Genomic DNA, 286,632 nt, shown 5'->3' with positions numbered 1-286,632 from the left:
ACATAGGTTTTAAGACTCTTCCTAGTCAGATATATTCTTGGGCGGTGAATAGGGGGCGTTGAGTCCAGTTCACTGAGCAGGGAGTAGGTCTTGTCTATTACATATTTGGCTTGTGGAACGGTATCTGAGCTAATTTCAAACCCTTGTTTTATGCATCGCCCCGCCTCACCTTTCCCGTTAAGCAGCCATAGTGTGTTTTCTAAATGTGTGACTCTGTTCTGCTTTGGAATTCAGTTCAGGTGTAGCGATGTTGACATTCCCTCTATCAGTGATATCTTAGGATAAGCGTCCTTTTCTGGGTGACTTACTTCACTTAGAGTCATCGTCCCTAAATCCACTCATCATGCTGCTACTAGCCTTATGACACTGATTTCATGGCTGAGTGATATTCCATTGTGCATAAGTACCACAACTTCTTTATCCATTTTTCTGTTTCCTGGGATATTTAAGGTGTACCGAAGTGGAGGTTCTTGGAAACAGAGCAGCCCTAAACTTTGGGGTGCCTGTGTCGTGTTGATTTTTAGGTTTCCCGATTTCTACGCCCATGAGTGGAAGTGCCCTATGCTCTCTCAGCTGTGTCTATTCCATGTTTCAGGACGCAGCGTACACTTCTCCAGAGTGGCTGTTGGCAATTTCCATCCCGCCCATCAGCGTAGCAAGGCTCCCGTGTCTCCATGGCCTGTCCTGCATTTCTGGTTTTTACACTTTTTTCAGCATGGCCCTTTTGACCGCTGGCAAGCGAGACTTCTTTGTAGCGCCGATTTGCCTTTCCGGCTTGCTTGGTTGGCCAAAAAGGGCGTATGCGTTTTTTCCTGAATATATTCAGGAAAAAACGCATACGCCCTTTTTGGCCAAGGGCATCATTGTCAACGCTTTGCCGCTTTTCATGTGCTTTCAAGGCGAGTCGAATCGACCTCCTGAAATCTGTTTCCTGCAATTCTGCCTTGCTTTCAAATCCTCTTCGTTGCCTTCCCTCAATATATTTGTGGACGAGAGTCATCATTTCTAACTCTGCAGGTTTGTGAATTGCAGTGCCCCTGAGCTCCATTTGTCAACTCGCTTTTTTGGGAGCTGGCCGCAAAAGCGCAGGATTGCTTCAGGCCCTATTCTGGTTCCGGGGGGCAGGCTGAGCCTGTGGTTCATTCTTCTTCCTGATGGGAAAATAGAGTGACCTGTGCCTGTCCCAACACCTAGAGCTAGTCTCTCATTGGTTCCCCCTCTTCCCGTTCATCCTCAGGACAAATTGCGACCTGTACGAAACAGGAGGTCAACGGTGCTGATTCTCCAAGTAGGGAGATTGTTAGTGAAGCGGCTGGAATGGCGAACCCGAGCACAAGGAGAGGAGAAATGAGGTGCGTTTTAGAAACCTTTCCCGATCACACGGTGTACCATCTTCTGGGTTTCCCAGGCATGTTTTCGATGTAGGAAGATGCCCTTGAACCTGGAGATTTGGGACCCATGGCATGGGTACCACGCAGTATTACTTTAAAGGGTCTGCGTTTGCTCACCCAACCTCACCAATCCTCTCAGCCCCAAGAGTGTCCAGCCTTATGTCTCATCCAGCTGTGGGTCTAGATATGGTCAATCCAGGTTGCATCAGAGCCCCTGAACGGATTTTGTAAGAATGTCTCTCTCTTTCACTGTCTTTGTTTTCTGGGGTTTTTTTTTTTAAGTAATCTATTTTTATAATGGGGTTTAGCTGCTTTTCCCTGCTGTGTTTATGCCGCTTTACACCCTCTTGATTCACTTCCAGAGAGATATCAATACATAGGTTTTAAGACTCTTCCTAGTCAGATATATTCTTGGGCGGTGAATAGGGGGTGTTGAGTCCAGTTCACTGAGCAGGGAGTAGGTCTTGTCTATTACATATTTGGCTTGTGGAACGGTATCTGAGCTAATTTCAAACCCTTGTTTTATGCATCGCCCCGCCTCACCTTTCCCGTTAAGCAGCCATAGTGTGTTTTGTAAATGTGTGACTCTGTTCTGCTTTGGAATTCAGTTCAGGTGTAGCGATGTTGACATTCCCTCTATCAGTGATATCTTAGGATAAGCGTCCTTTTCTGTGTGACTTACTTCACTTAGAGTCATCGTCCCTAAATCCACTCATCATGCTGCTACTAGCCTTATGACACTGATTTCATGGCTGAGTGATATTCCATTGTGCATAAGTACCACAACTTCTTTATCCATTTTTCTGTTTCCTGGGATATTTAAGGTGTACCGAAGTGGAGGTTCTTGGAAACAGAGCAGCCCTAAACTTTGGGGTGCCTGTGTCGTGTTGATTTTTAGGTTTCCCGATTTCTACGCCCATGAGTGGAAGTGCCCTATGCTCTCTCAGCTGTGTCTATTCCATGTTTCAGGACGCAGCGTACACTTCTCCAGAGTGGCTGTTGGCAATTTCCATCCCGCCCATCAGCGTAGCAAGGCTCCCGTGTCTCCATGGCCTGTCCTGCATTTCTGGTTTTTACACTTTTTTCAGCATGGCCCTTTTGACCGCTGGCAAGCGAGACTTCTTTGTAGCGCCGATTTGCCTTTCCGGCTTGCTTGGTTGGCCAAAAAGGGCGTATGCGTTTTTTCCTGAATATATTCAGGAAAAAACGCATACGCCCTTTTTGGCCAAGGGCATCATTGTCAACGCTTTGCCGCTTTTCATGTGCTTTCAAGGCGAGTCGAATCGACCTCCTGAAATCTGTTTCCTGCAATTCTGCCTTGCTTTCAAATCCTCTTCGTTGCCTTCCCTCAATATATTTGTGGACGAGAGTCATCATTTCTAACTCTGCAGGTTTGTGAATTGCAGTGCCCCTGAGCTCCATTTGTCAACTCGCTTTTTTGGGAGCTGGCCGCAAAAGCGCAGGATTGCTTCAGGCCCTATTCTGGTTCCGGGGGGCAGGCTGAGCCTGTGGTTCATTCTTCTTCCTGATGGGAAAATAGAGTGACCTGTGCCTGTCCCAACACCTAGAGCTAGTCTCTCATTGGTTCCCCCTCTTCCCGTTCATCCTCAGGACAAATTGCGACCTGTACGAAACAGGAGGTCAACGGTGCTGATTCTCCAAGTAGGGAGATTGTTAGTGAAGCGGCTGGAATGGCGAACCCGAGCACAAGGAGAGGAGAAATGAGGTGCGTTTTAGAAACCTTTCCCGATCACACGGTGTACCATCTTCTGGGTTTCCCAGGCATGTTTTCGATGTAGGAAGATGCCCTTGAACCTGGAGATTTGGGACCCATGGCATGGGTACCACGCAGTATTACTTTAAACGGTCTGCGTTTGCTCACCCAACCTCACCAATCCTCTCAGCCCCAAGAGTGTCCAGCCTTATGTCTCATCCAGCTGTGGGTCTAGATATGGTCAATCCAGGTTGCATCAGAGCCCCTGAACGGATTTTGTAAGAATGTCTCTCTCTTTCACTGTCTTTGTTTTCTGGGTTTTTTTTTTTTAAGTAATCTATTTTTATAATGGGGTTTAGCTGCTTTTCCCTGCTGTGTTTATGCCGCTTTACACCGTCTTGATTCACTTCCAGAGAGATATCAATACATAGGTTTAAAGACTCTTCCTAGTCAGATATATTCTTGGGCGGTGAATAGGGGGTGTTGAGTCCAGTTCACTGAGCAGGGAGTAGGTCTTGTCTATTACATATTTGGCTTGTGGAACGGTATCTGAGCTAATTTCAAACCCTTGTTTTATGCATCGCCCCGCCTCACCTTTCCCGTTAAGCAGCCATAGTGTGTTTTGTAAATGTGTGACTCTGTTCTGCTTTGGAATTCAGTTCAGGTGTAGCGATGTTGACATTCCCTCTATCAGTGATATCTTAGGATAAGCGTCCTTTTCTGTGTGACTTACTTCACTTAGAGTCATCGTCCCTAAATCCACTCATCATGCTGCTACTAGCCTTATGACACTGATTTCATGGCTGAGTGATATTCCATTGTGCATAAGTACCACAACTTCTTTATCCATTTTTCTGTTTCCTGGGATATTTAAGGTGTACCGAAGTGGAGGTTCTTGGAAACAGAGCAGCCCTAAACTTTGGGGTGCCTGTGTCGTGTTGATTTTTAGGTTTCCCGATTTCTACGCCCATGAGTGGAAGTGCCCTATGCTCTCTCAGCTGTGTCTATTCCATGTTTCAGGACGCAGCGTACACTTCTCCAGAGTGGCTGTTGGCAATTTCCATCCCGCCCATCAGCGTAGCAAGGCTCCCGTGTCTCCATGGCCTGTCCTGCATTTCTGGTTTTTACACTTTTTTCAGCATGGCCCTTTTGACCGCTGGCAAGCGAGACTTCTTTGTAGCGCCGATTTGCCTTTCCGGCTTGCTTGGTTGGCCAAAAAGGGCGTATGCGTTTTTTCCTGAATATATTCAGGAAAAAACGCATACGCCCTTTTTGGCCAAGGGCATCATTGTCAACGCTTTGCCGCTTTTCATGTGCTTTCAAGGCGATTCGAATCGACCTCCTGAAATCTGTTTCCTGCAATTCTGCCTTGCTTTCAAATCCTCTTCGTTGCCTTCCCTCAATATATTTGTGGACGAGAGTCATCATTTCTAACTCTGCAGGTTTGTGAATTGCAGTGCCCCTGAGCTCCATTTGTCAACTCGCTTTTTTGGGAGCTGGCCGCAAAAGCGCAGGATTGCTTCAGGCCCTATTCTGGTTCCGGGGGGCAGGCTGAGCCTGTGGTTCATTCTTCTTCCTGATGGGAAAATAGAGTGACCTGTGCCTGTCCCAACACCTAGAGCTAGTCTCTCATTGGTTCCCCCTCTTCCCGTTCATCCTCAGGACAAATTGCGACCTGTACGAAACAGGAGGTCAACGGTGCTGATTCTCCAAGTAGGGAGATTGTTAGTGAAGCGGCTGGAATGGCGAACCCGAGCACAAGGAGAGGAGAAATGAGGTGCGTTTTAGAAACCTTTCCCGATCACACGGTGTACCATCTTCTGGGTTTCCCAGGCATGTTTTCGATGTAGGAAGATGCCCTTGAACCTGGAGATTTGGGACCCATGGCATGGGTACCACGCAGTATTACTTTAAAGGGTCTGCGTTTGCTCACCCAACCTCACCAATCCTCTCAGCCCCAAGAGTGTCCAGCCTTATGTCTCATCCAGCTGTGGGTCTAGATATGGTCAATCCAGGTTGCATCAGAGCCCCTGAACGGATTTTGTAAGAATGTCTCTCTCTTTCACTGTCTTTGTTTTCTGGGGGTTTTTTTTTTTAAGTAATCTATTTTTATAATGGGGTTTAGCTGCTTTTCCCTGCTGTGTTTATGCCGCTTTACACCCTCTTGATTCACTTCCAGAGAGATATCAATACATAGGTTTTAAGACTCTTCCTAGTCAGATATATTCTTGGGCGGTGAATAGGGGGTGTTGAGTCCAGTTCACTGAGCAGGGAGTAGGTCTTGTCTATTACATATTTGGCTTGTGGAACGGTATCTGAGCTAATTTCAAACCCTTGTTTTATGCATCGCCCCGCCTCACCTTTCCCGTTAAGCAGCCATAGTGTGTTTTCTAAATGTGTGACTCTGTTCTGCTTTGGAATTCAGTTCAGGTGTAGCGATGTTGACATTCCCTCTATCAGTGATATCTTAGGATAAGCGTCCTTTTCTGTGTGACTTACTTCACTTAGAGTCATCGTCCCTAAATCCACTCATCATGCTGCTACTAGCCTTATGACACTGATTTCATGGCTGAGTGATATTCCATTGTGCATAAGTACCACAACTTCTTTATCCATTTTTCTGTTTCCTGGGATATTTAAGGTGTACCGAAGTGGAGGTTCTTGGAAACAGAGCAGCCCTAAACTTTGGGGTGCCTGTGTCGTGTTGATTTTTAGGTTTCCCGATTTCTACGCCCATGAGTGGAAGTGCCCTATGCTCTCTCAGCTGTGTCTATTCCATGTTTCAGGACGCAGCGTACACTTCTCCAGAGTGGCTGTTGGCAATTTCCATCCCGCCCATCAGCGTAGCAAGGCTCCCGTGTCTCCATGGCCTGTCCTGCATTTCTGGTTTTTACACTTTTTTCAGCATGGCCCTTTTGACCGCTGGCAAGCGAGACTTCTTTGTAGCGCCGATTTGCCTTTCCGGCTTGCTTGGTTGGCCAAAAAGGGCGTATGCGTTTTTTCCTGAATATATTCAGGAAAAAACGCATACGCCCTTTTTGGCCAAGGGCATCATTGTCAACGCTTTGCCGCTTTTCATGTGCTTTCAAGGCGAGTCGAATCGACCTCCTGAAATCTGTTTCCTGCAATTCTGCCTTGCTTTCAAATCCTCTTCGTTGCCTTCCCTCAATATATTTGTGGACGAGAGTCATCATTTCGAACTCTGCAGGTTTGTGAATTGCAGTGCCCCTGAGCTCCATTTGTCAACTCGCTTTTTTGGGAGCTGGCCGCAAAAGCGCAGGATTGCTTCAGGCCCTATTCTGGTTCCGGGGGGCAGGCTGAGCCTGTGGTTCATTCTTCTTCCTGATGGGAAAATAGAGTGACCTGTGCCTGTCCCAACACCTAGAGCTAGTCTCTCATTGGTTCCCCCTCTTCCCGTTCATCCTCAGGACAAATTGCGACCTGTACGAAACAGGAGGTCAACGGTGCTGATTCTCCAAGTAGGGAGATTGTTAGTGAAGCGGCTGGAATGGCGAACCCGAGCACAAGGAGAGGAGAAATGAGGTGCGTTTTAGAAACCTTTCCCGATCACACGGTGTACCATCTTCTGGGTTTCCCAGGCATGTTTTCGATGTAGGAAGATGCCCTTGAACCTGGAGATTTGGGACCCATGGCATGGGTACCACGCAGTATTACTTTAAAGGGTCTGCGTTTGCTCACCCAACCTCACCAATCCTCTCAGCCCCAAGAGTGTCCAGCCTTATGTCTCATCCAGCTGTGGGTCTAGATATGGTCAATCCAGGTTGCATCAGAGCCCCTGAACGGATTTTGTAAGAATGTCTCTCTCTTTCACTGTCTTTGTTTTCTGGGGGTTTTTTTTTTTAAGTAATCTATTTTTATAATGGGGTTTAGCTGCTTTTCCCTGCTGTGTTTATGCCGCTTTACACCCTCTTGATTCACTTCCAGAGAGATATCAATACATAGGTTTTAAGACTCTTCCTAGTCAGATATATTCTTGGGCGGTGAATAGGGGGTGTTGAGTCCAGTTCACTGAGCAGGGAGTAGGTCTTGTCTATTACATATTTGGCTTGTGGAACGGTATCTGAGCTAATTTCAAACCCTTGTTTTATGCATCGCCCCGCCTCACCTTTCCCGTTAAGCAGCCATAGTGTGTTTTCTAAATGTGTGACTCTGTTCTGCTTTGGAATTCAGTTCAGGTGTAGCGATGTTGACATTCCCTCTATCAGTGATATCTTAGGATAAGCGTCCTTTTCTGTGTGACTTACTTCACTTAGAGTCATCGTCCCTAAATCCACTCATCATGCTGCTACTAGCCTTATGACACTGATTTCATGGCTGAGTGATATTCCATTGTGCATAAGTACCACAACTTCTTTATCCATTTTTCTGTTTCCTGGGATATTTAAGGTGTACCGAAGTGGAGGTTCTTGGAAACAGAGCAGCCCTAAACTTTGGGGTGCCTGTGTCGTGTTGATTTTTAGGTTTCCCGATTTCTACGCCCATGAGTGGAAGTGCCCTATGCTCTCTCAGCTGTGTCTATTCCATGTTTCAGGACGCAGCGTACACTTCTCCAGAGTGGCTGTTGGCAATTTCCATCCCGCCCATCAGCGTAGCAAGGCTCCCGTGTCTCCATGGCCTGTCCTGCATTTCTGGTTTTTACACTTTTTTCAGCATGGCCCTTTTGACCGCTGGCAAGCGAGACTTCTTTGTAGCGCCGATTTGCCTTTCCGGCTTGCTTGGTTGGCCAAAAAGGGCGTATGCGTTTTTTCCTGAATATATTCAGGAAAAAACGCATACGCCCTTTTTGGCCAAGGGCATCATTGTCAACGCTTTGCCGCTTTTCATGTGCTTTCAAGGCGAGTCGAATCGACCTCCTGAAATCTGTTTCCTGCAATTCTGCCTTGCTTTCAAATCCTCTTCGTTGCCTTCCCTCAATATATTTGTGGACGAGAGTCATCATTTCTAACTCTGCAGGTTTGTGAATTGCAGTGCCCCTGAGCTCCATTTGTCAACTCGCTTTTTTGGGAGCTGGCCGCAAAAGCGCAGGATTGCTTCAGGCCCTATTCTGGTTCCGGGGGGCAGGCTGAGCCTGTGGTTCATTCTTCTTCCTGATGGGAAAATAGAGTGACCTGTGCCTGTCCCAACACCTAGAGCTAGTCTCTCATTGGTTCCCCCTCTTCCCGTTCATCCTCAGGACAAATTGCGACCTGTACGAAACAGGAGGTCAACGGTGCTGATTCTCCAAGTAGGGAGATTGTTAGTGAAGCGGCTGGAATGGCGAACCCGAGCACAAGGAGAGGAGAAATGAGGTGCGTTTTAGAAACCTTTCCCGAAAACATGGTGTACCATCTTCTGGGTTTCCCAGGCATGTTTTCGATGTAGGAAGATGCCCTTGAACCTGGAGATTTGGGACCCATGGCATGGGTACCACGCAGTATTACTTTAAAGGGTCTGCGTTTGCTCACCCAACCTCACCAATCCTCTCAGCCCCAAGAGTGTCCAGCCTTATGTCTCATCCAGCTGTGGGTCTAGATATGGTCAATCCAGGTTGCATCAGAGCCCCTGAACGGATTTTGTAAGAATGTCTCTCTCTTTCACTGTCTTTGTTTTCTGGGTTTTTTTTTTTTTTAAGTAATCTATTTTTATAATGGGGTTTAGCTGCTTTTCCCTGCTGTGTTTATGCCGCTTTACACCCTCTTGATTCACTTCCAGAGAGATATCAATACATAGGTTTTAAGACTCTTCCTAGTCAGATATATTCTTGGGCGGTGAATAGGGGGTGTTGAGTCCAGTTCACTGAGCAGGGAGTAGGTCTTGTCTATTACATATTTGGCTTGTGGAACGGTATCTGAGCTAATTTCAAACCCTTGTTTTATGCATCGCCCCGCCTCACCTTTCCCGTTAAGCAGCCATAGTGTGTTTTCTAAATGTGTGACTCTGTTCTGCTTTGGAATTCAGTTCAGGTGTAGCGATGTTGACATTCCCTCTATCAGTGATATCTTAGGATAAGCGTCCTTTTCTGTGTGACTTACTTCACTTAGAGTCATCGTCCCTAAATCCACTCATCATGCTGCTACTAGCCTTATGACACTGATTTCATGGCTGAGTGATATTCCATTGTGCATAAGTACCACAACTTCTTTATCCATTTTTCTCTTTCCTGGGATATTTAAGGTGTACCGAAGTGGAGGTTCTTGGAAACAGAGCAGCCCTAAACTTTGGGGTGCCTGTGTCGTGTTGATTTTTAGGTTTCCCGATTTCTACGCCCATGAGTGGAAGTGCCCTATGCTCTCTCAGCTGTGTCTATTCCATGTTTCAGGACGCAGCGTACACTTCTCCAGAGTGGCTGTTGGCAATTTCCATCCCGCCCATCAGCGTAGCAAGGCTCCCGTGTCTCCATGGCCTGTCCTGCATTTCTGGTTTTTACACTTTTTTCAGCATGGCCCTTTTGACCGCTGGCAAGCGAGACTTCTTTGTAGCGCCGATTTGCCTTTCCGGCTTGCTTGGTTGGCCAAAAAGGGCGTATGCGTTTTTTCCTGAATATATTCAGGAAAAAACGCATACGCCCTTTTTGGCCAAGGGCATCATTGTCAACGCTTTGCCGCTTTTCATGTGCTTTCAAGGCGAGTCGAATCTACCTCCTGAAATCTGTTTCCTGCAATTCTGCCTTGCTTTCAAATCCTCTTCGTTGCCTTCCCTCAATATATTTGTGGACGAGAGTCATCATTTCGAACTCTGCAGGTTTGTGAATTGCAGTGCCCCTGAGCTCCATTTGTCAACTCGCTTTTTTGGGAGCTGGCCGCAAAAGCGCAGGATTGCTTCAGGCCCTATTCTGGTTCCGGGGGGCAGGCTGAGCCTGTGGTTCATTCTTCTTCCTGATGGGAAAATAGAGTGACCTGTGCCTGTCCCAACACCTAGAGCTAGTCTCTCATTGGTTCCCCCTCTTCCCGTTCATCCTCAGGACAAATTGCGACCTGTACGAAACAGGAGGTCAACGGTGCTGATTCTCCAAGTAGGGAGATTGTTAGTGAAGCGGCTGGAATGGCGAACCCGAGCACAAGGAGAGGAGAAATGAGGTGCGTTTTAGAAACCTTTCCCGATCACACGGTGTACCATCTTCTGGGTTTCCCAGGCATGTTTTCGATGTAGGAAGATGCCCTTGAACCTGGAGATTTGGGACCCATGGCATGGGTACCACGCAGTATTACTTTAAAGGGTCTGCGTTTGCTCACCCAACCTCACCAATCCTCTCAGCCCCAAGAGTGTCCAGCCTTATGTCTCATCCAGCTGTGGGTCTAGATATGGTCAATCCAGGTTGCATCAGAGCCCCTGAACGGATTTTGTAAGAATGTCTCTCTCTTTCACTGTCTTTGTTTTCTGGGGGTTTTTTTTTTTAAGTAATCTATTTTTATAATGGGGTTTAGCTGCTTTTCCCTGCTGTGTTTATGCCGCTTTACACCCTCTTGATTCACTTCCAGAGAGATATCAATACATAGGTTTTAAGACTCTTCCTAGTCAGATATATTCTTGGGCGGTGAATAGGGGGTGTTGAGTCCAGTTCACTGAGCAGGGAGTAGGTCTTGTCTATTACATATTTGGCTTGTGGAACGGTATGTGAGCTAATTTCAAACCCTTGTTTTATGCATCGCCCCGCCTCACCTTTCCCGTTAAGCAGCCATAGTGTGTTTTGTAAATGTGTGACTCTGTTCTGCTTTGGAATTCAGTTCAGGTGTAGCGATGTTGACATTCCCTCTATCAGTGATATCTTAGGATAAGCGTCCTTTTCTGTGTGACTTACTTCACTTAGAGTCATCGTCCCTAAATCCACTCATCATGCTGCTACTAGCCTTATGACACTGATTTCATGGCTGAGTGATATTCCATTGTGCATAAGTACCACAACTTCTTTATCAATTTTTCTGTTTCCTGGGATATTTAAGGTGTACCGAAGTGGAGGTTCTTGGAAACAGAGCAGCCCTAAACTTTGGGGTGCCTGTGTCGTGTTGATTTTTAGGTTTCCCGATTTCTACGCCCATGAGTGGAAGTGCCCTATGCTCTCTCAGCTGTGTCTATTCCATGTTTCAGGACGCAGCGTACACTTCTCCAGAGTGGCTGTTGGCAATTTCCATCCCGCCCATCAGCGTAGCAAGGCTCCCGTGTCTCCATGGCCTGTCCTGCATTTCTGGTTTTTACACTTTTTTCAGCATGGCCCTTTTGACCGCTGGCAAGCGAGACTTCTTTGTAGCGCCGATTTGCCTTTCCGGCTTGCTTGGTTGGCCAAAAAGGGCGTATGCGTTTTTTCCTGAATATATTCAGGAAAAAACGCATACGCCCTTTTTGGCCAAGGGCATCATTGTCAACGCTTTGCCGCTTTTCATGTGCTTTCAAGGCGAGTCGAATCGACCTCCTGAAATCTGTTTCCTGCAATTCTGCCTTGCTTTCAAATCCTCTTCGTTGCCTTCCCTCAATATATTTGTGGACGAGAGTCATCATTTCGAACTCTGCAGGTTTGTGAATTGCAGTGCCCCTGAGCTCCATTTGTCAACTCGCTTTTTTGGGAGCTGGCCGCAAAAGCGCAGGATTGCTTCAGGCCCTATTCTGGTTCCGGGGGGCAGGCTGAGCCTGTGGTTCATTCTTCTTCCTGATGGGAAAATAGAGTGACCTGTGCCTGTCCCAACACCTAGAGCTAGTCTCTCATTGGTTCCCCCTCTTCCCGTTCATCCTCAGGACAAATTGCGACCTGTACGAAACAGGAGGTCAACGGTGCTGATTCTCCAAGTAGGGAGATTGTTAGTGAAGCGGCTGGAATGGCGAACCCGAGCACAAGGAGAGGAGAAATGAGGTGCGTTTTAGAAACCTTTCCCGAAAACATGGTGTACCATCTTCTGGGTTTCCCAGGCATGTTTTCGATGTAGGAAGATGCCCTTGAACCTGGAGATTTGGGACCCATGGCATGGGTACCACGCAGTATTACTTTAAAGGGTCTGCGTTTGCTCACCCAACCTCACCAATCCTCTCAGCCCCAAGAGTGTCCAGCCTTATGTCTCATCCAGCTGTGGGTCTAGATATGGTCAATCCAGGTTGCATCAGAGCCCCTGAACGGATTTTGTAAGAATGTCTCTCTCTTTCACTGTCTTTGTTTTCTGGGGTTTTTTTTTAAGTAATCTATTTTTATAATGGGGTTTAGCTGCTTTTCCCTGCTGTGTTTATGCCGCTTTACACCCTCTTGATTCACTTCCAGAGAGATATCAATACATAGGTTTTAAGACTCTTCCTAGTCAGATATATTCTTGGGCGGTGAATAGGGGGTGTTGAGTCCAGTTCACTGAGCAGGGAGTAGGTCTTGTCTATTACATATTTGGCTTGTGGAACGGTATCTGAGCTAATTTCAAACCCTTGTTTTATGCATCGCCCCGCCTCACCTTTCCCGTTAAGCAGCCATAGTGTGTTTTCTAAATGTGTGACTCTGTTCTGCTTTGGAATTCAGTTCAGGTGTAGCGATGTTGACATTCCCTCTATCAGTGATATCTTAGGATAAGCGTCCTTTTCTGTGTGACTTACTTCACTTAGAGTCATCGTCCCTAAATCCACTCATCATGCTGCTACTAGCCTTATGACACTGATTTCATGGCTGAGTGATATTCCATTGTGCATAAGTACCACAACTTCTTTATCCATTTTTCTCTTTCCTGGGATATTTAAGGTGTACCGAAGTGGAGGTTCTTGGAAACAGAGCAGCCCTAAACTTTGGGGTGCCTGTGTCGTGTTGATTTTTAGGTTTCCCGATTTCTACGCCCATGAGTGGAAGTGCCCTATGCTCTCTCAGCTGTGTCTATTCCATGTTTCAGGACGCAGCGTACACTTCTCCAGAGTGGCTGTTGGCAATTTCCATCCCGCCCATCAGCGTAGCAAGGCTCCCGTGTCTCCATGGCCTGTCCTGCATTTCTGGTTTTTACACTTTTTTCAGCATGGCCCTTTTGACCGCTGGCAAGCGAGACTTCTTTGTAGCGCCGATTTGCCTTTCCGGCTTGCTTGGTTGGCCAAAAAGGGCGTATGCGTTTTTTCCTGAATATATTCAGGAAAAAACGCATACGCCCTTTTTGGCCAAGGGCATCATTGTCAACGCTTTGCCGCTTTTCATGTGCTTTCAAGGCGAGTCGAATCTACCTCCTGAAATCTGTTTCCTGCAATTCTGCCTTGCTTTCAAATCCTCTTCGTTGCCTTCCCTCAATATATTTGTGGACGAGAGTCATCATTTCGAACTCTGCAGGTTTGTGAATTGCAGTGCCCCTGAGCTCCATTTGTCAACTCGCTTTTTTGGGAGCTGGCCGCAAAAGCGCAGGATTGCTTCAGGCCCTATTCTGGTTCCGGGGGGCAGGCTGAGCCTGTGGTTCATTCTTCTTCCTGATGGGAAAATAGAGTGACCTGTGCCTGTCCCAACACCTAGAGCTAGTCTCTCATTGGTTCCCCCTCTTCCCGTTCATCCTCAGGACAAATTGCGACCTGTACGAAACAGGAGGTCAACGGTGCTGATTCTCCAAGTAGGGAGATTGTTAGTGAAGCGGCTGGAATGGCGAACCCGAGCACAAGGAGAGGAGAAATGAGGTGCGTTTTAGAAACCTTTCCCGATCACACGGTGTACCATCTTCTGGGTTTCCCAGGCATGTTTTCGATGTAGGAAGATGCCCTTGAACCTGGAGATTTGGGACCCATGGCATGGGTACCACGCAGTATTACTTTAAAGGGTCTGCGTTTGCTCACCCAACCTCACCAATCCTCTCAGCCCCAAGAGTGTCCAGCCTTATGTCTCATCCAGCTGTGGGTCTAGATATGGTCAATCCAGGTTGCATCAGAGCCCCTGAACGGATTTTGTAAGAATGTCTCTCTCTTTCACTGTCTTTGTTTTCTGGGGGTTTTTTTTTTTAAGTAATCTATTTTTATAATGGGGTTTAGCTGCTTTTCCCTGCTGTGTTTATGCCGCTTTACACCCTCTTGATTCACTTCCAGAGAGATATCAATACATAGGTTTTAAGACTCTTCCTAGTCAGATATATTCTTGGGCGGTGAATAGGGGGTGTTGAGTCCAGTTCACTGAGCAGGGAGTAGGTCTTGTCTATTACATATTTGGCTTGTGGAACGGTATCTGAGCTAATTTCAAACCCTTGTTTTATGCATCGCCCCGCCTCACCTTTCCCGTTAAGCAGCCATAGTGTGTTTTGTAAATGTGTGACTCTGTTCTGCTTTGGAATTCAGTTCAGGTGTAGCGATGTTGACATTCCCTCTATCAGTGATATCTTAGGATAAGCGTCCTTTTCTGTGTGACTTACTTCACTTAGAGTCATCGTCCCTAAATCCACTCATCATGCTGCTACTAGCCTTATGACACTGATTTCATGGCTGAGTGATATTCCATTGTGCATAAGTACCACAACTTCTTTATCCATTTTTCTCTTTCCTGGGATATTTAAGGTGTACCGAAGTGGAGGTTCTTGGAAACAGAGCAGCCCTAAACTTTGGGGTGCCTGTGTCGTGTTGATTTTTAGGTTTCCCGATTTCTACGCCCATGAGTGGAAGTGCCCTATGCTCTCTCAGCTGTGTCTATTCCATGTTTCAGGACGCAGCGTACACTTCTCCAGAGTGGCTGTTGGCAATTTCCATCCCGCCCATCAGCGTAGCAAGGCTCCCGTGTCTCCATGGCCTGTCCTGCATTTCTGGTTTTTACACTTTTTTCAGCATGGCCCTTTTGACCGCTGGCAAGCGAGACTTCTTTGTAGCGCCGATTTGCCTTTCCGGCTTGCTTGGTTGGCCAAAAAGGGCGTATGCGTTTTTTCCTGAATATATTCAGGAAAAAACGCATACGCCCTTTTTGGCCAAGGGCATCATTGTCAACGCTTTGCCGCTTTTCATGTGCTTTCAAGGCGAGTCGAATCGACCTCCTGAAATCTGTTTCCTGCAATTCTGCCTTGCTTTCAAATCCTCTTCGTTGCCTTCCCTCAATATATTTGTGGACGAGAGTCATCATTTCGAACTCTGCAGGTTTGTGAATTGCAGTGCCCCTGAGCTCCATTTGTCAACTCGCTTTTTTGGGAGCTGGCCGCAAAAGCGCAGGATTGCTTCAGGCCCTATTCTGGTTCCGGGGGGCAGGCTGAGCCTGTGGTTCATTCTTCTTCCTGATGGGAAAATAGAGTGACCTGTGCCTGTCCCAACACCTAGAGCTAGTCTCTCATTGGTTCCCCCTCTTCCCGTTCATCCTCAGGACAAATTGCGACCTGTACGAAACAGGAGGTCAACGGTGCTGATTCTCCAAGTAGGGAGATTGTTAGTGAAGCGGCTGGAATGGCGAACCCGAGCACAAGGAGAGGAGAAATGAGGTGCGTTTTAGAAACCTTTCCCGATCACACGGTGTACCATCTTCTGGGTTTCCCAGGCATGTTTTCGATGTAGGAAGATGCCCTTGAACCTGGAGATTTGGGACCCATGGCATGGGTACCACGCAGTATTACTTTAAAGGGTCTGCGTTTGCTCACCCAACCTCACCAATCCTCTCAGCCCCAAGAGTGTCCAGCCTTATGTCTCATCCAGCTGTGGGTCTAGATATGGTCAATCCAGGTTGCATCAGAGCCCCTGAACGGATTTTGTAAGAATGTCTCTCTCTTTCACTGTCTTTGTTTTCTGGGGTTTTTTTTTTTTAAGTAATCTATTTTTATAATGGGGTTTAGCTGCTTTTCCCTGCTGTGTTTATGCCGCTTTACACCCTCTTGATTCACTTCCAGAGAGATATCAATACATAGGTTTTAAGACTCTTCCTAGTCAGATATATTCTTGGGCGGTGAATAGGGGGCGTTGAGTCCAGTTCACTGAGCAGGGAGTAGGTCTTGTCTATTACATATTTGGCTTGTGGAACGGTATCTGAGCTAATTTCAAACCCTTGTTTTATGCATCGCCCCGCCTCACCTTTCCCGTTAAGCAGCCATAGTGTGTTTTCTAAATGTGTGACTCTGTTCTGCTTTGGAATTCAGTTCAGGTGTAGCGATGTTGACATTCCCTCTATCAGTGATATCTTAGGATAAGCGTCCTTTTCTGGGTGACTTACTTCACTTAGAGTCATCGTCCCTAAATCCACTCATCATGCTGCTACTAGCCTTATGACACTGATTTCATGGCTGAGTGATATTCCATTGTGCATAAGTACCACAACTTCTTTATCCATTTTTCTGTTTCCTGGGATATTTAAGGTGTACCGAAGTGGAGGTTCTTGGAAACAGAGCAGCCCTAAACTTTGGGGTGCCTGTGTCGTGTTGATTTTTAGGTTTCCCGATTTCTACGCCCATGAGTGGAAGTGCCCTATGCTCTCTCAGCTGTGTCTATTCCATGTTTCAGGACGCAGCGTACACTTCTCCAGAGTGGCTGTTGGCAATTTCCATCCCGCCCATCAGCGTAGCAAGGCTCCCGTGTCTCCATGGCCTGTCCTGCATTTCTGGTTTTTACACATTTTTCAGCATGGCCCTTTTGACCGCTGGCAAGCGAGACTTCTTTGTAGCGCCGATTTGCCTTTCCGGCTTGCTTGGTTGGCCAAAAAGGGCGTATGCGTTTTTTCCTGAATATATTCAGGAAAAAACGCATACGCCCTTTTTGGCCAAGGGCATCATTGTCAACGCTTTGCCGCTTTTCATGTGCTTTCAAGGCGAGTCGAATCGACCTCCTGAAATCTGTTTCCTGCAATTCTGCCTTGCTTTCAAATCCTCTTCGTTGCCTTCCCTCAATATATTTGTGGACGAGAGTCATCATTTCGAACTCTGCAGGTTTGTGAATTGCAGTGCCCCTGAGCTCCATTTGTCAACTCGCTTTTTTGGGAGCTGGCCGCAAAAGCGCAGGATTGCTTCAGGCCCTATTCTGGTTCCGGGGGGCAGGCTGAGCCTGTGGTTCATTCTTCTTCCTGATGGGAAAATAGAGTGACCTGTGCCTGTCCCAACACCTAGAGCTAGTCTCTCATTGGTTCCCCCTCTTCCCGTTCATCCTCAGGACAAATTGCGACCTGTACGAAACAGGAGGTCAACGGTGCTGATTCTCCAAGTAGGGAGATTGTTAGTGAAGCGGCTGGAATGGCGAACCCGAGCACAAGGAGAGGAGAAATGAGGTGCGTTTTAGAAACCTTTCCCGATCACACGGTGTACCATCTTCTGGGTTTCCCAGGCATGTTTTCGATGTAGGAAGATGCCCTTGAACCTGGAGATTTGGGACCCATGGCATGGGTACCACGCAGTATTACTTTAAAGGGTCTGCGTTTGCTCACCCAACCTCACCAATCCTCTCAGCCCCAAGAGTGTCCAGCCTTATGTCTCATCCAGCTGTGGGTCTAGATATGGTCAATCCAGGTTGCATCAGAGCCCCTGAACGGATTTTGTAAGAATGTCTCTCTCTTTCACTGTCTTTGTTTTCTGGGGGTTTTTTTTTTTAAGTAATCTATTTTTATAATGGGGTTTAGCTGCTTTTCCCTGCTGTGTTTATGCCGCTTTACACCCTCTTGATTCACTTCCAGAGAGATATCAATACATAGGTTTTAAGACTCTTCCTAGTCAGATATATTCTTGGGCGGTGAATAGGGGGTGTTGAGTCCAGTTCACTGAGCAGGGAGTAGGTCTTGTCTATTACATATTTGGCTTGTGGAACGGTATCTGAGCTAATTTCAAACCCTTGTTTTATGCATCGCCCCGCCTCACCTTTCCCGTTAAGCAGCCATAGTGTGTTTTGTAAATGTGTGACTCTGTTCTGCTTTGGAATTCAGTTCAGGTGTAGCGATGTTGACATTCCCTCTATCAGTGATATCTTAGGATAAGCGTCCTTTTCTGTGTGACTTACTTCACTTAGAGTCATCGTCCCTAAATCCACTCATCATGCTGCTACTAGCCTTATGACACTGATTTCATGGCTGAGTGATATTCCATTGTGCATAAGTACCACAACTTCTTTATCCATTTTTCTCTTTCCTGGGATATTTAAGGTGTACCGAAGTGGAGGTTCTTGGAAACAGAGCAGCCCTAAACTTTGGGGTGCCTGTGTCGTGTTGATTTTTAGGTTTCCCGATTTCTACGCCCATGAGTGGAAGTGCCCTATGCTCTCTCAGCTGTGTCTATTCCATGTTTCAGGACGCAGCGTACACTTCTCCAGAGTGGCTGTTGGCAATTTCCATCCCGCCCATCAGCGTAGCAAGGCTCCCGTGTCTCCATGGCCTGTCCTGCATTTCTGGTTTTTACACTTTTTTCAGCATGGCCCTTTTGACCGCTGGCAAGCGAGACTTCTTTGTAGCGCCGATTTGCCTTTCCGGCTTGCTTGGTTGGCCAAAAAGGGCGTATGCGTTTTTTCCTGAATATATTCAGGAAAAAACGCATACGCCCTTTTTGGCCAAGGGCATCATTGTCAACGCTTTGCCGCTTTTCATGTGCTTTCAAGGCGAGTCGAATCGACCTCCTGAAATCTGTTTCCTGCAATTCTGCCTTGCTTTCAAATCCTCTTCGTTGCCTTCCCTCAATATATTTGTGGACGAGAGTCATCATTTCGAACTCTGCAGGTTTGTGAATTGCAGTGCCCCTGAGCTCCATTTGTCAACTCGCTTTTTTGGGAGCTGGCCGCAAAAGCGCAGGATTGCTTCAGGCCCTATTCTGGTTCCGGGGGGCAGGCTGAGCCTGTGGTTCATTCTTCTTCCTGATGGGAAAATAGAGTGACCTGTGCCTGTCCCAACACCTAGAGCTAGTCTCTCATTGGTTCCCCCTCTTCCCGTTCATCCTCAGGACAAATTGCGACCTGTACGAAACAGGAGGTCAACGGTGCTGATTCTCCAAGTAGGGAGATTGTTAGTGAAGCGGCTGGAATGGCGAACCCGAGCACAAGGAGAGGAGAAATGAGGTGCGTTTTAGAAACCTTTCCCGATCACACGGTGTACCATCTTCTGGGTTTCCCAGGCATGTTTTCGATGTAGGAAGATGCCCTTGAACCTGGAGATTTGGGACCCATGGCATGGGTACCACGCAGTATTACTTTAAAGGGTCTGCGTTTGCTCACCCAACCTCACCAATCCTCTCAGCCCCAAGAGTGTCCAGCCTTATGTCTCATCCAGCTGTGGGTCTAGATATGGTCAATCCAGGTTGCATCAGAGCCCCTGAACGGATTTTGTAAGAATGTCTCTCTCTTTCACTGTCTTTGTTTTATGGGTTTTTTTTTTAAGTAATCTATTTTTATAATGGGGTTTAGCTGCTTTTCCCTGCTGTGTTTATGACGCTTTACACGCTCTTGATTCACTTCCAGAGAGATATCAATACATAGGTTTAAAGACTCTTCCTAGTCAGATATATTCTTGGACGGTGAATAGGGGGTGTTGAGTCCAGTTCACTGAGCAGGGAGTAGGTCTTGTCTATTACATATTTGGCTTGTGGAACGGTATCTGAGCTAATTTCAAACCCTTGTTTTATGCATCGCCCCGCCTCACCTTTCCCGTTAAGCAGCCATAGTGTGTTTTGTAAATGTGTGACTCTGTTCTGCTTTGGAATTCAGTTCAGGTGTAGCGATGTTGACATTCCCTCTATCAGTGATATCTTAGGATAAGCGTCCTTTTCTGTGTGACTTACTTCACTTAGAGTCATCGTCCCTAAATCCACTCATCATGCTGCTACTAGCCTTATGACACTGATTTCATGGCTGAGTGATATTCCATTGTGCATAAGTACCACAACTTCTTTATCCATTTTTCTCTTTCCTGGGATATTTAAGGTGTACCGAAGTGGAGGTTCTTGGAAACAGAGCAGCCCTAAACTTTGGGGTGCCTGTGTCGTGTTGATTTTTAGGTTTCCCGATTTCTACGCCCATGAGTGGAAGTGCCCTATGCTCTCTCAGCTGTGTCTATTCCATGTTTCAGGACGCAGCGTACACTTCTCCAGAGTGGCTGTTGGCAATTTCCATCCCGCCCATCAGCGTAGCAAGGCTCCCGTGTCTCCATGGCCTGTCCTGCATTTCTGGTTTTTACACTTTTTTCAGCATGGCCCTTTTGACCGCTGGCAAGCGAGACTTCTTTGGAGCGCCGATTTGCCTTTCCGGCTTGCTTGGTTGGCCAAAAAGGGCGTATGCGTTTTTTCCTGAATATATTCAGGAAAAAACGCATACGCCCTTTTTGGCCAAGGGCATCATTGTCAACGCTTTGCCGCTTTTCATGTGCTTTCAAGGCGAGTCGAATCGACCTCCTGAAATCTGTTTCCTGCAATTCTGCCTTGCTTTCAAATCCTCTTCGTTGCCTTCCCTCAATATATTTGTGGACGAGAGTCATCATTTCTAACTCTGCAGGTTTGTGAATTGCAGTGCCCCTGAGCTCCATTTGTCAACTCGCTTTTTTGGGAGCTGGCCGCAAAAGCGCAGGATTGCTTCAGGCCCTATTCTGGTTCCGGGGGGCAGGCTGAGCCTGTGGTTCATTCTTCTTCCTGATGGGAAAATAGAGTGACCTGTGCCTGTCCCAACACCTAGAGCTAGTCTCTCATTGGTTCCCCCTCTTCCCGTTCATCCTCAGGACAAATTGCGACCTGTACGAAACAGGAGGTCAACGGTGCTGATTCTCCAAGTAGGGAGATTGTTAGTGAAGCGGCTGGAATGGCGAACCCGAGCACAAGGAGAGGAGAAATGAGGTGCGTTTTAGAAACCTTTCCCGATCACACGGTGTACCATCTTCTGGGTTTCCCAGGCATGTTTTCGATGTAGGAAGATGCCCTTGAACCTGGAGATTTGGGACCCATGGCATGGGTACCACGCAGTATTACTTTAAAGGGTCTGCGTTTGCTCACCCAACCTCACCAATCCTCTCAGCCCCAAGAGTGTCCAGCCTTATGTCTCATCCAGCTGTGGGTCTAGATATGGTCAATCCAGGTTGCATCAGAGCCCCTGAACGGATTTTGTAAGAATGTCTCTCTCTTTCACTGTCTTTGTTTTCTGGGGGTTTTTTTTTTTAAGTAATCTATTTTTATAATGGGGTTTAGCTGCTTTTCCCTGCTGTGTTTATGCCGCTTTACACCCTCTTGATTCACTTCCAGAGAGATATCAATACATAGGTTTTAAGACTCTTCCTAGTCAGATATATTCTTGGGCGGTGAATAGGGGGTGTTGAGTCCAGTTCACTGAGCAGGGAGTAGGTCTTGTCTATTACATATTTGGCTTGTGGAACGGTATCTGAGCTAATTTCAAACCCTTGTTTTATGCATCGCCCCGCCTCACCTTTCCCGTTAAGCAGCCATAGTGTGTTTTGTAAATGTGTGACTCTGTTCTGCTTTGGAATTCAGTTCAGGTGTAGCGATGTTGACATTCCCTCTATCAGTGATATCTTAGGATAAGCGTCCTTTTCTGTGTGACTTACTTCACTTAGAGTCATCGTCCCTAAATCCACTCATCATGCTGCTACTAGCCTTATGACACTGATTTCATGGCTGAGTGATATTCCATTGTGCATAAGTACCACAACTTCTTTATCCATTTTTCTGTTTCCTGGGATATTTAAGGTGTACCGAAGTGGAGGTTCTTGGAAACAGAGCAGCCCTAAACTTTGGGGTGCCTGTGTCGTGTTGATTTTTAGGTTTCCCGATTTCTACGCCCATGAGTGGAAGTGCCCTATGCTCTCTCAGCTGTGTCTATTCCATGTTTCAGGACGCAGCGTACACTTCTCCAGAGTGGCTGTTGGCAATTTCCATCCCGCCCATCAGCGTAGCAAGGCTCCCGTGTCTCCATGGCCTGTCCTGCATTTCTGGTTTTTACACTTTTTTCAGCATGGCCCTTTTGACCGCTGGCAAGCGAGACTTCTTTGTAGCGCCGATTTGCCTTTCCGGCTTGCTTGGTTGGCCAAAAAGGGCGTATGCGTTTTTTCCTGAATATATTCAGGAAAAAACGCATACGCCCTTTTTGGCCAAGGGCATCATTGTCAACGCTTTGCCGCTTTTCATGTGCTTTCAAGGCGAGTCGAATCGACCTCCTGAAATCTGTTTCCTGCAATTCTGCCTTGCTTTCAAATCCTCTTCGTTGCCTTCCCTCAATATATTTGTGGACGAGAGTCATCATTTCGAACTCTGCAGGTTTGTGAATTGCAGTGCCCCTGAGCTCCATTTGTCAACTCGCTTTTTTGGGAGCTGGCCGCAAAAGCGCAGGATTGCTTCAGGCCCTATTCTGGTTCCGGGGGGCAGGCTGAGCCTGTGGTTCATTCTTCTTCCTGATGGGAAAATAGAGTGACCTGTGCCTGTCCCAACACCTAGAGCTAGTCTCTCATTGGTTCCCCCTCTTCCCGTTCATCCTCAGGACAAATTGCGACCTGTACGAAACAGGAGGTCAACGGTGCTGATTCTCCAAGTAGGGAGATTGTTAGTGAAGCGGCTGGAATGGCGAACCCGAGCACAAGGAGAGGAGAAATGAGGTGCGTTTTAGAAACCTTTCCCGATCACACGGTGTACCATCTTCTGGGTTTCCCAGGCATGTTTTCGATGTAGGAAGATGCCCTTGAACCTGGAGATTTGGGACCCATGGCATGGGTACCACGCAGTATTACTTTAAAGGGTCTGCGTTTGCTCACCCAACCTCACCAATCCTCTCAGCCCCAAGAGTGTCCAGCCTTATGTCTCATCCAGCTGTGGGTCTAGATATGGTCAATCCAGGTTGCATCAGAGCCCCTGAACGGATTTTGTAAGAATGTCTCTCTCTTTCACTGTCTTTGTTTTATGGGTTTTTTTTTTAAGTAATCTATTTTTATAATGGGGTTTAGCTGCTTTTCCCTGCTGTGTTTATGACGCTTTACACGCTCTTGATTCACTTCCAGAGAGATATCAATACATAGGTTTAAAGACTCTTCCTAGTCAGATATATTCTTGGGCGGTGAATAGGGGGTGTTGAGTCCAGTTCACTGAGCAGGGAGTAGGTCTTGTCTATTACATATTTGGCTTGTGGAACGGTATCTGAGCTAATTTCAAACCCTTGTTTTATGCATCGCCCCGCCTCACCTTTCCCGTTAAGCAGCCATAGTGTGTTTTGTAAATGTGTGACTCTGTTCTGCTTTGGAATTCAGTTCAGGTGTAGCGATGTTGACATTCCCTCTATCAGTGATATCTTAGGATAAGCGTCCTTTTCTGTGTGACTTACTTCACTTAGAGTCATCGTCCCTAAATCCACTCATCATGCTGCTACTAGCCTTATGACACTGATTTCATGGCTGAGTGATATTCCATTGTGCATAAGTACCACAACTTCTTTATCCATTTTTCTGTTTCCTGGGATATTTAAGGTGTACCGAAGTGGAGGTTCTTGGAAACAGAGCAGCCCTAAACTTTGGGGTGCCTGTGTCGTGTTGATTTTTAGGTTTCCCGATTTCTACGCCCATGAGTGGAAGTGCCCTATGCTCTCTCAGCTGTGTCTATTCCATGTTTCAGGACGCAGCGTACACTTCTCCAGAGTGGCTGTTGGCAATTTCCATCCCGCCCATCAGCGTAGCAAGGCTCCCGTGTCTCCATGGCCTGTCCTGCATTTCTGGTTTTTACACTTTTTTCAGCATGGCCCTTTTGACCGCTGGCAAGCGAGACTTCTTTGTAGCGCCGATTTGCCTTTCCGGCTTGCTTGGTTGGCCAAAAAGGGCGTATGCGTTTTTTCCTGAATATATTCAGGAAAAAACGCATACGCCCTTTTTGGCCAAGGGCATCATTGTCAACGCTTTGCCGCTTTTCATGTGCTTTCAAGGCGAGTCGAATCGACCTCCTGAAATCTGTTTCCTGCAATTCTGCCTTGCTTTCAAATCCTCTTCGTTGCCTTCCCTCAATATATTTGTGGACGAGAGTCATCATTTCGAACTCTGCAGGTTTGTGAATTGCAGTGCCCCTGAGCTCCATTTGTCAACTCGCTTTTTTGGGAGCTGGCCGCAAAAGCGCAGGATTGCTTCAGGCCCTATTCTGGTTCCGGGGGGCAGGCTGAGCCTGTGGTTCATTCTTCTTCCTGATGGGAAAATAGAGTGACCTGTGCCTGTCCCAACACCTAGAGCTAGTCTCTCATTGGTTCCCCCTCTTCCCGTTCATCCTCAGGACAAATTGCGACCTGTACGAAACAGGAGGTCAACGGTGCTGATTCTCCAAGTAGGGAGATTGTTAGTGAAGCGGCTGGAATGGCGAACCCGAGCACAAGGAGAGGAGAAATGAGGTGCGTTTTAGAAACCTTTCCCGATCACACGGTGTACCATCTTCTGGGTTTCCCAGGCATGTTTTCGATGTAGGAAGATGCCCTTGAACCTGGAGATTTGGGACCCATGGCATGGGTACCACGCACTATTACTTTAAAGGGTCTGCGTTTGCTCACCCAACCTCACCAATCCTCTCAGCCCCAAGAGTGTCCAGCCTTATGTCTCATCCAGCTGTGGGTCTAGATATGGTCAATCCAGGTTGCATCAGAGCCCCTGAACGGATTTTGTAAGAATGTCTCTCTCTTTCACTGTCTTTGTTTTCTGGGGTTTTTTTTTTTTAAGTAATCTATTTTTATAATGGGGTTTAGCTGCTTTTCCCTGCTGTGTTTATGCCGCTTTACACCCTCTTGATTCACTTCCAGAGAGATATCAATACATAGGTTTTAAGACTCTTCCTAGTCAGATATATTCTTGGGCGGTGAATAGGGGGTGTTGAGTCCAGTTCACTGAGCAGGGAGTAGGTCTTGTCTATTACATATTTGGCTTGTGGAACGGTATCTGAGCTAATTTCAAACCCTTGTTTTATGCATCGCCCCGCCTCACCTTTCCCGTTAAGCAGCCATAGTGTGTTTTGTAAATGTGTGACTCTGTTCTGCTTTGGAATTCAGTTCAGGTGTAGCGATGTTGACATTCCCTCTATCAGTGATATCTTAGGATAAGCGTCCTTTTCTGTGTGACTTACTTCACTTAGAGTCATCGTCCCTAAATCCACTCATCATGCTGCTACTAGCCTTATGACACTGATTTCATGGCTGAGTGATATTCCATTGTGCATAAGTACCACAACTTCTTTATCCATTTTTCTGTTTCCTGGGATATTTAAGGTGTACCGAAGTGGAGGTTCTTGGAAACAGAGCAGCCCTAAACTTTGGGGTGCCTGTGTCGTGTTGATTTTTAGGTTTCCCGATTTCTACGCCCATGAGTGGAAGTGCCCTATGCTCTCTCAGCTGTGTCTATTCCATGTTTCAGGACGCAGCGTACACTTCTCCAGAGTGGCTGTTGGCAATTTCCATCCCGCCCATCAGCGTAGCAAGGCTCCCGTGTCTCCATGGCCTGTCCTGCATTTCTGGTTTTTACACTTTTTTCAGCATGGCCCTTTTGACCGCTGGCAAGCGAGACTTCTTTGTAGCGCCGATTTGCCTTTCCGGCTTGCTTGGTTGGCCAAAAAGGGCGTATGCGTTTTTTCCTGAATATATTCAGGAAAAAACGCATACGCCCTTTTTGGCCAAGGGCATCATTGTCAACGCTTTGCCGCTTTTCATGTGCTTTCAAGGCGAGTCGAATCGACCTCCTGAAATCTGTTTCCTGCAATTCTGCCTTGCTTTCAAATCCTCTTCGTTGCCTTCCCTCAATATATTTGTGGACGAGAGTCATCATTTCTAACTCTGCAGGTTTGTGAATTGCAGTGCCCCTGAGCTCCATTTGTCAACTCGCTTTTTTGGGAGCTGGCCGCAAAAGCGCAGGATTGCTTCAGGCCCTATTCTGGTTCCGGGGGGCAGGCTGAGCCTGTGGTTCATTCTTCTTCCTGATGGGAAAATAGAGTGACCTGTGCCTGTCCCAACACCTAGAGCTAGTCTCTCATTGGTTCCCCCTCTTCCCGTTCATCCTCAGGACAAATTGCGACCTGTACGAAACAGGAGGTCAACGGTGCTGATTCTCCAAGTAGGGAGATTGTTAGTGAAGCGGCTGGAATGGCGAACCCGAGCACAAGGAGAGGAGAAATGAGGTGCGTTTTAGAAACCTTTCCCGATCACACGGTGTACCATCTTCTGGGTTTCCCAGGCATGTTTTCGATGTAGGAAGATGCCCTTGAACCTGGAGATTTGGGACCCATGGCATGGGTACCACGCAGTATTACTTTAAAGGGTCTGCGTTTGCTCACCCAACCTCACCAATCCTCTCAGCCCCAAGAGTGTCCAGCCTTATGTCTCATCCAGCTGTGGGTCTAGATATGGTCAATCCAGGTTGCATCAGAGCCCCTGAACGGATTTTGTAAGAATGTCTCTCTCTTTCACTGTCTTTGTTTTCTGGGGGTTTTTTTTTTTAAGTAATCTATTTTTATAATGGGGTTTAGCTGCTTTTCCCTGCTGTGTTTATGCCGCTTTACACCCTCTTGATTCACTTCCAGAGAGATATCAATACATAGGTTTTAAGACTCTTCCTAGTCAGATATATTCTTGGGCGGTGAATAGGGGGTGTTGAGTCCAGTTCACTGAGCAGGGAGTAGGTCTTGTCTATTACATATTTGGCTTGTGGAACGGTATCTGAGCTAATTTCAAACCCTTGTTTTATGCATCGCCCCGCCTCACCTTTCCCGTTAAGCAGCCATAGTGTGTTTTGTAAATGTGTGACTCTGTTCTGCTTTGGAATTCAGTTCAGGTGTAGCGATGTTGACATTCCCTCTATCAGTGATATCTTAGGATAAGCGTCCTTTTCTGTGTGACTTACTTCACTTAGAGTCATCGTCCCTAAATCCACTCATCATGCTGCTACTAGCCTTATGACACTGATTTCATGGCTGAGTGATATTCCATTGTGCATAAGTACCACAACTTCTTTATCCATTTTTCTGTTTCCTGGGATATTTAAGGTGTACCGAAGTGGAGGTTCTTGGAAACAGAGCAGCCCTAAACTTTGGGGTGCCTGTGTCGTGTTGATTTTTAGGTTTCCCGATTTCTACGCCCATGAGTGGAAGTGCCCTATGCTCTCTCAGCTGTGTCTATTCCATGTTTCAGGACGCAGCGTACACTTCTCCAGAGTGGCTGTTGGCAATTTCCATCCCGCCCATCAGCGTAGCAAGGCTCCCGTGTCTCCATGGCCTGTCCTGCATTTCTGGTTTTTACACTTTTTTCAGCATGGCCCTTTTGACCGCTGGCAAGCGAGACTTCTTTGTAGCGCCGATTTGCCTTTCCGGCTTGCTTGGTTGGCCAAAAAGGGCGTATGCGTTTTTTCCTGAATATATTCAGGAAAAAACGCATACGCCCTTTTTGGCCAAGGGCATCATTGTCAACGCTTTGCCGCTTTTCATGTGCTTTCAAGGCGAGTCGAATCGACCTCCTGAAATCTGTTTCCTGCAATTCTGCCTTGCTTTCAAATCCTCTTCGTTGCCTTCCCTCAATATATTTGTGGACGAGAGTCATCATTTCGAACTCTGCAGGTTTGTGAATTGCAGTGCCCCTGAGCTCCATTTGTCAACTCGCTTTTTTGGGAGCTGGCCGCAAAAGCGCAGGATTGCTTCAGGCCCTATTCTGGTTCCGGGGGGCAGGCTGAGCCTGTGGTTCATTCTTCTTCCTGATGGGAAAATAGAGTGACCTGTGCCTGTCCCAACACCTAGAGCTAGTCTCTCATTGGTTCCCCCTCTTCCCGTTCATCCTCAGGACAAATTGCGACCTGTACGAAACAGGAGGTCAACGGTGCTGATTCTCCAAGTAGGGAGATTGTTAGTGAAGCGGCTGGAATGGCGAACCCGAGCACAAGGAGAGGAGAAATGAGGTGCGTTTTAGAAACCTTTCCCGATCACACGGTGTACCATCTTCTGGGTTTCCCAGGCATGTTTTCGATGTAGGAAGATGCCCTTGAACCTGGAGATTTGGGACCCATGGCATGGGTACCACGCAGTATTACTTTAAAGGGTCTGCGTTTGCTCACCCAACCTCACCAATCCTCTCAGCCCCAAGAGTGTCCAGCCTTATGTCTCATCCAGCTGTGGGTCTAGATATGGTCAATCCAGGTTGCATCAGAGCCCCTGAACGGATTTTGTAAGAATGTCTCTCTCTTTCACTGTCTTTGTTTTCTGGGGTTTTTTTTTTTTAAGTAATCTATTTTTATAATGGGGTTTAGCTGCTTTTCCCTGCTGTGTTTATGCCGCTTTACACGCTCTTGATTCACTTCCAGAGAGATATCAATACATAGGTTTAAAGACTCTTCCTAGTCAGATATATTCTTGGGCGGTGAATAGGGGGTGTTGAGTCCAGTTCACTGAGCAGGGAGTAGGTCTTGTCTATTACATATTTGGCTTGTGGAACGGTATCTGAGCTAATTTCAAACCCTTGTTTTATGCATCGCCCCGCCTCACCTTTCCCGTTAAGCAGCCATAGTGTGTTTTCTAAATGTGTGACTCTGTTCTGCTTTGGAATTCAGTTCAGGTGTAGCGATGTTGACATTCCCTCTATCAGTGATATCTTAGGATAAGCGTCCTTTTCTGTGTGACTTACTTCACTTAGAGTCATCGTCCCTAAATCCACTCATCATGCTGCTACTAGCCTTATGACACTGATTTCATGGCTGAGTGATATTCCATTGTGCATAAGTACCACAACTTCTTTATCCATTTTTCTGTTTCCTGGGATATTTAAGGTGTACCGAAGTGGAGGTTCTTGGAAACAGAGCAGCCCTAAACTTTGGGGTGCCTGTGTCGTGTTGATTTTTAGGTTTCCCGATTTCTACGCCCATGAGTGGAAGTGCCCTATGCTCTCTCAGCTGTGTCTATTCCATGTTTCAGGACGCAGCGTACACTTCTCCAGAGTGGCTGTTGGCAATTTCCATCCCGCCCATCAGCGTAGCAAGGCTCCCGTGTCTCCATGGCCTGTCCTGCATTTCTGGTTTTTACACTTTTTTCAGCATGGCCCTTTTGACCGCTGGCAAGCGAGACTTCTTTGTAGCGCCGATTTGCCTTTCCGGCTTGCTTGGTTGGCCAAAAAGGGCGTATGCGTTTTTTCCTGAATATATTCAGGAAAAAACGCATACGCCCTTTTTGGCCAAGGGCATCATTGTCAACGCTTTGCCGCTTTTCATGTGCTTTCAAGGCGAGTCGAATCGACCTCCTGAAATCTGTTTCCTGCAATTCTGCCTTGCTTTCAAATCCTCTTCGTTGCCTTCCCTCAATATATTTGTGGACGAGAGTCATCATTTCTAACTCTGCAGGTTTGTGAATTGCAGTGCCCCTGAGCTCCATTTGTCAACTCGCTTTTTTGGGAGCTGGCCGCAAAAGCGCAGGATTGCTTCAGGCCCTATTCTGGTTCCGGGGGGCAGGCTGAGCCTGTGGTTCATTCTTCTTCCTGATGGGAAAATAGAGTGACCTGTGCCTGTCCCAACACCTAGAGCTAGTCTCTCATTGGTTCCCCCTCTTCCCGTTCATCCTCAGGACAAATTGCGACCTGTACGAAACAGGAGGTCAACGGTGCTGATTCTCCAAGTAGGGAGATTGTTAGTGAAGCGGCTGGAATGGCGAACCCGAGCACAAGGAGAGGAGAAATGAGGTGCGTTTTAGAAACCTTTCCCGATCACACGGTGTACCATCTTCTGGGTTTCCCAGGCATGTTTTCGATGTAGGAAGATGCCCTTGAACCTGGAGATTTGGGACCCATGGCATGGGTACCACGCAGTATTACTTTAAAGGGTCTGCGTTTGCTCACCCAACCTCACCAATCCTCTCAGCCCCAAGAGTGTCCAGCCTTATGTCTCATCCAGCTGTGGGTCTAGATATGGTCAATCCAGGTTGCATCAGAGCCCCTGAACGGATTTTGTAAGAATGTCTCTCTCTTTCACTGTCTTTGTTTTCTGGGGGTTTTTTTTTTTAAGTAATCTATTTTTATAATGGGGTTTAGCTGCTTTTCCCTGCTGTGTTTATGCCGCTTTACACCCTCTTGATTCACTTCCAGAGAGATATCAATACATAGGTTTTAAGACTCTTCCTAGTCAGATATATTCTTGGGCGGTGAATAGGGGGTGTTGAGTCCAGTTCACTGAGCAGGGAGTAGGTCTTGTCTATTACATATTTGGCTTGTGGAACGGTATCTGAGCTAATTTCAAACCCTTGTTTTATGCATCGCCCCGCCTCACCTTTCCCGTTAAGCAGCCATAGTGTGTTTTCTAAATGTGTGACTCTGTTCTGCTTTGGAATTCAGTTCAGGTGTAGCGATGTTGACATTCCCTCTATCAGTGATATCTTAGGATAAGCGTCCTTTTCTGTGTGACTTACTTCACTTAGAGTCATCGTCCCTAAATCCACTCATCATGCTGCTACTAGCCTTATGACACTGATTTCATGGCTGAGTGATATTCCATTGTGCATAAGTACCACAACTTCTTTATCCATTTTTCTGTTTCCTGGGATATTTAAGGTGTACCGAAGTGGAGGTTCTTGGAAACAGAGCAGCCCTAAACTTTGGGGTGCCTGTGTCGTGTTGATTTTTAGGTTTCCCGATTTCTACGCCCATGAGTGGAAGTGCCCTATGCTCTCTCAGCTGTGTCTATTCCATGTTTCAGGACGCAGCGTACACTTCTCCAGAGTGGCTGTTGGCAATTTCCATCCCGCCCATCAGCGTAGCAAGGCTCCCGTGTCTCCATGGCCTGTCCTGCATTTCTGGTTTTTACACTTTTTTCAGCATGGCCCTTTTGACCGCTGGCAAGCGAGACTTCTTTGTAGCGCCGATTTGCCTTTCCGGCTTGCTTGGTTGGCCAAAAAGGGCGTATGCGTTTTTTCCTGAATATATTCAGGAAAAAACGCATACGCCCTTTTTGGCCAAGGGCATCATTGTCAACGCTTTGCCGCTTTTCATGTGCTTTCAAGGCGAGTCGAATCTACCTCCTGAAATCTGTTTCCTGCAATTCTGCCTTGCTTTCAAATCCTCTTCGTTGCCTTCCCTCAATATATTTGTGGACGAGAGTCATCATTTCTAACTCTGCAGGTTTGTGAATTGCAGTGCCCCTGAGCTCCATTTGTCAACTCGCTTTTTTGGGAGCTGGCCGCAAAAGCGCAGGATTGCTTCAGGCCCTATTCTGGTTCCGGGGGGCAGGCTGAGCCTGTGGTTCATTCTTCTTCCTGATGGGAAAATAGAGTGACCTGTGCCTGTCCCAACACCTAGAGCTAGTCTCTCATTGGTTCCCCCTCTTCCCGTTCATCCTCAGGACAAATTGCGACCTGTACGAAACAGGAGGTCAACGGTGCTGATTCTCCAAGTAGGGAGATTGTTAGTGAAGCGGCTGGAATGGCGAACCCGAGCACAAGGAGAGGAGAAATGAGGTGCGTTTTAGAAACCTTTCCCGATCACACGGTGTACCATCTTCTGGGTTTCCCAGGCATGTTTTCGATGTAGGAAGATGCCCTTGAACCTGGAGATTTGGGACCCATGGCATGGGTACCACGCAGTATTACTTTAAAGGGTCTGCGTTTGCTCACCCAACCTCACCAATCCTCTCAGCCCCAAGAGTGTCCAGCCTTATGTCTCATCCAGCTGTGGGTCTAGATATGGTCAATCCAGGTTGCATCAGAGCCCCTGAACGGATTTTGTAAGAATGTCTCTCTCTTTCACTGTCTTTGTTTTCTGGGGGTTTTTTTTTTAAGTAATCTATTTTTATAATGGGGTTTAGCTGCTTTTCCCTGCTGTGTTTATGCCGCTTTACACCCTCTTGATTCACTTCCAGAGAGATATCAATACATAGGTTTTAAGACTCTTCCTAGTCAGATATATTCTTGGGCGGTGAATAGGGGGTGTTGAGTCCAGTTCACTGAGCAGGGAGTAGGTCTTGTCTATTACATATTTGGCTTGTGGAACGGTATCTGAGCTAATTTCAAACCCTTGTTTTATGCATCGCCCCGCCTCACCTTTCCCGTTAAGCAGCCATAGTGTGTTTTCTAAATGTGTGACTCTGTTCTGCTTTGGAATTCAGTTCAGGTGTAGCGATGTTGACATTCCCTCTATCAGTGATATCTTAGGATAAGCGTCCTTTTCTGTGTGACTTACTTCACTTAGAGTCATCGTCCCTAAATCCACTCATCATGCTGCTACTAGCCTTATGACACTGATTTCATGGCTGAGTGATATTCCATTGTGCATAAGTACCACAACTTCTTTATCCATTTTTCTGTTTCCTGGGATATTTAAGGTGTACCGAAGTGGAGGTTCTTGGAAACAGAGCAGCCCTAAACTTTGGGGTGCCTGTGTCGTGTTGATTTTTAGGTTTCCCGATTTCTACGCCCATGAGTGGAAGTGCCCTATGCTCTCTCAGCTGTGTCTATTCCATGTTTCAGGACGCAGCGTACACTTCTCCAGAGTGGCTGTTGGCAATTTCCATCCCGCCCATCAGCGTAGCAAGGCTCCCGTGTCTCCATGGCCTGTCCTGCATTTCTGGTTTTTACACTTTTTTCAGCATGGCCCTTTTGACCGCTGGCAAGCGAGACTTCTTTGTAGCGCCGATTTGCCTTTCCGGCTTGCTTGGTTGGCCAAAAAGGGCGTATGCGTTTTTTCCTGAATATATTCAGGAAAAAACGCATACGCCCTTTTTGGCCAAGGGCATCATTGTCAACGCTTTGCCGCTTTTCATGTGCTTTCAAGGCGAGTCGAATCGACCTCCTGAAATCTGTTTCCTGCAATTCTGCCTTGCTTTCAAATCCTCTTCGTTGCCTTCCCTCAATATATTTGTGGACGAGAGTCATCATTTCTAACTCTGCAGGTTTGTGAATTGCAGTGCCCCTGAGCTCCATTTGTCAACTCGCTTTTTTGGGAGCTGGCCGCAAAAGCGCAGGATTGCTTCAGGCCCTATTCTGGTTCCGGGGGGCAGGCTGAGCCTGTGGTTCATTCTTCTTCCTGATGGGAAAATAGAGTGACCTGTGCCTGTCCCAACACCTAGAGCTAGTCTCTCATTGGTTCCCCCTCTTCCCGTTCATCCTCAGGACAAATTGCGACCTGTACGAAACAGGAGGTCAACGGTGCTGATTCTCCAAGTAGGGAGATTGTTAGTGAAGCGGCTGGAATGGCGAACCCGAGCACAAGGAGAGGAGAAATGAGGTGCGTTTTAGAAACCTTTCCCGATCACACGGTGTACCATCTTCTGGGTTTCCCAGGCATGTTTTCGATGTAGGAAGATGCCCTTGAACCTGGAGATTTGGGACCCATGGCATGGGTACCACGCAGTATTACTTTAAAGGGTCTGCGTTTGCTCACCCAACCTCACCAATCCTCTCAGCCCCAAGAGTGTCCAGCCTTATGTCTCATCCAGCTGTGGGTCTAGATATGGTCAATCCAGGTTGCATCAGAGCCCCTGAACGGATTTTGTAAGAATGTCTCTCTCTTTCACTGTCTTTGTTTTCTGGGGGTTTTTTTTTTTAAGTAATCTATTTTTATAATGGGGTTTAGCTGCTTTTCCCTGCTGTGTTTATGCCGCTTTACACCCTCTTGATTCACTTCCAGAGAGATATCAATACATAGGTTTTAAGACTCTTCCTAGTCAGATATATTCTTGGGCGGTGAATAGGGGGTGTTGAGTCCAGTTCACTGAGCAGGGAGTAGGTCTTGTCTATTACATATTTGGCTTGTGGAACGGTATCTGAGCTAATTTCAAACCCTTGTTTTATGCATCGCCCCGCCTCACCTTTCCCGTTAAGCAGCCATAGTGTGTTTTCTAAATGTGTGACTCTGTTCTGCTTTGGAATTCAGTTCAGGTGTAGCGATGTTGACATTCCCTCTATCAGTGATATCTTAGGATAAGCGTCCTTTTCTGTGTGACTTACTTCACTTAGAGTCATCGTCCCTAAATCCACTCATCATGCTGCTACTAGCCTTATGACACTGATTTCATGGCTGAGTGATATTCCATTGTGCATAAGTACCACAACTTCTTTATCCATTTTTCTGTTTCCTGGGATATTTAAGGTGTACCGAAGTGGAGGTTCTTGGAAACAGAGCAGCCCTAAACTTTGGGGTGCCTGTGTCGTGTTGATTTTTAGGTTTCCCGATTTCTACGCCCATGAGTGGAAGTGCCCTATGCTCTCTCAGCTGTGTCTATTCCATGTTTCAGGACGCAGCGTACACTTCTCCAGAGTGGCTGTTGGCAATTTCCATCCCGCCCATCAGCGTAGCAAGGCTCCCGTGTCTCCATGGCCTGTCCTGCATTTCTGGTTTTTACACTTTTTTCAGCATGGCCCTTTTGACCGCTGGCAAGCGAGACTTCTTTGTAGCGCCGATTTGCCTTTCCGGCTTGCTTGGTTGGCCAAAAAGGGCGTATGCGTTTTTTCCTGAATATATTCAGGAAAAAACGCATACGCCCTTTTTGGCCAAGGGCATCATTGTCAACGCTTTGCCGCTTTTCATGTGCTTTCAAGGCGAGTCGAATCGACCTCCTGAAATCTGTTTCCTGCAATTCTGCCTTGCTTTCAAATCCTCTTCGTTGCCTTCCCTCAATATATTTGTGGACGAGAGTCATCATTTCTAACTCTGCAGGTTTGTGAATTGCAGTGCCCCTGAGCTCCATTTGTCAACTCGCTTTTTTGGGAGCTGGCCGCAAAAGCGCAGGATTGCTTCAGGCCCTATTCTGGTTCCGGGGGGCAGGCTGAGCCTGTGGTTCATTCTTCTTCCTGATGGGAAAATAGAGTGACCTGTGCCTGTCCCAACACCTAGAGCTAGTCTCTCATTGGTTCCCCCTCTTCCCGTTCATCCTCAGGACAAATTGCGACCTGTACGAAACAGGAGGTCAACGGTGCTGATTCTCCAAGTAGGGAGATTGTTAGTGAAGCGGCTGGAATGGCGAACCCGAGCACAAGGAGAGGAGAAATGAGGTGCGTTTTAGAAACCTTTCCCGATCACACGGTGTACCATCTTCTGGGTTTCCCAGGCATGTTTTCGATGTAGGAAGATGCCCTTGAACCTGGAGATTTGGGACCCATGGCATGGGTACCACGCAGTATTACTTTAAAGGGTCTGCGTTTGCTCACCCAACCTCACCAATCCTCTCAGCCCCAAGAGTGTCCAGCCTTATGTCTCATCCAGCTGTGGGTCTAGATATGGTCAATCCAGGTTGCATCAGAGCCCCTGAACGGATTTTGTAAGAATGTCTCTCTCTTTCACTGTCTTTGTTTTCTGGGGGTTTTTTTTTTAAGTAATCTATTTTTATAATGGGGTTTAGCTGCTTTTCCCTGCTGTGTTTATGCCGCTTTACACCCTCTTGATTCACTTCCAGAGAGATATCAATACATAGGTTTTAAGACTCTTCCTAGTCAGATATATTCTTGGGCGGTGAATAGGGGGTGTTGAGTCCAGTTCACTGAGCAGGGAGTAGGTCTTGTCTATTACATATTTGGCTTGTGGAACGGTATCTGAGCTAATTTCAAACCCTTGTTTTATGCATCGCCCCGCCTCACCTTTCCCGTTAAGCAGCCATAGTGTGTTTTCTAAATGTGTGACTCTGTTCTGCTTTGGAATTCAGTTCAGGTGTAGCGATGTTGACATTCCCTCTATCAGTGATATCTTAGGATAAGCGTCCTTTTCTGTGTGACTTACTTCACTTAGAGTCATCGTCCCTAAATCCACTCATCATGCTGCTACTAGCCTTATGACACTGATTTCATGGCTGAGTGATATTCCATTGTGCATAAGTACCACAACTTCTTTATCCATTTTTCTGTTTCCTGGGATATTTAAGGTGTACCGAAGTGGAGGTTCTTGGAAACAGAGCAGCCCTAAACTTTGGGGTGCCTGTGTCGTGTTGATTTTTAGGTTTCCCGATTTCTACGCCCATGAGTGGAAGTGCCCTATGCTCTCTCAGCTGTGTCTATTCCATGTTTCAGGACGCAGCGTACACTTCTCCAGAGTGGCTGTTGGCAATTTCCATCCCGCCCATCAGCGTAGCAAGGCTCCCGTGTCTCCATGGCCTGTCCTGCATTTCTGGTTTTTACACTTTTTTCAGCATGGCCCTTTTGACCGCTGGCAAGCGAGACTTCTTTGTAGCGCCGATTTGCCTTTCCGGCTTGCTTGGTTGGCCAAAAAGGGCGTATGCGTTTTTTCCTGAATATATTCAGGAAAAAACGCATACGCCCTTTTTGGCCAAGGGCATCATTGTCAACGCTTTGCCGCTTTTCATGTGCTTTCAAGGCGAGTCGAATCGACCTCCTGAAATCTGTTTCCTGCAATTCTGCCTTGCTTTCAAATCCTCTTCGTTGCCTTCCCTCAATATATTTGTGGACGAGAGTCATCATTTCGAACTCTGCAGGTTTGTGAATTGCAGTGCCCCTGAGCTCCATTTGTCAACTCGCTTTTTTGGGAGCTGGCCGCAAAAGCGCAGGATTGCTTCAGGCCCTATTCTGGTTCCGGGGGGCAGGCTGAGCCTGTGGTTCATTCTTCTTCCTGATGGGAAAATAGAGTGACCTGTGCCTGTCCCAACACCTAGAGCTAGTCTCTCATTGGTTCCCCCTCTTCCCGTTCATCCTCAGGACAAATTGCGACCTGTACGAAACAGGAGGTCAACGGTGCTGATTCTCCAAGTAGGGAGATTGTTAGTGAAGCGGCTGGAATGGCGAACCCGAGCACAAGGAGAGGAGAAATGAGGTGCGTTTTAGAAACCTTTCCCGATCACACGGTGTACCATCTTCTGGGTTTCCCAGGCATGTTTTCGATGTAGGAAGATGCCCTTGAACCTGGAGATTTGGGACCCATGGCATGGGTACCACGCAGTATTACTTTAAAGGGTCTGCGTTTGCTCACCCAACCTCACCAATCCTCTCAGCCCCAAGAGTGTCCAGCCTTATGTCTCATCCAGCTGTGGGTCTAGATATGGTCAATCCAGGTTGCATCAGAGCCCCTGAACGGATTTTGTAAGAATGTCTCTCTCTTTCACTGTCTTTGTTTTCTGGGGGTTTTTTTTTTTAAGTAATCTATTTTTATAATGGGGTTTAGCTGCTTTTCCCTGCTGTGTTTATGCCGCTTTACACCCTCTTGATTCACTTCCAGAGAGATATCAATACATAGGTTTTAAGACTCTTCCTAGTCAGATATATTCTTGGGCGGTGAATAGGGGGTGTTGAGTCCAGTTCACTGAGCAGGGAGTAGGTCTTGTCTATTACATATTTGGCTTGTGGAACGGTATCTGAGCTAATTTCAAACCCTTGTTTTATGCATCGCCCCGCCTCACCTTTCCCGTTAAGCAGCCATAGTGTGTTTTCTAAATGTGTGACTCTGTTCTGCTTTGGAATTCAGTTCAGGTGTAGCGATGTTGACATTCCCTCTATCAGTGATATCTTAGGATAAGCGTCCTTTTCTGTGTGACTTACTTCACTTAGAGTCATCGTCCCTAAATCCACTCATCATGCTGCTACTAGCCTTATGACACTGATTTCATGGCTGAGTGATATTCCATTGTGCATAAGTACCACAACTTCTTTATCCATTTTTCTGTTTCCTGGGATATTTAAGGTGTACCGAAGTGGAGGTTCTTGGAAACAGAGCAGCCCTAAACTTTGGGGTGCCTGTGTCGTGTTGATTTTTAGGTTTCCCGATTTCTACGCCCATGAGTGGAAGTGCCCTATGCTCTCTCAGCTGTGTCTATTCCATGTTTCAGGACGCAGCGTACACTTCTCCAGAGTGGCTGTTGGCAATTTCCATCCCGCCCATCAGCGTAGCAAGGCTCCCGTGTCTCCATGGCCTGTCCTGCATTTCTGGTTTTTACACTTTTTTCAGCATGGCCCTTTTGACCGCTGGCAAGCGAGACTTCTTTGTAGCGCCGATTTGCCTTTCCGGCTTGCTTGGTTGGCCAAAAAGGGCGTATGCGTTTTTTCCTGAATATATTCAGGAAAAAACGCATACGCCCTTTTTGGCCAAGGGCATCATTGTCAACGCTTTGCCGCTTTTCATGTGCTTTCAAGGCGAGTCGAATCGACCTCCTGAAATCTGTTTCCTGCAATTCTGCCTTGCTTTCAAATCCTCTTCGTTGCCTTCCCTCAATATATTTGTGGACGAGAGTCATCATTTCGAACTCTGCAGGTTTGTGAATTGCAGTGCCCCTGAGCTCCATTTGTCAACTCGCTTTTTTGGGAGCTGGCCGCAAAAGCGCAGGATTGCTTCAGGCCCTATTCTGGTTCCGGGGGGCAGGCTGAGCCTGTGGTTCATTCTTCTTCCTGATGGGAAAATAGAGTGACCTGTGCCTGTCCCAACACCTAGAGCTAGTCTCTCATTGGTTCCCCCTCTTCCCGTTCATCCTCAGGACAAATTGCGACCTGTACGAAACAGGAGGTCAACGGTGCTGATTCTCCAAGTAGGGAGATTGTTAGTGAAGCGGCTGGAATGGCGAACCCGAGCACAAGGAGAGGAGAAATGAGGTGCGTTTTAGAAACCTTTCCCGATCACACGGTGTACCATCTTCTGGGTTTCCCAGGCATGTTTTCGATGTAGGAAGATGCCCTTGAACCTGGAGATTTGGGACCCATGGCATGGGTACCACGCAGTATTACTTTAAAGGGTCTGCGTTTGCTCACCCAACCTCACCAATCCTCTCAGCCCCAAGAGTGTCCAGCCTTATGTCTCATCCAGCTGTGGGTCTAGATATGGTCAATCCAGGTTGCATCAGAGCCCCTGAACGGATTTTGTAAGAATGTCTCTCTCTTTCACTGTCTTTGTTTTCTGGGGTTTTTTTTTTTAAGTAATCTATTTTTATAATGGGGTTTAGCTGCTTTTCCCTGCTGTGTTTATGCCGCTTTACACCCTCTTGATTCACTTCCAGAGAGATATCAATACATAGGTTTTAAGACTCTTCCTAGTCAGATATATTCTTGGGCGGTGAATAGGGGGTGTTGAGTCCAGTTCACTGAGCAGGGAGTAGGTCTTGTCTATTACATATTTGGCTTGTGGAACGGTATGTGAGCTAATTTCAAACCCTTGTTTTATGCATCGCCCCGCCTCACCTTTCCCGTTAAGCAGCCATAGTGTGTTTTCTAAATGTGTGACTCTGTTCTGCTTTGGAATTCAGTTCAGGTGTAGCGATGTTGACATTCCCTCTATCAGTGATATCTTAGGATAAGCGTCCTTTTCTGTGTGACTTACTTCACTTAGAGTCATCGTCCCTAAATCCACTCATCATGCTGCTACTAGCCTTATGACACTGATTTCATGGCTGAGTGATATTCCATTGTGCATAAGTACCACAACTTCTTTATCCATTTTTCTGTTTCCTGGGATATTTAAGGTGTACCGAAGTGGAGGTTCTTGGAAACAGAGCAGCCCTAAACTTTGGGGTGCCTGTGTCGTGTTGATTTTTAGGTTTCCCGATTTCTACGCCCATGAGTGGAAGTGCCCTATGCTCTCTCAGCTGTGTCTATTCCATGTTTCAGGACGCAGCGTACACTTCTCCAGAGTGGCTGTTGGCAATTTCCATCCCGCCCATCAGCGTAGCAAGGCTCCCGTGTCTCCATGGCCTGTCCTGCATTTCTGGTTTTTACACTTTTTTCAGCATGGCCCTTTTGACCGCTGGCAAGCGAGACTTCTTTGTAGCGCCGATTTGCCTTTCCGGCTTGCTTGGTTGGCCAAAAAGGGCGTATGCGTTTTTTCCTGAATATATTCAGGAAAAAACGCATACGCCCTTTTTGGCCAAGGGCATCATTGTCAACGCTTTGCCGCTTTTCATGTGCTTTCAAGGCGAGTCGAATCGACCTCCTGAAATCTGTTTCCTGCAATTCTGCCTTGCTTTCAAATCCTCTTCGTTGCCTTCCCTCAATATATTTGTGGACGAGAGTCATCATTTCGAACTCTGCAGGTTTGTGAATTGCAGTGCCCCTGAGCTCCATTTGTCAACTCGCTTTTTTGGGAGCTGGCCGCAAAAGCGCAGGATTGCTTCAGGCCCTATTCTGTTTCCGGGCGGCAGGCTGAGCCTGTGGTTCATTCTTCTTCCTGATGGGAAAATAGAGTGACCTGTGCCTGTCCCAACACCTAGAGCTAGTCTCTCATTGGTTCCCCCTCTTCCCGTTCATCCTCAGGACAAATTGCGACCTGTACGAAACAGGAGGTCAACGGTGCTGATTCTCCAAGTAGGGAGATTGTTAGTGAAGCGGCTGGAATGGCGAACCCGAGCACAAGGAGAGGAGAAATGAGGTGCGTTTTAGAAACCTTTCCCGATCACACGGTGTACCATCTTCTGGGTTTCCCAGGCATGTTTTCGATGTAGGAAGATGCCCTTGAACCTGGAGATTTGGGACCCATGGCATGGGTACCACGCAGTATTACTTTAAAGGGTCTGCGTTTGCTCACCCAACCTCACCAATCCTCTCAGCCCCAAGAGTGTCCAGCCTTATGTCTCATCCAGCTGTGGGTCTAGATATGGTCAATCCAGGTTGCATCAGAGCCCCTGAACGGATTTTGTAAGAATGTCTCTCTCTTTCACTGTCTTTGTTTTCTGGGTTTTTTTTTTTTAAGTAATCTATTTTTATAATGGGGTTTAGCTGCTTTTCCCTGCTGTGTTTATGCCGCTTTACACCCTCTTGATTCACTTCCAGAGAGATATCAATACATAGGTTTTAAGACTCTTCCTAGTCAGATATATTCTTGGGCGGTGAATAGGGGGTGTTGAGTCCAGTTCACTGAGCAGGGAGTAGGTCTTGTCTATTACATATTTGGCTTGTGGAACGGTATCTGAGCTAATTTCAAACCCTTGTTTTATGCATCGCCCCGCCTCACCTTTCCCGTTAAGCAGCCATAGTGTGTTTTGTAAATGTGTGACTCTGTTCTGCTTTGGAATTCAGTTCAGGTGTAGCGATGTTGACATTCCCTCTATCAGTGATATCTTAGGATAAGCGTCCTTTTCTGTGTGACTTACTTCACTTAGAGTCATCGTCCCTAAATCCACTCATCATGCTGCTACTAGCCTTATGACACTGATTTCATGGCTGAGTGATATTCCATTGTGCATAAGTACCACAACTTCTTTATCCATTTTTCTGTTTCCTGGGATATTTAAGGTGTACCGAAGTGGAGGTTCTTGGAAACAGAGCAGCCCTAAACTTTGGGGTGCCTGTGTCGTGTTGATTTTTAGGTTTCCCGATTTCTACGCCCATGAGTGGAAGTGCCCTATGCTCTCTCAGCTGTGTCTATTCCATGTTTCAGGACGCAGCGTACACTTCTCCAGAGTGGCTGTTGGCAATTTCCATCCCGCCCATCAGCGTAGCAAGGCTCCCGTGTCTCCATGGCCTGTCCTGCATTTCTGGTTTTTACACTTTTTTCAGCATGGCCCTTTTGACCGCTGGCAAGCGAGACTTCTTTGTAGCGCCGATTTGCCTTTCCGGCTTGCTTGGTTGGCCAAAAAGGGCGTATGCGTTTTTTCCTGAATATATTCAGGAAAAAACGCATACGCCCTTTTTGGCCAAGGGCATCATTGTCAACGCTTTGCCGCTTTTCATGTGCTTTCAAGGCGAGTCGAATCGACCTCCTGAAATCTGTTTCCTGCAATTCTGCCTTGCTTTCAAATCCTCTTCGTTGCCTTCCCTCAATATATTTGTGGACGAGAGTCATCATTTCGAACTCTGCAGGTTTGTGAATTGCAGTGCCCCTGAGCTCCATTTGTCAACTCGCTTTTTTGGGAGCTGGCCGCAAAAGCGCAGGATTGCTTCAGGCCCTATTCTGGTTCCGGGGGGCAGGCTGAGCCTGTGGTTCATTCTTCTTCCTGATGGGAAAATAGAGTGACCTGTGCCTGTCCCAACACCTAGAGCTAGTCTCTCATTGGTTCCCCCTCTTCCCGTTCATCCTCAGGACAAATTGCGACCTGTACGAAACAGGAGGTCAACGGTGCTGATTCTCCAAGTAGGGAGATTGTTAGTGAAGCGGCTGGAATGGCGAACCCGAGCACAAGGAGAGGAGAAATGAGGTGCGTTTTAGAAACCTTTCCCGATCACACGGTGTACCATCTTCTGGGTTTCCCAGGCATGTTTTCGATGTAGGAAGATGCCCTTGAACCTGGAGATTTGGGACCCATGGCATGGGTACCACGCAGTATTACTTTAAAGGGTCTGCGTTTGCTCACCCAACCTCACCAATCCTCTCAGCCCCAAGAGTGTCCAGCCTTATGTCTCATCCAGCTGTGGGTCTAGATATGGTCAATCCAGGTTGCATCAGAGCCTCTGAACGGATTTTTTAAGAATGTCTCTCTCTTTCACTGTCTTTGTTTTCTGGGGTTTTTTTATTAAGTAATGTATTTTTATAATGGGGTTTAGCTGCTTTTCCCTGCTGTGTTTATGCCGCTTTACACCCTCTTGATTCACTTCCAGAGAGATATCAATACATAGGTTTTAAGACTCTTCCTAGTCAGATATATTCTTGGGCGGTGAATAGGGGGTGTTGAGTCCAGTTCACTGAGCAGGGAGTAGGTCTTGTCTATTACATATTTGGCTTGTGGAACGGTATGTGAGCTAATTTCAAACCCTTGTTTTATGCATCGCCCCGCCTCACCTTTCCCGTTAAGCAGCCATAGTGTGTTTTCTAAATGTGTGACTCTGTTCTGCTTTGGAATTCAGTTCAGGTGTAGCGATGTTGACATTCCCTCTATCAGTGATATCTTAGGATAAGCGTCCTTTTCTGTGTGACTTACTTCACTTAGAGTCATCGTCCCTAAATCCACTCATCATGCTGCTACTAGCCTTATGACACTGATTTCATGGCTGAGTGATATTCCATTGTGCATAAGTACCACAACTTCTTTATCTATTTTTCTCTTTCCTGGGATATTTAAGGTGTACCGAAGTGGAGGTTCTTGGAAACAGAGCAGCCCTAAACTTTGGGGTGCCTGTGTCGTGTTGATTTTTAAGTTTCCCGATTTCTACGCCCATGAGTGGAAGTGCCCTATGCTCTCTCAGCTGTGTCTATTCCATGTTTCAGGACGCAGCGTACACTTCTCCAGAGTGGCTGTTGGCAATTTCCATCCCGCCCATCAGCGTAGCAAGGCTCCCGTGTCTCCATGGCCTGTCCTGCATTTCTGGTTTTTACACTTTTTTCAGCATGGCCCTTTTGACCGCTGGCAAGCGAGACTTCTTTGTAGAGCCGATTTGCCTTTCCGGCTTGCTTGGTTGGCCAAAAAGGGCGTATGCGTTTTTTCCTGAATATATTCAGGAAAAAACGCATACGCCCTTTTTGGCCAAGGGCATCATTGTCAACGCTTTGCCGCTTTTCATGTGCTTTCAAGGCGAGTCGAATCGACCTCCTGAAATCTGTTTCCTGCAATTCTGCCTTGCTTTCAAATCCTCTTCGTTGCCTTCCCTCAATATATTTGTGGACGAGAGTCATCATTTCGAACTCTGCAGGTTTGTGAATTGCAGTGCCCCTGAGCTCCATTTGTCAACTCGCTTTTTTGGGAGCTGGCCGCAAAAGCGCAGGATTGCTTCAGGCCCTATTCTGGTTCCGGGGGGCAGGCTGAGCCTGTGGTTCATTCTTCTTCCTGATGGGAAAATAGAGTGACCTGTGCCTGTCCCAACACCTAGAGCTAGTCTCTCATTGGTTCCCCCTCTTCCCGTTCATCCTCAGGACAAATTGCGACCTGTACGAAACAGGAGGTCAACGGTGCTGATTCTCCAAGTAGGGAGATTGTTAGTGAAGCGGCTGGAATGGCGAACCCGAGCACAAGGAGAGGAGAAATGAGGTGCGTTTTAGAAACCTTTCCCGATCACACGGTGTACCATCTTCTGGGTTTCCCAGGCATGTTTTCGATGTAGGAAGATGCCCTTGAACCTGGAGATTTGGGACCCATGGCATGGGTACCACGCACTATTACTTTAAAGGGTCTGCGTTTGCTCACCCAACCTCACCAATCCTCTCAGCCCCAAGAGTGTCCAGCCTTATGTCTCATCCAGCTGTGGGTCTAGATATGGTCAATCCAGGTTGCATCAGAGCCCCTGAACGGATTTTGTAAGAATGTCTCTCTCTTTCACTGTCTTTGTTTTCTGGGGTTTTTTTTTTTAAGTAATCCATTTTTATAATGGGGTTTAGCTGCTTTTCCCTGCTGTGTTTATGCCGCTTTACACCCTCTTGATTCACTTCCAGAGAGATATCAATACATAGGTTTTAAGACTCTTCCTAGTCAGATATATTCTTGGGCGGTGAATAGGGGGTGTTGAGTCCAGTTCACTGAGCAGGGAGTAGGTCTTGTCTATTACATATTTGGCTTGTGGAACGGTATGTGAGCTAATTTCAAACCCTTGTTTTATGCATCGCCCCGCCTCACCTTTCCCGTTAAGCAGCCATAGTGTGTTTTCTAAATGTGTGACTCTGTTCTGCTTTGGAATTCAGTTCAGGTGTAGCGATGTTGACATTCCCTCTATCAGTGATATCTTAGGATAAGCGTCCTTTTCTGTGTGACTTACTTCACTTAGAGTCATCGTCCCTAAATCCACTCATCATGCTGCTACTAGCCTTATGACACTGATTTCATGGCTGAGTGATATTCCATTGTGCATAAGTACCACAACTTCTTTATCCATTTTTCTGTTTCCTGGGATATTTAAGGTGTACCGAAGTGGAGGTTCTTGGAAACAGAGCAGCCCTAAACTTTGGGGTGCCTGTGTCGTGTTGATTTTTAGGTTTCCCGATTTCTACGCCCATGAGTGGAAGTGCCCTATGCTCTCTCAGCTGTGTCTATTCCATGTTTCAGGACGCAGCGTACACTTCTCCAGAGTGGCTGTTGGCAATTTCCATCCCGCCCATCAGCGTACAAGGCTCCCGTGTCTCCATGGCCTGTTCTGCATTTCTGGTTTTTACACTTTTTTCAGCATGGCCCTTTTGACCGCTGGCAAGCGAGACTTCTTTGTAGCGCCGATATGCCTTTCCGGCTTGCTTGGTTGGCCAAAAAGGGCGTATGCGTTTTTTCCTGAATATATTCAGGAAAAAACGCATACGCCCTTTTTGGCCAAGGGCATCATTGTCAACGCTTTGCCGCTTTTCATGTGCTTTCAAGGCGAGTCGAATCGACCTCCTGAAATCTGTTTCCTGCAATTCTGCCTTGCTTTCAAATCCTCTTCGTTGCCTTCCCTCAATATATTTGTGGACGAGAGTCATCATTTCTAACTCTGCAGGTTTGTGAATTGCAGTGCCCCTGAGCTCCATTTGTCAACTCGCTTTTTTGGGAGCTGGCCGCAAAAGCGCAGGATTGCTTCAGGCCCTATTCTGGTTCCGGGGGGCAGGCTGAGCCTGTGGTTCATTCTTCTTCCTGATGGGAAAATAGAGTGACCTGTGCCTGTCCCAACACCTAGAGCTAGTCTCTCATTGGTTCCCCCTCTTCCCGTTCATCCTCAGGACAAATTGCGACCTGTACGAAACAGGAGGTCAACGGTGCTGATTCTCCAAGTAGGGAGATTGTTAGTGAAGCGGCTGGAATGGCGAACCCGAGCACAAGGAGAGGAGAAATGAGGTGCGTTTTAGAAACCTTTCCCGATCACACGGTGTACCATCTTCTGGGTTTCCCAGGCATGTTTTCGATGTAGGAAGATGCCCTTGAACCTGGAGATTTGGGACCCATGGCATGGGTACCACGCAGTATTACTTTAAAGGGTCTGCGTTTGCTCACCCAACCTCACCAATCCTCTCAGCCCCAAGAGTGTCCAGCCTTATGTCTCATCCAGCTGTGGGTCTAGATATGGTCAATCCAGGTTGCATCAGAGCCCCTGAACGGATTTTGTAAGAATGTCTCTCTCTTTCACTGTCTTTGTTTTCTGGGGTTTTTTTTTTTAAGTAATCTATTTTTATAATGGGGTTTAGCTGCTTTTCCCTGCTGTGTTTATGCCGCTTTACACCCTCTTGATTCACTTCCAGAGAGATATCAATACATAGGTTTTAAGACTCTTCCTAGTCAGATATATTCTTGGGCGGTGAATAGGGGGTGTTGAGTCCAGTTCACTGAGCAGGGAGTAGGTCTTGTCTATTACATATTTGGCTTGTGGAACGGTATCTGAGCTAATTTCAAACCCTTGTTTTATGCATCGCCCCGCCTCACCTTTCCCGTTAAGCAGCCATAGTGTGTTTTCTAAATGTGTGACTCTGTTCTGCTTTGGAATTCAGTTCAGGTGTAGCGATGTTGACATTCCCTCTATCAGTGATATCTTAGGATAAGCGTCCTTTTCTGTGTGACTTACTTCACTTAGAGTCATCGTCCCTAAATCCACTCATCATGCTGCTACTAGCCTTATGACACTGATTTCATGGCTGAGTGATATTCCATTGTGCATAAGTACCACAACTTCTTTATCCATTTTTCTGTTTCCTGGGATATTTAAGGTGTACCGAAGTGGAGGTTCTTGGAAACAGAGCAGCCCTAAACTTTGGGGTGCCTGTGTCGTGTTGATTTTTAGGTTTCCCGATTTCTACGCCCATGAGTGGAAGTGCCCTATGCTCTCTCAGCTGTGTCTATTCCATGTTTCAGGACGCAGCGTACACTTCTCCAGAGTGGCTGTTGGCAATTTCCATCCCGCCCATCAGCGTACAAGGCTCCCGTGTCTCCATGGCCTGTCCTGCATTTCTGGTTTTTACACTTTTTTCAGCATGGCCCTTTTGACCGCTGGCAAGCGAGACTTCTTTGTAGCGCCGATTTGCCTTTCCGGCTTGCTTGGTTGGCCAAAAAGGGCGTATGCGTTTTTTCCTGAATATATTCAGGAAAAAACGCATACGCCCTTTTTGGCCAAGGGCATCATTGTCAACGCTTTGCCGCTTTTCATGTGCTTTCAAGGCGAGTCGAATCGACCTCCTGAAATCTGTTTCCTGCAATTCTGCCTTGCTTTCAAATCCTCTTCGTTGCCTTCCCTCAATATATTTGTGGACGAGAGTCATCATTTCGAACTCTGCAGGTTTGTGAATTGCAGTGCCCCTGAGCTCCATTTGTCAACTCGCTTTTTTGGGAGCTGGCCGCAAAAGCGCAGGATTGCTTCAGGCCCTATTCTGGTTCCGGGGGGCAGGCTGAGCCTGTGGTTCATTCTTCTTCCTGATGGGAAAATAGAGTGACCTGTGCCTGTCCCAACACCTAGAGCTAGTCTCTCATTGGTTCCCCCTCTTCCCGTTCATCCTCAGGACAAATTGCGACCTGTACGAAACAGGAGGTCAACGGTGCTGATTCTCCAAGTAGGGAGATTGTTAGTGAAGCGGCTGGAATGGCGAACCCGAGCACAAGGAGAGGAGAAATGAGGTGCGTTTTAGAAACCTTTCCCGATCACACGGTGTACCATCTTCTGGGTTTCCCAGGCATGTTTTCGATGTAGGAAGATGCCCTTGAACCTGGAGATTTGGGACCCATGGCATGGGTACCACGCAGTATTACTTTAAAGGGTCTGCGTTTGCTCACCCAACCTCACCAATCCTCTCAGCCCCAAGAGTGTCCAGCCTTATGTCTCATCCAGCTGTGGGTCTAGATATGGTCAATCCAGGTTGCATCAGAGCCCCTGAACGGATTTTGTAAGAATGTCTCTCTCTTTCACTGTCTTTGTTTTCTGGGGTTTTTTTTTTTAAGTAATATATTTTTATAATGGGGTTTAGCTGCTTTTCCCTGCTGTGTTTATGCCGCTTTACACCCTCTTGATTCACTTCCAGAGAGATATCAATACATAGGTTTTAAGACTCTTCCTAGTCAGATATATTCTTGGGCGGTGAATAGGGGGTGTTGAGTCCAGTTCACTGAGCAGGGAGTAGGTCTTGTCTATTACATATTTGGCTTGTGGAACGGTATCTGAGCTAATTTCAAACCCTTGTTTTATGCATCGCCCCGCCTCACCTTTCCCGTTAAGCAGCCATAGTGTGTTTTGTAAATGTGTGACTCTGTTCTGCTTTGGAATTCAGTTCAGGTGTAGCGATGTTGACATTCCCTCTATCAGTGATATCTTAGGATAAGCGTCCTTTTCTGTGTGACTTACTTCACTTAGAGTCATCGTCCCTAAATCCACTCATCATGCTGCTACTAGCCTTATGACACTGATTTCATGGCTGAGTGATATTCCATTGTGCATAAGTACCACAACTTCTTTATCCATTTTTCTGTTTCCTGGGATATTTAAGGTGTACCGAAGTGGAGGTTCTTGGAAACAGAGCAGCCCTAAACTTTGGGGTGCCTGTGTCGTGTTGATTTTTAGGTTTCCCGATTTCTACGCACATGAGTGGAAGTGCCCTATGCTCTCTCAGCTGTGTCTATTCCATGTTTCAGGATGCAGCGTACACTTCTCCAGAGTGGCTGTTGGCAATTTCCATCCCGCCCATCAGCGTAGCAAGGCTCCCGTGTCTCCATGGCCTGTCCTGCATTTCTGGTTTTTACACTTTTTTCAGCATGGCCCTTTTGACCGCTGGCAAGCGAGACTTCTTTGTAGCGCCGATTTGCCTTTCTGGCTTGCTTGGTTGGCCAAAAAGGGCGTATGCGTTTTTTCCTGAATATATTCAGGAAAAAACGCATACGCCCTTTTTGGCCAAGGGCATCATTGTCAACGCTTTGCCGCTTTTCATGTGCTTTCAAGGCGAGTCGAATCGACCTCCTGAAATCTGTTTCCTGCAATTCTGCCTTGCTTTCAAATCCTCTTCGTTGCCTTCCCTCAATATATTTGTGGACGAGAGTCATCATTTCGAACTCTGCAGGTTTGTGAATTGCAGTGCCCCTGAGCTCCATTTGTCAACTCGCTTTTTTGGGAGCTGGCCGCAAAAGCGCACGATTGCTTCAGGCCCTATTCTGGTTCCGGGGGGCAGGCTGAGCCTGTGGTTCATTCTTCTTCCTGATGGGAAAATAGAGTGACCTGTGCCTGTCCCAACACCTAGAGCTAGTCTCTCATTGGTTCCCCCTCTTCCCGTTCATCCTCAGGACAAATTGCGACCTGTACGAAACAGGAGGTCAACGGTGCTGATTCTCCAAGTAGGGAGATTGTTAGTGAAGCGGCTGGAATGGCGAACCCGAGCACAAGGAGAGGAGAAATGAGGTGCGTTTTAGAAACCTTTCCCGATCACACGGTGTACCATCTTCTGGGTTTCCCAGGCATGTTTTCGATGTAGGAAGATGCCCTTGAACCTGGAGATTTGGGACCCATGGCATGGGTACCACGCAGTATTACTTTAAAGGGTCTGCGTTTGCTCACCCAACCTCACCAATCCTCTCAGCCCCAAGAGTGTCCAGCCTTATGTCTCATCCAGCTGTGGGTCTAGATATGGTCAATCCAGGTTGCATCAGAGCCCCTGAACGGATTTTGTAAGAATGTCTCTCTCTTTCACTGTCTTTGTTTTCTGGGGTTTTTTTTTTTAAGTAATCTATTTTTATAATGGGGTTTAGCTGCTTTTCCCTGCTGTGTTTATGCCGCTTTACACCCTCTTGATTCACTTCCAGAGAGATATCAATACATAGGTTTAAAGACTCTTCCTAGTCAGATATATTCTTGGGCGGTGAATAGGGGGTGTTGAGTCCAGTTCACTGAGCAGGGAGTAGGTCTTGTCTATTACATATTTGGCTTGTGGAACGGTATGTGAGCTAATTTCAAACCCTTGTTTTATGCATCGCCCCACCTCACCTTTCCCGTTAAGCAGCCATAGCGTGTTTTCTAAATGTGTGACTCTGTTCTGTTTTGGAATTCAGTTCAGGTGTAGTGATGTTGACATTCCCTCTATAAGTGATATCTTAGGATAAGTGTCCTTTTCTGTGTGACTTACTTCACTTAGAGTCATCGTCCCTAAATCCACTCATCATGCTGCTACTAGCCTTATGACACTGATTTCATGGCTGAGTGATATTCTATTGTGCATAAGTACCACAACTTCTTTTTCCATGTTTCTCTTTCCTCGGATATTTCAGGTGTACCGAAGTGGAGGTTCTTGGAAACAGCGCAGCCCTAAACTTTGGGGTGCCTGTGTCTTGTTGATTTTTAGGTTTCCCGATTTCTACGCCCATGAGTGGAAGTGCCCTATGCTCTCTCAGCTGTGTCTATTCCATGTTTCAGGACGCAGCGTACACTTCTCCAGAGTGGCTGTTGGCAATTTCCATCCCGCCCATCAGCGTAGCAAGGTTCCCGTGTCTCCATGGCCTGTCCTGCATTTCTGGTTTTTACACTTTTTTCAGCATGGCCCTTTTGACCGCTGGCAAGCGAGACTTCTTTGTAGCGCCGATTTGCCTTTCCGGCTTGCTTGGTTGGCCAAAAAGGGCGGATGCGTTTTTTCCTGAATATATTCAGGAAAAAACGCATCCGCCCTTTTTGGCCAAGGGCATCATTGTCAACGCTTTGCCGCTTTTCATGTGCTTTCAAGGCGAGTCGAATCGACCTCCTGAAATCTGTTTCCTGCAATTCTGCCTTGCTTTCAAATCCTCTTCGTTGCCTTCCCTCAATATATTTGTGGACGAGAGTCATCATTTAGAACTCTGCAGGTTTGTGAATTGCAGTGCCCCTGAGCTCCATTTGTCAACTCGCTTTTTTGGGAGCTGGCCGCAAAAGCGCACGATTGCTTCAGGCCCTATTCTGGTTCCGGGGGCAGGCTGAGCCTGTGGTTCATTCTTCTTCCTGATGGGAAAATAGAGTGACCTGTGCCTGTCCCAACACCTAGAGCTAGTCTCTCATTGGTTCCCCCTCTTCCCGTTCATCCTCAGGACAAATTGCGACGTGTACGAAACAGGAGGTCCACGGTGCTGATTCTCCAAGTAGGGAGATTGTTAGTGAAGCGGCTGGAATGGCGAACCCGAGCACAAGGAGAGGAGAAATGAGGTGCGTTTTAGAAACCTTTCCCGATCACACGGTGTACCAACTTCTGGGTTTCCCAGGCATGTTTTCGATGTAGGAAGATGCCCTTGAACCTGGAGATTTGGGACCCATGGCATGGGTACCACGCAGTATTACTTTAAAGGGTCTGCGTTTGCTCACCCAACCTCACCAATTCTCTCAGCCCCAAGAGTGTCCAGCCTTATGTCTCATCCAGCTGTGGGTCTAGATATGGTCAATCCAGGTTGCATCAGAGCCCCTGAACGGATTTTGTAAGAATTTCTCTCTCTTTCACTGTCTTTGTTTTCTGGGGATTTTTTTTTTAAGTAATCTATTTTTATAATGGGGTTTAGCTGCTTTTCCCTGCTGTGTTTATGCCGCTTTACACCCTCTTGATTCACTTCCAGAGAGATATCAATACATAGGTTTTAAGACTCTTCCTAGTCAGATATATTCTTGGGCGGTGACTAGGGGGTGTTGAGTCCAGTTCACTGAGCAGGGAGTAGGTCTTGTCTATTACATATTTGGCTTGTGGAACGGTATGTGAGCTAATTTCAAACCCTTGTTTTATGCATCGCCCCACCTCACCTTTCCCGTTAAGCAGCCATAGCGTGTTTTCTAAATGTGTGACTCTGTTCTGTTTTGGAATTCAGTTCAGGTGTAGTGATGTTGACATTCCCTCTATAAGTGATATCTTAGGATAAGTGTCCTTTTCTGTGTGACTTACTTCACTTAGAGTCATCGTCCCTAAATCCACTCATCATGCTGCTACTAGCCTTATGACACTGATTTCATGGCTGAGTGATATTCTATTGTGCAGAAGTACCACAACTTCTTTTTCCATGTTTCTCTTTCCTCGGATATTTAAGGTGTACCGAAGTGGAGGTTCTTGGAAACAGCGCAGCCCTAAACTTTGGGGTGCCTGTGTCTTGTTGATTTTTAGGTTTCCCGATTTCTACGCCCATGAGTGGAAGTGCCCTATGCTCTCTCAGCTGTGTCTATTCCATGTTTCAGGACGCAGCGTACACTTCTCCAGAGTGGCTGTTGGCAATTTCCATCCCGCCCATCAGCGTAGCAAGGTTCCCGTGTCTCCATGGCCTGTCCTGCATTTCTGGTTTTTACACTTTTTTCAGCATGGCCCTTTTGACCGCTGGCAAGCGAGACTTCTTTGTAGCGCCGATTTGCCTTTCCGGCTTGCTTGGTTGGCCAAAAAGGGCGGATGCGTTTTTTCCTGAATATATTCAGGAAAAAACGCATCCGCCCTTTTTGGCCAAGGGCATCATTGTCAACGCTTTGCCGCTTTTCACGTGCTTTCAAGGCGAGTCGAATCGACCTCCTGAAATCTGTTTCCTGCAATTCTGCCTTGCTTTCAAATCCTCTTCGTTGCCTTCCCTCAATATATTTGTGGACGAGAGTCATCATTTAGAACTCTGCAGGTTTGTGAATTGCAGTGCCCCTGAGCTCCATTTGTCAACTCGCTTTTTTGGGAGCTGGCCGCAAAAGCGCAGGATTGCTTCAGGCCCTATTCTGGTTCCGGGGGCAGGCTGAGCCTGTGGTTCATTCTTCTTCCTGATGGGAAAATAGAGTGACCTGTGCCTGTCCCAACACCTAGAGCTAGTCTCTCATTGGTTCCCCCTCTTCCCGTTCATCCTCAGGACAAATTGCGACGTGTACGAAACAGGAGGTCCACGGTGCTGATTCTCCAAGTAGGGAGATTGTTAGTGAAGCGGCTGGAATGGCGAACCCGAGCACAAGGAGAGGAGAAATGAGGTGCGTTTTAGAAACCTTTCCCGATCACACGGTGTACCAACTTCTGGGTTTCCCAGGCATGTTTTCGATGTAGGAAGATGCCCTTGAACCTGGAGATTTGGGACCCATGGCATGGGTACCACGCAGTATTACTTTAAAGGGTCTGCGTTTGCTCACCCAACCTCACCAATTCTCTCAGCCCCAAGAGTGTCCAGCCTTATGTCTCATCCAGCTGTGGGTCTAGATATGGTCAATCCAGGTTGCATCAGAGCCCCTGAACGGATTTTGTAAGAATTTCTCTCTCTTTCACTGTCTTTGTTTTCTGGGGATTTTTTTTTTAAGTAATCTATTTTTATAATGGGGTTTAGCTGCTTTTCCCTGCTGTGTTTATGCCGCTTTACACCCTCTTGATTCACTTCCAGAGAGATATCAATACATAGGTTTTAAGACTCTTCCTAGTCAGATATATTCTTGGGCGGTGACTAGGGGGTGTTGAGTCCAGTTCACTGAGCAGGGAGTAGGTCTTGTCTATTACATATTTGGCTTGTGGAACGGTATGTGAGCTAATGTCAAACCCTTGTTTTATGCATCGCCCCACCTCACCTTTCCCGTTAAGCAGCCATAGCGTGTTTTCTAAATGTGTGACTCTGTTCTGTTTTGGAATTCAGTTCAGGTGTAGTGATGTTGACATTCCCTCTATAAGTGATATCTTAGGATAAGTGTCCTTTTCTGTGTGACTTACTTCACTTAGAGTCATCGTCCCTAAATCCACTCATCATGCTGCTACTAGCCTTATGACACTGATTTCATGGCTGAGTGATATTCTATTGTGCATAAGTACCACAACTTCTTTTTCCATGTTTCTCTTTCCTCGGATATTTCAGGTGTACCGAAGTGGAGGTTCTTGGAAACAGCGCAGCCCTAAACTTTGGGGTGCCTGTGTCTTGTTGATTTTTAGGTTTCCCGATTTCTACGCCCATGAGTGGAAGTGCCCTATGCTCTCTCAGCTGTGTCTATTCCATGTTTCAGGACGCAGCGTACACTTCTCCAGAGTGGCTGTTGGCAATTTCCATCCCGCCCATCAGCGTAGCAAGGTTCCCGTGTCTCCATGGCCTGTCCTGCATTTCTGGTTTTTACACTTTTTTCAGCATGGCCCTTTTGACCGCTGGCAAGCGAGACTTCTTTGTAGCGCCGATTTGCCTTTCCGGCTTGCTTGGTTGGCCAAAAAGGGCGGATGCGTTTTTTCCTGAATATATTCAGGAAAAAACGCATCCGCCCTTTTTGGCCAAGGGCATCATTGTCAACGCTTTGCCGCTTTTCATGTGCTTTCAAGGCGAGTCGAATCGACCTCCTGAAATCTGTTTCCTGCAATTCTGCCTTGCTTTCAAATCCTCTTCGTTGCCTTCCCTCAATATATTTGTGGACGAGAGTCATCATTTAGAACTCTGCAGGTTTGTGAATTGCAGTGCCCCTGAGCTCCATTTGTCAACTCGCTTTTTTGGGAGCTGGCCGCAAAAGCGCAGGATTGCTTCAGGCCCTATTCTGGTTCCGGGGGCAGGCTGAGCCTGTGGTTCATTCTTCTTCCTGATGGGAAAATAGAGTGACCTGTGCCTGTCCCAACACCTAGAGCTAGTCTCTCATTGGTTCCCCCTCTTCCCGTTCATCCTCAGGACAAATTGCGACGTGTACGAAACAGGAGGTCAACGGTGCTGATTCTCCAAGTAGGGAGATTGTTAGTGAAGCGGCTGGAATGGCGAACCCGAGCACAAGGAGAGGAGAAATGAGGTGCGTTTTAGAAACCTTTCCCGATCACACGGTGTACCAACTTCTGGGTTTCCCAGGCATGTTTTCGATGTAGGAAGATGCCCTTGAACCTGGAGATTTGGGACCCATGGCATGGGTACCACGCAGTATTACTTTAAAGGGTCTGCGTTTGCTCACCCAACCTCACCAATTCTCTCAGCCCCAAGAGTGTCCAGCCTTATGTCTCATCCAGCTGTGGGTCTAGATATGGTCAATCCAGGTTGCATCAGAGCCCCTGAACGGATTTTGTAAGAATTTCTCTCTCTTTCACTGTCTCTGTTTTATGGGTTTTTTTTTAAGTAATCTATTTTTATAATGGGGTTTAGCTGCTTTTCCCTGCTGTGTTTATGCCGCTTTACACCCTCTTGATTCACTTCCAGAGAGATATCAATACATAGGTTTTAAGACTCTTCCTAGTCAGATATATTCTTGGGCGGTGACTAGGGGGTGTTGAGTCCAGTTCACTGAGCAGGGAGTAGGTCTTGTCTATTACATATTTGGCTTGTGGAACGGTATGTGAGCTAATGTCAAACCCTTGTTTTATGCATCGCCCCACCTCACCTTTCCCGTTAAGCAGCCATAGCGTGTTTTCTAAATGTGTGACTCTGTTCTGTTTTGGAATTCAGTTCAGGTGTAGTGATGTTGACATTCCCTCTATAAGTGATATCTTAGGATAAGTGTCCTTTTCTGTGTGACTTACTTCACTTAGAGTCATCGTCCCTAAATCCACTCATCATGCTGCTACTAGCCTTATGACACTGATTTCATGGCTGAGTGATATTCTATTGTGCATAAGTACCACAACTTCTTTTTCCATGTTTCTCTTTCCTCGGATATTTAAGGTGTACCGAAGTGGAGGTTCTTGGAAACAGCGCAGCCCTAAACTTTGGGGTGCCTGTGTCTTGTTGATTTTTAGGTTTCCCGATTTCTACGCCCATGAGTGGAAGTGCCCTATGCTCTCTCAGCTGTGTCTATTCCATGTTTCAGGACGCAGCGTACACTTCTCCAGAGTGGCTGTTGGCAATTTCCATCCCGCCCATCAGCGTAGCAAGGTTCCCGTGTCTCCATGGCCTGTCCTGCATTTCTGGTTTTTACACTTTTTTCAGCATGGCCCTTTTGACCGCTGGCAAGCGAGACTTCTTTGTAGCGCCGATTTGCCTTTCCGGCTTGCTTGGTTGGCCAAAAAGGGCGTATGCGTTTTTTCCTGAATATATTCAGGAAAAAACGCATCCGCCCTTTTTGGCCAAGGGTATCATTGTCAACGCTTTGCCGCTTTTCATGTGCTTTCAAGGCGAGTCGAATCGACCTCCTGAAATCTGTTTCCTGCAATTCTGCCTTGCTTTCAAATCCTCTTCGTTGCCTTCCCTCAATATATTTGTGGACGAGAGTCATCATTTAGAACTCTGCAGGTTTGTGAATTGCAGTGCCCCTGAGCTCCATTTGTCAACTCGCTTTTTTGGGAGCTGGCCGCAAAAGCGCAGGATTGCTTCAGGCCCTATTCTGGTTCCGGGGGCAGGCTGAGCCTGTGGTTCATTCTTCTTCCTGATGGGAAAATAGAGTGACCTGTGCCTGTCCCAACACCTAGAGCTAGTCTCTCATTGGTTCCCCCTCTCCCCGTTCATCCTCAGGACAAATTGCGACGTGTACGAAACAGGAGGTCAACGGTGCTGATTCTCCAAGTAGGGAGATTGTTAGTGAAGCGGCTGGAATGGCGAACCCGAGCACAAGGAGAGGAGAAATGAGGTGCGTTTTAGAAACCTTTCCCGATCACACGGTGTACCAACTTCTGGGTTTCCCAGGCATGTTTTCGATGTAGGAAGATGCCCTTGAACCTGGAGATTTGGGACCCATGGCATGGGTACCACGCAGTATTACTTTAAAGGGTCTGCGTTTGCTCACCCAACCTCACCAATTCTCTCAGCCCCAAGAGTGTCCAGCCTTATGTCTCATCCAGCTGTGGGTCTAGATATGGTCAATCCAGGTTGCATCAGAGCCCCTGAACGGATTTTGTAAGAATTTCTCTCTCTTTCACTGTCTCTGTTTTATGGGTTTTTTTTTAAGTAATCTATTTTTATAATGGGGTTTAGCTGCTTTTCCCTGCTGTGTTTATGCCGCTTTACACCCTCTTGATTCACTTCCAGAGAGATATCAATACATAGGTTTTAAGACTCTTCCTAGTCAGATATATTCTTGGGCGGTGACTAGGGGGTGTTGAGTCCAGTTCACTGAGCAGGGAGTAGGTCTTGTCTATTACATATTTGGCTTGTGGAACGGTATGTGAGCTAATGTCAAACCCTTGTTTTATGCATCGCCCCACCTCACCTTTCCCGTTAAGCAGCCATAGCGTGTTTTCTAAATGTGTGACTCTGTTCTGTTTTGGAATTCAGTTCAGGTGTAGTGATGTTGACATTCCCTCTATAAGTGATATCTTAGGATAAGTGTCCTTTTCTGTGTGACTTACTTCACTTAGAGTCATCGTCCCTAAATACACTCATCATGCTGCTACTAGCCTTATGACACTGATTTCATGGCTGAGTGATATTCTATTGTGCAGAAGTACCACAACTTCTTTTTCCATGTTTCTCTTTCCTCGGATATTTAAGGTGTACCGAAGTGGAGGTTCTTGGAAACAGCGCAGCCCTAAACTTTGGGGTGCCTGTGTCTTGTTGATTTTTAGGTTTCCCGATTTCTACGCCCATGAGTGGAAGTGCCCTATGCTCTCTCAGCTGTGTCTATTCCATGTTTCAGGACGCAGCGTACACTTCTCCAGAGTGGCTGTTGGCAATTTCCATCCCGCCCATCAGCGTAGCAAGGTTCCCGTGTCTCCATGGCCTGTCCTGCATTTCTGGTTTTTACACTTTTTTCAGCATGGCCCTTTTGACCGCTGGCAAGCGAGACTTCTTTGTAGCGCCGATTTGCCTTTCCGGCTTGCTTGGTTGGCCAAAAAGGGCGGATGCGTTTTTTCCTGAATATATTCAGGAAAAAACGCATCCGCCCTTTTTGGCCAAGGGCATCATTGTCAACGCTTTGCCGCTTTTCATGTGCTTTCAAGGCGAGTCGAATCGACCTCCTGAAATCTGTTTCCTGCAATTCTGCCTTGCTTTCAAATCCTCTTCGTTGCCTTCCCTCAATATATTTGTGGACGAGAGTCATCATTTAGAACTCTGCAGGTTTGTGAATTGCAGTGCCCCTGAGCTCCATTTGTCAACTCGCTTTTTTGGGAGCTGGCCGCAAAAGCGCAGGATTGCTTCAGGCCCTATTCTGGTTCCGGGGGCAGGCTGAGCCTGTGTTTCATTCTTCTTCCTGATGGGAAAATAGAGTGACCTGTGCCTGTCCCAACACCTAGAGCTAGTCTCTCATTGGTTCCCCCTCTTCCCGTTCATCCTCAGGACAAATTGCGACGTGTACGAAACAGGAGGTCCACGGTGCTGATTCTCCAAGTAGGGAGATTGTTAGTGAAGCGGCTGGAATGGCGAACCCGAGCACAAGGAGAGGAGAAATGAGGTGCGTTTTAGAAACCTTTCCCGATCACACGGTGTACCAACTTCTGGGTTTCCCAGGCATGTTTTCGATGTAGGAAGATGCCCTTGAACCTGGAGATTTGGGACCCATGGCATGGGTACCACGCAGTATTACTTTAAAGGGTCTGCGTTTGCTCACCCAACCTCACCAATTCTCTCAGCCCCAAGAGTGTCCAGCCTTATGTCTCATCCAGCTGTGGGTCTAGATATGGTCAATCCAGGTTGCATCAGAGCCCCTGAACGGATTTTGTAAGAATTTCTCTCTCTTTCACTGTCTTTGTTTTCTGGGGATTTTTTTTTTAAGTAATCTATTTTTATAATGGGGTTTAGCTGCTTTTCCCTGCTGTGTTTATGCCGCTTTACACCCTCTTGATTCACTTCCAGAGAGATATCAATACATAGGTTTTAAGACTCTTCCTAGTCAGATATATTCTTGGGCGGTGAATAGGGGGTGTTGAGTCCAGTTCACTGAGCAGGGAGTAGGTCTTGTCTATTACATATTTGGCTTGTGGAACGGTATGTGAGCTAATGTCAAACCCTTGTTTTATGCATCGCCCCACCTCACCTTTCCCGTTAAGCAGCCATAGCGTGTTTTCTAAATGTGTGACTCTGTTCTGTTTTGGAATTCAGTTCAGGTGTAGTGATGTTGACATTCCCTCTATAAGTGATATCTTAGGATAAGTGTCCTTTTCTGTGTGACTTACTTCACTTAGAGTCATCGTCCCTAAATCCACTCATCATGCTGCTACTAGCCTTATGACACTGATTTCATGGCTGAGTGATATTCTATTGTGCATAAGTACCACAACTTCTTTTTCCATGTTTCTCTTTCCTCGGATATTTAAGGTGTACCGAAGTGGAGGTTCTTGGAAACAGCGCAGCCCTAAACTTTGGGGTGCCTGTGTCTTGTTGATTTTTAGGTTTCCCGATTTCTACGCCCATGAGTGGAAGTGCCCTATGCTCTCTCAGCTGTGTCTATTCCATGTTTCAGGACGCAGCGTACACTTCTCCAGAGTGGCTGTTGGCAATTTCCATCCCGCCCATCAGCGTAGCAAGGTTCCCGTGTCTCCATGGCCTGTCCTGCATTTCTGGTTTTTACACTTTTTTCAGCATGGCCCTTTTGACCGCTGGCAAGCGAGACTTCTTTGTAGCGCCGATTTGCCTTTCCGGCTTGCTTGGTTGGCCAAAAAGGGCGGATGCGTTTTTTCCTGAATATATTCAGGAAAAAACGCATCCGCCCTTTTTGGCCAAGGGCATCATTGTCAACGCTTTGCCGCTTTTCATGTGCTTTCAAGGCGAGTCGAATCGACCTCCTGAAATCTGTTTCCTGCAATTCTGCCTTGCTTTCAAATCCTCTTCGTTGCCTTCCCTCAATATATTTGTGGACGAGAGTCATCATTTAGAACTCTGCAGGTTTGTGAATTGCAGTGCCCCTGAGCTCCATTTGTCAACTCGCTTTTTTGGGAGCTGGCCGCGAAAGCGCAGGATTGCTTCAGGCCCTATTCTGGTTCCGGGGGCAGGCTGAGCCTGTGGTTCATTCTTCTTCCTGATGGGAAAATAGAGTGACCTGTGCCTGTCCCAACACCTAGAGCTAGTCTCTCATTGGTTCCCCCTCTTCCCGTTCATCCTCAGGACAAATTGCGACGTGTACGAAACAGGAGGTCCACGGTGCTGATTCTCCAAGTAGGGAGATTGTTAGTGAAGCGGCTGGAATGGCGAACCCGAGCACAAGGAGAGGAGAAATGAGGTGCGTTTTAGAAACCTTTCCCGATCACACGGTGTACCAACTTCTGGGTTTCCCAGGCATGTTTTCGATGTAGGAAGATGCCCTTGAACCTGGAGATTTGGGACCCATGGCATGGGTACCACGCAGTATTACTTTAAAGGGTCTGCGTTTGCTCACCCAACCTCACCAATTCTCTCAGCCCCAAGAGTGTCCAGCCTTATGTCTCATCCAGCTGTGGGTCTAGATATGGTCAATCCAGGTTGCATCAGAGCCCCTGAACGGATTTTGTAAGAATTTCTCTCTCTTTCACTGTCTCTGTTTTATGGGTTTTTTTTTAAGTAATCTATTTTTATAATGGGGTTTAGCTGCTTTTCCCTGCTGTGTTTATGCCGCTTTACACCCTCTTGATTCACTTCCAGAGAGATATCAATACATAGGTTTTAAGACTCTTCCTAGTCAGATATATTCTTGGGCGGTGACTAGGGGGTGTTGAGTCCAGTTCACTGAGCAGGGAGTAGGTCTTGTCTATTACATATTTGGCTTGTGGAACGGTATGTGAGCTAATTTCAAACCCTTGTTTTATGCATCGCCCCACCTCACCTTTCCCGTTAAGCAGCCATAGCGTGTTTTCTAAATGTGTGACTCTGTTCTGTTTTGGAATTCAGTTCAGGTGTAGTGATGTTGACATTCCCTCTATAAGTGATATCTTAGGATAAGTGTCCTTTTCTGTGTGACTTACTTCACTTAGAGTCATCGTCCCTAAATCCACTCATCATGCTGCTACTAGCCTTATGACACTGATTTCATGGCTGAGTGATATTCTATTGTGCATAAGTACCACAACTTCTTTTTCCATGTTTCTCTTTCCTCGGATATTTAAGGTGTACCGAAGTGGAGGTTCTTGGAAACAGCGCAGCCCTAAACTTTGGGGTGCCTGTGTCTTGTTGATTTTTAGGTTTCCCGATTTCTACGCCCATGAGTGGAAGTGCCCTATGCTCTCTCAGCTGTGTCTATTCCATGTTTCAGGACGCAGCGTACACTTCTCCAGAGTGGCTGTTGGCAATTTCCATCCCGCCCATCAGCGTAGCAAGGTTCCCGTGTCTCCATGGCCTGTCCTGCATTTCTGGTTTTTACACTTTTTTCAGCATGGCCCTTTTGACCGCTGGCAAGCGAGACTTTTTGTAGCGCCGATTTGCCTTTCCGGCTTGCTTGGTTGGCCAAAAAGGGCGGATGCGTTTTTTCCTGAATATATTCAGGAAAAAACGCATCCGCCCTTTTTGGCCAAGGGCATCATTGTCAACGCTTTGCCGCTTTTCATGTGCTTTCAAGGCGAGTCGAATCGACCTCCTGAAATCTGTTTCCTGCAATTCTGCCTTGCTTTCAAATCCTCTTCGTTGCCTTCCCTCAATATATTTGTGGACGAGAGTCATCATTTAGAACTCTGCAGGTTTGTGAATTGCAGTGCCCCTGAGCTCCATTTGTCAACTCGCTTTTTTGGGAGCTGGCCGCGAAAGCGCAGGATTGCTTCAGGCCCTATTCTGGTTCCGGGGGCAGGCTGAGCCTGTGGTTCATTCTTCTTCCTGATGGGAAAATAGAGTGACCTGTGCCTGTCCCAACACCTAGAGCTAGTCTCTCATTGGTTCCCCCTCTTCCCGTTCATCCTCAGGACAAATTGCGACGTGTACGAAACAGGAGGTCCACGGTGCTGATTCTCCAAGTAGGGAGATTGTTAGTGAAGCGGCTGGAATGGCGAACCCGAGCACAAGGAGAGGAGAAATGAGGTGCGTTTTAGAAACCTTTCCCGATCACACGGTGTACCAACTTCTGGGTTTCCCAGGCATGTTTTCGATGTAGGAAGATGCCCTTGAACCTGGAGATTTGGGACCCATGGCATGGGTACCACGCAGTATTACTTTAAAGGGTCTGCGTTTGCTCACCCAACCTCACCAATTCTCTCAGCCCCAAGAGTGTCCAGCCTTATGTCTCATCCAGCTGTGGGTCTAGATATGGTCAATCCAGGTTGCATCAGAGCCCCTGAACGGATTTTGTAAGAATTTCTCTCTCTTTCACTGTCTCTGTTTTATGGGTTTTTTTTTAAGTAATCTATTTTTATAATGGGGTTTAGCTGCTTTTCCCTGCTGTGTTTATGCCGCTTTACACCCTCTTGATTCACTTCCAGAGAGATATCAATACATAGGTTTTAAGACTCTTCCTAGTCAGATATATTCTTGGGCGGTGACTAGGGGGTGTTGAGTCCAGTTCACTGAGCAGGGAGTAGGTCTTGTCTATTACATATTTGGCTTGTGGAACGGTATGTGAGCTAATTTCAAACCCTTGTTTTATGCATCGCCCCACCTCACCTTTCCCGTTAAGCAGCCATAGCGTGTTTTCTAAATGTGTGACTCTGTTCTGTTTTGGAATTCAGTTCAGGTGTAGTGATGTTGACATTCCCTCTATAAGTGATATCTTAGGATAAGTGTCCTTTTCTGTGTGACTTACTTCACTTAGAGTCATCGTCCCTAAATCCACTCATCATGCTGCTACTAGCCTTATGACACTGATTTCATGGCTGAGTGATATTCTATTGTGCATAAGTACCACAACTTCTTTTTCCATGTTTCTCTTTCCTCGGATATTTCAGGTGTACCGAAGTGGAGGTTCTTGGAAACAGCGCAGCCCTAAACTTTGGGGTGCCTGTGTCTTGTTGATTTTTAGGTTTCCCGATTTCTACGCCCATGAGTGGAAGTGCCCTATGCTCTCTCAGCTGTGTCTATTCCATGTTTCAGGACGCAGCGTACACTTCTCCAGAGTGGCTGTTGGCAATTTCCATCCCGCCCATCAGCGTAGCAAGGTTCCCGTGTCTCCATGGCCTGTCCTGCATTTCTGGTTTTTACACTTTTTTCAGCATGGCCCTTTTGACCGCTGGCAAGCGAGACTTCTTTGTAGCGCCGATTTGCCTTTCCGGCTTGCTTGGTTGGCCAAAAAGGGCGGATGCGTTTTTTCCTGAATATATTCAGGAAAAAACGCATCCGCCCTTTTTGGCCAAGGGCATCATTGTCAACGCTTTGCCGCTTTTCATGTGCTTTCAAGGCGAGTCGAATCGACCTCCTGAAATCTGTTTCCTGCAATTCTGCCTTGCTTTCAAATCCTCTTCGTTGCCTTCCCTCAATATATTTGTGGACGAGAGTCATCATTTAGAACTCTGCAGGTTTGTGAATTGCAGTGCCCCTGAGCTCCATTTGTCAACTCGCTTTTTTGGGAGCTGGCCGCGAAAGCGCAGGATTGCTTCAGGCCCTATTCTGGTTCCGGGGGCAGGCTGAGCCTGTGGTTCATTCTTCTTCCTGATGGGAAAATAGAGTGACCTGTGCCTGTCCCAACACCTAGAGCTAGTCTCTCATTGGTTCCCCCTCTTCCCGTTCATCCTCAGGACAAATTGCGACGTGTACGAAACAGGAGGTCCACGGTGCTGATTCTCCAAGTAGGGAGATTGTTAGTGAAGCGGCTGGAATGGCGAACCCGAGCACAAGGAGAGGAGAAATGAGGTGCGTTTTAGAAACCTTTCCCGATCACACGGTGTACCAACTTCTGGGTTTCCCAGGCATGTTTTCGATGTAGGAAGATGCCCTTGAACCTGGAGATTTGGGACCCATGGCATGGGTACCACGCAGTATTACTTTAAAGGGTCTGCGTTTGCTCACCCAACCTCACCAATTCTCTCAGCCCCAAGAGTGTCCAGCCTTATGTCTCATCCAGCTGTGGGTCTAGATATGGTCAATCCAGGTTGCATCAGAGCCCCTGAACGGATTTTGTAAGAATTTCTCTCTCTTTCACTGTCTTTGTTTTCTGGGGATTTTTTTTTTAAGTAATCTATTTTTATAATGGGGTTTAGCTGCTTTTCCCTGCTGTGTTTATGCCGCTTTACACCCTCTTGATTCACTTCCAGAGAGATATCAATACATAGGTTTTAAGACTCTTCCTAGTCAGATATATTCTTGGGCGGTGACTAGGGGGTGTTGAGTCCAGTTCACTGAGCAGGGAGTAGGTCTTGTCTATTACATATTTGGCTTGTGGAACGGTATGTGAGCTAATTTCAAACCCTTGTTTTATGCATCGCCCCACCTCACCTTTCCCGTTAAGCAGCCATAGCGTGTTTTCTAAATGTGTGACTCTGTTCTGTTTTGGAATTCAGTTCAGGTGTAGTGATGTTGACATTCCCTCTATAAGTGATATCTTAGGATAAGTGTCCTTTTCTGTGTGACTTACTTCACTTAGAGTCATCGTCCCTAAATCCACTCATCATGCTGCTACTAGCCTTATGACACTGATTTCATGGCTGAGTGATATTCTATTGTGCAGAAGTACCACAACTTCTTTTTCCATGTTTCTCTTTCCTCGGATATTTAAGGTGTACCGAAGTGGAGGTTCTTGGAAACAGCGCAGCCCTAAACTTTGGGGTGCCTGTGTCTTGTTGATTTTTAGGTTTCCCGATTTCTACGCCCATGAGTGGAAGTGCCCTATGCTCTCTCAGCTGTGTCTATTCCATGTTTCAGGACGCAGCGTACACTTCTCCAGAGTGGCTGTTGGCAATTTCCATCCCGCCCATCAGCGTAGCAAGGTTCCCGTGTCTCCATGGCCTGTCCTGCATTTCTGGTTTTTACACTTTTTTCAGCATGGCCCTTTTGACCGCTGGCAAGCGAGACTTCTTTGTAGCGCCGATTTGCCTTTCCGGCTTGCTTGGTTGGCCAAAAAGGGCGGATGCGTTTTTTCCTGAATATATTCAGGAAAAAACGCATCCGCCCTTTTTGGCCAAGGGCATCATTGTCAACGCTTTGCCGCTTTTCACGTGCTTTCAAGGCGAGTCGAATCGACCTCCTGAAATCTGTTTCCTGCAATTCTGCCTTGCTTTCAAATCCTCTTCGTTGCCTTCCCTCAATATATTTGTGGACGAGAGTCATCATTTAGAACTCTGCAGGTTTGTGAATTGCAGTGCCCCTGAGCTCCATTTGTCAACTCGCTTTTTTGGGAGCTGGCCGCAAAAGCGCAGGATTGCTTCAGGCCCTATTCTGGTTCCGGGGGCAGGCTGAGCCTGTGGTTCATTCTTCTTCCTGATGGGAAAATAGAGTGACCTGTGCCTGTCCCAACACCTAGAGCTAGTCTCTCATTGGTTCCCCCTCTTCCCGTTCATCCTCAGGACAAATTGCGACGTGTACGAAACAGGAGGTCCACGGTGCTGATTCTCCAAGTAGGGAGATTGTTAGTGAAGCGGCTGGAATGGCGAACCCGAGCACAAGGAGAGGAGAAATGAGGTGCGTTTTAGAAACCTTTCCCGATCACACGGTGTACCAACTTCTGGGTTTCCCAGGCATGTTTTCGATGTAGGAAGATGCCCTTGAACCTGGAGATTTGGGACCCATGGCATGGGTACCACGCAGTATTACTTTAAAGGGTCTGCGTTTGCTCACCCAACCTCACCAATTCTCTCAGCCCCAAGAGTGTCCAGCCTTATGTCTCATCCAGCTGTGGGTCTAGATATGGTCAATCCAGGTTGCATCAGAGCCCCTGAACGGATTTTGTAAGAATTTCTCTCTCTTTCACTGTCTTTGTTTTCTGGGGATTTTTTTTTTAAGTAATCTATTTTTATAATGGGGTTTAGCTGCTTTTCCCTGCTGTGTTTATGCCGCTTTACACCCTCTTGATTCACTTCCAGAGAGATATCAATACATAGGTTTTAAGACTCTTCCTAGTCAGATATATTCTTGGGCGGTGACTAGGGGGTGTTGAGTCCAGTTCACTGAGCAGGGAGTAGGTCTTGTCTATTACATATTTGGCTTGTGGAACGGTATGTGAGCTAATGTCAAACCCTTGTTTTATGCATCGCCCCACCTCACCTTTCCCGTTAAGCAGCCATAGCGTGTTTTCTAAATGTGTGACTCTGTTCTGTTTTGGAATTCAGTTCAGGTGTAGTGATGTTGACATTCCCTCTATAAGTGATATCTTAGGATAAGTGTCCTTTTCTGTGTGACTTACTTCACTTAGAGTCATCGTCCCTAAATCCACTCATCATGCTGCTACTAGCCTTATGACACTGATTTCATGGCTGAGTGATATTCTATTGTGCATAAGTACCACAACTTCTTTTTCCATGTTTCTCTTTCCTCGGATATTTCAGGTGTACCGAAGTGGAGGTTCTTGGAAACAGCGCAGCCCTAAACTTTGGGGTGCCTGTGTCTTGTTGATTTTTAGGTTTCCCGATTTCTACGCCCATGAGTGGAAGTGCCCTATGCTCTCTCAGCTGTGTCTATTCCATGTTTCAGGACGCAGCGTACACTTCTCCAGAGTGGCTGTTGGCAATTTCCATCCCGCCCATCAGCGTAGCAAGGTTCCCGTGTCTCCATGGCCTGTCCTGCATTTCTGGTTTTTACACTTTTTTCAGCATGGCCCTTTTGACCGCTGGCAAGCGAGACTTCTTTGTAGCGCCGATTTGCCTTTCCGGCTTGCTTGGTTGGCCAAAAAGGGCGGATGCGTTTTTTCCTGAATATATTCAGGAAAAAACGCATCCGCCCTTTTTGGCCAAGGGCATCATTGTCAACGCTTTGCCGCTTTTCACGTGCTTTCAAGGCGAGTCGAATCGACCTCCTGAAATCTGTTTCCTGCAATTCTGCCTTGCTTTCAAATCCTCTTCGTTGCCTTCCCTCAATATATTTGTGGACGAGAGTCATCATTTAGAACTCTGCAGGTTTGTGAATTGCAGTGCCCCTGAGCTCCATTTGTCAACTCGCTTTTTTGGGAGCTGGCCGCAAAAGCGCAGGATTGCTTCAGGCCCTATTCTGGTTCCGGGGGCAGGCTGAGCCTGTGGTTCATTCTTCTTCCTGATGGGAAAATAGAGTGACCTGTGCCTGTCCCAACACCTAGAGCTAGTCTCTCATTGGTTCCCCCTCTTCCCGTTCATCCTCAGGACAAATTGCGACGTGTACGAAACAGGAGGTCCACGGTGCTGATTCTCCAAGTAGGGAGATTGTTAGTGAAGCGGCTGGAATGGCGAACCCGAGCACAAGGAGAGGAGAAATGAGGTGCGTTTTAGAAACCTTTCCCGATCACACGGTGTACCAACTTCTGGGTTTCCCAGGCATGTTTTCGATGTAGGAAGATGCCCTTGAACCTGGAGATTTGGGACCCATGGCATGGGTACCACGCAGTATTACTTTAAAGGGTCTGCGTTTGCTCACCCAACCTCACCAATTCTCTCAGCCCCAAGAGTGTCCAGCCTTATGTCTCATCCAGCTGTGGGTCTAGATATGGTCAATCCAGGTTGCATCAGAGCCCCTGAACGGATTTTGTAAGAATTTCTCTCTCTTTCACTGTCTTTGTTTTCTGGGGATTTTTTTTTTAAGTAATCTATTTTTATAATGGGGTTTAGCTGCTTTTCCCTGCTGTGTTTATGCCGCTTTACACCCTCTTGATTCACTTCCAGAGAGATATCAATACATAGGTTTTAAGACTCTTCCTAGTCAGATATATTCTTGGGCGGTGAATAGGGGGTGTTGAGTCCAGTTCACTGAGCAGGGAGTAGGTCTTGTCTATTACATATTTGGCTTGTGGAACGGTATGTGAGCTAATGTCAAACCCTTGTTTTATGCATCGCCCCACCTCACCTTTCCCGTTAAGCAGCCATAGCGTGTTTTCTAAATGTGTGACTCTGTTCTGTTTTGGAATTCAGTTCAGGTGTAGTGATGTTGACATTCCCTCTATAAGTGATATCTTAGGATAAGTGTCCTTTTCTGTGTGACTTACTTCACTTAGAGTCATCGTCCCTAAATCCACTCATCATGCTGCTACTAGCCTTATGACACTGATTTCATGGCTGAGTGATATTCTATTGTGCATAAGTACCACAACTTCTTTTTCCATGTTTCTCTTTCCTCGGATATTTCAGGTGTACCGAAGTGGAGGTTCTTGGAAACAGCGCAGCCCTAAACTTTGGGGTGCCTGTGTCTTGTTGATTTTTAGGTTTCCCGATTTCTACGCCCATGAGTGGAAGTGCCCTATGCTCTCTCAGCTGTGTCTATTCCATGTTTCAGGACGCAGCGTACACTTCTCCAGAGTGGCTGTTGGCAATTTCCATCCCGCCCATCAGCGTAGCAAGGTTCCCGTGTCTCCATGGCCTGTCCTGCATTTCTGGTTTTTACACTTTTTTCAGCATGGCCCTTTTGACCGCTGGCAAGCGAGACTTCTTTGTAGCGCCGATTTGCCTTTCCGGCTTGCTTGGTTGGCCAAAAAGGGCGGATGCGTTTTTTCCTGAATATATTCAGGAAAAAACGCATCCGCCCTTTTTGGCCAAGGGCATCATTGTCAACGCTTTGCCGCTTTTCATGTGCTTTCAAGGCGAGTCGAATCGACCTCCTGAAATCTGTTTCCTGCAATTCTGCCTTGCTTTCAAATCCTCTTCGTTGCCTTCCCTCAATATATTTGTGGACGAGAGTCATCATTTAGAACTCTGCAGGTTTGTGAATTGCAGTGCCCCTGAGCTCCATTTGTCAACTCGCTTTTTTGGGAGCTGGCCGCAAAAGCGCAGGATTGCTTCAGGCCCTATTCTGGTTCCGGGGGCAGGCTGAGCCTGTGGTTCATTCTTCTTCCTGATGGGAAAATAGAGTGACCTGTGCCTGTCCCAACACCTAGAGCTAGTCTCTCATTGGTTCCCCCTCTTCCCGTTCATCCTCAGGACAAATTGCGACGTGTACGAAACAGGAGGTCAACGGTGCTGATTCTCCAAGTAGGGAGATTGTTAGTGAAGCGGCTGGAATGGCGAACCCGAGCACAAGGAGAGGAGAAATGAGGTGCGTTTTAGAAACCTTTCCCGATCACACGGTGTACCAACTTCTGGGTTTCCCAGGCATGTTTTCGATGTAGGAAGATGCCCTTGAACCTGGAGATTTGGGACCCATGGCATGGGTACCACGCAGTATTACTTTAAAGGGTCTGCGTTTGCTCACCCAACCTCACCAATTCTCTCAGCCCCAAGAGTGTCCAGCCTTATGTCTCATCCAGCTGTGGGTCTAGATATGGTCAATCCAGGTTGCATCAGAGCCCCTGAACGGATTTTGTAAGAATTTCTCTCTCTTTCACTGTCTTTGTTTTCTGGGGATTTTTTTTTTAAGTAATCTATTTTTATAATGGGGTTTAGCTGCTTTTCCCTGCTGTGTTTATGCCGCTTTACACCCTCTTGATTCACTTCCAGAGAGATATCAATACATAGGTTTTAAGACTCTTCCTAGTCAGATATATTCTTGGGCGGTGAATAGGGGGTGTTGAGTCCAGTTCACTGAGCAGGGAGTAGGTCTTGTCTATTACATATTTGGCTTGTGGAACGGTATGTGAGCTAATGTCAAACCCTTGTTTTATGCATCGCCCCACCTCACCTTTCCCGTTAAGCAGCCATAGCGTGTTTTCTAAATGTGTGACTCTGTTCTGTTTTGGAATTCAGTTCAGGTGTAGTGATGTTGACATTCCCTCTATAAGTGATATCTTAGGATAAGTGTCCTTTTCTGTGTGACTTACTTCACTTAGAGTCATCGTCCCTAAATCCACTCATCATGCTGCTACTAGCCTTATGACACTGATTTCATGGCTGAGTGATATTCTATTGTGCATAAGTACCACAACTTCTTTTTCCATGTTTCTCTTTCCTCGGATATTTCAGGTGTACCGAAGTGGAGGTTCTTGGAAACAGCGCAGCCCTAAACTTTGGGGTGCCTGTGTCTTGTTGATTTTTAGGTTTCCCGATTTCTACGCCCATGAGTGGAAGTACCCTATGCTCTCTCAGCTGTGTCTATTCCATGTTTCAGGACGCAGCGTACACTTCTCCAGAGTGGCTGTTGGCAATTTCCATCCCGCCCATCAGCGTAGCAAGGTTCCCGTGTCTCCATGGCCTGTCCTGCATTTCTGGTTTTTACACTTTTTTCAGCATGGCCCTTTTGACCGCTGGCAAGCGAGACTTCTTTGTAGCGCCGATTTGCCTTTCCGGCTTGCTTGGTTGGCCAAAAAGGGCGGATGCGTTTTTTCCTGAATATATTCAGGAAAAAACGCATCCGCCCTTTTTGGCCAAGGGCATCATTGTCAACGCTTTGCCGCTTTTCATGTGCTTTCAAGGCGAGTCGAATCGACCTCCTGAAATCTGTTTCCTGCAATTCTACCTTGCTTTCAAATCCTCTTCGTTGCCTTCCCTCAATATATTTGTGGACGAGAGTCATCATTTAGAACTCTGCAGGTTTGTGAATTGCAGTGCCCCTGAGCTCCATTTGTCAACTCGCTTTTTTGGGAGCTGGCCGCAAAAGCGCAGGATTGCTTCAGGCCCTATTCTGGTTCCGGGGGCAGGCTGAGCCTGTGGTTCATTCTTCTTCCTGATGGGAAAATAGAGTGACCTGTGCCTGTCCCAACACCTAGAGCTAGTCTCTCATTGGTTCCCCCTCTTCCCGTTCATCCTCAGGACAAATTGCGACGTGTACGAAACAGGAGGTCCACGGTGCTGATTCTCCAAGTAGGGAGATTGTTAGTGAAGCGGCTGGAATGGCGAACCCGAGCACAAGGAGAGGAGAAATGAGGTGCGTTTTAGAAACCTTTCCCGATCACACGGTGTACCAACTTCTGGGTTTCCCAGGCATGTTTTCGATGTAGGAAGATGCCCTTGAACCTGGAGATTTGGGACCCATGGCATGGGTACCACGCAGTATTACTTTAAAGGGTCTGCGTTTGCTCACCCAACCTCACCAATTCTCTCAGCCCCAAGAGTGTCCAGCCTTATGTCTCATCCAGCTGTGGGTCTAGATATGGTCAATCCAGGTTGCATCAGAGCCCCTGAACGGATTTTGTAAGAATTTCTCTCTCTTTCACTGTCTTTGTTTTCTGGGGATTTTTTTTTTAAGTAATCTATTTTTATAATGGGGTTTAGCTGCTTTTCCCTGCTGTGTTTATGCCGCTTTACACCCTCTTGATTCACTTCCAGAGAGATATCAATACATAGGTTTTAAGACTCTTCCTAGTCAGATATATTCTTGGGCGGTGAATAGGGGGTGTTGAGTCCAGTTCACTGAGCAGGGAGTAGGTCTTGTCTATTACATATTTGGCTTGTGGAACGGTATGTGAGCTAATTTCAAACCCTTGTTTTATGCATCGCCCCACCTCACCTTTCCCGTTAAGCAGCCATAGCGTGTTTTCTAAATGTGTGACTCTGTTCTGTTTTGGAATTCAGTTCAGGTGTAGTGATGTTGACATTCCCTCTATAAGTGATATCTTAGGATAAGTGTCCTTTTCTGTGTGACTTACTTCACTTAGAGTCATCGTCCCTAAATCCACTCATCATGCTGCTACTAGCCTTATGACACTGATTTCATGGCTGAGTGATATTCTATTGTGCATAAGTACCACAACTTCTTTTTCCATGTTTCTCTTTCCTCGGATATTTCAGGTGTACCGAAGTGGAGGTTCTTGGAAACAGCGCAGCCCTAAACTTTGGGGTGCCTGTGTCTTGTTGATTTTTAGGTTTCCCGATTTCTACGCCCATGAGTGGAAGTGCCCTATGCTCTCTCAGCTGTGTCTATTCCATGTTTCAGGACGCAGCGTACACTTCTCCAGAGTGGCTGTTGGCAATTTCCATCCCGCCCATCAGCGTAGCAAGGTTCCCGTGTCTCCATGGCCTGTCCTGCATTTCTGGTTTTTACACTTTTTTCAGCATGGCCCTTTTGACCGCTGGCAAGCGAGACTTCTTTGTAGCGCCGATTTGCCTTTCCGGCTTGCTTGGTTGGCCAAAAAGGGCGGATGCGTTTTTTCCTGAATATATTCAGGAAAAAACGCATCCGCCCTTTTTGGCCAAGGGCATCATTGTCAACGCTTTGCCGCTTTTCATGTGCTTTCAAGGCGAGTCGAATCGACCTCCTGAAATCTGTTTCCTGCAATTCTACCTTGCTTTCAAATCCTCTTCGTTGCCTTCCCTCAATATATTTGTGGACGAGAGTCATCATTTAGAACTCTGCAGGTTTGTGAATTGCAGTGCCCCTGAGCTCCATTTGTCAACTCGCTTTTTTGGGAGCTGGCCGCAAAAGCGCAGGATTGCTTCAGGCCCTATTCTGGTTCCGGGGGCAGGCTGAGCCTGTGGTTCATTCTTCTTCCTGATGGGAAAATAGAGTGACCTGTGCCTGTCCCAACACCTAGAGCTAGTCTCTCATTGGTTCCCCCTCTTCCCGTTCATCCTCAGGACAAATTGCGACGTGTACGAAACAGGAGGTCAACGGTGCTGATTCTCCAAGTAGGGAGATTGTTAGTGAAGCGGCTGGAATGGCGAACCCGAGCACAAGGAGAGGAGAAATGAGGTGCGTTTTAGAAACCTTTCCCGATCACACGGTGTACCAACTTCTGGGTTTCCCAGGCATGTTTTCGATGTAGGAAGATGCCCTTGAACCTGGAGATTTGGGACCCATGGCATGGGTACCACGCAGTATTACTTTAAAGGGTCTGCGTTTGCTCACCCAACCTCACCAATTCTCTCAGCCCCAAGAGTGTCCAGCCTTATGTCTCATCCAGCTGTGGGTCTAGATATGGTCAATCCAGGTTGCATCAGAGCCCCTGAACGGATTTTGTAAGAATTTCTCTCTCTTTCACTGTCTTTGTTTTCTGGGGATTTTTTTTTTAAGTAATCTATTTTTATAATGGGGTTTAGCTGCTTTTCCCTGCTGTGTTTATGCCGCTTTACACCCTCTTGATTCACTTCCAGAGAGATATCAATACATAGGTTTTAAGACTCTTCCTAGTCAGATATATTCTTGGGCGGTGAATAGGGGGTGTTGAGTCCAGTTCACTGAGCAGGGAGTAGGTCTTGTCTATTACATATTTGGCTTGTGGAACGGTATGTGAGCTAATGTCAAACCCTTGTTTTATGCATCGCCCCACCTCACCTTTCCCGTTAAGCAGCCATAGCGTGTTTTCTAAATGTGTGACTCTGTTCTGTTTTGGAATTCAGTTCAGGTGTAGTGATGTTGACATTCCCTCTATAAGTGATATCTTAGGATAAGTGTCCTTTTCTGTGTGACTTACTTCACTTAGAGTCATCGTCCCTAAATCCACTCATCATGCTGCTACTAGCCTTATGACACTGATTTCATGGCTGAGTGATATTCTATTGTGCATAAGTACCACAACTTCTTTTTCCATGTTTCTCTTTCCTCGGATATTTCAGGTGTACCGAAGTGGAGGTTCTTGGAAACAGCGCAGCCCTAAACTTTGGGGTGCCTGTGTCTTGTTGATTTTTAGGTTTCCCGATTTCTACGCCCATGAGTGGAAGTGCCCTATGCTCTCTCAGCTGTGTCTATTCCATGTTTCAGGACGCAGCGTACACTTCTCCAGAGTGGCTGTTGGCAATTTCCATCCCGCCCATCAGCGTAGCAAGGTTCCCGTGTCTCCATGGCCTGTCCTGCATTTCTGGTTTTTACACTTTTTTCAGCATGGCCCTTTTGACCGCTGGCAAGCGAGACTTCTTTGTAGCGCCGATTTGCCTTTCCGGCTTGCTTGGTTGGCCAAAAAGGGCGGATGCGTTTTTTCCTGAATATATTCAGGAAAAAACGCATCCGCCCTTTTTGGCCAAGGGCATCATTGTCAACGCTTTGCCGCTTTTCATGTGCTTTCAAGGCGAGTCGAATCGACCTCCTGAAATCTGTTTCCTGCAATTCTACCTTGCTTTCAAATCCTCTTCGTTGCCTTCCCTCAATATATTTGTGGACGAGAGTCATCATTTAGAACTCTGCAGGTTTGTGAATTGCAGTGCCCCTGAGCTCCATTTGTCAACTCGCTTTTTTGGGAGCTGGCCGCAAAAGCGCAGGATTGCTTCAGGCCCTATTCTGGTTCCGGGGGCAGGCTGAGCCTGTGGTTCATTCTTCTTCCTGATGGGAAAATAGAGTGACCTGTGCCTGTCCCAACACCTAGAGCTAGTCTCTCATTGGTTCCCCCTCTTCCCGTTCATCCTCAGGACAAATTGCGACGTGTACGAAACAGGAGGTCCACGGTGCTGATTCTCCAAGTAGGGAGATTGTTAGTGAAGCGGCTGGAATGGCGAACCCGAGCACAAGGAGAGGAGAAATGAGGTGCGTTTTAGAAACCTTTCCCGATCACACGGTGTACCAACTTCTGGGTTTCCCAGGCATGTTTTCGATGTAGGAAGATGCCCTTGAACCTGGAGATTTGGGACCCATGGCATGGGTACCACGCAGTATTACTTTAAAGGGTCTGCGTTTGCTCACCCAACCTCACCAATTCTCTCAGCCCCAAGAGTGTCCAGCCTTATGTCTCATCCAGCTGTGGGTCTAGATATGGTCAATCCAGGTTGCATCAGAGCCCCTGAACGGATTTTGTAAGAATTTCTCTCTCTTTCACTGTCTTTGTTTTCTGGGGATTTTTTTTTTAAGTAATCTATTTTTATAATGGGGTTTAGCTGCTTTTCCCTGCTGTGTTTATGCCGCTTTACACCCTCTTGATTCACTTCCAGAGAGATATCAATACATAGGTTTTAAGACTCTTCCTAGTCAGATATATTCTTGGGCGGTGAATAGGGGGTGTTGAGTCCAGTTCACTGAGCAGGGAGTAGGTCTTGTCTATTACATATTTGGCTTGTGGAACGGTATGTGAGCTAATTTCAAACCCTTGTTTTATGCATCGCCCCACCTCACCTTTCCCGTTAAGCAGCCATAGCGTGTTTTCTAAATGTGTGACTCTGTTCTGTTTTGGAATTCAGTTCAGGTGTAGTGATGTTGACATTCCCTCTATAAGTGATATCTTAGGATAAGTGTCCTTTTCTGTGTGACTTACTTCACTTAGAGTCATCGTCCCTAAATCCACTCATCATGCTGCTACTAGCCTTATGACACTGATTTCATGGCTGAGTGATATTCTATTGTGCATAAGTACCACAACTTCTTTTTCCATGTTTCTCTTTCCTCGGATATTTCAGGTGTACCGAAGTGGAGGTTCTTGGAAACAGCGCAGCCCTAAACTTTGGGGTGCCTGTGTCTTGTTGATTTTTAGGTTTCCCGATTTCTACGCCCATGAGTGGAAGTGCCCTATGCTCTCTCAGCTGTGTCTATTCCATGTTTCAGGACGCAGCGTACACTTCTCCAGAGTGGCTGTTGGCAATTTCCATCCCGCCCATCAGCGTAGCAAGGTTCCCGTGTCTCCATGGCCTGTCCTGCATTTCTGGTTTTTACACTTTTTTCAGCATGGCCCTTTTGACCGCTGGCAAGCGAGACTTCTTTGTAGCGCCGATTTGCCTTTCCGGCTTGCTTGGTTGGCCAAAAAGGGCGGATGCGTTTTTTCCTGAATATATTCAGGAAAAAACGCATCCGCCCTTTTTGGCCAAGGGCATCATTGTCAACGCTTTGCCGCTTTTCACGTGCTTTCAAGGCGAGTCGAATCGACCTCCTGAAATCTGTTTCCTGCAATTCTGCCTTGCTTTCAAATCCTCTTCGTTGCCTTCCCTCAATATATTTGTGGACGAGAGTCATCATTTAGAACTCTGCAGGTTTGTGAATTGCAGTGCCCCTGAGCTCCATTTGTCAACTCGCTTTTTTGGGAGCTGGCCGCAAAAGCGCAGGATTGCTTCAGGCCCTATTCTGGTTCCGGGGGCAGGCTGAGCCTGTGGTTCATTCTTCTTCCTGATGGGAAAATAGAGTGACCTGTGCCTGTCCCAACACCTAGAGCTAGTCTCTCATTGGTTCCCCCTCTTCCCGTTCATCCTCAGGACAAATTGCGACGTGTACGAAACAGGAGGTCCACGGTGCTGATTCTCCAAGTAGGGAGATTGTTAGTGAAGCGGCTGGAATGGCGAACCCGAGCACAAGGAGAGGAGAAATGAGGTGCGTTTTAGAAACCTTTCCCGATCACACGGTGTACCAACTTCTGGGTTTCCCAGGCATGTTTTCGATGTAGGAAGATGCCCTTGAACCTGGAGATTTGGGACCCATGGCATGGGTACCACGCAGTATTACTTTAAAGGGTCTGCGTTTGCTCACCCAACCTCACCAATTCTCTCAGCCCCAAGAGTGTCCAGCCTTATGTCTCATCCAGCTGTGGGTCTAGATATGGTCAATCCAGGTTGCATCAGAGCCCCTGAACGGATTTTATAAGAATTTCTCTCTCTTTCACTGTCTTTGTTTTCTGGGGATTTTTTTTTTAAGTAATCTATTTTTATAATGGGGTTTAGCTGCTTTTCCCTGCTGTGTTTATGCCGCTTTACACCCTCTTGATTCACTTCCAGAGAGATATCAATACATAGGTTTTAAGACTCTTCCTAGTCAGATATATTCTTGGGCGGTGAATAGGGGGTGTTGAGTCCAGTTCACTGAGCAGGGAGTAGGTCTTGTCTATTACATATTTGGCTTGTGGAACGGTATGTGAGCTAATTTCAAACCCTTGTTTTATGCATCGCCCCACCTCACCTTTCCCGTTAAGCAGCCATAGCGTGTTTTCTAAATGTGTGACTCTGTTCTGTTTTGGAATTCAGTTCAGGTGTAGTGATGTTGACATTCCCTCTATAAGTGATATCTTAGGATAAGTGTCCTTTTCTGTGTGACTTACTTCACTTAGAGTCATCGTCCCTAAATCCACTCATCATGCTGCTACTAGCCTTATGACACTGATTTCATGGCTGAGTGATATTCTATTGTGCATAAGTACCACAACTTCTTTTTCCATGTTTCTCTTTCCTCGGATATTTCAGGTGTACCGAAGTGGAGGTTCTTGGAAACAGCGCAGCCCTAAACTTTGGGGTGCCTGTGTCTTGTTGATTTTTAGGTTTCCCGATTTCTACGCCCATGAGTGGAAGTGCCCTATGCTCTCTCAGCTGTGTCTATTCCATGTTTCAGGACGCAGCGTACACTTCTCCAGAGTGGCTGTTGGCAATTTCCATCCCGCCCATCAGCGTAGCAAGGTTCCCGTGTCTCCATGGCCTGTCCTGCATTTCTGGTTTTTACACTTTTTTCAGCATGGCCCTTTTGACCGCTGGCAAGCGAGACTTCTTTGTAGCGCCGATTTGCCTTTCCGGCTTGCTTGGTTGGCCAAAAAGGGCGGATGCGTTTTTTCCTGAATATATTCAGGAAAAAACGCATCCGCCCTTTTTGGCCAAGGGCATCATTGTCAACGCTTTGCCGCTTTTCACGTGCTTTCAAGGCGAGTCGAATCGACCTCCTGAAATCTGTTTCCTGCAATTCTGCCTTGCTTTCAAATCCTCTTCGTTGCCTTCCCTCAATATATTTGTGGACGAGAGTCATCATTTAGAACTCTGCAGGTTTGTGAATTGCAGTGCCCCTGAGCTCCATTTGTCAACTCGCTTTTTTGGGAGCTGGCCGCAAAAGCGCAGGATTGCTTCAGGCCCTATTCTGGTTCCGGGGGCAGGCTGAGCCTGTGGTTCATTCTTCTTCCTGATGGGAAAATAGAGTGACCTGTGCCTGTCCCAACACCTAGAGCTAGTCTCTCATTGGTTCCCCCTCTTCCCGTTCATCCTCAGGACAAATTGCGACGTGTACGAAACAGGAGGTCCACGGTGCTGATTCTCCAAGTAGGGAGATTGTTAGTGAAGCGGCTGGAATGGCGAACCCGAGCACAAGGAGAGGAGAAATGAGGTGCGTTTTAGAAACCTTTCCCGATCACACGGTGTACCAACTTCTGGGTTTCCCAGGCATGTTTTCGATGTAGGAAGATGCCCTTGAACCTGGAGATTTGGGACCCATGGCATGGGTACCACGCAGTATTACTTTAAAGGGTCTGCGTTTGCTCACCCAACCTCACCAATTCTCTCAGCCCCAAGAGTGTCCAGCCTTATGTCTCATCCAGCTGTGGGTCTAGATATGGTCAATCCAGGTTGCATCAGAGCCCCTGAACGGATTTTGTAAGAATTTCTCTCTCTTTCACTCTCTTTGTTTTCTGGGGATTTTTTTTTTAAGTAATCTATTTTTATAATGGGGTTTAGCTGCTTTTCCCTGCTGTGTTTATGCCGCTTTACACCCTCTTGATTCACTTCCAGAGAGATATCAATACATAGGTTTTAAGACTCTTCCTAGTCAGATATATTCTTGGGCGGTGAATAGGGGGTGTTGAGTCCAGTTCACTGAGCAGGGAGTAGGTCTTGTCTATTACATATTTGGCTTGTGGAACGGTATGTGAGCTAATGTCAAACCCTTGTTTTATGCATCGCCCCACCTCACCTTTCCCGTTAAGCAGCCATAGCGTGTTTTCTAAATGTGTGACTCTGTTCTGTTTTGGAATTCAGTTCAGGTGTAGTGATGTTGACATTCCCTCTATAAGTGATATCTTAGGATAAGTGTCCTTTTCTGTGTGACTTACTTCACTTAGAGTCATCGTCCCTAAATCCACTCATCATGCTGCTACTAGCCTTATGACACTGATTTCATGGCTGAGTGATATTCTATTGTGCATAAGTACCACAACTTCTTTTTCCATGTTTCTCTTTCCTCGGATATTTCAGGTGTACCGAAGTGGAGGTTCTTGGAAACAGCGCAGCCCTAAACTTTGGGGTGCCTGTGTCTTGTTGATTTTTAGGTTTCCCGATTTCTACGCCCATGAGTGGAAGTGCCCTATGCTCTCTCAGCTGTGTCTATTCCATGTTTCAGGACGCAGCGTACACTTCTCCAGAGTGGCTGTTGGCAATTTCCATCCCGCCCATCAGCATAGCAAGGCTCCCGTGTCTCCATGGCCTGTCCTGCATTTCTGGTTTTTACACTGTTTTCAGCATGGCCCTTTTGACCTCTGGCAAGCGAGACTTCTTTGTAGCGCCGATTTGCCTTTCCGGCTTGCTTGGTTGGCCAAAAAGGGCGTATGCGTTTTTTCCTGAATGTATTCAGGAAAAAACGCATACGCCCTTTTTGGCCAAGGGCATCATTGTCAACGCTTTGCCGCTTTTCATGTGCTTTCAAGGCGAGTCGAAACCACCTCCTGAAATCTGTTTCCTGCAATTCTGCCTTGCTTTCAAATCCTCTTCGTTGCCTTCCCTCAATATATTTGTGGACGAGAGTCATCATTTCGAACTCTGCAGGTTTGTGAATTGCAGTGCCCCTGAGCTCCATTTGTCAACTCGCTTTTTTGGGAGCTGGCCGCAAAAGCGCAGGATTGCTTCAGGCCCTATTCTGGTTCCGGGGGGCAGGCTGAGCCTGTGGTTCATTCTTCTTCCTGATGGGAAAATAGAGTGACCTGTGCCTGTCCCAACACCTAGAGCTAGTCTCTCATTGGTTCCCCCTCTTCCCGTTCATCCTCAGGACAAATTGCGACCTGTACGAAACAGGAGGTCAACGGTGCTGATTCTCCAAGTAGGGAGATTGTTAGTGAAGCGGCTGGAATGGCGAACCCGAGCACAAGGAGAGGAGAAATGAGGTGCGTTTTAGAAACCTTTCCCGATCACACGGTGTACCATCTTCTGGGTTTCCCAGGCATGTTTTCGATGTAGGAAGATGCCCTTGAACCTGGAGATTTGGGACCCATGGCATGGGTACCACGCAGTATTACTTTAAAGGGTCTGCGTTTGCTCACCCAACCTCACCAATCCTCTCAGCCCCAAGAGTGTCCAGCCTTATGTCTCATCCAGCTGTGGGTCTAGATATGGTCAATCCAGGTTGCATCAGAGCCCCTGAACGGATTTTGTAAGAATTTCTCTCTCTTTCACTGTCTTTGATTTCTGGGGTTTTTTTTTTAAGTAATCTATTTTTATAATGGGGTTTAGCTGCTTTTCCCTGCTGTGTTTATGCCGCTTTACACCCTCTTGATTCACTTCCAGAGAGATATCAATACATAGGTTTAAAGACTCTTCCTATTCAGATATATTCTTGGGCGGTGAATAGGGGGTGTTGAGTCCAGTTCACTGAGCAGGGAGTAGGTCTTGTCTATTACATATTTGGCTTGTGGAACGGTATGTGAGCTAATTTCAAACCCTTGTTTTATGCATCGACCCGCCTCACCTTTCCCGTTAAGCAGCCATAGTGTGTTTTCTAAATGTGTGACTCTGTTCTGTTTTGGAATTCAGTTCAGGTGTAGCGATGTTGACATTCCCTCTATCAGTGATATCTTAGGATAAGCGTCCTTTTCTGTGTGACTTACTTCACTTAGAGTCATCGTCCCTAAATCCACTCATCATGCTGCTACTAGCCTTATGACACTGATTTCATGGCTGAGTGATATTCCATTGTGCATAAGTACCACAACTTCTTTATCCATTTTTCTGTTTCCTGAGATATTTAAGGTGTACCGAAGTGGAGGTTCTTGGAAACAGAGCAGCCCTAAACTTTGGGGTGCCTGTGTCGTGTTGATTTTTAGGTTTCCCGATTTCTACGCCCATGAGTGGAAGTGCCCTATGCTCTCTCAGCTGTGTCTATTCCATGTTTCAGGACGCAGCGTACACTTCTCCAGAGTGGCTGTTGGCAATTTCCATCCCGCCCATCAGCGTAGCAAGGCTCCCGTGTCTCCATGGCCTGTCCTGCATTTCTGGTTTTTACACTTTTTTCAGCATGGCCCTTTTGACCGCTGGCAAGCGAGACTTCTTTGTAGCGCCGATTTGCCTTTCCGGCTTGCTTGGTTGGCCAAAAAGGGCGTATGCGTTTTTTCCTGAATATATTCAGGAAAAAACGCATACGCCCTTTTTGGCCAAGGGCATCATTGTCAACGCTTTGCCGCTTTTCATGTGCTTTCAAGGCGAGTCGAAACCACCTCCTGAAATCTGTTTCCTGCAATTCTGCCTTGCTTTCAAATCCTCTTCGTTGCCTTCCCTCAATATATTTGTGGACGAGAGTCATCATTTCGAACTCTGCAGGTTTGTGAATTGCAGTGCCCCTGAGCTCCATTTGTCAACTCGCTTTTTTGGGAGCTGGCCGCAAAAGCGCAGGATTGCTTCAGGCCCTATTCTGGTTCCGGGCGGCAGGCTGAGCCTGTGGTTCATTCTTCTTCCTGATGGGAAAATAGAGTGACCTGTGCCTGTCCCAACACCTAGAGCTAGTCTCTCATTGGTTCCCCCTCTTCCCGTTCATCCTCAGGACAAATTGCGACCTGTACGAAACAGGAGGTCAACGGTGCTGATTCTCCAAGTAGGGAGATTGTTAGTGAAGCGGCTGGAATGGCGAACCCGAGCACAAGGAGAGGAGAAATGAGGTGCGTTTTAGAAACCTTTCCCGATCACACGGTGTACCATCTTCTGGGTTTCCCAGGCATGTTTTCGATGTAGGAAGATGCCCTTGAACCTGGAGATTTGGGACCCATGGCATGGGTACCACGCAGTATTACTTTAAAGGGTCTGCGTTTGCTCACCCAACCTCACCAATCCTCTCAGCCCCAAGAGTGTCCAGCCTTATGTCTCATCCAGCTGTGGGTCTAGATATGGTCAATCCAGGTTGCATCAGAGCCCCTGAACGGATTTTGTAAGAATGTCTCTCTCTTTCACTGTCTTTGTTTTCTGGGGTTTTTTTTTTAAGTAATCTATTTTTATAATGGGGTTTAGCTGCTTTTCCCTGCTGTGTTTATGCCGCTTTACACCCTCTTGATTCACTTCCAGAGAGATATCAATACATAGGTTTTAAGACTCTTCCTAGTCAGATATATTCTTGGGCGGTGAATAGGGGGTGTTGAGTCCAGTTCACTGAGCAGGGAGTAGGTCTTGTCTATTACATATTTGGCTTGTGGAACGGTATCTGAGCTAATTTCAAACCCTTGTTTTATGCATCGCCCCGCCTCACCTTTCCCGTTAAGCAGCCATAGTGTGTTTTCTAAATGTGTGACTCTGTTCTGCTTTGGAATTCAGTTCAGGTGTAGCGATGTTGACATTCCCTCTATCAGTGATATCTTAGGATAAGCGTCCTTTTCTGGGTGACTTACTTCACTTAGAGTCATCGTCCCTAAATCCACTCATCATGCTGCTACTAGCCTTATGACACTGATTTCATGGCTGAGTGATATTCCATTGTGCATAAGTACCACAACTTCTTTATCCATTTTTCTGTTTCCTGGGATATTTAAGGTGTACCGAAGTGGAGGTTCTTGGAAACAGAGCAGCCCTAAACTTTGGGGTGCCTGTGTCGTGTTGATTTTTAGGTTTCCCGATTTCTACGCCCATGAGTGGAAGTGCCCTATGCTCTCTCAGCTGTGTCTATTCCATGTTTCAGGACGCAGCGTACACTTCTCCAGAGTGGCTGTTGGCAATTTCCATCCCGCCCATCAGCGTACAAGGCTCCCGTGTCTCCATGGCCTGTCCTGCATTTCTGGTTTTTACACTTTTTTCAGCATGGCCCTTTTGACCGCTGGCAAGCGAGACTTCTTTGTAGCGCCGATTTGCCTTTCCGGCTTGCTTGGTTGGCCAAAAAGGGCGTATGCGTTTTTTCCTGAATATATTCAGGAAAAAACGCATACGCCCTTTTTGGCCAAGGGCATCATTGTCAACGCTTTGCCGCTTTTCATGTGCTTTCAAGGCGAGTCGAATCGACCTCCTGAAATCTGTTTCCTGCAATTCTGCCTTGCTTTCAAATCCTCTTCGTTGCCTTCCCTCAATATATTTGTGGACGAGAGTCATCATTTCGAACTCTGCAGGTTTGTGAATTGCAGTGCCCCTGAGCTCCATTTGTCAACTCGCTTTTTTGGGAGCTGGCCGCAAAAGCGCAGGATTGCTTCAGGCCCTATTCTGGTTCCGGGGGGCAGGCTGAGCCTGTGGTTCATTCTTCTTCCTGATGGGAAAATAGAGTGACCTGTGCCTGTCCCAACACCTAGAGCTAGTCTCTCATTGGTTCCCCCTCTTCCCGTTCATCCTCAGGACAAATTGCGATCTGTACGAAACAGGAGGTCAACGGTGCTGATTCTCCAAGTAGGGAGATTGTTAGTGAAGCGGCTGGAATGGCGAACCCGAGCACAAGGAGAGGAGAAATGAGGTGCGTTTTAGAAACCTTTCCCGATCACACGGTGTACCATCTTCTGGGTTTCCCAGGCATGTTTTCGATGTAGGAAGATGCCCTTGAACCTGGAGATTTGGGACCCATGGCATGGGTACCACGCAGTATTACTTTAAAGGGTCTGCGTTTGCTCACCCAACCTCACCAATCCTCTCAGCCCCAAGAGTGTCCAGCCTTATGTCTCATCCAGCTGTGGGTCTAGATATGGTCAATCCAGGTTGCATCAGAGCCCCTGAACGGATTTTGTAAGAATGTCTCTCTCTTTCACTGTCTTTGTTTTCTGGGGTTTTTTTTTTTAAGTAATATATTTTTATAATGGGGTTTAGCTGCTTTTCCCTGCTGTGTTTATGCCGCTTTACACCCTCTTGATTCACTTCCAGAGAGATATCAATACATAGGTTTTAAGACTCTTCCTAGTCAGATATATTCTTGGGCGGTGACTAGGGGGTGTTGAGTCCAGTTCACTGAGCAGGGAGTAGGTCTTGTCTATTACATATTTGGCTTGTGGAACGGTATCTGAGCTAATTTCAAACCCTTGTTTTATGCATCGCCCCGCCTCACCTTTCCCGTTAAGCAGCCATAGTGTGTTTTGTAAATGTGTGACTCTGTTCTGCTTTGGAATTCAGTTCAGGTGTAGCGATGTTGACATTCCCTCTATCAGTGATATCTTAGGATAAGCGTCCTTTTCTGTGTGACTTACTTCACTTAGAGTCATCGTCCCTAAATCCACTCATCATGCTGCTACTAGCCTTATGACACTGATTTCATGGCTGAGTGATATTCCATTGTGCATAAGTACCACAACTTCTTTATCCATTTTTCTGTTTCCTGGGATATTTAAGGTGTACCGAAGTGGAGGTTCTTGGAAACAGAGCAGCCCTAAACTTTGGGGTGACTGTGTCGTGTTGATTTTTAGGTTTCCCGATTTCTACGCACATGAGTGGAAGTGCCCTATGCTCTCTCAGCTGTGTCTATTCCATGTTTCAGGATGCAGCGTACACTTCTCCAGAGTGGCTGTTGGCAATTTCCATCCCGCCCATCAGCGTAGCAAGGCTCCCGTGTCTCCATGGCCTGTCCTGCATTTCTGGTTTTTACACTTTTTTCAGCATGGCCCTTTTGACCGCTGGCAAGCGAGACTTCTTTGTAGCGCCGATTTGCCTTTCTGGCTTGCTTGGTTGGCCAAAAAGGGCGTATGCGTTTTTTCCTGAATATATTCAGGAAAAAACGCATACGCCCTTTTTGGCCAAGGGCATCATTGTCAACGCTTTGCCGCTTTTCATGTGCTTTCAAGGCGAGTCGAATCGACCTCCTGAAATCTGTTTCCTGCAATTCTGCCTTGCTTTCAAATCCTCTTCGTTGCCTTCCCTCAATATATTTGTGGACGAGAGTCATCATTTCGAACTCTGCAGGTTTGTGAATTGCAGTGCCCCTGAGCTCCATTTGTCAACTCGCTTTTTTGGGAGCTGGCCGCAAAAGCGCACGATTGCTTCAGGCCCTATTCTGGTTCCGGGGGGCAGGCTGAGCCTGTGGTTCATTCTTCTTCCTGATGGGAAAATAGAGTGACCTGTGCCTGTCCCAACACCTAGAGCTAGTCTCTCATTGGTTCCCCCTCTTCCCGTTCATCCTCAGGACAAATTGCGACCTGTACGAAACAGGAGGTCAACGGTGCTGATTCTCCAAGTAGGGAGATTGTTAGTGAAGCGGCTGGAATGGCGAACCCGAGCACAAGGAGAGGAGAAATGAGGTGCGTTTTAGAAACCTTTCCCGATCACACGGTGTACCATCTTCTGGGTTTCCCAGGCATGTTTTCGATGTAGGAAGATGCCCTTGAACCTGGAGATTTGGGACCCATGGCATGGGTACCACGCAGTATTACTTTAAAGGGTCTGCATTTGCTCACCCAACCTCACCAATCCTCTCAGCCCCAAGAGTGTCCAGCCTTATGTCTCATCCAGCTGTGGGTCTAGATATGGTCAATCCAGGTTGCATCAGAGCCCCTGAACGGATTTTGTAAGAATGTCTCTCTCTTTCACTGTCTTTGTTTTCTGGGGTTTTTTTTTTTAAGTAATCTATTTTTATAATGGGGTTTAGCTGCTTTTCCCTGCTGTGTTTATGCCGCTTTACACCCTCTTGATTCACTTCCAGAGAGATATCAATACATAGGTTTAAAGACTCTTCCTAGTCAGATATATTCTTGGGCGGTGAATAGGGGGTGTTGAGTCCAGTTCACTGAGCAGGGAGTAGGTCTTGTCTATTACATATTTGGCTTGTGGAAAGGTATGTGAGCTAATTTCAAACCCTTGTTTTATGCATCGCCCCGCCTCACCTTTCCCGTTAAGCAGCCATAGTGTGTTTTCTAAATGTGTGACTCTGTTCTGTTTTGGAATTCAGTTCAGGTGTAGCGATGTTGACATTCCCTCTATCAGTGATATCTTAGGATAAGCGTCCTTTTCTGTGTGACTTACTTCACTTAGAGTCATCGTCCCTAAATCCACTCATCATGCTGCTACTAGCCTTATGACACTGATTTCATGGCTGAGTGATATTCCATTGTGCATAAGTACCACAACTTCTTTATCCATTTTTCTGTTTCCTGGGATATTTAAGGTGTACCGAAGTGGAGGTTCTTGGAAACAGAGCAGCCCTAAACTTTGGGGTGCCTGTGTCGTGTTGATTTTTAGGTTTCCCGATTTCTACGCCCATGAGTGGAAGTGCCCTATGCTCTCTCAGCTGTGTCTATTCCATGTTTCAGGACGCAGCGTACACTTCTCCAGAGCGGCTGTTGGCAATTTCCATCCCGCCCATCAGCGTAGCAAGGCTCCCGTGTCTCCATGGCCTGTCCTGCATTTCTGGTTTTTACACTTTTTTCAGCATGGCCCTTTTGACCGCTGGCAAGCGAGACTTCTTTGTAGCGCCGATTTGCCTTTCCGGCTTGCTTGGTTGGCCAAAAAGGGCGTATGCGTTTTTTCCTGAATATATTCAGGAAAAAACGCATACGCCCTTTTTGGCCAAGGGCATCATTGTCAACGCTTTGCCGCTTTTCATGTGCTTTCAAGGCGAGTCGAATCGACCTCCTGAAATCTGTTTCCTGCAATTCTGCCTTGCTTTCAAATCCTCTTCGTTGCCTTCCCTCAATATATTTGTGGACGAGAGTCATCATTTCGAACTCTGCAGGTTTGTGAATTGCAGTGCCCCTGAGCTCCATTTGTCAACTCGCTTTTTTGGGAGCTGGCCGCAAAAGCGCAGGATTGCTTCAGGCCCTATTCTGGTTCCGGGGGGCAGGCTGAGCCTGTGGTTCATTCTTCTTCCTGATGGGAAAATAGAGTGACCTGTGCCTGTCCCAACACCTAGAGCTAGTCTCTCATTGGTTCCCCCTCTTCCCGTTCATCCTCAGGACAAATTGCGACCTGTACGAAACAGGAGGTCAACGGTGCTGATTCTCCAAGTAGGGAGATTGTTAGTGAAGCGGCTGGAATGGCGAACCCGAGCACAAGGAGAGGAGAAATGAGGTGCGTTTTAGAAACCTTTCCCGATCACACGGTGTACCATCTTCTGGGTTTCCCAGGCATGTTTTCGATGTAGGAAGATGCCCTTGAACCTGGAGATTTGGGACCCATGGCATGGGTACCACGCAGTATTACTTTAAAGGGTCTGCGTTTGCTCACCCAACCTCACCAATCCTCTCAGCCCCAAGAGTGTCCAGCCTTATGTCTCATCCAGCTGTGGGTCTAGATATGGTCAATCCAGGTTGCATCAGAGCCCCTGAACGGATTTTGTAAGAATGTCTCTCTCTTTCACTGTCTTTGTTTTCTGGGGTTTTTTTTTTTAAGTAATCTATTTTTATAATGGGGTTTAGCTGCTTTTCCCTGCTGTGTTTATGCCGCTTTACACCCTCTTGATTCACTTCCAGAGAGATATCAATACATAGGTTTTAAGACTCTTCCTAGTCAGATATATTCTTGGGCGGTGAATAGGGGGTGTTGAGTCCAGTTCACTGAGCAGGGAGTAGGTCTTGTCTATTACATATTTGGCTTGTGGAACGGTATCTGAGCTAATTTCAAACCCTTGTTTTATGCATCGCCCCGCCTCACCTTTCCCGTTAAGCAGCCATAGTGTGTTTTCTAAATGTGTGACTCTGTTCTGCTTTGGAATTCAGTTCAGGTGTAGCGATGTTGACATTCCCTCTATCAGTGATATCTTAGGATAAGCGTCCTTTTCTGTGTGACTTACTTCACTTAGAGTCATCGTCCCTAAATCCACTCATCATGCTGCTACTAGCCTAATGACACTGATTTCATGGCTGAGTGATATTCCATTGTGCATAAGTACCACAACTTCTTTATCCATTTTTCTGTTTCCTGGGATATTTAAGGTGTACCGAAGTGGAGGTTCTTGGAAACAGAGCAGCCCTAAACTTTGGGGTGCCTGTGTCGTGTTGATTTTTAGGTTTCCCGATTTCTACGCCCATGAGTGGAAGTGCCCTATGCTCTCTCAGCTGTGTCTATTCCATGTTTCAGGACGCAGCGTACACTTCTCCAGAGTGGCTGTTGGCAATTTCCATCCCGCCCATCAGCGTACAAGGCTCCCGTGTCTCCATGGCCTGTCCTGCATTTCTGGTTTTTACACTTTTTTCAGCATGGCCCTTTTGACCGCTGGCAAGCGAGACTTCTTTGTAGCGCCGATTTGCCTTTCCGGCTTGCTTGGTTGGCCAAAAAGGGCGTATGCGTTTTTTCCTGAATATATTCAGGAAAAAACGCATACGCCCTTTTTGGCCAAGGGCATCATTGTCAACGCTTTGCCGCTTTTCATGTGCTTTCAAGGCGAGTCGAATCGACCTCCTGAAATCTGTTTCCTGCAATTCTGCCTTGCTTTCAAATCCTCTTCGTTGCCTTCCCTCAATATATTTGTGGACGAGAGTCATCATTTCGAACTCTGCAGGTTTGTGAATTGCAGTGCCCCTGAGCTCCATTTGTCAACTCGCTTTTTTGGGAGCTGGCCGCAAAAGCGCAGGATTGCTTCAGGCCCTATTCTGGTTCCGGGGGGCAGGCTGAGCCTGTGGTTCATTCTTCTTCCTGATGGGAAAATAGAGTGACCTGTGCCTGTCCCAACACCTAGAGCTAGTCTCTCATTGGTTCCCCCTCTTCCCGTTCATCCTCAGGACAAATTGCGACCTGTACGAAACAGGAGGTCAACGGTGCTGATTCTCCAAGTAGGGAGATTGTTAGTGAAGCGGCTGGAATGGCGAACCCGAGCACAAGGAGAGGAGAAATGAGGTGCGTTTTAGAAACCTTTCCCGATCACACGGTGTACCATCTTCTGGGTTTCCCAGGCATGTTTTCGATGTAGGAAGATGCCCTTGAACCTGGAGATTTGGGACCCATGGCATGGGTACCACGCAGTATTACTTTAAAGGGTCTGCGTTTGCTCACCCAACCTCACCAATCCTCTCAGCCCCAAGAGTGTCCAGCCTTATGTCTCATCCAGCTGTGGGTCTAGATATGGTCAATCCAGGTTGCATCAGAGCCCCTGAACGGATTTTGTAAGAATGTCTCTCTCTTTCACTGTCTTTGTTTTCTGGGGTTTTTTTTTTTAAGTAATCTATTTTTATAATGGGGTTTAGCTGCTTTTCCCTGCTGTGTTTATGCCGCTTTACACCCTCTTGATTCACTTCCAGAGAGATATCAATACATAGGTTTTAAGACTCTTCCTAGTCAGATATATTCTTGGGCGGTGAATAGGGGGTGTTGAGTCCAGTTCACTGAGCAGGGAGTAGGTCTTGTCTATTACATATTTGGCTTGTGGAACGGTATCTGAGCTAATTTCAAACCCTTGTTTTATGCATCGCCCCGCCTCACCTTTCCCGTTAAGCAGCCATAGTGTGTTTTGTAAATGTGTGACTCTGTTCTGCTTTGGAATTCAGTTCAGGTGTAGCGATGTTGACATTCCCTCTATCAGTGATATCTTAGGATAAGCGTCCTTTTCTGTGTGACTTACTTCACTTAGAGTCATCGTCCCTAAATCCACTCATCATGCTGCTACTAGCCTTATGACACTGATTTCATGGCTGAGTGATATTCTATTGTGCATAAGTACCACAACTTCTTTATCCATTTTTCTGTTTCCTGGGATATTTAAGGTGTACCGAAGTGGAGGTTCTTGGAAACAGAGCAGCCCTAAACTTTGGGGTGCCTGTGTCGTGTTGATTTTTAGGTTTCCCGATTTCTACGCCCATGAGTGGAAGTGCCCTATGCTCTCTCAGCTGTGTCTATTCCATGTTTCAGGACGCAGCGTACACTTCTCCAGAGTGGCTGTTGGCAATTTCCATCCCGCCCATCAGCGTACAAGGCTCCCGTGTCTCCATGGCCTGTCCTGCATTTCTGGTTTTTACACTTTTTTCAGCATGGCCCTTTTGACCGCTGGCAAGCGAGACTTCTTTGTAGCGCCGATTTGCCTTTCCGGCTTGCTTGGTTGGCCAAAAAGGGCGTATGCGTTTTTTCCTGAATATATTCAGGAAAAAACGCATACGCCCTTTTTGGCCAAGGGCATCATTGTCAACGCTTTGCCGCTTTTCATGTGCTTTCAAGGCGAGTCGAATCGACCTCCTGAAATCTGTTTCCTGCAATTCTGCCTTGCTTTCAAATCCTCTTCGTTGCCTTCCCTCAATATATTTGTGGACGAGAGTCATCATTTCGAACTCTGCAGGTTTGTGAATTGCAGTGCCCCTGAGCTCCATTTGTCAACTCGCTTTTTTGGGAGCTGGCCGCAAAAGCGCAGGATTGCTTCAGGCCCTATTCTGGTTCCGGGGGGCAGGCTGAGCCTGTGGTTCATTCTTCTTCCTGATGGGAAAATAGAGTGACCTGTGCCTGTCCCAACACCTAGAGCTAGTCTCTCATTGGTTCCCCCTCTTCCCGTTCATCCTCAGGACAAATTGCGACCTGTACGAAACAGGAGGTCAACGGTGCTGATTCTCCAAGTAGGGAGATTGTTAGTGAAGCGGCTGGAATGGCGAACCCGAGCACAAGGAGAGGAGAAATGAGGTGCGTTTTAGAAACCTTTCCCGATCACACGGTGTACCATCTTCTGGGTTTCCCAGGCATGTTTTCGATGTAGGAAGATGCCCTTGAACCTGGAGATTTGGGACCCATGGCATGGGTACCACGCAGTATTACTTTAAAGGGTCTGCGTTTGCTCACCCAACCTCACCAATCCTCTCAGCCCCAAGAGTGTCCAGCCTTATGTCTCATCCAGCTGTGGGTCTAGATATGGTCAATCCAGGTTGCATCAGAGCCCCTGAACGGATTTTGTAAGAATGTCTCTCTCTTTCACTGTCTTTGTTTTCTGGGGTTTTTTTTTTTAAGTAATATATTTTTATAATGGGGTTTAGCTGCTTTTCCCTGCTGTGTTTATGCCGCTTTACACCCTCTTGATTCACTTCCAGAGAGATATCAATACATAGGTTTTAAGACTCTTCCTAGTCAGATATATTCTTGGGCGGTGAATAGGGGGTGTTGAGTCCAGTTCACTGAGCAGGGAGTAGGTCTTGTCTATTACATATTTGGCTTGTGGAACGGTATCTGAGCTAATTTCAAACCCTTGTTTTATGCATCGCCCCGCCTCACCTTTCCCGTTAAGCAGCCATAGTGTGTTTTGTAAATGTGTGACTCTGTTCTGCTTTGGAATTCAGTTCAGGTGTAGCGATGTTGACATTCCCTCTATCAGTGATATCTTAGGATAAGCGTCCTTTTCTGTGTGACTTACTTCACTTAGAGTCATCGTCCCTAAATCCACTCATCATGCTGCTACTAGCCTTATGACACTGATTTCATGGCTGAGTGATATTCCATTGTGCATAAGTACCACAACTTCTTTATCCATTTTTCTCTTTCCTGGGATATTTAAGGTGTACCGAAGTGGAGGTTCTTGGAAACAGAGCAGCCCTAAACTTTGGGGTGCCTGTGTCGTGTTGATTTTTAGGTTTCCCGATTTCTACGCACATGAGTGGAAGTGCCCTATGCTCTCTCAGCTGTGTCTATTCCATGTTTCAGGATGCAGCGTACACTTCTCCAGAGTGGCTGTTGGCAATTTCCATCCCGCCCATCAGCGTAGCAAGGCTCCCGTGTCTCCATGGCCTGTCCTGCATTTCTGGTTTTTACACTTTTTTCAGCATGGCCCTTTTGACCGCTGGCAAGCGAGACTTCTTTGTAGCGCCGATTTGCCTTTCTGGCTTGCTTGGTTGGCCAAAAAGGGCGTATGCGTTTTTTCCTGAATATATTCAGGAAAAAACGCATACGCCCTTTTTGGCCAAGGGCATCATTGTCAACGCTTTGCCGCTTTTCATGTGCTTTCAAGGCGAGTCGAATCGACCTCCTGAAATCTGTTTCCTGCAATTCTGCCTTGCTTTCAAATCCTCTTCGTTGCCTTCCCTCAATATATTTGTGGACGAGAGTCATCATTTCGAACTCTGCAGGTTTGTGAATTGCAGTGCCCCTGAGCTCCATTTGTCAACTCGCTTTTTTGGGAGCTGGCCGCAAAAGCGCACGATTGCTTCAGGCCCTATTCTGGTTCCGGGGGGCAGGCTGAGCCTGTGGTTCATTCTTCTTCCTGATGGGAAAATAGAGTGACCTGTGCCTGTCCCAACACCTAGAGCTAGTCTCTCATTGGTTCCCCCTCTTCCCGTTCATCCTCAGGACAAATTGCGACCTGTACGAAACAGGAGGTCAACGGTGCTGATTCTCCAAGTAGGGAGATTGTTAGTGAAGCGGCTGGAATGGCGAACCCGAGCACAAGGAGAGGAGAAATGAGGTGCGTTTTAGAAACCTTTCCCGATCACACGGTGTACCATCTTCTGGGTTTCCCAGGCATGTTTTCGATGTAGGAAGATGCCCTTGAACCTGGAGATTTGGGACCCATGGCATGGGTACCACGCAGTATTACTTTAAAGGGTCTGCGTTTGCTCACCCAACCTCACCAATCCTCTCAGCCCCAAGAGTGTCCAGCCTTATGTCTCATCCAGCTGTGGGTCTAGATATGGTCAATCCAGGTTGCATCAGAGCCCCTGAACGGATTTTGTAAGAATGTCTCTCTCTTTCACTGTCTTTGTTTTCTGGGGTTTTTTTTTTTAAGTAATCTATTTTTATAATGGGGTTTAGCTGCTTTTCCCTGCTGTGTTTATGCCGCTTTACACCCTCTTGATTCACTTCCAGAGAGATATCAATACATAGGTTTAAAGACTCTTCCTAGTCAGATATATTCTTGGGCGGTGAATAGGGGGTGTTGAGTCCAGTTCACTGAGCAGGGAGTAGGTCTTGTCTATTACATATTTGGCTTGTGGAAAGGTATGTGAGCTAATTTCAAACCCTTGTTTTATGCATCGCCCCGCCTCACCTTTCCCGTTAAGCAGCCATAGTGTGTTTTCTAAATGTGTGACTCTGTTCTGTTTTGGAATTCAGTTCAGGTGTAGCGATGTTGACATTCCCTCTATCAGTGATATCTTAGGATAAGCGTCCTTTTCTGTGTGACTTACTTCACTTAGAGTCATCGTCCCTAAATCCACTCATCATGCTGCTACTAGCCTTATGACACTGATTTCATGGCTGAGTGATATTCCATTGTGCATAAGTACCACAACTTCTTTATCCATTTTTCTGTTTCCTGGGATATTTAAGGTGTACCGAAGTGGAGGTTCTTGGAAACAGAGCAGCCCTAAACTTTGGGGTGCCTGTGTCGTGTTGATTTTTAGGTTTCCCGATTTCTACGCCCATGAGTGGAAGTGCCCTATGCTCTCTCAGCTGTGTCTATTCCATGTTTCAGGACGCAGCGTACACTTCTCCAGAGCGGCTGTTGGCAATTTCCATCCCGCCCATCAGCGTAGCAAGGCTCCCGTGTCTCCATGGCCTGTCCTGCATTTCTGGTTTTTACACTTTTTTCAGCATGGCCCTTTTGACCGCTGGCAAGCGAGACTTCTTTGTAGCGCCGATTTGCCTTTCCGGCTTGCTTGGTTGGCCAAAAAGGGCGTATGCGTTTTTTCCTGAATATATTCAGGAAAAAACGCATACGCCCTTTTTGGCCAAGGGCATCATTGTCAACGCTTTGCCGCTTTTCATGTGCTTTCAAGGCGAGTCGAATCGACCTCCTGAAATCTGTTTCCTGCAATTCTGCCTTGCTTTCAAATCCTCTTCGTTGCCTTCCCTCAATATATTTGTGGACGAGAGTCATCATTTCGAACTCTGCAGGTTTGTGAATTGCAGTGCCCCTGAGCTCCATTTGTCAACTCGCTTTTTTGGGAGCTGGCCGCAAAAGCGCAGGATTGCTTCAGGCCCTATTCTGGTTCCGGGGGGCAGGCTGAGCCTGTGGTTCATTCTTCTTCCTGATGGGAAAATAGAGTGACCTGTGCCTGTCCCAACACCTAGAGCTAGTCTCTCATTGGTTCCCCCTCTTCCCGTTCATCCTCAGGACAAATTGCGACCTGTACGAAACAGGAGGTCAACGGTGCTGATTCTCCAAGTAGGGAGATTGTTAGTGAAGCGGCTGGAATGGCGAACCCGAGCACAAGGAGAGGAGAAATGAGGTGCGTTTTAGAAACCTTTCCCGATCACACGGTGTACCATCTTCTGGGTTTCCCAGGCATGTTTTCGATGTAGGAAGATGCCCTTGAACCTGGAGATTTGGGACCCATGGCATGGGTACCACGCAGTATTACTTTAAAGGGTCTGCGTTTGCTCACCCAACCTCACCAATCCTCTCAGCCCCAAGAGTGTCCAGCCTTATGTCTCATCCAGCTGTGGGTCTAGATATGGTCAATCCAGGTTGCATCAGAGCCCCTGAACGGATTTTGTAAGAATGTCTCTCTCTTTCACTGTCTTTGTTTTCTGGGTTTTTTTTTTTTAAGTAATCTATTTTTATAATGGGGTTTAGCTGCTTTTCCCTGCTGTGTTTATGCCGCTTTACACCCTCTTGATTCACTTCCAGAGAGATATCAATACATAGGTTTTAAGACTCTTCCTAGTCAGATATATTCTTGGGCGGTGAATAGGGGGTGTTGAGTCCAGTTCACTGAGCAGGGAGTAGGTCTTGTCTATTACATATTTGGCTTGTGGAACGGTATCTGAGCTAATTTCAAACCCTTGTTTTATGCATCGCCCCGCCTCACCTTTCCCGTTAAGCAGCCATAGTGTGTTTTCTAAATGTGTGACTCTGTTCTGCTTTGGAATTCAGTTCAGGTGTAGCGATGTTGACATTCCCTCTATCAGTGATATCTTAGGATAAGCGTCCTTTTCTGTGTGACTTACTTCACTTAGAGTCATCGTCCCTAAATCCACTCATCATGCTGCTACTAGCCTAATGACACTGATTTCATGGCTGAGTGATATTCCATTGTGCATAAGTACCACAACTTCTTTATCCATTTTTCTGTTTCCTGGGATATTTAAGGTGTACCGAAGTGGAGGTTCTTGGAAACAGAGCAGCCCTAAACTTTGGGGTGCCTGTGTCGTGTTGATTTTTAGGTTTCCCGATTTCTACGCCCATGAGTGGAAGTGCCCTATGCTCTCTCAGCTGTGTCTATTCCATGTTTCAGGACGCAGCGTACACTTCTCCAGAGTGGCTGTTGGCAATTTCCATCCCGCCCATCAGCGTACAAGGCTCCCGTGTCTCCATGGCCTGTCCTGCATTTCTGGTTTTTACACTTTTTTCAGCATGGCCCTTTTGACCGCTGGCAAGCGAGACTTCTTTGTAGCGCCGATTTGCCTTTCCGGCTTGCTTGGTTGGCCAAAAAGGGCGTATGCGTTTTTTCCTGAATATATTCAGGAAAAAACGCATACGCCCTTTTTGGCCAAGGGCATCATTGTCAACGCTTTGCCGCTTTTCATGTGCTTTCAAGGCGAGTCGAATCGACCTCCTGAAATCTGTTTCCTGCAATTCTGCCTTGCTTTCAAATCCTCTTCGTTGCCTTCCCTCAATATATTTGTGGACGAGAGTCATCATTTCGAACTCTGCAGGTTTGTGAATTGCAGTGCCCCTGAGCTCCATTTGTCAACTCGCTTTTTTGGGAGCTGGCCGCAAAAGCGCAGGATTGCTTCAGGCCCTATTCTGGTTCCGGGGGGCAGGCTGAGCCTGTGGTTCATTCTTCTTCCTGATGGGAAAATAGAGTGACCTGTGCCTGTCCCAACACCTAGAGCTAGTCTCTCATTGGTTCCCCCTCTTCCCGTTCATCCTCAGGACAAATTGCGACCTGTACGAAACAGGAGGTCAACGGTGCTGATTCTCCAAGTAGGGAGATTGTTAGTGAAGCGGCTGGAATGGCGAACCCGAGCACAAGGAGAGGAGAAATGAGGTGCGTTTTAGAAACCTTTCCCGATCACACGGTGTACCATCTTCTGGGTTTCCCAGGCATGTTTTCGATGTAGGAAGATGCCCTTGAACCTGGAGATTTGGGACCCATGGCATGGGTACCACGCAGTATTACTTTAAAGGGTCTGCGTTTGCTCACCCAACCTCACCAATCCTCTCAGCCCCAAGAGTGTCCAGCCTTATGTCTCATCCAGCTGTGGGTCTAGATATGGTCAATCCAGGTTGCATCAGAGCCCCTGAACGGATTTTGTAAGAATGTCTCTCTCTTTCACTGTCTTTGTTTTCTGGGGTTTTTTTTTTTAAGTAATCTATTTTTATAATGGGGTTTAGCTGCTTTTCCCTGCTGTGTTTATGCCGCTTTACACCCTCTTGATTCACTTCCAGAGAGATATCAATACATAGGTTTTAAGACTCTTCCTAGTCAGATATATTCTTGGGCGGTGAATAGGGGGTGTTGAGTCCAGTTCACTGAGCAGGGAGTAGGTCTTGTCTATTACATATTTGGCTTGTGGAACGGTATCTGAGCTAATTTCAAACCCTTGTTTTATGCATCGCCCCGCCTCACCTTTCCCGTTAAGCAGCCATAGTGTGTTTTGTAAATGTGTGACTCTGTTCTGCTTTGGAATTCAGTTCAGGTGTAGCGATGTTGACATTCCCTCTATCAGTGATATCTTAGGATAAGCGTCCTTTTCTGTGTGACTTACTTCACTTAGAGTCATCGTCCCTAAATCCACTCATCATGCTGCTACTAGCCTTATGACACTGATTTCATGGCTGAGTGATATTCCATTGTGCATAAGTACCACAACTTCTTTATCCATTTTTCTGTTTCCTGGGATATTTAAGGTGTACCGAAGTGGAGGTTCTTGGAAACAGAGCAGCCCTAAACTTTGGGGTGCCTGTGTCGTGTTGATTTTTAGGTTTCCCGATTTCTACGCCCATGAGTGGAAGTGCCCTATGCTCTCTCAGCTGTGTCTATTCCATGTTTCAGGACGCAGCGTACACTTCTCCAGAGTGGCTGTTGGCAATTTCCATCCCGCCCATCAGCGTACAAGGCTCCCGTGTCTCCATGGCCTGTCCTGCATTTCTGGTTTTTACACTTTTTTCAGCATGGCCCTTTTGACCGCTGGCAAGCGAGACTTCTTTGTAGCGCCGATTTGCCTTTCCGGCTTGCTTGGTTGGCCAAAAAGGGCGTATGCGTTTTTTCCTGAATATATTCAGGAAAAAACGCATACGCCCTTTTTGGCCAAGGGCATCATTGTCAACGCTTTGCCGCTTTTCATGTGCTTTCAAGGCGAGTCGAATCGACCTCCTGAAATCTGTTTCCTGCAATTCTGCCTTGCTTTCAAATCCTCTTCGTTGCCTTCCCTCAATATATTTGTGGACGAGAGTCATCATTTCTAACTCTGCAGGTTTGTGAATTGCAGTGCCCCTGAGCTCCATTTGTCAACTCGCTTTTTTGGGAGCTGGCCGCAAAAGCGCAGGATTGCTTCAGGCCCTATTCTGGTTCCGGGGGGCAGGCTGAGCCTGTGGTTCATTCTTCTTCCTGATGGGAAAATAGAGTGACCTGTGCCTGTCCCAACACCTAGAGCTAGTCTCTCATTGGTTCCCCCTCTTCCCGTTCATCCTCAGGACAAATTGCGACCTGTACGAAACAGGAGGTCAACGGTGCTGATTCTCCAAGTAGGGAGATTGTTAGTGAAGCGGCTGGAATGGCGAACCCGAGCACAAGGAGAGGAGAAATGAGGTGCGTTTTAGAAACCTTTCCCGATCACACGGTGTACCATCTTCTGGGTTTCCCAGGCATGTTTTCGATGTAGGAAGATGCCCTTGAACCTGGAGATTTGGGACCCATGGCATGGGTACCACGCAGTATTACTTTAAAGGGTCTGCGTTTGCTCACCCAACCTCACCAATCCTCTCAGCCCCAAGAGTGTCCAGCCTTATGTCTCATCCAGCTGTGGGTCTAGATATGGTCAATCCAGGTTGCATCAGAGCCCCTGAACGGATTTTGTAAGAATGTCTCTCTCTTTCACTGTCTTTGTTTTCTGGGGTTTTTTTTTTTAAGTAATCTATTTTTATAATGGGGTTTAGCTGCTTTTCCCTGCTGTGTTTATGCCGCTTTACACCCTCTTGATTCACTTCCAGAGAGATATCAATACATAGGTTTTAAGACTCTTCCTAGTCAGATATATTCTTGGGCGGTGAATAGGGGGTGTTGAGTCCAGTTCACTGAGCAGGGAGTAGGTCTTGTCTATTACATATTTGGCTTGTGGAACGGTATCTGAGCTAATTTCAAACCCTTGTTTTATGCATCGCCCCGCCTCACCTTTCCCGTTAAGCAGCCATAGTGTGTTTTGTAAATGTGTGACTCTGTTCTGCTTTGGAATTCAGTTCAGGTGTAGCGATGTTGACATTCCCTCTATCAGTGATATCTTAGGATAAGCGTCCTTTTCTGTGTGACTTACTTCACTTAGAGTCATCGTCCCTAAATCCACTCATCATGCTGCTACTAGCCTTATGACACTGATTTCATGGCTGAGTGATATTCCATTGTGCATAAGTACCACAACTTCTTTATCCATTTTTCTGTTTCCTGGGATATTTAAGGTGTACCGAAGTGGAGGTTCTTGGAAACAGAGCAGCCCTAAACTTTGGGGTGCCTGTGTCGTGTTGATTTTTAGGTTTCCCGATTTCTACGCCCATGAGTGGAAGTGCCCTATGCTCTCTCAGCTGTGTCTATTCCATGTTTCAGGACGCAGCGTACACTTCTCCAGAGTGGCTGTTGGCAATTTCCATCCCGCCCATCAGCGTACAAGGCTCCCGTGTCTCCATGGCCTGTCCTGCATTTCTGGTTTTTACACTTTTTTCAGCATGGCCCTTTTGACCGCTGGCAAGCGAGACTTCTTTGTAGCGCCGATTTGCCTTTCCGGCTTGCTTGGTTGGCCAAAAAGGGCGTATGCGTTTTTTCCTGAATATATTCAGGAAAAAACGCATACGCCCTTTTTGGCCAAGGGCATCATTGTCAACGCTTTGCCGCTTTTCATGTGCTTTCAAGGCGAGTCGAATCGACCTCCTGAAATCTGTTTCCTGCAATTCTGCCTTGCTTTCAAATCCTCTTCGTTGCCTTCCCTCAATATATTTGTGGACGAGAGTCATCATTTCTAACTCTGCAGGTTTGTGAATTGCAGTGCCCCTGAGCTCCATTTGTCAACTCGCTTTTTTGGGAGCTGGCCGCAAAAGCGCAGGATTGCTTCAGGCCCTATTCTGGTTCCGGGGGGCAGGCTGAGCCTGTGGTTCATTCTTCTTCCTGATGGGAAAATAGAGTGACCTGTGCCTGTCCCAACACCTAGAGCTAGTCTCTCATTGGTTCCCCCTCTTCCCGTTCATCCTCAGGACAAATTGCGACCTGTACGAAACAGGAGGTCAACGGTGCTGATTCTCCAAGTAGGGAGATTGTTAGTGAAGCGGCTGGAATGGCGAACCCGAGCACAAGGAGAGGAGAAATGAGGTGCGTTTTAGAAACCTTTCCCGATCACACGGTGTACCATCTTCTGGGTTTCCCAGGCATGTTTTCGACCCATGGCATGGGTACCACGCAGTATTACTTTAAAGGGTCTGCGTTTGCTCACCCAACCTCACCAATCCTCTCAGCCCCAAGAGTGTCCAGCCTTATGTCTCATCCAGCTGTGGGTCTAGATATGGTCAATCCAGGTTGCATCAGAGCCCCTGAACGGATTTTGTAAGAATGTCTCTCTCTTTCACTGTCTTTGTTTTCTGGGGTTTTTTTTTTAAGTAATCTATTTTTATAATGGGGTTTAGCTGCTTTTCCCTGCTGTGTTTATGCCGCTTTACACCCTCTTGATTCACTTCCAGAGAGATATCAATACATAGGTTTTAAGACTCTTCCTAGTCAGATATATTCTTGGGCGGTGAATAGGGGGTGTTGAGTCCAGTTCACTGAGCAGGGAGTAGGTCTTGTCTATTACATATTTGGCTTGTGGAACGGTATCTGAGCTAATTTCAAACCCTTGTTTTATGCATCGCCCCGCCTCACCTTTCCCGTTAAGCAGCCATAGTGTGTTTTGTAAATGTGTGACTCTGTTCTGCTTTGGAATTCAGTTCAGGTGTAGCGATGTTGACATTCCCTCTATCAGTGATATCTTAGGATAAGCGTCCTTTTCTGTGTGACTTACTTCACTTAGAGTCATCGTCCCTAAATCCACTCATCATGCTGCTACTAGCCTTATGACACTGATTTCATGGCTGAGTGATATTCCATTGTGCATAAGTACCACAACTTCTTTATCCATTTTTCTGTTTCCTGGGATATTTAAGGTGTACCGAAGTGGAGGTTCTTGGAAACAGAGCAGCCCTAAACTTTGGGGTGCCTGTGTCGTGTTGATTTTTAGGTTTCCCGATTTCTACGCCCATGAGTGGAAGTGCCCTATGCTCTCTCAGCTGTGTCTATTCCATGTTTCAGGACGCAGCGTACACTTCTCCAGAGTGGCTGTTGGCAATTTCCATCCCGCCCATCAGCGTAGCAAGGCTCCCGTGTCTCCATGGCCTGTCCTGCATTTCTGGTTTTTACACTTTTTTCAGCATGGCCCTTTTGACCGCTGGCAAGCGAGACTTCTTTGTAGCGCCGATTTGCCTTTCCGGCTTGCTTGGTTGGCCAAAAAGGGCGTATGCGTTTTTTCCTGAATATATTCAGGAAAAAACGCATACGCCCTTTTTGGCCAAGGGCATCATTGTCAACGCTTTGCCGCTTTTCATGTGCTTTCAAGGCGAGTCGAATCGACCTCCTGAAATCTGTTTCCTGCAATTCTGCCTTGCTTTCAAATCCTCTTCGTTGCCTTCCCTCAATATATTTGTGGACGAGAGTCATCATTTCGAACTCTGCAGGTTTGTGAATTGCAGTGCCCCTGAGCTCCATTTGTCAACTCGCTTTTTTGGGAGCTGGCCGCAAAAGCGCAGGATTGCTTCAGGCCCTATTCTGGTTCCGGGGGGCAGGCTGAGCCTGTGGTTCATTCTTCTTCCTGATGGGAAAATAGAGTGACCTGTGCCTGTCCCAACACCTAGAGCTAGTCTCTCATTGGTTCCCCCTCTTCCCGTTCATCCTCAGGACAAATTGCGACGTGTACGAAACAGGAGGTCCACGGTGCTGATTCTCCAAGTAGGGAGATTGTTAGTGAAGCGGCTGGAATGGCGAACCCGAGCACAAGGAGAGGAGAAATGAGGTGCGTTTTAGAAACCTTTCCCGATCACACGGTGTACCAACTTCTGGGTTTCCCAGGCATGTTTTCGATGTAGGAAGATGCCCTTGAACCTGGAGATTTGGGACCCATGGCATGGGTACCACGCAGTATTACTTTAAAGGGTCTGCGTTTGCTCACCCAACCTCACCAATTCTCTCAGCCCCAAGAGTGTCCAGCCTTATGTCTCATCCAGCTGTGGGTCTAGATATGGTCAATCCAGGTTGCATCAGAGCCCCTGAACGGATTTTGTAAGAATTTCTCTCTCTTTCACTGTCTTTGTTTTCTGGGGATTTTTTTTTTAAGTAATCTATTTTTATAATGGGGTTTAGCTGCTTTTCCCTGCTGTGTTTATGCCGCTTTACACCCTCTTGATTCACTTCCAGAGAGATATCAATACATAGGTTTTAAGACTCTTCCTAGTCAGATATATTCTTGGGCGGTGAATAGGGGGTGTTGAGTCCAGTTCACTGAGCAGGGAGTAGGTCTTGTCTATTACATATTTGGCTTGTGGAACGGTATGTGAGCTAATTTCAAACCCTTGTTTTATGCATCGCCCCACCTCACCTTTCCCGTTAAGCAGCCATAGCGTGTTTTCTAAATGTGTGACTCTGTTCTGTTTTGGAATTCAGTTCAGGTGTAGTGATGTTGACATTCCCTCTATAAGTGATATCTTAGGATAAGTGTCCTTTTCTGTGTGACTTACTTCACTTAGAGTCATCGTCCCTAAATCCACTCATCATGCTGCTACTAGCCTTATGACACTGATTTCATGGCTGAGTGATATTCTATTGTGCATAAGTACCACAACTTCTTTTTCCATGTTTCTCTTTCCTCGGATATTTCAGGTGTACCGAAGTGGAGGTTCTTGGAAACAGCGCAGCCCTAAACTTTGGGGTGCCTGTGTCTTGTTGATTTTTAGGTTTCCCGATTTCTACGCCCATGAGTGGAAGTGCCCTATGCTCTCTCAGCTGTGTCTATTCCATGTTTCAGGACGCAGCGTACACTTCTCCAGAGTGGCTGTTGGCAATTTCCATCCCGCCCATCAGCGTAGCAAGGTTCCCGTGTCTCCATGGCCTGTCCTGCATTTCTGGTTTTTACACTTTTTTCAGCATGGCCCTTTTGACCGCTGGCAAGCGAGACTTCTTTGTAGCGCCGATTTGCCTTTCCGGCTTGCTTGGTTGGCCAAAAAGGGCGGATGCGTTTTTTCCTGAATATATTCAGGAAAAAACGCATCCGCCCTTTTTGGCCAAGGGCATCATTGTCAACGCTTTGCCGCTTTTCACGTGCTTTCAAGGCGAGTCGAATCGACCTCCTGAAATCTGTTTCCTGCAATTCTGCCTTGCTTTCAAATCCTCTTCGTTGCCTTCCCTCAATATATTTGTGGACGAGAGTCATCATTTAGAACTCTGCAGGTTTGTGAATTGCAGTGCCCCTGAGCTCCATTTGTCAACTCGCTTTTTTGGGAGCTGGCCGCAAAAGCGCAGGATTGCTTCAGGCCCTATTCTGGTTCCGGGGGCAGGCTGAGCCTGTGGTTCATTCTTCTTCCTGATGGGAAAATAGAGTGACCTGTGCCTGTCCCAACACCTAGAGCTAGTCTCTCATTGGTTCCCCCTCTTCCCGTTCATCCTCAGGACAAATTGCGACGTGTACGAAACAGGAGGTCCACGGTGCTGATTCTCCAAGTAGGGAGATTGTTAGTGAAGCGGCTGGAATGGCGAACCCGAGCACAAGGAGAGGAGAAATGAGGTGCGTTTTAGAAACCTTTCCCGATCACACGGTGTACCAACTTCTGGGTTTCCCAGGCATGTTTTCGATGTAGGAAGATGCCCTTGAACCTGGAGATTTGGGACCCATGGCATGGGTACCACGCAGTATTACTTTAAAGGGTCTGCGTTTGCTCACCCAACCTCACCAATTCTCTCAGCCCCAAGAGTGTCCAGCCTTATGTCTCATCCAGCTGTGGGTCTAGATATGGTCAATCCAGGTTGCATCAGAGCCCCTGAACGGATTTTATAAGAATTTCTCTCTCTTTCACTGTCTTTGTTTTCTGGGGATTTTTTTTTTAAGTAATCTATTTTTATAATGGGGTTTAGCTGCTTTTCCCTGCTGTGTTTATGCCGCTTTACACCCTCTTGATTCACTTCCAGAGAGATATCAATACATAGGTTTTAAGACTCTTCCTAGTCAGATATATTCTTGGGCGGTGAATAGGGGGTGTTGAGTCCAGTTCACTGAGCAGGGAGTAGGTCTTGTCTATTACATATTTGGCTTGTGGAACGGTATGTGAGCTAATTTCAAACCCTTGTTTTATGCATCGCCCCACCTCACCTTTCCCGTTAAGCAGCCATAGCGTGTTTTCTAAATGTGTGACTCTGTTCTGTTTTGGAATTCAGTTCAGGTGTAGTGATGTTGACATTCCCTCTATAAGTGATATCTTAGGATAAGTGTCCTTTTCTGTGTGACTTACTTCACTTAGAGTCATCGTCCCTAAATCCACTCATCATGCTGCTACTAGCCTTATGACACTGATTTCATGGCTGAGTGATATTCTATTGTGCATAAGTACCACAACTTCTTTTTCCATGTTTCTCTTTCCTCGGATATTTCAGGTGTACCGAAGTGGAGGTTCTTGGAAACAGCGCAGCCCTAAACTTTGGGGTGCCTGTGTCTTGTTGATTTTTAGGTTTCCCGATTTCTACGCCCATGAGTGGAAGTGCCCTATGCTCTCTCAGCTGTGTCTATTCCATGTTTCAGGACGCAGCGTACACTTCTCCAGAGTGGCTGTTGGCAATTTCCATCCCGCCCATCAGCGTAGCAAGGTTCCCGTGTCTCCATGGCCTGTCCTGCATTTCTGGTTTTTACACTTTTTTCAGCATGGCCCTTTTGACCGCTGGCAAGCGAGACTTCTTTGTAGCGCCGATTTGCCTTTCCGGCTTGCTTGGTTGGCCAAAAAGGGCGGATGCGTTTTTTCCTGAATATATTCAGGAAAAAACGCATCCGCCCTTTTTGGCCAAGGGCATCATTGTCAACGCTTTGCCGCTTTTCACGTGCTTTCAAGGCGAGTCGAATCGACCTCCTGAAATCTGTTTCCTGCAATTCTGCCTTGCTTTCAAATCCTCTTCGTTGCCTTCCCTCAATATATTTGTGGACGAGAGTCATCATTTAGAACTCTGCAGGTTTGTGAATTGCAGTGCCCCTGAGCTCCATTTGTCAACTCGCTTTTTTGGGAGCTGGCCGCAAAAGCGCAGGATTGCTTCAGGCCCTATTCTGGTTCCGGGGGCAGGCTGAGCCTGTGGTTCATTCTTCTTCCTGATGGGAAAATAGAGTGACCTGTGCCTGTCCCAACACCTAGAGCTAGTCTCTCATTGGTTCCCCCTCTTCCCGTTCATCCTCAGGACAAATTGCGACGTGTACGAAACAGGAGGTCCACGGTGCTGATTCTCCAAGTAGGGAGATTGTTAGTGAAGCGGCTGGAATGGCGAACCCGAGCACAAGGAGAGGAGAAATGAGGTGCGTTTTAGAAACCTTTCCCGATCACACGGTGTACCAACTTCTGGGTTTCCCAGGCATGTTTTCGATGTAGGAAGATGCCCTTGAACCTGGAGATTTGGGACCCATGGCATGGGTACCACGCAGTATTACTTTAAAGGGTCTGCGTTTGCTCACCCAACCTCACCAATTCTCTCAGCCCCAAGAGTGTCCAGCCTTATGTCTCATCCAGCTGTGGGTCTAGATATGGTCAATCCAGGTTGCATCAGAGCCCCTGAACGGATTTTGTAAGAATTTCTCTCTCTTTCACTCTCTTTGTTTTCTGGGGATTTTTTTTTTAAGTAATCTATTTTTATAATGGGGTTTAGCTGCTTTTCCCTGCTGTGTTTATGCCGCTTTACACCCTCTTGATTCACTTCCAGAGAGATATCAATACATAGGTTTTAAGACTCTTCCTAGTCAGATATATTCTTGGGCGGTGAATAGGGGGTGTTGAGTCCAGTTCACTGAGCAGGGAGTAGGTCTTGTCTATTACATATTTGGCTTGTGGAACGGTATGTGAGCTAATGTCAAACCCTTGTTTTATGCATCGCCCCACCTCACCTTTCCCGTTAAGCAGCCATAGCGTGTTTTCTAAATGTGTGACTCTGTTCTGTTTTGGAATTCAGTTCAGGTGTAGTGATGTTGACATTCCCTCTATAAGTGATATCTTAGGATAAGTGTCCTTTTCTGTGTGACTTACTTCACTTAGAGTCATCGTCCCTAAATCCACTCATCATGCTGCTACTAGCCTTATGACACTGATTTCATGGCTGAGTGATATTCTATTGTGCATAAGTACCACAACTTCTTTTTCCATGTTTCTCTTTCCTCGGATATTTCAGGTGTACCGAAGTGGAGGTTCTTGGAAACAGCGCAGCCCTAAACTTTGGGGTGCCTGTGTCTTGTTGATTTTTAGGTTTCCCGATTTCTACGCCCATGAGTGGAAGTGCCCTATGCTCTCTCAGCTGTGTCTATTCCATGTTTCAGGACGCAGCGTACACTTCTCCAGAGTGGCTGTTGGCAATTTCCATCCCGCCCATCAGCATAGCAAGGCTCCCGTGTCTCCATGGCCTGTCCTGCATTTCTGGTTTTTACACTGTTTTCAGCATGGCCCTTTTGACCTCTGGCAAGCGAGACTTCTTTGTAGCGCCGATTTGCCTTTCCGGCTTGCTTGGTTGGCCAAAAAGGGCGTATGCGTTTTTTCCTGAATGTATTCAGGAAAAAACGCATACGCCCTTTTTGGCCAAGGGCATCATTGTCAACGCTTTGCCGCTTTTCATGTGCTTTCAAGGCGAGTCGAAACCACCTCCTGAAATCTGTTTCCTGCAATTCTGCCTTGCTTTCAAATCCTCTTCGTTGCCTTCCCTCAATATATTTGTGGACGAGAGTCATCATTTCGAACTCTGCAGGTTTGTGAATTGCAGTGCCCCTGAGCTCCATTTGTCAACTCGCTTTTTTGGGAGCTGGCCGCAAAAGCGCAGGATTGCTTCAGGCCCTATTCTGGTTCCGGGGGGCAGGCTGAGCCTGTGGTTCATTCTTCTTCCTGATGGGAAAATAGAGTGACCTGTGCCTGTCCCAACACCTAGAGCTAGTCTCTCATTGGTTCCCCCTCTTCCCGTTCATCCTCAGGACAAATTGCGACCTGTACGAAACAGGAGGTCAACGGTGCTGATTCTCCAAGTAGGGAGATTGTTAGTGAAGCGGCTGGAATGGCGAACCCGAGCACAAGGAGAGGAGAAATGAGGTGCGTTTTAGAAACCTTTCCCGATCACACGGTGTACCATCTTCTGGGTTTCCCAGGCATGTTTTCGATGTAGGAAGATGCCCTTGAACCTGGAGATTTGGGACCCATGGCATGGGTACCACGCAGTATTACTTTAAAGGGTCTGCGTTTGCTCACCCAACCTCACCAATCCTCTCAGCCCCAAGAGTGTCCAGCCTTATGTCTCATCCAGCTGTGGGTCTAGATATGGTCAATCCAGGTTGCATCAGAGCCCCTGAACGGATTTTGTAAGAATTTCTCTCTCTTTCACTGTCTTTGATTTCTGGGGTTTTTTTTTTAAGTAATCTATTTTTATAATGGGGTTTAGCTGCTTTTCCCTGCTGTGTTTATGCCGCTTTACACCCTCTTGATTCACTTCCAGAGAGATATCAATACATAGGTTTAAAGACTCTTCCTATTCAGATATATTCTTGGGCGGTGAATAGGGGGTGTTGAGTCCAGTTCACTGAGCAGGGAGTAGGTCTTGTCTATTACATATTTGGCTTGTGGAACGGTATGTGAGCTAATTTCAAACCCTTGTTTTATGCATCGACCCGCCTCACCTTTCCCGTTAAGCAGCCATAGTGTGTTTTCTAAATGTGTGACTCTGTTCTGTTTTGGAATTCAGTTCAGGTGTAGCGATGTTGACATTCCCTCTATCAGTGATATCTTAGGATAAGCGTCCTTTTCTGTGTGACTTACTTCACTTAGAGTCATCGTCCCTAAATCCACTCATCATGCTGCTACTAGCCTTATGACACTGATTTCATGGCTGAGTGATATTCCATTGTGCATAAGTACCACAACTTCTTTATCCATTTTTCTGTTTCCTGAGATATTTAAGGTGTACCGAAGTGGAGGTTCTTGGAAACAGAGCAGCCCTAAACTTTGGGGTGCCTGTGTCGTGTTGATTTTTAGGTTTCCCGATTTCTACGCCCATGAGTGGAAGTGCCCTATGCTCTCTCAGCTGTGTCTATTCCATGTTTCAGGACGCAGCGTACACTTCTCCAGAGTGGCTGTTGGCAATTTCCATCCCGCCCATCAGCGTAGCAAGGCTCCCGTGTCTCCATGGCCTGTCCTGCATTTCTGGTTTTTACACTTTTTTCAGCATGGCCCTTTTGACCGCTGGCAAGCGAGACTTCTTTGTAGCGCCGATTTGCCTTTCCGGCTTGCTTGGTTGGCCAAAAAGGGCGTATGCGTTTTTTCCTGAATATATTCAGGAAAAAACGCATACGCCCTTTTTGGCCAAGGGCATCATTGTCAACGCTTTGCCGCTTTTCATGTGCTTTCAAGGCGAGTCGAAACCACCTCCTGAAATCTGTTTCCTGCAATTCTGCCTTGCTTTCAAATCCTCTTCGTTGCCTTCCCTCAATATATTTGTGGACGAGAGTCATCATTTCGAACTCTGCAGGTTTGTGAATTGCAGTGCCCCTGAGCTCCATTTGTCAACTCGCTTTTTTGGGAGCTGGCCGCAAAAGCGCAGGATTGCTTCAGGCCCTATTCTGGTTCCGGGCGGCAGGCTGAGCCTGTGGTTCATTCTTCTTCCTGATGGGAAAATAGAGTGACCTGTGCCTGTCCCAACACCTAGAGCTAGTCTCTCATTGGTTCCCCCTCTTCCCGTTCATCCTCAGGACAAATTGCGACCTGTACGAAACAGGAGGTCAACGGTGCTGATTCTCCAAGTAGGGAGATTGTTAGTGAAGCGGCTGGAATGGCGAACCCGAGCACAAGGAGAGGAGAAATGAGGTGCGTTTTAGAAACCTTTCCCGATCACACGGTGTACCATCTTCTGGGTTTCCCAGGCATGTTTTCGATGTAGGAAGATGCCCTTGAACCTGGAGATTTGGGACCCATGGCATGGGTACCACGCAGTATTACTTTAAAGGGTCTGCGTTTGCTCACCCAACCTCACCAATCCTCTCAGCCCCAAGAGTGTCCAGCCTTATGTCTCATCCAGCTGTGGGTCTAGATATGGTCAATCCAGGTTGCATCAGAGCCCCTGAACGGATTTTGTAAGAATGTCTCTCTCTTTCACTGTCTTTGTTTTCTGGGGTTTTTTTTTTAAGTAATCTATTTTTATAATGGGGTTTAGCTGCTTTTCCCTGCTGTGTTTATGCCGCTTTACACCCTCTTGATTCACTTCCAGAGAGATATCAATACATAGGTTTTAAGACTCTTCCTAGTCAGATATATTCTTGGGCGGTGAATAGGGGGTGTTGAGTCCAGTTCACTGAGCAGGGAGTAGGTCTTGTCTATTACATATTTGGCTTGTGGAACGGTATCTGAGCTAATTTCAAACCCTTGTTTTATGCATCGCCCCGCCTCACCTTTCCCGTTAAGCAGCCATAGTGTGTTTTCTAAATGTGTGACTCTGTTCTGCTTTGGAATTCAGTTCAGGTGTAGCGATGTTGACATTCCCTCTATCAGTGATATCTTAGGATAAGCGTCCTTTTCTGGGTGACTTACTTCACTTAGAGTCATCGTCCCTAAATCCACTCATCATGCTGCTACTAGCCTTATGACACTGATTTCATGGCTGAGTGATATTCCATTGTGCATAAGTACCACAACTTCTTTATCCATTTTTCTGTTTCCTGGGATATTTAAGGTGTACCGAAGTGGAGGTTCTTGGAAACAGAGCAGCCCTAAACTTTGGGGTGCCTGTGTCGTGTTGATTTTTAGGTTTCCCGATTTCTACGCCCATGAGTGGAAGTGCCCTATGCTCTCTCAGCTGTGTCTATTCCATGTTTCAGGACGCAGCGTACACTTCTCCAGAGTGGCTGTTGGCAATTTCCATCCCGCCCATCAGCGTACAAGGCTCCCGTGTCTCCATGGCCTGTCCTGCATTTCTGGTTTTTACACTTTTTTCAGCATGGCCCTTTTGACCGCTGGCAAGCGAGACTTCTTTGTAGCGCCGATTTGCCTTTCCGGCTTGCTTGGTTGGCCAAAAAGGGCGTATGCGTTTTTTCCTGAATATATTCAGGAAAAAACGCATACGCCCTTTTTGGCCAAGGGCATCATTGTCAACGCTTTGCCGCTTTTCATGTGCTTTCAAGGCGAGTCGAATCGACCTCCTGAAATCTGTTTCCTGCAATTCTGCCTTGCTTTCAAATCCTCTTCGTTGCCTTCCCTCAATATATTTGTGGACGAGAGTCATCATTTCGAACTCTGCAGGTTTGTGAATTGCAGTGCCCCTGAGCTCCATTTGTCAACTCGCTTTTTTGGGAGCTGGCCGCAAAAGCGCAGGATTGCTTCAGGCCCTATTCTGGTTCCGGGGGGCAGGCTGAGCCTGTGGTTCATTCTTCTTCCTGATGGGAAAATAGAGTGACCTGTGCCTGTCCCAACACCTAGAGCTAGTCTCTCATTGGTTCCCCCTCTTCCCGTTCATCCTCAGGACAAATTGCGATCTGTACGAAACAGGAGGTCAACGGTGCTGATTCTCCAAGTAGGGAGATTGTTAGTGAAGCGGCTGGAATGGCGAACCCGAGCACAAGGAGAGGAGAAATGAGGTGCGTTTTAGAAACCTTTCCCGATCACACGGTGTACCATCTTCTGGGTTTCCCAGGCATGTTTTCGATGTAGGAAGATGCCCTTGAACCTGGAGATTTGGGACCCATGGCATGGGTACCACGCAGTATTACTTTAAAGGGTCTGCGTTTGCTCACCCAACCTCACCAATCCTCTCAGCCCCAAGAGTGTCCAGCCTTATGTCTCATCCAGCTGTGGGTCTAGATATGGTCAATCCAGGTTGCATCAGAGCCCCTGAACGGATTTTGTAAGAATGTCTCTCTCTTTCACTGTCTTTGTTTTCTGGGGTTTTTTTTTTTAAGTAATATATTTTTATAATGGGGTTTAGCTGCTTTTCCCTGCTGTGTTTATGCCGCTTTACACCCTCTTGATTCACTTCCAGAGAGATATCAATACATAGGTTTTAAGACTCTTCCTAGTCAGATATATTCTTGGGCGGTGACTAGGGGGTGTTGAGTCCAGTTCACTGAGCAGGGAGTAGGTCTTGTCTATTACATATTTGGCTTGTGGAACGGTATCTGAGCTAATTTCAAACCCTTGTTTTATGCATCGCCCCGCCTCACCTTTCCCGTTAAGCAGCCATAGTGTGTTTTGTAAATGTGTGACTCTGTTCTGCTTTGGAATTCAGTTCAGGTGTAGCGATGTTGACATTCCCTCTATCAGTGATATCTTAGGATAAGCGTCCTTTTCTGTGTGACTTACTTCACTTAGAGTCATCGTCCCTAAATCCACTCATCATGCTGCTACTAGCCTTATGACACTGATTTCATGGCTGAGTGATATTCCATTGTGCATAAGTACCACAACTTCTTTATCCATTTTTCTGTTTCCTGGGATATTTAAGGTGTACCGAAGTGGAGGTTCTTGGAAACAGAGCAGCCCTAAACTTTGGGGTGACTGTGTCGTGTTGATTTTTAGGTTTCCCGATTTCTACGCACATGAGTGGAAGTGCCCTATGCTCTCTCAGCTGTGTCTATTCCATGTTTCAGGATGCAGCGTACACTTCTCCAGAGTGGCTGTTGGCAATTTCCATCCCGCCCATCAGCGTAGCAAGGCTCCCGTGTCTCCATGGCCTGTCCTGCATTTCTGGTTTTTACACTTTTTTCAGCATGGCCCTTTTGACCGCTGGCAAGCGAGACTTCTTTGTAGCGCCGATTTGCCTTTCTGGCTTGCTTGGTTGGCCAAAAAGGGCGTATGCGTTTTTTCCTGAATATATTCAGGAAAAAACGCATACGCCCTTTTTGGCCAAGGGCATCATTGTCAACGCTTTGCCGCTTTTCATGTGCTTTCAAGGCGAGTCGAATCGACCTCCTGAAATCTGTTTCCTGCAATTCTGCCTTGCTTTCAAATCCTCTTCGTTGCCTTCCCTCAATATATTTGTGGACGAGAGTCATCATTTCGAACTCTGCAGGTTTGTGAATTGCAGTGCCCCTGAGCTCCATTTGTCAACTCGCTTTTTTGGGAGCTGGCCGCAAAAGCGCACGATTGCTTCAGGCCCTATTCTGGTTCCGGGGGGCAGGCTGAGCCTGTGGTTCATTCTTCTTCCTGATGGGAAAATAGAGTGACCTGTGCCTGTCCCAACACCTAGAGCTAGTCTCTCATTGGTTCCCCCTCTTCCCGTTCATCCTCAGGACAAATTGCGACCTGTACGAAACAGGAGGTCAACGGTGCTGATTCTCCAAGTAGGGAGATTGTTAGTGAAGCGGCTGGAATGGCGAACCCGAGCACAAGGAGAGGAGAAATGAGGTGCGTTTTAGAAACCTTTCCCGATCACACGGTGTACCATCTTCTGGGTTTCCCAGGCATGTTTTCGATGTAGGAAGATGCCCTTGAACCTGGAGATTTGGGACCCATGGCATGGGTACCACGCAGTATTACTTTAAAGGGTCTGCATTTGCTCACCCAACCTCACCAATCCTCTCAGCCCCAAGAGTGTCCAGCCTTATGTCTCATCCAGCTGTGGGTCTAGATATGGTCAATCCAGGTTGCATCAGAGCCCCTGAACGGATTTTGTAAGAATGTCTCTCTCTTTCACTGTCTTTGTTTTCTGGGGTTTTTTTTTTTAAGTAATCTATTTTTATAATGGGGTTTAGCTGCTTTTCCCTGCTGTGTTTATGCCGCTTTACACCCTCTTGATTCACTTCCAGAGAGATATCAATACATAGGTTTAAAGACTCTTCCTAGTCAGATATATTCTTGGGCGGTGAATAGGGGGTGTTGAGTCCAGTTCACTGAGCAGGGAGTAGGTCTTGTCTATTACATATTTGGCTTGTGGAAAGGTATGTGAGCTAATTTCAAACCCTTGTTTTATGCATCGCCCCGCCTCACCTTTCCCGTTAAGCAGCCATAGTGTGTTTTCTAAATGTGTGACTCTGTTCTGTTTTGGAATTCAGTTCAGGTGTAGCGATGTTGACATTCCCTCTATCAGTGATATCTTAGGATAAGCGTCCTTTTCTGTGTGACTTACTTCACTTAGAGTCATCGTCCCTAAATCCACTCATCATGCTGCTACTAGCCTTATGACACTGATTTCATGGCTGAGTGATATTCCATTGTGCATAAGTACCACAACTTCTTTATCCATTTTTCTGTTTCCTGGGATATTTAAGGTGTACCGAAGTGGAGGTTCTTGGAAACAGAGCAGCCCTAAACTTTGGGGTGCCTGTGTCGTGTTGATTTTTAGGTTTCCCGATTTCTACGCCCATGAGTGGAAGTGCCCTATGCTCTCTCAGCTGTGTCTATTCCATGTTTCAGGACGCAGCGTACACTTCTCCAGAGCGGCTGTTGGCAATTTCCATCCCGCCCATCAGCGTAGCAAGGCTCCCGTGTCTCCATGGCCTGTCCTGCATTTCTGGTTTTTACACTTTTTTCAGCATGGCCCTTTTGACCGCTGGCAAGCGAGACTTCTTTGTAGCGCCGATTTGCCTTTCCGGCTTGCTTGGTTGGCCAAAAAGGGCGTATGCGTTTTTTCCTGAATATATTCAGGAAAAAACGCATACGCCCTTTTTGGCCAAGGGCATCATTGTCAACGCTTTGCCGCTTTTCATGTGCTTTCAAGGCGAGTCGAATCGACCTCCTGAAATCTGTTTCCTGCAATTCTGCCTTGCTTTCAAATCCTCTTCGTTGCCTTCCCTCAATATATTTGTGGACGAGAGTCATCATTTCGAACTCTGCAGGTTTGTGAATTGCAGTGCCCCTGAGCTCCATTTGTCAACTCGCTTTTTTGGGAGCTGGCCGCAAAAGCGCAGGATTGCTTCAGGCCCTATTCTGGTTCCGGGGGGCAGGCTGAGCCTGTGGTTCATTCTTCTTCCTGATGGGAAAATAGAGTGACCTGTGCCTGTCCCAACACCTAGAGCTAGTCTCTCATTGGTTCCCCCTCTTCCCGTTCATCCTCAGGACAAATTGCGACCTGTACGAAACAGGAGGTCAACGGTGCTGATTCTCCAAGTAGGGAGATTGTTAGTGAAGCGGCTGGAATGGCGAACCCGAGCACAAGGAGAGGAGAAATGAGGTGCGTTTTAGAAACCTTTCCCGATCACACGGTGTACCATCTTCTGGGTTTCCCAGGCATGTTTTCGATGTAGGAAGATGCCCTTGAACCTGGAGATTTGGGACCCATGGCATGGGTACCACGCAGTATTACTTTAAAGGGTCTGCGTTTGCTCACCCAACCTCACCAATCCTCTCAGCCCCAAGAGTGTCCAGCCTTATGTCTCATCCAGCTGTGGGTCTAGATATGGTCAATCCAGGTTGCATCAGAGCCCCTGAACGGATTTTGTAAGAATGTCTCTCTCTTTCACTGTCTTTGTTTTCTGGGGTTTTTTTTTTTAAGTAATCTATTTTTATAATGGGGTTTAGCTGCTTTTCCCTGCTGTGTTTATGCCGCTTTACACCCTCTTGATTCACTTCCAGAGAGATATCAATACATAGGTTTTAAGACTCTTCCTAGTCAGATATATTCTTGGGCGGTGAATAGGGGGTGTTGAGTCCAGTTCACTGAGCAGGGAGTAGGTCTTGTCTATTACATATTTGGCTTGTGGAACGGTATCTGAGCTAATTTCAAACCCTTGTTTTATGCATCGCCCCGCCTCACCTTTCCCGTTAAGCAGCCATAGTGTGTTTTCTAAATGTGTGACTCTGTTCTGCTTTGGAATTCAGTTCAGGTGTAGCGATGTTGACATTCCCTCTATCAGTGATATCTTAGGATAAGCGTCCTTTTCTGTGTGACTTACTTCACTTAGAGTCATCGTCCCTAAATCCACTCATCATGCTGCTACTAGCCTAATGACACTGATTTCATGGCTGAGTGATATTCCATTGTGCATAAGTACCACAACTTCTTTATCCATTTTTCTGTTTCCTGGGATATTTAAGGTGTACCGAAGTGGAGGTTCTTGGAAACAGAGCAGCCCTAAACTTTGGGGTGCCTGTGTCGTGTTGATTTTTAGGTTTCCCGATTTCTACGCCCATGAGTGGAAGTGCCCTATGCTCTCTCAGCTGTGTCTATTCCATGTTTCAGGACGCAGCGTACACTTCTCCAGAGTGGCTGTTGGCAATTTCCATCCCGCCCATCAGCGTACAAGGCTCCCGTGTCTCCATGGCCTGTCCTGCATTTCTGGTTTTTACACTTTTTTCAGCATGGCCCTTTTGACCGCTGGCAAGCGAGACTTCTTTGTAGCGCCGATTTGCCTTTCCGGCTTGCTTGGTTGGCCAAAAAGGGCGTATGCGTTTTTTCCTGAATATATTCAGGAAAAAACGCATACGCCCTTTTTGGCCAAGGGCATCATTGTCAACGCTTTGCCGCTTTTCATGTGCTTTCAAGGCGAGTCGAATCGACCTCCTGAAATCTGTTTCCTGCAATTCTGCCTTGCTTTCAAATCCTCTTCGTTGCCTTCCCTCAATATATTTGTGGACGAGAGTCATCATTTCGAACTCTGCAGGTTTGTGAATTGCAGTGCCCCTGAGCTCCATTTGTCAACTCGCTTTTTTGGGAGCTGGCCGCAAAAGCGCAGGATTGCTTCAGGCCCTATTCTGGTTCCGGGGGGCAGGCTGAGCCTGTGGTTCATTCTTCTTCCTGATGGGAAAATAGAGTGACCTGTGCCTGTCCCAACACCTAGAGCTAGTCTCTCATTGGTTCCCCCTCTTCCCGTTCATCCTCAGGACAAATTGCGACCTGTACGAAACAGGAGGTCAACGGTGCTGATTCTCCAAGTAGGGAGATTGTTAGTGAAGCGGCTGGAATGGCGAACCCGAGCACAAGGAGAGGAGAAATGAGGTGCGTTTTAGAAACCTTTCCCGATCACACGGTGTACCATCTTCTGGGTTTCCCAGGCATGTTTTCGATGTAGGAAGATGCCCTTGAACCTGGAGATTTGGGACCCATGGCATGGGTACCACGCAGTATTACTTTAAAGGGTCTGCGTTTGCTCACCCAACCTCACCAATCCTCTCAGCCCCAAGAGTGTCCAGCCTTATGTCTCATCCAGCTGTGGGTCTAGATATGGTCAATCCAGGTTGCATCAGAGCCCCTGAACGGATTTTGTAAGAATGTCTCTCTCTTTCACTGTCTTTGTTTTCTGGGGTTTTTTTTTTTAAGTAATCTATTTTTATAATGGGGTTTAGCTGCTTTTCCCTGCTGTGTTTATGCCGCTTTACACCCTCTTGATTCACTTCCAGAGAGATATCAATACATAGGTTTTAAGACTCTTCCTAGTCAGATATATTCTTGGGCGGTGAATAGGGGGTGTTGAGTCCAGTTCACTGAGCAGGGAGTAGGTCTTGTCTATTACATATTTGGCTTGTGGAACGGTATCTGAGCTAATTTCAAACCCTTGTTTTATGCATCGCCCCGCCTCACCTTTCCCGTTAAGCAGCCATAGTGTGTTTTGTAAATGTGTGACTCTGTTCTGCTTTGGAATTCAGTTCAGGTGTAGCGATGTTGACATTCCCTCTATCAGTGATATCTTAGGATAAGCGTCCTTTTCTGTGTGACTTACTTCACTTAGAGTCATCGTCCCTAAATCCACTCATCATGCTGCTACTAGCCTTATGACACTGATTTCATGGCTGAGTGATATTCTATTGTGCATAAGTACCACAACTTCTTTATCCATTTTTCTGTTTCCTGGGATATTTAAGGTGTACCGAAGTGGAGGTTCTTGGAAACAGAGCAGCCCTAAACTTTGGGGTGCCTGTGTCGTGTTGATTTTTAGGTTTCCCGATTTCTACGCCCATGAGTGGAAGTGCCCTATGCTCTCTCAGCTGTGTCTATTCCATGTTTCAGGACGCAGCGTACACTTCTCCAGAGTGGCTGTTGGCAATTTCCATCCCGCCCATCAGCGTACAAGGCTCCCGTGTCTCCATGGCCTGTCCTGCATTTCTGGTTTTTACACTTTTTTCAGCATGGCCCTTTTGACCGCTGGCAAGCGAGACTTCTTTGTAGCGCCGATTTGCCTTTCCGGCTTGCTTGGTTGGCCAAAAAGGGCGTATGCGTTTTTTCCTGAATATATTCAGGAAAAAACGCATACGCCCTTTTTGGCCAAGGGCATCATTGTCAACGCTTTGCCGCTTTTCATGTGCTTTCAAGGCGAGTCGAATCGACCTCCTGAAATCTGTTTCCTGCAATTCTGCCTTGCTTTCAAATCCTCTTCGTTGCCTTCCCTCAATATATTTGTGGACGAGAGTCATCATTTCGAACTCTGCAGGTTTGTGAATTGCAGTGCCCCTGAGCTCCATTTGTCAACTCGCTTTTTTGGGAGCTGGCCGCAAAAGCGCAGGATTGCTTCAGGCCCTATTCTGGTTCCGGGGGGCAGGCTGAGCCTGTGGTTCATTCTTCTTCCTGATGGGAAAATAGAGTGACCTGTGCCTGTCCCAACACCTAGAGCTAGTCTCTCATTGGTTCCCCCTCTTCCCGTTCATCCTCAGGACAAATTGCGACCTGTACGAAACAGGAGGTCAACGGTGCTGATTCTCCAAGTAGGGAGATTGTTAGTGAAGCGGCTGGAATGGCGAACCCGAGCACAAGGAGAGGAGAAATGAGGTGCGTTTTAGAAACCTTTCCCGATCACACGGTGTACCATCTTCTGGGTTTCCCAGGCATGTTTTCGATGTAGGAAGATGCCCTTGAACCTGGAGATTTGGGACCCATGGCATGGGTACCACGCAGTATTACTTTAAAGGGTCTGCGTTTGCTCACCCAACCTCACCAATCCTCTCAGCCCCAAGAGTGTCCAGCCTTATGTCTCATCCAGCTGTGGGTCTAGATATGGTCAATCCAGGTTGCATCAGAGCCCCTGAACGGATTTTGTAAGAATGTCTCTCTCTTTCACTGTCTTTGTTTTCTGGGGTTTTTTTTTTTAAGTAATATATTTTTATAATGGGGTTTAGCTGCTTTTCCCTGCTGTGTTTATGCCGCTTTACACCCTCTTGATTCACTTCCAGAGAGATATCAATACATAGGTTTTAAGACTCTTCCTAGTCAGATATATTCTTGGGCGGTGAATAGGGGGTGTTGAGTCCAGTTCACTGAGCAGGGAGTAGGTCTTGTCTATTACATATTTGGCTTGTGGAACGGTATCTGAGCTAATTTCAAACCCTTGTTTTATGCATCGCCCCGCCTCACCTTTCCCGTTAAGCAGCCATAGTGTGTTTTGTAAATGTGTGACTCTGTTCTGCTTTGGAATTCAGTTCAGGTGTAGCGATGTTGACATTCCCTCTATCAGTGATATCTTAGGATAAGCGTCCTTTTCTGTGTGACTTACTTCACTTAGAGTCATCGTCCCTAAATCCACTCATCATGCTGCTACTAGCCTTATGACACTGATTTCATGGCTGAGTGATATTCCATTGTGCATAAGTACCACAACTTCTTTATCCATTTTTCTCTTTCCTGGGATATTTAAGGTGTACCGAAGTGGAGGTTCTTGGAAACAGAGCAGCCCTAAACTTTGGGGTGCCTGTGTCGTGTTGATTTTTAGGTTTCCCGATTTCTACGCACATGAGTGGAAGTGCCCTATGCTCTCTCAGCTGTGTCTATTCCATGTTTCAGGATGCAGCGTACACTTCTCCAGAGTGGCTGTTGGCAATTTCCATCCCGCCCATCAGCGTAGCAAGGCTCCCGTGTCTCCATGGCCTGTCCTGCATTTCTGGTTTTTACACTTTTTTCAGCATGGCCCTTTTGACCGCTGGCAAGCGAGACTTCTTTGTAGCGCCGATTTGCCTTTCTGGCTTGCTTGGTTGGCCAAAAAGGGCGTATGCGTTTTTTCCTGAATATATTCAGGAAAAAACGCATACGCCCTTTTTGGCCAAGGGCATCATTGTCAACGCTTTGCCGCTTTTCATGTGCTTTCAAGGCGAGTCGAATCGACCTCCTGAAATCTGTTTCCTGCAATTCTGCCTTGCTTTCAAATCCTCTTCGTTGCCTTCCCTCAATATATTTGTGGACGAGAGTCATCATTTCGAACTCTGCAGGTTTGTGAATTGCAGTGCCCCTGAGCTCCATTTGTCAACTCGCTTTTTTGGGAGCTGGCCGCAAAAGCGCACGATTGCTTCAGGCCCTATTCTGGTTCCGGGGGGCAGGCTGAGCCTGTGGTTCATTCTTCTTCCTGATGGGAAAATAGAGTGACCTGTGCCTGTCCCAACACCTAGAGCTAGTCTCTCATTGGTTCCCCCTCTTCCCGTTCATCCTCAGGACAAATTGCGACCTGTACGAAACAGGAGGTCAACGGTGCTGATTCTCCAAGTAGGGAGATTGTTAGTGAAGCGGCTGGAATGGCGAACCCGAGCACAAGGAGAGGAGAAATGAGGTGCGTTTTAGAAACCTTTCCCGATCACACGGTGTACCATCTTCTGGGTTTCCCAGGCATGTTTTCGATGTAGGAAGATGCCCTTGAACCTGGAGATTTGGGACCCATGGCATGGGTACCACGCAGTATTACTTTAAAGGGTCTGCGTTTGCTCACCCAACCTCACCAATCCTCTCAGCCCCAAGAGTGTCCAGCCTTATGTCTCATCCAGCTGTGGGTCTAGATATGGTCAATCCAGGTTGCATCAGAGCCCCTGAACGGATTTTGTAAGAATGTCTCTCTCTTTCACTGTCTTTGTTTTCTGGGGTTTTTTTTTTTAAGTAATCTATTTTTATAATGGGGTTTAGCTGCTTTTCCCTGCTGTGTTTATGCCGCTTTACACCCTCTTGATTCACTTCCAGAGAGATATCAATACATAGGTTTAAAGACTCTTCCTAGTCAGATATATTCTTGGGCGGTGAATAGGGGGTGTTGAGTCCAGTTCACTGAGCAGGGAGTAGGTCTTGTCTATTACATATTTGGCTTGTGGAAAGGTATGTGAGCTAATTTCAAACCCTTGTTTTATGCATCGCCCCGCCTCACCTTTCCCGTTAAGCAGCCATAGTGTGTTTTCTAAATGTGTGACTCTGTTCTGTTTTGGAATTCAGTTCAGGTGTAGCGATGTTGACATTCCCTCTATCAGTGATATCTTAGGATAAGCGTCCTTTTCTGTGTGACTTACTTCACTTAGAGTCATCGTCCCTAAATCCACTCATCATGCTGCTACTAGCCTTATGACACTGATTTCATGGCTGAGTGATATTCCATTGTGCATAAGTACCACAACTTCTTTATCCATTTTTCTGTTTCCTGGGATATTTAAGGTGTACCGAAGTGGAGGTTCTTGGAAACAGAGCAGCCCTAAACTTTGGGGTGCCTGTGTCGTGTTGATTTTTAGGTTTCCCGATTTCTACGCCCATGAGTGGAAGTGCCCTATGCTCTCTCAGCTGTGTCTATTCCATGTTTCAGGACGCAGCGTACACTTCTCCAGAGCGGCTGTTGGCAATTTCCATCCCGCCCATCAGCGTAGCAAGGCTCCCGTGTCTCCATGGCCTGTCCTGCATTTCTGGTTTTTACACTTTTTTCAGCATGGCCCTTTTGACCGCTGGCAAGCGAGACTTCTTTGTAGCGCCGATTTGCCTTTCCGGCTTGCTTGGTTGGCCAAAAAGGGCGTATGCGTTTTTTCCTGAATATATTCAGGAAAAAACGCATACGCCCTTTTTGGCCAAGGGCATCATTGTCAACGCTTTGCCGCTTTTCATGTGCTTTCAAGGCGAGTCGAATCGACCTCCTGAAATCTGTTTCCTGCAATTCTGCCTTGCTTTCAAATCCTCTTCGTTGCCTTCCCTCAATATATTTGTGGACGAGAGTCATCATTTCGAACTCTGCAGGTTTGTGAATTGCAGTGCCCCTGAGCTCCATTTGTCAACTCGCTTTTTTGGGAGCTGGCCGCAAAAGCGCAGGATTGCTTCAGGCCCTATTCTGGTTCCGGGGGGCAGGCTGAGCCTGTGGTTCATTCTTCTTCCTGATGGGAAAATAGAGTGACCTGTGCCTGTCCCAACACCTAGAGCTAGTCTCTCATTGGTTCCCCCTCTTCCCGTTCATCCTCAGGACAAATTGCGACCTGTACGAAACAGGAGGTCAACGGTGCTGATTCTCCAAGTAGGGAGATTGTTAGTGAAGCGGCTGGAATGGCGAACCCGAGCACAAGGAGAGGAGAAATGAGGTGCGTTTTAGAAACCTTTCCCGATCACACGGTGTACCATCTTCTGGGTTTCCCAGGCATGTTTTCGATGTAGGAAGATGCCCTTGAACCTGGAGATTTGGGACCCATGGCATGGGTACCACGCAGTATTACTTTAAAGGGTCTGCGTTTGCTCACCCAACCTCACCAATCCTCTCAGCCCCAAGAGTGTCCAGCCTTATGTCTCATCCAGCTGTGGGTCTAGATATGGTCAATCCAGGTTGCATCAGAGCCCCTGAACGGATTTTGTAAGAATGTCTCTCTCTTTCACTGTCTTTGTTTTCTGGGTTTTTTTTTTTTAAGTAATCTATTTTTATAATGGGGTTTAGCTGCTTTTCCCTGCTGTGTTTATGCCGCTTTACACCCTCTTGATTCACTTCCAGAGAGATATCAATACATAGGTTTTAAGACTCTTCCTAGTCAGATATATTCTTGGGCGGTGAATAGGGGGTGTTGAGTCCAGTTCACTGAGCAGGGAGTAGGTCTTGTCTATTACATATTTGGCTTGTGGAACGGTATCTGAGCTAATTTCAAACCCTTGTTTTATGCATCGCCCCGCCTCACCTTTCCCGTTAAGCAGCCATAGTGTGTTTTCTAAATGTGTGACTCTGTTCTGCTTTGGAATTCAGTTCAGGTGTAGCGATGTTGACATTCCCTCTATCAGTGATATCTTAGGATAAGCGTCCTTTTCTGTGTGACTTACTTCACTTAGAGTCATCGTCCCTAAATCCACTCATCATGCTGCTACTAGCCTAATGACACTGATTTCATGGCTGAGTGATATTCCATTGTGCATAAGTACCACAACTTCTTTATCCATTTTTCTGTTTCCTGGGATATTTAAGGTGTACCGAAGTGGAGGTTCTTGGAAACAGAGCAGCCCTAAACTTTGGGGTGCCTGTGTCGTGTTGATTTTTAGGTTTCCCGATTTCTACGCCCATGAGTGGAAGTGCCCTATGCTCTCTCAGCTGTGTCTATTCCATGTTTCAGGACGCAGCGTACACTTCTCCAGAGTGGCTGTTGGCAATTTCCATCCCGCCCATCAGCGTACAAGGCTCCCGTGTCTCCATGGCCTGTCCTGCATTTCTGGTTTTTACACTTTTTTCAGCATGGCCCTTTTGACCGCTGGCAAGCGAGACTTCTTTGTAGCGCCGATTTGCCTTTCCGGCTTGCTTGGTTGGCCAAAAAGGGCGTATGCGTTTTTTCCTGAATATATTCAGGAAAAAACGCATACGCCCTTTTTGGCCAAGGGCATCATTGTCAACGCTTTGCCGCTTTTCATGTGCTTTCAAGGCGAGTCGAATCGACCTCCTGAAATCTGTTTCCTGCAATTCTGCCTTGCTTTCAAATCCTCTTCGTTGCCTTCCCTCAATATATTTGTGGACGAGAGTCATCATTTCGAACTCTGCAGGTTTGTGAATTGCAGTGCCCCTGAGCTCCATTTGTCAACTCGCTTTTTTGGGAGCTGGCCGCAAAAGCGCAGGATTGCTTCAGGCCCTATTCTGGTTCCGGGGGGCAGGCTGAGCCTGTGGTTCATTCTTCTTCCTGATGGGAAAATAGAGTGACCTGTGCCTGTCCCAACACCTAGAGCTAGTCTCTCATTGGTTCCCCCTCTTCCCGTTCATCCTCAGGACAAATTGCGACCTGTACGAAACAGGAGGTCAACGGTGCTGATTCTCCAAGTAGGGAGATTGTTAGTGAAGCGGCTGGAATGGCGAACCCGAGCACAAGGAGAGGAGAAATGAGGTGCGTTTTAGAAACCTTTCCCGATCACACGGTGTACCATCTTCTGGGTTTCCCAGGCATGTTTTCGATGTAGGAAGATGCCCTTGAACCTGGAGATTTGGGACCCATGGCATGGGTACCACGCAGTATTACTTTAAAGGGTCTGCGTTTGCTCACCCAACCTCACCAATCCTCTCAGCCCCAAGAGTGTCCAGCCTTATGTCTCATCCAGCTGTGGGTCTAGATATGGTCAATCCAGGTTGCATCAGAGCCCCTGAACGGATTTTGTAAGAATGTCTCTCTCTTTCACTGTCTTTGTTTTCTGGGGTTTTTTTTTTTAAGTAATCTATTTTTATAATGGGGTTTAGCTGCTTTTCCCTGCTGTGTTTATGCCGCTTTACACCCTCTTGATTCACTTCCAGAGAGATATCAATACATAGGTTTTAAGACTCTTCCTAGTCAGATATATTCTTGGGCGGTGAATAGGGGGTGTTGAGTCCAGTTCACTGAGCAGGGAGTAGGTCTTGTCTATTACATATTTGGCTTGTGGAACGGTATCTGAGCTAATTTCAAACCCTTGTTTTATGCATCGCCCCGCCTCACCTTTCCCGTTAAGCAGCCATAGTGTGTTTTGTAAATGTGTGACTCTGTTCTGCTTTGGAATTCAGTTCAGGTGTAGCGATGTTGACATTCCCTCTATCAGTGATATCTTAGGATAAGCGTCCTTTTCTGTGTGACTTACTTCACTTAGAGTCATCGTCCCTAAATCCACTCATCATGCTGCTACTAGCCTTATGACACTGATTTCATGGCTGAGTGATATTCCATTGTGCATAAGTACCACAACTTCTTTATCCATTTTTCTGTTTCCTGGGATATTTAAGGTGTACCGAAGTGGAGGTTCTTGGAAACAGAGCAGCCCTAAACTTTGGGGTGCCTGTGTCGTGTTGATTTTTAGGTTTCCCGATTTCTACGCCCATGAGTGGAAGTGCCCTATGCTCTCTCAGCTGTGTCTATTCCATGTTTCAGGACGCAGCGTACACTTCTCCAGAGTGGCTGTTGGCAATTTCCATCCCGCCCATCAGCGTACAAGGCTCCCGTGTCTCCATGGCCTGTCCTGCATTTCTGGTTTTTACACTTTTTTCAGCATGGCCCTTTTGACCGCTGGCAAGCGAGACTTCTTTGTAGCGCCGATTTGCCTTTCCGGCTTGCTTGGTTGGCCAAAAAGGGCGTATGCGTTTTTTCCTGAATATATTCAGGAAAAAACGCATACGCCCTTTTTGGCCAAGGGCATCATTGTCAACGCTTTGCCGCTTTTCATGTGCTTTCAAGGCGAGTCGAATCGACCTCCTGAAATCTGTTTCCTGCAATTCTGCCTTGCTTTCAAATCCTCTTCGTTGCCTTCCCTCAATATATTTGTGGACGAGAGTCATCATTTCTAACTCTGCAGGTTTGTGAATTGCAGTGCCCCTGAGCTCCATTTGTCAACTCGCTTTTTTGGGAGCTGGCCGCAAAAGCGCAGGATTGCTTCAGGCCCTATTCTGGTTCCGGGGGGCAGGCTGAGCCTGTGGTTCATTCTTCTTCCTGATGGGAAAATAGAGTGACCTGTGCCTGTCCCAACACCTAGAGCTAGTCTCTCATTGGTTCCCCCTCTTCCCGTTCATCCTCAGGACAAATTGCGACCTGTACGAAACAGGAGGTCAACGGTGCTGATTCTCCAAGTAGGGAGATTGTTAGTGAAGCGGCTGGAATGGCGAACCCGAGCACAAGGAGAGGAGAAATGAGGTGCGTTTTAGAAACCTTTCCCGATCACACGGTGTACCATCTTCTGGGTTTCCCAGGCATGTTTTCGATGTAGGAAGATGCCCTTGAACCTGGAGATTTGGGACCCATGGCATGGGTACCACGCAGTATTACTTTAAAGGGTCTGCGTTTGCTCACCCAACCTCACCAATCCTCTCAGCCCCAAGAGTGTCCAGCCTTATGTCTCATCCAGCTGTGGGTCTAGATATGGTCAATCCAGGTTGCATCAGAGCCCCTGAACGGATTTTGTAAGAATGTCTCTCTCTTTCACTGTCTTTGTTTTCTGGGGTTTTTTTTTTTAAGTAATCTATTTTTATAATGGGGTTTAGCTGCTTTTCCCTGCTGTGTTTATGCCGCTTTACACCCTCTTGATTCACTTCCAGAGAGATATCAATACATAGGTTTTAAGACTCTTCCTAGTCAGATATATTCTTGGGCGGTGAATAGGGGGTGTTGAGTCCAGTTCACTGAGCAGGGAGTAGGTCTTGTCTATTACATATTTGGCTTGTGGAACGGTATCTGAGCTAATTTCAAACCCTTGTTTTATGCATCGCCCCGCCTCACCTTTCCCGTTAAGCAGCCATAGTGTGTTTTGTAAATGTGTGACTCTGTTCTGCTTTGGAATTCAGTTCAGGTGTAGCGATGTTGACATTCCCTCTATCAGTGATATCTTAGGATAAGCGTCCTTTTCTGTGTGACTTACTTCACTTAGAGTCATCGTCCCTAAATCCACTCATCATGCTGCTACTAGCCTTATGACACTGATTTCATGGCTGAGTGATATTCCATTGTGCATAAGTACCACAACTTCTTTATCCATTTTTCTGTTTCCTGGGATATTTAAGGTGTACCGAAGTGGAGGTTCTTGGAAACAGAGCAGCCCTAAACTTTGGGGTGCCTGTGTCGTGTTGATTTTTAGGTTTCCCGATTTCTACGCCCATGAGTGGAAGTGCCCTATGCTCTCTCAGCTGTGTCTATTCCATGTTTCAGGACGCAGCGTACACTTCTCCAGAGTGGCTGTTGGCAATTTCCATCCCGCCCATCAGCGTACAAGGCTCCCGTGTCTCCATGGCCTGTCCTGCATTTCTGGTTTTTACACTTTTTTCAGCATGGCCCTTTTGACCGCTGGCAAGCGAGACTTCTTTGTAGCGCCGATTTGCCTTTCCGGCTTGCTTGGTTGGCCAAAAAGGGCGTATGCGTTTTTTCCTGAATATATTCAGGAAAAAACGCATACGCCCTTTTTGGCCAAGGGCATCATTGTCAACGCTTTGCCGCTTTTCATGTGCTTTCAAGGCGAGTCGAATCGACCTCCTGAAATCTGTTTCCTGCAATTCTGCCTTGCTTTCAAATCCTCTTCGTTGCCTTCCCTCAATATATTTGTGGACGAGAGTCATCATTTCTAACTCTGCAGGTTTGTGAATTGCAGTGCCCCTGAGCTCCATTTGTCAACTCGCTTTTTTGGGAGCTGGCCGCAAAAGCGCAGGATTGCTTCAGGCCCTATTCTGGTTCCGGGGGGCAGGCTGAGCCTGTGGTTCATTCTTCTTCCTGATGGGAAAATAGAGTGACCTGTGCCTGTCCCAACACCTAGAGCTAGTCTCTCATTGGTTCCCCCTCTTCCCGTTCATCCTCAGGACAAATTGCGACCTGTACGAAACAGGAGGTCAACGGTGCTGATTCTCCAAGTAGGGAGATTGTTAGTGAAGCGGCTGGAATGGCGAACCCGAGCACAAGGAGAGGAGAAATGAGGTGCGTTTTAGAAACCTTTCCCGATCACACGGTGTACCATCTTCTGGGTTTCCCAGGCATGTTTTCGACCCATGGCATGGGTACCACGCAGTATTACTTTAAAGGGTCTGCGTTTGCTCACCCAACCTCACCAATCCTCTCAGCCCCAAGAGTGTCCAGCCTTATGTCTCATCCAGCTGTGGGTCTAGATATGGTCAATCCAGGTTGCATCAGAGCCCCTGAACGGATTTTGTAAGAATGTCTCTCTCTTTCACTGTCTTTGTTTTCTGGGGTTTTTTTTTTAAGTAATCTATTTTTATAATGGGGTTTAGCTGCTTTTCCCTGCTGTGTTTATGCCGCTTTACACCCTCTTGATTCACTTCCAGAGAGATATCAATACATAGGTTTTAAGACTCTTCCTAGTCAGATATATTCTTGGGCGGTGAATAGGGGGTGTTGAGTCCAGTTCACTGAGCAGGGAGTAGGTCTTGTCTATTACATATTTGGCTTGTGGAACGGTATCTGAGCTAATTTCAAACCCTTGTTTTATGCATCGCCCCGCCTCACCTTTCCCGTTAAGCAGCCATAGTGTGTTTTGTAAATGTGTGACTCTGTTCTGCTTTGGAATTCAGTTCAGGTGTAGCGATGTTGACATTCCCTCTATCAGTGATATCTTAGGATAAGCGTCCTTTTCTGTGTGACTTACTTCACTTAGAGTCATCGTCCCTAAATCCACTCATCATGCTGCTACTAGCCTTATGACACTGATTTCATGGCTGAGTGATATTCCATTGTGCATAAGTACCACAACTTCTTTATCCATTTTTCTGTTTCCTGGGATATTTAAGGTGTACCGAAGTGGAGGTTCTTGGAAACAGAGCAGCCCTAAACTTTGGGGTGCCTGTGTCGTGTTGATTTTTAGGTTTCCCGATTTCTACGCCCATGAGTGGAAGTGCCCTATGCTCTCTCAGCTGTGTCTATTCCATGTTTCAGGATGCAGCGTACACTTCTCCAGAGTGGCTGTTGGCAATTTCCATCCCGCCCATCAGCGTAGCAAGGCTCCCGTGTCTCCATGGCCTGTCTTGCATTTCTGGTTTTTACACTTTTTTCAGCATGGCCCTTTTGACCGCTGGCAAGCGAGACTTCTTTGTAGCGCCGATTTGCCTTTCTGGCTTGCTTGGTTGGCCAAAAAGGGCGTATGCGTTTTTTCCTGAATATATTCAGGAAAAAACGCATACGCCCTTTTTGGCCAAGGGCATCATTGTCAACGCTTTGCCGCTTTTCATGTGCTTTCAAGGCGAGTCGAATCGACCTCCTGAAATCTGTTTCCTGCAATTCTGCCTTGCTTTCAAATCCTCTTCGTTGCCTTCCCTCAATATATTTGTGGACGAGAGTCATCATTTCGAACTCTGCAGGTTTGTGAATTGCAGTGCCCCTGAGCTCCATTTGTCAACTCGCTTTTTTGGGAGCTGGCCGCAAAAGCGCAGGATTGCTTCAGGCCCTATTCTGGTTCCGGGGGGCAGGCTGAGCCTGTGGTTCATTCTTCTTCCTGATGGGAAAATAGAGTGACCTGTGCCTGTCCCAACACCTAGAGCTAGTCTCTCATTGGTTCCCCCTCTTCCCGTTCATCCTCAGGACAAATTGCGACCTGTACGAAACAGGAGGTCAACGGTGCTGATTCTCCAAGTAGGGAGATTGTTAGTGAAGCGGCTGGAATGGCGAACCCGAGCACAAGGAGAGGAGAAATGAGGTGCGTTTTAGAAACCTTTCCCGATCACACGGTGTACCATCTTCTGGGTTTCCCAGGCATGTTTTCGATGTAGGAAGATGCCCTTGAACCTGGAGATTTGGGACCCATGGCATGGGTACCACGCACTATTACTTTAAAGGATCTGCGTTTGCTCACCCAACCTCACCAATCCTCTCAGCCCCAAGAGTGTCCAGCCTTATGTCTCATCCAGCTGTGGGTCTAGATATGGTCAATCCAGGTTGCATCAGAGCCCCTGAACGGATTTTGTAAGAATGTCTCTCTCTTTCACTGTCTTTGTTTTCTGGGTTTTTTTTTTTAAGTAATCTATTTTTATAATGGGGTTTAGCTGCTTTTCCCTGCTGTGTTTATGCCGCTTTACACCCTCTTGATTCACTTCCAGAGAGATATCAATACATAGGTTTTAAGACTCTTCCTAGTCAGATATATTCTTGGGCGGTGAATAGGGGGTGTTGAGTCCAGTTCACTGAGCAGGGAGTAGGTCTTGTCTATTACATATTTGGCTTGTGGAACGGTATCTGAGCTAATTTCAAACCCTTGTTTTATGCATCGCCCCGCCTCACCTTTCCCGTTAAGCAGCCATAGTGTGTTTTGTAAATGTGTGACTCTGTTCTGCTTTGGAATTCAGTTCAGGTGTAGCGATGTTGACATTCCCTCTATCAGTGATATCTTAGGATAAGCGTCCTTTTCTGTGTGACTTACTTCACTTAGAGTCATCGTCCCTAAATCCACTCATCATGCTGCTACTAGCCTTATGACACTGATTTCATGGCTGAGTGATATTCCATTGTGCATAAGTACCACAACTTCTTTATCCATTTTTCTGTTTCCTGGGATATTTAAGGTGTACCGAAGTGGAGGTTCTTGGAAACAGAGCAGCCCTAAACTTTGGGGTGCCTGTGTCGTGTTGATTTTTAGGTTTCCCGATTTCTACGCCCATGAGTGGAAGTGCCCTATGCTCTCTCAGCTGTGTCTATTCCATGTTTCAGGACGCAGCGTACACTTCTCCAGAGTGGCTGTTGGCAATTTCCATCCCGCCCATCAGCGTACAAGGCTCCCGTGTCTCCATGGCCTGTCCTGCATTTCTGGTTTTTACACTTTTTTCAGCATGGCCCTTTTGACCGCTGGCAAGCGAGACTTCTTTGTAGCGCCGATTTGCCTTTCCGGCTTGCTTGGTTGGCCAAAAAGGGCGTATGCGTTTTTTCCTGAATATATTCAGGAAACAACGCATACGCCCTTTTTGGCCAAGGGCATCATTGTCAACGCTTTGCCGCTTTTCATGTGCTTTTAAGGCGAGTCGAATCGACCTCCTGAAATCTGTTTCCTGCAATTCTGCCTTGCTTTCAAATCCTCTTCGTTGCCTTCCCTCAATATATTTGTGGACGAGAGTCATCATTTCTAACTCTGCAGGTTTGTGAATTGCAGTGCCCCTGAGCTCCATTTGTCAACTCGCTTTTTTGGGAGCTGGCCGCAAAAGCGCAGGATTGCTTCAGGCCCTATTCTGGTTCCGGGGGGCAGGCTGAGCCTGTGGTTCATTCTTCTTCCTGATGGGAAAATAGAGTGACCTGTGCCTGTCCCAACACCTAGAGCTAGTCTCTCATTGGTTCCCCCTCTTCCCGTTCATCCTCAGGACAAATTGCGACCTGTACGAAACAGGAGGTCAACGGTGCTGATTCTCCAAGTAGGGAGATTGTTAGTGAAGCGGCTGGAATGGCGAACCCGAGCACAAGGAGAGGAGAAATGAGGTGCGTTTTAGAAACCTTTCCCGATCACATGGTGTACAATCTTCTGGGTTTCCCAGGCATGTTTTCGATGTAGGAAGATGCCCTTGAACCTGGAGATTTGGGACCCATGGCATGGGTACCACGCAGTATTACTTTAAAGGGTCTGCGTTTGCTCACCCAACCTCACCAATCCTCTCAGCCCCAAGAGTGTCCAGCCTTATGTCTCATCCAGCTGTGGGTCTAGATATGGTCAATCCAGGTTGCATCAGAGCCCCTGAACGGATTTTGTAAGAATGTCTCTCTCTTTCACTGTCTTTGTTTTCTGGGGTTTTTTTTTTTAAGTAATCTATTTTTATAATGGGGTTTAGCTGCTTTTCCCTGCTGTGTTTATGCCGCTTTACACCCTCTTGATTCACTTCCAGAGAGATATCAATACATAGGTTTTAAGACTCTTCCTAGTCAGATATATTCTTGGGCGGTGAATAGGGGGTGTTGAGTCCAGTTCACTGAGCAGGGAGTAGGTCTTGTCTATTACATATTTGGCTTGTGGAACGGTATCTGAGCTAATTTCAAACCCTTGTTTTATGCATCGCCCCGCCTCACCTTTCCCGTTAAGCAGCCATAGTGTGTTTTCTAAATGTGTGACTCTGTTCTGCTTTGGAATTCAGTTCAGGTGTAGCGATGTTGACATTCCCTCTATCAGTGATATCTTAGGATAAGCGTCCTTTTCTGTGTGACTTACTTCACTTAGAGTCATCGTCCCTAAATCCACTCATCATGCTGCTACTAGCCTTATGACACTGATTTCATGGCTGAGTGATATTCCATTGTGCATAAGTACCACAACTTCTTTATCCATTTTTCTCTTTCCTGGGATATTTAAGGTGTACCGAAGTGGAGGTTCTTGGAAACAGAGCAGCCCTAAACTTTGGGGTGCCTGTGTCGTGTTGATTTTTAGGTTTCCCGATTTCTACGCCCATGAGTGGAAGTGCCCTATGCTCTCTCAGCTGTGTCTATTCCATGTTTCAGGATGCAGCGTACACTTCTCCAGAGTGGCTGTTGGCAATTTCCATCCCGCCCATCAGCGTAGCAAGGCTCCCGTGTCTCCATGGCCTGTCCTGCATTTCTGGTTTTTACACTTTTTTCAGCATGGCCCTTTTGACCGCTGGCAAACGAGACTTCTTTGTAGCGCCGATTTGCCTTTCCGGCTTGCTTGGTTGGCCAAAAAGGGCGTATGCGTTTTTTCCTGAATATATTCAGGAAAAAACGCATACGCCCTTTTTGGCCAAGGGCATCATTGTCAACGCTTTGCCGCTTTTCATGTGCTTTCAAGGCAAGTCAAATCGACCTCCTGAAATCTGTTTCCTGCAATTCTGCCTTGCTTTCAAATCCTCTTCGTTGCCTTCCCTCAATATATTTGTGGACGAGAGTCATCATTTCTAACTCTGCAGGTTTGTGAATTGCAGTGCCCCTGAGCTCCATTTGTCAACTCGCTTTTTTGGGAGCTGGCCGCAAAAGCGCAGGATTGCTTCAGGCCCTATTCTGGTTCCGGGTGGCAGGCTGAGACTGTGGTTCATTCTTCTTCCTGATGGGAAAATAGAGTGACCTGTGCCTGTCCCAACACCTAGAGCTAGTCTCTCATTGGTTCCCCCTCTTCCCGTTCATCCTCAGGACAAATTGCGACCTGTACGAAACAGGAGGTCAACGGTGCTGATTCTCCAAGTAGGGAGATTGTTAGTGAAGCGGCTGGAATGGCGAACCCGAGCACAAGGAGAGGAGAAATGAGGTGCGTTTTAGAAACCTTTCCCGATCACATGGTGTACCATCTTCTGGGTTTCCCAGGCATGTTTTCGATGTAGGAAGATGCCCTTGAACCTGGAGATTTGGGACCCATGGCATGGGTACCACGCAGTATTACTTTAAAGGGTCTGCGTTTGCTCACCCAACCTCACCAATCCTCTCAGCCCCAAGACTGTCCAGCCTTATGTCTCATCCAGCTGTGGGTCTAGATATGGTCAATCCAGGTTGCATCAGAGCCCCTGAACGGATTTTGTAAGAATGTCTCTCTCTTTCACTGTCTTTGTTTTCTGGGTTTTTTTTTTTTTAAGTAATCTATTTTTATAATGGGGTTTAGCTGCTTTTCCCTGCTGTGTTTATGCCGCTTTACACCCTCTTGATTCACTTCCAGAGAGATATCAATACATAGGTTTTAAGACTCTTCCTAGTCAGATATATTCTTGGGCGGTGAATAGGGGGTGTTGAGTCCAGTTCACTGAGCAGGGAGTAGGTCTTGTCTATTACATATTTGGCTTGTGGAACGGTATCTGAGCTAATTTCAAACCCTTGTTTTATGCATCGCCCCGCCTCACCTTTCCCGTTAAGCAGCCATAGTGTGTTTTCTAAATGTGTGACTCTGTTCTGCTTTGGAATTCAGTTCAGGTGTAGCGATGTTGACATTCCCTCTATCAGTGATATCTTAGGATAAGCGTCCTTTTCTGTGTGACTTACTTCACTTAGAGTCATCGTCCCTAAATCCACTCATCATGCTGCTACTAGCCTTATGACACTGATTTCATGGCTGAGTGATATTCCATTGTGCATAAGTACCACAACTTCTTTATCCATTTTTCTGTTTCCTGGGATATTTAAGGTGTACCGAAGTGGAGGTTCTTGGAAACAGAGCAGCCCTAAACTTTGGGGTGCCTGTGTCGTGTTGATTTTTAGGTTTCCCGATTTCTACGCCCATGAGTGGAAGTGCCCTATGCTCTCTCAGCTGTGTCTATTCCATGTTTCAGGACGCAGCGTACACTTCTCCAGAGTGGCTGTTGGCAATTTCCATCCCGCCCATCAGCGTAGCAAGGCTCCCGTGTCTCCATGGCCTGTCCTGCATTTCTGGTTTTTACACTTTTTTCAGCATGGCCCTTTTGACCGCTGGCAAGCGAGACTTCTTTGTAGCGCCGATTTGCCTTTCCGGCTTGCTTGGTTGGCCAAAAAGGGCGTATGCGTTTTTTCCTGAATATATTCAGGAAAAAACGCATACGCCCTTTTTGGCCAAGGGCATCATTGTCAACGCTTTGCCGCTTTTCATGTGCTTTCAAGGCGAGTCGAATCGACCTCCTGAAATCTGTTTCCTGCAATTCTGCCTTGCTTTCAAATCCTCTTCGTTGCCTTCCCTCAATATATTTGTGGACGAGAGTCATCATTTCTAACTCTGCAGGTTTGTGAATTGCAGTGCCCCTGAGCTCCATTTGTCAACTCGCTTTTTTGGGAGCTGGCCACAAAAGCGCAGGATTGCTTCAGGCCCTATTCTGGTTCCGGGGGGCAGGCTGAGCCTGTGGTTCATTCTTCTTCCTGATGGGAAAATAGAGTGACCTGTGCCTGTCCCAACAACTAGAGCTAGTCTCTCATTGGTTCCCCCTCTTCCCGTTCATCCTCAGGACAAATTGCGACCTGTACGAAACAGGAGGTCAACGGTGCTGATTCTCCAAGTAGGGAGATTGTTAGTGAAGCGGCTGGAATGGCGAACCCGAGCACAAGGAGAGGAGAAATGAGGTGCGTTTTAGAAACCTTTCCCGATCACACGGTGTACCATCTTCTGGGTTTCCCAGGCATGTTTTCGATGTAGGAAGATGCCCTTGAACCTGGAGATTTGGGACCCATGGCATGGGTACCACGCAGTATTACTTTAAAGGGTCTGCGTTTGCTCACCCAACCTCACCAATCCTCTCAGCCCCAAGAGTGTCCAGCCTTATGTCTCATCCAGCTGTGGGTCTAGATATGGTCAATCCAGGTTGCATCAGAGCCCCTGAACGGATTTTGTAAGAATGTCTCTCTCTTTCACTGTCTTTGTTTTCTGGGGTTTTTTTTTTTAAGTAATCTATTTTTATAATGGGGTTTAGCTGCTTTTCCCTGCTGTGTTTATGCCGCTTTACACCCTCTTGATTCACTTCCAGAGAGATATCAATACATAGGTTTTAAGACTCTTCCTAGTCAGATATATTCTTGGGCGGTGAATAGGGGGTGTTGAGTCCAGTTCACTGAGCAGGGAGTAGGTCTTGTCTATTACATATTTGGCTTGTGGAACGGTATCTGAGCTAATTTCAAACCCTTGTTTTATGCATCGCCCCGCCTCACCTTTCCCGTTAAGCAGCCATAGTGTGTTTTGTAAATGTGTGACTCTGTTCTGCTTTGGAATTCAGTTCAGGTGTAGCGATGTTGACATTCCCTCTATCAGTGATATCTTAGGATAAGCGTCCTTTTCTGTGTGACTTACTTCACTTAGAGTCATCGTCCCTAAATCCACTCATCATGCTGCTACTAGCCTTATGACACTGATTTCATGGCTGAGTGATATTCCATTGTGCATAAGTACCACAACTTCTTTATCCATTTTTCTGTTTCCTGGGATATTTAAGGTGTACCGAAGTGGAGGTTCTTGGAAACAGAGCAGCCCTAAACTTTGGGGTGCCTGTGTCGTGTTGATTTTTAGGTTTCCCGATTTCTACGCCCATGAGTGGAAGTGCCCTATGCTCTCTCAGCTGTGTCTATTCCATGTTTCAGGATGCAGCGTACACTTCTCCAGAGTGGCTGTTGGCAATTTCCATCCCGCCCATCAGCGTAGCAAGGCTCCCGTGTCTCCATGGCCTGTCCTGCATTTCTGGTTTTTACACTTTTTTCAGCATGGCCCTTTTGACCGCTGGCAAACGAGACTTCTTTGTAGCGCCGATTTGCCTTTCCGGCTTGCTTGGTTGGCCAAAAAGGGCGTATGCGTTTTTTCCTGAATATATTCAGGAAAAAACGCATACGCCCTTTTTGGCCAAGGGCATCATTGTCAACGCTTTGCCGCTTTTCATGTGCTTTCAAGGCAAGTCAAATCGACCTCCTGAAATCTGTTTCCTGCAATTCTGCCTTGCTTTCAAATCCTCTTCGTTGCCTTCCCTCAATATATTTGTGGACGAGAGTCATCATTTCTAACTCTGCAGGTTTGTGAATTGCAGTGCCCCTGAGCTCCATTTGTCAACTCGCTTTTTTGGGAGCTGGCCGCAAAAGCGCAGGATTGCTTCAGGCCCTATTCTGGTTCCGGGGGGCAGGCTGAGCCTGTGGTTCATTCTTCTTCCTGATGGGAAAATAGAGTGACCTGTGCCTGTCCCAACACCTAGAGCTAGTCTCTCATTGGTTCCCCCTCTTCCCGTTCATCCTCAGGACAAATTGCGACCTGTACGAAACAGGAGGTCAACGGTGCTGATTCTCCAAGTAGGGAGATTGTTAGTGAAGCGGCTGGAATGGCGAACCCGAGCACAAGGAGAGGAGAAATGAGGTGCGTTTTAGAAACCTTTCCCGATCACATGGTGTACCATCTTCTGGGTTTCCCAGGCATGTTTTCGATGTAGGAAGATGCCCTTGAACCTGGAGATTTGGGACCCATGGCATGGGTACCACGCAGTATTACTTTAAAGGGTCTGCGTTTGCTCACCCAACCTCACCAATCCTCTCAGCCCCAAGACTGTCCAGCCTTATGTCTCATCCAGCTGTGGGTCTAGATATGGTCAATCCAGGTTGCATCAGAGCCCCTGAACGGATTTTGTAAGAATGTCTCTCTCTTTCACTGTCTTTGTTTTCTGGGTTTTTTTTTTTTTAAGTAATCTATTTTTATAATGGGGTTTAGCTGCTTTTCCCTGCTGTGTTTATGCCGCTTTACACCCTCTTGATTCACTTCCAGAGAGATATCAATACATAGGTTTTAAGACTCTTTCTAGTCAGATATATTCTTGGGCGGTGAATAGGGGGTGTTGAGTCCAGTTCACTGAGCAGGGAGTAGGTCTTGTCTATTACATATTTGGCTTGTGGAACGGTATCTGAGCTAATTTCAAACCCTTGTTTTATGCATCGCCCCGCCTCACCTTTCCCGTTAAGCAGCCATAGTGTGTTTTCTAAATGTGTGACTCTGTTCTGCTTTGGAATTCAGTTCAGGTGTAGCGATGTTGACATTCCCTCTATCAGTGATATCTTAGGATAAGCGTCCTATTCTGGGTGACTTACTTCACTTAGAGTCATCGTCCCTAAATCCACTCATCATGCTGCTACTAGCCTTATGACACTGATTTCATGGCTGAGTGATATTCCATTGTGCATAAGTACCACAACTTCTTTATCCATTTTTCTCTTTCCTGGGATATTTAAGGTGTACCGAAGTGGAGGTTCTTGGAAACAGAGCAGCCCTAAACTTTGGGGTGCCTGTGTCGTGTTGATTTTTAGGTTTCCCGATTTCTACGCCCATGAGTGGAAGTGCCCTATGCTCTCTCAGCTGTGTCTATTCCATGTTTCAGGACGCAGCGTACACTTCTCCAGAGTGGCTGTTGGCAATTTCCATCCCGCCCATCAGCGTAGCAAGGCTCCCGTGTCTCCATGGCCTGTCCTGCATTTCTGGTTTTTACACTTTTTTCAGCATGGCCCTTTTGACCGCTGGCAAGCGAGACTTCTTTGTAGCGCCGATTTGCCTTTCCGGCTTGCTTGGTTGGCCAAAAAGGGCGTATGCGTTTTTTCCTGAATATATTCAGGAAAAAACGCATACGCCCTTTTTGGCCAAGGGCATCATTGTCAACGCTTTGCCGCTTTTCATGTGCTTTCAAGGCGAGTCGAATCGACCTCCTGAAATCTGTTTCCTGCAATTCTGCCTTGCTTTCAAATCCTCTTCGTTGCCTTCCCTCAATATATTTGTGGACGAGAGTCATCATTTCTAACTCTGCAGGTTTGTGAATTGCAGTGCCCCTGAGCTCCATTTGTCAACTCGCTTTTTTGGGAGCTGGCCACAAAAGCGCAGGATTGCTTCAGGCCCTATTCTGGTTCCGGGGGGCAGGCTGAGCCTGTGGTTCATTCTTCTTCCTGATGGGAAAATAGAGTGACCTGTGCCTGTCCCAACAACTAGAGCTAGTCTCTCATTGGTTCCCCCTCTTCCCGTTCATCCTCAGGACAAATTGCGACCTGTACGAAACAGGAGGTCAACGGTGCTGATTCTCCAAGTAGGGAGATTGTTAGTGAAGCGGCTGGAATGGCGAACCCGAGCACAAGGAGAGGAGAAATGAGGTGCGTTTTAGAAACCTTTCCCGATCACACGGTGTACCATCTTCTGGGTTTCCCAGGCATGTTTTCGATGTAGGAAGATGCCCTTGAACCTGGAGATTTGGGACCCATGGCATGGGTACCACGCAGTATTACTTTAAAGGGTCTGCGTTTGCTCACCCAACCTCACCAATCCTCTCAGCCCCAAGAGTGTCCAGCCTTATGTCTCATCCAGCTGTGGGTCTAGATATGGTCAATCCAGGTTGCATCAGAGCCCCTGAACGGATTTTGTAAGAATGTCTCTCTCTTTCACTGTCTTTGTTTTCTGGGTTTTTTTTTTTAAGTAATCTATTTTTATAATGGGGTTTAGCTGCTTTTCCCTGCTGTGTTTATGCCGCTTTACACCCTCTTGATTCACTTCCAGAGAGATATCAATACATAGGTTTTAAGACTCTTCCTAGTCAGATATATTCTTGGGCGGTGAATAGGGGGTGTTGAGTCCAGTTCACTGAGCAGGGAGTAGGTCTTGTCTATTACATATTTGGCTTGTGGAACGGTATCTGAGCTAATTTCAAACCCTTGTTTTATGCATCGCCCCGCCTCACCTTTCCCGTTAAGCAGCCATAGTGTGTTTTGTAAATGTGTGACTCTGTTCTGCTTCGGAATTCAGTTCAGGTGTAGCGATGTTGACATTCCCTCTATCAGTGATATCTTAGGATAAGCGTCCTTTTCTGTGTGACTTACTTCACTTAGAGTCATCGTCCCTAAATCCACTCATCATGCTGCTACTAGCCTTATGACACTGATTTCATGGCTGAGTGATATTCCATTGTGCATAAGTACCACAACTTCTTTATCCATTTTTCTGTTTCCTGGGATATTTAAGGTGTACCGAAGTGGAGGTTCTTGGAAACAGAGCAGCCCTAAACTTTGGGGTGCCTGTGTCGTGTTGATTTTTAGGTTTCCCGATTTCTACGCCCATGAGTGGAAGTGCCCTATGCTCTCTCAGCTGTGTCTATTCCATGTTTCAGGACGCAGCGTACACTTCTCCAGAGTGGCTGTTGGCAATTTCCATCCCGCCCATCAGCGTAGCAAGGCTCCCGTGTCTCCATGGCCTGTCCTGCATTTCTGGTTTTTACACTTTTTTCAGCATGGCCCTTTTGACCGCTGGCAAGCGAGACTTCTTTGTAGCGCCGATTTGCCTTTCCGGCTTGCTTGGTTGGCCAAAAAGGGCGTATGCGTTTTTTCCTGAATATATTCAGGAAAAAACGCATACGCCCTTTTTGGCCAAGGGCATCATTGTCAACGCTTTGCCGCTTTTCATGTGCTTTCAAGGCGAGTCGAATCGACCTCCTGAAATCTGTTTCCTGCAATTCTGCCTTGCTTTCAAATCCTCTTCGTTGCCTTCCCTCAATATATTTGTGGACGAGAGTCATCATTTCGAACTCTGCAGGTTTGTGAATTGCAGTGCCCCTGAGCTCCATTTGTCAACTCGCTTTTTTGGGAGCTGGCCGCAAAAGCGCAGGATTGCTTCAGGCCCTATTCTGGTTCCGGGGGGCAGGCTGAGCCTGTGGTTCATTCTTCTTCCTGATGGGAAAATAGAGTGACCTGTGCCTGTCCCAACACCTAGAGCTAGTCTCTCATTGGTTCCCCCTCTTCCCGTTCATCCTCAGGACAAATTGCGACCTGTACGAAACAGGAGGTCAACGGTGCTGATTCTCCAAGTCGGGAGATTGTTAGTGAAGCGGCTGGAATGGCGAACCCGAGCACAAGGAGAGGAGAAATGAGGTGCGTTTTAGAAACCTTTCCCGATCACACGGTGTACCATCTTCTGGGTTTCCCAGGCATGTTTTCGATGTAGGAAGATGCCCTTGAACCTGGAGATTTGGGACCCATGGCATGGGTACCACGCAGTATTACTTTAAAGGGTCTGCGTTTGCTCACCCAACCTCACCAATCCTCTCAGCCCCAAGAGTGTCCAGCCTTATGTCTCATCCAGCTGTGGGTCTAGATATGGTCAATCCAGGTTGCATCAGAGCCCCTGAACGGATTTTGTAAGAATGTCTCTCTCTTTCACTGTCTTTGTTTTCTGGGGTTTTTTTTTTTAAGTAATCTATTTTTATAATGGGGTTTAGCTGCTTTTCCCTGCTGTGTTTATGCCGCTTTACACCCTCTTGATTCACTTCCAGAGAGATATCAATACATAGGTTTTAAGACTCTTCCTAGTCAGATATATTCTTGGGCGGTGAATAGGGGGTGTTGAGTCCAGTTCACTGAGCAGGGAGTAGGTCTTGTCTATTACATATTTGGCTTGTGGGACGGTATCTGAGCTAATTTCAAACCCTTGTTTTATGCATCGCCCCGCCTCACCTTTCCCGTTAAGCAGCCATAGTGTGTTTTGTAAATGTGTGACTCTGTTCTGCTTCGGAATTCAGTTCAGGTGTAGCGATGTTGACATTCCCTCTATCAGTGATATCTTAGGATAAGCGTCCTTTTCTGTGTGACTTACTTCACTTAGAGTCATCGTCCCTAAATCCACTCATCATGCTGCTACTAGCCTTATGACACTGATTTCATGGCTGAGTGATATTCCATTGTGCATAAGTACCACAACTTCTTTATCCATTTTTCTGTTTCCTGGGATATTTAAGGTGTACCGAAGTGGAGGTTCTTGGAAACAGAGCAGCCCTAAACTTTGGGGTGCCTGTGTCGTGTTGATTTTTAGGTTTCCCGATTTCTACGCCCATGAGTGGAAGTGCCCTATGCTCTCTCAGCTGTGTCTATTCCATGTTTCAGGACGCAGCGTACACTTCTCCAGAGTGGCTGTTGGCAATTTCCATCCCGCCCATCAGCGTAGCAAGGCTCCCGTGTCTCCATGGCCTGTCCTGCATTTCTGGTTTTTACACTTTTTTCAGCATGGCCCTTTTGACCGCTGGCAAGCGAGACTTCTTTGTAGCGCCGATTTGCCTTTCCGGCTTGCTTGGTTGGCCAAAAAGGGCGTATGCGTTTTTTCCTGAATATATTCAGGAAAAAACGCATACGCCCTTTTTGGCCAAGGGCATCATTGTCAACGCTTTGCCGCTTTTCATGTGCTTTCAAGGCGAGTCGAATCGACCTCCTGAAATCTGTTTCCTGCAATTCTGCCTTGCTTTCAAATCCTCTTCGTTGCCTTCCCTCAATATATTTGTGGACGAGAGTCATCATTTCGAACTCTGCAGGTTTGTGAATTGCAGTGCCCCTGAGCTCCATTTGTCAACTCGCTTTTTTGGGAGCTGGCCGCAAAAGCGCAGGATTGCTTCAGGCCCTATTCTGGTTCCGGGGGGCAGGCTGAGCCTGTGGTTCATTCTTCTTCCTGATGGGAAAATAGAGTGACCTGTGCCTGTCCCAACACCTAGAGCGAGTCTCTCATTGGTTCCCCCTCTTCCCGTTCATCCTCAGGACAAATTGCGACCTGTACGAAACAGGAGGTCAACGGTGCTGATTCTCCAAGTAGGGAGATTGTTAGTGAAGCGGCTGGAATGGCGAACCCGAGCACAAGGAGAGGAGAAATGAGGTGCGTTTTAGAAACCTTTCCCGATCACACGGTGTACCATCTTCTGGGTTTCCCAGGCATGTTTTCGATGTAGGAAGATGCCCTTGAACCTGGAGATTTGGGACCCATGGCATGGGTACCACGCACTATTACTTTAAAGGGTCTGCGTTTGCTCACCCAACCTCACCAATCCTCTCAGCCCCAAGAGTGTCCAGCCTTATGTCTCATCCAGCTGTGGGTCTAGATATGGTCAATCCAGGTTGCATCAGAGCCCCTGAACGGATTTTGTAAGAATGTCTCTCTCTTTCACTGTCTTTGTTTTCTGGGGTTTTTTTTTTTAAGTAATCTATTTTTATAATGGGGTTTAGCTGCTTTTCCCTGCTGTGTTTATGCCGCTTTACACCCTCTTGATTCACTTCCAGAGAGATATCAATACATAGGTTTTAAGACTCTTCCTAGTCAGATATATTCTTGGGCGGTGAATAGGGGGTGTTGAGTCCAGTTCACTGAGCAGGGAGTAGGTCTTGTCTATTACATATTTGGCTTGTGGGACGGTATCTGAGCTAATTTCAAACCCTTGTTTTATGCATCGCCCCGCCTCACCTTTCCCGTTAAGCAGCCATAGTGTGTTTTGTAAATGTGTGACTCTGTTCTGCTTTGGAATTCAGTTCAGGTGTAGCGATGTTGACATTCCCTCTATCAGTGATATCTTAGGATAAGCGTCCTTTTCTGTGTGACTTACTTCACTTAGAGTCATCGTCCCTAAATCCACTCATCATGCTGCTACTAGCCTTATGACACTGATTTCATGGCTGAGTGATATTCCATTGTGCATAAGTACCACAACTTCTTTATCCATTTTTCTGTTTCCTGGGATATTTAAGGTGTACCGAAGTGGAGGTTCTTGGAAACAGAGCAGCCCTAAACTTTGGGGTGCCTGTGTCGTGTTGATTTTTAGGTTTCCCGATTTCTACGCCCATGAGTGGAAGTGCCCTATGCTCTCTCAGCTGTGTCTATTCCATGTTTTAGGACGCAGCGTACACTTCTCCAGAGTGGCTGTTGGCAATTTCCATCCCGCCCATCAGCGTAGCAAGGCTCCCGTGTCTCCATGGCCTGTCCTGCATTTCTGGTTTTTACACTTTTTTCAGCATGGCCCTTTTGACCGCTGGCAAGCGAGACTTCTTTGTAGCGCCGATTTGCCTTTCCGGCTTGCTTGGTTGGCCAAAAAGGGCGTATGCGTTTTTTCCTGAATATATTCAGGAAAAAACGCATACGCCCTTTTTGGCCAAGGGCATCATTGTCAACGCTTTGCCGCTTTTCATGTGCTTTCAAGGCGAGTCGAATCGACCTCCTGAAATCTGTTTCCTGCAATTCTGCCTTGCTTTCAAATCCTCTTCGTTGCCTTCCCTCAATATATTTGTGGACGAGAGTCATCATTTCGAACTCTGCAGGTTTGTGAATTGCAGTGCCCCTGAGCTCCATTTGTCAACTCGCTTTTTTGGGAGCTGGCCGCAAAAGCGCAGGATTGCTTCAGGCCCTATTCTGGTTCCGGGGGGCAGGCTGAGCCTGTGGTTCATTCTTCTTCCTGATGGGAAAATAGAGTGACCTGTGCCTGTCCCAACACCTAGAGCTAGTCTCTCATTGGTTCCCCCTCTTCCCGTTCATCCTCAGGACAAATTGCGACCTGTACGAAACAGGAGGTCAACGGTGCTGATTCTCCAAGTAGGGAGATTGTTAGTGAAGCGGCTGGAATGGCGAACCCGAGCACAAGGAGAGGAGAAATGAGGTGCGTTTTAGAAACCTTTCCCGATCACACGGTGTACCATCTTCTGGGTTTCCCAGGCATGTTTTCGATGTAGGAAGATGCCCTTGAACCTGGAGATTTGGGACCCATGGCATGGGTACCACGCACTATTACTTTAAAGGGTCTGCGTTTGCTCACCCAACCTCACCAATCCTCTCAGCCCCAAGAGTGTCCAGCCTTATGTCTCATCCAGCTGTGGGTCTAGATATGGTCAATCCAGGTTGCATCAGAGCCCCTGAACGGATTTTGTAAGAATGTCTCTCTCTTTCACTGTCTTTGTTTTCTGGGGTTTTTTTTTTTAAGTAATCTATTTTTATAATGGGGTTTAGCTGCTTTTCCCTGCTGTGTTTATGCCGCTTTACACCCTCTTGATTCACTTCCAGAGAGATATCAATACATAGGTTTTAAGACTCTTCCTAGTCAGATATATTCTTGGGCGGTGAATAGGGGGTGTTGAGTCCAGTTCACTGAGCAGGGAGTAGGTCTTGTCTATTACATATTTGGCTTGTGGGACGGTATCTGAGCTAATTTCAAACCCTTGTTTTATGCATCGCCCCGCCTCACCTTTCCCGTTAAGCAGCCATAGTGTGTTTTCTAAATGTGTGACTCTGTTCTGCTTTGGAATTCAGTTCAGGTGTAGCGATGTTGACATTCCCTCTATCAGTGATATCTTAGGATAAGCGTCCTTTTCTGTGTGACTTACTTCACTTAGAGTCATCGTCCCTAAATCCACTCATCATGCTGCTACTAGCCTTATGACACTGATTTCATGGCTGAGTGATATTCCATTGTGCATAAGTACCACAACTTCTTTATCCATTTTTCTGTTTCCTGGGATATTTAAGGTGTACCGAAGTGGAGGTTCTTGGAAACAGAGCAGCCCTAAACTTTGGGGTGCCTGTGTCGTGTTGATTTTTAGGTTTCCCGATTTCTACGCCCATGAGTGGAAGTGCCCTATGCTCTCTCAGCTGTGTCTATTCCATGTTTCAGGACGCAGCGTACACTTCTCCAGAGTGGCTGTTGGCAATTTCCATCCCGCCCATCAGCGTAGCAAGGCTCCCGTGTCTCCATGGCCTGTCCTGCATTTCTGGTTTTTACACTTTTTTCAGCATGGCCCTTTTGACCGCTGGCAAGCGAGACTTCTTTGTAGCGCCGATTTGCCTTTCCGGCTTGCTTGGTTGGCCAAAAAGGGCGTATGCGTTTTTTCCTGAATATATTCAGGAAAAAACGCATACGCCCTTTTTGGCCAAGGGCATCATTGTCAACGCTTTGCCGCTTTTCATGTGCTTTCAAGGCGAGTCGAATCGACCTCCTGAAATCTGTTTCCTGCAATTCTGCCTTGCTTTCAAATCCTCTTCGTTGCCTTCCCTCAATATATTTGTGGACGAGAGTCATCATTTCGAACTCTGCAGGTTTGTGAATTGCAGTGCCCCTGAGCTCCATTTGTCAACTCGCTTTTTTGGGAGCTGGCCGCAAAAGCGCAGGATTGCTTCAGGCCCTATTCTGGTTCCGGGGGGCAGGCTGAGCCTGTGGTTCATTCTTCTTCCTGATGGGAAAATAGAGTGACCTGTGCCTGTCCCAACACCTAGAGCTAGTCTCTCATTGGTTCCCCCTCTTCCCGTTCATCCTCAGGACAAATTGCGACCTGTACGAAACAGGAGGTCAACGGTGCTGATTCTCCAAGTAGGGAGATTGTTAGTGAAGCGGCTGGAATGGCGAACCCGAGCACAAGGAGAGGAGAAATGAGGTGCGTTTTAGAAACCTTTCCCGATCACACGGTGTACCATCTTCTGGGTTTCCCAGGCATGTTTTCGATGTAGGAAGATGCCCTTGAACCTGGAGATTTGGGACCCATGGCATGGGTACCACGCAGTATTACTTTAAAGGGTCTGCGTTTGCTCACCCAACCTCACCAATCCTCTCAGCCCCAAGAGTGTCCAGCCTTATGTCTCATCCAGCTGTGGGTCTAGATATGGTCAATCCAGGTTGCATCAGAGCCCCTGAACGGATTTTGTAAGAATGTCTCTCTCTTTCACTGTCTTTGTTTTCTGGGGTTTTTTTTTTTTAAGTAATCTATTTTTATAATGGGGTTTAGCTGCTTTTCCCTGCTGTGTTTATGCCGCTTTACACCCTCTTGATTCACTTCCAGAGAGATATCAATACATAGGTTTTAAGACTCTTCCTAGTCAGATATATTCTTGGGCGGTGAATAGGGGGTGTTGAGTCCAGTTCACTGAGCAGGGAGTAGGTCTTGTCTATTACATATTTGGCTTGTGGGACGGTATCTGAGCTAATTTCAAACCCTTGTTTTATGCATCGCCCCGCCTCACCTTTCCCGTTAAGCAGCCATAGTGTGTTTTGTAAATGTGTGACTCTGTTCTGCTTCGGAATTCAGTTCAGGTGTAGCGATGTTGACATTCCCTCTATCAGTGATATCTTAGGATAAGCGTCCTTTTCTGTGTGACTTACTTCACTTAGAGTCATCGTCCCTAAATCCACTCATCATGCTGCTACTAGCCTTATGACACTGATTTCATGGCTGAGTGATATTCCATTGTGCATAAGTACCACAACTTCTTTATCCATTTTTCTGTTTCCTGGGATATTTAAGGTGTACCGAAGTGGAGGTTCTTGGAAACAGAGCAGCCCTAAACTTTGGGGTGCCTGTGTCGTGTTGATTTTTAGGTTTCCCGATTTCTACGCCCATGAGTGGAAGTGCCCTATGCTCTCTCAGCTGTGTCTATTCCATGTTTCAGGACGCAGCGTACACTTCTCCAGAGTGGCTGTTGGCAATTTCCATCCCGCCCATCAGCGTAGCAAGGCTCCCGTGTCTCCATGGCCTGTCCTGCATTTCTGGTTTTTACACTTTTTTCAGCATGGCCCTTTTGACCGCTGGCAAGCGAGACTTCTTTGTAGCGCCGATTTGCCTTTCCGGCTTGCTTGGTTGGCCAAAAAGGGCGTATGCGTTTTTTCCTGAATATATTCAGGAAAAAACGCATACGCCCTTTTTGGCCAAGGGCATCATTGTCAACGCTTTGCCGCTTTTCATGTGCTTTCAAGGCGAGTCGAATCGACCTCCTGAAATCTGTTTCCTGCAATTCTGCCTTGCTTTCAAATCCTCTTCGTTGCCTTCCCTCAATATATTTGTGGACGAGAGTCATCATTTCGAACTCTGCAGGTTTGTGAATTGCAGTGCCCCTGAGCTCCATTTGTCAACTCGCTTTTTTGGGAGCTGGCCGCAAAAGCGCAGGATTGCTTCAGGCCCTATTCTGGTTCCGGGGGGCAGGCTGAGCCTGTGGTTCATTCTTCTTCCTGATGGGAAAATAGAGTGACCTGTGCCTGTCCCAACACCTAGAGCTAGTCTCTCATTGGTTCCCCCTCTTCCCGTTCATCCTCAGGACAAATTGCGACCTGTACGAAACAGGAGGTCAACGGTGCTGATTCTCCAAGTAGGGAGATTGTTAGTGAAGCGGCTGGAATGGCGAACCCGAGCACAAGGAGAGGAGAAATGAGGTGCGTTTTAGAAACCTTTCCCGATCACACGGTGTACCATCTTCTGGGTTTCCCAGGCATGTTTTCGATGTAGGAAGATGCCCTTGAACCTGGAGATTTGGGACCCATGGCATGGGTACCACGCAGTATTACTTTAAAGGGTCTGCGTTTGCTCACCCAACCTCACCAATCCTCTCAGCCCCAAGAGTGTCCAGCCTTATGTCTCATCCAGTTGTGGGTCTAGATATGGTCAATCCAGGTTGCATCAGAGCCCCTGAACGGATTTTGTAAGAATGTCTCTCTCTTTCACTGTCTTTGTTTTCTGGGGTTTTTTTTTTTAAGTAATCTATTTTTATAATGGGGTTTAGCTGCTTTTCCCTGCTGTGTTTATGCCGCTTTACACCCTCTTGATTCACTTCCAGAGAGATATCAATACATAGGTTTTAAGACTCTTCCTAGTCAGATATATTCTTGGGCGGTAAATAGGGGGTGTTGAGTCCAGTTCACTGAGCAGGGAGTAGGTCTTGTCTATTACATATTTGGCTTGTGGGACGGTATCTGAGCTAATTTCAAACCCTTGTTTTATGCATCGCCCCGCCTCACCTTTCCCGTTAAGCAGCCATAGTGTGTTTTCTAAATGTGTGACTCTGTTCTGCTTTGGAATTCAGTTCAGGTGTAGCGATGTTGACATTCCCTCTATCAGTGATATCTTAGGATAAGCGTCCTTTTCTGTGTGACTTACTTCACTTAGAGTCATCGTCCCTAAATCCACTCATCATGCTGCTACTAGCCTTATGACACTGATTTCATGGCTGAGTGATATTCCATTGTGCATAAGTACCACAACTTCTTTATCCATTTTTCTGTTTCCTGGGATATTTAAGGTGTACCGAAGTGGAGGTTCTTGGAAACAGAGCAGCCCTAAACTTTGGGGTGCCTGTGTCGTGTTGATTTTTAGGTTTCCCGATTTCTACGCCCATGAGTGGAAGTGCCCTATGCTCTCTCAGCTGTGTCTATTCCATGTTTCAGGACGCAGCGTACACTTCTCCAGAGTGGCTGTTGGCAATTTCCATCCCGCCCATCAGCGTAGCAAGGCTCCCGTGTCTCCATGGCCTGTCCTGCATTTCTGGTTTTTACACTTTTTTCAGCATGGCCCTTTTGACCGCTGGCAAGCGAGACTTCTTTGTAGCGCCGATTTGCCTTTCCGGCTTGCTTGGTTGGCCAAAAAGGGCGTATGCGTTTTTTCCTGAATATATTCAGGAAAAAACGCATACGCCCTTTTTGGCCAAGGGCATCATTGTCAACGCTTTGCCGCTTTTCATGTGCTTTCAAGGCGAGTCGAATCGACCTCCTGAAATCTGTTTCCTGCAATTCTGCCTTGCTTTCAAATCCTCTTCGTTGCCTTCCCTCAATATATTTGTGGACGAGAGTCATCATTTCGAACTCTGCAGGTTTGTGAATTGCAGTGCCCCTGAGCTCCATTTGTCAACTCGCTTTTTTGGGAGCTGGCCGCAAAAGCGCAGGATTGCTTCAGGCCCTATTCTGGTTCCGGGGGGCAGGCTGAGCCTGTGGTTCATTCTTCTTCCTGATGGGAAAATAGAGTGACCTGTGCCTGTCCCAACACCTAGAGCTAGTCTCTCATTGGTTCCCCCTCTTCCCGTTCATCCTCAGGACAAATTGCGACCTGTACGAAACAGGAGGTCAACGGTGCTGATTCTCCAAGTAGGGAGATTGTTAGTGAAGCGGCTGGAATGGCGAACCCGAGCACAAGGAGAGGAGAAATGAGGTGCGTTTTAGAAACCTTTCCCGATCACACGGTGTACCATCTTCTGGGTTTCCCAGGCATGTTTTCGATGTAGGAAGATGCCCTTGAACCTGGAGATTTGGGACCCATGGCATGGGTACCACGCACTATTACTTTAAAGGGTCTGCGTTTGCTCACCCAACCTCACCAATCCTCTCAGCCCCAAGAGTGTCCAGCCTTATGTCTCATCCAGCTGTGGGTCTAGATATGGTCAATCCAGGTTGCATCAGAGCCCCTGAACGGATTTTGTAAGAATGTCTCTCTCTTTCACTGTCTTTGTTTTCTGGGGTTTTTTTTTTTTAAGTAATCTATTTTTATAATGGGGTTTAGCTGCTTTTCCCTGCTGTGTTTATGCCGCTTTACACCCTCTTGATTCACTTCCAGAGAGATATCAATACATAGGTTTTAAGACTCTTCCTAGTCAGATATATTCTTGGGCGGTGAATAGGGGGTGTTGAGTCCAGTTCACTGAGCAGGGAGTAGGTCTTGTCTATTACATATTTGGCTTGTGGGACGGTATCTGAGCTAATTTCAAACCCTTGTTTTATGCATCGCCCCGCCTCACCTTTCCCGTTAAGCAGCCATAGTGTGTTTTGTAAATGTGTGACTCTGTTCTGCTTTGGAATTCAGTTCAGGTGTAGCGATGTTGACATTCCCTCTATCAGTGATATCTTAGGATAAGCGTCCTTTTCTGTGTGACTTACTTCACTTAGAGTCATCGTCCCTAAATCCACTCATCATGCTGCTACTAGCCTTATGACACTGATTTCATGGCTGAGTGATATTCCATTGTGCATAAGTACCACAACTTCTTTATCCATTTTTCTGTTTCCTGGGATATTTAAGGTGTACCGAAGTGGAGGTTCTTGGAAACAGAGCAGCCCTAAACTTTGGGGTGCCTGTGTCGTGTTGATTTTTAGGTTTCCCGATTTCTACGCCCATGAGTGGAAGTGCCCTATGCTCTCTCAGCTGTGTCTATTCCATGTTTCAGGACGCAGCGTACACTTCTCCAGAGTGGCTGTTGGCAATTTCCATCCCGCCCATCAGCGTAGCAAGGCTCCCGTGTCTCCATGGCCTGTCCTGCATTTCTGGTTTTTACACTTTTTTCAGCATGGCCCTTTTGACCGCTGGCAAGCGAGACTTCTTTGTAGCGCCGATTTGCCTTTCCGGCTTGCTTGGTTGGCCAAAAAGGGCGTATGCGTTTTTTCCTGAATATATTCAGGAAAAAACGCATACGCCCTTTTTGGCCAAGGGCATCATTGTCAACGCTTTGCCGCTTTTCATGTGCTTTCAAGGCGAGTCGAATCGACCTCCTGAAATCTGTTTCCTGCAATTCTGCCTTGCTTTCAAATCCTCTTCGTTGCCTTCCCTCAATATATTTGTGGACGAGAGTCATCATTTCGAACTCTGCAGGTTTGTGAATTGCAGTGCCCCTGAGCTCCATTTGTCAACTCGCTTTTTTGGGAGCTGGCCGCAAAAGCGCAGGATTGCTTCAGGCCCTATTCTGGTTCCGGGGGGCAGGCTGAGCCTGTGGTTCATTCTTCTTCCTGATGGGAAAATAGAGTGACCTGTGCCTGTCCCAACACCTAGAGCTAGTCTCTCATTGGTTCCCCCTCTTCCCGTTCATCCTCAGGACAAATTGCGACCTGTACGAAACAGGAGGTCAACGGTGCTGATTCTCCAAGTAGGGAGATTGTTAGTGAAGCGGCTGGAATGGCGAACCCGAGCACAAGGAGAGGAGAAATGAGGTGCGTTTTAGAAACCTTTCCCGATCACACGGTGTACCATCTTCTGGGTTTCCCAGGCATGTTTTCGATGTAGGAAGATGCCCTTGAACCTGGAGATTTGGGACCCATGGCATGGGTACCACGCACTATTACTTTAAAGGGTCTGCGTTTGCTCACCCAACCTCACCAATCCTCTCAGCCCCAAGAGTGTCCAGCCTTATGTCTCATCCAGCTGTGGGTCTAGATATGGTCAATCCAGGTTGCATCAGAGCCCCTGAACGGATTTTGTAAGAATGTCTCTCTCTTTCACTGTCTTTGTTTTCTGGGGTTTTTTTTTTTAAGTAATCTATTTTTATAATGGGGTTTAGCTGCTTTTCCCTGCTGTGTTTATGCCGCTTTACACCCTCTTGATTCACTTCCAGAGAGATATCAATACATAGGTTTTAAGACTCTTCCTAGTCAGATATATTCTTGGGCGGTGAATAGGGGGTGTTGAGTCCAGTTCACTGAGCAGGGAGTAGGTCTTGTCTATTACATATTTGGCTTGTGGGACGGTATCTGAGCTAATTTCAAACCCTTGTTTTATGCATCGCCCCGCCTCACCTTTCCCGTTAAGCAGCCATAGTGTGTTTTCTAAATGTGTGACTCTGTTCTGCTTTGGAATTCAGTTCAGGTGTAGCGATGTTGACATTCCCTCTATCAGTGATATCTTAGGATAAGCGTCCTTTTCTGTGTGACTTACTTCACTTAGAGTCATCGTCCCTAAATCCACTCATCATGCTGCTACTAGCCTTATGACACTGATTTCATGGCTGAGTGATATTCCATTGTGCATAAGTACCACAACTTCTTTATCCATTTTTCTGTTTCCTGGGATATTTAAGGTGTACCGAAGTGGAGGTTCTTGGAAACAGAGCAGCCCTAAACTTTGGGGTGCCTGTGTCGTGTTGATTTTTAGGTTTCCCGATTTCTACGCCCATGAGTGGAAGTGCCCTATGCTCTCTCAGCTGTGTCTATTCCATGTTTCAGGACGCAGCGTACACTTCTCCAGAGTGGCTGTTGGCAATTTCCATCCCGCCCATCAGCGTAGCAAGGCTCCCGTGTCTCCATGGCCTGTCCTGCATTTCTGGTTTTTACACTTTTTTCAGCATGGCCCTTTTGACCGCTGGCAAGCGAGACTTCTTTGTAGCGCCGATTTGCCTTTCCGGCTTGCTTGGTTGGCCAAAAAGGGCGTATGCGTTTTTTCCTGAATATATTCAGGAAAAAACGCATACGCCCTTTTTGGCCAAGGGCATCATTGTCAACGCTTTGCCGCTTTTCATGTGCTTTCAAGGCGAGTCGAATCGACCTCCTGAAATCTGTTTCCTGCAATTCTGCCTTGCTTTCAAATCCTCTTCGTTGCCTTCCCTCAATATATTTGTGGACGAGAGTCATCATTTCGAACTCTGCAGGTTTGTGAATTGCAGTGCCCCTGAGCTCCATTTGTCAACTCGCTTTTTTGGGAGCTGGCCGCAAAAGCGCAGGATTGCTTCAGGCCCTATTCTGGTTCCGGGGGGCAGGCTGAGCCTGTGGTTCATTCTTCTTCCTGATGGGAAAATAGAGTGACCTGTGCCTGTCCCAACACCTAGAGCTAGTCTCTCATTGGTTCCCCCTCTTCCCGTTCATCCTCAGGACAAATTGCGACCTGTACGAAACAGGAGGTCAACGGTGCTGATTCTCCAAGTAGGGAGATTGTTAGTGAAGCGGCTGGAATGGCGAACCCGAGCACAAGGAGAGGAGAAATGAGGTGCGTTTTAGAAACCTTTCCCGATCACACGGTGTACCATCTTCTGGGTTTCCCAGGCATGTTTTCGATGTAGGAAGATGCCCTTGAACCTGGAGATTTGGGACCCATGGCATGGGTACCACGCACTATTACTTTAAAGGGTCTGCGTTTGCTCACCCAACCTCACCAATCCTCTCAGCCCCAAGAGTGTCCAGCCTTATGTCTCATCCAGCTGTGGGTCTAGATATGGTCAATCCAGGTTGCATCAGAGCCCCTGAACGGATTTTGTAAGAATGTCTCTCTCTTTCACTGTCTTTGTTTTCTGGGGTTTTTTTTTTTAAGTAATCTATTTTTATAATGGGGTTTAGCTGCTTTTCCCTGCTGTGTTTATGCCGCTTTACACCCTCTTGATTCACTTCCAGAGAGATATCAATACATAGGTTTTAAGACTCTTCCTAGTCAGATATATTCTTGGGCGGTGAATAGGGGGTGTTGAGTCCAGTTCACTGAGCAGGGAGTAGGTCTTGTCTGTTACATATTTGGCTTGTGGAACGGTATCTGAGCTAATTTCAAACCCTTGTTTTATGCATCGCCCCGCCTCACCTTTCCCGTTAAGCAGCCATAGTGTGTTTTCTAAATGTGTGACTCTGTTCTGCTTTGGAATTCAGTTCAGGTGTAGCGATGTTGACATTCCCTCTATCAGTGATATCTTAGGATAAGCGTCCTTTTCTGTGTGACTTACTTCACTTAGAGTCATCGTCCCTAAATCCACTCATCATGCTGCTACTAGCCTTATGACACTGATTTCATGGCTGAGTGATATTCCATTGTGCATAAGTACCACAACTTCTTTATCCATTTTTCTGTTTCCTGGGATATTTAAGGTGTACCGAAGTGGAGGTTCTTGGAAACAGAGCAGCCCTAAACTTTGGGGTGCCTGTGTCGTGTTGATTTTTAGGTTTCCCGATTTCTACGCCCATGAGTGGAAGTGCCCTATGCTCTCTCAGCTGTGTCTATTCCATGTTTCAGGACGCAGCGTACACTTCTCCAGAGTGGCTGTTGGCAATTTCCATCCCGCCCATCAGCGTAGCAAGGCTCCCGTGTCTCCATGGCCTGTCCTGCATTTCTGGTTTTTACACTTTTTTCAGCATGGCCCTTTTGACCGCTGGCAAGCGAGACTTCTTTGTAGCGCCGATTTGCCTTTCCGGCTTGCTTGGTTGGCCAAAAAGGGCGTATGCGTTTTTTCCTGAATATATTCAGGAAAAAACGCATACGCCCTTTTTGGCCAAGGGCATCATTGTCAATGCTTTGCCGCTTTTCATGTGCTTTCAAGGCGAGTCGAATCGACCTCCTGAAATCTGTTTCCTGCAATTCTGCCTTGCTTTCAAATCCTCTTCGTTGCCTTCCCTCAATATATTTGTGGACGAGAGTCATCATTTCGAACTCTGCAGGTTTGTGAATTGCAGTGCCCCTGAGCTCCATTTGTCAACTCGCTTTTTTGGGAGCTGGCCGCAAAAGCGCAGGATTGCTTCAGGCCCTATTCTGGTTCCGGGGGGCAGGCTGAGCCTGTGGTTCATTCTTCTTCCTGATGGGAAAATAGAGTGACCTGTGCCTGTCCCAACACCTAGAGCTAGTCTCTCATTGGTTCCCCCTCTTCCCGTTCATCCTCAGTACAAATTGCGACCTGTACGAAACAGGAGGTCAACGGTGCTGATTCTCCAAGTAGGGAGATTGTTAGTGAAGCGGCTGGAATGGCGAACCCGAGCACAAGGAGAGGAGAAATGAGGTGCGTTTTAGAAACCTTTCCCGATCACACGGTGTACCATCTTCTGGGTTTCCCAGGCATGTTTTCGATGTAGGAAGATGCCCTTGAACCTGGAGATTTGGGACCCATGGCATGGGTACCACGCACTATTACTTTAAAGGGTCTGCGTTTGCTCACCCAACCTCACCAATCCTCTCAGCCCCAAGAGTGTCCAGCCTTATGTCTCATCCAGCTGTGGGTCTAGATATGGTCAATCCAGGTTGCATCAGAGCCCCTGAACGGATTTTGTAAGAATGTCTCTCTCTTTCACTGTCTTTGTTTTCTGGGGTTTTTTTTTTAAGTAATCTATTTTTATAATGGGGTTTAGCTGCTTTTCCCTGCTGTGTTTATGCCGCTTTACACCCTCTTGATTCACTTCCAGAGAGATATCAATACATAGGTTTTAAGACTCTTCCTAGTCAGATATATTCTTGGGCGGTGAATAGGGGGTGTTGAGTCCAGTTCACTGAGCAGGGAGTAGGTCTTGTCTGTTACATATTTGGCTTGTGGAACGGTATGTGAGCTAATTTCAAACCCTTGTTTTATGCATCGCCCCGCCTCACCTTTCCCGTTAAGCAGCCATAGTGTGTTTTCTAAATGTGTGACTCTGTTCTGCTTTGGAATTCAGTTCAGGTGTAGCGATGTTGACATTCCCTCTATCAGTGATATCTTAGGATAAGCGTCCTTTTCTGTGTGACTTACTTCACTTAGAGTCATCGTCCCTAAATCCACTCATCATGCTGCTACTAGCCTTATGACACTGATTTCATGGCTGAGTGATATTCCATTGTGCATAAGTACCACAACTTCTTTATCCATTTTTCTGTTTCCTGGGATATTTAAGGTGTACCGAAGTGGAGGTTCTTGGAAACAGAGCAGCCCTAAACTTTGGGGTGCCTGTGTCGTGTTGATTTTTAGGTTTCCCGATTTCTACGCCCATGAGTGGAAGTGCCCTATGCTCTCTCAGCTGTGTCTATTCCATGTTTCAGGACGCAGCGTACACTTCTCCAGAGTGGCTGTTGGCAATTTCCATCCCGCCCATCAGCGTAGCAAGGCTCCCGTGTCTCCATGGCCTGTCCTGCATTTCTGGTTTTTACACTTTTTTCAGCATGGCCCTTTTGACCGCTGGCAAGCGAGACTTCTTTGTAGCGCCGATTTGCCTTTCCGGCTTGCTTGGTTGGCCAAAAAGGGCGTATGCGTTTTTTCCTGAATATATTCAGGAAAAAACGCATACGCCCTTTTTGGCCAAGGGCATCATTGTCAACGCTTTGCCGCTTTTCATGTGCTTTCAAGGCGAGTCGAATCGACCTCCTGAAATCTGTTTCCTGCAATTCTGCCTTGCTTTCAAATCCTCTTCGTTGCCTTCCCTCAATATATTTGTGGACGAGAGTCATCATTTCGAACTCTGCAGGTTTGTGAATTGCAGTGCCCCTGAGCTCCATTTGTCAACTCGCTTTTTTGGGAGCTGGCCGCAAAAGCGCAGGATTGCTTCAGGCCCTATTCTGGTTCCGGGGGGCAGGCTGAGCCTGTGGTTCATTCTTCTTCCTGATGGGAAAATAGAGTGACCTGTGCCTGTCCCAACACCTAGAGCTAGTCTCTCATTGGTTCCCCCTCTTCCCGTTCATCCTCAGGACAAATTGCGACCTGTACGAAACAGGAGGTCAACGGTGCTGATTCTCCAAGTAGGGAGATTGTTAGTGAAGCGGCTGGAATGGCGAACCCGAGCACAAGGAGAGGAGAAATGAGGTGCGTTTTAGAAACCTTTCCCGATCACACGGTGTACCATCTTCTGGGTTTCCCAGGCATGTTTTCGATGTAGGAAGATGCCCTTGAACCTGGAGATTTGGGACCCATGGCATGGGTACCACGCACTATTACTTTAAAGGGTCTGCGTTTGCTCACCCAACCTCACCAATCCTCTCAGCCCCAAGAGTGTCCAGCCTTATGTCTCATCCAGCTGTGGGTCTAGATATGGTCAATCCAGGTTGCATCAGAGCCCCTGAACGGATTTTGTAAGAATGTCTCTCTCTTTCACTGTCTTTGTTTTCTGGGGTTTTTTTTTTAAGTAATCTATTTTTATAATGGGGTTTAGCTGCTTTTCCCTGCTGTGTTTATGCCGCTTTACACCCTCTTGATTCACTTCCAGAGAGATATCAATACATAGGTTTTAAGACTCTTCCTAGTCAGATATATTCTTGGGCGGTGAATAGGGGGTGTTGAGTCCAGTTCACTGAGCAGGGAGTAGGTCTTGTCTGTTACATATTTGGCTTGTGGAACGGTATGTGAGCTAATTTCAAACCCTTGTTTTATGCATCGCCCCGCCTCACCTTTCCCGTTAAGCAGCCATAGTGTGTTTTCTAAATGTGTGACTCTGTTCTGCTTTGGAATTCAGTTCAGGTGTAGCGATGTTGACATTCCCTCTATCAGTGATATCTTAGGATAAGCGTCCTTTTCTGTGTGACTTACTTCACTTAGAGTCATCGTCCCTAAATCCACTCATCATGCTGCTACTAGCCTTATGACACTGATTTCATGGCTGAGTGATATTCCATTGTGCATAAGTACCACAACTTCTTTATCCATTTTTCTGTTTCCTGGGATATTTAAGGTGTACCGAAGTGGAGGTTCTTGGAAACAGAGCAGCCCTAAACTTTGGGGTGCCTGTGTCGTGTTGATTTTTAGGTTTCCCGATTTCTACGCCCATGAGTGGAAGTGCCCTATGCTCTCTCAGCTGTGTCTATTCCATGTTTCAGGACGCAGCGTACACTTCTCCAGAGTGGCTGTTGGCAATTTCCATCCCGCCCATCAGCGTAGCAAGGCTCCCGTGTCTCCATGGCCTGTCCTGCATTTCTGGTTTTTACACTTTTTTCAGCATGGCCCTTTTGACCGCTGGCAAGCGAGACTTCTTTGTAGCGCCGATTTGCCTTTCCGGCTTGCTTGGTTGGCCAAAAAGGGCGTATGCGTTTTTTCCTGAATATATTCAGGAAAAAACGCATACGCCCTTTTTGGCCAAGGGCATCATTGTCAACGCTTTGCCGCTTTTCATGTGCTTTCAAGGCGAGTCGAATCGACCTCCTGAAATCTGTTTCCTGCAATTCTGCCTTGCTTTCAAATCCTCTTCGTTGCCTTCCCTCAATATATTTGTGGACGAGAGTCATCATTTCGAACTCTGCAGGTTTGTGAATTGCAGTGCCCCTGAGCTCCATTTGTCAACTCGCTTTTTTGGGAGCTGGCCGCAAAAGCGCAGGATTGCTTCAGGCCCTATTCTGGTTCCGGGGGGCAGGCTGAGCCTGTGGTTCATTCTTCTTCCTGATGGGAAAATAGAGTGACCTGTGCCTGTCCCAACACCTAGAGCTAGTCTCTCATTGGTTCCCCCTCTTCCCGTTCATCCTCAGGACAAATTGCGACCTGTACGAAACAGGAGGTCAACGGTGCTGATTCTCCAAGTAGGGAGATTGTTAGTGAAGCGGCTGGAATGGCGAACCCGAGCACAAGGAGAGGAGAAATGAGGTGCGTTTTAGAAACCTTTCCCGATCACACGGTGTACCATCTTCTGGGTTTCCCAGGCATGTTTTCGATGTAGGAAGATGCCCTTGAACCTGGAGATTTGGGACCCATGGCATGGGTACCACGCACTATTACTTTAAAGGGTCTGCGTTTGCTCACCCAACCTCACCAATCCTCTCAGCCCCAAGAGTGTCCAGCTTTATGTCTCACCCAGCTGTGGGTCTAGATATGGTCAATCCAGGTTGCATCAGAGCCCCTGAACGGATTTTGTAAGAATGTCTCTCTCTTTCACTGTCTTTGTTTTCTGGGGTTTTTTTTTTTAAGTAATCTATTTTTATAATGGGGTTTAGCTGCTTTTCCCTGCTGTGTTTATGCCGCTTTACACCCTCTTGATTCACTTCCAGAGAGATATCAATACATAGGTTTTAAGACTCTTCCTAGTCAGATATATTCTTGGGCGGTGAATAGGGGGTGTTGAGTCCAGTTCACTGAGCAGGGAGTAGGTCTTGTCTATTACATATTTGGCTTGTGGAACGGTATCTGAGCTAATTTCAAACCCTTGTTTTATGCATCGCCCCGCCTCACCTTTCCCGTTAAGCAGCCATAGTGTGTTTTCTAAATGTGTGACTCTGTTCTGCTTTGGAATTCAGTTCAGGTGTAGCGATGTTGACATTCCCTCTATCAGTGATATCTTAGGATAAGCGTCCTTTTCTGTGTGACTTACTTCACTTAGAGTCATCGTCCCTAAATCCACTCATCATGCTGCTACTAGCCTTATGACACTGATTTCATGGCTGAGTGATATTCCATTGTGCATAAGTACCACAACTTCTTTATCCATTTTTCTGTTTCCTGGGATATTTAAGGTGTACCGAAGTGGAGGTTCTTGGAAACAGAGCAGCCCTAAACTTTGGGGTGCCTGTGTCGTGTTGATTTTTAGGTTTCCCGATTTCTACGCCCATGAGTGGAAGTGCCCTATGCTCTCTCAGCTGTGTCTATTCCATGTTTCAGGACGCAGCGTACACTTCTCCAGAGTGGCTGTTGGCAATTTCCATCCCGCCCATCAGCGTAGCAAGGCTCCCGTGTCTCCATGGCCTGTCCTGCATTTCTGGTTTTTACACTTTTTTCAGCATGGCCCTTTTGACCGCTGGCAAGCGAGACTTCTTTGTAGCGCCGATTTGCCTTTCCGGCTTGCTTGGTTGGCCAAAAAGGGCGTATGCGTTTTTTCCTGAATATATTCAGGAAAAAACGCATACGCCCTTTTTGGCCAAGGGCATCATTGTCAACGCTTTGCCGCTTTTCATGTGCTTTCAAGGCGAGTCGAATCGACCTCCTGAAATCTGTTTCCTGCAATTCTGCCTTGCTTTCAAATCCTCTTCGTTGCCTTCCCTCAATATATTTGTGGACGAGAGTCATCATTTCGAACTCTGCAGGTTTGTGAATTGCAGTGCCCCTGAGCTCCATTTGTCAACTCGCTTTTTTGGGAGCTGGCCGCAAAAGCGCAGGATTGCTTCAGGCCCTATTCTGGTTCCGGGGGGCAGGCTGAGCCTGTGGTTCATTCTTCTTCCTGATGGGAAAATAGAGTGACCTGTGCCTGTCCCAACACCTAGAGCTAGTCTCTCATTGGTTCCCCCTCTTCCCGTTCATCCTCAGGACAAATTGCGACCTGTACGAAACAGGAGGTCAACGGTGCTGATTCTCCAAGTAGGGAGATTGTTAGTGAAGCGGCTGGAATGGCGAACCCGAGCACAAGGAGAGGAGAAATGAGGTGCGTTTTAGAAACCTTTCCCGATCACACGGTGTACCATCTTCTGGGTTTCCCAGGCATGTTTTCGATGTAGGAAGATGCCCTTGAACCTGGAGATTTGGGACCCATGGCATGGGTACCACGCAGTATTACTTTAAAGGGTCTGCGTTTGCTCACCCAACCTCACCAATCCTCTCAGCCCCAAGAGTGTCCAGCCTTATGTCTCATCCAGCTGTGGGTCTAGATATGGTCAATCCAGGTTGCATCAGAGCCCCTGAACGGATTTTGTAAGAATGTCTCTCTCTTTCACTGTCTTTGATTTCTGGGTTTTTTTTTTTAAGTAATCTATTTTTATAATGGGGTTTAGCTGCTTTTCCCTGCTGTGTTTATGCCGCTTTACACCCTCTTGATTCACTTCCAGAGAGATATCAATACATAGGTTTTAAGACTCTTCCTAGTCAGATATATTCTTGGGCGGTGAATAGGGGGTGTTGAGTCCAGTTCACTGAGCAGGGAGTAGGTCTTGTCTATTACATATTTGGCTTGTGGAACGGTATGTGAGCTAATTTCAAACCCTTGATTTATGCATCGCCCCGCTTCACCTTTCCCGTTAAGCAGCCATAGTGTGTTTTCTAAATGTGTGACTCTGTTCTGTTTTGGAATTCAGTTCAGGTGTAGCGATGTTGACATTCCCTCTATCAGTGATATCTTAGGATAAGCGTCCTTTTCTGTGTGACTTACTTCACTTAGAGTCATCGTCCCTAAATCCACTCATCATGCTGCTACTAGCCTTATGACACTGATTTCATGGCTGAGTGATATTCCATTGTGCATAAGTACCACAACGTCTTTATCCATTTTTCTGTTTCCTGGGATATTTAAGGTGTACCGAAGTGGAGGTTCTTGGAAACAGAGCAGCCCTAAACTTTGGGGTGCCTGTGTCGTGTTGATTTTTAGGTTTCCCGATTTCTACGCCCATGAATGGAAGTGCCCTATGCTCTCTCAGCTGTGTCTATTCCATGTTTCAGGACGCAGCGTACACTTCTCCAGAGTGGCTGTTGGCAATTTCCATCCCGCCCATCAGCGTAGCAAGGCTCCCGTGTCTCCATGGCCTGTCCTGCATTTCTGGTTTTTACACTTTTTTCAGCATGGCCCTTTTGACCGCTGGCAAGCGAGACTTCTTTGTAGCGCCGATTTGCCTTTCCGGCTTGCTTGGTTGGCCAAAAAGGGCGTATGCGTTTTTTCCTGAATATATTCAGGAAAAAACGCATACGCCCTTTTTGGCCAAGGGCATCATTGTCAACGCTTTGCCGCTTTTCATGTGCTTTCAAGGCGAGTCGAATCGACCTCCTGAAATCTGTTTCCTGCAATTCTGCCTTGCTTTCAAATCCTCTTCGTTGCCTTCCCTCAATATATTTGTGGACGAGAGTCATCATTTCGAACTCTGCAGGTTTGTGAATTGCAGTGCCCCTGAGCTCCATTTGTCAACTCGCTTTTTTGGGAGCTGGCCGCAAAAGCGCAGGATTGCTTCAGGCCGTATTCTGGTTCCGGGGGGCAGGCTGAGCCTGTGGTTCATTCTTCTTCCTGATGGGAAAATAGAGTGACCTGTGCCTGTCCCAACACCTAGAGCTAGTCTCTCATTGGTTCCCCCTCTTCCCGTTCATCCTCAGGACAAATTGCGACCTGTACGAAACAGGAGGTCAACGGTGCTGATTCTCCAAGTAGGGAGATTGTTAGTGAAGCGGCTGGAATGGCGAACCCGAGCACAAGGAGAGGAGAAATGAGGTGCGTTTTAGAAACCTTTCCCGATCACACGGTGTACCATCTTCTGGGTTTCCCAGGCATGTTTTCGATGTAGGAAGATGCCCTTGAACCTGGAGATTTGGGACCCATGGCATGGGTACCACGCAGTATTACTTTAAAGGGTCTGCGTTTGCTCACCCAACCTCACCAATCCTCTCAGCCCCAAGAGTGTCCAGCCTTATGTCTCATCCAGCTGTGGGTCTAGATATGGTCAATCCAGGTTGCATCAGAGCCCCTGAACGGATTTTGTAAGAATGTCTCTCTCTTTCACTGTCTTTGTTTTCTGGGTTTTTTTTTTTTTAAGTAATCTATTTTTATAATGGGGTATAGCTGCTTTTCCCTGCTGTGTTTATGCCGCTTTACACCCTCTTGATTCACTTCCAGAGAGATATCAATACATAGGTTTAAAGACTCTTCCTAGTCAGATATATTCTTGGGCGGTGAATAGGGGGTGTTGAGTCCAGTTCACTGAGCAGGGAGTAGGTCTTGTCTATTACATATTTGGCTTGTGGAACGGTATCTGAGCTAATTTCAAACCCTTGTTTTATGCATCGCCCCGCCTCACCTTTCCCGTTAAGCAGCCATAGTGTGTTTTCTAAATGTGTGACTCTGTTCTGTTTTGGAATTCAGTTCAGGTGTAGCGATGTTGACATTCCCTCTATCAGTGATATCTTAGGATAAGCGTCCTTTTCTGTGTGACTTACTTCACTTAGAGTCATCGTCCCTAAATCCACTCATCATGCTGCTACTAGCCTTATGACACTGATTTCATGGCTGAGTGATATTCCATTGTGCATAAGTACCACAACGTCTTTATCCATTTTTCTGTTTCCTGGGATATTTAAGGTGTACCGAAGTGGAGGTTCTTGGAAACAGAGCAGCCCTAAACTTTGGGGTGCCTGTGTCGTGTTGATTTTTAGGTGTCCCGATTTCTACGCCCATGAGTGGAAGTGCCCTATGCTCTCTCAGCTGTGTCTATTCCATGTTTCAGGACGCAGCGTACACTTCTCCAGAGTGGCTGTTGGCAATTTCCATCCCGCCCATCAGCGTAGCAAGGCTCCCGTGTCTCCATGGCCTGTCCTGCATTTCTGGTTTTTACACTTTTTTCAGCATGGCCCTTTTGCCCGCTGGCAAGCGAGACTTCTTTGTAGCGCCGATTTGCCTTTCCGGCTTGCTTGGTTGGCCAAAAAGGGCGTATGCGTTTCTTCCTGAATATATTCAGGAAAAAACGCATACGCCCTTTTTGGCCAAGGGCATCATTGTCAACGCTTTGCCGCTTTTCATGTGCTTTCAAGGCGAGTCGAATCGACCTCCTGAAATCTGTTTCCTGCAATTCTGCCTTGCTTTCAAATCCTCTTCGTTGCCTTCCCTCAATATATTTGTGGACGAGAGTCATCATTTCGAACTCTGCAGGTTTGTGAATTGCAGTGCCCCTGAGCTCCATTTGTCAACTCGCTTTTTTGGGAGCTGGCCGCAAAAGCGCAGGATTGCTTCAGGCCGTATTCTGGTTCCGGGGGGCAGGCTGAGCCTGTGGTTCATTCTTCTTCCTGATGGGAAAATAGAGTGACCTGTGCCTGTCCCAACACCTAGAGCTAGTCTCTCATTGGTTCCCCCTCTTCCCGTTCATCCTCAGGACAAATTGCGACCTGTACGAAACAGGAGGTCAACGGTGCTGATTCTCCAAGTAGGGAGATTGTTAGTGAAGCGGCTGGAATGGCGAACCCGAGCACAAGGAGAGGAGAAATGAGGTGCGTTTTAGAAACCTTTCCCGATCACACGGTGTACCATCTTCTGGGTTTCCCAGGCATGTTTTCGATGTAGGAAGATGCCCTTGAACCTGGAGATTTGGGACCCATGGCATGGGTACCACGCAGTATTACTTTAAAGGGTCTGCGTTTGCTCACCCAACCTCACCAATCCTCTCAGCCCCAAGAGTGTCCAGCCTTATGTCTCATCCAGCTGTGGGTCTAGATATGGTCAATCCAGGTTGCATCAGAGCCCCTGAACGGATTTTGTAAGAATGTCTCTCTCTTTCACTGTCTTTGTTTTCTGGGGTTTTTTTTTTTAAGTAATCTATTTTTATAATGGGGTTTAGCTGCTTTTCCCTGCTGTGTTTATGCCGCTTTACACCCTCTTGATTCACTTCCAGAGAGATATCAATACATAGGTTTTAAGACTCTTCCTAGTCAGATATATTCTTGGGCGGTGAATAGGGGGTGTTGAGTCCAGTTCACTGAGCAGGGAGTAGGTCTTGTCTATTACATATTTGGCTTGTGGAACGGTATGTGAGCTAATTTCAAACCCTTGTTTTATGCATCGCCCCGCCTCACCTTTCCCGTTAAGCAGCCATAATGTGTTTTGTAAATGTGTGACTCTGTTCTGCTTTGGAATTCAGTTCAGGTGTAGCGATGTTGACATTCCCTCTATCAGTGATATCTTAGGATAAGCGTCCTTTTCTGTGTGACTTACTTCACTTAGAGTCATCGTCCCTAAATCCACTCATCATGCTGCTACTAGCCTTATGACACTGATTTCATGGCTGAGTGATATTCCATTGTGCATAAGTACCACAACTTCTTTATCCATTTTTCTGTTTCCTGGGATATTTAAGGTGTACCGAAGTGGAGGTTCTTGGAAACAGAGCAGCCCTAAACTTTGGGGTGCCTGTGTCGTGTTGATTTTTAAGTTTCCCGATTTCTACGCCCATGAGTGGAAGTGCCCTATGCTCTCTCAGCTGTGTCTATTCCATGTTTCAGGACGCAGCGTACACTTCTCCAGAGTGGCTGTTGGCAATTTCCATCCCGCCCATCAGCGTAGCAAGGCTCCCGTGTCTCCATGGCCTGTCCTGCATTTCTGGTTTTTACACTTTTTTCAGCATGGCCCTTTTGACCGCTGGCAAGCGAGACTTCTTTGTAGCGCCGATTTGCCTTTCCGGCTTGCTTGGTTGGCCAAAAAGGGCGTATGCGTTTTTTCCTGAATATATTCAGGAAAAAACGCATACGCCCTTTTTGGCCAAGGGCATCATTGTCAACGCTTTGCCGCTTTTCATGTGCTTTCAAGGCGAGTCGAATCGACCTCCTGAAATCTGTTTCCTGCAATTCTGCCTTGCTTTCAAATCCTCTTCGTTGCCTTCCCTCAATATATTTGTGGACGAGAGTCATCATTTCTAACTCTGCAGGTTTGTGAATTGCAGTGCCCCTGAGCTCCATTTGTCAACTCGCTTTTTTGGGAGCTGGCCGCAAAAGCGCAGGATTGCTTCAGGCCCTATTCTGGTTCCGGGGGGCAGGCTGAGCCTGTGGTTCATTCTTCTTCCTGATGGGAAAATAGAGTGACCTGTGCCTGTCCCAACACCTAGAGCTAGTCTCTCATTGGTTCCCCCTCTTCCCGTTCATCCTCAGGACAAATTGCGACCTGTACGAAACAGGAGGTCAACGGTGCTGATTCTCCAAGTCGGGAGATTGTTAGTGAAGCGGCTGGAATGGCGAACCCGAGCACAAGGAGAGGAGAAATGAGGTGCGTTTTAGAAACCTTTCCCGATCACACGGTGTACCATCTTCTGGGTTTCCCAGGCATGTTTTCGATGTAGGAAGATGCCCTTGAACCTGGAGATTTGGGACCCATGGCATGGGTACCACGCAGTATTACTTTAAAGGGTCTGCGTTTGCTCACCCAACCTCACCAATCCTCTCAGCCCCAAGAGTGTCCAGCCTTATGTCTCATCCAGCTGTGGGTCTAGATATGGTCAATCCAGGTTGCATCAGAGCCCCTGAACGGATTTTGTAAGAATGTCTCTCTCTTTCACTGTCTTTGTTTTCTGGGGTTTTTTTTTTTAAGTAATCTATTTTTATAATGGGGTTTAGCTGCTTTTCCCTGCTGTGTTTATGCCGCTTTACACCCTCTTGATTCACTTCCAGAGGGATAGCAATACATAGGTTTTAAGACTCTTCCTAGTCAGATATATTCTTGGGCGGTGAATAGGGGGTGTTGAGTCCAGTTCACTGAGCAGGGAGTAGGTCTTGTCTATTACATATTTGGCTTGTGGAACGGTATGTGAGCTAATTTCAAACCCTTGTTTTATACATCGCCCCACCTCACCTTTCCCGTTAAGCAGCCATAGTGTGTTTTCTACATGTGCGACTCTGTTCTGTTTTGGAATTCAGTTCAGGTGTAGCGATGTTGACATTCCCTCTATCAGTGATATCTTAGGATAAGCGTCCTTTTCTGTGTGACTTACTTCACTTAGAGTCATCGTCCCTAAATCCACTCATCATGCTGCTACTAGCCTTATGACACTGATTTCATGGCTGAGTGATATTCCATTGTGCATAAGTACCACAACTTCTTTATCCATTTTTCTGTTTCCTGGGATATTTAAGGTGTACCGAAGTGGAGGTTCTTGGAAACAGAGCAGCCCTAAACTTTGGGGTGCCTGTGTCGTGTTGATTTTTAGGTGTCCCGATTTCTACGCCCATGAGTGGAAGTGCCCTATGCTCTCTCAGCTGTGTCTATTCCATGTTTCAGGACGCAGCGTACACTTCTCCAGAGTGGCTGTTGGCAATTTCCATCCCGCCCATCAGCGTAGCAAGGCTCCCGTGTCTCCATGGCCTGTCCTGCATTTCTGGTTTTTACACTTTTTTCAGCATGGCCCTTTTGACCGCTGGCAAGCGAGACTTCTTTGTAGCGCCGATTTGCCTTTCCGGCTTGCTTGGTTGGCCAAAAAGGGCGTATGCGTTTTTTCCTGAATATATTCAGGAAAAAACGCATACGCCCTTTTTGGCCAAGGGCATCATTGTCAACGCTTTGCCGCTTTTCATGTGCTTTCAAGGCGAGTCGAATCGACCTCCTGAAATCTGTTTCCTGCAATTCTGCCTTGCTTTCAAATCCTCTTCGTTGCCTTCCCTCAATATATTTGTGGACGAGAGTCATCATTTCTAACTCTGCAGGTTTGTGAATTGCAGTGCCCCTGAGCTCCATTTGTCAACTCGCTTTTTTGGGAGCTGGCCGCAAAAGCGCAGGATTGCTTCAGGCCCTATTCTGGTTCCGGGGGGCAGGCTGAGCCTGTGGTTCATTCTTCTTCCTGATGGGAAAATAGAGTGACCTGTGCCTGTCCCAACACCTAGAGCTAGTCTCTCATTGGTTCCCCCTCTTCCCGTTCATCCTCAGGACAAATTGCGACCTGTACGAAACAGGAGGTCAACGGTGCTGATTCTCCAAGTCGGGAGATTGTTAGTGAAGCGGCTGGAATGGCGAACCCGAGCACAAGGAGAGGAGAAATGAGGTGCGTTTTAGAAACCTTTCCCGATCACACGGTGTACCATCTTCTGGGTTTCCCAGGCATGTTTTCGATGTAGGAAGATGCCCTTGAACCTGGAGATTTGGGACCCATGGCATGGGTACCACGCAGTATTACTTTAAAGGGTCTGCGTTTGCTCACCCAACCTCACCAATCCTCTCAGCCCCAAGAGTGTCCAGCCTTATGTCTCATCCAGCTGTGGGTCTAGATATGGTCAATCCAGGTTGCATCAGAGCCCCTGAACGGATTTTGTAAGAATGTCTCTCTCTTTCACTGTCTTTGTTTTCTGGGGTTTTTTTTTTTAAGTAATCTATTTTTATAATGGGGTTTAGCTGCTTTTCCCTGCTGTGTTTATGCCGCTTTACACCCTCTTGATTCACTTCCAGAGGGATAGCAATACATAGGTTTTAAGACTCTTCCTAGTCAGATATATTCTTGGGCGGTGAATAGGGGGTGTTGAGTCCAGTTCACTGAGCAGGGAGTAGGTCTTGTCTATTACATATTTGGCTTGTGGAACGGTATGTGAGCTAATTTCAAACCCTTGTTTTATACATCGCCCCACCTCACCTTTCCCGTTAAGCAGCCATAGTGTGTTTTCTACATGTGCGACTCTGTTCTGTTTTGGAATTCAGTTCAGGTGTAGCGATGTTGACATTCCCTCTATCAGTGATATCTTAGGATAAGCGTCCTTTTCTGTGTGACTTACTTCACTTAGAGTCATCGTCCCTAAATCCACTCATCATGCTGCTACTAGCCTTATGACACTGATTTCATGGCTGAGTGATATTCCATTGTGCATAAGTACCACAACTTCTTTATCCATTTTTCTGTTTCCTGGGATATTTAAGGTGTACCGAAGTGGAGGTTCTTGGAAACAGAGCAGCCCTAAACTTTGGGGTGCCTGTGTCGTGTTGATTTTTAGGTGTCCCGATTTCTACGCCCATGAGTGGAAGTGCCCTATGCTCTCTCAGCTGTGTCTATTCCATGTTTCAGGATGCAGCGTACACTTCTCCAGAGTGGCTGTTGGCAATTTCCATCCCGCCCATCAGCGTAGCAAGGCTCCCGTGTCTCCATGGCCTGTCCTGCATTTCTGGTTTTTACACTTTTTTCAGCATGGCCCTTTTGACCGCTGGCAAGCGAGACTTTTTTGTAGCGCCGATTTGCCTTTCCGGCTTGCTTGGTTGGCCAAAAAGGGCGTATGCGTTTCTTCCTGAATATATTCAGGAAAAAACGCATACGCCCTTTTTGGCCAAGGGCATCATTGTCAACGCTTTGCCGCTTTTCATGTGCTTTCAAGGCGAGTCGAATCGACCTCCTGAAATCTGTTTCCTGCAATTCTGCCTTGCTTTCAAATCCTCTTCGTTGCCTTCCCTCAATATATTTGTGGACGAGAGTCATCATTTCGAACTCTGCAGGTTTGTGAATTGCAGTGCCCCTGAGCTCCATTTGTCAACTCGCTTTTTTGGGAGCTGGCCGCAAAAGCGCAGGATTGCTTCAGGCCGTATTCTGGTTCCGGGGGGCAGGCTGAGCCTGTGGTTCATTCTTCTTCCTGATGGGAAAATAGAGTGACCTGTGCCTGTCCCAACACCTAGAGCTAGTCTCTCATTGGTTCCCCCTCTTCCCGTTCATCCTCAGGACAAATTGCGACCTGTACGAAACAGGAGGTCAACGGTGCTGATTCTCCAAGTAGGGAGATTGTTAGTGAAGCGGCTGGAATGGCGAACCCGAGCACAAGGAGAGGAGAAATGAGGTGCGTTTTAGAAACCTTTCCCGATCACACGGTGTACCATCTTCTGGGTTTCCCAGGCATGTTTTCGATGTAGGAAGATACCCTTGAACCTGGAGATTTGGGACCCATGGCATGGGTACCACGCAGTATTACTTTAAAGGGTCTGCGTTTGCTCACCCAACCTCACCAATCCTCTCAGCCCCAAGAGTGTCCAGCCTTATGTCTCATCCAGCTGTGGGTCTAGATATGGTCAATCCAGGTTGCATCAGAGCCCCTGAACGGATTTTGTAAGAATGTCTCTCTCTTTCACTGTCTTTGTTTTCTGGGGGTTTTTTTTTTAAGTAATCTATTTTTATAATGGGGTTTAGCTGCTTTTCCCTGCTGTGTTTATGCCGCTTTACACCCTCTTGATTCACTTCCAGAGAGATATCAATACATAGGTTTTAAGACTCTTCCTAGTCAGATATATTCTTGGGCGGTGAATAGGGGGTGTTGAGTCCAGTTCACTGAGCAGGGAGTAGGTCTTGTCTATTACATATTTGGCTTGTGGAACGGTATGTGAGCTAATTTCAAACCCTTGTTTTATGCATCGCCCCGCCTCACCTTTCCCGTTAAGCAGCCATAGTGTGTTTTCTACATGTGCGACTCTGTTCTGCTTTGGAATTCAGTTCAGGTGTAGCGATGTTGACATTCCCTCTATAAGTGATATCTTAGGATAAGTGTCCTTTTCTGTGTGACTTACTTCACTTAGAGTCATCGTCCCTAAATCCACTCATCATGCTGCTACTAGCCTTATGACACTGATTTCATGGCTGAGTGATATTCCATTGTGCATAAGTACCACAACTTCTTTATCCATTTTTCTCTTTCCTGGGATATTTCAGGTGTACCGAAGTGGAGGTTCTTGGAAACAGAGCAGCCCTAAACTTTGGGGTGCCTGTGTCGTGTTGATTTTTAGGTGTCCCGATTTCTACGCCCATGAGTGGAAGTGCCCTATGCTCTCTCAGCTGTGTCTATTCCATGTTTCAGGACGCAGCGTACACTTCTCCAGAGTGGCTGTTGGCAATTTCCATCCCGCCCATCAGCGTAGCAAGGCTCCCGTGTCTCCATGGCCTGTCCTGCATTTCTGGTTTTTACACTTTTTTCAGCATGGCCCTTTTGACCGCTGGCAAGCGAGACTTCTTTGTAGCGCCGATTTGCCTTTCCGGCTTGCTTGGTTGGCCAAAAAGGGCGTATGCGTTTTTTCCTGAATATATTCAGGAAAAAACGCATACGCCCTTTTTGGCCAAGGGCATCATTGTCAACGCTTTGCCGCTTTTCATGTGCTTTCAAGGCGAGTCGAATCGACCTCCTGAAATCTGTTTCCTGCAATTCTGCCTTGCTTTCAAATCCTCTTCGTTGCCTTCCCTCAATATATTTGTGGACGAGAGTCACCATTTCTAACTCTGCAGGTTTGTGAATTGCAGTGCCCCTGAGCTCCATTTGTCAACTCGCTTTTTTGGGAGCTGGCCGCAAAAGCATAGGATTGCTTCAGGCCGTATTCTGGTTCCGGGGGGCAGGCTGAGCCTGTGGTTCATTCTTCTTCCTGATGGGAAAATAGAGTGACCTGTGCCTGTCCCAACACCTAGAGCTAGTCTCTCATTGGTTCCCCCTCTTCCCGTTCATCCTCAGGACAAATTGCGACCTGTACGAAACAGGAGGTCAACGGTGCTGATTCTCCAAGTAGGGAGATTGTTAGTGAAGCGGCTGGAATGGCGAACCCGAGCACAAGGAGAGGAGAAATGAGGTGCGTTTTAGAAACCTTTCCCGATCACACGGTGTACCATCTTCTGGGTTTCCCAGGCATGTTTTCGATGTAGGAAGATGCCCTTGAACCTGGAAATTTGGGACCCATGGCATGGGTACCACGCAGTATTACTTTAAAGGGTCTGCGTTTGCTCACCCAACCTCACCAATCCTCTCAGCCCCAAGAGTGTCCAGCCTTATGTCTCATCCAGCTGTGGGTCTAGATATGGTCAATCCAGGTTGCATCAGAGCCCCTGAACAGATTTTGTAAGAATGTCTCTCTCTTTCACTGTCTTTATTTTATCGGGTTTTTTTTTTAAGTAATCTATTTTTATAATGGGGTTTAGCTGCTTTTCGCTGCTGTGTTTATGCCGCTTTACACCCTCTTGATTCACTTCCAGAGGGATAGCAATACATAGGTTTTAAGACTCTTCCTAGTCAGATATATTCTTGGGCGGTGAATAGGGGGTGTTGAGTCCAGTTCACTGAGCAGGGAGTAGGTCTTGTCTATTACATATTTGGCTTGTGGAACGGTATGTGAGCTAATTTCAAACCCTTGTTTTATACATCGCCCCGCCTCACCTTTCCCGTTAAGCAGCCATAGTGTGTTTTCTACATGTGCGACTCTGTTCTGTTTTGGAATTCAGTTCAGGTGTAGCGATGTTGACATTCCCTCTATAAGTGATATCTTAGGATAAGTGTCCTTTTCTGTGTGACTTACTTCACTTAGAGTCATCGTCCCTAAATCCACTCATCATGCTGCTACTAGCCTTATGACACTGATTTCATGGCTGAGTGATATTCCATTGTGCATAAGTACCACAACTTCTTTATCCATTTTTCTCTTTCCTGGGATATTTCAGGTGTACCGAAGTGGAGGTTCTTGGAAACAGAGCAGCCCTAAACTTTGGGGTGCCTGTGTCGTGTTGATTTTTAGGTGTCCCGATTTCTACGCCCATGAGTGGAAGTGCCCTATGCTCTCTCAGCTGTGTCTATTCCATGTTTCAGGACGCATCGTACACTTCTCCAGAGTGGCTGTTGGCAATTTCCATCCCGCCCATCAGCGTAGCAAGGCTCCCGTGTCTCCATGGCCTGTCCTGCATTTCTGGTTTTTACACTTTTTTCAGCATGGCCCTTTTGACCGCTGGCAAGCGAGACTTCTTTGTAGCGCCGATTTGCCTTTCCGGCTTGCTTGGTTGGCCAAAAAGGGCGTATGCGTTTTTTCCTGAATATATTCAGGAAAAAACGCATACGCCCTTTTTGGCCAAGGGCATCATTGTCAACGCTTTGCTGCTTTTCATGTGCTTTCAAGGCGAGTCGAATCGACCTCCTGAAATCTGTTTCCTGCAATTCTGCCTTGCTTTCCAATCCTCTTCGTTGCCTTCCCTCAATATATTTGTGGACGAGAGTCATCATTTCGAACTCTGCAGGTTTGTGAATTGCAGTGCCCCTGAGCTCCATTTGTCAACTCGCTTTTTTGGGAGCTGGCCGCAAAAGCGCAGGATTGCTTCAGGCCCTATTCTGGTTCCGGGGGGCAGGCTGAGCCTGTGGTTCATTCTTCTTCCTGATGGGAAAATAGAGTGACCTGTGCCTGTCCCAACACCTAGAGCTAGTCTCTCATTGGTTCCCCCTCTTCCCGTTCATCCTCAGGACAAATTGCGACCTGTACGAAACAGGAGGTCAACGGTGCTGATTCTCCAAGTAGGGAGATTGTTAGTGAAGCGGCTGGAATGGCGAACCCGAGCACAAGGAGAGGAGAAATGAGGTGCGTTTTAGAAACCTTTCCCGATCACACGGTGTACCATCTTCTGGGTTTCCCAGGCATGTTTTCGATGTAGGAAGATGCCCTTGAACCTGGAAATTTGGGACCCATGGCATGGGTACCACGCAGTATTACTTTAAAGGGTCTGCGTTTGCTCACCCAACCTCACCAATCCTCTCAGCCCCAAGAGTGTCCAGCCTTATGTCTCATCCAGCTGTGGGTCTAGATATGGTCAATCCAGGTTGCATCAGAGCCCCTGAACAGATTTTGTAAGAATTTCTCTCTCTTTCACTGTCTTTATTTTATCGGGTTTTTTTTTAAGTAATCTATTTTTATAATGGGGTTTAGCTGCTTTTCGCTGCTGTGTTTATGCCGCTTTACACCCTCTTGATTCACTTCCAGAGGGATAGCAATACATAGGTTTTAAGACTCTTCCTAGTCAGATATATTCTTGGGCGGTGAATAGGGGGTGTTGAGTCCAGTTCACTGAGCAGGGAGTAGGTCTTGTCTATTACATATTTGGCTTGTGGAACGGTATGTGAGCTAATTTCAAACCCTTGTTTTATACATCGCCCCACCTCACCTTTCCCGTTAAGCAGCCATAGTGTGTTTTCTACATGTGCGACTCTGTTCTGTTTTGGAATTCAGTTCAGGTGTAGCGATGTTGACATTCCCTCTATAAATGATATCTTAGGATAAGTGTCCTTTTCTGTGTGACTTACTTCACTTAGAGTCATCGTCCCTAAATCCACTCATCATGCTGCTACTAGCCTTATGACACTGATTTCATGGCTGAGTGATATTCCATTGTGCATAAGTACCACAACTTCTTTATCCATTTTTCTCTTTCCTGGGATATTTAAGGTGTACCGAAGTGGAGGTTCTTGGAAACAGAGCAGCCCTAAACTTTGGGGTGCCTGTGTCGTGTTGATTTTTAGGTGTCCCGATTTCTACGCCCATGAGTGGAAGTGCCCTATGCTCTCTCAGCTGTGTCTATTCCATGTTTCAGGACGCAGCGTACACTTCTCCAGAGTGGCTGTTGGCAATTTCCATCCCGCCCATCAGCGTAGCAAGGCTCCCGTGTCTCCATGGCCTGTCCTGCATTTCTGGTTTTTACACTTTTTTCAGCATGGCCCTTTTGACCGCTGGCAAGCGAGACTTCTTTGTAGCGCCGATTTGCCTTTCCGGCTTGCTTGGTTGGCCAAAAAGGGCGTATGCGTTTTTTCCTGAATATATTCAGGAAAAAACGCATACGCCCTTTTTGGCCAAGGGCATCATTGTCAACGCTTTGCCGCTTTTCATGTGCTTTCAAGGCGAGTCGAATCTACCTCCTGAAATCTGTTTCCTGCAATTCTGCCTTGCTTTCAAATCCTCTTCGTTGCCTTCCCTCAATATATTTGTGGACGAGAGTCACCATTTCTAACTCTGCAGGTTTGTGAATTGCAGTGCCCCTGAGCTCCATTTGTCAACTCGCTTTTTTGGGAGCTGGCCGCAAAAGCACAGGATTGCTTCAGGCCGTATTCTGGTTCCGGGGGGCAGGCTGAGCCTGTGGTTCATTCTTCTTCCTGATGGGAAAATAGAGTGACCTGTGCCTGTCCCAACACCTAGAGCTAGTCTCTCATTGGTTCCCCCTCTTCCCGTTCATCCTCAGGACAAATTGCGACCTGTACGAAACAGGAGGTCAACGGTGCTGATTCTCCAAGTCGGGAGATTGTTAGTGAAGCGGCTGGAATGGCGAACCCGAGCACAAGGAGAGGAGAAATGAGGTGCGTTTTAGAAACCTTTCCCGATCACACGGTGTACCATCTTCTGGGTTTCCCAGGCATGTTTTCGATGTAGGAAGATGCCCTTGAACCTGGAAATTTGGGACCCATGGCATGGGTACCACGCAGTATTACTTTAAAGGGTCTGCGATTGCTCACCCAACCTCACCAATCCTCTCAGCCCCAAGAGTGTCCAGCCTTATGTCTCATCCAGCTGTGGGTCTAGATATGGTCAATCCAGGTTGCATCAGAGCCCCTGAACAGATTTTGTAAGAATGTCTCTCTCTTTCACTGTCTTTATTTTATCGGTTTTTTTTTTTAAGTAATCTATTTTTATAATGGGGTTTAGCTGCTTTTCGCTGCTGTGTTTATGCCGCTTTACACCCTCTTGATTCACTTCCAGAGGGATAGCAATACATAGGTTTTAAGACTCTTCCTAGTCAGATATATTCTTGGGCGGTGAATAAGGGGTGTTGAGTCCAGTTCACTGAGCAGGGAGTAGGTCTTGTCTATTACATATTTGGCTTGTGGAACGGTATGTGAGCTAATTTCAAACCCTTGTTTTATACATCGCCCCGCCTCACCTTTCCCGTTAAGCAGCCATAGTGTGTTTTCTACATGTGCGACTCTGTTCTGTTTTGGAATTCAGTTCAGGTGTAGCGATGTTGACATTCCCTCTATAAGTGATATCTTAGGATAAGTGTCCTTTTCTGTGTGACTTACTTCACTTAGAGTCATCGTCCCTAAATCCACTCATCATGCTGCTACTAGCCTTATGACACTGATTTCATGGCTGAGTGATATTCCATTGTGCATAAGTACCACAACTTCTTTATCCATTTTTCTCTTTCCTGGGATATTTCAGGTGTACCGAAGTGGAGGTTCTTGGAAACAGAGCAGCCCTAAACTTTGGGGTGCCTGTGTCGTGTTGATTTTTAGGTGTCCCGATTTCTACGCCCATGAGTGGAAGTGCCCTATGCTCTCTCAGCTGTGTCTATTCCATGTTTCAGGACGCAGCGTACACTTCTCCAGAGTGGCTGTTGGCAATTTCCATCCCGCCCATCAGCGTAGCAAGGCTCCCGTGTCTCCATGGCCTGTCCTGCATTTCTGGTTTTTACACTTTTTTCAGCATGGCCCTTTTGACCGCTGGCAAGCGAGACTTCTTTGTAGCGCCGATTTGCCTTTCCGGCTTGCTTGGTTGGCCAAAAAGGGCGTATGCGTTTTTTCCTGAATATATTCAGGAAACAACGCATACGCCCTTTTTGGCCAAGGGCATCATTGTCAACGCTTTGCCGCTTTTCATGTGCTTTCAAGGCGAGTCGAATCGACCTCCTGAAATCTGTTTCCTGCAATTCTGCCTTGCTTTCCAATCCTCTTCGTTGCCTTCCCTCAATATATTTGTGGACGAGAGTCACCATTTCTAACTCTGCAGGTTTGTGAATTGCAGTGCCCCTGAGCTCCATTTGTCAACTCGCTTTTTTGGGAGCTGGCCGCAAAAGCGCAGGATTGCTTCAGGCCCTATTCTAGTTCCGGGGGGCAGGCTGAGCCTGTGGTTCATTCTTCTTCCTGATGGGAAAATAGAGTGACCTGTGCCTGTCCCAACACCTAGAGCTAGTCTCTCATTGGTTCCCCCTCTTCCCGTTCATCCTCAGGACAAATTGCGACCTGTACGAAACAGGAGGTCAACGGTGCTGATTCTCCAAGTAGGGAGATTGTTAGTGAAGCGGCTGGAATGGCGAACCCGAGCACAAGGAGAGGAGAAATGAGGTGCGTTTTAGAAACCTTTCCCGATCACACGGTGTACCATCTTCTGGGTTTCCCAGGCATGTTTTCGATGTAGGAAGATGCCCTTGAACCTGGAGATTTGGGACCCATGGCATGGGTACCACGCAGTATTACTTTAAAGGGTCTGCGTTTGCTCACCCAACCTCACCAATCCTCTCAGCCCCAAGAGTGTCCAGCCTTATGTCTCATCCAGCTGTGGGTCTAGATATGGTCAATCCAGGTTGCATCAGAGCCCCTGAACAGATTTTGTAAGAATTTCTCTCTCTTTCACTGTCTTTATTTTATCGGGTTTTTTTTTAAGTAATCTATTTTTATAATGGGGTTTAGCTGCTTTTCGCTGCTGTGTTTATGCCGCTTTACACCCTCTTGATTCACTTCCAGAGGGATAGCAATACATAGGTTTTAAGACTCTTCCTAGTCAGATATATTCTTGGGCGGTGAATAAGGGGTGTTGAGTCCAGTTCACTGAGCAGGGAGTAGGTCTTGTCTATTACATATTTGGCTTGTGGAACGGTATGTGAGCTAATTTCAAACCCTTGTTTTATACATCGCCCCGCCTCACCTTTCCCGTTAAGCAGCCATAGTGTGTTTTCTACATGTGCGACTCTGTTCTGTTTTGGAATTCAGTTCAGGTGTAGCGATGTTGACATTCCCTCTATAAGTGATATCTTAGGATAAGTGTCCTTTTCTGTGTGACTTACTTCACTTAGAGTCATCGTCCCTAAATCCACTCATCATGCTGCTACTAGCCTTATGACACTGATTTCATGGCTGAGTGATATTCCATTGTGCATAAGTACCACAACTTCTTTATCCATTTTTCTCTTTCCTGGGATATTTCAGGTGTACCGAAGTGGAGGTTCTTGGAAACAGAGCAGCCCTAAACTTTGGGGTGCCTGTGTCGTGTTGATTTTTAGGTGTCCCGATTTCTACGCCCATGAGTGGAAGTGCCCTATGCTCTCTCAGCTGTGTCTATTCCATGTTTCAGGACGCAGCGTACACTTCTCCAGAGTGGCTGTTGGCAATTTCCATCCCGCCCATCAGCGTAGCAAGGCTCCCGTGTCTCCATGGCCTGTCCTGCATTTCTGGTTTTTACACTTTTTTCAGCATGGCCCTTTTGACCGCTGGCAAGCGAGACTTCTTTGTAGCGCCGATTTGCCTTTCCGGCTTGCTTGGTTGGCCAAAAAGGGCGTATGCGTTTTTTCCTGAATATATTCAGGAAACAACGCATACGCCCTTTTTGGCCAAGGGCATCATTGTCAACGCTTTGCCGCTTTTCATGTGCTTTCAAGGCGAGTCGAATCGACCTCCTGAAATCTGTTTCCTGCAATTCTGCCTTGCTTTCCAATCCTCTTCGTTGCCTTCCCTCAATATATTTGTGGACGAGAGTCACCATTTCTAACTCTGCAGGTTTGTGAATTGCAGTGCCCCTGAGCTCCATTTGTCAACTCGCTTTTTTGGGAGCTGGCCGCAAAAGCGCAGGATTGCTTCAGGCCCTATTCTAGTTCCGGGGGGCAGGCTGAGCCTGTGGTTCATTCTTCTTCCTGATGGGAAAATAGAGTGACCTGTGCCTGTCCCAACACCTAGAGCTAGTCTCTCATTGGTTCCCCCTCTTCCCGTTCATCCTCAGGACAAATTGCGACCTGTACGAAACAGGAGGTCAACGGTGCTGATTCTCCAAGTAGGGAGATTGTTAGTGAAGCGGCTGGAATGGCGAACCCGAGCACAAGGAGAGGAGAAATGAGGTGCGTTTTAGAAACCTTTCCCGATCACACGGTGTACCATCTTCTGGGTTTCCCAGGCATGTTTTCGATGTAGGAAGATGCCCTTGAACCTGGAAATTTGGGACCCATGGCATGGGTACCACGCAGTATTACTTTAAAGGGTCTGCGTTTGCTCACCCAACCTCACCAATCCTCTCAGCCCCAAGAGTGTCCAGCCTTATGTCTCATCCAGCTGTGGGTCTAGATATGGTCAATCCAGGTTGCATCAGAGCCCCTGAACAGATTTTGTAAGAATTTCTCTCTCTTTCACTGTCTTTATTTTATCGGGTTTTTTTTTAAGTAATCTATTTTTATAATGGGGTTTAGCTGCTTTTCGCTGCTGTGTTTATGCCGCTTTACACCCTCTTGATTCACTTCCAGAGGGATAGCAATACATAGGTTTTAAGACTCTTCCTAGTCAGATATATTCTTGGGCGGTGAATAGGGGGTGTTGAGTCCAGTTCACTGAGCAGGGAGTAGGTCTTGTCTATTACATATTTGGCTTGTGGAACGGTATGTGAGCTAATTTCAAACCCTTGTTTTATACATCGCCCCACCTCACCTTTCCCGTTAAGCAGCCATAGTGTGTTTTCTACATGTGCGACTCTGTTCTGTTTTGGAATTCAGTTCAGGTGTAGCGATGTTGACATTCCCTCTATAAGTGATATCTTAGGATAAGTGTCCTTTTCTGTGTGACTTACTTCACTTAGAGTCATCGTCCCTAAATCCACTCATCATGCTGCTACTAGCCTTATGACACTGATTTCATGGCTGAGTGATATTCCATTGTGCATAAGTACCACAACTTCTTTATCCATTTTTCTCTTTCCTGGGATATTTCAGGTGTACCGAAGTGGAGGTTCTTGGAAACAGAGCAGCCCTAAACTTTGGGGTGCCTGTGTCGTGTTGATTTTTAGGTGTCCCGATTTCTACGCCCATGAGTGGAAGTGCCCTATGCTCTCTCAGCTGTGTCTATTCCATGTTTCAGGACGCAGCGTACACTTCTCCAGAGTGGCTGTTGGCAATTTCCATCCCGCCCATCAGCGTAGCAAGGCTCCCGTGTCTCCATGGCCTGTCCTGCATTTCTGGTTTTTACACTTTTTTCAGCATGGCCCTTTTGACCGCTGGCAAGCGAGACTTCTTTGTAGCGCCGATTTGCCTTTCCGGCTTGCTTGGTTGGCCAAAAAGGGCGTATGCGTTTTTTCCTGAATATATTCAGGAAAAAACGCATACGCCCTTTTTGGCCAAGGGCATCATTGTCAACGCTTTGCCGCTTTTCATGTGCTTTCAAGGCGAGTCGAATCTACCTCCTGAAATCTGTTTCCTGCAATTCTGCCTTGCTTTCCAATCCTCTTCGTTGCCTTCCCTCAATATATTTGTGGACGAGAGTCACCATTTCTAACTCTGCAGGTTTGTGAATTGCAGTGCCCCTGAGCTCCATTTGTCAACTCGCTTTTTTGGGAGCTGGCCGCAAAAGCACAGGATTGCTTCAGGCCGTATTCTGGTTCCGGGGGGCAGGCTGAGCCTGTGGTTCATTCTTCTTCCTGATGGGAAAATAGAGTGACCTGTGCCTGTCCCAACACCTAGAGCTAGTCTCTCATTGGTTCCCCCTCTTCCCGTTCATCCTCAGGACAAATTGCGACCTGTACGAAACAGGAGGTCAACGGTGCTGATTCTCCAAGTAGGGAGATTGTTAGTGAAGCGGCTGGAATGGCGAACCCGAGCACAAGGAGAGGAGAAATGAGGTGCGTTTTAGAAACCTTTCCCGATCACACGGTGTACCATCTTCTGGGTTTCCCAGGCATGTTTTCGATGTAGGAAGATGCCCTTGAACCTGGAAATTTGGGACCCATGGCATGGGTACCACGCAGTATTACTTTAAAGGGTCTGCGTTTGCTCACCCAACCTCACCAATCCTCTCAGCCCCAAGAGTGTCCAGCCTTATGTCTCATCCAGCTGTGGGTCTAGATATGGTCAATCCAGGTTGCATCAGAGCCCCTGAACAGATTTTGTAAGAATGTCTCTCTCTTTCACTGTCTTTATTTTATCGGTTTTTTTTTTAAGTAATCTATTTTTATAATGGGGTTTAGCTGCTTTTCGCTGCTGTGTTTATGCCGCTTTACACCCTCTTGATTCACTTCCAGAGGGATAGCAATACATAGGTTTTAAGACTCTTCCTAGTCAGATATATTCTTGGGCGGTGAATAAGGGGTGTTGAGTCCAGTTCACTGAGCAGGGAGTAGGTCTTGTCTATTACATATTTGGCTTGTGGAACGGTATGTGAGCTAATTTCAAACCCTTGTTTTATACATCGCCCCACCTCACCTTTCCCTTTAAGCAGCCATAGTGTGTTTTCTACATGTGCGACTCTGTTCTGTTTTGGAATTCAGTTCAGGTGTAGCGATGTTGACATTCCCTCTATAAGTGATATCTTAGGATAAGTGTCCTTTTCTGTGTGACTTACTTCACTTAGAGTCATCGTCCCTAAATCCACTCATCATGCTGCTACTAGCCTTATGACACTGATTTCATGGCTGAGTGATATTCCATTGTGCATAAGTACCACAACTTCTTTATCCATTTTTCTCTTTCCTGGGATATTTCAGGTGTACCGAAGTGGAGGTTCTTGGAAACAGAGCAGCCCTAAACTTTGGGGTGCCTGTGTCGTGTTGATTTTTAGGTGTCCCGATTTCTACGCCCATGAGTGGAAGTGCCCTATGCTCTCTCAGCTGTGTCTATTCCATGTTTCAGGACGCAGCGTACACTTCTCCAGAGTGGCTGTTGGCAATTTCCATCCCGCCCATCAGCGTAGCAAGGCTCCCGTGTCTCCATGGCCTGTCCTGCATTTCTGGTTTTTACACTTTTTTCAGCATGGCCCTTTTGACCGCTGGCAAGCGAGACTTCTTTGTAGCGCCGATTTGCCTTTCCGGCTTGCTTGGTTGGCCAAAAAGGGCGTATGCGTTTTTTCCTGAATATATTCAGGAAAAAACGCATACGCCCTTTTTGGCCAAGGGCATCATTGTCAACGCTTTGCCGCTTTTCATGTGCTTTCAAGGCGAGTCGAATCTACCTCCTGAAATCTGTTTCCTGCAATTCTGCCTTGCTTTCAAATCCTCTTCGTTGCCTTCCCTCAATATATTTGTGGACGAGAGTCACCATTTCTAACTCTGCAGGTTTGTGAATTGCAGTGCCCCTGAGCTCCATTTGTCAACTCGCTTTTTTGGGAGCTGGCCGCAAAAGCACAGGATTGCTTCAGGCCGTATTCTGGTTCCGGGGGGCAGGCTGAGCCTGTGGTTCATTCTTCTTCCTGATGGGAAAATAGAGTGACCTGTGCCTGTCCCAACACCTAGAGCTAGTCTCTCATTGGTTCCCCCTCTTCCCGTTCATCCTCAGGACAAATTGCGACCTGTACGAAACAGGAGGTCAACGGTGCTGATTCTCCAAGTAGGGAGATTGTTAGTGAAGCGGCTGGAATGGCGAACCCGAGCACAAGGAGAGGAGAAATGAGGTGCGTTTTAGAAACCTTTCCCGATCACACGGTGTACCATCTTCTGGGTTTCCCAGGCATGTTTTCGATGTAGGAAGATGCCCTTGAACCTGGAAATTTGGGACCCATGGCATGGGTACCACGCAGTATTACTTTAAAGGGTCTGCGTTTGCTCACCCAACCTCACCAATCCTCTCAGCCCCAAGAGTGTCCAGCCTTATGTCTCATCCAGCTGTGGGTCTAGATATGGTCAATCCAGGTTGCATCAGAGCCCCTGAACAGATTTTGTAAGAATGTCTCTCTCTTTCACTGTCTTTATTTTATCGGTTTTTTTTTTTAAGTAATCTATTTTTATAATGGGGTTTAGCTGCTTTTCGCTGCTGTGTTTATGCCGCTTTACACCCTCTTGATTCACTTCCAGAGGGATAGCAATACATAGGTTTTAAGACTCTTCCTAGTCAGATATATTCTTGGGCGGTGAATAAGGGGTGTTGAGTCCAGTTCACTGAGCAGGGAGTAGGTCTTGTCTATTACATATTTGGCTTGTGGAACGGTATGTGAGCTAATTTCAAACCCTTGTTTTATACATCGCCCCGCCTCACCTTTCCCGTTAAGCAGCCATAGTGTGTTTTCTACATGTGCGACTCTGTTCTGTTTTGGAATTCAGTTCAGGTGTAGCGATGTTGACATTCCCTCTATAAGTGATATCTTAGGATAAGTGTCCTTTTCTGTGTGACTTACTTCACTTAGAGTCATCGTCCCTAAATCCACTCATCATGCTGCTACTAGCCTTATGACACTGATTTCATGGCTGAGTGATATTCCATTGTGCATAAGTACCACAACTTCTTTATCCATTTTTCTCTTTCCTGGGATATTTCAGGTGTACCGAAGTGGAGGTTCTTGGAAACAGAGCAGCCCTAAACTTTGGGGTGCCTGTATCGTGTTGATTTTTAGGTGTCCCGATTTCTACGCCCATGAGTGGAAGTGCCCTATGCTCTCTCAGCTGTGTCTATTCCATGTTTCAGGACGCAGCGTACACTTCTCCAGAGTGGCTGTTGGCAATTTCCATCCCGCCCATCAGCGTAGCAAGGCTCCCGTGTCTCCATGGCCTGTCCTGCATTTCTGGTTTTTACACTTTTTTCAGCATGGCCCTTTTGACCGCTGGCAAGCGAGACTTCTTTGTAGCGCCGATTTGCCTTTCCGGCTTGCTTGGTTGGCCAAAAAGGGCGTATGCGTTTTTTCCTGAATATATTCAGGAAAAAACGCATACGCCCTTTTTGGCCAAGGGCATCATTGTCAACGCTTTGCCGCTTTTCATGTGCTTTCAAGGCGAGTCGAATCGACCTCCTGAAATCTGTTTCCTGCAATTCTGCCTTGCTTTCAAATCCTCTTCGTTGCCTTCCCTCAATATATTTGTGGACGAGAGTCACCATTTCTAACTCTGCAGGTTTGTGAATTGCAGTGCCCCTGAGCTCCATTTGTCAACTCGCTTTTTTGGGAGCTGGCCGCAAAAGCGCAGGATTGCTTCAGGCCCTATTCTAGTTCCGAGGGGCAGGCTGAGCCTGTGGTTCATTCTTCTTCCTGATGGGAAAATAGAGTGACCTGTGCCTGTCCCAACACCTAGAGCTAGTCTCTCATTGGTTCCCCCTCTTCCCGTTCATCCTCAGGACAAATTGCGACCTGTACGAAACAGGAGGTCAACGGTGCTGATTCTCCAAGTCGGGAGATTGTTAGTGAAGCGGCTGGAATGGCGAACCCGAGCACAAGGAGAGGAGAAATGAGGTGCGTTTTAGAAACCTTTCCCGATCACACGGTGTACCATCTTCTGGGTTTCCCAGGCATGTTTTCGATGTAGGAAGATGCCCTTGAACCTGGAGATTTGGGACCCATGGCATGGGTACCACGCAGTATTACTTTAAAGGTTCTGCGTTTGCTCACCCAACCTCACCAATCCTCTCAGCCCCAAGAGTGTCCAGCCTTATGTCTCATCCAGCTGTGGGTCTAGATATGGTCAATCCAGGTTGCATCAGAGCCCCTGAACAGATTTTGTAAGAATCTCTCTCTTTCACTGTCTTTATTTTATCGGGTTTTTTTTTAAGTAATCTATTTTTATAATGGGGTTTAGCTGCTTTTCGCTGCTGTGTTTATGCCGCTTTACACCCTCTTGATTCACTTCCAGAGGGATAGCAATACATAGGTTTTAAGACTCTTCCTAGTCAGATATATTCTTGGGCGGTGAATAAGGGGTGTTGAGTCCAGTTCACTGAGCAGGGAGTAGGTCTTGTCTATTACATATTTGGCTTGTGGAACGGTATGTGAGCTAATTTCAAACCCTTGTTTTATACATCGCCCCGCCTCACCTTTCCCGTTAAGTAGCCATAGTGTGTTTTCTACATGTGCGACTCTGTTCTGTTTTGGAATTCAGTTCAGGTGTAGCGATGTTGACATTCCCTCTATAAGTGATATCTTAGGATAAGTGTCCTTTTCTGTGTGACTTACTTCACTTAGAGTCATCGTCCCTAAATCCACTCATCATGCTGCTACTAGCCTTATGACACTGATTTCATGGCTGAGTGATATTCCATTGTGCATAAGTACCACAACTTCTTTATCCATTTTTCTCTTTCCTGGGATATTTCAGGTGTACCGAAGTGGAGGTTCTTGGAAACAGAGCAGCCCTAAACTTTGGGGTGCCTGTGTCGTGTTGATTTTTAGGTGTCCCGATTTCTACGCCCATGAGTGGAAGTGCCCTATGCTCTCTCAGCTGTGTCTATTCCATGTTTCAGGACGCAGCGTACACTTCTCCAGAGTGGCTGTTGGCAATTTCCATCCCGCCCATCAGCGTAGCAAGGCTCCCGTGTCTCCATGGCCTGTCCTGCATTTCTGGTTTTTACACTTTTTTCAGCATGGCCCTTTTGACCGCTGGCAAGCGAGACTTCTTTGTAGCGCCGATTTGCCTTTCCGGCTTGCTTGGTTGGCCAAAAAGGGCGTATGCGTTGTTTCCTGAATATATTCAGGAAACAACGCATACGCCCTTTTTGGCCAAGGGCATCATTGTCAACGCTTTGCCGCTTTTCATGTGCTTTCAAGGCGAGTCGAATCGACCTCCTGAAATCTGTTTCCTGCAATTCTGCCTTGCTTTCCAATCCTCTTCGTTGCCTTCCCTCAATATATTTGTGGACGAGAGTCACCATTTCTAACTCTGCAGGTTTGTGAATTGCAGTGCCCCTGAGCTCCATTTGTCAACTCGCTTTTTTGGGAGCTGGCCGCAAAAGCGCAGGATTGCTTCAGGCCCTATTCTAGTTCCGGGGGGCAGGCTGAGCCTGTGGTTCATTCTTCTTCCTGATGGGAAAATAGAGTGACCTGTGCCTGTCCCAACACCTAGAGCTAGTCTCTCATTGGTTCCCCCTCTTCCCGTTCATCCTCAGGACAAATTGCGACCTGTACGAAACAGGAGGTCAACGGTGCTGATTCTCCAAGTAGGGAGATTGTTAGTGAAGCGGCTGGAATGGCGAACCCGAGCACAAGGAGAGGAGAAATGAGGTGCGTTTTAGAAACCTTTCCCGATCACACGGTGTACCATCTTCTGGGTTTCCCAGGCATGTTTTCGATGTAGGAAGATGCCCTTGAACCTGGAAATTTGGGACCCATGGCATGGGTACCACGCAGTATTACTTTAAAGGGTCTGCGTTTGCTCACCCAACCTCACCAATCCTCTCAGCCCCAAGAGTGTCCAGCCTTATGTCTCATCCAGCTGTGGGTCTAGATATGGTCAATCCAGGTTGCATCAGAGCCCCTGAACAGATTTTGTAAGAATTTCTCTCTCTTTCACTGTCTTTATTTTATCGGGTTTTTTTTTAAGTAATCTATTTTTATAATGGGGTTTAGCTGCTTTTCGCTGCTGTGTTTATGCCGCTTTACACCCTCTTGATTCACTTCCAGAGGGATAGCAATACATAGGTTTTAAGACTCTTCCTAGTCAGATATATTCTTGGGCGGTGAATAGGGGGTGTTGAGTCCAGTTCACTGAGCAGGGAGTAGGTCTTGTCTATTACATATTTGGCTTGTGGAACGGTATGTGAGCTAATTTCAAACCCTTGTTTTATACATCGCCCCACCTCACCTTTCCCGTTAAGCAGCCATAGTGTGTTTTCTACATGTGCGACTCTGTTCTGTTTTGGAATTCAGTTCAGGTGTAGCGATGTTGACATTCCCTCTATCAGTGATATCTTAGGATAAGTGTCCTTTTCTGTGTGACTTACTTCACTTAGAGTCATCGTCCCTAAATCCACTCATCATGCTGCTACTAGCCTTATGACACTGATTTCATGGCTGAGTGATATTCCATTGTGCATAAGTACCACAACTTCTTTATCCATTTTTCTCTTTCCTGGGATATTTAAGGTGTACCGAAGTGGAGGTTCTTGGAAACAGAGCAGCCCTAAACTTTGGGGTGCCTGTGTCGTGTTGATTTTTAGGTTTCCCGATTTCTACGCCCATGAGTGGAAGTGCCCTATGCTCTCTCAGCTGTGTCTATTCCATGTTTCAGGACGCAGCGTACACTCCTCCAGAGTGGCTGTTGGCAATTTCCATCCCGCCCATCAGCGTAGCAAGGCTCCCGTGTCTCCATGGCCTGTCCTGCATTTCTGGTTTTTACACTTTTTTCAGCATGGCCCTTTTGACCGCTGGCAAGCGAGACTTCTTTGTAGCGCCGATTTGCCTTTCCGGCTTGCTTGGTTGGCCAAAAAGGGCGTATGCGTTTTTTCCTGAATATATTCAGGAAAAAACGCATACGCCCTTTTTGGCCAAGGGCATCATTGTCAACGCTTTGCCGCTTTTCATGTGCTTTCAAGGCGAGTCGAATCGACCTCCTGAAATCTGTTTCCTGCAATTCTGCCTTGCTTTCAAATCCTCTTCGTTGCCTTCCCTCAATATATTTGTGGACGAGAGTCACCATTTCTAACTCTGCAGGTTTGTGAATTGCAGTGCCCCTGAGCTCCATTTGTCAACTCGCTTTTTTGGGAGCTGGCCGCAAAAGCACAGGATTGCTTCAGGCCGTATTCTGGTTCCGGGGGGCAGGCTGAGCCTGTGGTTCATTCTTCTTCCTGATGGGAAAATAGAGTGACCTGTGCCTGTCCCAACACCTAGAGCTAGTCTCTCATTGGTTCCCCCTCTTCCCGTTCATCCTCAGGACAAATTGCGACCTGTACGAAACAGGAGGTCAACGGTGCTGATTCTCCAAGTCGGGAGATTGTTAGTGAAGCGGCTGGAATGGCGAACCCGAGCACAAGGAGAGGAGAAATGAGGTGCGTTTTAGAAACCTTTCCCGATCACACGGTGTACCATCTTCTGGGTTTCCCAGGCATGTTTTCGATGTAGGAAGATGCCCTTGAACCTGGAAATTTGGGACCCATGCATGGGTACCACGCAGTATTACTTTAAAGGGTCTGCGTTTGCTCACCCAACCTCACCAATCCTCTCAGCCCCAAGAGTGTCCAGCCTTATGTCTCATCCAGCTGTGGGTCTAGATATGGTCAATCCAGGTTGCATCAGAGCCCCTGAACAGATTTTGTAAGAATGTCTCTCTCTTTCACTGTCTTTATTTTATCGGGTTTTTTTTTTAAGTAATCTATTTTTATAATGGGGTTTAGCTGCTTTTCGCTGCTGTGTTTATGCCGCTTTACACCCTCTTGATTCACTTCCAGAGGGATAGCAATACATAGGTTTTAAGACTCTTCCTAGTCAGATATATTCTTGGGCGGTGAATAGGGGGTGTTGAGTCCAGTTCACTGAGCAGGGGGTAGGTCTTGTCTATTACATATTTGGCTTGTGGAACGGTATGTGAGCTAATTTCAAACCCTTGTTTTATACATCGCCCCGCCTCACCTTTCCCGTTAAGCAGCCATAGTGTGTTTTCTACATGTGCGACTCTGTTCTGTTTTGGAATTCAGTTCAGGTGTAGCGATGTTGACATTCCCTCTATAAGTGATATCTTAGGATAAGTGTCCTTTTCTGTGTGACTTACTTCACTTAGAGTCATCGTCCCTAAATCCACTCATCATGCTGCTACTAGCCTTATGACACTGATTTCATGGCTGAGTGATATTCCATTGTGCATAAGTACCACAACTTCTTTATCCATTTTTCTCTTTCCTGGGATATTTCAGGTGTACTGAAGTGGAGGTTCTTGGAAACAGAGCAGCCCTAAACTTTGGGGTGCCTGTGTCGTGTTGATTTTTAGGTGTCCCGATTTCTACGCCCATGAGTGGAAGTGCCCTATGCTCTCTCAGCTGTGTCTATTCCATGTTTCAGGACGCAGCGTACACTTCTCCAGAGTGGCTGTTGGCAATTTCCATCCCGCCCATCAGCGTAGCAAGGCTCCCGTGTCTCCATGGCCTGTCCTGCATTTCTGGTTTTTACACTTTTTTCAGCATGGCCCTTTTGACCGCTGGCAAGCGAGACTTCTTTGTAGCGCCGATTTGCCTTTCCGGCTTGCTTGGTTGGCCAAAAAGGGCGTATGCGTTTTTTCCTGAATATATTCAGGAAACAACGCATACGCCCTTTTTGGCCAAGGGCATCATTGTCAACGCTTTGCCGCTTTTCATGTGCTTTCAAGGCGAGTCGAATCGACCTCCTGAAATCTGTTTCCTGCAATTCTGCCTTGCTTTCAAATCCTCTTCGTTGCCTTCCCTCAATATATTTGTGGACGAGAGTCATCATTTCTAACTCTGCAGGTTTGTGAATTGCAGTGCTCCTGAGCTCCATTTGTCAACTCGCTTTTTTGGGAGCTGGCCGCAAAAGCGCAGGATTGCTTCAGGCCCTATTCTGGTTCCGGGGGGCAGGCTGAGCCTGTGGTTCATTCTTCTTCCTGATGGGAAAATAGAGTGACCTGTGCCTGTCCCAACACCTAGAGCTAGTCTCTCATTGGTTCCCCCTCTTCCCGTTCATCCTCAGGACAAATTGCGACCTGTACGAAACAGGAGGTCAACGGTGCTGATTCTCCAAGTAGGGAGATTGTTAGTGAAGCGGCTGGAATGGCGAACCCGAGCACAAGGAGAGGAGAAATGAGGTGCGTTTTAGAAACCTTTCCCGATCACACGGTGTACCATCTTCTGGGTTTCCCAGGCATGTTTTCGATGTAGGAAGATGCCCTTGAACCTGGAAATTTGGGACCCATGGCATGGGTACCACGCAGTATTACTTTAAAGGGTCTGCGTTTGCTCACCCAACCTCACCAATCCTCTCAGCCCCAAGAGTGTCCAGCCTTATGTCTCATCCAGCTGTGGGTCTAGATATGGTCAATCCAGGTTGCATCAGAGCCCCTGAACAGATTTTGTAAGAATTTCTCTCTCTTTCACTGTCTTTATTTTATCGGGTTTTTTTTTAAGTAATCTATTTTTATAATGGGGTTTAGCTGCTTTTCGCTGCTGTGTTTATGCCGCTTTACACCCTCTTGATTCACTTCCAGAGGGATAGCAATACATAGGTTTTAAGACTCTTCCTAGTCAGATATATTCTTGGGCGGTGAATAGGGGGTGTTGAGTCCAGTTCACTGAGCAGGGAGTAGGTCTTGTCTATTACATATTTGGCTTGTGGAACGGTATGTGAGCTAATTTCAAACCCTTGTTTTATACATCGCCCCACCTCACCTTTCCCGTTAAGCAGCCATAGTGTGTTTTCTACATGTGCGACTCTGTTCTGTTTTGGAATTCAGTTCAGGTGTAGCGATGTTGACATTCCCTCTATAAGTGATATCTTAGGATAAGTGTCCTTTTCTGTGTGACTTACTTCACTTAGAGTCATCGTCCCTAAATCCACTCATCATGCTGCTACTAGCCTTATGACACTGATTTCATGGCTGAGTGATATTCCATTGTGCATAAGTACCACAACTTCTTTATCCATTTTTCTCTTTCCTGGGATATTTCAGGTGTACCGAAGTGGAGGTTCTTGGAAACAGAGCAGCCCTAAACTTTGGGGTGCCTGTGTCGTGTTGATTTTTAGGTGTCCCGATTTCTACGCCCATGAGTGGAAGTGCCCTATGCTCTCTCAGCTGTGTCTATTCCATGTTTCAGGACGCAGCGTACACTTCTCCAGAGTGGCTGTTGGCAATTTCCATCCCGCCCATCAGCGTAGCAAGGCTCCCGTGTCTCCATGGCCTGTCCTGCATTTCTGGTTTTTACACTTTTTTCAGCATGGCCCTTTTGACCGCTGGCAAGCGAGACTTCTTTGTAGCGCCGATTTGCCTTTCCGGCTTGCTTGGTTGGCCAAAAAGGGCGTATGCGTTTTTTCCTGAATATATTCAGGAAAAAACGCATACGCCCTTTTTGGCCAAGGGCATCATTGTCAACGCTTTGCCGCTTTTCATGTGCTTTCAAGGCGAGTCGAATCGACCTCCTGAAATCTGTTTCCTGCAATTCTGCCTTGCTTTCAAATCCTCTTCGTTGCCTTCCCTCAATATATTTGTGGACGAGAGTCACCATTTCTAACTCTGCAGGTTTGTGAATTGCAGTGCCCCTGAGCTCCATTTGTCAACTCGCTTTTTTGGGAGCTGGCCGCAAAAGCACAGGATTGCTTCAGGCCGTATTCTGGTTCCGGGGGGCAGGCTGAGCCTGTGGTTCATTCTTCTTCCTGATGGGAAAATAGAGTGACCTGTGCCTGTCCCAACACCTAGAGCTAGTCTCTCATTGGTTCCCCCTCTTCCCGTTCATCCTCAGGACAAATTGCGACCTGTACGAAACAGGAGGTCAACGGTGCTGATTCTCCAAGTCGGGAGATTGTTAGTGAAGCGGCTGGAATGGCGAACCCGAGCACAAGGAGAGGAGAAATGAGGTGCGTTTTAGAAACCTTTCCCGATCACACGGTGTACCATCTTCTGGGTTTCCCAGGCATGTTTTCGATGTAGGAAGATGCCCTTGAACCTGGAAATTTGGGACCCATGCATGGGTACCACGCAGTATTACTTTAAAGGGTCTGCGTTTGCTCACCCAACCTCACCAATCCTCTCAGCCCCAAGAGTGTCCAGCCTTATGTCTCATCCAGCTGTGGGTCTAGATATGGTCAATCCAGGTTGCATCAGAGCCCCTGAACAGATTTTGTAAGAATTTCTCTCTCTTTCACTGTCTTTATTTTATCGGGTTTTTTTTTAAGTAATCTATTTTTATAATGGGGTTTAGCTGCTTTTCGCTGCTGTGTTTATGCCGCTTTACACCCTCTTGATTCACTTCCAGAGGGATAGCAATACATAGGTTTTAAGACTCTTCCTAGTCAGATATATTCTTGGGCGGTGAATAGGGGGTGTTGAGTCCAGTTCACTGAGCAGGGAGTAGGTCTTGTCTATTACATATTTGGCTTGTGGAACGGTATGTGAGCTAATTTCAAACCCTTGTTTTATACATCGCCCCGCCTCACCTTTCCCGTTAAGCAGCCATAGTGTGTTTTCTACATGTGCGACTCTGTTCTGTTTTGGAATTCAGTTCAGGTGTAGCGATGTTGACATTCCCTCTATAAGTGATATCTTAGGATAAGTGTCCTTTTCTGTGTGACTTACTTCACTTAGAGTCATCGTCCCTAAATCCACTCATCATGCTGCTACTAGCCTTATGACACTGATTTCATGGCTGAGTGATATTCCATTGTGCATAAGTACCACAAATTCTTTATCCATTTTTCTCTTTCCTGGGATATTTCAGGTGTACTGAAGTGGAGGTTCTTGGAAACAGAGCAGCCCTAAACTTTGGGGTGCCTGTGTCGTGTTGATTTTTAGGTGTCCCGATTTCTACGCCCATGAGTGGAAGTGCCCTATGCTCTCTCAGCTGTGTCTATTCCATGTTTCAGGACGCAGCGTACACTTCTCCAGAGTGGCTGTTGGCAATTTCCATCCCGCCCATCAGCGTAGCAAGGCTCCCGTGTCTCCATGGCCTGTCCTGCATTTCTGGTTTTTACACTTTTTTCAGCATGGCCCTTTTGACCGCTGGCAAGCGAGACTTCTTTGTAGCGCCGATTTGCCTTTCCGGCTTGCTTGGTTGGCCAAAAAGGGCGTATGCGTTTTTTCCTGAATATATTCAGGAAAAAACGCATACGCCCTTTTTGGCCAAGGGCATCATTGTCAACGCTTTGCCGCTTTTCATGTGCTTTCAAGGCGAGTCGAATCGACCTCCTGAAATCTGTTTCCTGCAATTCTGCCTTGCTTTCAAATCCTCTTCGTTGCCTTCCCTCAATATATTTGTGGACGAGAGTCATCATTTCTAAATCTGCAGGTTTGTGAATTGCAGTGCTCCTGAGCTCCATTTGTCAACTCGCTTTTTTGGGAGCTGGCCGCAAAAGCGCAGGATTGCTTCAGGCCCTATTCTGGTTCCGGGGGGCAGGCTGAGCCTGTGGTTCATTCTTCTTCCTGATGGGAAAATAGAGTGACCTGTGCCTGTCCCAACACCTAGAGCTAGTCTCTCATTGGTTCCCCCTCTTCCCGTTCATCCTCAGGACAAATTGCGACCTGTACGAAACAGGAGGTCAACGGTGCTGATTCTCCAAGTAGGGAGATTTTTAGTGAAGCGGCTGGAATGGCGAACCCGAGCACAAGGAGAGGAGAAATGAGGTGCGTTTTAGAAACCTTTCCCGATCACACGGTGTACCATCTTCTGGGTTTCCCAGGCATGTTTTCGATGTAGGAAGATGCCCTTGAACCTGGAAATTTGGGACCCATGGCATGGGTACCACGCAGTATTACTTTAAAGGGTCTGCGTTTGCTCACCCAACCTCACCAATCCTCTCAGCCCCAAGAGTGTCCAGCCTTATGTCTCATCCAGCTGTGGGTCTAGATATGGTCAATCCAGGTTGCATCAGAGCCCCTGAACAGATTTTGTAAGAATTTCTCTCTCTTTCACTGTCTTTATTTTATCGGGTTTTTTTTTAAGTAATCTATTTTTATAATGGGGTTTAGCTGCTTTTCGCTGCTGTGTTTATGCCGCTTTACACCCTCTTGATTCACTTCCAGAGGGATAGCAATACATAGGTTTTAAGACTCTTCCTAGTCAGATATATTCTTGGGCGGTGAATAGGGGGTGTTGAGTCCAGTTCACTGAGCAGGGAGTAGGTCTTGTCTATTACATATTTGGCTTGTGGAACGGTATGTGAGCTAATTTCAAACCCTTGTTTTATACATCGCCCCACCTCACCTTTCCCGTTAAGCAGCCATAGTGTGTTTTCTACATGTGCGACTCTGTTCTGTTTTGGAATTCAGTTCAGGTGTAGCGATGTTGACATTCCCTCTATAAGTGATATCTTAGGATAAGTGTCCTTTTCTGTGTGACTTACTTCACTTAGAGTCATCGTCCCTAAATCCACTCATCATGCTGCTACTAGCCTTATGACACTGATTTCATGGCTGAGTGATATTCCATTGTGCATAAGTACCACAACTTCTTTATCCATTTTTCTCTTTCCTGGGATATTTCAGGTGTACCGAAGTGGAGGTTCTTGGAAACAGAGCAGCCCTAAACTTTGGGGTGCCTGTGTCGTGTTGATTTTTAGGTGTCCCGATTTCTACGCCCATGAGTGGAAGTGCCCTATGCTCTCTCAGCTGTGTCTATTCCATGTTTCAGGACGCAGCGTACACTTCTCCAGAGTGGCTGTTGGCAATTTCCATCCCGCCCATCAGCGTAGCAAGGCTCCCGTGTCTCCATGGCCTGTCCTGCATTTCTGGTTTTTACACTTTTTTCAGCATGGCCCTTTTGACCGCTGGCAAGCGAGACTTCTTTGTAGCGCCGATTTGCCTTTCCGGCTTGCTTGGTTGGCCAAAAAGGGCGTATGCGTTTTTTCCTGAATATATTCAGGAAAAAACGCATACGCCCTTTTTGGCCAAGGGCATCATTGTCAACGCTTTGCCGCTTTTCATGTGCTTTCAAGGCGAGTCGAATCGACCTCCTGAAATCTGTTTCCTGCAATTCTGCCTTGCTTTCAAATCCTCTTCGTTGCCTTCCCTCAATATATTTGTGGACGAGAGTCACCATTTCTAACTCTGCAGGTTTGTGAATTGCAGTGCCCCTGAGCTCCATTTGTCAACTCGCTTTTTTGGGAGCTGGCCGCAAAAGCACAGTATTGCTTCAGGCCGTATTCTGGTTCCGGGGGGCAGGCTGAGCCTGTGGTTCATTCTTCTTCCTGATGGGAAAATAGAGTGACCTGTGCCTGTCCCAACACCTAGAGCTAGTCTCTCATTGGTTCCCCCTCTTCCCGTTCATCCTCAGGACAAATTGCGACCTGTACGAAACAGGAGGTCAACGGTGCTGATTCTCCAAGTCGGGAGATTGTTAGTGAAGCGGCTGGAATGGCGAACCCGAGCACAAGGAGAGGAGAAATGAGGTGCGTTTTAGAAACCTTTCCCGATCACACGGTGTACCATCTTCTGGGTTTCCCAGGCATGTTTTCGATGTAGGAAGATGCCCTTGAACCTGGAAATTTGGGACCCATGGCATGGGTACCACGCAGTATTACTTTAAAGGGTCTGCGTTTGCTCACCCAACCTCACCAATCCTCTCAGCCCCAAGAGTGTCCAGCCTTATGTCTCATCCAGCTGTGGGTCTAGATATGGTCAATCCAGGTTGCATCAGAGCCCCTGAACAGATTTTGTAAGAATTTCTCTCTCTTTCACTGTCTTTATTTTATCGGGTTTTTTTTTAAGTAATCTATTTTTATAATGGGGTTTAGCTGCTTTTCGCTGCTGTGTTTATGCCGCTTTACACCCTCTTGATTCACTTCCAGAGGGATAGCAATACATAGGTTTTAAGACTCTTCCTAGTCAGATATATTCTTGGGCGGTGAATAGGGGGTGTTGAGTCCAGTTCACTGAGCAGGGAGTAGGTCTTGTCTATTACATATTTGGCTTGTGGAACGGTATGTGAGCTAATTTCAAACCCTTGTTTTATACATCGCCCCACCTCACCTTTCCCGTTAAGCAGCCATAGTGTGTTTTCTACATGTGCGACTCTGTTCTGTTTTGGAATTCAGTTCAGGTGTAGCGATGTTGACATTCCCTCTATAAGTGATATCTTAGGATAAGTGTCCTTTTCTGTGTGACTTACTTCACTTAGAGTCATCGTCCCTAAATCCACTCATCATGCTGCTACTAGCCTTATGACACTGATTTCATGGCTGAGTGATATTCCATTGTGCATAAGTACCACAACTTCTTTATCCATTTTTCTCTTTCCTGGGATATTTCAGGTGTACCGAAGTGGAGGTTCTTGGAAACAGAGCAGCCCTAAACTTTGGGGTGCCTGTGTCGTGTTGATTTTTAGGTGTCCCGATTTCTACGCCCATGAGTGGAAGTGCCCTATGCTCTCTCAGCTGTGTCTATTCCATGTTTCAGGACGCAGCGTACACTTCTCCAGAGTGGCTGTTGGCAATTTCCATCCCGCCCATCAGCGTAGCAAGGCTCCCGTGTCTCCATGGCCTGTCCTGCATTTCTGGTTTTTACACTTTTTTCAGCATGGCCCTTTTGACCGCTGGCAAGCGAGACTTCTTTGTAGCGCCGATTTGCCTTTCCGGCTTGCTTGGTTGGCCAAAAAGGGCGTATGCGTTTTTTCCTGAATATATTCAGGAAAAAACGCATACGCCCTTTTTGGCCAAGGGCATCATTGTCAACGCTTTGCCGCTTTTCATGTGCTTTCAAGGCGAGTCGAATCGACCTCCTGAAATCTGTTTCCTGCAATTCTGCCTTGCTTTCCAATCCTCTTCGTTGCCTTCCCTCAATATATTTGTGGACGAGAGTCATCATTTCTAACTCTGCAGGTTTGTGAATTGCAGTGCTCCTGAGCTCCATTTGTCAACTCGCTTTTTTGGGAGCTGGCCGCAAAAGCGCAGGATTGCTTCAGGCCCTATTCTGGTTCCGGGGGGCAGGCTGAGCCTGTGGTTCATTCTTCTTCCTGATGGGAAAATAGAGTGACCTGTGCCTGTCCCAACACCTAGAGCTAGTCTCTCATTGGTTCCCCCTCTTCCCGTTCATCCTCAGGACAAATTGCGACCTGTACGAAACAGGAGGTCAACGGTGCTGATTCTCCAAGTAGGGAGATTGTTAGTGAAGCGGCTGGAATGGCGAACCCGAGCACAAGGAGAGGAGAAATGAGGTGCGTTTTAGAAACCTTTCCCGATCACACGGTGTACCATCTTCTGGGTTTCCCAGGCATGTTTTCGATGTAGGAAGATGCCCTTGAACCTGGAAATTTGGGACCCACGGCATGGGTACCACGCAGTATTACTTTAAAGGGTCTGCGTTTGCTCACCCAACCTCACCAATCCTCTCAGCCCCAAGAGTGTCCAGCCTTATGTCTCATCCAGCTGTGGGTCTAGATATGGTCAATCCAGGTTGCATCAGAGCCCCTGAACAGATTTTGTAAGAATGTCTCTCTCTTTCACTGTCTTTATTTTATCGGGTTTTTTTTTAAGTAATCTATTTTTATAATGGGGTTTAGCTGCTTTTCGCTGCTCTGTTTATGCCGCTTTACACCCTCTTGATTCACTTCCAGAGGGATAGCAATACATAGGTTTTAAGACTCTTCCTAGTCAGATATATTCTTGGGCGGTGAATAGGGGGTGTTGAGTCCAGTTCACTGAGCAGGGAGTAGGTCTTGTCTATTACATATTTGGCTTGTGGAACGGTATGTGAGCTAATTTCAAACCCTTGTTTTATACATCGCCCCGCCTCACGTTTCCCGTTAAGCAGCCATAGTGTGTTTTCTACATGTGCGACTCTGTTCTGTTTTGGAATTCAGTTCAGGTGTAGCGATGTTGACATTCCCTCTATAAGTGATATCTTAGGATAAGTGTCCTTTTCTGTGTGACTTACTTCACTTAGAGTCATCGTCCCTAAATCCACTCATCATGCTGCTACTAGCCTTATGACACTGATTTCATGGCTGAGTGATATTCCATTGTGCATAAGTACCACAACTTCTTTATCCATTTTTCTCTTTCCTGGGATATTTCAGGTGTACCGAAGTGGAGGTTCTTGGAAACAGAGCAGCCCTAAACTTTGGGGTGCCTGTGTCGTGTTGATTTTTAGGTTTCCCGATTTCTACGCCCATGAGTGGAAGTGCCCTATGCTCTCTCAGCTGTGTCTATTCCATGTTTCAGGACGCAGCGTACACTTCTCCAGAGTGGCTGTTGGCAATTTCCATCCCGCCCATCAGCGTAGCAAGGCTCCCGTGTCTCCATGGCCTGTCCTGCATTTCTGGTTTTTACACTTTTTTCAGCATGGCCCTTTTGACCGCTGGCAAGCGAGACTTCTTTGTAGCGCCGATTTGCCTTTCCGGCTTGCTTGGTTGGCCAGAAAGGGCGTATGCGTTTTTTCCTGAATATATTCAGGAAAAAACGCATACGCCCTTTTTGGCCAAGGGCATCATTGTCAACGCTTTGCCGCTTTTCATGTGCTTTCAAGGCGAGTCGAATCGACCTCCTGAAATCTGTTTCCTGCAATTCTGCCTTGCTTTCAAATCCTCTTCGTTGCCTTCCCTCAATATATTTGTGGACGAGAGTCACCATTTCTAACTCTGCAGGTTTGTGAATTGCAGTGCCCCTGAGCTCCATTTGTCAACTCGCTTTTTTGGGAGCTGGCCGCAAAAGCGCAGGATTGCTTCAGGCCGTATTCTGGTTCCGGGGGGCAGGCTGAGCCTGTGGTTCATTCTTCTTCCTGATGGGAAAATAGAGTGACCTGTGCCTGTCCCAACACCTAGAGCTAGTCTCTCATTGGTTCCCCCTCTTCCCGTTCATCCTCAGGACAAATTGCGACCTGTACGAAACAGGAGGTCAACGGTGCTGATTCTCCAAGTAGGGAGATTGTTAGTGAAGCGGCTGGAATGGCGAACCCGAGCACAAGGAGAGGAGAAATGAGGTGCGTTTTAGAAACCTTTCCCGATCACACGGTGTACCATCTTCTGGGTTTCCCAGGCATGTTTTCGATGTAGGAAGATGCCCTTGAACCTGGATATTTGGGACCCATGGCATGGGTACCACGCAGTATTACTTTAAAGGGTCTGCGTTTGCTCACCCAACCTCACCAATCCTCTCAGCCCCAAGAGTGTCCAGCCTTATGTCTCATCCAGCTGTGGGTCTAGATATGGTCAATCCAGGTTGCATCAGAGCCCCTGAACAGATTTTGTAAGAATGTCTCTCTCTTTCACTGTCTTTATTTTATCGGGTTTTTTTTTTAAGTAATCTATTTTTATAATGGGGTTTAGCTGCTTTTCGCTGCTGTGTTTATGCCGCTTTACACCCTCTTGATTCACTTCCAGAGGGATAGCAATACATAGGTTTTAAGACTCTTCCTAGTCAGATATATTCTTGGGCGGTGAATAGGGGGTGTTGAGTCCAGTTCACTGAGCAGGGAGTAGGTCTTGTCTATTACATATTTGGCTTGTGGAACGGTATGTGAGCTAATTTCAAACCCTTGTTTTATACATCGCCCCGCCTCACCTTTCCCGTTAAGCAGCCATAGTGTGTTTTCTACATGTGCGACTCTGTTCTGTTTTGGAATTCAGTTCAGGTGTAGCGATGTTGACATTCCCTCTATTAGTGATATCTTAGGATAAGTGTCCTTTTCTGTGTGACTTACTTCACTTAGAGTCATCGTCCCTAAATCCACTCATCATGCTGCTACTAGCCTTATGACACTGATTTCATGGCTGAGTGATATTCCATTGTGCATAAGTACCACAACTTCTTTATCCATTTTTCTCTTTCCTGGGATATTTCAGGTGTACCGAAGTGGAGGTTCTTGGAAACAGAGCAGCCCTAAACTTTGGGGTGCCTGTGTCGTGTTGATTTTTAGGTGTCCCGATTTCTACGCCCATGAGTGGAAGTGCCCTATGCTCTCTCAGCTGTGTCTATTCCATGTTTCAGGACGCAGCGTACACTTCTCCAGAGTGGCTGTTGGCAATTTCCATCCCGCCCATCAGCGTAGCAAGGCTCCCGTGTCTCCATGGCCTGTCCTGCATTTCTGGTTTTTACACTTTTTTCAGCATGGCCCTTTTGACCGCTGGCAAGCGAGACTTCTTTGTAGCGCCGATTTGCCTTTCCGGCTTGCTTGGTTGGCCAAAAAGGGCGTATGCGTTTTTTCCTGAATATATTCAGGAAAAAACGCATACGCCCTTTTTGGCCAAGGGCATCATTGTCAACGCTTTGCCGCTTTTCATGTGCTTTCAAGGCGAGTCGAATCGACCTCCTGAAATCTGTTTCCTGCAATTCTGCCTTGCTTTCCAATCCTCTTCGTTGCCTTCCCTCAATATATTTGTGGACGAGAGTCACCATTTCTAACTCTGCAGGTTTGTGAATTGCAGTGCCCCTGAGCTCCATTTGTCAACTCGCTTTTTTGGGAGCTGGCCGCAAAAGCACAGGATTGCTTCAGGCCGTATTCTGGTTCCGGGCGGCAGGCTGAGCCTGTGGTTCATTCTTCTTCCTGATGGGAAAATAGAGTGACCTGTGCCTGTCCCAACACCTAGAGCTAGTCTCTCATTGGTTCCCCCTCTTCCCGTTCATCCTCAGGACAAATTGCGACCTGTACGAAACAGGAGGTCAACGGTGCTGATTCTCCAAGTAGGGAGATTGTTAGTGAAGTGGCTGGAATGGCGAACCCGAGCACAAGGAGAGGAGAAATGAGGTGCGTTTTAGAAACCTTTCCCGATCACACGGTGTACCATCTTCTGGGTTTCCCAGGCATGTATTCGATGTAGGAAGATGCCCTTGAACCTGGAAATTTGGGACCCATGGCATGGGTACCACGCAGTATTACTTTAAAGGGTCTGCGTTTGCTCACCCAACCTCACCAATCCTCTCAGCCCCAAGAGTGTCCAGCCTTATGTCTCATCCAGCTGTGGGTCTAGATATGGTCAATCCAGGTTGCATCAGAGCCCCTGAACAGATTTTGTAAGAATGTCTCTCTCTTTCACTGTCTTTATTTTATCGGGTTTTTTTTTTAAGTAATCTATTTTTATAATGGGGTTTAGCTGCTTTTCGCTGCTGTGTTTATGCCGCTTTCCACCCTCTTGATTCACTTCCAGAGGGATAGCAATACATAGGTTTTAAGACTCTTCCTAGTCAGATATATTCTTGGGCGGTGAATAGGGGGTGTTGAGTCCAGTTCACTGAGCAGGGAGTAGGTCTTGTCTATTACATATTTGGCTTGTGGAACGGTATGTGAGCTAATTTCAAACCCTTGTTTTATACATCGCCCCGCCTCACCTTTCCCGTTAAGCAGCCATAGTGTGTTTTCTACATGTGCGACTCTGTTCTGTTTTGGAATTCAGTTCAGGTGTAGCGATGTTGACATTCCCTCTATAAGTGATATCTTAGGATAAGTGTCCTTTTCTGTGTGACTTACTTCACTTAGAGTCATCGTCCCTAAATCCACTCATCATGCTGCTACTAGCCTTATGACACTGATTTCATGGCTGAGTGATATTCCATTGTGCATAAGTACCACAACTTCTTTATCCATTTTTCTCTTTCCTGGGATATTTCAGGTGTACCGAAGTGGAGGTTCTTGGAAACAGAGCAGCCCTAAACTTTGGGGTGCCTGTGTCGTGTTGATTTTTAGGTGTCCCGATTTCTACGCCCATGAGTGGAAGTGCCCTATGCTCTCTCAGCTGTGTCTATTCCATGTTTCAGGACGCAGCGTACACTCCTCCAGAGTGGCTGTTGGCAATTTCCATCCCGCCCATCAGCGTAGCAAGGCTCCCGTGTCTCCATGGCCTGTCCTGCATTTCTGGTTTTTACACTTTTTTCAGCATGGCCCTTTTGACCGCTGGCAAGCGAGACTTCTTTGTAGCGCCGATTTGCCTTTCCGGCTTGCTTGGTTGGCCAAAAAGGGCGTATGCGTTTTTTCCTGAATATATTCAGGAAAAAACGCATACGCCCTTTTTGGCCAAGGGCATCATTGTCAACGCTTTGCCGCTTTTCATGTGCTTTCAAGGCGAGTCGAATCTACCTCCTGAAATCTGTTTCCTGCAATTCTGCCTTGCTTTCAAATCCTCTTCGTTGCCTTCCCTCAATATATTTGTGGACGAGAGTCATCATTTCTAACTCTGCAGGTTTGTGAATTGCAGTGCCCCTGAGCTCCATTTGTCAACTCGCTTTTTTGGGAGCTGGCCGCAAAAGCGCAGGATTGCTTCAGGCCCTATTCTGGTTCCGGGCGGCAGGCTGAGCCTGTGGTTCATTCTTCTTCCTGATGGGAAAATAGAGTGACCTGTGCCTGTCCCAACACCTAGAGCTAGTCTCTCATTGGTTCCCCCTCTTCCCGTTCTTCCTCAGGACAAATTGCGACCTGTACGAAACAGGAGGTCAACGGTGCTGATTCTCCAAGTAGGGAGATTGTCAGTGAAGCGGCTGGAATGGCGAACCCGAGCACAAGGAGAGGAGAAATGAGGTGCGTTTTAGAAACCTTTCGCGATCACACGGTGTACCATCTTCTGGGTTTCCCAGGCATGTTTTCGATGTAGGAAGATGCCCTTGAACCTGGAGATTTGGGACCCATGGCATGGGTACCACGCAGGATTACTTTAAAGGGTCTGCGTTTGCTCACCCAACCTCACCAATCCTCTCAGCCCCAAGAGTGTCCAGCCTTATGTCTCATCCAGCTGTGGGTCTAGATATGGTCAATCCAGGTTGCATCAGAGCCCCTGAACAGATTTTGTAAGAATGTCTCTCTCTTTCACTGTCTTTATTTTATCGGGTTTTTTTTTTAAGTAATCTATTTTTATAATGGGGTTTAGCTGCTTTTCGCTGCTGTGTTTATGCCGCTTTACACCCTCTTGATTCACTTCCAGAGGGATAGCAATACATAGGTTTTAAGACTCTTCCTAGTCAGATATATTCTTGGGCGGTGAATAGGGGGTGTTGAGTCCAGTTCACTGAGCAGGGAGTAGGTCTTGTCTATTACATATTTGGCTTGTGGAACGGTATGTGAGCTAATTTCAAACCCTTGTTTTATACATCGCCCCGCCTCACCTTTCCCGTTAAGCAGCCATAGTGTGTTTTCTACATGTGCGACTCTGTTCTGTTTTGGAATTCAGTTCAGGTGTAGCGATGTTGACATTCCCTCTATCAGTGATATCTTAGGATAAGTGTCCTTTTCTGTGTGACTTACTTCACTTAGAGTCATCGTCCCTAAATCCACTCATCATGCTGCTACTAGCCTTATGACACTGATTTCATGGCTGAGTGATATTCCATTGTGCATAAGTACCACAACTTCTTTATCCATTTTTCTCTTTCCTGGGATATTTAAGGTGTACCGAAGTGGAGGTTCTTGGAAACAGAGCAGCCCTAAACTTTGGGGTGCCTGTGTCGTGTTGATTTTTAGGTGTCCCGATTTCTACGCCCATGAGTGGAAGTGCCCTATGCTCTCTCAGCTGTGTCTATTCCATGTTTCAGGACGCAGCGTACACTCCTCCAGAGTGGCTGTTGGCAATTTCCATCCCGCCCATCAGCGTAGCAAGGCTCCCGTGTCTCCATGGCCTGTCCTGCATTTCTGGTTTTTACACTTTTTTCAGCATGGCCCTTTTGACCGCTGGCAAGCGAGACTTCTTTGTAGCGCCGATTTGCCTTTCCGGCTTGCTTGGTTGGCCAAAAAGGGCGTATGCGTTGTTTCCTGAATATATTCAGGAAACAACGCATACGCCCTTTTTGGCCAAGGGCATCATTGTCAACGCTTTGCCGCTTTTCATGTGCTTTCAAGGCGAGTCGAATCGACCTCCTGAAATCTGTTTCCTGCAATTCTGCCTTGCTTTCCAATCCTCTTCGTTGCCTTCCCTCAATATATTTGTGGACGAGAGTCATCATTTCTAACTCTGCAGGTTTGTGAATTGCAGTGCCCCTGAGCTCCATTTGTCAACTCGCTTTTTTGGGAGCTGGCCGCAAAAGCGCAGGATTGCTTCAGGCCCTATTCTGGTTCCGGGCGGCAGGCTGAGCCTGTGGTTCATTCTTCTTCCTGATGGGAAAATAGAGTGACCTGTGCCTGTCCCAACACCTAGAGCTAGTCTCTCATTGGTTCCCCCTCTTCCCGTTCATCCTCAGGACAAATTGCGACCTGTACGAAACAGGAGGTCAACGGTGCTGATTCTCCAAGTAGGGAGATTGTTAGTGAAGCGGCTGGAATGGCGAACCCGAGCACAAGGAGAGGAGAAATGAGGTGCGTTTTAGAAACCTTTCTGGATCACACGGTGTACCATCTTCTGGGTTTCCCAGGCATGTTTTCGATGTAGGAAGATGCCCTTGAACCTGGAGATTTGGGACCCATGGCATGGGTACCACGCAGTATTACTTTAAAGGGTCTGCGTTTGCTCACCCAACCTCACCAATCCTCTCAGCCCCAAGAGTGTCCAGCCTTATGTCTCATCCAGCTGTGGGTCTAGATATGGTCAATCCAGGTTGCATCAGAGCCCCTGAACAGATTTTGTAAGAATTTCTCTCTCTTTCACTGTCTTTATTTTATCGGGATTTTTTTTTAAGTAATCTATTTTTATAATGGGGTTTAGCTGCTTTTCGCTGCTGTGTTTATGCCGCTTTACACCCTCTTGATTCGCTTCCAGAGGGATAGCAATACATAGGTTTTAAGACTCTTCCTAGTCAGATATATTCTTGGGCGGTGAATAGGGGGTGTTGAGTCCAGTTCACTGAGCAGGGAGTAGGTCTTGTCTATTACATATTTGGCTTGTGGAACGGTATGTGAGCTAATTTCAAACCCTTGTTTTATGCATCGCCCCACCTCACCTTTCCCGTTAAGCAGCCATAGTGTGTTTTCTAAATGTGCGACTCTGTTCTGTTTTGGAATTCAGTTCAGGTGTAGCGATGTTGACATTCCCTCTATTAGTGATATCTTAGGATAAGTGTCCTTTTCTGTGTGACTTACTTCACTTAGAGTCATCGTCCCTAAATCCACTCATCATGCTGCTACTAGCCTTATGACACTGATTTCATGGCTGAGTGATATTCCATTGTGCATAAGTACCACAACTTCTTTATCCATTTTTCTCTTTCCTGGGATATTTCAGGTGTACCGAAGTGGAGGTTCTTGGAAACAGAGCAGCCCTAAACTTTGGGGTGCCTGTGTCGTGTTGATTTTTAGGTGTCCCGATTTCTACGCCCATGAGTGGAAGTGCCCTATGCTCTCTCAGCTGTGTCTATTCCATGTTTCAGGACGCAGCGTACACTTCTCCAGAGTGGCTGTTGGCAATTTCCATCCCGCCCATCAGCGTAGCAAGGCTCCCGTGTCTCCATGGCCTGTCCTGCATTTCTGGTTTTTACACTTTTTTCAGCATGGCCCTTTTGACCGCTGGCAAGCGAGACTTCTTTGTAGCGCCGATTTGCCTTTCCGGCTTGCTTGGTTGGCCAAAAAGGGCGTATGCGTTTTTTCCTGAATATATTCAGGAAAAAACGCATACGCCCTTTTTGGCCAAGGGCATCATTGTCAACGCTTTGCCGCTTTTCATGTGCTTTCAAGGCGAGTCGAATCGACCTCCTGAAATCTGTTTCCTGCAATTCTGCCTTGCTTTCCAATCCTCTTCGTTGCCTTCCCTCAATATATTTGTGGACGAGAGTCACCATTTCTAACTCTGCAGGTTTGTGAATTGCAGTGCCCCTGAGCTCCATTTGTCAACTCGCTTTTTTGGGAGCTGGCCGCAAAAGCACAGGATTGCTTCAGGCCGTATTCTGGTTCCGGGGGGCAGGCTGAGCCTGTGGTTCATTCTTCTTCCTGATGGGAAAATAGAGTGACCTGTGCCTGTCCCAACACCTAGAGCTAGTCTCTCATTGGTTCCCCCTCTTCCCGTTCATCCTCAGGACAAATTGCGACCTGTACGAAACAGGAGGTCAACGGTGCTGATTCTCCAAGTAGGGAGATTGTTAGTGAAGTGGCTGGAATGGCGAACCCGAGCACAAGGAGAGGAGAAATGAGGTGCGTTTTAGAAACCTTTCCCGATCACACGGTGTACCATCTTCTGGGTTTCCCAGGCATGTATTCGATGTAGGAAGATGCCCTTGAACCTGGAAATTTGGGACCCATGGCATGGGTACCACGCAGTATTACTTTAAAGGGTCTGCGTTTGCTCACCCAACCTCACCAATCCTCTCAGCCCCAAGAGTGTCCAGCCTTATGTCTCATCCAGCTGTGGGTCTAGATATGGTCAATCCAGGTTGCATCAGAGCCCCTGAACAGATTTTGTAAGAATGTCTCTCTCTTTCACTGTCTTTATTTTATCGGGTTTTTTTTTTAAGTAATCTATTTTTATAATTGGGTTTAGCTGCTTTTCGCTGCTGTGTTTATGCCGCTTTCCACCCTCTTGATTCACTTCCAGAGGGATAGCAATACATAGGTTTTAAGACTCTTCCTAGTCAGATATATTCTTGGGCGGTGAATAGGGGGTGTTGAGTCCAGTTCACTGAGCAGGGAGTAGGTCTTGTCTATTACATATTTGGCTTGTGGAACGGTATGTGAGCTAATTTCAAACCCTTGTTTTATACATCGCCCCGCCTCACCTTTCCCGTTAAGCAGCCATAGTGTGTTTTCTACATGTGCGACTCTGTTCTGTTTTGGAATTCAGTTCAGGTGTAGCGATGTTGACATTCCCTCTATAAGTGATATCTTAGGATAAGTGTCCTTTTCTGTGTGACTTACTTCACTTAGAGTCATCGTCCCTAAATCCACTCATCATGCTGCTACTAGCCTTATGACACTGATTTCATGGCTGAGTGATATTCCATTGTGCATAAGTACCACAACTTCTTTATCCATTTTTCTCTTTCCTGGGATATTTCAGGTGTACCGAAGTGGAGGTTCTTGGAAACAGAGCAGCCCTAAACTTTGGGGTGCCTGTGTCGTGTTGATTTTTAGGTGTCCCGATTTCTACGCCCATGAGTGGAAGTGCCCTATGCTCTCTCAGCTGTGTCTATTCCATGTTTCAGGACGCAGCGTACACTCCTCCAGAGTGGCTGTTGGCAATTTCCATCCCGCCCATCAGCGTAGCAAGGCTCCCGTGTCTCCATGGCCTGTCCTGCATTTCTGGTTTTTACACTTTTTTCAGCATGGCCCTTTTGACCGCTGGCAAGCGAGACTTCTTTGTAGCGCCGATTTGCCTTTCCGGCTTGCTTGGTTGGCCAAAAAGGGCGTATGCGTTTTTTCCTGAATATATTCAGGAAAAAACGCATACGCCCTTTTTGGCCAAGGGCATCATTGTCAACGCTTTGCCGCTTTTCATGTGCTTTCAAGGCGAGTCGAATCTACCTCCTGAAATCTGTTTCCTGCAATTCTGCCTTGCTTTCAAATCCTCTTCGTTGCCTTCCCTCAATATATTTGTGGACGAGAGTCATCATTTCTAACTCTGCAGGTTTGTGAATTGCAGTGCCCCTGAGCTCCATTTGTCAACTCGCTTTTTTGGGAGCTGGCCGCAAAAGCGCAGGATTGCTTCAGGCCCTATTCTGGTTCCGGGCGGCAGGCTGAGCCTGTGGTTCATTCTTCTTCCTGATGGGAAAATAGAGTGACCTGTGCCTGTCCCAACACCTAGAGCTAGTCTCTCATTGGTTCCCCCTCTTCCCGTTCTTCCTCAGGACAAATTGCGACCTGTACGAAACAGGAGGTCAACGGTGCTGATTCTCCAAGTAGGGAGATTGTCAGTGAAGCGGCTGGAATGGCGAACCCGAGCACAAGGAGAGGAGAAATGAGGTGCGTTTTAGAAACCTTTCGCGATCACACGGTGTACCATCTTCTGGGTTTCCCAGGCATGTTTTCGATGTAGGAAGATGCCCTTGAACCTGGAGATTTGGGACCCATGGCATGGGTACCACGCAGGATTACTTTAAAGGGTCTGCGTTTGCTCACCCAACCTCACCAATCCTCTCAGCCCCAAGAGTGTCCAGCCTTATGTCTCATCCAGCTGTGGGTCTAGATATGGTCAATCCAGGTTGCATCAGAGCCCCTGAACAGATTTTGTAAGAATGTCTCTCTCTTTCACTGTCTTTATTTTATCGGGTTTTTTTTTTAAGTAATCTATTTTTATAATGGGGTTTAGCTGCTTTTCGCTGCTGTGTTTATGCCGCTTTACACCCTCTTGATTCACTTCCAGAGGGATAGCAATACATAGGTTTTAAGACTCTTCCTAGTCAGATATATTCTTGGGCGGTGAATAGGGGGTGTTGAGTCCAGTTCACTGAGCAGGGAGTAGGTCTTGTCTATTACATATTTGGCTTGTGGAACGGTATGTGAGCTAATTTCAAACCCTTGTTTTATACATCGCCCCGCCTCACCTTTCCCGTTAAGCAGCCATAGTGTGTTTTCTACATGTGCGACTCTGTTCTGTTTTGGAATTCAGTTCAGGTGTAGCGATGTTGACATTCCCTCTATCAGTGATATCTTAGGATAAGTGTCCTTTTCTGTGTGACTTACTTCACTTAGAGTCATCGTCCCTAAATCCACTCATCATGCTGCTACTAGCCTTATGACACTGATTTCATGGCTGAGTGATATTCCATTGTGCATAAGTACCACAACTTCTTTATCCATTTTTCTCTTTCCTGGGATATTTAAGGTGTACCGAAGTGGAGGTTCTTGGAAACAGAGCAGCCCTAAACTTTGGGGTGCCTGTGTCGTGTTGATTTTTAGGTGTCCCGATTTCTACGCCCATGAGTGGAAGTGCCCTATGCTCTCTCAGCTGTGTCTATTCCATGTTTCAGGACGCAGCGTACACTCCTCCAGAGTGGCTGTTGGCAATTTCCATCCCGCCCATCAGCGTAGCAAGGCTCCCGTGTCTCCATGGCCTGTCCTGCATTTCTGGTTTTTACACTTTTTTCAGCATGGCCCTTTTGACCGCTGGCAAGCGAGACTTCTTTGTAGCGCCGATTTGCCTTTCCGGCTTGCTTGGTTGGCCAAAAAGGGCGTATGCGTTTTTTCCTGAATATATTCAGGAAAAAACGCATACGCCCTTTTTGGCCAAGGGCATCATTGTCAACGCTTTGCCGCTTTTCATGTGCTTTCAAGGCGAGTCGAATCTACCTCCTGAAATCTGTTTCCTGCAATTCTGCCTTGCTTTCAAATCCTCTTCGTTGCCTTCCCTCAATATATTTGTGGACGAGAGTCATCATTTCTAACTCTGCAGGTTTGTGAATTGCAGTGCCCCTGAGCTCCATTTGTCAACTCGCTTTTTTGGGAGCTGGCCGCAAAAGCGCAGGATTGCTTCAGGCCCTATTCTGGTTCCGGGCGGCAGGCTGAGCCTGTGGTTCATTCTTCTTCCTGATGGGAAAATAGAGTGACCTGTGCCTGTCCCAACACCTAGAGCTAGTCTCTCATTGGTTCCCCCTCTTCCCGTTCATCCTCAGGACAAATTGCGACCTGTACGAAACAGGAGGTCAACGGTGCTGATTCTCCAAGTAGGGAGATTGTTAGTGAAGCGGCTGGAATGGCGAACCCGAGCACAAGGAGAGGAGAAATGAGGTGCGTTTTAGAAACCTTTCCCGATCACACGGTGTACCATCTTCTGGGTTTCCCAGGAATGTTTTCGATGTAGGAAGATGCCCTTGAACCTGGAGATTTGGGACCCATGGCATGGGTACCACGCAGTATTACTTTAAAGGGTCTGCGTTTGCTCACCCAACCTCACCAATCCTCTCAGCCCCAAGAGTGTCCAGCCTTATGTCTCATCCAGCTGTGGGTCTAGATATGGTCAATCCAGGTTGCATCAGAGCCCCTGAACGGATTTTGTAAGAATTTCTCTCTCTTTCACTGTCTTTGTTTTCTGGGTTTTTTTTTTTTTAAGTAATCTATTTATATAATGGGGTTTAGCTGCTTTTCCCTGCTGTGTTTATGCCGCTTTACACCCTCTTGATTCACTTCCAGAGAGATATCAATACATAGGTTTAAAGACTCTTCCTAGTCAGATATATTCTTGGGCGGTGAATAGGGGGTGTTGAGTCCAGTTCACTGAGCAGGGAGTAGGTCTTGTCTATTACATATTTGGCTTGTGGAACGGTATGTGAGCTAATTTCAAACCCTTGTTTTATGCATCGCCCCGCCTCACCTTTCCCGTTAAGCAGCCATAGTGTGTTTTGCAAATGTGTGACTCTGTTCTGTTTTGGAATTCAGTTCAGGTGTAGCGATGTTGACATTCCCTCTATCAGTGATATCTTAAGATAAGCGTCGTTTTCTGTGTGACTTACTTCACTTAGAGTCATCGTCCCTAAATCCACTCATCATGCTGCTACTAGCCTTATGACACTGATTTCATGGCTGAGTGATATTCCATTGTGCATAAGTACCACAACTTCTTTATCCATTTTTCTCTTTCCCGGGATATTTAAGGTGTACCGAAGTGGAGGTTCTTGGAAACAGAGCAGCCCTAAACTTTGGGGTGCCTGTGTCGTGTTGATTTTTAGGTTTCCCGATTTCTACGCCCATGAGTGGTAGTGCCCTATGCTCTCTCAGCTGTGTCTATTCCATGTTTCAGGACGCAGCGTACACTCCTCCAGAGTGGCTGTTGGCAATTTCCATCCCGCCCATCAGCGTAGCAAGGCTCCCGTGTCTCCATGGCCTGTCCTGCATTTCTGGTTTTTACACTTTTTTCAGCATGGCCCTTTTGACCGCTGGCAAGCGAGACTTCTTTGTAGCGCCGATTTGCCTTTCCGGCTTGCTTGGTTGGCCAAAAAGGGCGTATGCGTTTTTTCCTGAATATATTCAGGAAAAAACGCATACGCCCTTTTTGGCCAAGGGCATCATTGTCAACGCTTTGCCGCTTTTCATGTGCTTTCAAGGCGAGTCGAATCTACCTCCTGAAATCTGTTTCCTGCAATTCTGCCTTGCTTTCAAATCCTCTTCGTTGCCTTCCCTCAATATATTTGTGGACGAGAGTCATCATTTCTAACTCTGCAGGTTTGTGAATTGCAGTGCCCCTGAGCTCCATTTGTCAACTCGCTTTTTTGGGAGCTGGCCGCAAAAGCGCAGGATTGCTTCAGGCCCTATTCTGGTTCCGGGCGGCAGGCTGAGCCTGTGGTTCATTCTTCTTCCTGATGGGAAAATAGAGTGACCTGTGCCTGTCCCAACACCTAGAGCTAGTCTCTCATTGGTTCCCCCTCTTCCCGTTCATCCTCAGGACAAATTGCGACCTGTACGAAACAGGAGGTCAACGGTGCTGATTCTCCAAGTAGGGAGATTGTTAGTGAAGCGGCTGGAATGGCGAACCCGAGCACAAGGAGAGGAGAAATGAGGTGCGTTTTAGAAACCTTTCCCGATCACACGGTGTACCATCTTCTGGGTTTCCCAGGCATGTTTTCGATGTAGGAAGATGCCCTTGAACCTGGAGATTTGGGACCCATGGCATGGGTACCACGCAGTATTACTTTAAAGGGTCTGCGTTTGCTCACCCAACCTCACCAATCCTCTCAGCCCCAAGAGTGTCCAGCCTTATGTCTCATCCAGCTGTGGGTCTAGATATGGTCAATCCAGGTTGCATCAGAGCCCCTGAACGGATTTTGTAAGAATGTCTCCCTCTTTCACTGTCTTTGTTTTATGGGTTTTTTTTTTAAGTAATCTAGTTTTATAATGGGGTTTAGCTGCTTTTCGCTGCTGTGTTTATGCCGCTTTACACCCTCTTGATTCACTTCCAGAGGGATAGCAATACATAGGTTTTAAGACTCTTCCTAGTCAGATATATTCTTGGGCGGTGAATAGGGGGTGTTGAGTCCATTTCACTGAGCAGGGAGTAGGTCTTGTCTATTACATATTTGGCTTGTGGAACGGTATGTGAGCTAATTTCAAACCCTTGTTTTATGCATCGCCCCGCCTCACCTTTCCCGTTAAGCAGCCATAGTGTGTTTTGTAAATGTGTGACTCTGTTCTGTTTTGGAATTCAGTTCAGGTGTAGCGATGTTGACATTCCCTCTATCAGTGATATCTTAGGATAAGCGTCGTTTTCTGTGTGACTTACTTCACTTAGAGTCATCGTCCCTAAATCCACTCATCATGCTGCTACTAGCCTTATGACACTGATTTCATGGCTGAGTGATATTCCATTGTGCATAAGTACCACAACTTCTTTATCCATTTTTCTCTTTCCCGGGATATTTAAGGTGTACCGAAGTGGAGGTTCTTGGAAACAGAGCAGCCCTAAACTTTGGGGTGCCTGTGTCGTGTTGATTTTTAGGTTTCCCGATTTCTACGCCCATGAGTGGTAGTGCCCTATGCTCTCTCAGCTGTGTCTATTCCATGTTTCAGGACGCAGCGTACACTCCTCCAGAGTGGCTGTTGGCAATTTCCATCCCGCCCATCAGCGTAGCAAGGCTCCCGTGTCTCCATGGCCTGTCCTGCATTTCTGGTTTTTACACTTTTTTCAGCATGGCCCTTTTGACCGCTGGCAAGCGAGACTTCTTTGTAGCGCCGATTTGCCTTTCCGGCTTGCTTGGTTGGCCAAAAAGGGCGTATGCGTTTTTTCCTGAATATATTCAGGAAAAAACGCATACGCCCTTTTTGGCCAAGGGCATCATTGTCAACGCTTTGCCGCTTTTCATGTGCTTTCAAGGCGAGTCGAATCTACCTCCTGAAATCTGTTTCCTGCAATTCTGCCTTGCTTTCAAATCCTCTTCGTTGCCTTCCCTCAATATATTTGTGGACGAGAGTCATCATTTCGAACTCTGCAGGTTTGTGAATTGCAGTGCCCCTGAGCTCCATTTGTCAACTCGCTTTTTTGGGAGCTGGCCGCAAAAGCGCAGGATTGCTTCAGGCCCTATTCTGGTTCCGGGCGGCAGGCTGAGCCTGTGGTTCATTCTTCTTCCTGATGGGAAAATAGAGTGACCTGTGCCTGTCCCAACACCTAGAGCTAGTCTCTCATTGGTTCCCCCTCTTCCCGTTCATCCTCAGGACAAATTGCGACCTGTACGAAACAGGAGGTCAACGGTGCTGATTCTCCAAGTAGGGAGATTGTTAGTGAAGCGGCTGGAATGGCGAACCCGAGCACAAGGAGAGGAGAAATGAGGTGCGTTTTAGAAACCTTTCCCGATCACACGGTGTACCATCTTCTGGGTTTCCCAGGCATGTTTTCGATGTAGGAAGATGCCCTTGAACCTGGAGATTTGGGACCCATGGCATGGGTACCACGCAGTATTACTTTAAAGGGTCTGCGTTTGCTCACCCAACCTCACCAATCCTCTCAGCCCCAAGAGTGTCCAGCCTTATGTCTCATCCAGCTGTGGGTCTAGATATGGTCAATCCAGGTTGCATCAGAGCCCCTGAACGGATTTTGTAAGAATGTCTCTCTCTTTCACTGTCTTTGTTTTATGGGTTTTTTTTTTAAGTAATCTAGTTTTATAATGGGGTTTAGCTGCTTTTCCCTGCTGTGTTTATGCCGCTTTACACCCTCTTGATTCACTTCCAGAGAGATATCAATACATAGGTTTAAAGACTCTTCCTAGTCAGATATATTCTTGGGCGGTGAATAGGGGGTGTTGAGTCCAGTTCACTGAGAAGGGAGTAGGTCTTGTCTATTACATATTTGGCTTGTGGAACGGTATGTGAGCTAATTTCAAACCCTTGTTTTATGCATCGCCCCGCCTCACCTTTCCCGTTAAGCAGCCATAGTGTGTTTTGTAAATGTGTGACTCTGTTCTGTTTTGGAATTCAGTTCAGGTGTAGCGATGTTGACATTCCCTCTATCAGTGATATCTTAGGATAAGCGTCCTTTTCTGTGTGACTTACTTCACTTAGAGTCATCGTCCCTAAATCCACTCATCATGCTGCTACTAGCCTTATGACACTGATTTCATGGCTGAGTGATATTCCATTGTGCATAAGTACCACAACTTCTTTATCCATTTTTCTCTTTCCCGGGATATTTAAGGTGTACCGAAGTGGAGGTTCTTGGAAACAGAGCAGCCCTAAACTTTGGGGTGCCTGTGTCGTGTTGATTTTTAGGTTTCCCGATTTCTACGCCCATGAGTGGTAGTGCCCTATGCTCTCTCAGCTGTGTCTATTCCATGTTTCAGGACGCAGCGTACACTCCTCCAGAGTGGCTGTTGGCAATTTCCATCCCGCCCATCAGCGTAGCAAGGCTCCCGTGTCTCCATGGCCTGTCCTGCATTTCTGGTTTTTACACTTTTTTCAGCATGGCCCTTTTGACCGCTGGCAAGCGAGACTTCTTTGTAGCGCCGATTTGCCTTTCCGGCTTGCTTGGTTGGCCAAAAAGGGCGTATGCGTTTTTTCCTGAATATATTCAGGAAAAAACGCATACGCCCTTTTTGGCCAAGGGCATCATTGTCAACGCTTTGCCGCTTTTCATGTGCTTTCAAGGCGAGTCGAATCTACCTCCTGAAATCTGTTTCCTGCAATTCTGCCTTGCTTTCAAATCCTCTTCGTTGCCTTCCCTCAATATATTTGTGGACGAGAGTCATCATTTCTAACTCTGCAGGTTTGTGAATTGCAGTGCCCCTGAGCTCCATTTGTCAACTCGCTTTTTTGGGAGCTGGCCGCAAAAGCGCAGGATTGCTTCAGGCCCTATTCTGGTTCCGGGCGGCAGGCTGAGCCTGTGGTTCATTCTTCTTCCTGATGGGAAAATAGAGTGACCTGTGCCTGTCCCAACACCTAGAGCTAGTCTCTCATTGGTTCCCCCTCTTCCCGTTCATCCTCAGGACAAATTGCGACCTGTACGAAACAGGAGGTCAACGGTGCTGATTCTCCAAGTAGGGAGATTGTTAGTGAAGCGGCTGGAATGGCGAACCCGAGCACAAGGAGAGGAGAAATGAGGTGCGTTTTAGAAACCTTTCCCGATCACACGGTGTACCATCTTCTGGGTTTCCCAGGCATGTTTTCGATGTAGGAAGATGCCCTTGAACCTGGAGATTTGGGACCCATGGCATGGGTACCACGCAGTATTACTTTAAAGGGTCTGCGTTTGCTCACCCAACCTCACCAATCCTCTCAGCCCCAAGAGTGTCCAGCCTTATGTCTCATCCAGCTGTGGGTCTAGATATGGTCAATCCAGGTTGCATCAGAGCCCCTGAACGGATTTTGTAAGAATGTCTCTCTCTTTCACTGTCTTTGTTTTATGGGGTTTTTTTTTAAGTAATCTATTTTTATAATGGGGTTTAGCTGCTTTTCCCTGCTGTGTTTATGCCGCTTTACACCCTCTTGATTCACTTCCAGAGAGATATCAATACATAGGTTTTAAGACTCTTCCTAGTCAGATATATTCTTGGGCGGTGAATAGGGGGTGTTGAGTCCAGTTCACTGAGCAGGGAGTAGGTCTTGTCTATTACATATTTGTCTTGTGGAACGGTATGTGAGCTAATTTCAAACCCTTGTTTTATGCATCGCCCCGCCTCACCTTTCCCGTTAAGCAGCCATAGTGTGTTTTGTAAATCTGTGACTCTGTTCTGTTTTGGAATTCAGTTCAGGTGTAGCGATGTTGACATTCCCTCTATCAGTGATATCTTACGATAAGCGTCGTTTTCTGTGTGACTTACTTCACTTAGAGTCATCGTCCCTAAATCCACTCATCATGCTGCTACTAGCCTTATGACACTGATTTCATGGCTGAGTGATATTCCATTGTGCATAAGTACCACAACTTCTTTATCCATTTTTCTCTTTCCCGGGATATTTAAGGTGTACCGAAGTGGAGGTTCTTGGAAACAGAGCAGCCCTAAACTTTGGGGTGCCTGTGTCGTGTTGATTTTTAGGTTTCCCGATTTCTACGCCCATGAGTGGAAGTGCCCTATGCTCTCTCAGCTGTGTCTATTCCATGTTTCAGGACGCAGCGTACACTTCTCCAGAGTGGCTGTTGGCAATTTCCATCCCGCCCATCAGCGTAGCAAGGCTCCCGTGTCTCCATGGCCTGTCCTGCATTTCTGGTTTTTACACTTTTTTCAGCATGGCCCTTTTGACCGCTGGCAAGCGAGACTTCTTTGTAGCGCCGATTTGCCTTTCCGGCTTGCTTGGTTGGCCAAAAAGGGCGTATGCGTTTTTTCCTGAATATATTCAGGAAAAAACGCATACGCCCTTTTTGGCCAAGGGCATCATTGTCAACGCTTTGCCGCTTTTCATGTGCTTTCAAGGCGAGTCGAATCTACCTCCTGAAATCTGTTTCCTGCAATTCTGCCTTGCTTTCAAATCCTCTTCGTTGCCTTCCCTCAATATATTTGTGGACGAGAGTCATCATTTCTAACTCTGCAGGTTTGTGAATTGCAGTGCCCCTGAGCTCCATTTGTCAACTCGCTTTTTTGGGAGCTGGCCGCAAAAGCGCAGGATTGCTTCAGGCCCTATTCTGGTTCCGGGCGGCAGGCTGAGCCTGTGGTTCATTCTTCTTCCTGATGGGAAAATAGAGTGACCTGTGCCTGTCCCAACACCTAGAGCTAGTCTCTCATTGGTTCCCCCTCTTCCCGTTCATCCTCAGGACAAATTGCGACCTGTACGAAACAGGAGGTCAACGGTGCTGATTCTCCAAGTAGGGAGATTGTTAGTGAAGCGGCTGGAATGGCGAACCCGAGCACAAGGAGAGGAGAAATGAGGTGCGTTTTAGAAACCTTTCCCGATCACACGGTGTACCATCTTCTGGGTTTCCCAGGCATGTTTTCGATGTAGGAAGATGCCCTTGAACCTGGAGATTTGGGACCCATGGCATGGGTACCACGCAGTATTACTTTAAAGGGTCTGCGTTTGCTCACCCAACCTCACCAATCCTCTCAGCCCCAAGAGTGTCCAGCCTTATGTCTCATCCAGCTGTGGGTCTAGATATGGTCAATCCAGGTTGCATCAGAGCCCCTGAACGGATTTTGTAAGAATGTCTCTCTCTTTCACTGTCTTTGTTTTATGGGTTTTTTTTTTAAGTAATCTAGTTTTATAATGGGGTTTAGCTGCTTTTCCCTGCTGTGTTTATGCCGCTTTACACCCTCTTGATTCACTTCCAGAGAGATATCAATACATAGGTTTAAAGACTCTTCCTAGTCAGATATATTCTTGGGCGGTGAATAGGGGGTGTTGAGTCCAGTTCACTGAGAAGGGAGTAGGTCTTGTCTATTACATATTTGGCTTGTGGAACGGTATGTGAGCTAATTTCAAACCCTTGTTTTATGCATCGCCCCGCCTCACCTTTCCCGTTAAGCAGCCATAGTGTGTTTTGTAAATGTGTGACTCTGTTCTGTTTTGGAATTCAGTTCAGGTGTAGCGATGTTGACATTCCCTCTATCAGTGATATCTTAGGATAAGCGTCCTTTTCTGTGTGACTTACTTCACTTAGAGTCATCGTCCCTAAATCCACTCATCATGCTGCTACTAGCCTTATGACACTGATTTCATGGCTGAGTGATAATCCATTGTGCATAAGTACCACAACTTCTTTATCCATTTTTCTCTTTCCTGGGATATTTAAGGTGTACCGAAGTGGAGGTTCTTGGAAACAGAGCAGCCCTAAACTTTGGGGTGCCTGTGTCGTGTTGATTTTTAGGTTTCCCGATTTCTACGCCCATGAGTGGAAGTGCCCTATGCTCTCTCAGCTGTGTCTATTCCATGTTTCAGGACGCAGCGTACACTCCTCCAGAGTGGCTGTTGGCAATTTCCATCCCGCCCATCAGCGTAGCAAGGCTCCCGTGTCTCCATGGCCTGTCCTGCATTTCTGGTTTTTACACTTTTTTCAGCATGGCCCTTTTGACCGCTGGCAAGCGAGACTTCTTTGTAGCGCCGATTTGCCTTTCCGGCTTGCTTGGTTGGCCAAAAAGGGCGTATGCGTTTTTTCCTGAATATATTCAGGAAAAAACGCATACGCCCTTTTTGGCCAAGGGCATCATTGTCAACGCTTTGCCGCTTTTCATGTGCTTTCAAGGCGAGTCGAATCTACCTCCTGAAATCTGTTTCCTGCAATTCTGCCTTGCTTTCAAATCCTCTTCGTTGCCTTCCCTCAATATATTTGTGGACGAGAGTCATCATTTCTAACTCTGCAGGTTTGTGAATTGCAGTGCCCCTGAGCTCCATTTGTCAACTCGCTTTTTTGGGAGCTGGCCGCAAAAGCGCAGGATTGCTTCAGGCCCTATTCTGGTTCCGGGCGGCAGGCTGAGCCTGTGGTTCATTCTTCTTCCTGATGGGAAAATAGAGTGACCTGTGCCTGTCCCAACACCTAGAGCTAGTCTCTCATTGGTTCCCCCTCTTCCCGTTCATCCTCAGGACAAATTGCGACCTGTACGAAACAGGAGGTCAACGGTGCTGATTCTCCAAGTAGGGAGATTGTTAGTGAAGCGGCTGGAATGGTGAACCCGAGCACAAGGAGCGGAGAAATGAGGTGCGTTTTAGAAACCTTTCCCGATCACACGGTGTACCATCTTCTGGGTTTCCCAGGCATGTTTTCGATGTAGGAAGATGCCCTTGAACCTGGAGATTTGGGACCCATGGCATGGGTACCACGCAGTATTACTTTAAAGGGTCTGCGTTTGCTCACCCAACCTCACCAATCCTCTCAGCCCCAAGAGTGTCCAGCCTTATGTCTCATCCAGCTGTGGGTCTAGATATGGTCAATCCAGGTTGCATCAGAGCCCCTGAACGGATTTTGTAAGAATGTCTCTCTCTTTCACTGTCTTTGTTTTATGGGTTTTTTTTTAAGTAATCTAGTTTTATAATGGGGTTTAGCTGCTTTTCCCTGCTGTGTTTATGCCGCTTTACACCCTCTTGATTCACTTCCAGAGAGATATCAATACATAGGTTTTAAGACTCTTCCTAGTCAGATATATTCTTGGGCGGTGAATAGGGGGTGTTGAGTCCAGTTCACTGAGCAGGGAGTAGGTCTTGTCTATTACATATTTGGCTTGTGGAACGGTATGTGAGCTAATTTCAAACCCTTGTTTTATGCACCGCCCCGCCTAACCTTTCCCGTTAAGCAGCCATAGTGTGTTTTGCAAATGTGTGACTCTGTTCTGTTTTGGAATTCAGTTCAGGTGTAGCGATGTTGACATTCCCTCTATCAGTGATATCTTAGGATAAGCGTCCTTTTCTGTGTGACTTACTTCACTTAGAGTCATCGTCCCTAAATCCACTCATCATGCTGCTACTAGCCTTATGACACTGATTTCATGGCTGAGTGATATTCCATTGTGCATAAGTACCACAACTTCTTTATCTATTTTTCTCTTTCCCGGGATATTTAAGGTGTACCGAAGTGGAGGTTCTTGGAAACAGAGCAGCCCTAAACTTTGGGGTGCCTGTGTCGTGTTGATTTTTAGGTTTCCCGATTTCTACGCCCATGAGTGGTAGTGCCCTATGCTCTCTCAGCTGTGTCTATTCCATGTTTCAGGACGCAGCGTACACTCCTCCAGAGTGGCTGTTGGCAATTTCCATCCCGCCCATCAGCGTAGCAAGGCTCCCGTGTCTCCATGGCCTGTCCTGCATTTCTGGTTTTTACACTTTTTTCAGCATGGCCCTTTTGACCACTGGCAAGCGAGACTTCTTTGTAGCGCCGATTTGCCTTTCCGGCTTGCTTGGTTGGCCAAAAAGGGCGTATGCGTTTTTTCCTGAATATATTCAGGAAAAAACGCATACGCCCTTTTTGGCCAAGGGCATCATTGTCAACGCTTTGCCGCTTTCCATGTGCTTTCAAGGCGAGTCGAATCTACCTCCTGAAATCTGTTTCCTGCAATTCTGCCTTGCTTTCAAATCCTCTTCGTTGCCTTCCCTCAATATATTTGTGGACGAGAGTCATCATTTCTAACTCTGCAGGTTTGTGAATTGCAGTGCCCCTGAGCTCCATTTGTCAACTCGCTTTTTTGGGAGCTGGCCGCAAAAGCGCAGGATTGCTTCAGGCCCTATTCTGGTTCCGGGCGGAAGGCTGAGCCTGTGGTTCATTCTTCTTCCTGATGGGAAAATAGAGTGACCTGTGCCTGTCCCAACACCTAGAGCTAGTCTCTCATTGGTTCCCCCTCTTCCCGTTCATCCTCAGGACAAATTGCGACCTGTACGAAACAGGAGGTCAACGGTGCTGATTCTCCAAGTAGGGAGATTGTTAGTGAAGCGGCTGGAATGGCGAACCCGAGCACAAGGAGAGGAGAAATGAGGTGCGTTTTAGAAACCTTTCCCGATCACACGGTGTACCATCTTCTGGGTTTCCCAGGCATGTTTTCGATGTAGGAAGATGCCCTTGAACCTGGAGATTTGGGACCCATGGCATGGGTACCACGCAGTATTACTTTAAAGGGTCTGCGTTTGCTCACCCAACCTCACCAATCCTCTCAGCCCCAAGAGTGTCCAGCCTTATGTCTCATCCAGCTGTGGGTCTAGATATGGTCAATCCAGGTTGCATCAGAGCCCCTGAACGGATTTTGTAAGAATGTCTCTCTCTTTCACTGTCTTTGTTTTCTGGGGTTTTTTTTTTTAAGTAATCTAGTTTTATAATGGGGTTTAGCTGCTTTTCCCTGCTGTGTTTATGCCGCTTTACACCCTCTTGATTCACTTCCAGAGAGATATCAATACATAGGTTTTAAGACTCTTCCTAGTCAGATATATTCTTGGGCGGTGAATAGGGGGTGTTGAGTCCAGTTCACTGAGCAGGGAGTAGGTCTTGTCTATTACATATTTGGCTTGTGGAACGGTATGTGAGCTAATTTCAAACCCTTGTTTTATGCATCGCCCCGCCTCACCTTTCCCGTTAAGCAGCCATAGTGTGTTTTGTAAATGTGTGACTCTGTTCTGTTTTGGAATTCAGTTCAGGTGTAGCGATGTTGACATTCCCTCTATCAGTGATATCTTAGGATAAGTGTCCTTTTCTGTGTGACTTACTTCACTTAGAGTCATCGTCCCTAAATCCACTCATCATGCTGCTACTAGCCTTATGACACTGATTTCATGGCTGAGTGATATTCCATTGTGCATAAGTACCACAACTTCTTTATCCATTTTTCTCTTTCCTGGGATATTTCAGGTGTACCGAAGTGGAGGTTCTTGGAAACAGAGCAGCCCTAAACTTTGGGGTGCCTGTGTCGTGTTGATTTTTAGGTTTCCCGATTTCTACGCCCATGAGTGGAAGTGCCCTATGCTCTCTCAGCTGTGTCTATTCCATGTTTCAGGACGCAGCGTACACTCCTCCAGAGTGGCTGTTGGCAATTTCCATCCCGCCCATCAGCGTAGCAAGGCTCCCGTGTCTCCATGGCCTGTCCTGCATTTCTGGTTTTTACACATTTTTCAGCATGGCCCTTTTGACCGCTGGCAAGCGAGACTTCTTTGTAGCGCCGATTTGCCTTTCCGGCTTGCTTGGTTGGCCAAAAAGGGCGTATGCGTTTTTTCCTGAATATATTCAGGAAAAAACGCATACGCCCTTTTTGGCCAAGGGCATCATTGTCAACGCTTTGCCGCTTTTCATGTGCTTTCAAGGCGAGTCGAATCTACCTCCTGAAATCTGTTTCCTGCAATTCTGCCTTGCTTTCAAATCCTCTTCGTTGCCTTCCCTCAATATATTTGTGGACGAGAGTCATCATTTCTAACTCTGCAGGTTTGTGAATTGCAGTGCCCCTGAGCTCCATTTGTCAACTCGCTTTTTTGGGAGCTGGCCGCAAAAGCGCAGGATTGCTTCAGGCCCTATTCTGGTTCCGGGCGGCAGGCTGAGCCTGTGGTTCATTCTTCTTCCTGATGGGAAAATAGAGTGACCTGTGCCTGTCCCAACACCTAGAGCTAGTCTCTCATTGGTTCCCCCTCTTCCCGTTCATCCTCAGGACAAATTGCGACCTGTACGAAACAGGAGGTCAACGGTGCTGATTCTCCAAGTAGGGAGATTGTTAGTGAAGCGGCTGGAATGGCGAACCCGAGCACAAGGAGCGGAGAAATGAGGTGCGTTTTAGAAACCTTTCCCGATCACACGGTGTACCATCTTCTGGGTTTCCCAGGCATGTTTTCGATGTAGGAAGATGCCCTTGAACCTGGAGATTTGGGACCCATGGCATGGGTACCACGCAGTATTACTTTAAAGGGTCTGCGTTTGCTCACCCAACCTCACCAATCCTCTCAGCCCCAAGAGTGTCCAGCCTTATGTCTCATCCAGCTGTGGGTCTAGATATGGTCAATCCAGGTTGCATCAGAGCCCCTGAACGGATTTTGTAAGAATGTCTCTCTCTTTCACTGTCTTTGTTTTCTGGGGTTTTTTTTTAAGTAATCTATTTTTATAATGGGGTTTAGCTGCTTTTCCCTGCTGTGTTTATGCCGCTTTACACCCTCTTGATTCACTTCCAGAGAGATATCAATACATAGGTTTAAAGACTCTTACTAGTCAGATATATTCTTGGGCGGTGAATAGGGGGTGTTGAGTCCAGTTCACTGAGCAGGGAGTAGGTCTTGTCTATTACATATTTGTCTTGTGGAACGGTATGTGAGCTAATTTCAAACCCTTGTTTTATGCATCGCCCCGCCTCACCTTTCCCGTTAAGCAGCCATAGTGTGTTTTGTAAATGTGTGACTCAGTTCTGTTTTGGAATTCAGTTCAGGTGTAGCGATGTTGACATTCCCTCTATCAGTGATATCTTAGGATAAGTGTCCTTTTCTGTGTGACTTACTTCACTTAGAGTCATCGTCCCTAAATCCACTCATCATGCTGCTACTAGCCTTATGACACTGATTTCATGGCTGAGTGATATTCCATTGTGCATAAGTACCACAACTTCTTTATCCATTTTTCTCTTTCCTGGGATATTTAAGGTGTACCGAAGTGGAGGTTCTTGGAAACAGAGCAGCCCTAAACTTTGGGGTGCCTGTGTCGTGTTGATTTTTAGGTTTCCCGATTTCTACGCCCATGAGTGGTAGTGCCCTATGCTCTCTCAGCTGTGTCTATTCCATGTTTCAGGACGCAGCGTACACTCCTCCAGAGTGGCTGTTGGCAATTTCCATCCCGCCCATCAGCGTAGCAAGGCTCCCGTGTCTCCATGGCCTGTCCTGCATTTCTGGTTTTTACACTTTTTTCAGCATGGCCCTTTTGACCGCTGGCAAGCGAGACTTCTTTGTAGCGCCGATTTACCTTTCCGGCTTGCTTGGTTGGCCAAAAAGGGCGGATGCGTTTTTTCCTGAATATATTCAGGAAAAAACGCATCCGCCCTTTTTGGCCAAGGGCATCATTGTCAACGCTTTGCCGCTTTTCATGTGCTTTCAAGGCGAGTCGAATCTACCTCCTGAAATCTGTTTCCTGCAATTCTGCCTTGCTTTCAAATACTCTTCGTTGCCTTCCCTCAATATATTTGTGGACGAGAGTCATCATTTCTAACTCTGTAGGTTTGTGAATTGCAGTGCCCCTGAGCTCCATTTGTCAACTCGCTTTTTTGGGAGCTGGCCGCAAAAGCGCAGGATTGCTTCAGGCCCTCTTCTGGTTCCGGGCAGCAGGCTGAGCCTGTGGTTCATTCTTCTTCCTGATGGGAAAATAGAGTGACCTGTGCCTGTCCCAACACCTAGAGCTAGTCTCTCATTGGTTCCCCCTCTTCCCGTTCATCCTCAGGACAAATTGCGACCTGTACGAAACAGGAGGTCAACGGTGCTGATTCTCCAAGTAGGGAGATTGTTAGTGAAGCGGCTGGAATGGCGAACCCGAGCACAAGGAGAGGAGAAATGAGGTGCGTTTTAGAAACCTTTCCCGATCACACGGTGTACCATCTTCTGGGTTTCCCAGGCATGTTTTCGATGTAGGAAGATGCCCTTGAACCTGGAGATTTGGGACCCATGGCATGGGTACCACGCAGTATTACTTTAAAGGGTCTGCGTTTGCTCACCCAACCTCACCAATCCTCTCAGCCCCAAGAGTGTCCAGCCTTATGTCTCATCCAGCTGTGGGTCTAGATATGGTCAATCCAGGTTGCATCAGAGCCCCTGAACGGATTTTGTAAGAATGTCTCTCTCTTTCACTGTCTTTGTTTTCTGGGGTTTTATTTTTTTAAGTAATCTATTTTTATAATGGGGTTTACCTGCCTTTCCCTGCTGTGTTTATGCCGCTTTACACCCTCTTGATTCACTTCCAGAGAGATATCAATACATAGGTTTTAAGACTCTTCCTAGTCAGATATATTCTTGGGCGGTGAATAGGGGGTGTTGAGTCCAGTTCACTGAGCAGGGAGTAGGTCTTGTCTATTACATATTTGGCTTGTGGAACGGTATGTGAGCTAATTTCAAACCCTTGTTTTATGCATCGCCCCGCCTCACCTTTCCCGTTAAGCAGCCATAGTGTGTTTTGTAAATGTGTGACTCTGTTCTGTTTTGGTAGTCAGTTCAGGTGTAGCGATGTTGACATTCCCTCTATAAGTGATATCTTAGGATAAGTGTCCTTTTCTGTGTGACTTACTTCACTTAGAGTCATCGTCCCTAAATCCACTCATCATGCTGCTACTAGCCTTATGACACTGATTTCATGTCTGAGTGATATTCCATTGTGCATAAGTACCACAACTTCTTTATCCATTTTTCTCTTTCCTGGGATATTTAAGGTGTACCGAAGTGGAGGTTCTTGGAAACAGAGCAGCCCTAAACTTTGGGGTGCCTGTGTCGTGTTGATTTTTAGGTTTCCCGATTTCTACGCCCATGAGTGGAAGTGCCCTATGCTCTCTCAGCTGTGTCTATTCCATGTTTCAGGACGCAGCGTACACTCCTCCAGAGTGGCTGTTGGCAATTTCCATCCCGCCCATCAGCGTAGCAAGGCTCCCGTGTCTCCATGGCCTGTCCTGCATTTCTGGTTTTTACACTTTTTTCAGCATGGCCCTTTTGACCGCTGGCAAGCGAGACTTCTTTGTAGCGCCGATTTGCCTTTCCGGCTTGCTTGGTTGGCCAAAAAGGGCGTATGCGTTTTTTCCTGAATATATTCAGGAAAAAACGCATACGCCCTTTTTGGCCAAGGGCATCATTGTCAACGCTTTGCCGCTTTTCATGTGCTTTCAAGGCGAGTCGAATCTACCTCCTGAAATCTGTTTCCTGCAATTCTGCCTTGCTTTCAAATCCTCTTCGTTGCCTTCCCTCAATATATTTGTGGACGAGAGTCATCATTTCTAACTCTGCAGGTTTGTGAATTGCAGTGCCCCTGAGCTCCATTTGTCAACTCGCTTTTTTGGGAGCTGGCCGCAAAAGCGCAGGATTGCTTCAGGCCCTATTCTGGTTCCGGGGGGCAGGCTGAGCCTGTGGTTCATTCTTCTTCCTGATGGGAAAATAGAGTGACCTGTGCCTGTCCCAACACCTAGAGCTAGTCTCTCATTGGTTCCCCCTCTTCCCGTTCATCCTCAGGACAAATTGCGACCTGTACGAAACAGGAGGTCAACGGTGCTGATTCTCCAAGTAGGGAGATTGTTAGTGAAGCGGCTGGAATGGCGAACCCGTGCACAAGGAGAGGAGAAATGAGGTGCGTTTTAGAAACCTTTCCCGATCACACGGTGTACCATCTTCTGGGTTTCCCAGGCATGTTTTCGATGTAGGAAGATGCCCTTGAACCTGGAGATTTGGGACCCATGGCATGGGTACCACGCAGTATTACTTTAAAGGGTCTGCGTTTGCTCACCCAACCTCACCAATCCTCTCAGCCCCAAGAGTGTCCAGCCTTATGTCTCATCCAGCTGTGGGTCTAGATATGGTCAATCCAGGTTGCATCAGAGCCCCTTAACGGATTTTGTAAGAATGTCTCTCTCTTTCACTGTCTTTGTTTTCTGGGGTTTTTTTTTTTTTAAGTAATCTATTTTTATAATGGGGTTTAGCTGCTTTTCCCTGCTGTGTTTATGCCGCTTTACACCCTCTTGATTCACTTCCAGAGAGATATCAATACATAGGTTTTAAGACTCTTCCTAGTCAGATATATTCGTGGGCGGTGAATAGGGGGTGTTGAGTCCAGTTCACTGAGCAGGGAGTAGGTCTTGTCTATTACATATTTGGCTTGTGGAACGGTATGTGAGCTAATTTCAAACCCTTGTTTTATGCATCGCCCCGCCTCACCTTTCCCGTTAAGCAGCCATAGTGTGTTTTCTAAATGTGTGACTCTGTTCTGTTTTGGAATTCAGTTCAGGTGTAGCGATGTTGACATTCCCTCTATCAGTGATATCTTAGGATAAGTGTCCTTTTCTGTGTGACTTACTTCACTTAGAGTCATCGTCCCTAAATCCACTCATCATGCTGCTACTAGCCTTATGACACTGATTTCATGGCTGAGTGATATTCCATTGTGCATAAGTACCACAACTTCTTTATCCATTTTTCTCTTTCCTGGGATATTTCAGGTGTACCGAAGTGGAGGTTCTTGGAAACAGAGCAGCCCTAAACTTTGGGGTGCCTGTGTCGTGTTGATTTTTAGGTTTCCCGATTTCTACGCCCATGAGTGGAAGTGCCCTATGCTCTCTCAGCTGTGTCTATTCCATGTTTCAGGACGCAGCGTACACTCCTCCAGAGTGGCTGTTGGCAATTTCCATCCCGCCCATCAGCGTAGCAAGGCTCCCGTGTCTCCATGGCCTGTCCTGCATTTCTGGTTTTTACACTTTTTTCAGCATGGCCCTTTTGACCGCTGGCAAGCGAGACTTCTTTGTAGCGCCGATTTGCCTTTCCGGCTTGCTTGGTTGGCCAAAAAGGGCGTATGCGTTTTTTCCTGAATATATTCAGGAAAAAACGCATACGCCCTTTTTGGCCAAGGGCATCATTGTCAACGCTTTGCCGCTTTTCATGTGCTTTCAAGGCGAGTCGAATCTACCTCCTGAAATCTGTTTCCTGCAATTCTGCCTTGCTTTCAAATCCTCTTCGTTGCCTTCCCTCAATATATTTGTGGACGAGAGTCATCATTTCTAACTCTGCAGGTTTGTGAATTGCAGTGCCCCTGAGCTCCATTTGTCAACTCGCTTTTTTGGGAGCTGGCCGCAAAAGCGCAGGATTGCTTCAGGCCCTATTCTGGTTCCGGGGGGCAGGCTGAGCCTGTGGTTCATTCTTCTTCCTGATGGGAAAATAGAGTGACCTGTGCCTGTCCCAACACCTAGAGCTAGTCTCTCATTGGTTCCCCCTCTTCCCGTTCATCCTCAGGACAAATTGCGACCTGTACGAAACAGGAGGTCAACGGTGCTGATTCTCCAAGTCGGGAGATTGTTAGTGAAGCGGCTGGAATGGCGAACCCGAGCACAAGGAGAGGAGAAATGAGGTGCGTTTTAGAAACCTTTCCCGATCACACGGTGTACCATCTTCTGGGTTTCCCAGGCATGTTTTCGATGTAGGAAGATGCCCTTGAACCTGGAGATTTGGGACCCATGGCATGGGTACCACGCAGTATTACTTTAAAGGGTCTGCGTTTGCTCACCCAACCTCACCAATCCTCTCAGCCCCAAGAGTGTCCAGCCCTATGTCTCATCCAGCTGTGGGTCTAGATATGGTCAATCCAGGTTGCATCAGAGCCCCTGAACGGATTTTGTAAGAATGTCTCTCTCTTTCACTGTCTTTGTTTTCTGGGGATTTTTTTTTTTAAGTAATCTAGTTTTATAATGGGGTTTAGCTGCTTTTCCCTGCTGTGTTTATGCCGCTTTACACCCTCTTGATTCACTTCCAGAGAGATATCAATACATAGGTTTTAAGACTCTTCCTAGTCAGATATATTCTTGGGCGGTGAATAGGGGGTGTTGAGTCCAGTTCACTGAGCAGGGAGTAGGTCTTGTCTATTACATATTTGGCTTGTGGAACGGTATCTGAGCTAATTTCAAACCCTTGTTTTATGCATCGCCCCGCCTCACCTTTCCCGTTAAGCAGCCATAGTGTGTTTTGCAAATGTGTGACTCTGTTCTGTTTTGGAATTCAGTTCAGGTGTAGCGATGTTGACATTCCCTCTATAAGTGATATCTTAGGATAAGTGTCCTTTTCTGTGTGACTTACTTCACTTAGAGTCATCGTCCCTAAATCCACTCATCATGCTGCTACTAGCCTTATGACACTGATTTCATGGCTGAGTGATATTCCATTGTGCATAAGTACCACAACTTCTTTATCCATTTTTCTCTTTCCTGGGATATTTCAGGTGTACCGAAGTGGAGGTTCTTGGAAACAGAGCAGCCCTAAACTTTGGGGTGCCTGTGTCGTGTTGATTTTTAGGTTTCCCGATTTCTACGCCCATGAGTGGAAGTGCCCTATGCTCTCTCAGCTGTGTCTATTCCATGTTTCAGGACGCAGCGTACACTCCTCCAGAGTGGCTGTTGGCAATTTCCATCCCGCCCATCAGCGTAGCAAGGCTCCCGTGTCTCCATGGCCTGTCCTGCATTTCTGGTTTTTACACTTTTTTCAGCATGGCCCTTTTGACCGCTGGCAAGCGAGACTTCTTTGTAGCGCCGATTTGCCTTTCCGGCTTGCTTGGTTGGCCAAAAAGGGCGTATGCGTTTTTTCCTGAATATATTCAGGAAAAAACGCATACGCCCTTTTTGGCCAAGGGCATCATTGTCAACGCTTTGCCGCTTTTCATGTGCTTTCAAGGCGAGTCGAATCTACCTCCTGAAATCTGTTTCCTGCAATTCTGCCTTGCTTTCAAATCCTCTTTGTTGCCTTCCCTCAATATATTTGTGGACGAGAGTCATCATTTCTAACTCTGCAGGTTTGTGAATTGCAGTGCCCCTGAGCTCCATTTGTCAACTCGCTTTTTTGGGAGCTGGCCGCAAAAGCGCAGGATTGCTGCAGGCCCTATTCTGTTTCCGGGGGGCAGGCTGAGCCTGTGGTTCATTCTTCTTCCTGATGGGAAAATAGAGTGACCTGTGCCTGTCCCAACACCTAGAGCTAGTCTCTCATTGGTTCCCCCTCTTCCCGTTCATCCTCAGGACAAATTGCGACCTGTACGAAACAGGAGGTCAACGGTGCTGATTCTCCAAGTCGGGAGATTGTTAGTGAAGCGGCTGGAATGGCGAACCCGAGCACAAGGAGAGGAGAAATGAGGTGCGTTTTAGAAACCTTTCCCGATCACACGGTGTACCATCTTCTGGGTTTCCCAGGCATGTTTTCGATGTAGGAAGATGCCCTTGAACCTGGAGATTTGGGACCCATGGCATGGGTACCACGCACTATTACTTTAAAGGGTCTGCGTTTGCTCACCCAACCTCACCAATCCTCTCAGCCCCAAGAGTGTCCAGCCTTATGTCTCATCCAGCTGTGGGTCTAGATATGGTCAATCCAGGTTGCATCAGAGCCCCTGAACGGATTTTGTAAGAATGTCTCTCTCTTTCACTGTCTTTGTTTTATGGGTTTTTTTTTTAAGTAATCTAGTTTTATAATGGGGTTTAGCTGCTTTTCCCTGCTGTGTTTATGCCGCTTTACACCCTCTTGATTCACTTCCAGAGAGATATCAATACATAGGTTTTAAGACTCTTCCTAGTCAGATATATTCTTGGGCGGTGAATAGGGGGTGTTGAGTCCAGTTCACTGAGCAGGGAGTAGGTCTTGTCTATTACATATTTGGCTTGTGGAACGGTATGTGAGCTAATTTCAAACCCTTGTTTTATGCATCGCCCCGCCTCACCTTTCCCGTTAAGCAGCCATAGTGTGTTTTGTAAATGTGTGACTCTGTTCTGTTTTGGAATTCAGTTCAGGTGTAGCGATGTTGACATTCCCTCTATCAGTGATATCTTAGGATAAGTGTCCTTTTCTGTGTGACTTACTTCACTTAGAGTCATCGTCCCTAAATCCACTCATCATGCTGCTACTAGCCTTATGACACTGATTTCATGGCTGAGTGATATTCCATTGTGCATAAGTACCACAACTTCTTTATCCATTTTTCTCTTTCCTGGGATATTTCAGGTGTACCGAAGTGGAGGTTCTTGGAAACAGAGCAGCCCTAAACTTTGGGGTGCCTGTGTCGTGTTGATTTTTAGGTTTCCCGATTTCTACGCCCATGAGTGGAAGTGCCCTATGCTCTCTCAGCTGTGTCTATTCCATGTTTCAGGACGCAGCGTACACTCCTCCAGAGTGGCTGTTGGCAATTTCCATCCCGCCCATCAGCGTAGCAAGGCTCCCGTGTCTCCATGGCCTGTCCTGCATTTCTGGTTTTTACACTTTTTTCAGCATGGCCCTTTTGACCGCTGGCAAGCGAGACTTCTTTGTAGCGCCGATTTGCCTTTCCGGCTTGCTTGGTTGGCCAAAAAGGGCGTATGCGTTTTTTCCTGAATATATTCAGGAAAAAACGCATACGCCCTTTTTGGCCAAGGGCATCATTGTCAACGCTTTGCCGCTTTTCATGTGCTTTCAAGGCGAGTCGAATCTACCTCCTGAAATCTGTTTCCTGCAATTCTGCCTTGCTTTCAAATCCTCTTCGTTGCCTTCCCTCAATATATTTGTGGACGAGAGTCATCATTTCTAACTCTGCAGGTTTGTGAATTGCAGTGCCCCTGAGCTCCATTTGTCAACTCGCTTTTTTGGGAGCTGGCCGCAAAAGCGCAGGATTGCTTCAGGCCCTATTCTGGTTCCGGGGGGCAGGCTGAGCCTGTGGTTCATTCTTCTTCCTGATGGGAAAATAGAGTGACCTGTGCCTGTCCCAACACCTAGAGCTAGTCTCTCATTGGTTCCCCCTCTTCCCGTTCATCCTCAGGACAAATTGCGACCTGTACGAAACAGGAGGTCAACGGTGCTGATTCTCCAAGTCGGGAGATTGTTAGTGAAGCGGCTGGAATGGCGAACCCGAGCACAAGGAGAGGAGAAATGAGGTGCGTTTTAGAAACCTTTCCCGATCACACGGTGTACCATCTTCTGGGTTTCCCAGGCATGTTTTCGATGTAGGAAGATGCCCTTGAACCTGGAGATTTGGGACCCATGGCATGGGTACCACGCAGTATTACTTTAAAGGGTCTGCGTTTGCTCACCCAACCTCACCAATCCTCTCAGCCCCAAGAGTGTCCAGCCCTATGTCTCATCCAGCTGTGGGTCTAGATATGGTCAATCCAGGTTGCATCAGAGCCCCTGAAAGGATTTTGTAAGAATGTCTCTCTCTTTCACTGTCTTTGTTTTCTGGGGTTTTTTTTTTTTTAAGTAATCTATTTTTATAATGGGGTTTAGCTGCTTTTCCCTGCTGTGTTTATGCCGCTTTACACCCTCTTGATTCACTTCCAGAGAGATATCAATACATAGGTTTTAAGACTCTTCCTAGTCAGATATATTCTTGGGCGGTGAATAGGGGGTGTTGAGTCCAGTTCACTGAGCAGGGAGTAGGTCTTGTCTATTACATATTTGGCTTGTGGAACGGTATGTGAGCTAATTTCAAACCCTTGTTTTATGCATCGCCCCGCCTCACCTTTCCCGTTAAGCAGCCATAGTGTGTTTTGCAAATGTGTGACTCTGTTCTGTTTTGGAATTCAGTTCAGGTGTAGCGATGTTGACATTCCCTCTATAAGTGATATCTTAGGATAAGTGTCCTTTTCTGTGTGACTTACTTCACTTAGAGTCATCGTCCCTAAATCCACTCATCATGCTGCTACTAGCCTTATGACACTGATTTCATGGCTGAGTGATATTCCATTGTGCATAAGTACCACAACTTCTTTATCCATTTTTCTCTTTCCTGGGATATTTCAGGTGTACCGAAGTGGAGGTTCTTGGAAACAGAGCAGCCCTAAACTTTGGGGTGCCTGTGTCGTGTTGATTTTTAGGTTTCCCGATTTCTACGCCCATGAGTGGAAGTGCCCTATGCTCTCTCAGCTGTGTCTATTCCATGTTTCAGGACGCAGCGTACACTCCTCCAGAGTGGCTGTTGGCAATTTCCATCCCGCCCATCAGCGTAGCAAGGCTCCCGTGTCTCCATGGCCTGTCCTGCATTTCTGGTTTTTACACTTTTTTCAGCATGGCCCTTTTGACCGCTGGCAAGCGAGACTTCTTTGTAGCGCCGATTTGCCTTTCCGGCTTGCTTGGTTGGCCAAAAAGGGCGTATGCGTTTTTTCCTGAATATATTCAGGAAAAAACGCATACGCCCTTTTTGGCCAAGGGCATCATTGTCAACGCTTTGCCGCTTTTCATGTGCTTTCAAGGCGAGTCGAATCTACCTCCTGAAATCTGTTTCCTGCAATTCTGCCTTGCTTTCAAATCCTCTTCGTTGCCTTCCCTCAATATATTTGTGGACGAGAGTCATCATTTCTAACTCTGCAGGTTTGTGAATTGCAGTGCCCCTGAGCTCCATTTGTCAACTCGCTTTTTTGGGAGCTGGCCGCAAAAGCGCAGGATTGCTTCAGGCCCTATTCTGGTTCCGGGCGGCAGGCTGAGCCTGTGGTTCATTCTTCTTCCTGATGGGAAAATAGAGTGACCTGTGCCTGTCCCAACACCTAGAGCTAGTCTCTCATTGGTTCCCCCTCTTCCCGTTCATCCTCAGGACAAATTGCGACCTGTACGAAACAGGAGGTCAACGGTGCTGATTCTCCAAGTCGGGAGATTGTTAGTGAAGCGGCTGGAATGGCGAACCCGAGCACAAGGAGAGGAGAAATGAGGTGCGTTTTAGAAACCTTTCCCGATCACACGGTGTACCATCTTCTGGGTTTCCCAGGCATGTTTTCGATGTAGGAAGATGCCCTTGAACCTGGAGATTTGGGACCCATGGCATGGGTACCACGCAGTATTACTTTAAAGGGTCTGCGTTTGCTCACCCAACCTCACCAATCCTCTCAGCCCCAAGAGTGTCCAGCCTTATGTCTCATCCAGCTGTGGGTCTAGATATGGTCAATCCAGGTTGCATCAGAGCCCCTGAACGGATTTTGTAAGAATGTCTCTCTCTTTCACTGTCTTTGTTTTCTGGGTTTTTTTTTTTTTTAAGTAATCTATTTTTATAATGGGGTTTAGCTGCTTTTCCCTGCTGTGTTTATGCCGCTTTACACCCTCTTGATTCACTTCCAGAGAGATATCAATACATAGGTTTTAAGACTCTTCCTAGTCAGATATATTCTTGGGCGGTGAATAGGGGGTGTTGAGTCCAGTTCACTGAGCAGGGAGTAGGTCTTGTCTATTACATATTTGGCTTGTGGAACGGTATGTGAGCTAATTTCAAACCCTTGTTTTATGCATCGCCCCGCCTCACCTTTCCCGTTAAGCAGCCATAGTGTGTTTTGTAAATGTGTGACTCTGTTCTGTTTTGGAATTCAGTTCAGGTGTAGCGATGTTGACATTCCCTCTATAAGTGATATCTTAGGATAAGTGTCCTTTTCTGTGTGACTTACTTCACTTAGAGTCATCGTCCCTAAATCCACTCATCATGCTGCTACTAGCCTTATGACACTGATTTCATGGCTGAGTGATATTCCATTGTGCATAAGTACCACAACTTCTTTATCCATTTTTCTCTTTCCTGGGATATTTAAGGTGTACCGAAGTGGAGGTTCTTGGAAACAGAGCAGCCCTAAACTTTGGGGTGCCTGTGTCGTGTTGATTTTTAGGTTTCCCGATTTCTACGCCCATGAGTGGAAGTGCCCTATGCTCTCTCAGCTGTGTCTATTCCATGTTTCAGGACGCAGCGTACACTCCTCCAGAGTGGCTGTTGGCAATTTCCATCCCGCCCATCAGCGTAGCAAGGCTCCCGTGTCTCCATGGCCTGTCCTGCATTTCTGGTTTTTACACTTTTTTCAGCATGGCCCTTTTGACCGCTGGCAAGCGAGACTTCTTTGTAGCGCCGATTTGCCTTTCCGGCTTGCTTGGTTGGCCAAAAAGGGCGTATGCGTTTTTTCCTGAATATATTCAGGAAAAAACGCATACGCCCTTTTTGGCCAAGGGCATCATTGTCAACGCTTTGCCGCTTTTCATGTGCTTTCAAGGCGAGTCGAATCGACCTCCTGAAATCTGTTTCCTGCAATTCTGCCTTGCTTTCAAATCCTCTTCGTTGCCTTCCCTCAATATATTTGTGGACGAGAGTCATCATTTCTAACTCTGCAGGTTTGTGAATTGCAGTGCCCCTGAGCTCCATTTGTCAACTCGCTTTTTTGGGAGCTGGCCGCAAAAGCGCAGGATTGCTTCAGGCCCTATTCTGGTTCCGGGCGGCAGGCTGAGCCTGTGGTTCATTCTTCTTCCTGATGGGAAAATAGAGTGACCTGTGCCTGTCCCAACACCTAGAGCTAGTCTCTCATTGGTTCCCCCTCTTCCCGTTCATCCTCAGGACAAATTGCGACCTGTACGAAACAGGAGGTCAACGGTGCTGATTCTCCAAGTCGGGAGATTGTTAGTGAAGCGGCTGGAATGGCGAACCCGAGCACAAGGAGAGGAGAAATGAGGTGCGTTTTAGAAACCTTTCCCGATCACACGGTGTACCATCTTCTGGGTTTCCCAGGCATGTTTTCGATGTAGGAAGATGCCCTTGAACCTGGAGATTTGGGACCCATGGCATGGGTACCACGCAGTATTACTTTAAAGGGTCTGCGTTTGCTCACCCAACCTCACCAATCCTCTCAGCCCCAAGAGTGTCCAGCCTTATGTCTCATCCAGCTGTGGGTCTAGATATGGTCAATCCAGGTTGCATCAGAGCCCCTGAACGGATTTTGTAAGAATGTCTCTCTCTTTCACTGTCTTTGTTTTCTGGGTTTTTTTTTTTTTAAGTAATCTATTTTTATAATGGGGTTTAGCTGCTTTTCCCTGCTGTGTTTATGCCGCTTTGCACCCTCTTGATTCACTTCCAGAGAGATATCAATACATAGGTTTTAAGACTCTTCCTAGTCAGATATATTCTTGGGCGGTGAATAGGGGGTGTTGAGTCCAGTTCACTGAGCAGGGAGTAGGTCTTGTCTATTACATATTTGGCTTGTGGAACGGTATGTGAGCTAATTTCAAACCCTTGTTTTATGCATCGCCCCGCCTCACCTTTCCCGTTAAGCAGCCATAGTGTGTTTTGTAAATGTGTGACTCTGTTCTGTTTTGGAATTCAGTTCAGGTGTAGCGATGTTGACATTCCCTCTATAAGTGATATCTTAGGATAAGTGTCCTTTTCTGTGTGACTTACTTCACTTAGAGTCATCGTCCCTAAATCCACTCATCATGCTGCTACTAGCCTTATGACACTGATTTCATGGCTGAGTGATATTCCATTGTGCATAAGTACCACAACTTCTTTATCCATTTTTCTCTTTCCTGGGATATTTAAGGTGTACCGAAGTGGAGGTTCTTGGAAACAGAGCAGCCCTAAACTTTGGGGTGCCTGTGTCGTGTTGATTTTTAGGTTTCCCGATTTCTACGCCCATGAGTGGAAGTGCCCTATGCTCTCTCAGCTGTGTCTATTCCATGTTTCAGGACGCAGCGTACACTCCTCCAGAGTGGCTGTTGGCAATTTCCATCCCGCCCATCAGCGTAGCAAGGCTCCCGTGTCTCCATGGCCTGTCCTGCATTTCTGGTTTTTACACTTTTTTCAGCATGGCCCTTTTGACCGCTGGCAAGCGAGACTTCTTTGTAGCGCCGATTTGCCTTTCCGGCTTGCTTGGTTGGCCAAAAAGGGCGTATGCGTTTTTTCCTGAATATATTCAGGAAAAAACGCATACGCCCTTTTTGGCCAAGGGCATCATTGTCAACGCTTTGCCGCTTTTCATGTGCTTTCAAGGCGAGTCGAATCTACCTCCTGAAATCTGTTTCCTGCAATTCTGCCTTGCTTTCAAATCCTCTTCGTTGCCTTCCCTCAATATATTTGTGGACGAGAGTCATCATTTCTAACTCTGCAGGTTTGTGAATTGCAGTGCCCCTGAGCTCCATTTGTCAACTCGCTTTTTTGGGAGCTGGCCGCAAAAGCGCAGGATTGCTTCAGGCCCTATTCTGGTTCCGGGCGGCAGGCTGAGCCTGTGGTTCATTCTTCTTCCTGATGGGAAAATAGAGTGACCTGTGCCTGTCCCAACACCTAGAGCTAGTCTCTCATTGGTTCCCCCTCTTCCCGTTCATCCTCAGGACAAATTGCGACCTGTACGAAACAGGAGGTCAACGGTGCTGATTCTCCAAGTCGGGAGATTGTTAGTGAAGCGGCTGGAATGGCGAACCCGAGCACAAGGAGAGGAGAAATGAGGTGCGTTTTAGAAACCTTTCCCGATCACACGGTGTACCATCTTCTGGGTTTCCCAGGCATGTTTTCGATGTAGGAAGATGCCCTTGAACCTGGAGATTTGGGACCCATGGCATGGGTACCACGCAGTATTACTTTAAAGGGTCTGCGTTTGCTCACCCAACCTCACCAATCCTCTCAGCCCCAAGAGTGTCCAGCCTTATGTCTCATCCAGCTGTGGGTCTAGATATGGTCAATCCAGGTTGCATCAGAGCCCCTGAACGGATTTTGTAAGAATGTCTCTCTCTTTCACTGTCTTTGTTTTCTGGGTTTTTTTTTTTTTAAGTAATCTATTTTTATAATGGGGTTTAGCTGCTTTTCCCTGCTGTGTTTATGCCGCTTTACACCCTCTTGATTCACTTCCAGAGAGATATCAATACATAGGTTTTAAGACTCTTCCTAGTCAGATATATTCTTGGGCGGTGAATAGGGGGTGTTGAGTCCAGTTCACTGAGCAGGGAGTAGGTCTTGTCTATTACATATTTGGCTTGTGGAACGGTATGTGAGCTAATTTCAAACCCTTGTTTTATGCATCGCCCCGCCTCACCTTTCCCGTTAAGCAGCCATAGTGTGTTTTGTAAATGTGTGACTCTGTTCTGTTTTGGAATTCAGTTCAGGTGTAGCGATGTTGACATTCCCTCTATAAGTGATATCTTAGGATAAGTGTCCTTTTCTGTGTGACTTACTTCACTTAGAGTCATCGTCCCTAAATCCACTCATCATGCTGCTACTAGCCTTATGACACTGATTTCATGGCTGAGTGATATTCCATTGTGCATAAGTACCACAACATCTTTATCCATTTTTCTCTTTCCTGGGATATTTAAGGTGTACCGAAGTGGAGGTTCTTGGAAACAGAGCAGCCCTAAACTTTGGGGTGCCTGTGTCGTGTTGATTTTTAGGTTTCCCGATTTCTACGCCCATGAGTGGAAGTGCCCTATGCTCTCTCAGCTGTGTCTATTCCATGTTTCAGGACGCAGCGTACACTCCTCCAGAGTGGCTGTTGGCAATTTCCATCCCGCCCATCAGCGTAGCAAGGCTCCCGTGTCTCCATGGCCTGTCCTGCATTTCTGGTTTTTACACTTTTTTCAGCATGGCCCTTTTGACCGCTGGCAAGCGAGACTTCTTTGTAGCGCCGATTTGCCTTTCCGGCTTGCTTGGTTGGCCAAAAAGGGCGTATGCGTTTTTTCCTGAATATATTCAGGAAAAAACGCATACGCCCTTTTTGGCCAAGGGCATCATTGTCAACGCTTTGCCGCTTTTCATGTGCTTTCAAGGCGAGTCGAATCTACCTCCTGAAATCTGTTTCCTGCAATTCTGCCTTGCTTTCAAATCCTCTTCGTTGCCTTCCCTCAATATATTTGTGGACGAGAGTCATCATTTCTAACTCTGCAGGTTTGTGAATTGCAGTGCCCCTGAGCTCCATTTGTCAACTCGCTTTTTTGGGAGCTGGCCGCAAAAGCGCAGGATTGCTTCAGGCCCTATTCTGGTTCCGGGCGGCAGGCTGAGCCTGTGGTTCATTCTTCTTCCTGATGGGAAAATAGAGTGACCTGTGCCTGTCCCAACACCTAGAGCTAGTCTCTCATTGGTTCCCCCTCTTCCCGTTCATCCTCAGGACAAATTGCGACCTGTACGAAACAGGAGGTCAACGGTGCTGATTCTCCAAGTAGGGAGATTGTTAGTGAAGCGGCTGGAATGGCGAACCCGAGAACAAGGAGAGGAGAAATGAGGCGCGTTTTAGAAACCTTTCCCGATCACACGGTGTACCATCTTCTGGGTTTCCCAGGCATGTTTTCGATGTAGGAAGATGCCCTTGAACCTGGAGATTTGGGACCCATGGCATGGGTACCACGCAGTATTACTTTAAAGGGTCTGCGTTTGCTCACCCAACCTCACCAATCCTCTCAGCCCCAAGAGTGTCCAGCCTTATGTCTCATCCAGCTGTGGGTCTAGATATGGTCAATCCAGGTTGCATCAGAGCCCCTGAACGGATTTTGTAAGAATGTCTCTCTCTTTCACTGTCTTTGTTTTCTGGGTTTTTTTTTTTTAAGTAATCTATTTTTATAATGGTGTTTAGCTGCTTTTCCCTGCTGTGTTTATGCCGCTTTACACCCTCTTGATTCACTTCCAGAGAGATATCAATACATAGGTTTTAAGACTCTTCCTAGTCAGATATATTCTTGGGCGGTGAATAGGGGGTGTTGAGTCCAGTTCACTGAGCAGGGAGTAGGTCTTGTCTATTACATATTTGGCTTGTGGAACGGTATGTGAGCTAATTTCAAACCCTTGTTTTATGCATCGCCCCGCCTCACCTTTCCCGTTAAGCAGCCATAGTGTGTTTTGTAAATGTGTGACTCTGTTCTGTTTTGGAATTCAGTTCAGGTGTAGCGATGTTGACATTCCCTCTATCAGTGATATCTTAGGATAAGTGTCCTTTTCTGTGTGACTTACTTCACTTAGAGTCATCGTCCCTAAATCCACTCATCATGCTGCTACTAGCCTTATGACACTGATTTCATGGCTGAGTGATATTCCATTGTGCATAAGTACCACAACTTCTTTATCCATTTTTCTCTTTCCTGGGATATTTCAGGTGTACCGAAGTGGAGGTTCTTGGAAACAGAGCAGCCCTAAACTTTGGGGTGCCTGTGTCGTGTTGATTTTTAGGTTTCCCGATTTCTACGCCCATGAGTGGAAGTGCCCTATGCTCTCTCAGCTGTGTCTATTCCATGTTTCAGGACGCAGCGTACACTCCTCCAGAGTGGCTGTTGGCAATTTCCATCCCGCCCATCAGCGTAGCAAGGCTCCCGTGTCTCCATGGCCTGTCCTGCATTTCTGGTTTTTACACTTTTTTCAGCATGGCCCTTTTGACCGCTGGCAAGCGAGACTTCTTTGTAGCGCCGATTTGCCTTTCCGGCTTGCTTGGTTGGCCAAAAAGGGCGTATGCGTTTTTTCCTGAATATATTCAGGAAAAAACGCATACGCCCTTTTTGGCCAAGGGCATCATTGTCAACGCTTTGCCGCTTTTCATGTGCTTTCAAGGCGAGTCGAATCTACCTCCTGAAATCTGTTTCCTGCAATTCTGCCTTGCTTTCAAATCCTCTTCGTTGCCTTCCCTCAATATATTTGTGGACGAGAGTCATCATTTCTAACTCTGCAGGTTTGTGAATTGCAGTGCCCCTGAGCTCCATTTGTCAACTCGCTTTTTTGGGAGCTGGCCGCAAAAGCGCAGGATTGCTTCAGGCCCTATTCTGGTTCCGGGGGGCAGGCTGAGCCTGTGGTTCATTCTTCTTCCTGATGGGAAAATAGAGTGACCTGTGCCTGTCCCAACACCTAGAGCTAGTCTCTCATTGGTTCCCCCTCTTCCCGTTCATCCTCAGGACAAATTGCGACCTGTACGAAACAGGAGGTCAACGGTGCTGATTCTCCAAGTCGGGAGATTGTTAGTGAAGCGGCTGGAATGGCGAACCCGAGCACAAGGAGAGGAGAAATGAGGTGCGTTTTAGAAACCTTTCCCGATCACACGGTGTACCATCTTCTGGGTTTCCCAGGCATGTTTTCGATGTAGGAAGATGCCCTTGAACCTGGAGATTTGGGACCCATGGCATGGGTACCACGCAGTATTACTTTAAAGGGTCTGCGTTTGCTCACCCAACCTCACCAATCCTCTCAGCCCCAAGAGTGTCCAGCCTTATGTCTCATCCAGCTGTGGGTCTAGATATGGTCAATCCAGGTTGCATCAGAGCCCCTGAACGGATTTTGTAAGAATGTCTCTCTCTTTCACTGTCTTTGTTTTCTGGGTTTTTTTTTTTTAAGTAATCTATTTTTATAATGGGGTTTAGCTGCTTTTCCCTGCTGTGTTTATGCCGCTTTACACCCTCTTGATTCACTTCCAGAGAGATATCAATACATAGGTTTTAAGACTCTTCCTAGTCAGATATATTCTTGGGCGGTGAATAGGGGGTGTTGAGTCCAGTTCACTGAGCAGGGAGTAGGTCTTGTCTATTACATATTTGGCTTGTGGAACGGTATGTGAGCTAATTTCAAACCCTTGTTTTATGCATCGCCCCGCCTCACCTTTCCCGTTAAGCAGCCATAGTGTGTTTTGTAAATGTGTGACTCTGTTCTGTTTTGGAATTCAGTTCAGGTGTAGCGATGTTGACATTCCCTCTATCAGTGATATCTTAGGATAAGTGTCCTTTTCTGTGTGACTTACTTCACTTAGAGTCATCGTCCCTAAATCCACTCATCATGCTGCTACTAGCCTTATGACACTGATTTCATGGCTGAGTGATATTCCATTGTGCATAAGTACCACAACTTCTTTATCCATTTTTCTCTTTCCTGGGATATTTAAGGTGTACCGAAGTGGAGGTTCTTGGAAACAGAGCAGCCCTAAACTTTGGGGTGCCTGTGTCGTGTTGATTTTTAGGTTTCCCGATTTCTACGCCCATGAGTGGAAGTGCCCTATGCTCTCTCAGCTGTGTCTATTCCATGTTTCAGGACGCAGCGTACACTCCTCCAGAGTGGCTGTTGGCAATTTCCATCCCGCCCATCAGCGTAGCAAGGCTCCCGTGTCTCCATGGCCTGTCCTGCATTTCTGGTTTTTACACTTTTTTCAGCATGGCCCTTTTGACCGCTGGCAAGCGAGACTTCTTTGTAGCGCCGATTTGCCTTTCCGGCTTGCTTGGTTGGCCAAAAAGGGCGTATGCGTTTTTTCCTGAATATATTCAGGAAAAAACGCATACGCCCTTTTTGGCCAAGGGCATCATTGTCAACGCTTTGCCGCTTTTCATGTGCTTTCAAGGCGAGTCGAATCGACCTCCTGAAATCTGTTTCCTGCAATTCTGCCTTGCTTTCAAATCCTCTTCGTTGCCTTCCCTCAATATATTTGTGGACGAGAGTCATCATTTCTAACTCTGCAGGTTTGTGAATTGCAGTGCCCCTGAGCTCCATTTGTCAACTCGCTTTTTTGGGAGCTGGCCGCAAAAGCGCAGGATTGCTTCAGGCCCTATTCTGGTTCCGGGCGGCAGGCTGAGCCTGTGGTTCATTCTTCTTCCTGATGGGAAAATAGAGTGACCTGTGCCTGTCCCAACACCTAGAGCTAGTCTCTCATTGGTTCCCCCTCTTCCCGTTCATCCTCAGGACAAATTGCGACCTGTACGAAACAGGAGGTCAACGGTGCTGATTCTCCAAGTAGGGAGATTGTTAGTGAAGCGGCTGGAATGGCGAACCCGAGCACAAGGAGAGGAGAAATGAGGTGCGTTTTAGAAACCTTTCCCGATCACACGGTGTACCATCTTCTGGGTTTCCCAGGCATGTTTTCGATGTAGGAAGATGCCCTTGAACCTGGAGATTTGGGACCCATGGCATGGGTACCACGCAGTATTACTTTAAAGGGTCTGCGTTTGCTCACCCAACCTCACCAATCCTCTCAGCCCCAAGAGTGTCCAGCCTTATGTCTCATCCAGCTGTGGGTCTAGATATGGTCAATCCAGGTTGCATCAGAGCCCCTGAACGGATTTTGTAAGAATGTCTCTCTCTTTCACTGTCTTTGTTTTCTGGGTTTTTTTTTTAAGTAATCTATTTTTATAATGGGGTTTAGCTGCTTTTCCCTGCTGTGTTTATGCCGCTTTACACCCTCTTGATTCACTTCCAGAGAGATATCAACACATAGGTTTTAAGACTCTTCCTAGTCAGATATATTCTTGGGCGGTGAATAGGGGGTGTTGAGTCCAGTTCACTGAGCAGGGAGTAGGTCTTGTCTATTACATATTTGGCTTGTGGAACGGTATGTGAGCTAATTTCAAACCCTTGTTTTATGCATCGCCCCGCCTCACCTTTCCCGTTAAGCAGCCATAGTGTGTTTTGTAAATGTGTGACTCTGTTCTGTTTTGGGATTCAGTTCAGGTGTAGCGATGTTGACATTCCCTCTATCAGTGATATCTTAGGATAAGTGTCCTTTTCTGTGTGACTTACTTCACTTAGAGTCATCGTCCCTAAATCCACTCATCATGCTGCTACTAGCCTTATGACACTGATTTCATGGCTGAGTGATATTCCATTGTGCATAAGTACCACAACTTCTTTATCCATTTTTCTCTTTCCTGGGATATTTAAGGTGTACCGAAGTGGAGGTTCTTGGAAACAGAGCAGCCCTAAACTTTGGGGTGCCTGTGTCGTGTTGATTTTTAGGTTTCCCGATTTCTACGCCCATGAGTGGAAGTGCCCTATGCTCTCTCAGCTGTGTCTATTCCATGTTTCAGGACGCAGCGTACACTCCTCCAGAGTGGCTGTTGGCAATTTCCATCCCGCCCATCAGCGTAGCAAGGCTCCCGTGTCTCCATGGCCTGTCCTGCATTTCTGGTTTTTACACTTTTTTCAGCATGGCCCTTTTGACCGCTGGCAAGCGAGACTTCTTTGTAGCGCCGATTTGCCTTTCCGGCTTGCTTGGTTGGCCAAAAAGGGCGTATGCGTTTTTTCCTGAATATATTCAGGAAAAAACGCATACGCCCTTTTTGGCCAAGGGCATCATTGTCAACGCTTTGCCGCTTTTCATGTGCTTTCAAGGCGAGTCGAATCTACCTCCTGAAATCTGTTTCCTGCAATTCTGCCTTGCTTTCAAATCCTCTTCGTTGCCTTCCCTCAATATATTTGTGGACGAGAGTCATCATTTCTAACTCTGCAGGTTTGTGAATTGCAGTGCCCCTGAGCTCCATTTGTCAACTCGCTTTTTTGGGAGCTGGCCGCAAAAGCGCAGGATTGCTTCAGGCCCTATTCTGGTTCCGGGCGGCAGGCTGAGCCTGTGGTTCATTCTTCTTCCTGATGGGAAAATAGAGTGACCTGTGCCTGTCCCAACACCTAGAGCTAGTCTCTCATTGGTTCCCCCTCTTCCCGTTCATCCTCAGGACAAATTGCGACCTGTACGAAACAGGAGGTCAACGGTGCTGATTCTCCAAGTAGGGAGATTGTTAGTGAAGCGGCTGGAATGGCGAACCCGAGCACAAGGAGAGGAGAAATGAGGTGCGTTTTAGAAACCTTTCCCGATCACACGGTGTACCATCTTCTGGGTTTCCCAGGCATGTTTTCGATGTAGGAAGATGCCCTTGAACCTGGAGATTTGGGACCCATGGCATGGGTACCACGCAGTATTACTTTAAAGGGTCTGCGTTTGCTCACCCAACCTCACCAATCCTCTCAGCCCCAAGAGTGTCCAGCCTTATGTCTCATCCAGCTGTGGGTCTAGATATGGTCAATCCAGGTTGCATCAGAGCCCCTGAACGGATTTTGTAAGAATGTCTCTCTCTTTCACTGTCTTTGTTTTCTGGGGTTTTTTTTTAAGTAATCTAGTTTTATAATGGGGTTTAGCTGCTTTTCCCTGCTGTGTTTATGCCGCTTTACACCCTCTTGATTCACTTCCAGAGAGATATCAATACATAGGTTTTAAGACTCTTCCTAGTCAGATATATTCTTGGGCGGTGAATAGGGGGTGTTGAGTCCAGTTCACTGAGCAGGGAGTAGGTCTTGTCTATTACATATTTGGCTTGTGGAACGGTATGTGAGCTAATTTCAAACCCTTGTTTTATGCATCGCCCCGCCTCACCTTTCCGGTTAAGCAGCCATAGTGTGTTTTGTAAATGTGTGACTCTGTTCTGTTTTGGAATTCAGTTCAGGTGTAGCGATGTTGACATTCCCTCTATCAGTGATATCTTAGGATAAGTGTCCTTTTCTGTGTGACTTACTTCACTTAGAGTCATCGTCCCTAAATCCACTCATCATGCTGCTACTAGCCTTATGACACTGATTTCATGGCTGAGTGATATTCCATTGTGCATAAGTACCACAACTTCTTTATCCATTTTTCTCTTTCCTGGGATATTTAAGGTGTACCGAAGTGGAGGTTCTTGGAAACAGAGCAGCCCTAAACTTTGGGGTGCCTGTGTCGTGTTGATTTTTAGGTTTCCCGATTTCTACGCCCATGAGTGGAAGTGCCCTATGCTCTCTCAGCTGTGTCTATTCCATGTTTCAGGACGCAGCGTACACTCCTCCAGAGTGGCTGTTGGCAATTTCCATCCCGCCCATCAGCGTAGCAAGGCTCCCGTGTCTCCATGGCCTGTCCTGCATTTCTGGTTTTTACACTTTTTTCAGCATGGCCCTTTTGACCGCTGGCAAGCGAGACTTCTTTGTAGCGCCGATTTGCCTTTCCGGCTTGCTTGGTTGGCCAAAAAGGGCGTATGCGTTTTTTCCTGAATATATTCAGGAAAAAACGCATACGCCTTTTTTGGCCAAGGGCATCATTGTCAACGCTTTGCCGCTTTTCATGTGCTTTCAAGGCGAGTCGAATCGACCTCCTGAAATCTGTTTCCTGCAATTCTGCCTTGCTTTCAAATCCTCTTCGTTGCCTTCCCTCAATATATTTGTGGACGAGAGTCATCATTTCTAACTCTGCAGGTTTGTGAATTGCAGTGCCCCTGAGCTCCATTTGTCAACTCGCTTTTTTGGGAGCTGGCCGCAAAAGCGCAGGATTGCTTCAGGCCCTATTCTGGTTCCGGGCGGCAGGCTGAGCCTGTGGTTCATTCTTCTTCCTGATGGGAAAATAGAGTGACCTGTGCCTGTCCCAACACCTAGAGCTAGTCTCTCATTGGTTCCCCCTCTTCCCGTTCATCCTCAGGACAAATTGCGACCTGTACGAAACAGGAGGTCAACGGTGCTGATTCTCCAAGTAGGGAGATTGTTAGTGAAGCGGCTGGAATGGCGAACCCGAGAACAAGGAGAGGAGAAATGAGGCGCGTTTTAGAAACCTTTCCCGATCACACGGTGTACCATCTTCTGGGTTTCCCAGGCATGTTTTCGATGTAGGAAGATGCCCTTGAACCTGGAGATTTGGGACCCATGGCATGGGTACCACGCAGTATTACTTTAAAGGGTCTGCGTTTGCTCACCCAACCTCACCAATCCTCTCAGCCCCAAGAGTGTCCAGCCTTATGTCTCATCCAGCTGTGGGTCTAGATATGGTCAATCCAGGTTGCATCAGAGCCCCTGAACGGATTTTGTAAGAATGTCTCTCTCTTTCACTGTCTTTGTTTTCTGGGTTTTTTTTTTTTAAGTAATCTATTTTTATAATGGTGTTTAGCTGCTTTTCCCTGCTGTGTTTATGCCGCTTTACACCCTCTTGATTCACTTCCAGAGAGATATCAATACATAGGTTTTAAGACTCTTCCTAGTCAGATATATTCTTGGGCGGTGAATAGGGGGTGTTGAGTCCAGTTCACTGAGCAGGGAGTAGGTCTTGTCTATTACATATTTGGCTTGTGGAACGGTATGTGAGCTAATTTCAAACCCTTGTTTTATGCATCGCCCCGCCTCACCTTTCCCGTTAAGCAGCCATAGTGTGTTTTGTAAATGTGTGACTCTGTTCTGTTTTGGGATTCAGTTCAGGTGTAGCGATGTTGACATTCCCTCTATCAGTGATATCTTAGGATAAGTGTCCTTTTCTGTGTGACTTACTTCACTTAGAGTCATCGTCCCTAAATCCACTCATCATGCTGCTACTAGCCTTATGACACTGATTTCATGGCTGAGTGATATTCCATTGTGCATAAGTACCACAACTTCTTTATCCATTTTTCTCTTTCCTGGGATATTTCAGGTGTACCGAAGTGGAGGTTCTTGGAAACAGAGCAGCCCTAAACTTTGGGGTGCCTGTGTCGTGTTGATTTTTAGGTTTCCCGATTTCTACGCCCATGAGTGGAAGTGCCCTATGCTCTCTCAGCTGTGTCTATTCCATGTTTCAGGACGCAGCGTACACTCCTCCAGAGTGGCTGTTGGCAATTTCCATCCCGCCCATCAGCGTAGCAAGGCTCCCGTGTCTCCATGGCCTGTCCTGCATTTCTGGTTTTTACACTTTTTTCAGCATGGCCCTTTTGACCGCTGGCAAGCGAGACTTCTTTGTAGCGCCGATTTGCCTTTCCGGCTTGCTTGGTTGGCCAAAAAGGGCGTATGCGTTTTTTCCTGAATATATTCAGGAAAAAACGCATACGCCCTTTTTGGCCAAGGGCATCATTGTCAACGCTTTGCCGCTTTTCATGTGCTTTCAAGGCGAGTCGAATCGACCTCCTGAAATCTGTTTCCTGCAATTCTGCCTTGCTTTCAAATCCTCTTCGTTGCCTTCCCTCAATATATTTGTGGACGAGAGTCATCATTTCTAACTCTGCAGGTTTGTGAATTGCAGTGCCCCTGAGCTCCATTTGTCAACTCGCTTTTTTGGGAGCTGGCCGCAAAAGCGCAGGATTGCTTCAGGCCCTATTCTGGTTCCGGGCGGCAGGCTGAGCCTGTGGTTCATTCTTCTTCCTGATGGGAAAATAGAGTGACCTGTGCCTGTCCCAACACCTAGAGCTAGTCTCTCATTGGTTCCCCCTCTTCCCGTTCATCCTCAGGACAAATTGCGACCTGTACGAAACAGGAGGTCAACGGTGCTGATTCTCCAAGTCGGGAGATTGTTAGTGAAGCGGCTGGAATGGCGAACCCGAGCACAAGGAGAGGAGAAATGAGGTGCGTTTTAGAAACCTTTCCCGATCACACGGTGTACCATCTTCTGGGTTTCCCAGGCATGTTTTCGATGTAGGAAGATGCCCTTGAACCTGGAGATTTGGGACCCATGGCATGGGTACCACGCAGTATTACTTTAAAGGGTCTGCGTTTGCTCACCCAACCTCACCAATCCTCTCAGCCCCAAGAGTGTCCAGCCTTATGTCTCATCCAGCTGTGGGTCTAGATATGGTCAATCCAGGTTGCATCAGAGCCCCTGAACGGATTTTGTAAGAATGTCTCTCTCTTTCACTGTCTTTGTTTTCTGGGTTTTTTTTTTTTAAGTAATCTATTTTTATAATGGGGTTTAGCTGCTTTTCCCTGCTGTGTTTATGCCGCTTTACACCCTCTTGATTCACTTCCAGAGAGATATCAATACATAGGTTTTAAGACTCTTCCTAGTCAGATATATTCTTGGGCGGTGAATAGGGGGTGTTGAGTCCAGTTCACTGAGCAGGGAGTAGGTCTTGTCTATTACATATTTGGCTTGTGGAACGGTATGTGAGCTAATTTCAAACCCTTGTTTTATGCATCGCCCCGCCTCACCTTTCCCGTTAAGCAGCCATAGTGTGTTTTGTAAATGTGTGACTCTGTTCTGTTTTGGAATTCAGTTCAGGTGTAGCGATGTTGACATTCCCTCTATCAGTGATATCTTAGGATAAGTGTCCTTTTCTGTGTGACTTACTTCACTTAGAGTCATCGTCCCTAAATCCACTCATCATGCTGCTACTAGCCTTATGACACTGATTTCATGGCTGAGTGATATTCCATTGTGCATAAGTACCACAACTTCTTTATCCATTTTTCTCTTTCCTGGGATATTTAAGGTGTACCGAAGTGGAGGTTCTTGGAAACAGAGCAGCCCTAAACTTTGGGGTGCCTGTGTCGTGTTGATTTTTAGGTTTCCCGATTTCTACGCCCATGAGTGGAAGTGCCCTATGCTCTCTCAGCTGTGTCTATTCCATGTTTCAGGACGCAGCGTACACTCCTCCAGAGTGGCTGTTGGCAATTTCCATCCCGCCCATCAGCGTAGCAAGGCTCCCGTGTCTCCATGGCCTGTCCTGCATTTCTGGTTTTTACACTTTTTTCAGCATGGCCCTTTTGACCGCTGGCAAGCGAGACTTCTTTGTAGCGCCGATTTGCCTTTCCGGCTTGCTTGGTTGGCCAAAAAGGGCGTATGCGTTTTTTCCTGAATATATTCAGGAAAAAACGCATACGCCCTTTTTGGCCAAGGGCATCATTGTCAACGCTTTGCCGCTTTTCATGTGCTTTCAAGGCGAGTCGAATCGACCTCCTGAAATCTGTTTCCTGCAATTCTGCCTTGCTTTCAAATCCTCTTCGTTGCCTTCCCTCAATATATTTGTGGACGAGAGTCATCATTTCTAACTCTGCAGGTTTGTGAATTGCAGTGCCCCTGAGCTCCATTTGTCAACTCGCTTTTTTGGGAGCTGGCCGCAAAAGCGCAGGATTGCTTCAGGCCCTATTCTGGTTCCGGGGGGCAGGCTGAGCCTGTGGTTCATTCTTCTTCCTGATGGGAAAATAGAGTGACCTGTGCCTGTCCCAACACCTAGAGCTAGTCTCTCATTGGTTCCCCCTCTTCCCGTTCATCCTCAGGACAAATTGCGACCTGTACGAAACAGGAGGTCAACGGTGCTGATTCTCCAAGTCGGGAGATTGTTAGTGAAGCGGCTGGAATGGCGAACCCGAGCACAAGGAGAGGAGAAATGAGGTGCGTTTTAGAAACCTTTCCCGATCACACGGTGTACCATCTTCTGGGTTTCCCAGGCATGTTTTCGATGTAGGAAGATGCCCTTGAACCTGGAGATTTGGGACCCATGGCATGGGTACCACGCAGTATTACTTTAAAGGGTCTGCGTTTGCTCACCCAACCTCACCAATCCTCTCAGCCCCAAGAGTGTCCAGCCTTATGTCTCATCCAGCTGTGGGTCTAGATATGGTCAATCCAGGTTGCATCAGAGCCCCTGAACGGATTTTGTAAGAATGTCTCTCTCTTTCACTGTCTTTGTTTTCTGGGTTTTTTTTTTTTAAGTAATCTATTTTTATAATGGGGTTTAGCTGCTTTTCCCTGCTGTGTTTATGCCGCTTTACACCCTCTTGATTCACTTCCAGAGAGATATCAATACATAGGTTTTAAGACTCTTCCTAGTCAGATATATTCTTGGGCGGTGAATAGGGGGTGTTGAGTCCAGTTCACTGAGCAGGGAGTAGGTCTTGTCTATTACATATTTGGCTTGTGGAACGGTATGTGAGCTAATTTCAAACCCTTGTTTTATGCATCGCCCCGCCTCACCTTTCCCGTTAAGCAGCCATAGTGTGTTTTGTAAATGTGTGACTCTGTTCTGTTTTGGAATTCAGTTCAGGTGTAGCGATGTTGACATTCCCTCTATAAGTGATATCTTAGGATAAGTGTCCTTTTCTGTGTGACTTACTTCACTTAGAGTCATCGTCCCTAAATCCACTCATCATGCTGCTACTAGCCTTATGACACTGATTTCATGGCTGAGTGATATTCCATTGTGCATAAGTACCACAACTTCTTTATCCATTTTTCTCTTTCCTGGGATATTTAAGGTGTACCGAAGTGGAGGTTCTTGGAAACAGAGCAGCCCTAAACTTTGGGGTGCCTGTGTCGTGTTGATTTTTAGGTTTCCCGATTTCTACGCCCATGAGTGGAAGTGCCCTATGCTCTCTCAGCTGTGTCTATTCCATGTTTCAGGACGCAGCGTACACTCCTCCAGAGTGGCTGTTGGCAATTTCCATCCCGCCCATCAGCGTAGCAAGGCTCCCGTGTCTCCATGGCCTGTCCTGCATTTCTGGTTTTTACACTTTTTTCAGCATGGCCCTTTTGACCGCTGGCAAGCGAGACTTCTTTGTAGCGCCGATTTGCCTTTCCGGCTTGCTTGGTTGGCCAAAAAGGGCGTATGCGTTTTTTCCTGAATATATTCAGGAAAAAACGCATACGCCCTTTTTGGCCAAGGGCATCATTGTCAACGCTTTGCCGCTTTTCATGTGCTTTCAAGGCGAGTCGAATCGACCTCCTGAAATCTGTTTCCTGCAATTCTGCCTTGCTTTCAAATCCTCTTCGTTGCCTTCCCTCAATATATTTGTGGACGAGAGTCATCATTTCTAACTCTGCAGGTTTGTGAATTGCAGTGCCCCTGAGCTCCATTTGTCAACTCGCTTTTTTGGGAGCTGGCCGCAAAAGCGCAGGATTGCTTCAGGCCCTATTCTGGTTCCGGGGGGCAGGCTGAGCCTGTGGTTCATTCTTCTTCCTGATGGGAAAATAGAGTGACCTGTGCCTGTCCCAACACCTAGAGCTAGTCTCTCATTGGTTCCCCCTCTTCCCGTTCATCCTCAGGACAAATTGCGACCTGTACGAAACAGGAGGTCAACGGTGCTGATTCTCCAAGTCGGGAGATTGTTAGTGAAGCGGCTGGAATGGCGAACCCGAGCACAAGGAGAGGAGAAATGAGGTGCGTTTTAGAAACCTTTCCCGATCACACGGTGTACCATCTTCTGGGTTTCCCAGGCATGTTTTCGATGTAGGAAGATGCCCTTGAACCTGGAGATTTGGGACCCATGGCATGGGTACCACGCAGTATTACTTTAAAGGGTCTGCGTTTGCTCACCCAACCTCACCAATCCTCTCAGCCCCAAGAGTGTCCAGCCTTATGTCTCATCCAGCTGTGGGTCTAGATATGGTCAATCCAGGTTGCATCAGAGCCCCTGAACGGATTTTGTAAGAATGTCTCTCTCTTTCACTGTCTTTGTTTTCTGGGTTTTTTTTTTTTTAAGTAATCTATTTTTATAATGGGGTTTAGCTGCTTTTCCCTGCTGTGTTTATGCCGCTTTACACCCTCTTGATTCACTTCCAGAGAGATATCAATACATAGGTTTTAAGACTCTTCCTAGTCAGATATATTCTTGGGCGGTGAATAGGGGGTGTTGAGTCCAGTTCACTGAGCAGGGAGTAGGTCTTGTCTATTACATATTTGGCTTGTGGAACGGTATGTGAGCTAATTTCAAACCCTTGTTTTATGCATCGCCCCGCCTCACCTTTCCCGTTAAGCAGCCATAGTGTGTTTTGTAAATGTGTGACTCTGTTCTGTTTTGGAATTCAGTTCAGGTGTAGCGATGTTGACATTCCCTCTATCAGTGATATCTTAGGATAAGTGTCCTTTTCTGTGTGACTTACTTCACTTAGAGTCATCGTCCCTAAATCCACTCATCATGCTGCTACTAGCCTTATGACACTGATTTCATGGCTGAGTGATATTCCATTGTGCATAAGTACCACAACTTCTTTATCCATTTTTCTCTTTCCTGGGATATTTCAGGTGTACCGAAGTGGAGGTTCTTGGAAACAGAGCAGCCCTAAACTTTGGGGTGCCTGTGTCGTGTTGATTTTTAGGTTTCCCGATTTCTACGCCCATGAGTGGAAGTGCCCTATGCTCTCTCAGCTGTGTCTATTCCATGTTTCAGGACGCAGCGTACACTCCTCCAGAGTGGCTGTTGGCAATTTCCATCCCGCCCATCAGCGTAGCAAGGCTCCCGTGTCTCCATGGCCTGTCCTGCATTTCTGGTTTTTACACTTTTTTCAGCATGGCCCTTTTGACCGCTGGCAAGCGAGACTTCTTTGTAGCGCCGATTTGCCTTTCCGGCTTGCTTGGTTGGCCAAAAAGGGCGTATGCGTTTTTTCCTGAATATATTCAGGAAAAAACGCATACGCCCTTTTTGGCCAAGGGCATCATTGTCAACGCTTTGCCGCTTTTCATGTGCTTTCAAGGCGAGTCGAATCTACCTCCTGAAATCTGTTTCCTGCAATTCTGCCTTGCTTTCAAATCCTCTTCGTTGCCTTCCCTCAATATATTTGTGGACGAGAGTCATCATTTCTAACTCTGCAGGTTTGTGAATTGCAGTGCCCCTGAGCTCCATTTGTCAACTCGCTTTTTTGGGAGCTGGCCGCAAAAGCGCAGGATTGCTTCAGGCCCTATTCTGGTTCCGGGGGGCAGGCTGAGCCTGTGGTTCATTCTTCTTCCTGATGGGAAAATAGAGTGACCTGTGCCTGTCCCAACACCTAGAGCTAGTCTCTCATTGGTTCCCCCTCTTCCCGTTCATCCTCAGGACAAATTGCGACCTGTACGAAACAGGAGGTCAACGGTGCTGATTCTCCAAGTCGGGAGATTGTTAGTGAAGCGGCTGGAATGGCGAACCCGAGCACAAGGAGAGGAGAAATGAGGTGCGTTTTAGAAACCTTTCCCGATCACACGGTGTACCATCTTCTGGGTTTCCCAGGCATGTTTTCGATGTAGGAAGATGCCCTTGAACCTGGAGATTTGGGACCCATGGCATGGGTACCACGCAGTATTACTTTAAAGGGTCTGCGTTTGCTCACCCAACCTCACCAATCCTCTCAGCCCCAAGAGTGTCCAGCCTTATGTCTCATCCAGCTGTGGGTCTAGATATGGTCAATCCAGGTTGCATCAGAGCCCCTGAACGGATTTTGTAAGAATGTCTCTCTCTTTCACTGTCTTTGTTTTCTGGGTTTTTTTTTTTTAAGTAATCTATTTTTATAATGGGGTTTAGCTGCTTTTCCCTGCTGTGTTTATGCCGCTTTACACCCTCTTGATTCACTTCCAGAGAGATATCAATACATAGGTTTTAAGACTCTTCCTAGTCAGATATATTCTTGGGCGGTGAATAGGGGGTGTTGAGTCCAGTTCACTGAGCAGGGAGTAGGTCTTGTCTATTACATATTTGGCTTGTGGAACGGTATGTGAGCTAATTTCAAACCCTTGTTTTATGCATCGCCCCGCCTCACCTTTCCCGTTAAGCAGCCATAGTGTGTTTTGTAAATGTGTGACTCTGTTCTGTTTTGGAATTCAGTTCAGGTGTAGCGATGTTGACATTCCCTCTATAAGTGATATCTTAGGATAAGTGTCCTTTTCTGTGTGACTTACTTCACTTAGAGTCATCGTCCCTAAATCCACTCATCATGCTGCTACTAGCCTTATGACACTGATTTCATGGCTGAGTGATATTCCATTGTGCATAAGTACCACAACTTCTTTATCCATTTTTCTCTTTCCTGGGATATTTAAGGTGTACCGAAGTGGAGGTTCTTGGAAACAGAGCAGCCCTAAACTTTGGGGTGCCTGTGTCGTGTTGATTTTTAGGTTTCCCGATTTCTACGCCCATGAGTGGAAGTGCCCTATGCTCTCTCAGCTGTGTCTATTCCATGTTTCAGGACGCAGCGTACACTCCTCCAGAGTGGCTGTTGGCAATTTCCATCCCGCCCATCAGCGTAGCAAGGCTCCCGTGTCTCCATGGCCTGTCCTGCATTTCTGGTTTTTACACTTTTTTCAGCATGGCCCTTTTGACCGCTGGCAAGCGAGACTTCTTTGTAGCGCCGATTTGCCTTTCCGGCTTGCTTGGTTGGCCAAAAAGGGCGTATGCGTTTTTTCCTGAATATATTCAGGAAAAAACGCATACGCCCTTTTTGGCCAAGGGCATCATTGTCAACGCTTTGCCGCTTTTCATGTGCTTTCAAGGCGAGTCGAATCGACCTCCTGAAATCTGTTTCCTGCAATTCTGCCTTGCTTTCAAATCCTCTTCGTTGCCTTCCCTCAATATATTTGTGGACGAGAGTCATCATTTCTAACTCTGCAGGTTTGTGAATTGCAGTGCCCCTGAGCTCCATTTGTCAACTCGCTTTTTTGGGAGCTGGCCGCAAAAGCGCAGGATTGCTTCAGGCCCTATTCTGGTTCCGGGGGGCAGGCTGAGCCTGTGGTTCATTCTTCTTCCTGATGGGAAAATAGAGTGACCTGTGCCTGTCCCAACACCTAGAGCTAGTCTCTCATTGGTTCCCCCTCTTCCCGTTCATCCTCAGGACAAATTGCGACCTGTACGAAACAGGAGGTCAACGGTGCTGATTCTCCAAGTCGGGAGATTGTTAGTGAAGCGGCTGGAATGGCGAACCCGAGCACAAGGAGAGGAGAAATGAGGTGCGTTTTAGAAACCTTTCCCGATCACACGGTGTACCATCTTCTGGGTTTCCCAGGCATGTTTTCGATGTAGGAAGATGCCCTTGAACCTGGAGATTTGGGACCCATGGCATGGGTACCACGCAGTATTACTTTAAAGGGTCTGCGTTTGCTCACCCAACCTCACCAATCCTCTCAGCCCCAAGAGTGTCCAGCCTTATGTCTCATCCAGCTGTGGGTCTGGATATGGTCAATCCAGGTTGCATCAGAGCCCCTGAACGGATTTTGTAAGAATGTCTCTCTCTTTCACTGTCTTTGTTTTCTGGGTTTTTTTTTTTTTAAGTAATCTATTTTTATAATGGGGTTTAGCTGCTTTTCCCTGCTGTGTTTATGCCGCTTTACACCCTCTTGATTCACTTCCAGAGAGATATCAACACATAGGTTTTAAGACTCTTCCTAGTCAGATATATTCTTGGGCGGTGAATAGGGGGTGTTGAGTCCAGTTCACTGAGCAGGGAGTAGGTCTTGTCTATTACATATTTGGCTTGTGGAACGGTATGTGAGCTAATTTCAAACCCTTGTTTTATGCATCGCCCCGCCTCACCTTTCCCGTTAAGCAGCCATAGTGTGTTTTGTAAATGTGTGACTCTGTTCTGTTTTGGAATTCAGTTCAGGTGTAGCGATGTTGACATTCCCTCTATCAGTGATATCTTAGGATAAGTGTCCTTTTCTGTGTGACTTACTTCACTTAGAGTCATCGTCCCTAAATCCACTCATCATGCTGCTACTAGCCTTATGACACTGATTTCATGGCTGAGTGATATTCCATTGTGCATAAGTACCACAACTTCTTTATCCATTTTTCTCTTTCCTGGGATATTTAAGGTGTACCGAAGTGGAGGTTCTTGGAAACAGAGCAGCCCTAAACTTTGGGGTGCCTGTGTCGTGTTGATTTTTAGGTTTCCCGATTTCTACGCCCATGAGTGGAAGTGCCCTATGCTCTCTCAGCTGTGTCTATTCCATGTTTCAGGACGCAGCGTACACTCCTCCAGAGTGGCTGTTGGCAATTTCCATCCCGCCCATCAGCGTAGCAAGGCTCCCGTGTCTCCATGGCCTGTCCTGCATTTCTGGTTTTTACACTTTTTTCAGCATGGCCCTTTTGACCGCTGGCAAGCGAGACTTCTTTGTAGCGCCGATTTGCCTTTCCGGCTTGCTTGGTTGGCCAAAAAGGGCGTATGCGTTTTTTCCTGAATATATTCAGGAAAAAACGCATACGCCCTTTTTGGCCAAGGGCATCATTGTCAACGCTTTGCCGCTTTTCATGTGCTTTCAAGGCGAGTCGAATCTACCTCCTGAAATCTGTTTCCTGCAATTCTGCCTTGCTTTCAAATCCTCTTCGTTGCCTTCCCTCAATATATTTGTGGACGAGAGTCATCATTTCTAACTCTGCAGGTTTGTGAATTGCAGTGCCCCTGAGCTCCATTTGTCAACTCGCTTTTTTGGGAGCTGGCCGCAAAAGCGCAGGATTGCTTCAGGCCCTATTCTGGTTCCGGGGGGCAGGCTGAGCCTGTGGTTCATTCTTCTTCCTGATGGGAAAATAGAGTGACCTGTGCCTGTCCCAACACCTAGAGCTAGTCTCTCATTGGTTCCCCCTCTTCCCGTTCATCCTCAGGACAAATTGCGACCTGTACGAAACAGGAGGTCAACGGTGCTGATTCTCCAAGTCGGGAGATTGTTAGTGAAGCGGCTGGAATGGCGAACCCGAGCACAAGGAGAGGAGAAATGAGGTGCGTTTTAGAAACCTTTCCCGATCACACGGTGTACCATCTTCTGGGTTTCCCAGGCATGTTTTCGATGTAGGAAGATGCCCTTGAACCTGGAGATTTGGGACCCATGGCATGGGTACCACGCAGTATTACTTTAAAGGGTCTGCGTTTGCTCACCCAACCTCACCAATCCTCTCAGCCCCAAGAGTGTCCAGCCTTATGTCTCATCCAGCTGTGGGTCTAGATATGGTCAATCCAGGTTGCATCAGAGCCCCTGAACGGATTTTGTAAGAATGTCTCTCTCTTTCACTGTCTTTGTTTTCTGGGTTTTTTTTTTTTAAGTAATCTATTTTTATAATGGGGTTTAGCTGCTTTTCCCTGCTGTGTTTATGCCGCTTTACACCCTCTTGATTCACTTCCAGAGAGATATCAATACATAGGTTTTAAGACTCTTCCTAGTCAGATATATTCTTGGGCGGTGAATAGGGGGTGTTGAGTCCAGTTCACTGAGCAGGGAGTAGGTCTTGTCTATTACATATTTGGCTTGTGGAACGGTATGTGAGCTAATTTCAAACCCTTGTTTTATGCATCGCCCCGCCTCACCTTTCCCGTTAAGCAGCCATAGTGTGTTTTGTAAATGTGTGACTCTGTTCTGTTTTGGAATTCAGTTCAGGTGTAGCGATGTTGACATTCCCTCTATAAGTGATATCTTAGGATAAGTGTCCTTTTCTGTGTGACTTACTTCACTTAGAGTCATCGTCCCTAAATCCACTCATCATGCTGCTACTAGCCTTATGACACTGATTTCATGGCTGAGTGATATTCCATTGTGCATAAGTACCACAACTTCTTTATCCATTTTTCTCTTTCCTGGGATATTTAAGGTGTACCGAAGTGGAGGTTCTTGGAAACAGAGCAGCCCTAAACTTTGGGGTGCCTGTGTCGTGTTGATTTTTAGGTTTCCCGATTTCTACGCCCATGAGTGGAAGTGCCCTATGCTCTCTCAGCTGTGTCTATTCCATGTTTCAGGACGCAGCGTACACTCCTCCAGAGTGGCTGTTGGCAATTTCCATCCCGCCCATCAGCGTAGCAAGGCTCCCGTGTCTCCATGGCCTGTCCTGCATTTCTGGTTTTTACACTTTTTTCAGCATGGCCCTTTTGACCGCTGGCAAGCGAGACTTCTTTGTAGCGCCGATTTGCCTTTCCGGCTTGCTTGGTTGGCCAAAAAGGGCGTATGCGTTTTTTCCTGAATATATTCAGGAAAAAACGCATACGCCCTTTTTGGCCAAGGGCATCATTGTCAACGCTTTGCCGCTTTTCATGTGCTTTCAAGGCGAGTCGAATCGACCTCCTGAAATCTGTTTCCTGCAATTCTGCCTTGCTTTCAAATCCTCTTCGTTGCCTTCCCTCAATATATTTGTGGACGAGAGTCATCATTTCTAACTCTGCAGGTTTGTGAATTGCAGTGCCCCTGAGCTCCATTTGTCAACTCGCTTTTTTGGGAGCTGGCCGCAAAAGCGCAGGATTGCTTCAGGCCCTATTCTGGTTCCGGGTGGCAGGCTGAGCCTGTGGTTCATTCTTCTTCCTGATGGGAAAATAGAGTGACCTGTGCCTGTCCCAACACCTAGAGCTAGTCTCTCATTGGTTCCCCCTCTTCCCGTTCATCCTCAGGACAAATTGCGACCTGTACGAAACAGGAGGTCAACGGTGCTGATTCTCCAAGTCGGGAGATTGTTAGTGAAGCGGCTGGAATGGCGAACCCGAGCACAAGGAGAGGAGAAATGAGGTGCGTTTTAGAAACCTTTCCCGATCACACGGTGTACCATCTTCTGGGTTTCCCAGGCATGTTTTCGATGTAGGAAGATGCCCTTGAACCTGGAGATTTGGGACCCATGGCATGGGTACCACGAAGTATTACTTTAAAGGGTCTGCGTTTGCTCACCCAACCTCACCAATCCTCTCAGCCCCAAGAGTGTCCAGCCTTATGTCTCATCCAGCTGTGGGTCTAGATATGGTCAATCCAGGTTGCATCAGAGCCCCTGAACGGATTTTGTAAGAATGTCTCTCTCTTTCACTGTCTTTGTTTTCTGGGTTTTTTTTTTTTTAAAGTAATCTATTTTTATAATGGGGTTTAGCTGCTTTTCCCTGCTGTGTTTATGCCGCTTTACACCCTCTTGATTCACTTCCAGAGAGATATCAACACATAGGTTTTAAGACTCTTCCTAGTCAGATATATTCTTGGGCGGTGAATAGGGGGTGTTGAGTCCAGTTCACTGAGCAGGGAGTAGGTCTTGTCTATTACATATTTGGCTTGTGGAACGGTATGTGAGCTAATTTCAAACCCTTGTTTTATGCATCGCCCCGCCTCACCTTTCCCGTTAAGCAGCCATAGTGTGTTTTGTAAATGTGTGACTCTGTTCTGTTTTGGAATTCAGTTCAGGTGTAGCGATGTTGACATTCCCTCTATCAGTGATATCTTAGGATAAGTGTCCTTTTCTGTGTGACTTACTTCACTTAGAGTCATCGTCCCTAAATCCACTCATCATGCTGCTACTAGCCTTATGACACTGATTTCATGGCTGAGTGATATTCCATTGTGCATAAGTACCACAACTTCTTTATCCATTTTTCTGTTTCCTGGGATATTTAAGGTGTACCGAAGTGGAGGTTCTTGGAAACAGAGCAGCCCTAAACTTTGGGGTGCCTGTGTCGTGTTGATTTTTAGGTTTCCCGATTTCTACGCCCATGAGTGGAAGTGCCCTATGCTCTCTCAGCTGTGTCTATTCCATGTTTCAGGACGCAGCGTACACTCCTCCAGAGTGGCTGTTGGCAATTTCCATCCCGCCCATCAGCGTAGCAAGACTCCCGTGTCTCCATGGCCTGTCTTGCATTTCTGGTTTTTACACTTTTTTCAGCATGGCCCTTTTGACCGCTGGCAAGCGAGACTTCTTTGTAGCGCCGATTTGCCTTTCCGGCTTGCTTGGTTGGCCAAAAAGGGCGTATGCGTTTTTTCCTGAATATATTCAGGAAAAAACGCATACGCCCTTTTTGGCCAAGGGCATCATTGTCAACGCTTTGCCGCTTTTCATGTGCTTTCAAGGCGAGTCGAATCTACCTCCTGAAATCTGTTTCCTGCAATTCTGCCTTGCTTTCAAATCCTCTTCGTTGCCTTCCCTCAATATATTTGTGGACGAGAGTCATCATTTCTAACTCTGCAGGTTTGTGAATTGCAGTGCCCCTGAGCTCCATTTGTCAACTCGCTTTTTTGGGAGCTGGCCGCAAAAGCGCAGGATTGCTTCAGGCCCTATTCTGGTTCCGGGGGGCAGGCTGAGCCTGTGGTTCATTCTTCTTCCTGATGGGAAAATAGAGTGACCTGTGCCTGTCCCAACACCTAGAGCTAGTCTCTCATTGGTTCCCCCTCTTCCCGTTCATCCTCAGGACAAATTGCGACCTGTACGAAACAGGAGGTCAACGGTGCTGATTCTCCAAGTCGGGAGATTGTTAGTGAAGCGGCTGGAATGGCGAACCCGAGCACAAGGAGAGGAGAAATGAGGTGCGTTTTAGAAACCTTTCCTGATCACACAGTGTACCATCTTCTGGGTTTCCCAGGCATGTTTTCGATGTAGGAAGATGCCCTTGAACCTGGAGATTTGGGACCCATGGCATGGGTACCACGCAGTATTACTTTAAAGGGTCTGCGTTTGCTCACCCAACCTCACCAATCCTCTCAGCCCCAAGAGTGTCCAGCCTTATGTCTCATCCAGCTGTGGGTCTAGATATGGTCAATCCAGGTTGCATCAGAGCCCCTGAACAGATTTTGTAAGAATGTCTCTCTCTTTCACTGTCTTTGTTTTCTGGGGTTTTTTTTTTTTAAGTAATCTATTTTTATAATGGGGTTTAGCTGCTTTTCCCTGCTGTGTTTATGCCGCTTTACACCCTCTTGATTCACTTCCAGAGAGATATCAATACATAGGTTTTAAGACTCTTCCTAGTCAGATATATTCTTGGGCGGTGAATAGGGGGTGTTGAGTCCAGTTCACTGAGCAGGGAGTAGGTCTTGTCTATTACATATTTGGCTTGTGGAACGGTATGTGAGCTAATTTCAAACCCTTGTTTTATGCATCGCCCCGCCTCACCTTTCCCGTTAAGCAGCCATAGTGTGTTTTGTAAATGTGTGACTCTGTTCTGTTTTGGAATTCAGTTCAGGTGTAGCGATGTTGACATTCCCTCTATCAGTGATATCTTAGGATAAGTGTCCTTTTCTGTGTGACTTACTTCACTTAGAGTCATCGTCCCTAAATCCACTCATCATGCTGCTACTAGCCTTATGACACTGATTTCATGGCTGAGTGATATTCCATTGTGCATAAGTACCACAACTTCTTTATCCATTTTTCTCTTTCCTGGGATATTTCAGGTGTACCGAAGTGGAGGTTCTTGGAAACAGAGCAGCCCTAAACTTTGGGGTGCCTGTGTCGTGTTGATTTTTAGGTTTCCCGATTTCTACGCCCATGAGTGGAAGTGCCCTATGCTCTCTCAGCTGTGTCTATTCCATGTTTCAGGACGCAGCGTACACTCCTCCAGAGTGGCTGTTGGCAATTTCCATCCCGCCCATCAGCGTAGCAAGGCTCCCGTGTCTCCATGGCCTGTCCTGCATTTCTGGTTTTTACACTTTTTTCAGCATGGCCCTTTTGACCGCTGGCAAGCGAGACTTCTTTGTAGCGCCGATTTGCCTTTCCGGCTTGCTTGGTTGGCCAAAAAGGGCGTATGCGTTTTTTCCTGAATATATTCAGGAAAAAACGCATACGCCCTTTTTGGCCAAGGGCATCATTGTCAACGCTTTGCCGCTTTTCATGTGCTTTCAAGGCGAGTCGAATCTACCTCCTGAAATCTGTTTCCTGCAATTCTGCCTTGCTTTCAAATCCTCTTCGTTGCCTTCCCTCAATATATTTGTGGACGAGAGTCATCATTTCTAACTCTGCAGGTTTGTGAATTGCAGTGCCCCTGAGCTCCATTTGTCAACTCGCTTTTTTGGGAGCTGGCCGCAAAAGCGCAGGATTGCTTCAGGCCCTATTCTGGTTCCGGGCGGCAGGCTGAGCCTGTGGTTCATTCTTCTTCCTGATGGGAAAATAGAGTGACCTGTGCCTGTCCCAACACCTAGAGCTAGTCTCTCATTGGTTCCCCCTCTTCCCGTTCATCCTCAGGACAAATTGCGACCTGTACGAAACAGGAGGTCAACGGTGCTGATTCTCCAAGTCGGGAGATTGTTAGTGAAGCGGCTGGAATGGCGAACCCGAGCACAAGGAGAGGAGAAATGAGGTGCGTTTTAGAAACCTTTCCCGATCACACGGTGTACCATCTTCTGGGTTTCCCAGGCATGTTTTCGATGTAGGAAGATGCCCTTGAACCTGGAGATTTGGGACCCATGGCATGGGTACCACGCAGTATTACTTTAAAGGGTCTGCGTTTGCTCACCCAACCTCACCAATCCTCTCAGCCCCAAGAGTGTCCAGCCTTATGTCTCATCCAGCTGTGGGTCTAGATATGGTCAATCCAGGTTGCATCAGAGCCCCTGAACGGATTTTGTAAGAATGTCTCTCTCTTTCACTGTCTTTGTTTTCTGGGGTTTTTTTTTTTTAAGTAATCTATTTTTATAATGGGGTTTAGCTGCTTTTCCCTGCTGTGTTTATGCCGCTTTACACCCTCTTGATTCACTTCCAGAGAGATATCAATACATAGGTTTTAAGACTCTTCCTAGTCAGATATATTCTTGGGCGGTGAATAGGGGGTGTTGAGTCCAGTTCACTGAGCAGGGAGTAGGTCTTGTCTATTACATATTTGGCTTGTGGAACGGTATGTGAGCTAATTTCAAACCCTTGTTTTATGCATCGCCCCGCCTCACCTTTCCCGTTAAGCAGCCATAGTGTGTTTTGTAAATGTGTGACTCTGTTCTGTTTTGGAATTCAGTTCAGGTGTAGCGATGTTGACATTCCCTCTATCAGTGATATCTTAGGATAAGTGTCCTTTTCTGTGTGACTTACTTCACTTAGAGTCATCGTCCCTAAATCCACTCATCATGCTGCTACTAGCCTTATGACACTGATTTCATGGCTGAGTGATATTCCATTGTGCATAAGTACCACAACTTCTTTATCCATTTTTCTCTTTCCTGGGATATTTCAGGTGTACCGAAGTGGAGGTTCTTGGAAACAGAGCAGCCCTAAACTTTGGGGTGCCTGTGTCGTGTTGATTTTTAGGTTTCCCGATTTCTACGCCCATGAGTGGAAGTGCCCTATGCTCTCTCAGCTGTGTCTATTCCATGTTTCAGGACGCAGCGTACACTCCTCCAGAGTGGCTGTTGGCAATTTCCATCCCGCCCATCAGCGTAGCAAGGCTCCCGTGTCTCCATGGCCTGTCCTGCATTTCTGGTTTTTACACTTTTTTCAGCATGGCCCTTTTGACCGCTGGCAAGCGAGACTTCTTTGTAGCGCCGATTTGCCTTTCCGGCTTGCTTGGTTGGCCAAAAAGGGCGTATGCGTTTTTTCCTGAATATATTCAGGAAAAAACGCATACGCCCTTTTTGGCCAAGGGCATAATTGTCAACGCTTTGCCGCTTTTCATGTGCTTTCAAGGCGAGTCGAATCTACCTCCTGAAATCTGTTTCCTGCAATTCTGCCTTGCTTTCAAATCCTCTTCGTTGCCTTCCCTCAATATATTTGTGGACGAGAGTCATCATTTCTAACTCTGCAGGTTTGTGAATTGCAGTGCCCCTGAGCTCCATTTGTCAACTCGCTTTTTTGGGAGCTGGCCGCAAAAGCGCAGGATTGCTTCAGGCCCTATTCTGGTTCCGGGCGGCAGGCTGAGCCTGTGGTTCATTCTTCTTCCTGATGGGAAAATAGAGTGACCTGTGCCTGTCCCAACACCTAGAGCTAGTCTCTCATTGGTTCCCCCTCTTCCCGTTCATCCTCAGGACAAATTGCGACCTGTACGAAACAGGAGGTCAACGGTGCTGATTCTCCAAGTCGGGAGATTGTTAGTGAAGCGGCTGGAATGGCGAACCCGAGCACAAGGAGAGGAGAAATGAGGTGCGTTTTAGAAACCTTTCCCGATCACACGGTGTACCATCTTCTGGGTTTCCCAGGCATGTTTTCGATGTAGGAAGATGCCCTTGAACCTGGAGATTTGGGACCCATGGCATGGGTACCACGCAGTATTACTTTAAAGGGTCTGCGTTTGCTCACCCAACCTCACCAATCCTCTCAGCCCCAAGAGTGTCCAGCCTTATGTCTCATCCAGCTGTGGGTCTAGATATGGTCAATCCAGGTTGCATCAGAGCCCCTGAAAGGATTTTGTAAGAATGTCTCTCTCTTTCACTGTCTTTGTTTTCTGGGGTTTTTTTTTTTTAAGTAATCTATTTTTATAATGGGGTTTAGCTGCTTTTCCCTGCTGTGTTTATGCCGCTTTACACCCTCTTGATTCACTTCCAGAGAGATATCAATACATAGGTTTTAAGACTCTTCCTAGTCAGATATATTCTTGGGCGGTGAATAGGGGGTGTTGAGTCCAGTTCACTGAGCAGGGAGTAGGTCTTGTCTATTACATATTTGGCTTGTGGAACGGTATGTGAGCTAATTTCAAACCCTTGTTTTATGCATCGCCCCGCCTCACCTTTCCCGTTAAGCAGCCATAGTGTGTTTTGTAAATGTGTGACTCTGTTCTGTTTTGGAATTCAGTTCAGGTGTAGCGATGTTGACATTCCCTCTATCAGTGATATCTTAGGATAAGTGTCCTTTTCTGTGTGACTTACTTCACTTAGAGTCATCGTCCCTAAATCCACTCATCATGCTGCTACTAGCCTTATGACACTGATTTCATGGCTGAGTGATATTCCATTGTGCATAAGTACCACAACTTCTTTATCCATTTTTCTCTTTCCTGGGATATTTCAGGTGTACCGAAGTGGAGGTTCTTGGAAACAGAGCAGCCCTAAACTTTGGGGTGCCTGTGTCGTGTTGATTTTTAGGTTTCCCGATTTCTACGCCCATGAGTGGAAGTGCCCTATGCTCTCTCAGCTGTGTCTATTCCATGTTTCAGGACGCAGCGTACACTCCTCCAGAGTGGCTGTTGGCAATTTCCATCCCGCCCATCAGCGTAGCAAGACTCCCGTGTCTCCATGGCCTGTCTTGCATTTCTGGTTTTTACACTTTTTTCAGCATGGCCCTTTTGACCGCTGGCAAGCGAGACTTCTTTGTAGCGCCGATTTGCCTTTCCGGCTTGCTTGGTTGGCCAAAAAGGGCGTATGCGTTTTTTCCTGAATATATTCAGGAAAAAACGCATACGCCCTTTTTGGCCAAGGGCATCATTGTCAACGCTTTGCCGCTTTTCATGTGCTTTCAAGGCGAGTCGAATCTACCTCCTGAAATCTGTTTCCTGCAATTCTGCCTTGCTTTCAAATCCTCTTCGTTGCCTTCCCTCAATATATTTGTGGACGAGAGTCATCATTTCTAACTCTGCAGGTTTGTGAATTGCAGTGCCCCTGAGCTCCATTTGTCAACTCGCTTTTTTGGGAGCTGGCCGCAAAAGCGCAGGATTGCTTCAGGCCCTATTCTGGTTCCGGGTGGCAGGCTGAGCCTGTGGTTCATTCTTCTTCCTGATGGGAAAATAGAGTGACCTGTGCCTGTCCCAACACCTAGAGCTAGTCTCTCATTGGTTCCCCCTCTTCCCGTTCATCCTCAGGACAAATTGCGACCTGTACGAAACAGGAGGTCAACGGTGCTGATTCTCCAAGTCGGGAGATTGTTAGTGAAGCGGCTGGAATGGCGAACCCGAGCACAAGGAGAGGAGAAATGAGGTGCGTTTTAGAAACCTTTCCTGATCACACAGTGTACCATCTTCTGGGTTTCCCAGGCATGTTTTCGATGTAGGAAGATGCCCTTGAACCTGGAGATTTGGGACCCATGGCATGGGTACCACGCAGTATTACTTTAAAGGGTCTGCGTTTGCTCACCCAACCTCACCAATCCTCTCAGCCCCAAGAGTGTCCAGCCTTATGTCTCATCCAGCTGTGGGTCTAGATATGGTCAATCCAGGTTGCATCAAAGCCCCTGAACGGATTTTGTAAGAATGTCTCTCTCTTTCACTGTCTTTGTTTTCTGGGGTTTTTTTTTTTTAAGTAATCTAGTTTTATAATGGGGTTTAGCTGCTTTTCCCTGCTGTGTTTATGCCGCTTTACACCCTCTTGATTCACTTCCAGAGAGATATCAATACATAGGTTTTAAGACTCTTCCTAGTCAGATATATTCTTGGGCGGTGAATAGGGGGTGTTGAGTCCAGTTCACTGAGCAGGGAGTAGGTCTTGTCTATTACATATTTGGCTTGTGGAACGGTATGTGAGCTAATTTCAAACCCTTGTTTTATGCATCGCCCCGCCTCACCTTTCCCGTTAAGCAGCCATAGTGTGTTTTGTAAATGTGTGACTCTGTTCTGTTTTGGAATTCAGTTCAGGTGTAGCGATGTTGACATTCCCTCTATCAGTGATATCTTAGGATAAGTGTCCTTTTCTGTGTGACTTACTTCACTTAGAGTCATCGTCCCTAAATCCACTCATCATGCTGCTACTAGCCTTATGACACTGATTTCATGGCTGAGTGATATTCCATTGTGCATAAGTACCACAACTTCTTTATCCATTTTTCTCTTTCCTGGGATATTTCAGGTGTACCGAAGTGGAGGTTCTTGGAAACAGAGCAGCCCTAAACTTTGGGGTGCCTGTGTCGTGTTGATTTTTAGGTTTCCCGATTTCTACGCCCATGAGTGGAAGTGCCCTATGCTCTCTCAGCTGTGTCTATTCCATGTTTCAGGACGCAGCGTACACTCCTCCAGAGTGGCTGTTGGCAATTTCCATCCCGCCCATCAGCGTAGCAAGGCTCCCGTGTCTCCATGGCCTGTCCTGCATTTCTGGTTTTTACACTTTTTTCAGCATGGCCCTTTTGACCGCTGGCAAGCGAGACTTCTTTGTAGCGCCGATTTGCCTTTCCGGCTTGCTTGGTTGGCCAAAAAGGGCGTATGCGTTTTTTCCTGAATATATTCAGGAAAAAACGCATACGCCCTTTTTGGCCAAGGGCATCATTGTCAACGCTTTGCCGCTTTTCATGTGCTTTCAAGGCGAGTCGAATCTACCTCCTGAAATCTGTTTCCTGCAATTCTGCCTTGCTTTCAAATCCTCTTCGTTGCCTTCCCTCAATATATTTGTGGACGAGAGTCATCATTTCTAACTCTGCAGGTTTGTGAATTGCAGTGCCCCTGAGCTCCATTTGTCAACTCGCTTTTTTGGGAGCTGGCCGCAAAAGCGCAGGATTGCTTCAGGCCCTATTCTGGTTCCGGGCGGAAGGCTGAGCCTGTGGTTCATTCTTCTTCCTGATGGGAAAATAGAGTGACCTGTGCCTGTCCCAACACCTAGAGCTAGTCTCTCATTGGTTCCCCCTCTTCCCGTTCATCCTCAGGACAAATTGCGACCTGTACGAAACAGGAGGTCAACGGTGCTGATTCTCCAAGTAGGGAGATTGTTAGTGAAGCGGCTGGAATGGCGAACCCGAGCACAAGGAGAGGAGAAATGAGGTGCGTTTTAGAAACCTTTCCCGATCACACGGTGTACCATCTTCTGGGTTTCCCAGGCATGTTTTCGATGTAGGAAGATGCCCTTGAACCTGGAGATTTGGGACCCATGGCATGGGTACCACGCAGTATTACTTTAAAGGGTCTGCGTTTGCTCACCCAACCTCACCAATCCTCTCAGCCCCAAGAGTGTCCAGCCTTATGTCTCATCCAGCTGTGGGTCTAGATATGGTCAATCCAGGTTGCATCAGAGCCCCTGAATGGATTTTGTAAGAATGTCTCTCTCTTTCACTGTCTTTGTTTTATGGGTTTTTTTTTTAAGTAATCTAGTTTTATAATGGGGTTTAGCTGCTTTTCCCTGCTGTGTTTATGCCGCTTTACACCCTCTTGATTCACTTCCAGAGAGATATCAATACATAGGTTTTAAGACTCTTCCTAGTCAGATATATTCTTGGGCGGTGAATAGGGGGTGTTGAGTCCAGTTCACTGAGCAGGGAGTAGGTCTTGTCTATTACATATTTGGCTTGTGGAACGGTATGTGAGCTAATTTCAAACCCTTGTTTTATGCATCGCCCCGCCTCACCTTTCCCGTTAAGCAGCCATAGTGTGTTTTGTAAATGTGTGACTCTGTTCTGTTTTGGAATTCAGTTCAGGTGTAGCGATGTTGACATTCCCTCTATCAGTGATATCTTAGGATAAGTGTCCTTTTCTGTGTGACTTACTTCACTTAGAGTCATCGTCCCTAAATCCACTCATCATGCTGCTACTAGCCTTATGACACTGATTTCATGGCTGAGTGATATTCCATTGTGCATAAGTACCACAACTTCTTTATCCATTTTTCTCTTTCCTGGGATATTTCAGGTGTACCGAAGTGGAGGTTCTTGGAAACAGAGCAGCCCTAAACTTTGGGGTGCCTGTGTCGTGTTGATTTTTAGGTTTCCCGATTTCTACGCCCATGAGTGGAAGTGCCCTATGCTCTCTCAGCTGTGTCTATTCCATGTTTCAGGACGCAGCGTACACTCCTCCAGAGTGGCTGTTGGCAATTTCCATCCCGCCCATCAGCGTAGCAAGGCTCCCGTGTCTCCATGGCCTGTCCTGCATTTCTGGTTTTTACACTTTTTTCAGCATGGCCCTTTTGACCGCTGGCAAGCGAGACTTCTTTGTAGCGCCGATTTGCCTTTCCGGCTTGCTTGGTTGGCCAAAAAGGGCGTATGCGTTTTTTCCTGAATATATTCAGGAAAAAACGCATACGCCCTTTTTGGCCAAGGGCATCATTGTCAACGCTTTGCCGCTTTTCATGTGCTTTCAAGGCGAGTCGAATCTACCTCCTGAAATCTGTTTCCTGCAATTCTGCCTTGCTTTCAAATCCTCTTCGTTGCCTTCCCTCAATATATTTGTGGACGAGAGTCATCATTTCTAACTCTGCAGGTTTGTGAATTGCAGTGCCCCTGAGCTCCATTTGTCAACTCGCTTTTTTGGGAGCTGGCCGCAAAAGCGCAGGATTGCTTCAGGCCCTATTCTGGTTCCGGGCGGCAGGCTGAGCCTGTGGTTCATTCTTCTTCCTGATGGGAAAATAGAGTGACCTGTGCCTGTCCCAACACCTAGAGCTAGTCTCTCATTGGTTCCCCCTCTTCCCGTTCATCCTCAGGACAAATTGCGACCTGTACGAAACAGGAGGTCAACGGTGCTGATTCTCCAAGTCGGGAGATTGTTAGTGAAGCGGCTGGAATGGCGAACCCGAGCACAAGGAGAGGAGAAATGAGGTGCGTTTTAGAAACCTTTCCCGATCACACGGTGTACCATCTTCTGGGTTTCCCAGGCATGTTTTCGATGTAGGAAGATGCCCTTGAACCTGGAGATTTGGGACCCATGGCATGGGTACCACGCAGTATTACTTTAAAGGGTCTGCGTTTGCTCACCCAACCTCACCAATCCTCTCAGCCCCAAGAGTGTCCAGCCTTATGTCTCATCCAGCTGTGGGTCTAGATATGGTCAATCCAGGTTGCATCAGAGCCCCTGAACGGATTTTGTAAGAATGTCTCTCTCTTTCACTGTCTTTGTTTTATGGGTTTTTTTTTTAAGTAATCTAGTTTTATAATGGGGTTTAGCTGCTTTTCCCTGCTGTGTTTATGCCGCTTTACACCCTCTTGATTCACTTCCAGAGAGATATCAATACATAGGTTTTAAGACTCTTCCTAGTCAGATATATTCTTGGGCGGTGAATAGGGGGTGTTGAGTCCAGTTCACTGAGCAGGGAGTAGGTCTTGTCTATTACATATTTGGCTTGTGGAACGGTATGTGAGCTAATTTCAAACCCTTGTTTTATGCATCGCCCCGCCTCACCTTTCCCGTTAAGCAGCCATAGTGTGTTTTGTAAATGTGTGATTCTGTTCTGTTTTGGAATTCAGTTCAGGTGTAGCGATGTTGACATTCCCTCTATCAGTGATATCTTAGGATAAGTGTCCTTTTCTGTGTGACTTACTTCACTTAGAGTCATCGTCCCTAAATCCACTCATCATGCTGCTACTAGCCTTATGACACTGATTTCATGGCTGAGTGATATTCCATTGTGCATAAGTACCACAACTTCTTTATCCATTTTTCTGTTTCCTGGGATATTTAAGGTGTACCGAAGTGGAGGTTCTTGGAAACAGAGCAGCCCTAAACTTTGGGGTGCCTGTGTCGTGTTGATTTTTAGGTTTCCCGATTTCTACGCCCATGAGTGGAAGTGCCCTATGCTCTCTCAGCTGTGTCTATTCCATGTTTCAGGACGCAGCGTACACTCCTCCAGAGTGGCTGTTGGCAATTTCCATCCCGCCCATCAGCGTAGCAAGGCTCCCGTGTCTCCATGGCCTGTCCTGCATTTCTGGTTTTTACACTTTTTTCAGCATGGCCCTTTTGACCGCTGGCAAGCGAGACTTCTTTGTAGCGCCGATTTGCCTTTCCGGCTTGCTTGGTTGGCCAAAAAGGGCGTATGCGTTTTTTCCTGAATATATTCAGGAAAAAACGCATACGCCCTTTTTGGCCAAGGGCATCATTGTCAACGCTTTGCCGCTTTTCATGTGCTTTCAAGGCGAGTCGAATCGACCTCCTGAAATCTGTTTCCTGCAATTCTGCCTTGCTTTCAAATCCTCTTCGTTGCCTTCCCTCAATATATTTGTGGACGAGAGTCATCATTTCTAACTCTGCAGGTTTGTGAATTGCAGTGCCCCTGAGCTCCATTTGTCAACTCGCTTTTTTGGGAGCTGGCCGCAAAAGCGCAGGATTGCTTCAGGCCCTATTCTGGTTCCGGGGGGCAGGCTGAGCCTGTGGTTCATTCTTCTTCCTGATGGGAAAATAGAGTGACCTGTGCCTGTCCCAACACCTAGAGCTAGTCTCTCATTGGTTCCCCCTCTTCCCGTTCATCCTCAGGACAAATTGCGACCTGTACGAAACAGGAGGTCAACGGTGCTGATTCTCCAAGTCGGGAGATTGTTAGTGAAGCGGCTGGAATGGCGAACCCGAGCACAAGGAGAGGAGAAATGAGGTGCGTTTTAGAAACCTTTCCCGATCACACGGTGTACCATCTTCTGGGTTTCCCAGGCATGTTTTCGATGTAGGAAGATGCCCTTGAACCTGGAGATTTGGGACCCATGGCATGGGTACCACGCACTATTACTTTAAAGGGTCTGCGTTTGCTCACCCAACCTCACCAATCCTCTCAGCCCCAAGAGTGTCCAGCCTTATGTCTCATCCAGCTGTGGGTCTAGATATGGTCAATCCAGGTTGCATCAGAGCCCCTGAACGGATTTTGTAAGAATTTCTCTCTCTTACACTGTCTTTGTTTTATGGGGTTTTTTTTTAAAGTAATCTATTTTTATAATGGGGTTTAGCTGCTTTTCCCTGCTGTGTTTATGCCACTTTACACCCTCTTGATTCACTTCCAGAGAGATATCAATACATAGGTTTTAAGACTCTTCCTAGTCAGATATATTCTTGGGCGGTGAATAGGGGGTGTTGAGTCCAGTTCACTGAGCAGGGAGTAGGTCTTGTCTATTACATATTTGGCTTGTGGAACGGTATGTGAGCTAATTTCAAACCCTTGTTTTATGCATCGCCCCGCCTCACCTTTCCCGTTAAGCAGCCATAGTGTGTTTTGTAAATGTGTGACTCTGTTCTGTTTTGGAATTCAGTTCAGGTGTAGCGATGTTGACATTCCCTCTATAAGTGATATCTTAGGATAAGTGTCCTTTTCTGTGTGACTTACTTCACTTAGAGTCATCGTCCCTAAATCCACTCATCATGCTGCTACTAGCCTTATGACACTGATTTCATGGCTGAGTGATATTCCATTGTGCATAAGTACCACAACTTCTTTATCCATTTTTCTCTTTCCTGGGATATTTAAGGTGTACCGAAGTGGAGGTTCTTGGAAACAGAGCAGCCCTAAACTTTGGGGTGCCTGTGTCGTGTTGATTTTTAGGTTTCCCGATTTCTACGCCCATGAGTGGAAGTGCCCTATGCTCTCTCAGCTGTGTCTATTCCATGTTTCAGGACGCAGCGTACACTCCTCCAGAGTGGCTGTTGGCAATTTCCATCCCGCCCATCAGCGTAGCAAGGCTCCCGTGTCTCCATGGCCTGTCCTGCATTTCTGGTTTTTACACTTTTTTCAGCATGGCCCTTTTGACCGCTGGCAAGCGAGACTTCTTTGTAGCGCCGATTTGCCTTTCCGGCTTGCTTGGTTGGCCAAAAAGGGCGTATGCGTTTTTTCCTGAATATATTCAGGAAAAAACGCATACGCCCTTTTTGGCCAAGGGCATCATTGTCAACGCTTTGCCGCTTTTCATGTGCTTTCAAGGCGAGTCGAATCTACCTCCTGAAATCTGTTTCCTGCAATTCTGCCTTGCTTTCAAATCCTCTTCGTTGCCTTCCCTCAATATATTTGTGGACGAGAGTCATCATTTCTAACTCTGCAGGTTTGTGAATTGCAGTGCCCCTGAGCTCCATTTGTCACCTCGCTTTTTTGGGAGCTGGCCGCAAAAGCGCAGGATTGCTTCAGGCCCTATTCTGGTTCCGGGCGGCAGGCTGAGCCTGTGGTTCATTCTTCTTCCTGATGGGAAAATAGAGTGACCTGTGCCTGTCCCAACACCTAGAGCTAGTCTCTCATTGGTTCCCCCTCTTCCCGTTCATCCTCAGGACAAATTGCGACCTGTACGAAACAGGAGGTCAACGGTGCTGATTCTCCAAGTAGGGAGATTGTTAGTGAAGCGGCTGGAATGGCGAACCCGAGCACAAGGAGAGGAGAAATGAGGTGCGTTTTAGAAACCTTTCCCGATCACACGGTGTACCATCTTCTGGGTTTCCCAGGCATGTTTTCGATGTAGGAAGATGCCCTTGAACCTGGAGATTTGGGACCCATGGCATGGGTACCACGCAGTATTACTTTAAAGGGTCTGCGTTTGCTCACCCAACCTCACCAATCCTCTCAGCCCCAAGAGTGTCCAGCCTTATGTCTCATCCAGCTGTGGGTCTAGATATGGTCAATCCAGGTTGCATCAGAGCCCCTGAACGGATTTTGTAAGAATGTCTCTCTCTTTCACTGTCTTTGTTTTATGGGTTTTTTTTTAAGTAATCTAGTTTTATAATGGGGTTTAGCTGCTTTTCCCTGCTGTGTTTATGCCGCTTTACACCCTCTTGATTCACTTCCAGAGAGATATCAATACATAGGTTTTAAGACTCTTCCTAGTCAGATATATTCTTGGGCGGTGAATAGGGGGTGTTGAGTCCAGTTCACTGAGCAGGGAGTAGGTCTTGTCTATTACATATTTGGCTTGTGGAACGGTATGTGAGCTAATTTCAAACCCTTGTTTTATGCATCGCCCCGCCTCACCTTTCCCGTTAAGCAGCCATAGTGTGTTTTGTAAATGTGTGACTCTGTTCTGTTTTGGAATTCAGTTCAGGTGTAGCGATGTTGACATTCCCTCTATAAGTGATATCTTAGGATAAGTGTCCTTTTCTGTGTGACTTACTTCACTTAGAGTCATCGTCCCTAAATCCACTCATCATGCTGCTACTAGCCTTATGACACTGATTTCATGGCTGAGTGATATTCCATTGTGCATAAGTACCACAACTTCTTTATCCATTTTTCTCTTTCCTGGGATATTTAAGGTGTACCGAAGTGGAGGTTCTTGGAAACAGAGCAGCCCTAAACTTTGGGGTGCCTGTGTCGTGTTGATTTTTAGGTTTCCCGATTTCTACGCCCATGAGTGGAAGTGCCCTATGCTCTCTCAGCTGTGTCTATTCCATGTTTCAGGACGCAGCGTACACTCCTCCAGAGTGGCTGTTGGCAATTTCCATCCCGCCCATCAGCGTAGCAAGGCTCCCGTGTCTCCATGGCCTGTCCTGCATTTCTGGTTTTTACACTTTTTTCAGCATGGCCCTTTTGACCGCTGGCAAGCGAGACTTCTTTGTAGCGCCGATTTGCCTTTCCGGCTTGCTTGGTTGGCCAAAAAGGGCGTATGCGTTTTTTCCTGAATATATTCAGGAAAAAACGCATACGCCCTTTTTGGCCAAGGGCATCATTGTCAACGCTTTGCCGCTTTTCATGTGCTTTCAAGGCGAGTCGAATCTACCTCCTGAAATCTGTTTCCTGCAATTCTGCCTTGCTTTCAAATCCTCTTCGTTGCCTTCCCTCAATATATTTGTGGACGAGAGTCATCATTTCTAACTCTGCAGGTTTGTGAATTGCAGTGCCCCTGAGCTCCATTTGTCAACTCGCTTTTTTGGGAGCTGGCCGCAAAAGCGCAGGATTGCTTCAGGCCGTATTCTGGTTCCGGGCGGCAGGCTGAGCCTGTGGTTCATTCTTCTTCCTGATGGGAAAATAGAGTGACCTGTGCCTGTCCCAACACCTAGAGCTAGTCTCTCATTGGTTCCCCCTCTTCCCGTTCATCCTCAGGACAAATTGCGACCTGTACGAAACAGGAGGTCAACGGTGCTGATTCTCCAAGTAGGGAGATTGTTAGTGAAGCGGCTGGAATGGCGAACCCGAGCACAAGGAGAGGAGAAATGAGGTGCGTTTTAGAAACCTTTCCCGATCACACGGTGTACCATCTTCTGGGTTTCCCAGGCATGTTTTCGATGTAGGAAGATGCCCTTGAACCTGGAGATTTGGGACCCATGGCATGGGTACCACGCAGTATTACTTTAAAGGGTCTGCGTTTGCTCACCCAACCTCACCAATCCTCTCAGCCCCAAGAGTGTCCAGCCTTATGTCTCATCCAGCTGTGGGTCTAGATATGGTCAATCCAGGTTGCATCAGAGCCCCTGAACGGATTTTGTAAGAATGTCTCTCTCTTTCACTGTCTTTGTTTTATGGGTTTTTTTTTTAAGTAATCTAGTTTTATAATGGGGTTTAGCTGCTTTTCCCTGCTGTGTTTATGCCGCTTTACACCCTCTTGATTCACTTCCAGAGAGATATCAATACATAGGTTTTAAGACTCTTCCTAGTCAGATATATTCTTGGGCGGTGAATAGGGGGTGTTGAGTCCAGTTCACTGAGCAGGGAGTAGGTCTTGTCTATTACATATTTGGCTTGTGGAACGGTATGTGAGCTAATTTCAAACCCTTGTTTTATGCATCGCCCCGCCTCACCTTTCCCGTTAAGCAGCCATAGTGTGTTTTGTAAATGTGTGATTCTGTTCTGTTTTGGAATTCAGTTCAGGTGTAGCGATGTTGACATTCCCTCTATCAGTGATATCTTAGGATAAGTGTCCTTTTCTGTGTGACTTACTTCACTTAGAGTCATCGTCCCTAAATCCACTCATCATGCTGCTACTAGCCTTATGACACTGATTTCATGGCTGAGTGATATTCCATTGTGCATAAGTACCACAACTTCTTTATCCATTTTTCTGTTTCCTGGGATATTTAAGGTGTACCGAAGTGGAGGTTCTTGGAAACAGAGCAGCCCTAAACTTTGGGGTGCCTGTGTCGTGTTGATTTTTAGGTTTCCCGATTTCTACGCCCATGAGTGGAAGTGCCCTATGCTCTCTCAGCTGTGTCTATTCCATGTTTCAGGACGCAGCGTACACTCCTCCAGAGTGGCTGTTGGCAATTTCCATCCCGCCCATCAGCGTAGCAAGGCTCCCGTGTCTCCATGGCCTGTCCTGCATTTCTGGTTTTTACACTTTTTTCAGCATGGCCCTTTTGACCGCTGGCAAGCGAGACTTCTTTGTAGCGCCGATTTGCCTTTCCGGCTTGCTTGGTTGGCCAAAAAGGGCGTATGCGTTTTTTCCTGAATATATTCAGGAAAAAACGCATACGCCCTTTTTGGCCAAGGGCATCATTGTCAACGCTTTGCCGCTTTTCATGTGCTTTCAAGGCGAGTCGAATCTACCTCCTGAAATCTGTTTCCTGCAATTCTGCCTTGCTTTCAAATCCTCTTCGTTGCCTTCCCTCAATATATTTGTGGACGAGAGTCATCATTTCTAACTCTGCAGGTTTGTGAATTGCAGTGCCCCTGAGCTCCATTTGTCAACTCGCTTTTTTGGGAGCTGGCCGCAAAAGCGCAGGATTGCTTCAGGCCCTATTCTGGTTCCGGGGGGCAGGCTGAGCCTGTGGTTCATTCTTCTTCCTGATGGGAAAATAGAGTGACCTGTGCCTGTCCCAACACCTAGAGCTAGTCTCTCATTGGTTCCCCCTCTTCCCGTTCATCCTCAGGACAAATTGCGACCTGTACGAAACAGGAGGTCAACGGTGCTGATTCTCCAAGTCGGGAGATTGTTAGTGAAGCGGCTGGAATGGCGAACCCGAGCACAAGGAGAGGAGAAATGAGGTGCGTTTTAGAAACCTTTCCCGATCACACGGTGTACCATCTTCTGGGTTTCCCAGGCATGTTTTCGATGTAGGAAGATGCCCTTGAACCTGGAGATTTGGGACCCATGGCATGGGTACCACGCACTATTACTTTAAAGGGTCTGCGTTTGCTCACCCAACCTCACCAATCCTCTCAGCCCCAAGAGTGTCCAGCCTTATGTCTCATCCAGCTGTGGGTCTAGATATGGTCAATCCAGGTTGCATCAGAGCCCCTGAACGGATTTTGTAAGAATGTCTCTCTCTTTCACTGTCTTTGTTTTCTGGGTTTTTTTTTTTTAAGTAATCTATTTTTATAATGGGGTTTAGCTGCTTTTCCCTGCTGTGTTTATGCCGCTTTACACCCTCTTGATTCACTTCCAGAGAGATATCAATACATAGGTTTTAAGACTCTTCCTAGTCAGATATATTCTTGGGCGGTGAATAGGGGGTGTTGAGTCCAGTTCACTGAGCAGGGAGTAGGTCTTGTCTATTACATATTTGGCTTGTGGAACGGTATGTGAGCTAATTTCAAACCCTTGTTTTATGCATCGCCCCGCCTCACCTTTCCCGTTAAGCAGCCATAGTGTGTTTTGTAAATGTGTGACTCTGTTCTGTTTTGGAATTCAGTTCAGGTGTAGCGATGTTGACATTCCCTCTATAAGTGATATCTTAGGATAAGTGTCCTTTTCTGTGTGACTTACTTCACTTAGAGTCATCGTCCCTAAATCCACTCATCATGCTGCTACTAGCCTTATGACACTGATTTCATGGCTGAGTGATATTCCATTGTGCATAAGTACCACAACTTCTTTATCCATTTTTCTCTTTCCTGGGATATTTAAGGTGTACCGAAGTGGAGGTTCTTGGAAACAGAGCAGCCCTAAACTTTGGGGTGCCTGTGTCGTGTTGATTTTTAGGTTTCCCGATTTCTACGCCCATGAGTGGAAGTGCCCTATGCTCTCTCAGCTGTGTCTATTCCATGTTTCAGGACGCAGCGTACACTCCTCCAGAGTGGCTGTTGGCAATTTCCATCCCGCCCATCAGCGTAGCAAGGCTCCCGTGTCTCCATGGCCTGTCCTGCATTTCTGGTTTTTACACTTTTTTCAGCATGGCCCTTTTGACCGCTGGCAAGCGAGACTTCTTTGTAGCGCCGATTTGCCTTTCCGGCTTGCTTGGTTGGCCAAAAAGGGCGTATGCGTTTTTTCCTGAATATATTCAGGAAAAAACGCATACGCCCTTTTTGGCCAAGGGCATCATTGTCAACGCTTTGCCGCTTTTCATGTGCTTTCAAGGCGAGTCGAATCTACCTCCTGAAATCTGTTTCCTGCAATTCTGCCTTGCTTTCAAATCCTCTTCGTTGCCTTCCCTCAATATATTTGTGGACGAGAGTCATCATTTCTAACTCTGCAGGTTTGTGAATTGCAGTGCCCCTGAGCTCCATTTGTCAACTCGCTTTTTTGGGAGCTGGCCGCAAAAGCGCAGGATTGCTTCAGGCCCTATTCTGGTTCCGGGGGGCAGGCTGAGCCTGTGGTTCATTCTTCTTCCTGATGGGAAAATAGAGTGACCTGTGCCTGTCCCAACACCTAGAGCTAGTCTCTCATTGGTTCCCCCTCTTCCCGTTCATCCTCAGGACAAATTGCGACCTGTACGAAACAGGAGGTCAACGGTGCTGATTCTCCAAGTCGGGAGATTGTTAGTGAAGCGGCTGGAATGGCGAACCCGAGCACAAGGAGAGGAGAAATGAGGTGCGTTTTAGAAACCTTTCCCGATCACACGGTGTACCATCTTCTGGGTTTCCCAGGCATGTTTTCGATGTAGGAAGATGCCCTTGAACCTGGAGATTTGGGACCCATGGCATGGGTACCACGCAGTATTACTTTAAAGGGTCTGCGTTTGCTCACCCAACCTCACCAATCCTCTCAGCCCCAAGAGTGTCCAGCCTTATGTCTCATCCAGCTGTGGGTCTAGATATGGTCAATCCAGGTTGCATCAGAGCCCCTGAACGGATTTTGTAAGAATGTCTCTCTCTTTCACTGTCTTTGTTTTCTGGGTTTTTTTTTTTTTTAAGTAATCTATTTTTATAATGGGGTTTAGCTGCTTTTCCCTGCTGTGTTTATGCCGCTTTACACCCTCTTGATTCACTTCCAGAGAGATATCAATACATAGGTTTTAAGACTCTTCCTAGTCAGATATATTCTTGGGCGGTGAATAGGGGGTGTTGAGTCCAGTTCACTGAGCAGGGAGTAGGTCTTGTCTATTACATATTTGGCTTGTGGAACGGTATGTGAGCTAATTTCAAACCCTTGTTTTATGCATCGCCCCGCCTCACCTTTCCCGTTAAGCAGCCATAGTGTGTTTTGTAAATGTGTGACTCTGTTCTGTTTTGGAATTCAGTTCAGGTGTAGCGATGTTGACATTCCCTCTATCAGTGATATCTTAGGATAAGTGTCCTTTTCTGTGTGACTTACTTCACTTAGAGTCATCGTCCCTAAATCCACTCATCATGCTGCTACTAGCCTTATGACACTGATTTCATGGCTGAGTGATATTCCATTGTGCATAAGTACCACAACTTCTTTATCCATTTTTCTCTTTCCTGGGATATTTCAGGTGTACCGAAGTGGAGGTTCTTGGAAACAGAGCAGCCCTAAACTTTGGGGTGCCTGTGTCGTGTTGATTTTTAGGTTTCCCGATTTCTACGCCCATGAGTGGAAGTGCCCTATGCTCTCTCAGCTGTGTCTATTCCATGTTTCAGGACGCAGCGTACACTCCTCCAGAGTGGCTGTTGGCAATTTCCATCCCGCCCATCAGCGTAGCAAGGCTCCCGTGTCTCCATGGCCTGTCCTGCATTTCTGGTTTTTACACTTTTTTCAGCATGGCCCTTTTGACCGCTGGCAAGCGAGACTTCTTTGTAGCGCCGATTTGCCTTTCCGGCTTGCTTGGTTGGCCAAAAAGGGCGTATGCGTTTTTTCCTGAATATATTCAGGAAAAAACGCATACGCCCTTTTTGGCCAAGGGCATCATTGTCAACGCTTTGCCGCTTTTCATGTGCTTTCAAGGCGAGTCGAATCGACCTCCTGAAATCTGTTTCCTGCAATTCTGCCTTGCTTTCAAATCCTCTTCGTTGCCTTCCCTCAATATATTTGTGGACGAGAGTCATCATTTCTAACTCTGCAGGTTTGTGAATTGCAGTGCCCCTGAGCTCCATTTGTCAACTCGCTTTTTTGGGAGCTGGCCGCAAAAGCGCAGGATTGCTTCAGGCCCTATTCTGGTTCCGGGGGGCAGGCTGAGCCTGTGGTTCATTCTTCTTCCTGATGGGAAAATAGAGTGACCTGTGCCTGTCCCAACACCTAGAGCTAGTCTCTCATTGGTTCCCCCTCTTCCCGTTCATCCTCAGGACAAATTGCGACCTGTATGAAACAGGAGGTCAACGGTGCTGATTCTCCAAGTCGGGAGATTGTTAGTGAAGCGGCTGGAATGGCGAACCCGAGAACAAGGAGAGGAGAAATGAGGCGCGTTTTAGAAACCTTTCCCGATCACACGGTGTACCATCTTCTGGGTTTCCCAGGCATGTTTTCGATGTAGGAAGATGCCCTTGAACCTGGAGATTTGGGACCCATGGCATGGGTACCACGCAGTATTACTTTAAAGGGTCTGCGTTTGCTCACCCAACCTCACCAATCCTCTCAGCCCCAAGAGTGTCCAGCCTTATGTCTCATCCAGCTGTGGGTCTAGATATGGTCAATCCAGGTTGCATCAGAGCCCCTGAACGGATTTTGTAAGAATGTCTCTCTCTTTCACTGTCTTTGTTTTCTGGGTTTTTTTTTTTTAAGTAATCTATTTTTATAATGGGGTTTAGCTGCTTTTCCCTGCTGTGTTTATGCCGCTTTACACCCTCTTGATTCACTTCCAGAGAGATATCAATACATAGGTTTTAAGACTCTTCCTAGTCAGATATATTCTTGGGCGGTGAATAGGGGGTGTTGAGTCCAGTTCACTGAGCAGGGAGTAGGTCTTGTCTATTACATATTTGGCTTGTGGAACGGTATCTGAGCTAATTTCAAACCCTTGTTTTATGCATCGCCCCGCCTCACCTTTCCCGTTAAGCAGCCATAGTGTGTTTTGTAAATGTGTGACTCTGTTCTGTTTTGGAATTCAGTTCAGGTGTAGCGATGTTGACATTCCCTCTATCAGTGATATCTTAGGATAAGTGTCCTTTTCTGTGTGACTTACTTCACTTAGAGTCATCGTCCCTAAATCCACTCATCATGCTGCTACTAGCCTTATGACACTGATTTCATGGCTGAGTGATATTCCATTGTGCATAAGTACCACAACTTCTTTATCCATTTTTCTCTTTCCTGGGATATTTCAGGTGTACCGAAGTGGAGGTTCTTGGAAACAGAGCAGCCCTAAACTTTGGGGTGCCTGTGTCGTGTTGATTTTTAGGTTTCCCGATTTCTACGCCCATGAGTGGAAGTGCCCTATGCTCTCTCAGCTGTGTCTATTCCATGTTTCAGGACGCAGCGTACACTCCTCCAGAGTGGCTGTTGGCAATTTCCATCCCGCCCATCAGCGTAGCAAGGCTCCCGTGTCTCCATGGCCTGTCCTGCATTTCTGGTTTTTACACTTTTTTCAGCATGGCCCTTTTGACCGCTGGCAAGCGAGACTTCTTTGTAGCGCCGATTTGCCTTTCCGGCTTGCTTGGTTGGCCAAAAAGGGCGTATGCGTTTTTTCCTGAATATATTCAGGAAAAAACGCATACGCCCTTTTTGGCCAAGGGCATCATTGTCAACGCTTTGCCGCTTTTCATGTGCTTTCAAGGCGAGTCGAATCTACCTCCTGAAATCTGTTTCCTGCAATTCTGCCTTGCTTTCAAATCCTCTTCGTTGCCTTCCCTCAATATATTTGTGGACGAGAGTCATCATTTCTAACTCTGCAGGTTTGTGAATTGCAGTGCCCCTGAGCTCCATTTGTCAACTCGCTTTTTTGGGAGCTGGCCGCAAAAGCGCAGGATTGCTTCAGGCCCTATTCTGGTTCCGGGGGGCAGGCTGAGCCTGTGGTTCATTCTTCTTCCTGATGGGAAAATAGAGTGACCTGTGCCTGTCCCAACACCTAGAGCTAGTCTCTCATTGGTTCCCCCTCTTCCCGTTCATCCTCAGGACAAATTGCGACCTGTACGAAACAGGAGGTCAACGGTGCTGATTCTCCAAGTCGGGAGATTGTTAGTGAAGCGGCTGGAATGGCGAACCCGAGCACAAGGAGAGGAGAAATGAGGTGCGTTTTAGAAACCTTTCCCGATCACACGGTGTACCATCTTCTGGGTTTCCCAGGCATGTTTTCGATGTAGGAAGATGCCCTTGAACCTGGAGATTTGGGACCCATGGCATGGGTACCACGCAGTATTACTTTAAAGGGTCTGCGTTTGCTCACCCAACCTCACCAATCCTCTCAGCCCCAAGAGTGTCCAGCCTTATGTCTCATCCAGCTGTGGGTCTAGATATGGTCAATCCAGGTTGCATCAGAGCCCCTGAACGGATTTTGTAAGAATGTCTCTCTCTTTCACTGTCTTTGTTTTCTGGGTTTTTTTTTTTTAAGTAATCTATTTTTATAATGGGGTTTAGCTGCTTTTCCCTGCTGTGTTTATGCCGCTTTACACCCTCTTGATTCACTTCCAGAGAGATATCAATACATAGGTTTTAAGACTCTTCCTAGTCAGATATATTCTTGGGCGGTGAATAGGGGGTGTTGAGTCCAGTTCACTGAGCAGGGAGTAGGTCTTGTCTATTACATATTTGGCTTGTGGAACGGTATCTGAGCTAATTTCAAACCCTTGTTTTATGCATCGCCCCGCCTCACCTTTCCCGTTAAGCAGCCATAGTGTGTTTTGTAAATGTGTGACTCTGTTCTGTTTTGGAATTCAGTTCAGGTGTAGCGATGTTGACATTCCCTCTATCAGTGATATCTTAGGATAAGTGTCCTTTTCTGTGTGACTTACTTCACTTAGAGTCATCGTCCCTAAATCCACTCATCATGCTGCTACTAGCCTTATGACACTGATTTCATGGCTGAGTGATATTCCATTGTGCATAAGTACCACAACTTCTTTATCCATTTTTCTCTTTCCTGGGATATTTAAGGTGTACCGAAGTGGAGGTTCTTGGAAACAGAGCAGCCCTAAACTTTGGGGTGCCTGTGTCGTGTTGATTTTTAGGTTTCCCGATTTCTACGCCCATGAGTGGAAGTGCCCTATGCTCTCTCAGCTGTGTCTATTCCATGTTTCAGGACGCAGCGTACACTCCTCCAGAGTGGCTGTTGGCAATTTCCATCCCGCCCATCAGCGTAGCAAGGCTCCCGTGTCTCCATGGCCTGTCCTGCATTTCTGGTTTTTACACTTTTTTCAGCATGGCCCTTTTGACCGCTGGCAAGCGAGACTTCTTTGTAGCGCCGATTTGCCTTTCCGGCTTGCTTGGTTGGCCAAAAAGGGCGTATGCGTTTTTTCCTGAATATATTCAGGAAAAAACGCATACGCCCTTTTTGGCCAAGGGCATCATTGTCAACGCTTTGCCGCTTTTCATGTGCTTTCAAGGCGAGTCGAATCTACCTCCTGAAATCTGTTTCCTGCAATTCTGCCTTGCTTTCAAATCCTCTTCGTTGCCTTCCCTCAATATATTTGTGGACGAGAGTCATCATTTCTAACTCTGCAGGTTTGTGAATTGCAGTGCCCCTGAGCTCCATTTGTCAACTCGCTTTTTTGGGAGCTGGCCGCAAAAGCGCAGGATTGCTTCAGGCCCTATTCTGGTTCCGGGCGGCAGGCTGAGCCTGTGGTTCATTCTTCTTCCTGATGGGAAAATAGAGTGACCTGTGCCTGTCCCAACACCTAGAGCTAGTCTCTCATTGGTTCCCCCTCTTCCCGTTCATCCTCAGGACAAATTGCGACCTGTACGAAACAGGAGGTCAACGGTGCTGATTCTCCAAGTCGGGAGATTGTTAGTGAAGCGGCTGGAATGGCGAACCCGAGCACAAGGAGAGGAGAAATGAGGTGCGTTTTAGAAACCTTTCCCGATCACACGGTGTACCATCTTCTGGGTTTCCCAGGCATGTTTTCGATGTAGGAAGATGCCCTTGAACCTGGAGATTTGGGACCCATGGCATGGGTACCACGCAGTATTACTTTAAAGGGTCTGCGTTTGCTCACACAACCTCACCAATCCTCTCAGCCCCAAGAGTGTCCAGCCTTATGTCTCATCCAGCTGTGGGTCTAGATATGGTCAATCCAGGTTGCATCAGAGCCCCTGAATGGATTTTGTAAGAATGTCTCTCTCTTTCACTGTCTTTGTTTTATGGGTTTTTTTTTTAAGTAATCTATTTTTATAATGGGGTTTAGCTGCTTTTCCCTGCTGTGTTTATGCCGCTTTACACCCTCTTGATTCACTTCCAGAGAGATATCAATACATAGGTTTTAAGACTCTTCCTAGTCAGATATATTCTTGGGCGGTGAATAGGGGGTGTTGAGTCCAGTTCACTGAGCAGGGAGTAGGTCTTGTCTATTACATATTTGGCTTGTGGAACGGTATGTGAGCTAATTTCAAACCCTTGTTTTATGCATCGCCCCGCCTCACCTTTCCCGTTAAGCAGCCATAGTGTGTTTTGTAAATGTGTGATTCTGTTCTGTTTTGGAATTCAGTTCAGGTGTAGCGATGTTGACATTCCCTCTATCAGTGATATCTTAGGATAAGTGTCCTTTTCTGTGTGACTTACTTCACTTAGAGTCATCGTCCCTAAATCCACTCATCATGCTGCTACTAGCCTTATGACACTGATTTCATGGCTGAGTGATATTCCATTGTGCATAAGTACCACAACTTCTTTATCCATTTTTCTGTTTCCTGGGATATTTAAGGTGTACCGAAGTGGAGGTTCTTGGAAACAGAGCAGCCCTAAACTTTGGGGTGCCTGTGTCGTGTTGATTTTTAGGTTTCCCGATTTCTACGCCCATGAGTGGAAGTGCCCTATGCTCTCTCAGCTGTGTCTATTCCATGTTTCAGGACGCAGCGTACACTCCTCCAGAGTGGCTGTTGGCAATTTCCATCCCGCCCATCAGCGTAGCAAGGCTCCCGTGTCTCCATGGCCTGTCCTGCATTTCTGGTTTTTACACTTTTTTCAGCATGGCCCTTTTGACCGCTGGCAAGCGAGACTTCTTTGTAGCGCCGATTTGCCTTTCCGGCTTGCTTGGTTGGCCAAAAAGGGCGTATGCGTTTTTTCCTGAATATATTCAGGAAAAAACGCATACGCCCTTTTTGGCCAAGGGCATCATTGTCAACGCTTTGCCGCTTTTCATGTGCTTTCAAGGCGAGTCGAATCTACCTCCTGAAATCTGTTTCCTGCAATTCTGCCTTGCTTTCAAATCCTCTTCGTTGCCTTCCCTCAATATATTTGTGGACGAGAGTCATCATTTCTAACTCTGCAGGTTTGTGAATTGCAGTGCCCCTGAGCTCCATTTGTCAACTCGCTTTTTTGGGAGCTGGCCGCAAAAGCGCAGGATTGCTTCAGGCCCTATTCTGGTTCCGGGGGGCAGGCTGAGCCTGTGGTTCATTCTTCTTCCTGATGGGAAAATAGAGTGACCTGTGCCTGTCCCAACACCTAGAGCTAGTCTCTCATTGGTTCCCCCTCTTCCCGTTCATCCTCAGGACAAATTGCGACCTGTACGAAACAGGAGGTCAACGGTGCTGATTCTCCAAGTCGGGAGATTGTTAGTGAAGCGGCTGGAATGGCGAACCCGAGCACAAGGAGAGGAGAAATGAGGTGCGTTTTAGAAACCTTTCCCGATCACACGGTGTACCATCTTCTGGGTTTCCCAGGCATGTTTTCGATGTAGGAAGATGCCCTTGAACCTGGAGATTTGGGACCCATGGCATGGGTACCACGCACTATTACTTTAAAGGGTCTGCGTTTGCTCACCCAACCTCACCAATCCTCTCAGCCCCAAGAGTGTCCAGCCTTATGTCTCATCCAGCTGTGGGTCTAGATATGGTCAATCCAGGTTGCATCAGAGCCCCTGAACGGATTTTGTAAGAATGTCTCTCTCTTTCACTGTCTTTGTTTTCTGGGTTTTTTTTTTTAAGTAATCTATTTTTATAATGGGGTTTAGCTGCTTTTCCCTGCTGTGTTTATGCCGCTTTACACCCTCTTGATTCACTTCCAGAGAGATATCAATACATAGGTTTTAAGACTCTTCCTAGTCAGATATATTCTTGGGCGGTGAATAGGGGGTGTTGAGTCCAGTTCACTGAGCAGGGAGTAGGTCTTGTCTATTACATATTTGGCTTGTGGAACGGTATGTGAGCTAATTTCAAACCCTTGTTTTATGCATCGCCCCGCCTCACCTTTCCCGTTAAGCAGCCATAGTGTGTTTTGTAAATGTGTGACTCTGTTCTGTTTTGGAATTCAGTTCAGGTGTAGCGATGTTGACATTCCCTCTATAAGTGATATCTTAGGATAAGTGTCCTTTTCTGTGTGACTTACTTCACTTAGAGTCATCGTCCCTAAATCCACTCATCATGCTGCTACTAGCCTTATGACACTGATTTCATGGCTGAGTGATATTCCATTGTGCATAAGTACCACAACTTCTTTATCCATTTTTCTCTTTCCTGGGATATTTAAGGTGTACCGAAGTGGAGGTTCTTGGAAACAGAGCAGCCCTAAACTTTGGGGTGCCTGTGTCGTGTTGATTTTTAGGTTTCCCGATTTCTACGCCCATGAGTGGAAGTGCCCTATGCTCTCTCAGCTGTGTCTATTCCATGTTTCAGGACGCAGCGTACACTCCTCCAGAGTGGCTGTTGGCAATTTCCATCCCGCCCATCAGCGTAGCAAGGCTCCCGTGTCTCCATGGCCTGTCCTGCATTTCTGGTTTTTACACTTTTTTCAGCATGGCCCTTTTGACCGCTGGCAAGCGAGACTTCTTTGTAGCGCCGATTTGCCTTTCCGGCTTGCTTGGTTGGCCAAAAAGGGCGTATGCGTTTTTTCCTGAATATATTCAGGAAAAAACGCATACGCCCTTTTTGGCCAAGGGCATCATTGTCAACGCTTTGCCGCTTTTCATGTGCTTTCAAGGCGAGTCGAATCTACCTCCTGAAATCTGTTTCCTGCAATTCTGCCTTGCTTTCAAATCCTCTTCGTTGCCTTCCCTCAATATATTTGTGGACGAGAGTCATCATTTCTAACTCTGCAGGTTTGTGAATTGCAGTGCCCCTGAGCTCCATTTGTCAACTCGCTTTTTTGGGAGCTGGCCGCAAAAGCGCAGGATTGCTTCAGGCCCTATTCTGGTTCCGGGGGGCAGGCTGAGCCTGTGGTTCATTCTTCTTCCTGATGGGAAAATAGAGTGACCTGTGCCTGTCCCAACACCTAGAGCTAGTCTCTCATTGGTTCCCCCTCTTCCCGTTCATCCTCAGGACAAATTGCGACCTGTACGAAACAGGAGGTCAACGGTGCTGATTCTCCAAGTCGGGAGATTGTTAGTGAAGCGGCTGGAATGGCGAACCCGAGCACAAGGAGAGGAGAAATGAGGTGCGTTTTAGAAACCTTTCCCGATCACACGGTGTACCATCTTCTGGGTTTCCCAGGCATGTTTTCGATGTAGGAAGATGCCCTTGAACCTGGAGATTTGGGACCCATGGCATGGGTACCACGCAGTATTACTTTAAAGGGTCTGCGTTTGCTCACCCAACCTCACCAATCCTCTCAGCCCCAAGAGTGTCCAGCCTTATGTCTCATCCAGCTGTGGGTCTAGATATGGTCAATCCAGGTTGCATCAGAGCCCCTGAACGGATTTTGTAAGAATGTCTCTCTCTTTCACTGTCTTTGTTTTCTGGGTTTTTTTTTTTTTAAGTAATCTATTTTTATAATGGGGTTTAGCTGCTTTTCCCTGCTGTGTTTATGCCGCTTTACACCCTCTTGATTCACTTCCAGAGAGATATCAATACATAGGTTTTAAGACTCTTCCTAGTCAGATATATTCTTGGGCGGTGAATAGGGGGTGTTGAGTCCAGTTCACTGAGCAGGGAGTAGGTCTTGTCTATTACATATTTGGCTTGTGGAACGGTATGTGAGCTAATTTCAAACCCTTGTTTTATGCATCGCCCCGCCTCACCTTTCCCGTTAAGCAGCCATAGTGTGTTTTGTAAATGTGTGACTCTGTTCTGTTTTGGAATTCAGTTCAGGTGTAGCGATGTTGACATTCCCTCTATAAGTGATATCTTAGGATAAGTGTCCTTTTCTGTGTGACTTACTTCACTTAGAGTCATCGTCCCTAAATCCACTCATCATGCTGCTACTAGCCTTATGACACTGATTTCATGGCTGAGTGATATTCCATTGTGCATAAGTACCACAACTTCTTTATCCATTTTTCTCTTTCCTGGGATATTTAAGGTGTACCGAAGTGGAGGTTCTTGGAAACAGAGCAGCCCTAAACTTTGGGGTGCCTGTGTCGTGTTGATTTTTAGGTTTCCCGATTTCTACGCCCATGAGTGGAAGTGCCCTATGCTCTCTCAGCTGTGTCTATTCCATGTTTCAGGACGCAGCGTACACTCCTCCAGAGTGGCTGTTGGCAATTTCCATCCCGCCCATCAGCGTAGCAAGGCTCCCGTGTCTCCATGGCCTGTCCTGCATTTCTGGTTTTTACACTTTTTTCAGCATGGCCCTTTTGACCGCTGGCAAGCGAGACTTCTTTGTAGCGCCGATTTGCCTTTCCGGCTTGCTTGGTTGGCCAAAAAGGGCGTATGCGTTTTTTCCTGAATATATTCAGGAAAAAACGCATACGCCCTTTTTGGCCAAGGGCATCATTGTCAACGCTTTGCCGCTTTTCATGTGCTTTCAAGGCGAGTCGAATCGACCTCCTGAAATCTGTTTCCTGCAATTCTGCCTTGCTTTCAAATCCTCTTCGTTGCCTTCCCTCAATATATTTGTGGACGAGAGTCATCATTTCTAACTCTGCAGGTTTGTGAATTGCAGTGCCCCTGAGCTCCATTTGTCAACTCGCTTTTTTGGGAGCTGGCCGCAAAAGCGCAGGATTGCTTCAGGCCCTATTCTGGTTCCGGGCGGCAGGCTGAGCCTGTGGTTCATTCTTCTTCCTGATGGGAAAATAGAGTGACCTGTGCCTGTCCCAACACCTAGAGCTAGTCTCTCATTGGTTCCCCCTCTTCCCGTTCATCCTCAGGACAAATTGCGACCTGTACGAAACAGGAGGTCAACGGTGCTGATTCTCCAAGTCGGGAGATTGTTAGTGAAGCGGCTGGAATGGCGAACCCGAGCACAAGGAGAGGAGAAATGAGGTGCGTTTTAGAAACCTTTCCCGATCACACGGTGTACCATCTTCTGGGTTTCCCAGGCATGTTTTCGATGTAGGAAGATGCCCTTGAACCTGGAGATTTGGGACCCATGGCATGGGTACCACGCAGTATTACTTTAAAGGGTCTGCGTTTGCTCACCCAACCTCACCAATCCTCTCAGCCCCAAGAGTGTCCAGCCTTATGTCTCATCCAGCTGTGGGTCTAGATATGGTCAATCCAGGTTGCATCAGAGCCCCTGAACGGATTTTGTAAGAATGTCTCTCTCTTTCACTGTCTTTGTTTTCTGGGGTTTTTTTTTTTTAAGTAATCTATTTTTATAATGGGGTTTAGCTGCTTTTCCCTGCTGTGTTTATGCCGCTTTACACCCTCTTGATTCACTTCCAGAGAGATATCAATACATAGGTTTTAAGACTCTTCCTAGTCAGATATATTCTTGGGCGGTGAATAGGGGGTGTTGAGTCCAGTTCACTGAGCAGGGAGTAGGTCTTGTCTATTACATATTTGGCTTGTGGAACGGTATGTGAGCTAATTTCAAACCCTTGTTTTATGCATCGCCCCGCCTCACCTTTCCCGTTAAGCAGCCATAGTGTGTTTTGTAAATGTGTGACTCTGTTCTGTTTTGGAATTCAGTTCAGGTGTAGCGATGTTGACATTCCCTCTATCAGTGATATCTTAGGATAAGTGTCCTTTTCTGTGTGACTTACTTCACTTAGAGTCATCGTCCCTAAATCCACTCATCATGCTGCTACTAGCCTTATGACACTGATTTCATGGCTGAGTGATATTCCATTGTGCATAAGTACCACAACTTCTTTATCCATTTTTCTCTTTCCTGGGATATTTCAGGTGTACCGAAGTGGAGGTTCTTGGAAACAGAGCAGCCCTAAACTTTGGGGTGCCTGTGTCGTGTTGATTTTTAGGTTTCCCGATTTCTACGCCCATGAGTGGAAGTGCCCTATGCTCTCTCAGCTGTGTCTATTCCATGTTTCAGGACGCAGCGTACACTCCTCCAGAGTGGCTGTTGGCAATTTCCATCCCGCCCATCAGCGTAGCAAGGCTCCCGTGTCTCCATGGCCTGTCCTGCATTTCTGGTTTTTACACTTTTTTCAGCATGGCCCTTTTGACCGCTGGCAAGCGAGACTTCTTTGTAGCGCCGATTTGCCTTTCCGGCTTGCTTGGTTGGCCAAAAAGGGCGTATGCGTTTTTTCCTGAATATATTCAGGAAAAAACGCATACGCCCTTTTTGGCCAAGGGCATCATTGTCAACGCTTTGCCGCTTTTCATGTGCTTTCAAGGCGAGTCGAATCTACCTCCTGAAATCTGTTTCCTGCAATTCTGCCTTGCTTTCAAATCCTCTTCGTTGCCTTCCCTCAATATATTTGTGGACGAGAGTCATCATTTCTAACTCTGCAGGTTTGTGAATTGCAGTGCCCCTGAGCTCCATTTGTCAACTCGCTTTTTTGGGAGCTGGCCGCAAAAGCGCAGGATTGCTTCAGGCCCTATTCTGGTTCCGGGGGGCAGGCTGAGCCTGTGGTTCATTCTTCTTCCTGATGGGAAAATAGAGTGACCTGTGCCTGTCCCAACACCTAGAGCTAGTCTCTCATTGGTTCCCCCTCTTCCCGTTCATCCTCAGGACAAATTGCGACCTGTATGAAACAGGAGGTCAACGGTGCTGATTCTCCAAGTCGGGAGATTGTTAGTGAAGCGGCTGGAATGGCGAACCCGAGAACAAGGAGAGGAGAAATGAGGCGCGTTTTAGAAACCTTTCCCGATCACACGGTGTACCATCTTCTGGGTTTCCCAGGCATGTTTTCGATGTAGGAAGATGCCCTTGAACCTGGAGATTTGGGACCCATGGCATGGGTACCACGCAGTATTACTTTAAAGGGTCTGCGTTTGCTCACCCAACCTCACCAATCCTCTCAGCCCCAAGAGTGTCCAGCCTTATGTCTCATCCAGCTGTGGGTCTAGATATGGTCAATCCAGGTTGCATCAGAGCCCCTGAACGGATTTTGTAAGAATGTCTCTCTCTTTCACTGTCTTTGTTTTATGGGTTTTTTTTTTTTAAGTAATCTATTTTTATAATGGGGTTTAGCTGCTTTTCCCTGCTGTGTTTATGCCGCTTTACACCCTCTTGATTCACTTCCAGAGAGATATCAATACATAGGTTTTAAGACTCTTCCTAGTCAGATATATTCTTGGGCGGTGAATAGGGGGTGTTGAGTCCAGTTCACTGAGCAGGGAGTAGGTCTTGTCTATTACATATTTGGCTTGTGGAACGGTATGTGAGCTAATTTCAAACCCTTGTTTTATGCATCGCCCCGCCTCACCTTTCCCGTTAAGCAGCCATAGTGTGTTTTGTAAATGTGTGACTCTGTTCTGTTTTGGAATTCAGTTCAGGTGTAGCGATGTTGACATTCCCTCTATCAGTGATATCTTAGGATAAGTGTCCTTTTCTGTGTGACTTACTTCACTTAGAGTCATCGTCCCTAAATCCACTCATCATGCTGCTACTAGCCTTATGACACTGATTTCATGGCTGAGTGATATTCCATTGTGCATAAGTACCACAACTTCTTTATCCATTTTTCTCTTTCCTGGGATATTTAAGGTGTACCGAAGTGGAGGTTCTTGGAAACAGAGCAGCCCTAAACTTTGGGGTGCCTGTGTCGTGTTGATTTTTAGGTTTCCCGATTTCTACGCCCATGAGTGGAAGTGCCCTATGCTCTCTCAGCTGTGTCTATTCCATGTTTCAGGACGCAGCGTACACTCCTCCAGAGTGGCTGTTGGCAATTTCCATCCCGCCCATCAGCGTAGCAAGGCTCCCGTGTCTCCATGGCCTGTCCTGCATTTCTGGTTTTTACACTTTTTTCAGCATGGCCCTTTTGACCGCTGGCAAGCGAGACTTCTTTGTAGCGCCGATTTGCCTTTCCGGCTTGCTTGGTTGGCCAAAAAGGGCGTATGCGTTTTTTCCTGAATATATTCAGGAAAAAACGCATACGCCCTTTTTGGCCAAGGGCATCATTGTCAACGCTTTGCCGCTTTTCATGTGCTTTCAAGGCGAGTCGAATCTACCTCCTGAAATCTGTTTCCTGCAATTCTGCCTTGCTTTCAAATCCTCTTCGTTGCCTTCCCTCAATATATTTGTGGACGAGAGTCATCATTTCTAACTCTGCAGGTTTGTGAATTGCAGTGCCCCTGAGCTCCATTTGTCAACTCGCTTTTTTGGGAGCTGGCCGCAAAAGCGCAGGATTGCTTCAGGCCCTATTCTGGTTCCGGGGGGCAGGCTGAGCCTGTGGTTCATTCTTCTTCCTGATGGGAAAATAGAGTGACCTGTGCCTGTCCCAACACCTAGAGCTAGTCTCTCATTGGTTCCCCCTCTTCCCGTTCATCCTCAGGACAAATTGCGACCTGTACGAAACAGGAGGTCAACGGTGCTGATTCTCCAAGTCGGGAGATTGTTAGTGAAGCGGCTGGAATGGCGAACCCGAGCACAAGGAGAGGAGAAATGAGGTGCGTTTTAGAAACCTTTCCCGATCACACGGTGTACCATCTTCTGGGTTTCCCAGGCATGTTTTCGATGTAGGAAGATGCCCTTGAACCTGGAGATTTGGGACCCATGGCATGGGTACCACGCAGTATTACTTTAAAGGGTCTGCGTTTGCTCACCCAACCTCACCAATCCTCTCAGCCCCAAGAGTGTCCAGCCTTATGTCTCATCCAGCTGTGGGTCTAGATATGGTCAATCCAGGTTGCATCAGAGCCCCTGAACGGATTTTGTAAGAATGTCTCTCTCTTTCACTGTCTTTGTTTTCTGGGTTTTTTTTTTTTAAGTAATCTATTTTTATAATGGGGTTTAGCTGCTTTTCCCTGCTGTGTTTATGCCGCTTTACACCCTCTTGATTCACTTCCAGAGAGATATCAACACATAGGTTTTAAGACTCTTCCTAGTCAGATATATTCTTGGGCGGTGAATAGGGGGTGTTGAGTCCAGTTCACTGAGCAGGGAGTAGGTCTTGTCTATTACATATTTGGCTTGTGGAACGGTATGTGAGCTAATTTCAAACCCTTGTTTTATGCATCGCCCCGCCTCACCTTTCCCGTTAAGCAGCCATAGTGTGTTTTGCAAATGTGTGACTCTGTTCTGTTTTGGAATTCAGTTCAGGTGTAGCGATGTTGACATTCCCTCTATCAGTGATATCTTAGGATAAGCGTCCTTTTCTGTGTGACTTACTTCACTTAGAGTCATCGTCCCTAAATCCACTCATCATGCTGCTACTAGCCTTATGACACTGATTTCATGGCTGAGTGATATTCCATTGTGCATAAGTACCACAACTTCTTTATCCATTTTTCTCTTTCCTGGGATATTTAAGGTGTACCGAAGTGGAGGTTCTTGGAAACAGAGCAGCCCTAAACTTTGGGGTGCCTGTGTCGTGTTGATTTTTAGGTTTCCCGATTTCTACGCCCATGAGTGGAAGTGCCCTATGCTCTCTCAGCTGTGTCTATTCCATGTTTCAGGACGCAGCGTACACTCCTCCAGAGTGGCTGTTGGCAATTTCCATCCCGCCCATCAGCGTAGCAAGGCTCCCGTGTCTCCATGGCCTGTCCTGCATTTCTGGTTTTTACACTTTTTTCAGCATGGCCCTTTTGACCGCTGGCAAGCGAGACTTCTTTGTAGCGCCGATTTGCCTTTCCGGCTTGCTTGGTTGGCCAAAAAGGGCGTATGCGTTTTTTCCTGAATATATTCAGGAAAAAACGCATACGCCCTTTTTGGCCAAGGGCAT

Source organism: Eubalaena glacialis, chromosome 8 (genome assembly GCF_028564815.1).
Source record: "Eubalaena glacialis isolate mEubGla1 chromosome 8, mEubGla1.1.hap2.+ XY, whole genome shotgun sequence".
Classification (NCBI taxonomy): domain Eukaryota; kingdom Metazoa; phylum Chordata; class Mammalia; order Artiodactyla; family Balaenidae; genus Eubalaena; species Eubalaena glacialis.
This window is presented reverse-complemented; position numbering follows the sequence as displayed.